This window comes from Manis pentadactyla, chromosome 7 (assembly GCF_030020395.1).
Source record: "Manis pentadactyla isolate mManPen7 chromosome 7, mManPen7.hap1, whole genome shotgun sequence".
Classification (NCBI taxonomy): Eukaryota; Metazoa; Chordata; class Mammalia; order Pholidota; family Manidae; genus Manis; species Manis pentadactyla.
The window spans coordinates 38,634,675-38,871,878 of NC_080025.1; the positions used below are offsets into that span (position 1 = coordinate 38,634,675).

General features: G+C 47.9%; 7 protein-coding genes and 2 long non-coding RNA genes across 41 annotated transcripts in view; 3 read left to right on the forward strand and 6 right to left on the reverse strand.

Annotated features, from left to right (window-relative positions):
* Positions 1–12,074, reverse strand: part of LOC118924945 (uncharacterized) — a 13,868-nt gene extending 1,794 nt beyond the window's left edge. The window contains exons 1-4 of one of the 5 annotated variants that reach the window (XR_008998742.1): positions 11,943–12,071; positions 9,223–9,477; positions 8,570–8,767; positions 3,845–3,981 (exon numbers count right to left, since the gene is read on the reverse strand). This is a non-coding gene — a long non-coding RNA (uncharacterized LOC118924945). Of the gene's footprint in view, positions 1–3,844; positions 4,022–8,569; positions 8,771–9,222; positions 9,478–11,942 lie in introns of all 5 variants that reach the window. The other 4 variants (XR_008998743.1, XR_008998741.1, XR_008998740.1 and 1 more) reach the window with 4 other exon arrangements.
* Positions 12,075–38,989: 26,915 nt separating this feature from the next.
* Positions 38,990–61,590, forward strand: DBNL (drebrin like). Of its 13 annotated transcripts, none has more exons than XM_036910215.2 (16): positions 38,993–39,152; positions 43,398–43,453; positions 45,028–45,140; positions 45,709–45,783; positions 46,687–46,833; positions 47,521–47,598; positions 47,915–48,066; positions 48,201–48,246; positions 48,595–48,688; positions 49,290–49,388; positions 49,493–49,605; positions 49,887–49,983; positions 50,410–50,545; positions 56,936–57,025; positions 60,024–60,153; positions 61,229–61,270. In XM_036910215.2, exons 1-16 carry the CDS (start codon positions 39,070–39,072, stop codon positions 61,253–61,255), a joined length of 1,536 nt encoding a protein of 511 aa, XP_036766110.2. In that variant the 5' UTR covers positions 38,993–39,069; the 3' UTR covers positions 61,256–61,270. The 13 variants fall into 13 exon arrangements, with proteins under 13 accessions (XP_057361268.1, XP_057361264.1, XP_057361267.1 ...); XM_057505280.1 differs by having other exon boundaries at positions 38,994–39,152; positions 48,198–48,246; XM_057505281.1 differs by lacking the exon at positions 45,709–45,783 and having other exon boundaries at positions 38,991–39,152; positions 48,198–48,246.
* PGAM2 (phosphoglycerate mutase 2) lies at positions 52,101–54,486 on the reverse strand. Of its 2 annotated transcripts, none has more exons than XM_036910228.2 (3): positions 54,073–54,486; positions 53,792–53,972; positions 52,101–52,303 (listed from the first exon to the last, which is right to left on the reverse strand). In XM_036910228.2, the coding sequence occupies exons 1-3, from the start codon at positions 54,484–54,486 to the stop codon at positions 52,137–52,139; spliced, it is 762 nt and encodes a 253-aa protein (XP_036766123.1). In that variant the 3' UTR covers positions 52,101–52,136. The 2 variants fall into 2 exon arrangements, with proteins under 2 accessions (XP_036766123.1, XP_036766122.1); XM_036910227.2 differs by having other exon boundaries at positions 53,792–53,987.
* Positions 61,591–84,544: 22,954 nt separating the features above from the next.
* POLM (DNA polymerase mu) lies at positions 84,545–94,588 on the reverse strand. Its single transcript, XM_057504961.1, is given in 13 exon segments — positions 84,545–86,271; positions 86,386–86,476; positions 86,546–86,748; positions 86,813–86,973; positions 87,105–87,215; positions 87,217–87,235; positions 88,456–88,576; positions 90,369–90,471; positions 90,959–91,113; positions 91,253–91,351; positions 92,026–92,074; positions 92,076–92,200; positions 92,963–94,588. Coding segments are annotated over 13 exon segments (1,815 nt in total). The 5' UTR covers positions 93,458–94,588; the 3' UTR covers positions 84,545–86,188.
* Positions 94,589–108,118: 13,530 nt separating this feature from the next.
* On the forward strand, positions 108,119–117,500 carry AEBP1 (AE binding protein 1). 7 transcript variants are annotated; one of them, XM_036910229.2, is made up of 21 exons: positions 108,119–108,708; positions 110,209–110,580; positions 111,100–111,162; positions 111,273–111,344; positions 111,499–111,630; positions 111,708–111,785; positions 112,347–112,424; positions 112,601–112,684; positions 112,794–112,844; positions 113,308–113,417; positions 113,493–113,632; positions 113,923–114,007; positions 114,097–114,241; positions 114,337–114,422; positions 114,680–114,803; positions 115,104–115,300; positions 115,423–115,602; positions 115,784–116,135; positions 116,208–116,347; positions 116,426–116,525; positions 116,659–117,500. In XM_036910229.2, the coding sequence occupies exons 1-21, from the start codon at positions 108,483–108,485 to the stop codon at positions 117,225–117,227; spliced, it is 3,384 nt and encodes a 1,127-aa protein (XP_036766124.2). In that variant the 5' UTR covers positions 108,119–108,482; the 3' UTR covers positions 117,228–117,500. The 7 variants fall into 7 exon arrangements, with proteins under 7 accessions (XP_036766124.2, XP_036766126.2, XP_036766129.2 ...); XM_036910231.2 differs by lacking the exon at positions 112,794–112,844; XM_036910232.2 differs by lacking the exon at positions 111,100–111,162 and having other exon boundaries at positions 108,120–108,708.
* A 133-nt stretch (positions 117,501–117,633) lies between these two features.
* POLD2 (DNA polymerase delta 2, accessory subunit) lies at positions 117,634–125,000 on the reverse strand. 9 transcript variants are annotated; one of them, XM_057505289.1, is made up of 12 exons: positions 124,478–124,646; positions 124,230–124,389; positions 123,349–123,622; positions 120,678–120,799; positions 120,420–120,543; positions 120,065–120,179; positions 119,737–119,935; positions 119,416–119,496; positions 119,124–119,281; positions 118,779–118,906; positions 118,225–118,326; positions 117,634–117,891 (listed from the first exon to the last, which is right to left on the reverse strand). In XM_057505289.1, exons 3-12 carry the CDS (start codon positions 123,566–123,568, stop codon positions 117,731–117,733), a joined length of 1,410 nt encoding a protein of 469 aa, XP_057361272.1. In that variant the 5' UTR covers positions 123,569–123,622; positions 124,230–124,389; positions 124,478–124,646; the 3' UTR covers positions 117,634–117,730. The 9 variants fall into 9 exon arrangements, with proteins under 9 accessions (XP_057361272.1, XP_036766133.1, XP_036766146.1 ...); XM_036910238.2 differs by lacking the exons at positions 124,230–124,389; positions 124,478–124,646 and adding an exon at positions 124,738–124,998; XM_036910251.2 differs by lacking the exons at positions 124,230–124,389; positions 124,478–124,646 and adding an exon at positions 124,656–124,790.
* An 808-nt stretch (positions 125,001–125,808) lies between these two features.
* On the forward strand, positions 125,809–152,352 carry LOC118924952 (uncharacterized). The gene is made up of 2 exons (XR_005029807.2): positions 125,809–125,972; positions 151,070–152,352. It is a non-coding gene; the product is annotated as an uncharacterized LOC118924952 (long non-coding RNA).
* Positions 152,353–160,289: 7,937 nt separating this feature from the next.
* Positions 160,290–162,820, reverse strand: MYL7 (myosin light chain 7). 2 transcript variants are annotated; one of them, XM_036910260.2, is made up of 7 exons: positions 162,704–162,820; positions 162,364–162,477; positions 162,107–162,182; positions 161,733–161,837; positions 161,107–161,185; positions 160,929–160,977; positions 160,290–160,459 (listed from the first exon to the last, which is right to left on the reverse strand). In XM_036910260.2, the coding sequence occupies exons 1-7, from the start codon at positions 162,704–162,706 to the stop codon at positions 160,358–160,360; spliced, it is 528 nt and encodes a 175-aa protein (XP_036766155.1). In that variant the 5' UTR covers positions 162,707–162,820; the 3' UTR covers positions 160,290–160,357. The 2 variants fall into 2 exon arrangements, with proteins under 2 accessions (XP_036766155.1, XP_057361274.1); XM_057505291.1 differs by having other exon boundaries at positions 160,290–160,521.
* Positions 162,821–162,947: 127 nt separating this feature from the next.
* On the reverse strand, positions 162,948–233,619 carry GCK (glucokinase). The gene is made up of 10 exons (XM_036910258.2): positions 232,951–233,619; positions 173,549–173,711; positions 172,943–173,097; positions 171,201–171,320; positions 169,884–169,979; positions 169,614–169,713; positions 167,626–167,809; positions 166,543–166,698; positions 165,714–165,947; positions 162,948–165,539 (listed from the first exon to the last, which is right to left on the reverse strand). The coding sequence occupies exons 1-10, from the start codon at positions 232,972–232,974 to the stop codon at positions 165,395–165,397; spliced, it is 1,377 nt and encodes a 458-aa protein (XP_036766153.1). The 5' UTR covers positions 232,975–233,619; the 3' UTR covers positions 162,948–165,394.
* Positions 233,620–237,204: the final 3,585 nt, after the last annotated feature.

The window sequence follows — 237,204 nt, forward strand, 5'->3', positions numbered from 1 at the left end:
TGCCTTATCTGCCAGCTGGTTCCCCTGTGTTATAGGGTTTTCTTTTTGGTGTTCTTTGCAATGCAGAATTGCTACTTTTCTGTGAGCCAGACAGCCTTGAGGAGTTTTAGTATTGTGCCAGCTGAGAGTTGGAGAGGAATTGGAGTCCCTGTGTGTTTAAGAGGGACACAACAGTATGGGGGACCTTGACATTTATTTTTTTGTCCCGGAGTAAGTTTATCTACTTTTTTTAAATGAATAAAACTGTGGCTGCCAGTGTCCTGAGGAAGGGTGGCCATCCTGCCTCAATCGGGTTTAGTTTTCTTTTTTCTGACAGGTACGCAACCGGCCAATGCCCAGGCCTAACAGTTTATGTGAGAACTTCAAGGACTACTTTTTTTTCATGTATGAAGAGACTGAAGGGCTTTTTTGTACCTGGCAGGCCTAGGACTGGAGCCTGTTCTGAAGCAGCCTTTATTTCCAGGAAGGTGGCTCTTGCCTTCTTTTGTCTAGACAGGGGGTTCTCAGTATGGCACCCCCAGGAGGCTGTAGAGGGGTTTTGCCATTGCCGAGAATCCAGGAATCCAGATTCTGCAGAACCCGGTGGCCCCCAGGAACTCTTGTATGCCTTTTTTCATCTGGAGCTGGGTAAGGAGATAATGACCTTTTCTTCTCTGGCCCCAGTGCCCTTTTTCCCTGGGTGAGGAGGAAGTCCAAGTACCAGACTTGCTGCTGGCACATCTGTGCTCTTCTTTATCCTGAGTCTGACAGGAGTTGCAGGAGGGCTTTTGTGCCTTTTGCACAATTTTCCTGGGTGTCACTGGCAAGGAGGAGGTCATCTATGTACTGCAGGAGGGTGCAGCGCATGGCTTCCCTTGGAAAGCTGGCGAGGTCTACGGCCAATGCCTCTCCAAAGAGAGTGGGTGAGTTCTTGAACCCTTGTGGAAGCCACATCCATGTTGACTGCATCTGCTGCCCTGTATCTGGTTCAGTCCATTCGAAGGCAAACAAGAGCTGGTTCTGGGGGACCAGCTGGAGGCAAAAAAAAAAAAGGCATCTTTTAAGTCTAGGCAAGTGAACCATTTGGCAGACCCCAGGATCTGGCTGAGGAGGGTGTACAGGTTTGGAACCACAGGGTGTAAGGAAACAGTCACTCGGTTAATGGCTCGCAGGTCTTGAACAGGCTGGTGCCCTCCTCCTGGCTTTTTGACCAGTAGAAGTGGGGTGTTCCAGGGTGACTGACTCTCAGTTAGAATGCCCGCCTCTCTGAGTCTGATCAGGTGCTCCTGGATGCCTGCTCTCACCTCTGGTGAGAGGAGGTACTGCCACTGTTTCTGTGGCCAGGTCCCCAGAGTGAATTCTACAATGACAGGGGCTCGGTTATGAGCTAGTCCAAGTGGGTTGTCTTCAGCCTATACTGAGGGGAAGGCAGCTCTGGATTCAGGTGGGCTACCTGAGGGGGCCTGGGCACAGAATAGCCTCCACTCCTCTTCCCTCGGTGTGGTTATTGCCAGTATGAGGGACCCTGGCTTTTCTTGGCCTGGGTTTAGTTTGAGGCTGGTGTGTCCAGTTGGTTCAAAAGTTATTTGGGCTCCGAGCTTTGAGAATATGTCTCAGCCAAGGAGGGGAATGGGGCACTCGGGCAGGTAGAGAAACTCATGTTGGGCCTTGTGGCCTCCCAGTTCACATTGGCAGGCTTGGCAGAAGTGTTGCTGGACTGCTTTTGTCCCAGTGGCTCCGAGGATAGTTGCAGTCCTCTACTGAAAGGGGCTAAGGGAGGGTGACCACAGAGTGTTCTGCCCCTGCGTCAGCCATAAAAGTCATGTGTTGTCCCCCCACCTTCATTCTGACCATGGGCTCATGGGGGCCGAGTGTGAGAGAGCCCATACTTGTCAGGCCAAGTCTGCTCCGGCCAGGCCAGGGAGCCTGTACCCGTGGGCTCCTCCTGGCAGTGACTGGGCCTCGGGGCTTTGCCTCGGTTGGGGCATTCATTCTCCCAGTGTCCCTTCTCTCTACAGTAAGCACCCTGGTCCCTGGCTATGGGGGATCCTGGGCTTCCCCCCTCTTGGTGGCTGGCTTTTCTCTGCCTTTTGGTCATCTCTCTTTCTTTTAGGGTAGCTGCCAGGAGGCTGGCCTTTTTCTTTTTCTTTCAGCCTCTCTGTTGGCCTGAACTTCTCTGTTTAGATATACTTTGTTGTAATTTTAATCAGTTGAGTGATACTTATCCCAGTAAAGCCTTCAAGTTTTTGGAGCTTTTGTCTGATGTCTGGGGTGGCTTGAGCAACAAATGAGGTGTTGACCATTTGTTGACTCCCTGGTGACTCAGGATTGAAGGGGGTGTAGATGCGATAAGCTTCACACAGTCTTTTCATAATAGTCCTCAGGAGAGTCTCCTGGTTGTTGAGTGACTGATGATACTTCAGTCATGTTCATAGGCTTTTTGGACCTGGCTTTGATCCCCTGTGGGAGGGCATCCTGATATTGGTGGATCTCGTGCTGTCGCTCAGGGGTGGTGCAGTCCCACTCAGGGTGCTCCTCAGGGATGATTTCAGCCCATGCACCCCAATCCAGGACCCTGGCTGCCTCCTCTCTTCCATTGTGAACAGGGTGTAGAGAAGCTGTTGGCAGTCTTTCCAGGTCAGCCAATGGGTTTGGAAGAGGGATTTCATGAGATCAACCAGGGCTTGTGGCTTTTCCAATGGGGTGCTATTTTGTTAATTGAGGAGGTTAGTCATGGAGAAGGGTTGATAGTAAAACATGGACCAGCTGGGCTGGATGGTCTCATCTTTATTACACCTTTCAGGCTCCCATACCTCTTGCACTGGCATCTGAAGGGTGCCTGCTCCTGGCCAAGGGCACAGTCTGGCTGCTGGTCCAGGGGAGAGTGGGTCCACTGGTTCTGGAGTTGGTAGGGAGGCTGATGGCAGCAGGGTGTCTGGGACTGGGGGATTGGGTGCTGAAGGCCTTGGGGGCATGTAAGGTAGGGGCAATATTGGCTCTTCCTGTGGGTCACCAGCAAGAATTTGCAGAAGGCTCAGGCTTCTGTTGATTCTTTGTAGGCTTCTTTGTTGAGGCAACTAAGACCCTACCCTGTCCCTGCCTGTTGCAAGTGAATAGCACCCAAGGGGGAAGAGTCTGGGCAACTCCTAAGCAGGAGTCAATGTATAGGAACTGATTAGGAAGACCTAGATCTTTAGGGATGACCCACCAGGCTCAGTGGATTGCTGGGACATCTAGAGTTCCTTCTGGAGGCCACCCTACACTAAAGGTGGGCAATACAGATTCGCACAGGGTTTTCAATCTGCCAGGAGTTAGTTTTACTCTGTATCTACAGTTTTCTGAAAATCCCTTCCTGAAATTCTTGATCATAGTGTCAAAGACTGTGGGTTTACTGTGTCCTGACCCTATGATGTGTCTGTGGACAGTACCGTAAAAACAGACAAGGGAAGGGTGCCTCCACTAGAGAGGAGACCAGTCAGATACCCATCCGTTCACACTCCTCTTGATGACTTTGATCAGCCTTGACTAAGGTGCACCCATTAAGTCCCAGGCCCGGTCAGCCAAAGCTGAGTCACCTTATGTCTTGACGGCTGACCACGAATGCGGATGAGGGCCCACTCAGATTCTGTAGCACAGAACATGGAATCACAGATTCAGTGCAGACTGAATGACTTCAGCCACCCTGCACACTCACTCACACACTCAGACCAGAGTTTAAACATTCCCCCCTGGGAATGTCTACCTGTGAGACTTCTAAGAACTCTCCAGGAGGTGATCAGGCTCCCCTTCCACACCAACGGGTAGGACTGGCTGGGTCAGGGGCCCCAGGGCCTTACCGGATTCGATGTCAGAACCAGGTTCTCACCTACCAAGCCTCCTTGCATCCGGTGGGAACAGCGGAGCGGGGCTGGCCCAGGGCAACCTGGTGGTAGACTGCTGAGGGTCAGGCAGGTCATACCTTCTCTGTTGCAATCTCCTGTTCCATCACCGCCCTGCCTTGCCCTAAACAGGTGGCAAAAAAGGGCCAGCCTGGTTGGGTTTCCTGGTCAGGGAACCAAATGTTATGGAAAATACTGGAAAACCTGGACTGGATCACTGATGGATGATCCAAGCAGCACTCAGAGGTCTTGGAGTTTTGAGGTTTATTTTACACCAGGAGGCCCAGAGGGGAGTAATCTCCCAAGTCTGAGCCCTGAACACAAGGAAGAGGAGCAATTTATATTATTTGGTATGTGGCATTTTGGCATGCGCAGGGCAAAAGAGGAGCCTGGAGGAGGGGAGGAGGGAGCTGGGAGGGCTTTGCCAACTGGAGGGAAAAAGCAGCTTGCTGACCTTGATGGCTGTGTTGGATATTTTCCTTATCACCTGTAGGGAGGGAATGGACTGAGGAATTGTGGGCTTTGCCTTCAGGCTTCAGAGCCTTGCTAGAATAAAGCTGTCAGTTATTTCACCAGCAAAATTGGTTTATTCAGGTAACAGTAGAGAACTGCAACTCATGGCAAGAGGCTGAGGCAGAACCACAGGCAAGTTCAGAGACTGGAGCAGAGGCAGCTCATTTATAAAGGAAGGGGGGCCCCATGCCTCACAGCTGCTCATTGGCTGGTTGTAACAGTCTCATTGACTGGGCTGTTGCTGGGGTGGATAGGTGGAAAAGTGAACAAAATAGTAGGGTTGTTAGGCACCCTTTTCCTTCCTGTGGGGCCTGCCCATGGCCAGGGGTGTTGGGAGCTCTCCCTGCTGCCTCCCCACCTATGTCAGGGAGGTCTCTTTATCAATGTTCACAGCCTAGAAACCCAGTATGACCTGGAAAACTCGATGATCCCTCTGCTCCTCCACTTCCCAAACTGGAGAGGAAATGAAGCTGAGGAGGCACACCAGCACTTTGAGTGAGGGCTGCAGGCGCTGTGAGTCCCTCCTTCATCTTGATGGGTGCACTGCTCCATCCACGCAGGCCTCATTCACAGCCAGAACTTCTGGTGTGAGGGGCTGAAGCAGTTTCAGACATAAAAACACGACACAAAGCTCTCTGCAAAGTTAGCCCCAGACCCTAGTCATGTACCAACTTCTGAAAAACTAAAGGAAAAGATACAAATCCCATGAGAAACCAGATGTTCAATTAACCCCAGGCTATTTTTGCTTCTGTACATTGCTTTGTTAGAGACCAGCAGTGTCACACATTTCCTGCAGCAGGTGGGCAAAACAGGATGCTTAAGCACCCCAAGCACTAAACAAGGAATATAACTTGCTGAATTTAGGCGAAGGCAGAAAAGTTGCAAAAACTAAGCAGGATGCGGTAAAAATGCTTAAAAGGATGTAACATGGGCTCAGGCTGCACTTGGAGAGCTTCTCCTTGGCAGTTGCCGGCCAGCTGAAATAAAGGCTCCCTTTTTATAATCTACTTTTCTGTGAGGACCTGTTTTCTTCCTCCTGCTCTGGCATGCCCGATCTGAGACCCATAACATTTGGGGGCTCGTCCAGGATTGGGCATGACTGTTGAGCAGTTCTTTTGAGACCCTGAGATCACTGATCACCTGTGGGCCCCTGGCTATCAGCAAGTCCTCAACTGTCAGAGTTTTAAGGAGCCATCTGGAAATCTTCTGGAGGTGAGTCTGGTTCTGGTTTGAGTGCCCATTTGACTCAACAGGGAGGCTGGACACAGCATTTCTCCCCAAGTCAGGGGCAGAGGTGAGACGTCGCCCTCCCCATCAGTCTGGTTCTCCGTGGTGGCCACCTGATGTGCACAAGCTGTATAGTGTATCTTTTGTGTTGTTCATTGTTTATGTAATCGTGGTCATTCCATTATTGATGACCATGGGACAGAGGGCCTCAATTCTCCTGACCCCCCTAGAATTAGTTCTTCAACATTTCAAAGACTTTAAGAAACAAGCTGCTGATTTAGGCCTCGAGGTCACTCCGGGAGACCTGACCACCCTCTGTCAATTGGAATGGCCCACTTTTGAGGTTGACTGGCCTGATGTTGGCACTTTTGACCTTTCCATTTGCTACAGGGTTCAACAGGTCATCTTTAGAAGACCTGGCCACACTGACCAAATTCTTTGTATCATGGCCTGGATTTCTCTGGTTGAAGATCGTCCTCCCTGGCTGAAACAATCTCTGCTTTCTCCCCCACGCCCTCCAACTAACCACTCCCAGTCTATTTTAGCCAGCAGGCCAGCGACAAGGCCTGAGAAATCAAAACCTGAAGGGATGGCCCCGATACTTCCTCAAGATTCAGATGACTTGGACTTTCCCCCACCCTATGTGACCAGAGTCCTCAGAGCCAACTCAACCTCCTTCATTGAGTCCTCCACAGACCCAGAGCGGTCGTGCATACCATCCGCCTGAACCCTCGGCACCTCCTCCGACCCCTGCCCTACCTCTTCCACCTCCTGTGACCCCTTCTCTACCTCCTTCAGCTTCTCCGACCTTCTCTACCTCCTCCGACCACTGCCCTGCCTCCTCCACCCCCTCTGACTCCTTCAGTCCTCCCCTTGAGAGAGACGGCAGAAGATGGAGGAGGGGGTGAGCCTCGCCCCTTCATGGTATATGTCCCCTTTTCTACTAGTGACTTATATAACTGGAAGAATCAAAATCCTTCCTTCTCAGAGAAGCCACATGGTCTCATTTCCTTGCTGGAGACTATCTTTCATACCCACCAGCCCACCTGGGACGATTGCCAGCAACTGCTGCAAACCCTTTTTATGTCTGAGGAAAAGGACAGAATCAGGAGGGAGGCTGTGAAGCTTGTTTTTGGCCCAGATGGCCGCCCTACAGGTGACCCTGGTCGGGTGGAGAGAGTGCTTCCTTCTGAGCAGCCACGCTGGGACTATAACTTGGACAGAGGTAGGGAGCATCTACTCACTTTTGCCAGTTGCTCCTGAGAGGTCTCTGGGCAGCAGCACAGAAACCAACTAATCTGACTAAAGTAAGTAAGGTCATTCAGGGTCCTGATGAATCTCCCGCTGCTTTCTTAGAGAGATTATTAGAGGCCTACTGGACTTTCACCCCCATAGACCCAGAGGCACCAGAGAACCGAAGGGCATTAAACATTGCCTTTGTGTCACAGGCAGCCCCGGACATAAGAAAGAAATTACAGAAAATTGAGGGGTTTGAAGGGAAATTGTTGTCTGAATTGGTGGAAATAGCCCTAAAAACTTACAATCACCGAGACACACCTGAGGATAGGCAAGCCAAAACCATGGCTAAGGTGATGGTCATGGCCCTGAAGGAGGATAGGAAGAGAAATGGACCCCAAAAAGGGCCACAAGGGAAGCAGGCAAAGCCTCCAAATACCTTGAGCCCCCTAGAAAGAAATCAGTGTGCACACTGCAAAGAGATGGGCATTAGAAAAGAGAGTGCCCAAAGTGGAACCTCTGGGCCCCTCAACCCACCCCGGTTCTTCACTTGCGGGATGCAGACTGACAGGGCTGGGGCTCTACAGGATTTGGCCCCCAAGAGCCCAGGGTAACTTTCATGGGTGAGGGAAAACCTGTCCATTTCCTCATAGATACGGGGGTGACTTTCTCAGTCCTAACCTCACCTTTGGGATCACTGAAAAAGGAAAAAGTAGTAGTTTAGGAGGCAACTGGAACTGAGACATGCCAGTGGAAAATGAATAGGCACATAGACTTAGGCAAGGGGACCGTGACTCGTTCCTTTTTGGTCATTCCAGACTGCCCCTATTCCCTATTGGGGTGGGACCTTCTATCAAAACTTGGTGCTTCTGTATCTTTCAGATCAGGGGGAGGGGGCGTATTTCAGTTTTCTTACCCTAATGATGCTTCCCACATTCTCCTTCTGTCACCCCTCCACCACCTTGCTTCTCATAGTCCCTCTGAGTGAAAAATATCAGCTTTGCCAGGAGACACTAAGAGACAGAGAAGCCCACCCAAGTCCCCTCCTAAAGAAGCTCCTTCAGGAGGTGCCATGGGTATGGGCTGAAAAGAAACCTCCCCAGGACTGGCAAAACATCACCCCCTGTGGTAGTTCAGTTGATCAGCCAAGCCACCCCAGTGAGGCAGAGGCAATATCCCATGTCAATAGAAGCAAAGTGGGGAATGTCACTCCCTGTGGAACACCTCTACTCCCTGTACTAAAACCAGGGACGAGGGACTACCAACCAGTTCAAGACCTGAGAGAAGTGAACTGCAGAGTTGAGACAGTTCACCCTACTGTTCCCAACCCTATACTTTGTTAAGCACCCTGCCTTCAAGGAGAGAAGTGTACACAGTTCTGGACTTAGAAGATTCTTTTTTCTCTATCCCATTGGCTCCAAAATCCCAACCCATCTTTGCGTTTGAATGTTCTGATAGACTTTGGGTCTAGTGGTCAGTTCACGTGGACGAGATTACCCCAAGGATTCAAAAACTCTCCTACACTTTTTGATGGAGCTTTAAGTAAGGACCTGAAAGAATTCCGGGCAGAAAACCCCCAAGTGTCACTCCTACAGTATGTTGATGACCTCCTTCTGGCCGCAGAGTCTGAGCAGGCCTGTTACAAGGGGACTAAAAATCTATTAAGGACCCTCGAGGATTTGGGTTACAGACTGTCAGAAAAGAAGGCTCAGCTATGCATGCCAGAGGTGGCTTACCTGGGTTATGTCCCACACCAAGGCAAGCGCTTGCTCTCTGGTAGTAGAGTGAATGCTATCCTTCAAATACCTGCTCCAGACACTCGGCGGAAGTTGTGTGAGTTTTGGGGGACTGTTGGATACTGTAGGCTCTGGATCCCACGGTTCACTGAGCTAGCGAGACTCCTCTATGAGGCCACAAAGGGTAAGGAGGGCCTGCTGCTGTGGACAGAGGTAGAAGAAGGAGCTTTCCAGATGTTGAAACAAGCCTTGGTCTCTTCCCCAGCCCTAGCTCTCCCAGACGTGACAAAACCCTTCTTATTGTTTGTAGATGAGCGAAAGGGTATAGCAAAAGGAGTCCTAACACAAAGGCTGGGGCCGTGGAATAGACCTGTGGGCTTATCTCTCAAAACAGCTCGACCTGGTAGCAGCCGGATGGCCCACATGCCTAAGAGCGGTAGCAGCCATGGCCCTCCTGGTAAAAGAGGCAGATAAGCTCACCCTAAGGCAAGACCTGTTCATTGTGGCTCCACATGCTGTTGAGTCACTTCTCCGGGGCCCACCTGGCTGGTGGATGACAAATGCCCACATCACCTAGTACCAGGCTCTGCTCCTTGACCACCCCTGCATTCATTTCCACAAACAACAGATCCTGAATCCTGCCACAATGTTACCTGACTCTGCAGAAAATGAACTCCTCCACGACTACCTGGAAGTAGTGGAGAGTGTTCAGAGCTTGCAACCAGACCTGACTGATGTTCCATGGACCACCCAGACTTGACCCTCTTCTGTGATGGTAGCAGTTTCATCAAGGATGGGGAATGGTATGCAGGGGCTGCAGTTGTTACACTGGAAAAAACTGTCTGGGCAGAACCTCTCCCACAAAATTCCTCCATGCAGAAAGCTGAATTGGTAGCACTGACCCACATCTTGGCAGAGGGAAAGGGACAGACTGTTAACATTTATACTGACAGCAGGTATGCTTTTGCTATTGCCCACATGCATGGGGCCATATATTGGGAAAGGGGGCTTCTGACAGCAGAAGGAAGACATCAGAAACAAGCCCCAGATCTTAGAACTCTTGAAGGCAATTTGGTGGTCCAAGAGAGTGGCCATAATGCACTGTCCAGGACATCAAAAAGGAAATTCACCTGAGGCAAGGGGAAACCATGCAGCTGACCTGGCAGCCCGAGAAGCGGCCCTGGAACAAACCTCAGAATTGACCATGACCTTGCCACCACCCATGTTGCAAGAAAAGCCACACTATCATAGAAAGGACTTAGAGTTTGCTGCAGAGTATGGGGCAAAAGAAAACAGTGAAGGCTGGATGATCCACCTTGATGGGAGAGTTATGCTCCCTGCTGTGCTGGGAAAGGACTTGCTGAAACAGATACATGGTAGCACCCATTTGAGTAAAAATAAAATGATAGACTTGGTCCAGAAAGACTTCTGGGTCCCGGGGTGAGTAGGATGGCCTATGAAATAGGGGAAGGTTGCATTGTCTGTCAACAAGTAAATCCCTCCTGACAGGTTACACAGGTACAGGGAAATAGGGAGAGAGGAGAATCCCCGGGGCAACACTGGGAGGTGGATTTCACTGACATAAAACCTGGACAATATGGGTACAAATATTTGTTAGTTTTTGTGGATACCTTCTCTGGGTGGGTAGAGGCTTTCCCAACAAAGACAGAAACAGCCTAAGTGACTGTGAAAAAGCTTCTAAATGAAATAGTCCTTCGGTTCGGGTTGCCTCTGTCTATAGGGTCTGGTAACGGACTGGCTTTTGTGGCACAAGTGACCCAAGGGGTTGTTAGCACCCTGAATGTCCCGTGGAAACTTCATTGTGCTTACTGGCCCCAAAGTTCAGGCCAGGTTGAAAGGATGAATCGGACCCTGAAAGAGACTCTTACTAAGTTAACTTTGGAAACTGGCGAAGGGTGGGAACAGCTCCTCCCATTGGCACTTCTCTGGGTAAGGTGCACCCCATATATTTTAAAGCTCACCCCTTTTGAGATTCTGTTCGGTCGACCCCTCCTATCCTCCCTCATGTAGGCTTGGAAAAAGCTACAGAAACCTCTAATCAAGAAATTGTGCAGTCCTTACAGTCCTTAAAGGCCAAATCCACTCTCTGGTGAAGGCTGCAATACAGGGAAAGAATCTGCCAGAACCACACTTGTTCCAGCTGGGAGACCTCGGGTGGGTAAAACGGCATAATACTGAGGTGCTAGGGGCCTGGTGGAGAGGACCTTACCTGGTCATCTTGACAACCCCCACAGCTGTGAAGGTTGCTGGTTTAAGAGCAAGGATCCACCACCCACAGTTGAAGCTGGCCAGAGAGGGGCAGGAAAACTCCACCACTTGAACAGTGGTGAAGCTGCCACCCAACCAAGACCCACTAAGGATAAGACTCAAAAGGAAAACCAAAAACTCAGATGTATTGTTTTAGTATTGTTTTTGGAGGCCCTACCTGCTCCCAGCCTTGCCACCCAGCACCCCCACTGGCCAGGAAATTACTCATGAAATTTAATCAATACAGCCTAGGGAAAGAATATTGTTAGTTTTACAGGAAGTGACCCCCAGTTTTTAGATTTCATCTCCTTGAACTATGGCCAGAACTAGCCACTTATAAGTATCCTACAAATAAGGATGACAAGGCTTTCAAAGAGCATTCCAAAGGTGAGATTTTTATGTATGCCCAGAAAATGGGGATGCCCACTGTCAGGGAAATGGACACTATCATTGTGCAAGTTGGGGATGTAAAACCATAGCCCCCTGGACAGACCACGACCCCTGTATTTCCTTGTCTCAAGACAGCCTTCCCTGACCTTTATACAGCTGGGAAGATGAACCCACAAAAATTAAAAGTTAAAAGGGACCCTTATAGTGTGGGAAAGGATTGGGAGACAGGAAGGACTTGGGGGCCCCGGCTATATACAAGGGGCCAGGACCTAGGAACCGAGTTCACTATCCAAAGAGTTCAAATACCCTGGCTTCCAAACCCTGTGGGCCCCCTCCAGGAGATACCCTTGTTAAATCTGGTGCCCCTTCCAATGAGAGGAACACTGCAACTCCCCACCCCAATGCCAAAGTCCCACACTAAGACATCATGTGGGAATATTGGCCTAACAGAACCTCCTGGCCCCGGCCTGTTAATGGCCACTGCAAGACCCCCTGACCAGATACTTGAGATCCTAGAGTCAGTCTACAAATTTGTAAATCAATCCACTGTCAATTTGTCAAATGATTGCTGGTTCTGCCTAAATCCCAAACCTCATTATGTTGGTCTAGCCACAAATGCAACCCTGGGACAGGAAGGAGAAAACATTCACCTTTTTAGTCTAGATGAGATCAGGGACAGAGGTCTCTGCCCGTGGGGATTGCACCCCTTGCTTACCTTGGGAGATGTGCAAGGCACAGGGTTTTGCATCCATTCCCCTTCATATTCAGCCCAAAATCCCCATCTTCAGAAACTTTGTGAAACTACTCTAAACTACACTTCCCCCGCCTCTAGTGAGAAGTTAACTTCCTGGTCAGCCCATCTGCCACGTGGTTTGCTCGTACCAGCGGATTAACCCCTTGTTTGTCTGAGCAATTAATAACAGCTGGTGTAGGGGAACCAAGGGTACCCGAGCTCTGTATTTTGGTTCACATCCTCCCTCAAGTTTAACCCTATAACGGGGAAGCTAGTAGGGAACACATGGGCTTAGTATATTCCCTTAGAACAAAAAGAGCAGCCCCATATTAGTGCCCCTCCTAGTTGGGCTGAGAATAGCAGGATCAGTAGCAGTAGGGACTGCTTCTTTTGTTGGGAATAATGCCAATTTCAAAGTGCTCAATAAACAAGTAGATAAAGATCTAGGGATGTTAGAGAGCTCGGTCCATCAGTTAGAGTCAGCTGTAGACTCCCTAGCAGAGGTAGTCTTGCAGAATAGGAGAGGGCTGGACCTCCTCTTCATGAAACAAGGGAGACTTTGCATGGCATTAGGTGAAAACTGCTGCTTCTATGCAAACAAATCAGGCATTATTTGGGATACCTGGCTATGGTGAGACAGAACCTCAAAGAAAGAGAGGTTTAGAGGGAAGCAACAGCAAACTGGTATCAGGGCCTGTTCCCATGGTCCTCTTGGCTAATGACCCTCCTGACAGCCCTTGCAGGTCCCCTCACTCTCCTGCTTGTAGTTGCTGTAGGGCCCTGTGTTATGAATTGCCTCATGAGTTATATTCAGAAGAGACTAGAGGCAGTAAAGCTACTTTTCATTAGAGAACGTTACCAAGCCTAAAAAAAAAACTGAAGTCAATGGTTTGACTCTGTTACAAGAAGAGGGGGGAATGTGAGAGGCTGAAGCAGTTTCAGACATAAAAATAGGACACAAAGTTCTCTGTAAAAGTTAGCCCCAGACCCTAGTCATGTACCAACTACTGAGAAACTAAAGGAAAAGATATAAATCCCAAGAGAAACCGAATGTTCAACTAACCCCAGACTATTTTTGCTTCTGTACATTACTTTGTTAGAGACCAGCAGTATCACGTTTCCTGAAGCAGGTGGGCAAAACAGGATGCTTAAGCCCCCAGATCACTAAACAAGGAATATAGATGTTAGGCTGGAGAAAGGAAAAACAAGGACATGCAAACAGAACAGAGAGATGCCATAGGGGGAGAACAGACCAGACCCCAAAGTCCATGCCGTATATGGAAAGGGGACCCCTCTCCCTGAATTCCATCCTGATGTGCCAACTAAGACCCGGATGTCAGCCTCCTCCCTCTTGGAAAGAAAAAAGTTTCTAGTTGACTATTATGTCACCTTTAGCCAATCATACCTCTCAACACCCCTTAGGCTAGCTTGCCCACTCCTCCCCCTCCTAACCCCTTATAAGCGCCCCACCTCCCTAACCGGGCGTGACTTCTCCAGCTTGTAGTACCCAGGCCGCAAGAACATCACCCGGGGGTATTTAAATAAATTACCTGGCCCTTTGTTGCCTCTCTTTGCCTGCTTATTCTGGCTAGAATTTATCTTACAATAGCTTGCTGAATTTAGGCTGTGGATGAGACAGGGACCGTGGGATTAGGCAGAGTAAGGTGAGGGCCTCTGGAGAAAAAGCAGAGCAAGATAGTTACAGTCAGAACAATGTAGCAATGTGCAAAGAAGTCCCTATTGAAACTCTGTGATAAGCATTACACAAAGTCAGAGTCACACTAATTCTCTAGGGTAAAGATACCAGACTAGGAATATAGGCATCTTCAGTGAGATCAGTTAAAACTCAAAAGGCCAGCAGCAATTTAGCCTAGAATGTTTGAGTGTTCTGCAGATAAAGAAAAGTGTCTCAGCATAACCTGTGACTTCACTGTAAAATTTACCTTAGCCTGCTAAAAGGCCCAGCTTATTTTAACCGTACCTATGTGCTATATTTCCTTCTCTGATCCTAACCAAGTAATCTGCAACCTAAGAAAAAGACTGATTTAGTAAGGAAGCCCAACTATAAACAGCCCAAGAAGTTAAGAAGTAAGATTCTTAACTTCAGAAAACAGGCAACAATCCAGCCCACCTTGGGGGCAGGGTAAGCAGTCTTAACTGACATGCTCCCAGAGGGAAACTGCTATCTTGAGAAAGAATCAGAGGCTGAAAATCTCTGTTACTCATAAAGAATGAGCATTCTGGGACCACTCAACAAGTCTGCACCTCTAACCCTTTACCCTCATTCCTGAAAATCCTCAACCGCGCATAAAACCCCTAGACAATGAGCCAACAACAGACTCCCTTGTTCCCTCCTGGTGTGAGCTGGGAGCTCTGTCCTCTCACTTTATTTCTAAATAAAAGCCTGTACCTTGATCTCCTACCTTGAGTGTTTGTGAAGCTCATTCTTCGGCTTCGTGAACAAGAACCCCGGCACCATGGGTAAAATTGTAACATTTCCAGACTCTCACCTGGCTTTGGTGTATCTGCATATCAATAGGAGTTCAGAGGTGGAAAGAAGTATGGCTTTAGTGCATTTGCATCTTTCCTCAGGGGTGGAGAAGTTAATCTCCATATCAATGGGTGATTACCTCGGCAACTGAGGGCTTATCTGTACCTGAGAGGTGAGGTGGAGGGCTGGTGTCGTTGTTGCTGGAGCAGAGAAGATGGCCTGGAAGTGCAGTTTGTGAGAAATAAACAGGTCTTAAACTTTATTTCTCCCTTTGACTGATTTTGGTCTTTAGTGGTATTTTGCCCCAGGATTTCCTTTCCCCGAACTGACAAGGTGAAGGCGGAAAAGTTGCAAAAACAAAGGATGCAGTAAAAATGCTTAAAAGGATGTTGTAGGAGGCGGAGCCAAGATGGCGGCATGAGTAGAGCAGTGGAAATCTCCTCCGAAAACCACATATATCTATGAAAATATAACAAAGACAACCCTTCCTAGAATAAAGACCAGAGGACACAGGACAATATCCAGACCACATCAGCACCTGAGAGAACCCAGCGCCTCGCGAAGGGGAGGCCCGAACCAGGCCAAACCCACAGTAACAGCAGACAAAAACTCCATAGCAGCCTGGCAGGAAGCAGAAACCCTGTCTGCATGCAGCTGCCCAGCACAAGCCACTAGAGGTCGCTGTTCTCCCAGGAGAGGAGGGCCACAAACCAACACGAAAGGCAGTTCTTCCAGCCGTCACTCGTCCCAGCTCTGCAAACTATTCCTATCACCATGAAAAGGCAAAGCTACAGGCAGACAAAGATCACAGAGACAACACCAGAGAAGGAGACAGACCTAACCAGTCTTCCTGACAAAGAATTCAAACTAAGAATCATAAACATGCTGACAGAGATGCAGAGAAATATGCAAGAGAAATGGGATGAAGTCTGGAGGGAGATCACAGATGCCAGAAAGGAGATCGCAGAAATGAAACAAACTCTGGAAGGGTTTAAAAGCAGAATGGATACGATGCAAGAGGCCATTGATGGAATTAAAACCAGAGAACAGGAACACATAGAAGCTGACACAGAGAGAGATAAAAGGATCTCCAGGAATGAAACAATGTTAAGAGAACTGTGTGACCAATCCAAAAGGAACAATATCCGTATTATAGGAGTTCCAGAAGAAGAAGAGAGAGGAAAGAGATGGAAAGTATCTTAGAAGAAATAATTGCTGAAAACGTCCCCAAACTGGGGGAGGAAATAATCAAACAGACCACAGAAATACACAGAACCCCCAACAGAAAGGATCCAAGGAGGACAACACCAAGACACATAATAATTAAAATGGCAAAGATCAAGGACAAAGAAAGAGTTTCAAAGGCAGCTAGAGAGAAAAAGGTCACCTATAAAGGAAAACCCATCAAGCTAACATTAGACTTCTCGACAGAAACCCTACAGGCCAGAAGAGAATGGCATGATATATTTAATACAATGAAACAGAAGGGCCTTGAACCAAGGATACTGTATCCAGCACGAATATCATTCAAATATGACGGTGGGATTAAACAATTCCCAGACAAACAAAAGCTGAGGGAATTTGCTTCCCACAAACCACCTCTACAGAACATCCTACAGGGACTGCTATAGATGGGAGCACTCCTAGAAAGAGCACAGAACAAAACACCCAACATATGAAGAATCGAGGAGGAGGAATAGGAAGGGAGAGAAGAAAAGAATCTCCAGACAGTGTATATAACAGCTCAATAAGCGAGCTAAGTTAGGCAGTAAGATACTAAAGAGGCTAACCTTGAACCTTTGGTAACCACGAATTTAAAGCCTGCAATGGCAATAAGTACATATCTTTCAATAGTCACCCTAAATGTTAATGGGCTGAATGCACCAATCAAAAGACATAGAGTAATAGAATGGATAAAAAAGCAAGACCCATCTATATGCTGCTTACAAGAAACTCACCTCAAACACAAAGACATGTACAGACTAAAAGTCAAGGGATGGAAAAACATATTTCAGGCAAACTACAGCGAGAAGAAAGCAGGGGTTGCAGTACTAATATCAGACAAAATAGACTTCAAAACAAAGAAAGTAACAAGAGATAAAGAAGGACACTACATAATGATAAAGGGCTCAGTCCAACAAGAGGATATAACCATTCTAAATATATATGCACCCAACACAGGAGCACCAGCATATGTGAAACAAATACTAACAGAACTAAAGGGGGAAATAGACTGCAATGCATTCATTCTAGGAGACTTCAACACACCACTCACCCCAAAGGATAGATCCACTGGGCAGAAAATAAGTAAGGACACGGAAGCACTGAACAACACAGTAGAGCAGATGGAACTAATAGACATCTATAGAACTCTACATCCAAAAGCAACAGGATATACATTCTTCTCAAGTGCACATGGAACATTCGCCAGAATAGACCACATACTAGGCCACAAAAAGAGCCTCAGAAAATTCCAAAAGATTGAAATCCTACCAACCAACTTTTCAGACCACAAAGGCATAAAGCTAGAAATAAACTGTACAAAGAAAGCAAAGAGGCTCACAAACACATGGAGGCTTAACAACACGCTCCTAAATAATCAATGGATCAATGACCAAATCAAAATGGAGATCCAGCAATATATGGAAACAAATCACAACAACAACACTAAGCCCCAACTTCTGTGGGATGCAGCAAAAGCAGGCTTAAGAGGAAAGTATATAGCAATCCAAGCATATTTTAAAAAGGAAGAACAATCCCAAATGAATGATATAATGCCACAATTATCGAAATTGAAAAAAGAAGAACAAATGAGGCCTAAGGTCAGCAGAAGGAGGGACATAATAAAGATCAGAGAAGAAATAAATAAAATTGAGAAGAATAAAATAAGAGCAAAAATCAATGAAACCAAGAGATGGTTCTTCAATAAAATAAACAAAATAGATAAGCCTCTAGCCAGACTTATTAAGAAGAAAAGAGAGTCAACACAAATCAACAGTATCAGAAACGAGAAAGGAAAAATCACGAAGGACCCCACAGAAATACAAAGAATTATTAGAGAGTACTATGAAAACCTATATGCTAACAAGCTGGGAAACCTAGGAGAAATGGACAACTTCCTAGAAAAATACAACCTTCCACGATTGACCCAGAAAGAAACAGAAAATCTAAACAGACCAATTACCAGCAACAAAATTGAAGCGGTAATAAAAAAACTACCAAAGAACAAAATCCCCAGGCCAGAAGGATTTACCTCGGAATTTTATCAGACATACAGGGAAGACATAATACCCATTCTCCTTAGAGTTTTCCAAAAAATAGAGGAGGAGGGGATACTCCCAAACTCATTCTATGAAGCTAACATCACCCTAATACCAAAACCAGGCAAAGACCCCACCGAAAAAGAAAACTACAGACCAATATCCCTGATGAACGTAGATGCAAAAATACTCAACAAAATATTAGCAAACCGAATTCAAAAATACATCAAAAGGATCATACACCATGACCAAGTGGGATTCATCCGAGGGATGCAAGGATGGTACAACACTGGAAAATCCATCAACATCATCCACCACATCAACAAAAGGAAAGACAAAAACCACTCCTTGTATCATCTCCATAGATGCTGAAAAAGCATTTGACAAAGTTCAACATCCATTCATGATAAAAACTCTCAGCAAAATGGGAATAGAGGGCAAGTACCACAACATAATAAAGGCCATCTATGATAAACCCACAGCCAACATTATATTGAACAGCGAGAAGCTGAAAGCATTTCCTCTGAGATGGGGAACTAGACAGGGATGCCCACTCTCTCCACTGTTATTTAACATAGTACTGGAGGTCCTAGCCACAGCAATCAGACAAAACAAAGAAATACAAGGAATCCAGATTGGTAAAGAAGAAGTTAAACTGTCACTATTTGCAGATGACATGATACTGTACATAAAAAACCCTAAAGACTCCACCCCAAAACTACTAGAACTGATATCAGAATACAGCAAAGTTGCAGGATACAAAATCAACACACAGAAATCTGTGGCTTTTCTATACACTAACAATGAACCAACAGAAAGAGAACTCAGAAAAACAACTCCATTCACAATTGCATCAAAAAAAATAAAATACCTAGGAATAAACCTAATCAAGGAAGTGAAAGATTTATACTCTGAAAACTACAAGTCACTCTTAAGAGAAATTAAAGGGGACACTAACAGATGGAAACTCATCCCGTGCTCGTGGCTAGGAAGAATAAATATCGTCAAAATGGCCATCCTGCCCAAAGCAATAGACAGATTTGATGCAATCCCTATGAAACTACCAGCAACATTCTTCAATGAACTGGAACAAATAATTCAAAAATTCATATGGAAGCACAAAAGACCCCGAATAGCCAAAGCAATCCTGAGAAAGAAGAATAAAGTAGGGGGGATCTCACTCCCCAACTTCAAGCTCTACTATAAAGCCATAGAAATCAAGACAATTTGGTACTGGCACAAGAGCAGAGCCACAGACCAATGGAACAGACTAGAGAATCCAGACATTAACCCAGACATATATGGTCAATTAATATTTGATAAAGGAGCCATGGACATACAATGGCGAAATGACAGTCTCTTCAACAGATGGTGCTGGCAAAACTGGACAGCTACATGTAGGAGAATGAAACTGGACCATTGTCTAACCCCATATACAAAAGTAAACTCAAAATGGGTCAAAGACCTGAATGTAAGTCATGAAACCATTAAACTCTTGGAAGAAAACATAGGAAAAAACCTCTTAGACATAAACATGAGTGACCTCTTCTTGAACATATCTCCCGGGCAAGGAAAACAACAGCAAAAATGAATAAGTGGGACTATATTAAGCTGAAAAGCTTCTGTACAGCAAAAGACACCATCAATAGAACAAAAAAGGACCCTACAGTATGGGAGAATATATTTGAAAATGACACATCCGATAAAGGCTTGACGTCCAGAATATATAAAGAGCTCACACGCCTCAACAAACAAAAAACAAATAACCCAATTAATAAATGGGCAGAGGAACTGAACAGACAGTTCTCCAAAAAAGAAATACAGATGGCCAACAGACACATGAAAAGATGCTCCACATCGCTAATTATCAGAGAAATGCAAATTAAAACTACAATGAGGTATCACCTCACACCAGTAAGGATGGCTGCCATCCAAAAGACAAACAACAACCAATGTTGGCGAGGCTGTGGAGAAAGGGGAACCCTCCTACACTGCTGGTGGGAATGTAAGTTAGTTCAACCATTGTGGAAAGCAGTATGGAGGTACATCAAAATGCTCAAAACAGACTTACCATTTGACCCAGGAATTGCACTCCTAGGAATTTACCCTAAGAACGCAGCAATCAAGTATGAGAATGATCAGTGCACCCCTATGTTTATCGCAGCACTATTTACAATAGCCAAGAATTGGAAGCAACCTAAATGTCCATCAATAGATGAATGGATAAAGAAGATGTGGTACATATACACAATGGAATACTACTCAGCCATAAGAAAAGGGCAAATCCAACCATTTGCAGCAACATGGATGGAGCTGGAGGGTATTATGCTCAGTGAAACAAGCCAAGTGGAGAAAGAGAAATACCAAATGATTTCACTTATCTGTGGAATATAAGAACAAAGGAAAAACTGAAGGAACAAAACAGCAGCAGAATCACAGAACTCAAGAATGGACTAACAGGTACCAAAGGGAAAGGGACTGGGGAGGATGGGTGGGTAGGGAGGGATAAGGGGGGGGAGAAGTATGGGGGTATTAAGATTAGCATGCATGGGGGGGTAGGAGAAAAGGGAGGGCTGTACAACACAGAGAAGGCAAGTAGGGTTTCTACAACATTTTGCTATGCTGATGGACAGTGACTGTAAAGGGGTTTATAGGGGGGGCCTGGTATAGGGGAGAGCCTAGTAAACATAATATTCATCATGTAAGTGTAGATTAGTGATACCAAAAACAAAGCAAAAAAAAAAAAGGGCAGTTCCTGTGTGGTAACCTCCAATGAGTTGTACACAAGAGTATAAAGGGCATATAAAAGTGTAGGCAAAGGGTCTGTTTGTGTTTATACAGAGGATCAAAGCCTAATTGGGCTACCCCGAAAATGAACTAAGATACGATATGAAAAAGAACTTCCAACATCAGCACTCTCGGGAAGACTCATGCCAGAAGATGATCATCAAAAAACCCCAACAAAGGATCCATGCACTGCTACAGCTGTAGATGCACTCATCCCACCAGTTCCTGGACTTGCCATGGGAATGAGGAAGGAGATATCTAAGCTGGCCTGTGCATACAGTAAAACAACAAATTTGACTGGATCTATACTGTTGGAAGTCAATCAAGAATTAGGAGAAGTGCAAATTGTAGCGCTCCAAAATCTTACAACTACAGACTATTTACTGTTAAAAGAACATAAGGGATGTGAACATTCCCCAGGAATGGGTTGTTTTAATTTGTCTGATTTCTCTCAGACTGTTCAAGTTCAGTTGGACAATATCCATCATATCATAGATAAGTTTTCACAAATGCCTAAGGTGCCTAACTGGCTTTCTTGGTTTCACTGGAGATGGCTGGTAATTACAGGTATGCTTTGGTTATGTAACTATACTCCTATTATGTTAATGTGTGTGCGCAATTTAAGTAGTAGCTTAAAACCTATACATGCTGAAGTTACTCTACAAGAAGATATGTCAAAGAAATAATCAATCTTCCCAGGTTTTCTGCCGCCTGCTACTTCTATAGCTTTTCTTCTTCCTTCCTAATTACAACTCTTAAATTGAATTCGTGCCTCATATCAAATTTACCGAGTATCATAATTCTTCCAAGTGGTAAAGATACCTCAAGACAAATGCTGGGCATAGAAGCCACAGGGCATAAATATGCAAAGAAATAAAAAGCTAACCATTTCAAACAATAAGGCTTCTCTCTCACTTACCAACTTTACATTTCCCTGTATGGCCCCGGAAGATGACTGGTTAGCCAGAAACGGGTAAGATTCCTCAAGTGAGGAACAACCTAAGACAGGCACAGTCGCAGGGGGGTCATCAGGTGAGAAATTGGGGATCAACAGAGGTGAGGCTTAGAACCTCACCCCCCCGTTCTGAGAAAAATCTTCTGCATACGTGGATGTTTTATTGCCCTTGTCTAGCTTGGATTAACACATAGTCTACAGGCACACACTTGATCATCTACATTTGCTCTCTTACAACACTAAACTATGTTTTCTACCTTTATCTTGTATCTACCTACCACTTCAGCATTTTATTAAAAATAATAATAATAAAGAGAGAAATGTGGTATCCACATATAAATCAAGTATAAAAATCAAATGAGTATTCATATTTGAACTGACTGTTTATAGTTCATAATGCATGAGCAAAACCGAAGGTTTCTGTGATGGCTGCCCTTGTACTGTTCACCATGTAAGAACTTATTCACTATGAAGAATTTGTTCTCCATGTACGAACTTGTTTGTTATGCCTCAGAAGATTGGAGACTTATGAAAATTAGGCTTGGGGTGGATTAATGATTGTGCATTGAGCATTGACTCCCCTATACAGAATTTTATTGTTGTTAACAACCATTTGATCAATAAATATGAGAGATGCCCTCACAAAAAAAAAAAAAAGTATACACTTCCAATGGTAAAATAATAAGTAACTGGGATGTAATGAATATAGTCAAGATATTGAACAGCTTGATATGGTGATAGCTGGTACCTAGAATTGTCATGTATATAAATATTGAATCACTATGTTGTACAACTGAAACTAATGTAATGTAATACTGTGTGTCAACTATTCTTCAATAAAAAAATAATTATCTACAAAAAAAAAAAAAGGATGTTGTAACATGGGCTTGGGCTGCACTTGGAGAGCTTGCTCCTTGGCAGTTGCCAGCCAGCTGAAATAAAGTCTCCCTTTTTATAATCTACTTTTCTGTGAGGACCTGTTTCCTTACTCCTGCTCCAGTGTGCCCTATCTATCTGAGATCCACAGCACTGGGGCGGGTCCACACAGAACGTGGGGATCCCACTTGGGTGGCACTGTCCTGAACCGAAGATTCCCAAACAAGTGCCTTAACTCTGACAAGAGTTTGAACCCAAGATGTGCGGTGGTCCCTGAGAGGCACTGTTGATGCCAGGGTTCTTGTTCACGAAGCTGAAGAATGAGCTTCACAAACAGTCAAGGTAGGAGAGCAAGGTACAGGCTTTTATTTAGAGATAAAGTGAAAGGACAGAGCTCCCAGCTCATGCCAGGAGGGGACAAAAGAGTTTGCAGTGGTGCATTGTCTAGAGGGTTTTATCGGCAGTTGAGGATTTTTTTGAGAACATGAAAAAACTTAGGGGTGTGGACTTGTTAAGTGATCCGTGAATATTAAAATTTAACTTAACATAAGTAATTTCCTGCCTTGATGTCTCTCTGGGACACCGGCGCCTTGGTCCGGGAGCACATCAAAAGGCTGCCTGCCCAGCCCCCAAGGTGGGCTGAGGTATTGTCTACTAGCTAAAGAATCTTGCCTCTTGAACTTCCTAGGTGTTAAAATGCAATGTTATCTTTAAGATGGAATTCTTCCTGCCTTTTACCATGCCGTCTACAGCTGGGTCTGCATGCTAAGTTAGTTGGTCAGTTTGCAAAATCACCTTATCAGATCTGAAGGAGGAAAGACAGCACATAGGCCTGGGCCTTTTAGTATGCTAAAGTGAATCTTACACATGGTTACAAATGTTAGCATAATAAAATGTGCTACTCTTCTTTATCTGGGGAACATTAATTGATGTCACTGAAGAATGACTCTAGAGCTCAATTTTTACCATAGTTTTAGTAGGAGGGTTTCCTTGCATGTACTTACATTGCTCTGACTGCAAATATCCCGCCCTGCCCCCCTCCGGAGGCCCTCACCCTGCTCTGACTACATTTAGGGTCCCTGTCTCACTATCAGAGCTAGTGGGAGTTAGAAATGGCATAAAACTAAATGTGATTTATTCCCAGGGGAATTAATGTTGAAACAAAAGGGTATAAACAAGAAGTCTGTATGTCAGAATGTTAGGCAGTAAAATAGATATGAGCAGGGTGGAAAGAGAAAAAGGCCAGAAAGTCCACTTAAAAAGACCCAAAATTAATTAAAGCTCAAAAAGCCAAGAGCAACTTGGCCTGAAATGTTTTAATATTCCCCAGATAAAGGAAGGTCCCTCAGCATAGCCTGTGTCTTTCTTGTGTTAATCATGCAGGCCCAGTTTACCTCTTTACCTTTACCTATATGCTGTTTTTTTTCTCCTTCCAGCCCTAATTAAGTAGTTTATAACCTAGGCAACTAATTTGGCATGCAGGCCCAGCCGAAAACAACGTAGTGAGAGGCAGGAAGGATTCCATTTTAAAGACTGTATTTTAATACCTAGTAAGTTAAAATTGTAAGATTCTTAACTTACTCTTTAACAGACAATAACTCAGCCCACCTTGGGGCTGGGCAGGCAGCCTGTTTGATCTGCTCCCAGACCAAGACGCCCATATCCCAGGGAGAAATCAGAGCGGGAACTTCCTTGTGTTAATTCTAAGTATTCAAAGACCATTTAACAAGGCTGCACCCCCAGCCCTTAAGTCACATTCCTAAAGAATCCTTAAAAGGGGGAACCCCCAGCCTTTCGGGGCGGTCCTCTCTCTGAGGTCGCCCGCACTTTCCAAGTGCATAAACTTTTAACTTTATAAACTGTCTTTTCAACCTTTCAGGGGGCTCTCCTCTCTCTGAGGTGGCCCACACTTTCTAAGTGAAAGGGTATCTCGCCATGACCCTCCTTACCCAGAACGACTCAGGAGACACGGGCCCACGCAAGAGACTTCATTATCTGAGAGAGTGGCTGCCCAGAGGCGGGTGGGGATGTAAAGGAGTGCAAAGAGCATCAAAAGTCAGGAAAAAGAACTAATAAAACCTAGCTAAGCCCTAGAGCAAGAGCCACCCAGTTTTCGTAGAAACTACCCGAAGCTAACACGCCTGCCCTAAGTTAGATAACCAGAGGTGGGCAGTAGCCTCGGGACATAACCCGTGATAAGTCACGAAGACATGCTTGTGTGAGCTAGAGATTACGGGAAGCGGTTAGGTAACCAGGGCGTTCTCGTTTCAACTCCATTGGTTAAAATATAGAATGTGTTTTAAAAATTATTGGTTGTAGAAATGCGCGGGCTTCGGTGCAACGGCTGTGAAAACCCTATATAATCCCTACCTAAAGTTGCCTGGGGGTCGGCAGCTCGGACTCGGCCTGCGTGTCAGGGGAGGTGCTGTCGGCCCCAGCTAGCTGGCTGAATAAAGACTTTGCTTGGATTTACATCTCCGTGTCCGTGTGGTTTGTTCTCTGGGGAAACCCCGGAGTCCTGGACCCTAACAAGGAGAGAGAGAGAGAGGGAGCAGCAGAGAGAGCAGTGGGACAGAGAGAGAGGGAGCAGCAGAGAGAGCAGGGGGACAGAGAGACAGAGACTGTTGGATTTTTCCCAGAGGAGAGCGCTACCCTAAATCACTCACAGAAGGCGTCTCTTGATGCAATAAGCAAGAGGAATTTATTCAGGAACCAGCTAGCTGGGGTCCAAGTGTCAGCCCGACGCAGCGGGTCTCAACAAGGACCTCGAGCACTCAAAACCAAGGGTTTATATAGCATTTTCAAAACACTTAACTCTTAGTAATTTTCCACAGCTGCACATTATCTTTGCAAGACATACATCCTGGGGTTAAGCGAGAGCAAGATAAGACCACTCTTCAATTGTTAGGGAGGTTCTGCACGACAAGCTTGGTATGTAGGATTAACTGACCAAGGTTAGCTGACTGAAGGCCACAGCTGCCCCCATCCCGGTGTTCATGATTAACTTGTTTTCCAAGGCCTTACCCAGTTCCAGTTTTTTTTCTTTTAAGTCACAACTTCAGAAAACTGCTTCTAGGCCCTTAAGATGGCTACTCTTATGCTAACTTATTCTCATTCTTACAAGACAAAAAGAGAGAGGGCAGCAGAGAGACAGATAGAGACATAGAGACAAAGAGAGCAGCGAGACAGACACAGAGACACAGAGAGATAGCAGCAGCATGTTGCCTTTTATTGTGGCGGATCCGCTCGGCCTGTTGCTTTGGGGGAGGGTTGGGATGTTTATAGAGATAAGGTGGGGCAAGCATAATTCTCACCGGCTTATGTGCTTGGGACCATGGGGTAAATGGAGGATAAATTACTATATTCTTACATTCCTCCCTTTTCTGTTTTGTAAGTGGTAGAAAATCTGGGAAGGGGTGAAGGTTAGTCTTCAGTAACTGCTTCCTGCTGATTAGGGGCGATGAAGTTCATTTTTGTATTGATGGGGGAGGACCTCAGATGAGCCCTTGGTCTGCAGTGGCGATGGCGTGTTTCAGGTTCAATAAGGATTATTCTCTTTGGAGAGGGGTTGGTAATCCTGTTATAAGCTGGTTAAAGGTCTGGTTAGAAATTTTTTGCATTTGGGCTGATTGCTATGTTTAAATAGGGTGGCTGAATTATAGCATTGATGGGGACCTATGTGTAGGCAGAAAAGCAACCTGTAGGGCAAAGGGAATCCTTGATGGTGCAATCTTTTGGACAGTCTGAAAGAGAAGGGCTGGTGTTGGGAAGATAGGTCTGGTGAGAGAGTAAGTGTTGAGACCAGGGTTAACAATCTTGAGGCGTGACGCATGGCGGTTGTAAGGGAGGTCTTAGTGAGACAGGGAATGTGGATGTAGTCAGAGTAGGGTGAGGACCTCCAGAGGGGGAAGGGCGAGATATTTGCAGTCAGAGCAATGTAACTACATGCAAGGAAAACCCCCTGCTAAAACTCTATGTTAAACATTGAGCTCTAGAATCATTCTTCAGTGACATCAGTTAATGTTCCCCAGATAAAGAAGAGTAGCACATGTTTTATTATGCTAACTATTTATAATCATGTGTAAGGTTCTCTTTAGCATACTAAAAGGCCCAGGCCTATGTGCTGTCTTTCTCCTTCAGATCTGATTAAGTGACTTTGCAAAGTTGACAACTAATTTAGCAAGTAAGCCCAGGCATAAACAACACAGTAAAAGGCAGGAAGGATTCCACCTTAAAGATAAGATTGCATTTTAATACCCAAGAAGTTAAGACGTTAGAAATTCTTAACTTACTCTTTGGTAAACAATACCTCAGCCCTCGGGCTGTGCAGGTGGCCTTGTTTCATATGCCCCCAGACCAAGATGCTGGTATCTCAGAAGTTGCTTGTGTTAATTCCAAATATTCAGGGACCACTTAACAAGTCCACACCCCTAAGTTTTTTTCATGCTCTTGAAAAATCCTCAGCTGCCTATAAAACCCCCTAGACAACGCACCACTACGGACTCTCTTGTCCCCTCCTGGCGTGAACCAGGAGCTCTGTCCTTTCACTGTATCTCTAAATAAAAGCCTGTACCTTGCACTCCTACCTTGACTGTTTGCTAAGTTCATTCTTTGGCTCTGCAAACAAGAACCCCCACATCATCTTGACTCCGTGCTGGCAGAAACTTCTTTAGTGATGAGTGGAAGCGGAGATGAGCAGCGGGAAATGTGGAGAGTAAGAGGTCCCATCAGGGTGGAGGAGTAGGAACCTGTGGGAGATTTGGTGGAAGGGGAATAAGGGGAGACAAATGGCTTACGGTGGGAGTCGTGCATCCAATGGGGAAGACCCTGGAGTTTAACTGCAGTTGGCGTGGAAAGGATTACTGTGTATGGTTCTTTGCCATTTGGGAATTAGGGATGGTGTCTTTGTTGTTTGGAACAGTCATGGTTTGGAGAAGTTTTTTCCTATGTTAATGACCTTGTAGCGCTGGGAGAGCTGAACTCCCAGGTATGTGACCTGAGCGGCAGACAGCTGAACTTTGGAGGGTGAAACTCCATAGCCGTGTTCTGAGAGAAAGGTTAAAAGGAGAATAGTATCCTGTTGAGAGGTCTGTAGGGAGGGACTGCACGGGAGATCATCTACATATTGAAGGAGGGTGGAGCTCGAGAGAGTAAGGGATTTGAGGTCTTGTGTTAGAGCCTGTCCAAAAAGGTGGGGACTATCCCTAAAGCCTTGGGGAAGGACTTGTTAAGTGTTCTCTGAATATTAAAAATTAACTTAACATAAGGAATTTCCTGCCTTGATTTTTCTCTGGAATACCGGTGTCTTGGTCTGGGAGCATATCAAAAGGCTGCCTGCTCAGCTCCCAAAGTGGGCTGAGGTATTGTCTATTTGCTAAAGAATCCTGTCTTTTACTATGTCGTCTACAGCTGGGTCAGTTTGCAAAATTACCTTGTCAGATCTGAAGGAGGAAAGAGCACATAGGCCTGGGCCTTTTAGTATGCTAAAGTGAATTTTACACATGGTTACAAATGATTAGCATAATAAAACATGTGCTACTCTTCTTTATCTGGGGAATATTAACTGATCTCACTGAAGAATGATTCTATAGGTTAATGTTCAACATAGTTTTAGTAGGGGGTGGTTCCTAGCATGAAGTTTTACATTGCTCTGACTGCAAATATCCTGCCTTGCTTTCTCTAGAGGCTCTCACCTTATTCTAAGCCTATGGTCCCTGTCTCATTCCCCCCTCTACAGATGGAGACCTTAGCTGCTGCTAGGGAAAAGGGGCAAAGACCGCTTTGGCTGCTTCATGCTGAGAGGGGGCACAGTAAAGGGTGCAGCTAGGTCTCCATCACTGGTCAGTTGAGAGGGCCTCGGAAGGTTGGCGCTTCTATTCTGGGTTTCATTTCTATTACTATTTGCAGTTTTGTGGCTTCTAGGCAAGATAAAACAAATTGTTATTAGGTCAAGTAGCAACATCTGAAGTTGGATTTTCCATTCTGGAAGGACAAACTTGACGAGATTAAGAATGCATGGCTGAATATGAGAACTAGAAATATGAAGAGTCTAATTGAGAATCATAGCCAGGTTTCATGGGGAAACTAGAATTCTGGATCTAGTCTTCGTCCCAACGACTAGTATTAGGATTTAGTATAGATAAGACTGCATTATTGAAACAATACTTTTCTCTAAAATCACCCTCATTTTTATTAGAAGTTGTTGGTAGCCATACCTGCCGCACCTAGAAATGGCGCCCAGCTTGAGAAAAAGTTGTAGGCAAAACAAAGACTACTTCTGGATAATCCCGCCACTTCCTGGCCGCATACCACATGCTAATTAGACCTTCACCTACTAGCCAATTGGCGTATCGTAACAGCTATGCTAATGAAGCATCACAGACAGCGGGCAATCAGCTTGGAGCATGAGAACTATATAGCTAGCCCAGTCTTTCCCTTTGGGTCCTTCCCCTGATGATTGTATCACAAAAGAGCTGAAGATTAAAGCTTTCTGCAGAAGAATCCTGCTGTTGTTGCGTGCTGTTCTTGCCGGCGAGGACGAGGCGCGCGACAAGTGGTGCCGAAACCCGGGAACCAGAACATCACCGGCACCGGGAGGACCCTTCAGACATCTGGAGAAGATTCAGAACTGCAGAGATAGCCCGGAGAGGTAAGTTCCGAGAGACGCGCTTTTAAGGGTGGTGGCTGATGGTTCTCTGTAAATAAAGAGGCACCATGGGAAACGCACCATCGTTAGTCTCAGCATTACAGGCAGTTCTCAAAGAGCGAAATTTGAAGGTCTCCACCAAAGTTTTAGGATCATTTGTAAAAGAAATAGACCGTGTTGCCCCCTGGTTTATCTGTTCAGGGTCCCTCTCCATCCCGAGCTGGGACAAGTTAGGGAAAGATCTTGATAGAGAAGAAGAAGAGGGACACTTGAGAGGAGGCACTAGACCACTATGGAAACTGATTAGAGCTTGCCTGCAGGATGAAAAGTGTGAAAAGGTGATAAAAGCAGGTCAGAGAGCCTTGTCAGACATCCAAGAAAGTATGTCAGAAACGGAACGGGAGACAGAGCTAGCTCGCGGCCGAAAAGGGGCCGCTAAAATGAAAGTTAAAAAGCCCCAGAGTGAGGGAGAGAGCCCGTCCAGGGCAAAAGCGAAAGAGCCCCGAGAAGCAGGTGACGACCGCCTTGGAGAAAATAGCAAATACCCCTGGAAAGAGTTGAGGGAACTCCAACTTTCCAATAGGGAATCAGAAGATGGATTAATGTCCTCGGAAGAGGAGGAAGAGACCAGAGTCTCTAGAACTGCTAAGTGCAAAAGTACAGATGCCAGCAAAACGGAGACGCAAACCAAAGGGAAAATGAAAGTGAGACGCTCCTCATCGCCCTTAGCCCCGCCGCCCTATGCGAACGGCGCACATTCCTTCTGTGCTCCAGAGGATTTAAGGGCAATTAGACAGATGTTCCCCGTAATCGAAGACAATGGAGCACGTGCCCATCAACCCCTTACCCATAAAGAGGTTAAAGACCTCGCAGAGGCCGTTCGGACCTATGGAGTCAGTGCTAATTACACCCTAGCGCAGATTGAAAGGCTGGCGGAATCCGCTATGACACCCTCAGACTGGCAATATGTAGCAAAAGCTTGTCTTTCTAGCATGGGACAGTATATAGAGTGGAAGGCACTATGGCATGATATAAGCATGACCCAGGCGCGTGATAACGCTGCTGCGGGGGAACCCGCGTGTCATTGGTCCTATGATATGTTGACAGGCCAGGGACAGTGGGTAGCCAACCAGATCGCTTTTCCTGTACCATTGTACACACAGATAAATGCGTGTGCTACTAAGGCATGGAAGGCCCTCACTAATAAAGGACAAGTGTCAGGTAATTTAACAAAAATAATTCAGGGGCCAAGCGAGCCATTCTCAGACTTCGTCGCTCGCATGATGGAAGCTGCAGGCCGAGTGTTTGGAGATCAAGAACAGGCCATGCCCCTTGTCCAACAACTTGTGTTTGAACAATGCACCAGAGAATGCAGACAGGCAATTACCCCCTGGAAACAGAAAGGATTGACTGCTTGGCTGAAAGCTTGCAGGGAGATTGGAGGGCCCCTCACCAATGCAGGCCTAGCCGCCGCTATATTGCAAAGCCATAAACAAGTAAAAACCCTTAATAGGAATGTTAAGTGTTTTCAATGTGGACAACTAGGTCATATGAAGAGAGACTGTAGAGGCCCAAACTTCGAACAGACGGCCCAGAAAACCCCTGGAGTGTGCCCGAGATGTAAGAAAGGCAGACATTGGGCTAAGGAATGCCGATCTGTTAAAGACATAGAAGGGAAACCCTTAGAGTCGCCAAAAAACTCCCAGAGGGGCCCCCGCCGCCAGGGCCCGCAAATATATGGGGCAACCAGCACACCAGTGTCCTTCAGGAGCAGCACAGCCCCCCAAGGAGAGCTACTCCAAGTTCAGCAGGATTGGACATCCGTGCCACCACCAGAATAGTGTTAACTCCACAGATGGGAGTTCAACCCATCCCCTCAGACTTTAAAGGCCCCTTACCACCAGAAACAGTAGGGTTGCTCTTGGGGCGCTCTTCAGCTACCTTGAAAGGCCTTGTAGTCCACCCCGGAGTTATTGATCAAGACTATGAGGGACAGGTAAAAATCATGTGTTCAGCCCCCAGAGGAATCTACCCTATATCCCCAGGAGACCGCATAGCCCAACTCTTAGTGTTGCCTAGTCTCCATGCCAATTATCCAGCTGCCACCACGGAGAGAGGAGAAAAGGGCTTTGGTTCCTCTAATTATAACTCAGCCTTTATAGTATTAGATTTAGCAGACAGACCAAAATTGACCCTTAAAATAGAGGGAAAAGGTTTTGAAGGAATCCTAGACACTGGAGCAGATAGAAGTATTATCTCTGCAACCTGGTGGCCCTCCAAATGGCCTATAACACAGTCCTCACACTCTTTACAAGGTTTAGGGTATGAGTCTAGTCCTACCATTAGTGCTAAACCATTGAGATGGCAGGCGCCTGAAGGGCAAAAAGGTACAGTTACCCCTTATGTGCTCCCACTGCCTGTCAATTTGTGGGGGAGAGATGTTATGCAGGGCCTAGGCCTTAAACTTATTAATGAATACTCCACCCCTGCCCAAGGCATGATGATGGATATGGGATATATTCCTGGTAAAGGACTAGGGAAACACCAACAGGGACGCACAGGGCCTATCCTTCCCAAAGTAAAAAATGACCGTCATGGCCTGGGTTTTTCGTAGGGGCCATTGAAGACGCCATGCCCATACCTTGGCTTACAGAGGAGGCCATATGGGTTCCTCAGTGGCCCCTATCCTCTGAGAAATTAGAAGCAGCTCACCATTTAGTACAAGAACAGCTCCAATTAGGACATTTAGAACCCTCTGTATCTCCATGGAATACGCCCATATTTATAATCAGAAAAAGGTCAGGATCATGGAGATTGCTTCATGACTTGAGAGCAGTAAATGCTCAAATGAGGCTATTTGGACCTGTCCAGCGAGGACTGCCACTTCTCTCTGCTCTACCCAAAGAATGGAAAGTAATCATAATAGACATCAAAGATTGTTTTTTCTCCATACACCTAAACACCAAAGATAGAGAAAGGTTTGCTTTCACCCTGCCAGCTATTAATCATGAGCAACCAGACGCCAGATTTCAGTGGAAAGTCCTCCCTCAAGGGATGGCAAATAGCCCCACCATATGTCAACTGTATGTTCAGCAAGCGCTAGCACCAATTCGCGAAAACTACCCCAAACTGAAAATCATTCACTACATGGATGATATCCTTCTCTGCTCCCCACAATCAGCAGAAGTAGAAGAGGCCTATGTAAAGCTCACTAAATCCCTAGAGACTTGGGGACTGAATATAGCCAGTGAGAAGGTCCAAAAATCTAGTGTTAGCAAATTCCTAGGAGCCACCATTTATACAGATGTAATTTGCCCCCAAAAGCTTGAGATAAGACATGATCAGCTGCGAACTTTGAATGATTTCCAGAAACTCCTAGGAGACATTAATTGGTTGCGGCCATTTTTAAAGATACCTACCACTGACTTGAAACCACTGTTTAAAACCCTAGAAGGAGACTCACAACTAACATCTCCGCGTTCCCTTACACCTGAGGCAGTGCAAGCTATCCATAAGGTAGAACAGGCCTTAATGACAGCACAATTGAGTAGGATACAATCAAATGAACCTTTTGAATTATGCATTCTTCCTACTCCGGGACTGCCAACTGCAGTCTTGTGGCAGCAAGGACCAATGATCTGGATCCATCCCCAGGCCTCTCAGGCTAGAACTATAGAATATTACCCTGCTACCATAGCCAGTCTCGCTCTAAAGGGAATAAAAACCTCAGTCACACACTTTGGAAAAGCTCCAAATACAATCATAACACCCTACAACAAAGAGCAAATACAAACATTATGCGCCATGAATGACGATTGGGCAATACTTGCTTACAGCTTTTCAGGAACATTTGATAATCATTTCCCTAAGCATCCTCTCCTTAATTTTGCTAAAGCTCATCCCTTAGTATTCCCTCGAATCATTAGCCACACCCCGTTACCGCACGGAGACACAGTCTATACAGACGGATCCAAGACAGGTACAGGTGCCTATGTCCATAACGGCAATATAGTAACAAAAAGGTATACACCCAATACTCCTCAAATAGTAGAGTGCCATATAGTTTTGGAAGTACTACAAACCTTTCATGGGCCTTTAAATATTGTGTCAGACTCTCGTTATGTTGTTAATGCAGTTAATTCCCTAGAAGTAGCTGGGCTGATCAAAGCATCAAGTTCGGTAGCTACCCTGTTCAAACAAATACAATCACAATTACTCCTTAGACGCTCTCCTTTATATGTGACCCACATTAGAGCACATTCAGGCCTTCCCAGGCCTATGACCCAAGGCAACCACTTAGCAGACCTTGCAACTAGAAATATAGCTTTCCCTCTGCTAGACCCTGTCGCCACTGCTTCAAAATTCCACTCACAATTTCATGTCACTGCTGATACACTGCGCAAGCGGTTTAGCATAACCAGAGCCGAAGCTAGGAACATTGTTCTTAGCTGCCAACACTGCTGCAGTTTTCTTCCCACACCTCATGTTGGGATCAATCCTAGAGGTATTAAGCCTTTACAGGTTTGGCAAATGGATGTAACACATATTTCTTCCTTTGGGAAGCTGAAATATGTACATGTATCCGTGGATACATGTTCGGGAGTCATCTTTGCCTCCCCATTGTCTGGAGAGAAAGTTTCCCATGTCATTCACCACTGTCTTGAGGCTTGGAGCGCATGGGGGTTACCCCAAATCCTCAAAACAGACAATGGTCCCGCCTATACTTCTGCCAAATTTGCTCAATTTTGTCATCACATGGGAATTAAACATATCACTGGTCTTCCTTACAACCCACAGGGTCAAGGGATTGTGGAGCGCGCGAACCGCACTCTCAAATCCTATCTAATTAAACAAAAAGGGGGAATTGAGGACATACCCCCCACGCCCAAAACAGCTATAGCCCTAGCACTTTTCACTCTCAATTTTTTGAACCTGGATGCTCAAGGCCATAAAGCGGCGGACCGCCATCATCAATGGCCAAAAGACCCACAAGAACTAGTAAAATGGAAGGATGTACTATCTATCCAATGGAAAGGCCCGGATCCAATTATAATTAGATCCAGGGGGGCTGTATGTGTTTTTCCCCAGGGTGAAGAAAACCCCTTCTGGATCCCGGAACGCCTGACCAGGAAAGTCCTGAACAAAGGAGATGGCGTCTCTGTGCCTGTGGATCCTGATCTTGTCGATGGGAATCCTGACTCAGGGAGTACTGAGATGGGGAATATTGTCAGTCTTCCCTAAGCCCATGCCTGTTCGCTATAATGCAGCAGTTTTTCCACGCTTTTTTACTACTAACTCTAGCATGAACCTGCCTTACTTACCATTAGATTCTCTAGCAGTTTCTTTAGGAGAAAACCGAACCTTTGAAACCGATGGATCTTTGTGCTTCACCACTCGTAACCACTCAAATTGCCTGTCCCTTAAACAGCATATGTACGGGTGGTTTAGCCGTGATAGAAAATCGGGTGAATTTAGTCAGTCCTTTCGTGAGAATAAGACCTACACTAATGCAGTAGTAAGCCTAATGGTCCTTTGGATCAATGGTACATTTGTGAAACCTCCTATTAAGCAGATTAATTATAGCAACATATTCTTCCCTTACCGTCCCCGTCAACCCAAATATTCTCCCCATTGTGTGGGAGATTATGAGGGAGAGCAATGGCCTTGGACTGATTGCCAGTCACATGCAACAACCTGGGCAGATGAGGGACACAAATTTTCCTTGTCCCCAGATATGGAGGAAATTTCCGGCAGCGTTTATAGAAGGGTGGCAGAAGGAGGGGAGTTCCTACAAGATGTAGGCAGGAACCCCTTCGATAAATGGCTGCTGTGTGGAGTTAATGGTTCATGTTCAGACCTTTCTCCCTTTATTGTCCTACAAGGGGGAGAGATTGGGATGTCTGATAGTTCCTGTACCTATGAAGCTACAAGCCCAACCTTAGATGGCAAAACTGTATACCAGGTGAATAAGACTACTTATAATATTTCATGTCAAAGAGTTGCACCAGCCCCTGCCCAATATCCACCTACTCCGGTATGCGTGTATCCCCCATTTCTATTTATCTTATCCAATAACAGTTTTGACTCTTGCTCCAATGACACCTGTTTCTTGTCTCAGTGCTGGAACATAACTGTCCATTCCAATGCTTTAGTGGCCCGCATTCCTCGCTGGGTCCCTGTCCCAGTGGATTCACCTGATTCCATGACCTTGTTTCGTGAGAAACGTGACTTTGGTGTCACTGCCGCCATAGTGGCTTTAATATCTCTGGCTGCAGTGGCTGCCACTGCAGCTGCCATAGCCTTGGACACCTCTGTTAAAGCGGCTGCAGAATTGAATAATCTTGCAGATTCAGTAGCCACTGCTCTGGACCGTCAATCCTCACTTGATGGAAAGATGAAAGGAGGAATTATGGTCCTCAATCAGCGAGTAGATCTAGTGGAAGAGCAACTAGATGTGCTCTGGCAGTTAGCCCAATTGGGATGTGAGCGAAAGTTTCGCGCTCTCTGCATTACTAGCATACAATATGAAAACTTTACGCGAGCAGCTAATCTGTCACGAAGCCTGTCCCAGTATCTTTCAGGAAACTGGTCCCAAGACTTTGATGGAACGTTAGAAGAGCTACGGCAAGAAATAACCCACATCAACTCCACCCGGCTAGATATTTCCGTAGCAGAAGGACTCTCTTCCTGGTTCCACAGAGCTCTCTCCCACGTTAAAGAGTGGGCGGGCATGGCTGGGATGGGTGTATTCATGCTTGGAGGTCTCATGCTCCTACTCTGGTTGTTATGCAGGCTCCGTGCCCAACACAGGCAAGATGAAGTGATCCTTGCTCAAGCCTTGATGGCGGTAGATATTGGCGCCTCTCCCCAAGTATGGCTCAACATGCTCAATAAAGAAGCTCAGCTTTAGCTTGAGGTAGCCCTTGCACCCTGAGCCCTTGTGGCATTGCACCAGGTTAAGGTACCTGTTCGCTTACCCGAAGCTTCTCATACGAAACTCGGTACAAGAGGGTCACTGCACAGGCCCAAGCCCTTTGTACCGGGCGGTCCCATCGTCAGCTAGAGGGTGCGAGGCACTGCACTGCAAGAGGTCATGGGCCCCTCTGAGAGACATGCCTGATTGCATAGGGGTGGATGTCTACAAACCCCTCTCCAAAAATAGGACATCAAATGTTTCTGGAGATCAGGTCTCTATCTCCACCTCAGCTGACAAGTTCCGCCCTGAGTTTCAACAAAACAAAAAAGGGGGAGATGTTGGTAGCCATACCTGCCGCACCTAGAAATGGCGCCCAGCTTGAGAAAAAGTTGTAGGCAAAACAAAGACTACTTCTGGATAATCCCGCCACTTCCTGGCCGCATACCACATGCTAATTAGACCTTCACCTACTAGCCAATTGGCGTATCGTAACAGCTATGCTAATGAAGCATCACAGACAGCGCGCAATCAGCTTGGAGCATGAGAACTATATAGCTAGCCCAGTCTTTCCCTTTGGGTCCTTCCCCTGATGATTGTATCACAAAAGAGCTGAAGATTAAAGCTTTCTGCAGAAGAATCCTGCTGTTGTTGCGTGCTGTTCTTGCCGGCGAGGACGAGGCGCGCGACAAGAAGTAGCCAGATTAAGAAAATAATTAACAGTTGGCTTGATTATTTGCATAAGTGCAGCAAGAAGAGTAATTGATTACATGGGATCTTTTAAATGTGCTTTGCTGGAACTTTTGTAAGGAATTTCAGATCGAACTTTTAAGGGCTTCTTGAGGCCAGAAAGCTAAGCCAGACTTGCCATCAGGTTATGCCTGCAGTACCTGTACATTTGGGTGAATTCCTCTCTTCTTGAGGTTCCCAAGACATTCTGAGGTTCCTGCACCTGCCAGGAAGTGACCTTCCTTATTCATCTGGTAAGGCTGCTGGGAACCCTGTAAGCAAGGTACCAGACCAGTTCTTCTAAGGGGACAAGAGAGCCTGTGGTGGTGCATTGTCTAGGAGTTTTATAGGCAGTTGAGGATATTTGGGAACATGAAAAAAGCTTAGGGGTGTGGACTTTAAGGCAAGTAGTAGGTGTTTAGGATTGTAGGGGAGACAGAGAGAGAGAGAGAGCTTGGTTTGGAGGTAGGAGAAGGCCTGGATATATGGGATCTCTATCCATTTTCCTGTATGCTCACAGAAGCTGTATAAGTGACGGAGAATTTTAGGATCTAAAGAGCCATTTGGAGGCCATTTAGACTGATTGTCTAAGTGATATTGTGGCCAGATCTCATTACAGTAGCAAAAAGGTTTGAGATCTGGAGTGAGGTGGAGGGGATTTAAATTATTGAGTAAGCACCCTAGCAGTGAATCTGCGGGAACAGAGGGGCCAGATCCCATGGTGAGAACGAGACCGTTCAGAAGTCGCTGAGGCGTCCCTGAGCGATTGAGAAGGTCACGGAGAAGACCAGGCACAGTTAGGGGGTCGTCACCACCTCTAACCGTGGGGTCGAGGCAAAAACGCCAGGGAGGCTCGGTACCTGGTACCAGGAGTTTACGAGTAGAGTAGATACGTAGATAAAGGGAGACTGGGCTTCAGTGGATGAGAATTCTCACCATGGGAAGGCAGAGAAGGGTCGACTATGGTGATCAACCATGACTCTGAAAGTCGTGGTTGGGGGTGCCCCTGTCCCAGAGGAGCCCTTGGAGGTGCCGGACACTCAACGGTCACTTCCCAGGTTCCAAAGGGACATTTAGTTGACCATGAAGGGCAGACTCACCAAATCGAAGGCCGGTGTTGGGTGAGAAGACGAGTGACCAGGGAAGTGGACAGTGAGCCTGTGGAGGAGGATCGGGCAGTGAGGGTTCCCAGAGCAGCTCAGGTTCCCGGAGGAAGAGCAAAGTCAATGGGAGAGCCTCATCCGGAGTCACAGCACCAATGAAAGGGTATCTCCCCGCCACCCTCCTTACCCAGAATGACTTGGGAGATACAGGCCCACGCAAGAGACTTTATTATCTGAAGGAGAAAGTGGCTGCTCCAGACAGGGGTGTGTGGGGGGGGGAGAGAGAGAGAGAGCAGGGGGACAGAGAGAGCAGAGATCAGAGAGAGAGAGCAGGGGGACAGAGGGAGAGAGGGAGAGAGAGCAGGGGGACAGAAAGACAGAGACAAAGAGAGCAGTGAGACAGACACAGAGAGAGAGAGAGAGAGAGAGCGAGCAGCAGCGTGTTGCCTTTTATTGTTGCGGATCCACTCGGCTTGTTGCTTTGGGGGAGGGTCGGGATGTTTATAGAGATAAGGAGGGGCAAGCATAATTCTCACCGGCTTATGTGCTTGGGACCATGGGGTAAATGGAGGATAAATTACTATATTGTTACAGTAAGTATGTAACCTTTTAATCTTAAACTTTCTCCAACCTTTCAGGGCGCCTCTCCTTGCTGCAGTTGCCTGTTGCACTTCTCTCTGTAAGTAACTTTAAATAAAGCTTTTACTCTGCTTCACTACTATGCCTCTGCCCTTCAATTCTTTGTCGTGGGGTAGCGGGGGCAAGGACGGTGGAACTACACATCGCTCCCCCAACAAGAACATGTACCAGGGAGTCTCTCCAGCTGGGAGGCGGAGGGACATTAAGAAAGTGAGGGATGCGAACCTCTTTGGAAAAAAAAGCAGAAAAAGTTTTAAACCAGCCAATGAAATCAAGACAAATGTTAAAAATGCCTAATATAGTTATAATTTGCTTAGGAGACCTCCAGGAAAGAATGTGAACCCTGTGATACTCAGCCAATGAGGAACCAGGGGAGGGACTCGCGTGCCAAGGAATAAACCGCTTGTTGTAAGCGCCCTGAGGGCCTGCTCACCAGACCCACGATCCTGCAAGACCGTCATTAAAGCCTCGCTCCGCTGTTCCCTTTGACTAAGTCGGACCAGTGAGCGCGTTTCTCACAGCGGGTTCCCCTGCGGCCTCCCTTCCGCCCCGGGCCCAGCGCCACCCTCAGACCCCAAACCTCTCGCGCCGGCCCTCAGCGGGTAGGGCGGGGCTTCCGGCTTCCGGCCTCCCGGGCGGGGCTTCCGGCTGTCGCGGCCCCGACTGGCCGGGCGGAATCGGTGGCTGCGGCAGGATACCGTGGGTTGGCCATGGCTGCCAATCTGAGCCGGAACGGGCCAGCGCTGCAAGAGGCCTACCTGCGGGTGGTCACCGAGAAGTCCCCGACCGACTGGTGGGCGCCGCGGCGGGCCGGGGGCGGAGGGGAGCGCGCCGCGGGAGGGGACCCCGGGGCCGCGCAGCCGCAGGTGGGCCGTGGCCCACCTGGCTGCTCACATCTGCGCCACAGCCCCCGGGTACCGTCCCATCCTCCTCTCCTCTTGGCCCGCCATGCATGGGCAGGTGGGCGCCCGGCGAATCCCAGACGCTCCCCGTCGCGACCTTCCCACCGGGCGCCGTCCTGGCTACTGGCCGCGCTGGCTGCCCCGGAATTTCCCTGGCAGGGGTCCCCATCCCTCCCTGAGAAAGAGGAAGCAGCGTCCGGCGCCTTCCAAACGCCGCTTTCGCGAATGGGCCTCAGTAGTCCGGAGGCCCATCTGGGAATGGGAGTCTTGCCCCGGAAGCATCAAACAAGGTCCGGGTTTGTGTCCCTGGTTCTCTGAAAGTGGATTTCAGAACCTCCCTTTCTCCAAGAATGCTTCTTCCTATGCCTGGTCCATGGGGGATGAATGAAACAGCGATGGATGGTGGCTGTTTAGTAAAAGATCCCGTCTTCTCTCCACCTCCACGTGACGTCTTCGGCTAGGCTGTCCAATGTTTTCCTGCCGTTGATGGGCTTTACTGTACTGGAAGCCTGGATCTGAAGTCTGTCGAATAACTCTGGGCAGCCTTCACACAGGGTCAGCTTCCCGTTCTGCAAGGACTGGTAGTCATGCATGCTAATTCTGGCACTTTCCATTTGTTTACAGTGTTTTCATTGACCAGTTTTGAGCACTTCCAAACAATATGCTGAATAAGATGCACTATGGGAACCAGCTTTGGGGAGACTTTTCTTAGGGCCTGGGGCAGGCCCACTGGGTGTGGCCATGCTACTGTGATGTCTGGTGTCTGCTTTCCCTTTTGCTCAGCACAGTGGCTGTCACACAGTGCACTGCTGTGACACTGAGGACATCACAGCTTTACCTTGACTTCAGCCCCAGGCCTTCTGGGGAAGAGTTTCAGAACACCAGCTGCCTGGACCCGCAACATCTCTGCAGACTCCAGTGCGTAGGGCGAAGGCGATGTGGGTATCCCATGGCACTTGTGTGGTCTGCAGGGGAGCCAAGCAATGCGGCTTCTGGAACACTGTTCTAATTCGTTAGGAAGAGTGTCTGGTAACTAGTAGAGTTTTTCTGCTTTCTTTTCTTTATAATCTCTCAGGAAAGTTCACCCACGTATCAGACACTATTATTTCCCTAATTATTATTTCTAGATGTCAGCCGCCCACTACACCTATCTCCTATTCTCAGAGGGCCCTTACTTCGTCCCTTGGAAGTATCTTCACACTGAGTGCCCTGTTTTCACATCCATGTGAGGCCACTGGAAGCAGTCATGCCCCCTCTAGTCCTGCCCAGCTAGGGTTTTGCTTCTCTATGTGCTCTTAACCATCCTCTGACTTAACCAGGAGTCTCTGGGCCTCCTGATGTGTCTCCTTCCAGGTCTCTTTTCATCCTCTGTCTTCAGAGACCATCACTGGTTTGGAGATGATACCCCACAGTGCAGCCGGCAGTTCAGACTTCCCTCTTCAGGTCTGCCATGTTTCCAGCTGTCTCTTGGGCTTCTTACCAGAGCTCTCTGCTGCCACCCGGCTCAGAAGCATATCCCCCATCTCCTCTCTCTGCCTCACGAGAATGCTGAGCTTCCTCTTCCTCTTACCCAGTCAGAGCCCAACCTCGCCAGCCTCCTCCCCCACCCCCAGTGACTGGTAGCACTTTGGACCTGCCACTCCTCAGCAGCATAAACCTCCAGCCTCTGTCCTCATTGTCATACTATTAAGTACATGGCAGGTCCCCACTCACTAGCTGGAAAAATACCTAGACTGTGTCACTTCTCTGCTTAAACTCTGCAGCTGCTTCCTGTTGAACATTAAGTAAAGCCCAGTGTCCTCAACCTGACATACCCTTCCCACCACCCCTCCCATTTAACACACTGTGGCCACACCTGTCTACCAGCATGTTCACCTTCTTTCTCTTTCTCAAACTTGCAAGCCGGTTCCCCCTCAGAGCTCTTGCTCTTCTGCTTCCTCTCCTGGAGTGCCCTCCCCTGCCATCACAGAGGGCTCCCCAGACTTCACTTATCAGCACCAAGGTCACCTTGGAGAGGCCGATTCCATTCCTAAGCCCTGGCTGCTGTTTCATTTTTCCCATTTCCTTGTTTGACTTCCTCCATACACATGCCAGACACTTCACTGGTTGTCTTGTCACCTTTGTCTCTTCAACAGAAGGGGTGAGGTGGGACCCACCCCATCCCTGGTGTACGCTGTTAGTATAGTAGATGCTCAGAGGAAGGGTGGACCGAGGGGCAAGAAGGTGGTAGAGGGTATCAGAGCAAGAAGAGGTGGTCTCAGTTTTGCTGGATCATCAAAGGTCTCAGATGCAGAGTAGGCACATTGTCCTGAAGCCTGTGGGGTGGGAAGCAGCCGTAGCTGCAGCCGTCCCTCTTGGCTCTCTCTCAGCTCTTCCCCTAGACAGAGGTGTTCACCTGCACCCATTTTACCACCTGACATTACATTCCTGTTAATGTGTGTGGTTTTGGTTCTCCACTAGAAAGTAAGTTCCGTGGTCAGGCCTCTTTAGGATTACTAGAAGCTATATTCCCAGCACCAGCAAGCTGCAGGTTCTCAGGACTTGTTTTTGGAAGATTTTTTAATTATAAGGTGCTTGGTGCCCCATATTCCTTGTGCTGTGCTCAGGCTAGCACACCATTTTGTTTTTAAAGTTGATTTAAAAGAACGATGACACTCAACTGAATGTGGGAATGAGTCTCAGGACTGGGGACATCAAGAAGGTGGCATAGGCTGAAGCCCAGGGTCTCGAGGGGAATGAAGTTGGAGGGGCAGGCGGCAGGCATGGAGCTTGGCTCTTAGTTGCTACTGGGTCCCTTCTTGGAAGCTCCGGGCTGAGCAGCCAAATGTTCCCTGCTGCCTGCCCAGTGTCCCCACTGTCAGCAGCCAGGCTTCAAGGCTTTCAAGAGGAGGTCTGGTCAGGACTCCAGCCACAAGAGTCTGGACACTCTCCCAGGCCGCCTTCTGTCTCTTCTCTGAGTGTTCTTTTTAGCATCGTTCTTTCCACGTTCTCTCTGTTGGGAAGCAGTGCCTCTTTCCTGGCAGCCTGTCTTGTCTTCCATACCAACCAGATCGGCTGAACCTGGGTCAGATTTCTCCCGACTTTCTCAGGCATAGGCAGGGCGCCACAGGCTATATAGCAAGGCCCTGGCTGATCTAGTTGCTGTTAGGCTGTTTACCCCCAGAGCGCCTGTCTGGCTTGCCACAGGCTTGAGCTCTGAGGCATGGGGAGAGGGCACACTCCATTGATATGCCCTTGACATGTGGTCTAGTGGGTCAGTGCCCCACCCTGGTCTGCCAGCACTGCCTGGAGCTGAGCTGAACTGTGCAGACCTGGTGCTGATGACAGCTCTGTGCAGACTGTGGAGAAGCTTGCTCTTGCAGAACGTTCTCTTTGAGTAACCTTTGTTCTGGCCAAAGGACCTTCCATGGCCCAGATTTAATAAAATTTACCCTAGTTCCTCAGCATTTCAGGGACACAAGTTTATAAGCTCACATCTTTTCCAAAGTTCTTAAGAATAATCAGTCTTACAGGAGGAGAAAGACATGGCCCAGTGTCAACTATGGTGTTAAGGCTCTGCTAGATATAAATTTGCTCCACCAAGGAGCCTGTTCTGTGTGGGCTCTGGCTCGTTGAGTCAAAGCCCCTGTGGTTTCTGATGCCATGTGCAACCTATAAAAGTCAGTGTCTGTTGGAAGAGTCCCAAACCCAGAGAGACCTGAGCCGCCAACCCCTCTGGCTTTCGAGAAGCGCGGAGGGGAGAGGCACAGAGGCACCAGGCAGCCCTCCGAGGGGCCATCTGCCTACTTCTTGGGGTGCTTTGGCTCAGGAACAATCTTTCATCTTTTCAAGGTCACCTACCTGGTAGCCAGGCGAGTGTTTCACACATGAATGTAAAAAGTTGCCATAAAACTTTACAGCCTAGTTTTCCTCGAAATAGTTGTTGCCTGTCTGTCCCGCACAGCACGGCCCTGAGGGAAGTCAGACCAGCGCACTTCCCATCACCCCAGCTTCAGAGCTGAAAAGGCCACACCTCCCTACCCAGTGTGTCAGGGCCATGTCACGCTGAGCTTTGGGCACAGCCTGAGGCCGTGGCGGGTGCCCTAAGAACAGATGGTGGCCAGTGCACTGGCTATAGAGCCTGTTTGTGTTTCCAGGGCTCTCTTTACCTATGAAGGTAACAGCAATGACATCCGCGTGGCTGCCACTGGAGGTGAGTACTGGGCAGGGAGACGGGGTGCAGCAGGAGACAGGAGACGGGGCATGAAGGGGAGAGGCGTGTGACCCGTGGTGCTCCATCTCGGCGGGCATCCGAGCCATCACAATGGGAGGACTCAGTACCCAGTGTCCTCTGTGTGTGGCGCAGCTCCCCTAGCTAAGAGTAGACATGTCCTACCTCACTTAGTGGTCCCTGATCTGGTTGTGGACCAGGCACGGTGGCTGCAGACAGACAGACAGGTGGGGGCCCCACCAGGCAGTGTGGGGCCCCCAGCACTCACAGGCTGTTCTGGTCAGCTTTGGGTTCTAGATGTTTCTAAGTGAAAATTACTCCTGGCTTTCTTAGCCTAGAGACGCAGGACAGCACTGCTCTGTGTAGCTGGAGACATGAGAGGGGGAAAAAGGCCAGGCCTCCCTATCCCACAGGCGCCTGTGCAGGCCCATGCCACGTGCCTAGCCTGGCTGGGGCAGGGTGCTGCTGGAGAAGTGCTCACCCTTCCCTCTCCCTCCTCCCGGACCACCCTCCCTGAAGAGAGGCAGCATCCATGCACGTGGAACAGGGTGACTGGGAGGTGCTACTCAGGTCCGCGTGTCTGGAGGTCTCTGCAGGAAGGGCAGGCTCCCGGCCAGCGCTGGGCAGAGGCTGGCAGAACGGGCTGGGCCTGAGGGGCCGGAGGGCCGTGGGCCCCCAGCTGATGCCTCTGACTCCTCTGTACTCAAGGCCAGCTGGCTGGCCCAGTCATACACAGCATTATTATCCAGTGTGCTGTTGCCACACCGTGGTTTCGGGGGCTTGTCGCTTCCATGAGCTCCTCTCTGATGGTCCCTTCTAGAAGGAGGCCACTGGTGGTGGCCTCACGTGCACTGTAGGCAACTAGGAACCGCAGATTCAGCAGCCCAAGTTTCCTCTGCCACCCCCAGTGGTGTGCACAGGGCTAGGGACTACCCTAGCTTCTACAGAGCCCTGTAGCTAAGATCCCTGCCCCTGCCCCTGCCCCTCCTCATAACCTGGGAAGGTTTGGTGGGTTGTTAAAAACCCCAGAGTCTAGGATGTGCTGGGCCCATAGCCTGTGTCTGGGAGAGTGGCTTAGGGCAGCTTGCTCCTGTGCCCCGTCATCCTCAGAGGGCCTGAGAGCTGAGCCTGTGCATGCTGTGGGCTGTGCCATCTGCTTAGGACCCTCTGAGTGGCCCTGGAGTCTAAGCAAACACACGGGTAAGTGTGGGGAGACTCACAGGCCCTCTTATTCCAGGACCCTCTGGGGGGTCCACACAAGGGTAAAATGTGGCAGAGCCCCTCCATTTGGAAGTCTGGTGTCTGATTTGTAGTGAAATGACATTTTTTATTTCTAAAGTTATGAATGGGTCTGTAGAAGTGGTGTTTAGACATGTAGGGTAAAAAATCTGAGCCCTGAGTCTCCTGGACTTCAGTGGGCCAGGCCCAGGAGCCTGATTCTGATGCAAGGGACTCTGAGAGCCCTGGTTTAGAGGCAACTTGGATTCCCTGTCCCAGTGGACTGGGTGCCAGGGCAGACCGCTGGGCCACCTCTGATCCTCCTTGTGACTCCACAGAGGGTGGCCTAGAAGAGATGGTGGAGGAGCTCAACAGCGGGAAAGTGATGTACGCCTTCTGCAGAGTGAAGGACCCTAACTCTGGCCTGCCCAAGTTTGTCCTCATCAACTGGGTAAGTGGACCTAGAGGGCTATGAGTTCTCATCAAGGTGTGACCTGGAAAATGCCCTTTTCTTCTTGGTGACTGGAGTAGAGGAGGACTTGACCTCAGGACAGCTCAGACAGAGCTAGGGTATGAACAGGGTAGTGGGTCAACTTGCTGTGGCCCAGAGAATACCTGGGACCTTTCGAGCACAGAATTCACCCTCCAGGCCTAGAGCTCCTCCTGCAGATGGAGTGCAGACCATCACAGGACACTCTTGTCCTTATCCCCTTTATTAGAGCCATCCTGAGGGAGCAGAGGGCCTAGAGAAGGGCTGGGAAGTCTCTGGTAGCCCAGGACAAGGCTTTAACAGAACAGAATCCCTGGGCAAAGACGAAGATTCTGAGGTGCCCCCTGCAGATGTCCCAAGAACCTCCCCCACTTAGAGGTGTGGGCTCACCTTGTTCTCTGCCTCAGGGTTACAGTTTTCTCTTTGCTGAGATGCGGGGAAGCTGCCGGGTCTCAGGAGAACTCTGGCTTTGTGGGGAAGCCCAGGCCACGGGGCATCAGTGGGTTACACTGTGCATGCTGTATTGCAGACGGGCGAGGGTGTGAACGACGTGAGGAAGGGAGCATGTGCCAACCATGTCAGCACCATGGCCAGCTTCCTGAAGGTGAGGGCTGCTCCCTAAAGGGCTTCCCAGAGGTCACCGGGCACCAGAGGCCCTGGCTGTAAGTGAGCAGAAATCCCAGCTGGAGTTGGAAATGTGCCCTGTCCTGACACCCCACTGACCTCAGGATGTGACCTGAGGCTGCTCCCCTCGTGCTCAGTGAGTGCATGGGAGGCCAGAGTGGGGCCAGAGCCTTCATAGGGAGAAGAATGAAGGACTGTGTCCTTGTTGATCAGGAGGGCCATGCTGGTGCTGGTCTGGGCAAGGCGGAGCCGTGGGTCTCACTTGTTTCCCAAGCACACAGCCTGGCAGATGCACACAGTACACAGTAGTCAGTCATCATAAAAGGCAGCTGTGTTTAGTTTCAAAAGCGTTTGTATCGAAACATGTTTGTCGCTCACTTGCCAGGTGACTTGAAGTTCTTGGGTTATTGGCAAGGAGACTCGGAATCTGATGTTTGGCCAGAATTTTTTCAAATATAACTCAGTTTCTCCATCTAGACCTGAAAGAGCAGCTGTCAGTCTTACTAGATATTTAGTAACAGTGAGTGAGGTCCTGGGTCTCACCTCTCAGGAGAAAATCAGTGGCATCTTTTTGTAGAAAATGTGTCCGTTTCCAAGCCTTTTACTGTTAGTTTGCGTCAATCAGAAATGAACCCCTTAATGCCCCAGCTGTCTGCCTAACTGCAGCAGGAACAGACAGCCCTACTGAACATGCCACCGCCATGGCACGGGGGCAAAGGCCTCACTCGCAAGCCGGCTGAGCACAGGGTGGAGGCCTTGGGCCAACACGCCTGCCCACCGTTGGGCTTGAGCCCTGTGCAGAGCCTGTTGGCGCTTGCAGACAGGTGGGTAGCTGCCCTCCGCCAGAATAGCTACCATCCGCTGAGTGCCCCTCCTGCTGCAGGGGGCACACGTGACCATCAATGCCCGGGCTGAGGAGGACGTGGAGCCCGAGTTCATCATGCAGAAGGTGGCCAGGGCCTCTGGCGCTAACTACGCCTTCCACAGGGAGAGCAGTCGCTTCCAGGACACAGGTCCCCAGGCCCCCGTGGTGAGTTCTGCCAAGGCCTGAGGCAGGGGGCCCGAGTGTGCCATTCCCAGCGTCCAGATGGGCTGGACCTCCCCGTGCCGCCATGTCCCTCAGGCTGGGCCCCTTGCCTGCCTGGCTGCCAGTCCTGAGCAGGGTCACGTGCCTGGCAGGAGCAGCCCCCAGCCCTGCCTGGGGTTCAGTCGGCTGTTCCAGAGCTCTTTTGCCGACCCTGTGTGGTCAGAGGTTCTCTGTAGGGATAGCCCAGTCACCCTGACGCCACAGCACCTGCATGTCTTCTGCGGCCCTGGACGGTGGCTGTGCGGAGAGACTCCAGGGGGTGGACAGGGCAGCCCCCTGTGAGTCAAGAGCAGATTCCTGCAGGCATGCAGCCCTGGCACCTGGTGGGGAGGCAAGTCCCCCGAGGCACAGCAGATCCGTAGAGATTCTGGGGGCTGTGTGGTAGTCAGCTATCTGAGGCTGGGGTCCAGCCCTAGGCCTGCCTCAGAACTGCCCGGCTTTCAGGGACCTGGTGCAGAGACCCCCTCAGTGCCGTCTGGGTCACGCTTCCCTGCTTGGTGTTTCCAGGGCCTTTCCGGCTACCTTGTCAGGCTCTGTAAAGTTCTCTGGGCCAGGCACCACCCCAGGAGTTCTTGCCTGTGCTGTGCGCTCCCACGGAGGGCCCTATAGTGAATCCCCTGTCCTCTGCAGGGCTCTGTGTACCGGAAGACCAATGCTGTGTCTGAGATTAAAAGGGTTGGAAAAGACAGCTTCTGGGCTAAAGCCGAGGTAATACCCTGGTCTGCAGCTGACATCTCGTAAGCTCCTGGCAGGTGATAAACATGTCTTAGCCACTGTGTCAGTTTTTCTTACAATAAGCTCACAGAGCAAAAGGTCTTGTTAGCACCTATTCACAGGTGGTCACATTGAGGCCTAGCAGGGTTAAGTAAAAGGCTAGCGTGTGTCCTTTGAAGTCCCCTGCTTCACCACACGCCCATTCAGGCTTCAGCCATGTGGAGTGGCTTGCACGGAGTCGCTGAGAAGGCAGGACCCCTTGCTGGCTGTGCAGGGTTGAGCAGGCCGGTGGGCGCGGCTATCCCTGCAGAAGGAGGAGGAGAACCGCAGGCTGGAAGAACAGCGGCGGGTGCAGGAGGAGCGGCAGCGGCTGGAGCAGGAGTGCCAGGAGCGGGAGCTGCGTGAGGCCGCCCACCGTGAGCAGCGCTACCGGGAACAGGACAGTGAGCCCAGCCTTCAGAGGTGAGGCCCAGTGGGTTGGCTGCCACTGGGCTGGCTTGGAACTTTCTCCTCCCAGGGAGTATCCAGGGCAGGTGAGGGTCACCAGGGGCCTGGCTGGGTGCAGCTCTTCCCTCTGCGCACCCCCCCCCCAGCAGGAAGTGTGAGCAACAGGAAGTGGTTTCGAGGAACAGAGAGGAGCAGGTGAGACTTGGACGCTCTCCCCAGTGGGGTTAGTCACTGCGGCACACAGTCCCTCGTGGGAGGCGGCCTGTCAGAAACTCTGTGTGGGATCCTGGTGTGCAGGCTCCGCCTGGCAGGTCTAAGGGCAGTGTTACTGTGGAGTTGCACAGCCAGTTGGGGCAGACTGGAACCCGGGACACGTGGGTGTGTCAGGTGGCCACGGAAAGGAGAGAGAAGGCTGGAAGCTCCCAGTGTGGACCCCAGCCCGTTCCCCGAAGAGGTCTGTCGCCCCACAGCAGCCAGGAACTGGGTGGGCCAGTGCGCTCCTGGCCCTTACTCGCTTGCTGCTGGGTCCCCGTGCTCCCCCAGGAGCCTGTCTCCCAGCAGCCGGCAAACCCACGGGAGCTCTTCAGGCAGAAGGAGAGGTCCATGTCCACCACATCCATCTCCAGCACCCAGCCAGGTGAGACTTCCCTCTGGGTCTGGCCATAGGCAGGGCAGGCTGACAGGGAGCCTGACATAGTACAGATGTGTCAAAGTGACAGGGATGAGTGAGCAAGAGAGCCTGTGCGCATAGGGCTACTTCTGGAAGGGGAGCCTAGGACCCCGGGGTCGTTTTCCTGCCCTTAACCTTGTCCTGCAGAGACCTGGTGGGAGAGGAGGGGCCACCTGTGGCTCCAGGGTAGAGATCCTCCAGCCCATAACCACAGCTCACACATCAGTCTGCTAGCTGGATCCCAGGAGCCTGCACAGTCACCTCTCTGGCCCCCACAGGACATAGGACTGTGCTGCCAGCCAGCTTCCCCACGCTGCACTTGGCCCCCGAGGGGCTCCTTGGAGCATACCGGGGTGTATGTGTCTGTGTGTTTTTGTGTGTGTGTGTGATGCACACTCCAGGTGGAGTTTGTGCAGCTGCATTTCTCCCCATGCACTCCTGTGTGACAGCTGCTGTCCCAGGCGGGCTGCCCTCCAGGGAAACGGCATGGGGCAAGGGAAGGCTGAGCCCGCCGCCCTTGCCCCTTTCTGGCTGCCTGATGGGCTGTGTGTCCACCGGGGATTTGCAGGCCGGCTGCAGAGCCCCTTCCTGCAGAAGCAGCTCACCCAGCCTGGAGCCAGCAGAGAGCCAGCTGAGCCATGTCAAGCTGCCTCAAGGCCCATGGCAGGCAAGGCCCTCAGCCACCCCGTAGGGGCTTATGTGGGGGGTGGGCGGGAACAGGGTGGCCTCTCCCCTCCACAGGGTCAGAGGGGGCTGCATCATCCTGTGCAGGTCTCCATGAGCAGCCAGCAGCCAGCACCCCTTTCGGTCCAGTGCAGACAGAAGAGGAGTCCCTGTATGAGGAGGCCCCGGAGCAGGACACCCTGTACGAGGAGCCCCTGATGGTGGGTCCCTGCAGCAGGACGGGGCTGTGATGGGGCTGTGTGCCCAGAAGCACCCTCCTTGGCCATGCTGAGGGTCGCCTGACTTTTCCATGGTTTGCTACACACGGATTATTTTAATTTCGGAGCATCCCCATGTGCTGATTTGTCCGGCAGGCACAACTGTGTGAGAGGTGCTGGGGGGCAGCATAGGGGGTGGGGGGCAGCAGCCTCTCCCTGCAGGCCTGCTGTAGTTAGCTGGCTGCAGTGACCAGGATCCCAGACTTCTTCCTACCCATGGGCAGGTGCAGCAGCAAGATGCCAGCTCTGAGCATGCCAGCTGCTACCCAGGGCTGAGCAGGAAGGGGCTCTGTGCCCGGGCCCTGTATGACTACCAGGCAGGTAAGGTGCTGTGGCCCAGCTGCCTAGGCCCACGGGGCCAGAGATCTGGAGATGGGGAGACAGCCCTGGGGGAGTTGGAAGAGCCGATGGGACAAGGAGGGGGAGTGGGTGCACCACACAACCCGGGGTCCCTGCGTGCTCTGTGAGTCCCAGTTGCCAGTCTTGTTCCAGAGCCTGAAGTGTGACCAGAGAGGTGAGCCAGGCTTGGATGCTGTTACCCCAGGGTACCCCAGGTAGAGGCCTCGGGGAGCTGACATGCAGAATTGCTGTCCTCCAGCCGTTTGCTGAAATGGGAGCCCACAGTCACACCCTGTAGGAAGGTGTGCCTGTAGGAGTGGCCACTGGGGTAGTGTCAGGACAGGCTGGGGGCTCGTGCCCAGGGCCCCAGAACCTCCGGCTCAGCATCTGGGCTTACCTGCTTTGCAGCTGACGAGACCGAAATCTCCTTTGACCCTGAGAACCTCATCACGGGCATCGAGGTGATCGATGAAGGCTGGTGGCGGGGCTATGGTCCTGATGGCCACTTCGGCATGTTTCCTGCCAACTACGTGGAGCTCATTGAGTGAGGACCCTCCACTGCTGGCCAGGGCCAAGGGCCATCCTTCCCTTCCCCACCCAGACATGGTTCTCTTACTGCTGGAAGTGGTGGCGTGAGAGTTGCATGCACCGTCTTCCTATGGGACAAGCCTGCTGCCTCTCTCTGGCTTGGGTGGCTCAGTCTTTTTCACCTCAAATTTGGCAATAACTTGGTGATTCCCATATATACTTCTAGCAGCTCCCCAGGCCCTCCCAACCAGCTTGGCCCTGGGCCCCATGGAGGACATTGAGCCCCACAGTGGCCAGCCCCATGCTGACTGTGGCCTGATGACCCCACTGCCAAGCTGGGGGTTTAAGCAGGTGCAAAGACCTCCATGAGGCCCCCTTCTCCCCTTGCCTTTCTTCCTCTTCTTGGCTCTAAGGGTGGTGGCTGCAGCTGTTAGTGACCCTTGGGAGCAGTGAACCTAGGTGATGACCAGAGTCAGGGTGGATCGCGACAGTTCTGGCAGCAGCTCGTCTTTGGAGATCCTGCTCTGAGCGTCCTGCACCTCTGTCACTCTGCCTGGGCTGAGGGCAGTGGGGACAGGCCATGCCCCATCTGAGTATGTGAAGGGGGCACAGAGACACGAGTCCTTCCTGGGGCCAGTCCTGTCTGCTGGCCCGGTGTGTGCCTCAGCCAATTCCAGTTCAAGAACAGTACCAGTGGCCTCTACCATCATCCCTTCCTTCTGCCCCAGCCCATCTATGTCTGCTTTAGGGGTGAGGATTGCCCCGCACAGGCCCCACCCAGCTCTGATCACCTTGTCATCATCTGAATGCCCCTGTGTGGAAACAAACCCCTTCCTGGCTGGCTGCCACGTGCACCCACAGGTGCACCCGCAGGCCTCAGGCTGTCAGACCCTGGGGGAGGCATAAATGTTAAGATGTGACTGTCAGGCTCCTGCATTTCAGTTCTCTGAGAGGGGCTGAGGGTCACCCTGCCCCCTGCCATGGGAAACCTCCACCCGCCAGGGCAGAGCGCATGTGCATGTGGAGTGAGGTGCCTACCATCCACTGAACATCTGGTGAACTGGTCCTGTGTCCTGGAACATGGGAACGGAAGGCTATCCTGAGAAGTCCCTCCCTGCAGCAGCCGGTGGCACATTTTGTCTGCCCCCAGGCAGAGCTGCAGGCAGGCCTCAGCCTGTCCTGATTTCTCTCCCACAAAGATGACAGGGACCACCCAGCTGTGGGGGCCCCATGCAGCAGCCAGCTGTGGCCTTGTCTGTTCCCAAAGGGACACCAGGCAATGGGCTTGGGACCACCTCATCCTTCCCACAAGGCTGCAGACACAGCAGAGGACAACCCACCTGAATAAGCCGGCCCTGAGATGGCATCCTGGCTGTAGCCCTCGCTATGGGCTCTCCCAAAGCAACCCCAGGCACCCTGATTCTAGAGCAAAGCAGCCACATGGGGATGAGGGCCAGGCTTCCCCCCTGGTTCATGGGATCTCCACCCCTAGTTGGGGGTGGGCTGGGCACGCAGCCCTGGGCAGGTGCTGGGAAGCACTAACCAGGCCTGCAGGGCCACTGGACTCCAGGTAGTGGGGGAGGTGCCTTTATTGCCAGACCCACCCTTCACTTGGCCTTGCCCTGGGCAGCCACAGCCTCCATGGCCTTCCGCACAGTCTCTTCATCACCCAGGAACTGCATGGGCCTGGTGGGCTTCAGGGCCTCGTTAAGCTCGTACACGATGGGGATCCCTGTAGGCAGGTTCAGCTCCATGATGGCCTGGTCCGACATCCCTGAACCAGAAGGACAGAATCCTGAGCACCCTCCAGCCTGTCCCCCGGGCAGCCACCTGCTCTTGCAGACTCTAAGACCTTTGGGCCACAGAAGTGGGCCTAGACAAGGTCAAGGCAGACCCAAGGGAGACGGGGCAGCCTACAGAAATACCAAGGAAAACGACCTCAGCCCCACCCCAAGCTGCCACATCAGGGGCAGCACCATCGGTCTCCCAACATGACCTCTGGCTGGGCTGATGGATGCTGGATTCAGGAAGGACATTAGCCACTTGGTTTCTAGAGAGTTCTAAGTCCTAGATGTCCTAAGCAGGGGATGATTCTGACAAATGGGGGAGGAGGGACAGTGAGAAGGGCCAACCATGGCCAAAGTGGACTGAGGCTCCGCCTGGTGGAGAGGTTCCTGTGGAAACCTGACACGGCCAGTCTCCACGGCCCCCAGCCTGGAATAGCAGCTTGACCTTTCGTGTTTCCCGTCACCCACCACCCCTTCAATGCAAGGAGGGCTTAAAACAATATTCTCCAGGCAGCAGAAGCCCCCAGTCATGTTCCTCTTGGTGCATCTTCCCTGGGACCAAACTGACAGGCGTCAACAGGAAGACCCCAGAAAAGAGGGTAGAAGGTGGTCTTCGTGTGCTGGGCTCTGCACCAGCTGTGAGAGATGTGCACAGACCCCGCATCCTGGGGAGGGCAGCCTGGCACTGGCCAGGCCTCAGGGCCTGCCTGTGCTCTGGCCAACTGCCCCCCAGCCTCAGCAGGCTTGGGGCTCCCCACCCTACCTGCCTTCCCTGCTTAACAATCCCAGTATGTTTGAAGGCCATTCAGATTAATTTAGACATGTGCTAAAGTCTGAAAATCCTGAGGGCTGTGTAACTGTCTAAGGTGGTACTCAAAGGCAGCCGTGTGGAAGGAGCCCAGCTGTAAGCCTTGGGTCTCCAGGGCTCTCCACACCCCATCCTTTTGACCAGTCTACCTCTGCCTGGAGTCAGGTGTGAGCTATGACCTTAAGAATCAGAGTGGGCAGTGCCCTGCCCCAGGCCCCAGGGGCTGAGGCCCAACTTGTGAAGTGGCCTGACCAGGAAACGATGATTTGGAGCCATTTGGCCCTGCCTTTCTTCCAGCTGGGTGCCCTGGGGCAAGATGCCCACTGGAACTCCCCATCTTCTCCTGGGGCTTGTGTCTGGGAAACTGAGAGGGACCCCGCTCCCCTAGTACCTGAGCAGGGCCTGGGCCCCCACTCAGTGATGGCAGACATTTTCACCCACAATCTTAAGAAGAAAACTACACAGTGACCCAGTGCAGAAATGAAGCAAAAAGCCTTTTTCTAAATGGCTTCTCAACCATCCCAGTGCAATTCAGTGCGGAGACCCCACCCTGGGTCTTGCAAAGCTGCCTCCGCCAGGCAATGGGCACTTGGCTGAAATTACAGGAGGGGGCTGACTGGCTTCAGAGTGCCTGACCCCACCTGCCTCCACCCACACTGCACCTCACCTTCCAGGTGCTTGACGATTCCACGCAGGCTGTTCCCATGGGCTGCAATGAGCACTCTCTTGCCAGCCTTGATCTGGGGGACGATCTCCTCATTCCAGAAGGGCAGGGCCCGGGCAATGGTGTCCTTGAGGCTCTCGCAAGTGGGCAGCTCCCCGGGCCTCAGGCCAGCATACCGACGCTCCTGGGGGCATCCACACTGATGTTCCTTCCCCAGACTGCCACCCACCGGCTGGGCCCTGGGCCCCCAACCCCAGGCCTTCCCTGCAGCCCACACAGCCCACCTTACTGATGGAGCCGTGGTAGGGGTGCTTCTCATCCATGGGTGGGGGCGGGATGTCAAAGGAGCGCCTCCAGATCTTCACTTGCTCCTCCCCGTGCTTGGCAGCCGTCTCTGCCTTGTTGAGGCCCGTGAGGCCCCCATAGTGCCGCTCATTGAGGCGCCAGGTGCGCACCACGGGCAGCCACATCTGGTCTGTGCCATCCAGGATGGCCCAGAGGGTGCGGATGGCCCGCTTCAGCACCGACGTGTAGCAGATGTCGAACTCCACCTTGGCGTCCCTGATGGCCTGGGCCCCCCTCCTGGCCTCCTCAGCCCCCTTCTCACTCAGCTCTGCATCAAACCAGCCGCAGAAGCGGTTCTCCTGGTTCCAGGTGCTCTCGCCATGCCGGACCATCACCAGGCGGTGGGTGGACATGGTGGGGAAACCTAGGATCCGGATGAGCAGCTGCCTTCCAGGTGTCCCCAGTTTTATAACAGTCATCCCCATCCCCCACCGGATCAACTGCCAATCAGCATTCCATGCCTGATGGGTGGCAGCAGGTGGCCAGTAGCAAAGCCAGGGGGAGGGCAGACCCAGAGCTAGACTAAAATTGCCAAGCAGCCAGCAGTTGCCACCCAGCCCAGGCGTGTGGGGCTACTGAGCAGGGCTGGGGGAGGACACGAGGCAGAGCCTCAGGCAAGCCCAAGGCGGTGAGCAGGGACAGAGGGGCGCTCCAGACAAAGAGCCTCCCCCCACCAGGGCAGGGCTCCCATCCCAATCCCTGTTCCGTGCTCCCCCAGGCCTGAGGCCCAAAGAAATCCCAACCACTTTCTCTTGGTCACTGTTAGCACAGCTGGAACAAGCCTGCATCTCAGTAAGGAAACTGGCAGGGAGTCAAGGAGAGCCAATGATGTGTGTGCCCACATCCGTGGGCATGTCTATTGTGTGTGCATGCATGTACTGTGCATGTGTTGGCCATGTGTGCACATTGGCGTGTATGTGCATACAGGCAAGTAACATGCATGTGTGAACATGTACATGTGTGTGAGTCGCCAAGTCCCCCCAGTGGCGTCACTCTGCTCTGTGAGGAGTGAGGGGCTTACACAATGGCAGGGACCTTCTGTCCAGAGTCCTCACCTCTCCCCAGGTCCCTCTGTCCCAGCAGGCCCTCTGCCCAGCTCTGCCCACAGGATGAGCCCTATGGCTGCTGGCCAGGCTGCAAGGGCTGCAATATCATCTCCACTAGTCCCTTCAAGGGACAGAAGGTGGGAAGTGCCACTGAGGACAGAGCCAGAGGATCAGGGGCAGGGGCGTGGCCCAGGGGGTAGAGGGCACTTCTGGTGGAACAGTGTGGGCAAGGAGCCAGGGAAGTGTGCAGAACTGGTTTCCAGCACAGCTGGGCAGCTGCAGGCCTGGCTGCCTGGGCCAGAGGGGGGCAGTGGGTCCCTTTCACTCAGGTCCCTTTGTTGAGCCACCCTTTCCCACCCAACCTGCCCTCACCCAAGCCAGACTCACCCCTCGCTGCTGAAAACACCTTTAAGAAGAAAAAGAAATCTAAGCTTCGTGCTGCCAAGGGGCCTCCAGCATAGACGTGCTGGCTGTTAGGTCCATGCCCGGCACAGCAGGAGCTCCTAGAGGTAGGTTGGGATAGTCTGCCCCAGGAACCACAGCCTTCACCCTGCCACACTTCTGACGATGGAAAGGGGTTGATGGGAGGCCAGCAGAGGGGTCAGCTACCACCTGGAGCCTGGGTCTGAGTGTGTGAGAAGCTGTGCAAAGCCTTCCAGGTGGAGGCCCTGCACCCCAAGGCTGGCAGGTGGAGGTCATCCTCATAGCAGTGCCACATGCAGGTCTTGTTGTTCCAGCTCTATCCTTGCTCAAGCCACATCTGATTTGTGGTCTGCTTTTTGTCCCCCTGACCACTGCCTAAGCCCTGGGAGCCAGGTGGGGGGCTCATATTCCAGTTGGGGAGGGCAGTGCCAGCAACTCAGCCAGCTACCCTAGCTCACCCTGGCTGCTAGGAGGGAGTGAATGAGGAGGTAGGGAAAGGCAGAGGCAGCCACTTTCTGTGGGAGGCAGCAGTGGGCAGGCAGAGACAGCCCTCTGAGGTGCACTTGGGTAGAGCAGCAGGGAAAGACCCAGCCATGAGCAGTCCTGGCAAGGTGCATTCTGGGCAGAGGAGCCAGCAAAGAACAGCAGGCAGGCATGTGGCAGAGTCACAGGGTGGGGCAGGTGGCCCTGGGCCCTGGCGCATTGTATGAAATCCCATGCAGTGTGGGGAAAACTGTGGAGGCCAAAAACTCAGGTAGAGGCAGAGACTTTGCTGAGAAGCAGGTTGCTTGACCTGGGCCAAGAGCAACAGGGTGGTGAGGAGCTGGGCCTTGTTGCCAGTTGGGGGCAACACAGGAGAGACAGGGATGTCAAGAAAGCAAGGGCCCTCAAAGCACAGTTAAGGGCTTGGGGCACAAGACCCAGCTTCTGAGTCTTGGCTCCAGCCCAATTATTCATTCAACAAGTACTCTCTGGGCATGTCCGGGGTGTCAGGTCCATTCAAGCATTTGGGGTACAGCCAGAGGCAAGCAGAACCCTGCGCTGCCCCCTGGGTTCTCTGTCTGAGTGAAGGCATATGGTGTGTGGTGTGCTGGTCAGTGATGCAGGCCAGGAGAAGCTAGCAAGGAGGTGTGAGGGCTGCTGTTCCACAGGAAGCCCAGAGAAGATGAAGTGAGTACCCTCCACTGGTCTCCACCCCTGACCACATCCGTAACTTCTGGGCAGGTGCAGACAGATTTCAGACAACTAGGAGAAAAGCAGCAGCAGGCAGATGATGCAAGATCAGACCCAAAGTTCCACAGAATGGTGGTGAGTTCAGCATTTTTCCTTCCAGGACTGCCCAGCCTAGGGAGGCAACGTGGACAGAAAGGACTCCAAAGAGAGGATCCCCCTGGTCCAAGGAGAAGAAACGAAGCCCCTACAGGTCAGAGAGTGGGGGAATCCTCCTTTTCCACCCGAGCTTCTGGGCAATAATGTGAAGGTAGCGTGGTGACAGCAGTGTCAGAACGGCAGGCACCTGAACCCTGAAAGCATATGGCAGCACTTCTCTCTGCCCTCCTAGCTGTGGCCTGGATGCAGCTGTGCAGCAGGGTGGGGAAACAGGCCCCAGATTTCTGGTCAGAGGTCGTGGAAAGCAGGCCCCAGGGAGCTATAAAATGACAGAGCAAACACGAAGAGGAGGAAGGGTAGTGAGTGACCTGGGGAAGTTACACAGGAGTTCCTGGGCTCCCTGCCAAGCTACACATGTGGGGTCTGACCCTGTATGCACACCACAGGCCCCAGACTGACCATGGGTGGGTCAGACAGACCCAGGATGGATCTGAGGAGCAAGCACTTTACACACCAGTCTTGCCCTGGAACCAGAGCCCCAGAAGAAAGGTGACCTGGTTGCCTGCTAAAGCAATACAGTCAATATTCTCCTTAGGGTTTAAACAAGGTCCAGACTCTCCACATAATATTCAAAACACTAGGACATTCCTTTATGTGGCGGTCCAGTTTTCCCAACACCATTTGTTGAAAAGACTGTCCTTTTCCCATTTCATATTCTTGGCTCTTTTATCATAAATTGCCCATATAAACATGGGTTTATTTCTGGGTGCTCTATTCTGTTTCATTGTGTGTCTGGTTTTATGCCAATACCACATGGTTTTGATTACTATAGCTTTGCAATATCATTTGAAATCACAAAGTATAATATCTCTAGCTTTGTTCTTTCTTAGGATTGCTTTGGCTATTTTGGGTCTTTTGTGGTTTCATATGAATTTGGGGATTTTTTTATTTATGGAGAAAATGCCATTGGAATTTTAATAGGGAGTACATTGAATCTGTAGATTGCTTTTGGTAATATGGGAATTTTAACAATATTAATTTTTCCAATCCATGACCATGGAATATCTTTCCATTCAAGTCTTTGATTTATTTCATCAATGTCTTACAGTTTTTAGTACATAGACTTTTTATCTACTTGGTTAAATTTAGTCTGAAGTATTTTGTTCTTTTTGATGCAATTGTAGATGGGATTGTTTTCTTGATTTCTCTTAATTTCACATTCTCTAACAATGTATTTCATTGCTAGAAACACAATTGATTATTGTATATTGATTTTGTATCTTGCCACTTTACTGAATTCCTTATTAATTCTAATAGTTTTTTGTGGAGTCCTTAGGATTTTTTATACATAACATCATGTCATCTGAAAATAGGTACAGTTTAACTTCTTCCTTACCTATTTGGATGCCTTTAATCTCTTTATCTTGTCTGATTGCTGTGGTTAGGATCTCCAGTGCTATGCTGAATAAAAGTGGTGAGAGTGGGCATCCCTGTCTTGTTCCTGATTTTAAGAAGAAAGTTGTCAGCTTTTCACTGTTGAGTATGATGTCAGCTGTAGTCTTACCATATATGGCCTTTATTATGTTGACATATTTGACAGTTTTTAATCATAAATTGATGTTGAATTCTGTCAAGTGCTTTTTCTGCATCTAGTGAGATGATCATATTGTCCTTCATGTTGCTAAGGTGATATATCACATTGACCAATTTGCATATGTTGAAGCATTCTTGTACTTCTGGAATAAATGATCATGGTGTATGATCCTTTTAATATATTGTTAAATTCATTTTGCCAATATGTCGTTGGGGATTTTTATATCAGGGATGTTGGCCTGTAATTTTCTTTCTTTGTAGTGTACTTGTCTGGTATGGTATCAGGGTAAAGCTGACCTTATAAAATAAATTTGGAAGTGTTCCCTCCTCTATTATTTTTAGGAAGAGTTGGAGGATTAGTGTTAATTATTCTTTAAATGTTTGGCAGAGTTCACCAGTGAAGCCATCTGGTTCTGGCCTTTACCTTATTGGGAGGTTTTAATTTACCACTTGAATCTCTGTACTTGTAATGTTCAGATGTTCTATTTCTTCATGATTCAGTCTTGGTAGGTTATATGTTTCTAGGAATTTATTCATTTCTTCTAGGTTGTCCAATTTGTTGTTGTATATTGTTTACATCAGTCTCAGGATTCTTTGTGTGTTGTGATGTATCAATTGTAATGTCTCCTTTTTCATTTATAATTTTGTTTGAGTCTTCTCTTTTTTTTAATTGGTGAGAGTAGCTAAAGGTTTTTCGATGTTGTTTACCCAGCTCTTAGTTTTATTGGTCTTTTCTATTGTCTTTTTAGACTCTATTTCATTTATTTCTGCTCTGATCTTTGTTATTTCCTTCCTTCTACTAACTTTGGACTTAGTTATTTTTCTAGTTCCTTGAGGAGTAGTTAGATTGCTTATTTGAACACTTTCTTTGTCTTACTGTGGGTATCACTATGACCTTCCCTTTTATAACTGTGTTTGCTGCATCCCATAAGTTTTGGTGTGTTGTACTTCCATTTTCATTTGTTTCAAGATATATTTTTATTTCTTTTTTTATTTCCCTTTTGACCCATTGGTCAGGAGTATGTTGTTTAATTTGTTAATTTCCAGGTTTCTTGTGATTTACTTCTATTTTCATACCATTGTGGTCAGGAAAGATGCTTGGAATGATTTCAATCTTCTTAAATTTATTAAGAGTTTTTTGTGTGTGGATATAATCTATCCTGGAGGAATGTCCTAAGTTGTGCTTGAGAAGAATGTGTATTCTGCTGAAGGGTGGAATTGTTCTGTAAATGTCTGCTCTGTTAAGTTCATATGGTCTAATGTGTAGTTTAAATCCAGTGTTTCCTTACTTTCTGACTGGATGATCTATCCATTGTTGAAAGTGGGGTATTAAAGTCCTCTACTATTACTGTACCCCTATGTCTCCCCTCAGGTCTGTTAATGTTTGTTTTATATATTTAGGTGCTCCTAAGCTGGGTGCAAAAATATTTTAAAATGTTATATCCTCTTGTTGGATTGAGTCCTTTATCATTTTATAATGACTTTGTCTCTTCTTACAGGCTGGCTTGCAGCACTGACCTAGGAGATGCCAAGGATATTTTAGTCAAGAGCCTAAAAGTTGTAAGATGCTGCAGTCAAGTGTACCTAGAGGCCTATACCTCAGTTGTAACTGTAGCGAAGGAAGTCCTGGTAGGTGCTTAAGATTCTCCTGCCTCCTGGACTTACACCACACACAAAAATCAACTCAACATGTATTAAAGACTTGAACATAAGACCTGAAACCATAAAACTCATAGAATAAAAACATTGGGGTTAAACTCCTTGACACTGGTCTTAGCAATGATTGTGGGATTTCATATCCAAAGCAAAGGTAAGAAAAGCAAAATATGAACAAGTAGGACTGCATCAAATGAAAAAGCTTCCAAACAGTAAAGGAAACCAACAAAATGAAAAGTCAGTGTATTAAATGGAACAAAATATTTGCAAATCATATAACTGATAAGGGGTTAACATCCAAAATATATAAAGAACCCTTTCAACTCAGTAGCAGAAACCAAACAATCTGATTTAAAAGATAAATAGAGGAACTGAAAAAGACATTTTTCCAAAGAATACGTGCAAATGACTACCAGGTGCATAAAAAGGCCCCAACATCACTAGCAATCAGGGAAATGCAAATCAAAACCACAACGAGATATCACCTCTTACCTGTCAGAATGGCTCTCATCAAAAAGATGAGATAACAAGTGTTAATAGCACGTACTGTGGCAGGAATGTAAATTGGTGCAATCACTGTGGAAAACCAGAATGGAGGTTCCTCTGAAAATGACAGATAGAAATACCATATTATCTAGCAACTGTACTTCTGGGTATATTTTCAAAGGGAATGATAAAAGGGTCTCAAAGAGGTATCTGTACTCCCTTGTTCATTGTAGCATTATTCACAATATCCAAGATATGGAAACTAAGTGTCCATCGATGGGTGAATGGCTAAAGAAAATGTGACATATATATCTATGTCACAGAAACCCTGCCATTTGCAACTAAATGGATAGTCCTTGAAGACATTATGCTCAGTGAAATAAGCAGAGACAAGTACTCCATGGTGTGCCATTTACATGGAAAACTCAAACAAAAAAAACTGTCAGTAATCACCAATTAATGCATGCTTTAAATATCCTTAATTTTGATCATTTAAAGGGTGTCAGATGATCAGCTATGGAAGTACATTTTTCTGATAATATTCCTTTCTCTTAAAAAAAAGCAGTTCCTGTGTGGTGATCTCCAATAAGTTCTTCACAATGGTATAAAGGACACATCAAAGTGTGGGCAAAGGTTTTGTTTGTGTTTATACAGAGGATCAAAGCCTAATTTGGCTACCCAGAAAATAAATTAAGATATGATATGAAGAACTTCCAACATCAACATTCTCTGGAAGAGTCATTCCAGAAGATGATCATCAAAAAACTTCAACAAAGATCCTGGTGCTGTTGCAGTTGTAGCTGCATTCATCCCACCGGTTCCTGGACTTGCCATTGGAATGAAGAAGGAGATATCTAAGCTGGCCTGTGCATACAGTAAAACAACAAATTTGACTGGATCTATACTGTCGGAACTCAACCAAGAATTAGGAGAAGTGCAAGTTGCAGCGCTCCAAAATCTTGTGACTATAGACTATCTACTGTTAAAAGAACATATGGGATGTGAACAGTTCCCAGGAATGTGTTGTTTTAATTTGTCTGATTTTTCTCAAAATATTCAAATTCAGTTAGACAATATCCATCATATCATTGATAAGTTTTCACAAATGCCTAGGGTGCCCAACTGGTTTTCTTGGTTTCACTGGATATGGCTGGTAATTGTAGGTCTGCTTTGGTTATGTAGCTGTATTCCTATTATGTTAATGTGTGCATGCAATTTAATTAGTAATTTAAAACCTATACACGCTTATGTTACACTACAAGAAGATATGTCAACGAAATAATCAATCTTCCCATGTTTTCTTCCATCTGCTACTTCTATAGCTTCTCTTCTTCCTTCATAATTACAACCCCTAAGTAGAATTCGTGCCTCATATCAAAATTACTGAGTATCATAATTCTTCCAAGTGGTAAAGATACCTCAAGACAAATGCTGGGCATAGAAGCCACAGGGCATAAATCTGCAAAAAAGTAAAAAGCTAACCTTTTCAAACAATATTGCTTCTCTCTCACTTACCAACTTTACATTTCCCTGTATGGTCCCGGAAGATGACTGGTTAGCCAGAGACGGGTAAGATTCCTCGAGGAACAACCTAAGACAGGCACAGTCGCAGGGGGGCCATCAGGTGAGAAATTGGGGATCAACAGAGGTGAGGCTTAGAACCTCACCCCCCCTGTTTTGAGAGAAATCTTCTGCATCCGTGGATGTTTTGTTGCCCTTGTCTAGCTTGGATTAATACTTAGTCTATAGGCACACACCTGATCATCTACATTTGCCCTCTTACAGCACTAAACTATGTTTTCTACCTTTATCTTGCATCTACCTACCATTTCAGCATTTTATTAAAAAAAATAATAGTAATAATGAGGGAGAAATGTGGGATTCACATATAAATCAAGTATAAAAATCAAACGAATAATCATAATTGACTGATTGTTTATAGTTCATGATGCGTGATCAAAACCGAAAGTTTCTGTGATGACTGCCCTTGCACTGTTCACCATGTAAGAACTTATTCACTATGTAAGAACTTGTTCACCATGTAAAAACTTGTTCGTTATGTTTCAGAAGATTGGAGACTGTTGAGAACTAGGCTTGGGGTTGATTAATGATTGTGCATTGAGTCCCCTATACAGAATTTTATTGTTGTTAACGACCATATGATCAATAAATATGAGAGATGCCCTCTCAAAAAAAAAAAAAGAAAAAAAAGAAGGGACCACATCTGTTTGAACAGAGTCGAGGGAAACCAACAAGGGCTGCTGAAGCACCCCTGTGGTGGTTAGTACCCCTTGTCCAGTGGGACCACAGGAGAGAGAAGTTACTAAGAAAGGAAGAGCAGTAGCTTTGGGGAAGGCTGCTGGGCAGGAGCTGTGGCTTTGGATGGAGAGACATAGCCACCAAGACACTGAGATCTCCTGCTCCTTCTTCAGCGTGACCAGCCTAAGGCAGATGGCAGTCAGAGGGCAAAGGGGCCACGTCAAAGTGGTCTGCACACTTGGTTCCTTCTGTACAGAGCAGGATGGAGGATGGTGGAGCACGGATTGGAATCTCATGGGTTAGTGAAAAACACCCAGCACACCTTGAAGCCTTTCAAATTTATCCAGTGTACATAATGGGGAAAGAGAAAGCCCAAACTGCCAAAAGTGGAGCAAAATGGAGAATCATTAAATTTGCATTTAGCACACACAAAAAAACTGTCAGTCATAGAGTAGAAAAGTGGTTGCCAGGAGGTGGGGGTTGGTTGGGGAAATAGGAAGAAGTCAGTTAAATGGTACAAACTTTCAGTTATAAGATGAATAGGGTCTGGGGATCTAATGTAAAACATGGTGATTACAGTTTAAAACATTTTGTTGTATAATTAAAACTGGCTAAGAGAACAAAACTTAAATGTTCTCACACACACAAAAAGACTTTGTATCTGGTCCCAAGAAGCACTCCACTCCACCTCCCATGCTACCCTTTTTTCCTCTTCTTGCCCCAACCTGGCTATTCCCTGCTCAGCAATCATATTACACTCCTGATGTCACTCCTTCCAAGCCTCTGCTTCTCTAACTTATCCACTTACCTGGCATTGCCAACCTTCCTAGTTCGTGTTTCTTTGAGAGCACTGGTTAGTTCTACTGTAATGGTTTGTTGGAGTCTTTCCTAGACTATAAGCTCTCTGACAGCAGGAATTATGCCTTATCTTTGTATCCTGTCAACTAGAATGCAATATGGAATATACTATATAAATGTTATATAGGAAAAAAAGCCAGGATATAATCCAAAATTACCCAGTGTATGAAACCAGGGAAATCTCAACATGCAAGAAAAAACACAACAGATGCCCACTTTGAGAAGACATATATATTGGAATTATCAGATAAAGACTTTACAGAAAAAGCTTCAGAAAAATACTGGTGAACATTCTTAAAATGAATGGAAAGATAGAAAGCATTTGCCAACATACCAGATATAAAAGAGAACAAAATGAAAACTTTAGAACTGAAAAATAAAATAACCATTATTTTAAATCCACTGGATAGACTCCGTAACACAATGGAAATGATAGAAGATAGAGTCCATAAACTGTGAGTCTGTAATAATAGTTTGGGAAAAGACAGTGTGAAAATTAATCAACGGAACCTTCCTGACATGGCGTGGAGTGGCAGCAGGGTGAGGCTTCACACCCACCACCCCAGCCAGCTGCAAACCCCAGGAAGGAATAGCTGCCCTTGCAAGGCCATAGTGCTGAACTTCCTGCTTTACTCCCCCCAGGGGAAGGAAGGTTTTCCCATCGTCTGGCAACAGCCCAGCCAGTGAGAGGCTGTGGTGGGTGAGAAGGGCTCACAGGTTCCTTCAATGGGCTTTTTGTATAAGGGCCCTTCCCCAGCTTCCTTTCTCTACAAAGGAGCCTCCACTACTCTGGCCTCTGGACTTGCCTATGGTTTTAACACAGCTTGCTTGTTAAAAATAACCATGTTTTGGTAGAGAAGTCTTTTTACCACCAGTCCTGGGAGATGATGGCCTTAACTATCACACCTTGCAACCTGGAGGTTTTGTCTATTGGAAAAAATAGATTTAGTGAAAGGTGTTCATCAGGAACTGATACCAACACTCATGCCACCAAAGTCCAGGGAAGAGACTTGGGTTCACATGACATCTACGCAAAGCACTAAACCCTGACTGTCCTGCACTTTGTCTAGTGTCCTGAAAGTAAAGATTTCCCAGAATTGAAGCAGATGACATTTGGTGGGAGAACTTCCCCAAGATGTCTAGACCAGCCTGTATACCTTTCCTCACGTCTTCTCTTTCTTTCATGGAAAGAAAATGCCCTTGTCTGCATTTCTGGGAAACTCTTGATAATGTCCTTTGGAAACAGCCTCATCATGCTCCTGTGAGCTTTTTCTGAAAGGTTCAGAATTCGCAAAAGTCCTTCTTTCATCTGAACTATTATCTGACTGTGGATTCTTATCCAATGTTATAGTCTCTGTATTTGCAACTTTACAGGCTATATTATTGGATAACATTTCATTCTAAGCAGTTCTTTTGAGATCAATACTGTTTTAATACATCTTTGAAGTTTTGCTGTTTTTGCAAAAAAGTTCATCAGTTATTGCTTCATGTTCACACCTACCCTGTATCTATCCAAAAGCACTTGCTTTGTCCGTGTGCTCTTGCTGTATTCATTACTCTGCTGTCATGGCTGCTTTAAGCAGGGACTTCGGAAGGCACATCTGAATCTTTGTTTGCCTCCATAGGAAGAACTGTTCTGCCCTGTCAGGATTAAGTGCCAACAAATATTTCAGTCAGCCACTTTCAGACCCGGGGGCCTGGTTTAGGAATTGTGCAATTTGGGATTGTCATGCTACTTCTGAGGTATATGGTTTTCTTTTGTATTTTGTTGTCTGTCAAACTTTTGTAAAGATGGCATATGCAGTAATAAGGTGATCTCCAGTGCTTACAGCCTTCACAAATATGGACCATAGGTGGGAAATGCCTGAGAGCTCTCCCTCCTAACCTTCCTCAAGGTTACTCAAATGTGGCCTTAAGTGGTTCCCAACTGCCTGTGCAACTTCTCCCTCTGATATGGGACATGACTACCATGAAAGGTCTTTCTGGCACTAAGGGACAAAAATCACTAAATACAGAAAACCTGACTCCTGATCAGCAATGCTTTTGGAGGGAGATCTGGATCAAAGAAGGGAAATGTAAAAAGTGACAAATGGAAGCCTCACGGACATGCCCCGGGGGAGGCCTGCAGGGGGAGCTCTCCTGCCAACCCCTCCTGACCAATTGTAGGTCCCATGAGAAGGAAGTGATACTGTTTGAACTACTTTACTCCTCAGCTGGAGGAAGGGCTTCTGACTCCTCCTCCCCGACCCCCACACCTGTCCCCCTGCAATATGGGAGGCTGTCACAAGCAAGCCAATGAGCAGCCATAACACATGGGCCTCCCAGTTTCTTCCAATGGGCTTCTTGCTTAAAACAGCTCCCTACTCCCCCTTCCTCTATACAAGAGTCTCCTCTCCTCTGGTCTGTGGGCTTGTCAGCTATTTTTACTGGTAAAATAAGTGACAGTTGTATTTTTAAGGTTCACAATAGAAACTTGGCAAATTCAAGTTCAGGATCAGTATAAACAACAAAAAACACAAGCCCAGACACATTGTAATGAAACTTCTGAGAACTAAAGACCAAGAAAATTTCTAAAATTAGAGGAAAGTGAAGCATCATGTAAGGGGACAACTCTTTGTAAGACTATGGATTTCTCACCAGAAATTGTGAAGGCCAGAAGGAAGCAGAAAAATATTTTTAAATGGATGAAATGAAAAAATTGTGGTCCAAGAATTCTGTATCCAGCAAAAATACCCTTCAGGAATTAAGGTGAAATAAAGACATTTTTAGATGAAGACAAATGAAGAATACATAACTAGAGCATCTGTTCTAAAAGAAATGTTAAAAGAAGTCCTTCAGACAGAAATGATAACAGAGGGAAACTCAGTACAACAGGAATGCAGGAAGAAAAACACAAATGGTAAATCTAGATAAATAGAGTATCCTTTGCCACTTGAATTCTTTAAATGTATATATATTTAATTCTCTCTCTATATATGTAAAATAATTAAAATCACAACATTGTCTGATGGGGATTTTAATGTACATAGATGTAATATAACAATATAAACAGAAAAAGCACCTATATAGTGGTGAGGTTCCACATGAAGTGGTAAAATGTTAATTCTAGGTAGACTGAAAAATAAATATGTATAATTCTCAGAATAACCCCAAATATTCTTTTTTATTGAAGTATCATTGATACACAATCTTATATTGGTTTCAAGTATACAACACAAGAGGTTCAACAGTCACCCATATTACTAAATACTCACCCCCACTAATGCAGTTACTATCTGTCAGCATAGAAAGATGTTACAGAATCAAACACAATCTAAAAGTACTTCATTTTTATTCTTCCTCCTCCAACACTTTATGTATTAGATGTCATAATCTGCTTTTTGTGTATCCTTTGACAGATTTTGTGTATAGTTGGCTTTACTACTTTTGTTTTAATTTCATACCTGCTTGGTAATTCATTGGCCTACTACCTTTTTTTTTAAATTTTTTTATTTTGTTATCATTAATCTACAATTACATGAAGAACACTGTTTACTAGGCTCTCCCCTACCCCAAGTCCCCCCCACAAACCCCATTACAGTCACTGTCCATCAGCATAGTAAGATGTTGTAGAATCACTACTTGTCTTCTGTGTGTTGCACAGCCCTCCCCTTTCCCCCATCCCCCACATTATACATGCTAATCGTAATGTGCCCTTTCTTCTTCCCCGCCCTTATCCCTCCCTACCCACCCATCCTCCCCAGTCTCTTTCCCTTTGGTAATTGTTAGTCCATTCTTGGGTTCTGTGATTCTGCTGCTGTTTTGTTCCTTCCGTTTTTCCTTTGTTCTTATACTCCACAGATGAGTGAAATCATTTGGTATTTGTCTTTCTCCACTTGGCTTATTTCACTGAGCATAATACCCTCTAGCTCCATCCATGTTGTTGCAAATGGTAGGATGTTTTCTTCTTATGGCTGAATAATATTCCATTGTGTATATGTACCACATCTTCTTCATCCATTCATCTACTGAAGGACACGTAGGTTGCTTCCATTTATTGGCTATTGTAAATAGTGCAGCGATAAACATAGGGGTGCATCTGTCTTTTTCAAACTGGAGTGCTGCATTCTTAGGGTAAATTCCTAGAAGTGGAATTCCTGGGTCAAATGGTATTTCTATTTTGAGCATTCTGAGGAACCTCCATACTGCTTTCCACAATGGTTGAACTAATTTACATTCCCACCAGCAGTGTAGGAGGGTTCCCCTTTCGCCGCAACCTCGCCAACATTTGTTGTTGTCTGTCTGTTGGATGGTAGCCATCCTTACTGGTGTGAGGTGATATCTCCTTGTGGTTTTAATTTGCATTTCTCTGATAACTAGCGATGTGGACCATCTTTTCATGTGTCTGTTGGCCATCTGAATTTCTTCTTTGGAGAACTGTCTGTTCAGCTCCTCTGCCCATTTTTTAATTGTATTATTTGCTTTTTGTTGAGGAGGATGAGCTCTTTATATATTTTGGATGTCAAGCCTTTATCAGATCTGTCATTTATGAATATATTCTCCCATACTGTAGGGTACCTTTTTGTTCTATTGATGGTGTCCTTTGCTCTACAGAAGATTTCAGTTTGATATAGTCTCACTTGTTCATTTTTGCTTTTGTTTTCCTTGCCCAGGGAGATATGTTCATGAAGAAGTTGCTAATGTTTATGTCCAAGAGATTTTTGCCTATGTTTTTTTCTAAGAGTTTTATGGTTTCATGACTTACATTCAGGTCTTTGATCCATTTGGAGTTTACTTTTGTGTATGGGGTTAGACAGTGATCCAGTTTCATTCTCTTACATGTAGCTGTCCAGTTTTGCCAGCACCAGCTGTTGAAGACGCTGTCATTTACCCATTGTATGTCCATGGCTCCTTTATTGAATATTAATTGACCATATATGTTTGGGTTAATGTCTGGAGTCTCTAATCTGTTCCACTGGTCTGTGGCTCTGTTCTTGTGCCAGTACCAAATTGTCTTGATTACTATGGCTTTGTAGTAGAGCTTGAAGTTGGGGAGCGAGATCCCCCCCCACTTTATTCTTCTTTCTCAGAATTGCTTTGGCTATTCAGGGTCTTTGGTGTTTCCATTTGAATTTTTGAACTATTTGTTCCAGTTTGTTGAAGAATGTTGTTGATAATTTGATAGGGATTGCATCGAATCTGTATATTGCTTTGGGCAGGATGGCCATTTTGACTATATTAATTCTTCCTAGCCAAGAGTGGCCTACTACCTTTACTGTGGGTTTATTTTCACTGGTGGAAACTATTTAGACTTAAGAACATTTCCATCTACAGAAGTCCTTTTAACATAGTCTATAATGCAAGTTTAGTGATAATACATTCTTTCAGACTTTGTTTATCTGGAAAATGTTCAATCTGTCCTTTAAATTTGAATGATAATCTTGCTGGCTGGGGTATTCTTGGTGAAAGGTCCTTTTGTTTCAATACATTAAATATATCATGACCCTCCCTTCTGGCCTGTAATGTTTCTTCTGAGAAGTCTGCTGATAGCCTGATGGGGTTTCCCTAATTAGTAGTCTTCTCTCTCCCTAGTTGCTTTCAATACCCTCTCCTTATCCCTAATCTTTGTCATTTTAATTGTTATATGTCTTGGTGTTGCCTTCCTGGGATTCCTTTGGTTAGGGGCTTTCTGAGCTTCCATGACTGGATGTCTATTTTCTTCCCCAGATTGGGGAAATTTTCAACAATTATTTCTTCAAAGAGACATTCAATCTCTTGGTGTCTCTCTTCTTTTGATATCCAATTTATGTGATTATTGTTCCATTCAGAGTTGTCACACAGCTCTCTTAGCATTCTTTTGTTTCTAGAGATTTTTTTTCTCTGTTCCTCAGCTTTGTTGATTTCCTGTTCTTTAATTTCCATTTGTCTCCTTTACTTGCAGCAATCTATTATTCACCCCCTCTCATGTATACTTCATTCAGTTCCTGTATTCTTCAGCTCTCAGTGGCTGTTTTTCAACTCTTCTGTTAAATTTCTCATTAAGATCATCAATACTTTCCCACAGATCAGTGAGCGTATTTATGACTGTTACTTCGAAATCTCTATCAAGAAGATTGGTGATCTCCATTTTGTTTAGCCCTCTTTCTCATCTCTTATCCCGTAGTTTTCTTTGGAATATATTCCTCTGCTTCATTTCATCAGAGATTCTGTTTCTTCCTTTGTATTAGTTGAATCTTCTCTGCTTCCTGGCCTAGAGAGTAATGGCTTTATGAAGAAGGCATCCTATGGTGCCCAATAGCTCAACACTCTTTTCTCTTCAGTGCCTGGTTCTGCTTTGCAGTGAGGACTGAGTAAGCTAGGAGGGCTTCCCATGATTGCCAGGCAGCAAAGTCTGATGCTACTGGGCTGAGTGGGTGGGTGTGCAGGCAGGTGCACAGGGAAGCACCTCAGGGCTGAAAGTGAGGGGGATGGAGCATTTGGGGCTCCCACAAGTGCCCAAACTGTTGGGCTGAGGAAGAGTCTTCCACTTGCCCTTTCACCTGCAGAGAGCTCTGTCCAACCCTTGCCCCTCTGGCAACCCTCCTGCTGTTGGCATATCTTTCAAACTGCTGCTTTTATTTGGATCTCAGTGGGATCAATAGAGCATGCCTCTACCTCCTCCACCTGTAGTCTAAGCCTCTCAGAATGCTCCAGCTTTCCCTGGTGTCCAGCCCTATTAATCACCAAAACCCAATGCCATGTGTGCTCATGTTCTGAGTGCAGATCTCCAGGGCCAGGTGTGTGGAGTTCCTTAGAACTTGTCCCCACCCTGCTCAGTTCTTCCTTCTGCCTGTGTGCTGGGATGAGGGAGGTGCTGGGGTTGTAATCAATCATGGCTCTGCCAATTTTCCCTTCTCTGTGTGGTCTCCTTCTCCCCATGTGCAGGTGGTCTGTTCTGCAGTCTTCAGGTCATTTTCAGGGTTAGTTGTATTTACTGTAGATACTTCCTTGTGTGTGTGTGGGAGGAGGTTTCTGCCTTGCCTACCTACTCTGCCATCTTTTTTCCCACTCCGCCCACCAAATATTCTGTATGCAAAGATATATAGTCAGGACAAAGGAAAAAATACAGAACAGAAAGTAGAAAACTGACAAAATGTGCACCTAAACCCAAATATGTCAATAGTTTCATTAAACGTAAATGGTCTTGAAGAGATTAAAGATGGTGGCATGAGAGGTGAGCCAGAGACCTCCTCCTAAAAATACATATAATATGAAAATATAATTAATACAACTAATCCTGAAAGAGCAACAGGAAAGAAGGCTGGACTAGATGGCATACACCTGGAGAAAAGAATAGACCTCACAGAACAGGGTAACAAACCAAAGCCATGACACAGCAGGAACCAAGCCCCTCCCCCACCCAAGCTCCCTGGCAGGAGGAAGAGAAATGGAGTGGGAAGAGAGTGGCGACCTGGGACTGCTGAACACCTAGCTCTGGAGATCTGCTCTGGGAGCATGAACCTGCACTGCATGGTGCTCTGGTGATTAGTGGGGTTGGAAAGCTAAGACAGGTGGAATACCTGGAGAAACTGAGATTCCAGCTGCTTGTGGAAACCAGGGATCCATATCCGGCTGATCTGGGTGGGCGGTCTGAGAGATTTCCTAAAAGTGAGAGGGCTGCTTAAGGGGCAAGGAATGCACCGAGCTTACTGCTCAGGAGAAAGAATAGGTAGACGAAATTGTACAGGTGCACTGTGCCCAGCAGGTTGGGAACTTTCATGATCTTCAGGCGCTCCATCCCCCTGGCTGGCTACACAGCTCCAAGGCCCCACACCATGATACGCAGCCTGCTTCACTTTCCTCCAGGCCAGCACGCACCTGGCTCACAAACCAGCAAACCCTGCCCTGGCGTCAGGCCAGAAGGAAGCCCCACCTACAGCAGCTAAAAACGCAAAGCATAGAGGCTTACACCTGTGTGTTTGAGCCACTGGTTCTGGCAGTGGAGACAGGCATAGCAGATGGGAAGCAGGAAACAGCTCCTTCCTCCCCCCCACCAGGCACCAGCACCACTCTCCTGTGACCCCTGACATCACTCCAGGGGCTGAGCAGCTCTAGAGAGTAGAGCTTCTGGGCACTAGAGGGCACCACATATAGATATGAAACATCAAAGGAACTTGGTTCAAAGCAAAATCTCAACATCAGAAAAAGGCTCAAGTGAGACAGAACTAATCAATCTTCCTGAAAGAGATTTCAAAATAAAAATCATAAACATGCTCATGGAGGTACAGAAAAATATTCAAGAATGCAGGAATGAATTTAGGATGGAGATACAATTGTTGAGGAACACAGTGGAGGGTTTTAAAAGCAGATTAGACACAGTGGAGGAGACGGTAAATGAAATACTAATTACAGAAGAGGAATACAAAGAAGCTGAGGCAAAGAGAGAAAAAAAGATCTCTAGGAATGAAAGAATACTGAGAGAACTGTGTGACCAATCCAAACAGAACAATATTCATATTATAGGAGTATCAGAAGAAGAAGAGAGACAAAATGGGATAGAAAATGTCTATGAGGGGGTAATTGCTGAAAACGCCCCCAATCTGGGGAAGCAGATAGTCCCTCAGGCCATGGAGGTGCATAGATTTCCCAACACAAGGGACTCTGTGGGAGTCCAGCTCCAGCCTAGGGGTGGGATGCCCGAAGGTGCAGGACGGAGTTGGCGTGTGGAGAGACAGGACATGGAGTCAGATGGAGGTGGTCTCTTGACAAAGTGTCAATGACAACTTTATTTATACCATTTTGCACAAGGATATGATTATTTTTTATTGTTCTGATGATTAATTAGTATAGGCAGTTGGTTAATAAGTATAGGCAAGCTTTTTTTCTTTCTTTTCCTTTTTAATCTATTCATGGTTGGTCAAGCGTTAGACAAGTGATTGTTTTTCTATTCCTTGACCGAAACTTTTCCTATCAACATGTACTCTGTTGTGTTTTACGTTTCTATGCAACGCAGTTTCTAAGTAGTGCATGTGACCGTAGGAGCATGCAGTATGTAGCAGTGACTATGGAGTCTATCAGCTCAGGGTGAAATACAGGTCACCTTGTGCCACAGTTAGCTAGGATTCTTTCCCACAAAAATATTCTTAGCAGCTTTAATAAATTTATAATCAATCTAAAATCATAAACTCATATCTTCATTATATACCCCTTTACAGGGCACAGTAGGCAGCAAACTACATTTCCCCTTCTTATCTACATTTCTCTTTCATTTGTGTGGATACCAAAATCTCCCTGACATATGCTACACAGGTCTCTATAACTCCACTATTGCAGGGACTAAACAAGTTCTTACATGGTGAACAATGCAAGGGCATTCATATCATAGAAACTGTTTCTGTTTTAACTACAAACTTTAAACTATAAACAATCAAGTCAAATATGATGTATGATTATTCATTTGATTTTTATACTTTATATATGAATCTCATATTTTCTCCTTTACATTTCTAATAAAATGTTGATGTAGTAGGTAGATGCAAGATAAAGATAGAAAGCATGATTTAGAACTGTAAGAAGGCAGGTGTAGATGATCAGGTTTGTGCCTACAGACCAGGTCTTAATCCAAGCTGAACAAGGGCAACAAAACATCCACAGGTGTAGAAGATTTCTCTCAAAACTGGGGGGGTGAGGTTCTAAGCCTCACCTCTGTTGGCCCCCTTTTTCTCACCTGGTGGTCCCCCTGCGACTGTGCTTGTCTTAGGTTGTTCCTCCCTTGAGGAATCTTACCCGTCTCTGGCTAACCAGCCATCTTAAGGGGCCATACAGGGAGATGTAAAGCTGGTAAGTGAGAGAGAAGTAATATTCTTTGAAAAGGTTAGTTTTTCACTTCTTTGCAGATTTATGCTCCATGGCTTCTATGCCCAGCACTTGTTTTGAAGTATCTTTACTTCCTGGAAAATTTTGGTATTTGGTAATCTCACATATAAGGTACAAAGTTTAGTAAATGGCTGTAATTAGGAAAGAAGAAAAACAAACTATAGAAGTAGTAGAGGGAAGAAAACATGAGATGATTAATTGTCAACAGGGTTATTCCATTCAACATTCTCTCACAACTCTATTTCTAGAAAAATTTCCATCACTAGTTTCACTAGCATTATAAACAAGGGGGGCATTCTCAGTGGAAATGGGGTGGTCAATGTTTGACTAACTAACAGTAGGTTTCAGTACTTTATGCCAAGATCGCAATTTGGCCCCTGCGTGTTCCAATCTTCAGGAGCACTGTCCTGAAAAGCTTCTGGGAAGTTTATGTTCTCATCTTTTCCGTGCTGCTTAGCAAATCTGAGCTTAGTCTTTGGCAACTATGCAAGCAAAAACAAAGCCAATAGTATAATGGAGAATAACAAAATCAAGGTGGGTAATAGAGGGAGCCAGCTGTGAAGGCCCCTGCCTTATGGGGGTCTTCTTCCAGCCTGAGCTTCGCTACACAGCTTGAGTAGCATGGCTCCTGGCAGGACTCAAGGAGGACAGCACCAAGACATGCAATAATTAAAATGGCAAAGATCAAGGATAGGGACACACTATTAAATGAAGCCAGAGAGAGAAAAAAAATTCACATACAAAGGACAACCCATTAGGCTATCATCAGACTTCTCAGCAGAAACCTTACAGGCCGGAAGGGAGTGACATTATATATTTAATGCAATGAAGCAGAAGGGCCTTGATCCAAGAATACTCTATCTGGCAAGATTATTATTTAAATTTGAAGGAGGGATTAGGCAATTTCCAGATAATCAAAAGCTGAGAGAATTTACCTCCCACAAACCAACACTACAGTGTATTTTGGAGGGATTGCTATAGATGGAAGTGTTCCTAAGGTTGAATAGCTGTCACCAGAGGTTATAAAAAGGGATAGACAAAGAGTACAGAATATGCTACCTAATATATAAAGAATGGAGGAGGAAAAAAAGGAGGGAAAACAAAAAGAACCTTTAGACTGTGTTTGTAATAGGATACTAAGTGAGTTAACTTAGAATCTAAGATAGTGAGGAGTTTACCCTTTAACCTTTGATAACCATGAATCTAAAGCCGGCAATGGCAAAAAGTACATACCTATTGATAATCACCCTAAATGTAAAAGGACTGAATGCACCAATCAAAAGACATACAGTCACTGAATGGATAAAAAAAACAAGATCCAACTATATGCTGCCTACAAGAGATTTACTTCAAACCAAAAGACATACACAGAATAAAAGTGAAGGGATGGAGAAATTGGATTAAAGATGGCGGCGTGAGGGAGACCGAGGCTTCCTCCTGAAACTGGATACAATTAGAAAGTTTAATTGGCGCAACTAATACTGCGAGAGCAACCAGAAAGAGGACGTGTCAGACTGCACACACCTGGAGAAAAGAGCAGACCTCAGCAAACGGGGTAACGTACCAGATCTGTGGCTCCACTGGACCCGGCCCCTCCCCCACCCCAGCTCACCAGCGGTAGGAAGAGAAACGGAGCAGGGAGGGAGTGGAAGGCTTGGGACTGCTGAATACCTAGCTCCGGAGATCTGCGCTGGGAGCACAAACCTACATTTCATGGTGCTTTCATGAGACTTGCATGACTACCAAGTTGGAAACTTAATACAGGCAGAGTTCATGGAGATACTGGGAATCCGGCTGCATGTGGAAAGCAGGGAACCATATCTGGCTGCTCTAGGACAAAAACTTATACCTGTGTGCCTGGCCCACTGGCTCAGGCAGTGGAGACAAGCACAGGAGCCAGGAGGCGGGGAACAGCTCTTTCCTACCCCCAGTACCGCTCCCCTGCGACCCCTGACATTGCTTCAGGGGCTCAGCAGCTCCAGAATAGAGCTTCTGGACACTAGAGGGCGCCATATACAAACATGAAACGCCAAAGGAACCTTGTCCAGAGTAAAATTGTTAATACAACTCCTGAGAAAGATTTAAATGATATGGACCTCGTGACTCTTCCTGAAAGGGAGTTCAAAATAAAAATAATCAACAACCTAATGGAGGTAAGGAAAGACATCTAAGAACTCAGGAATGAATTCAGGTCAGAGATCCAATTGTTAAAAAACACGATGGAGAGTATTAAAAGCAGGTTGGATATGGTGGAGGAGACAATAAATGAAATAGAAACTAGAGAAGAGGAATACAAAGAAGCTGAGGCACAGAGAGAAAAAAGGATCTCTAAAAATGAAAGAATATTGAGAGAACTGTGTGACCAATCCAAACAGAACAATGTTTGCATTATAAGGATACCAGAAGAAGAAGAGAGAGAAAAAGGAAAGAAAGTGTCTCTGAGAAGGTAGTTGCTGAAAACTTCCCCAATCTGGGGAAGAAGATAGCCTCTCAGGCCATGGAGATCCACAGATCTCCCAACACAAGGGACCCAAGGAGGACAACACCAAGACACATAGTAATTAAAATGGGAAAGATCAAGGATAAGGACAGACTGTTAAAAGCAGCCAGAGGCAGAAATAAGATCACGTACAAAGGTAAGCCCATCAGACTAACAACAGACTTCTCAGCAGAAACCTTACAGGCCAGAAGGGAGTGGCATGATGTATTTAATGCCATGAAGCAGAAGGGCCTGGAACCAAGATTACTTTATCTGGCGAGATTATCATTTAAATTTGAAGGAGGGATTAAACAATTCCAGATAAGCAAAAGCTGAGAGAGTTCACCTCCCACAAACCATCTCTGCAGTCTATTTTGGAGGGACTGCTATAGATGGAAGGGTTCCTAGGGTTGGATAGCTGTCACCAGAGGTAGTAAAAACATGGTAGGGAGGGTGGAGCAGCTGATTGCAAGGCAAATGCAAAATTAAATTGACTATCCCCAAAGCCAATCAAGGGATAGAGTAAAAGCATAGAATCTGATACCTAATATATAAAGAATGAAGAAGTTAGAAAAAGGAGGGGAAATAGAAAAGAACCTTTAGATTATGTTTATAACAGCATACTAAGTGAGTTAAGTTAGACTCTTAGATAGTAAGGAAAGTAACCTGGAACCTTTGGTAACCACGAATCTAAAGCCTGAAATGGCAATAAGTACATACCTATTGATAATCACCCTAAATGTAAATGGACTGAATGCACCAATCAAAAGATATAGAGTCACTGAATGGATAAAAAAACAAGACCCATCTATATGCTGCTTACAAGAGACTCACCTCAAACCCAAAGACATGCACAGACTAAAAGTCAAGGGATGGAAAAAGATATTTCATGCACACAATAGGGAGAAAAAATCAGGAGCTGCAGTACTAGTATCAGACAAAATAGACTTCAAAACAAAGAAAGTAACAAGAGATAAAGAAGGACATTACATAATGATGAAGGGCTCAGTCCAACAAGAGGATATAACTATTATAAATATATATGCACCCAACACTGGAGCACCAGAGTATGTGAAATAAATACTAACAGAACTAAAGGAGGAAACAGACTGCAATGCATTCATTTTAAGAGACTTCAACACACCATTCACTCCAAAGGACAGATCCACCAGACAGAAAATAAGTAAGGACACAGAGGCACTGAACAACACACTAGAACAGATGGACCTAATAGACATCTATAGAACTCTACACGAAAAAGCAACAGGATACACATTCTTCTCAAGTGCACATGGAACATTCTCCAGAATAGACCACATACTAGGCCACAAAAAGAGCCTCAGTGAATTCAAAAAGATTGAAATCCTACCAACCAACTTTTCAGACCACAAAGGTATAAAACTAGAAATAAATTGTACCAAGAAAGCAAAAAGGCTCACAAACACATGGAGGCTTAACAACACGCTTCTAAATAGTCAATGGATCAATGACCAAATTAAAATGGAGATCCAGCAATATATGGAAATAAATGACAACAACACAAAGCCCCAACTTCCGTGGGACGCAGTGAAAGCAGTCTTAAGAGGAAAATATATAGCAATCCAGGCATATTTAAAGAAGGAAGAACAAACCCAAATGAATAGTCTAATGTCACAGTTATCAAAATTGGAAAAAGAAGTACAAATGAGGCCTAAAGTCAGCAGAAGGAGGGACATAATAAAGATCAGAGAAGAAATAAACAAAATTGAGAAGAATAAAACAATAGAAAAAATCAATAAAACCAAGAGCTGGTTCTTTGAGAAAATAAACAAAATAAGCCTCTAGCCAGACTTACTAAGAGAAAAAGAGAGTCAACACACATCAACAGAATCAGAAATGAGAAAGGAAAAATTACAACAGACTCCACAGAAATACAAAGCATTATTAGAGAATACTATGAAAACCTATATGCTAACAAGCTGGAAAACCTAGAAGAAATGGACAACTTCCTAGAAAAATACAACCTTCCAAGACTGACCAAGGAAGAAACACAAAATCTAAACAAACCAATTACCAGCAAAGAAATTGAAGTGGTAATCAAAAAACTACCCAAGAAAAAAAAAAACTCGGGCCACATGGATTTACCTCGGAATTTTATCAGACATACAGAGAAGATATAATACCCGTTCTTGTTAAAGTTTTCCAAAAAATAGAAGAGGAGGGAATACTCCCAAACTCATTCTATGAAGCCAGCATCAACCTAATACCAAAACCAGGCAAAGACCCCACCAAAAAAAAAAAATTACCAAAAAAGACCAATATCCCTGATGAACATAGATGCAAAAATACTCAATAAAATATTAGCAAACTGAATTCAAAAATATATCAAAAGGATCATACACCATGACCAAGTGGGATTCATCCCAGGGATGCAAGGATGGTACAACATTCGAAAATCCATCAACATCATCCACCACATCAACAAAAAAAAACACAAAAACCACATGATCATCTCCATAGATGTTGAAAAAGCATTCAACAAAATTCAACATCCGTTCATGATAAAAAATCTCAGCAAAATGGGTATAGAGGGCAAGTACCCCAACATAATAAAGGCCATATATGATAAACCCACAGCCAACATCATACTGAATAGCGAGAAGTTGAAAACTTTTCCTCTGAGATCGGGACCAAGACAGGGATGCCTACTCTCCCCACTGTTATTTAACATAGTACTGGAGGTCCTAGCCATGGCAATTAGACAAAACAAAGAAATACAAGGAATCCAGACTGGTAAAGAAGAAGTTAAACTGTCACTATTTGTAGATGACATGATATTGTACATAAAAAACCCTAAAGACTCCACTCCAAAACTACTAGAACTGATATCGGAATACAGCAAAGTTGCAGGATACAAAATTAACACACAGAAATCTGTGGCTTTCCTATACACTAACAATGAAGCAACAGAAAGAGAAATCAGGAAAACAATTCCATTCACAATTGCATCAAAAAGAATAAAATACCTAGGAATAAACCTAACCAAAGAAGTGAAAGACGTATAGCCTGAAAACTATAAGACACTCTTAAGAGAAGTTAAAGAGGTCACTAACAGATGGAAACTCATCCCATGCTCTTGCCTAGGAAGAATTAATATCATCAAAATGGCCATCCTGCCCAAAGCAATATACAGATTTGATGCAATCTCTATCAAATTACCAAAAACATTCTTCAACGAACTGGAACAAATAGTTCAAAAATTCATATGGAAACACCAAAGACCCTGAATAGCCAAGGCAATCCTGAGAAAGAAGAATAAAGTGGCTGGAATCTCACTCCCCAACTTTAAGCTCTACTACAAAGCCATAGTAATCAAGACAATTTGGTACTGGCACAAGAACAGAGTCACAGACCAGTGGAACAGATTAGAGACTCCAGACATTAACCCAAACATATATAGTCAATTAATATGTGATAAAGGAGCCATGGACATACCATGGGGAAATGACAGTCTCTTCAACAGATGGTGCTGGCAGAACTGGACAGCTGCATGTAAGAGAATGAAACTGGATCACTGTCTAATCCTATACACAAAAGTAAACTCCAAATGGATCAAAGACCTGAATGTAAGTCATGAAACCATAAAACTCTTAGAAAAAAACATAGGCAAAAATCTCTTGGATGTGAACATTAGTGGCTTCTTCATGAATATATCTCCCCGGGTAAGGAAAACAAAAGCAAAAATGAACAAGTGGGACTATATCAAGCTGAAAAGCTTCTGTACAGCAAAGGACACCATCAATAGAACAAAAAGGTACCCTACAGTATGGGAGAATATATTCGTAAATGACAGATCTGATAAAGGCTTGACATCCAAAATATATAAAGAGCTCATGCTCCTCAACAAACAAAAAGCAAATAATCCAATTAAAAAATGGGCAGAGGAGCTGTACAGACAGTTCTCCATAGAAGAAATTCAGATGGCCAACAGACACAGGAAAAGATGCTCCACATTGCTAGTTATCAGAGAAATGCAAATTAAAACCACAATGAGATATCACCTCACACCAGTAAGGATCACCACCATCCAAAAGACAAACAAGAACAAATGTTGGCAAGGCTGTGGAGAAAGGGGAACCCTCCTACACTACTGGTGTGAATGTAAACTAGTTCAACCATTGTGGAAAGTAGTATGGAGGTTCCTCAAAAAGCTCAAAACAGAAATACCATTTGACCCAGGAATTCCACTTCTAGGAATTTACCCTAAGAATGCAGCAGCCCAGTTTGAGAAAGATAGATGCACCCCTATGTTTATCGCAGCACTATTTATAATAGCCAAGAAATGGAAGCAACCTACGTGTCCTTCAGTAGATGAATGGATAAAGAAGATGTGGTACATATACACAATGGAATATTATTCAGCCATAAGAAGAAAACAAATCCTACCATTTGCAACAACATGGATGGAGCTAGAGGGTATTATGCTCAGTGAAATAAGCCAGGCGGAGAAAGACAAGTACCAAATGATTTCACTCATATGTGGAGTACAAGAACAAAGAAAAGCTGAAGGAACAAAATAGCAGCACAATCACAGAACCCAAGAATGGACTAACAGTTACCAAAGGGAAAGGGACTGGGGAGGACAGGTGGGAAGGGAAGGATAAAGGAGGGGAAAAAGAAAGGGGGCAATACAATTAGCATGTATAATGTAGTGGGGGGCACAGGGAGGGCTGGGCAACACAGAGAAGACAAGAAGTGATTCTACAGTATCTTACTATGCTGATGGACAGTGACTGATGGGGTATGTGGGGGGGACTTGGTGAGGGGGGAAGTCTAGTAAACATAATGTTCCTCATGTAATTGTAGATTAATGATACCAAATAAAATAAAGTAAAATAAAGTGAACCTCTTTAATTTGTCAGAGGACACCTAACAAAAACCTTACACCTAACACCATATGTAATGGTGAAACACTGAAATCTAAGACTGGAAACAAAGCTGTCCACTTGCACCACTCCTGTGCAACGTAATTCTAGAAGCTCTACCCAGTGCAATAAAGCAAGAAAAAGAAATAAAAGGCAGCCAGACTGGAAAAGGAAAAAGGAAATTTTTCCCTTCACAGACAACATGATCACTTATGTAGACAACTGAATGCAATCTACCAAAAATCTTTTAAAGCTAAAACTAAGTTTTGTAAGGTTTCAGGAAACAAGATCAGCACATGAAAATCAACTGATCTCTATGTGCTTGCAATGAACGATTGGAAACTGAAACAAACATCTTATAATAGCCCCAAAAGAATGAAATAATGATGTATGAAACTAACAGAACACGTGCTGGATCTGTATGTTGAAAAAACTACAAAACACTGATGAAAGAAATCAAAGACCAAAATAAATGGAGAGACATACATGTTCATGAAATAAAAGGGTCAATATAGTTAAGATGTTAGTTTCTTCAAATTATTCCATAGGTTCAGTGCAATTCCAATCAAACCCCCAACAGATTATTTTGTAGTTACAGGCAAGCTGATTCTAAAAATTATATGCAAGGTAAAAGGAAACAGAACTGCCAAAACAATTTGAAAAAGAAAATATACGACTCACATACCTGATATTAAGCATTACTCTAAAACTCAAGTTAATCAAGTTAAAATTATATTTTTGAAGAGAGACACAGATAAATGGAACAAAATAGAGTTCAGAAATATAGGGACCAAACAAACATAGCTGATTCATGTTTTACGAAGGCTGAAGGGCAATCCAGTAGAAGGACGATCTTTTCAACAGGTGGTACTGGAACAACCAGACATCCACATGCAAACAAAGGAACATCAAACTAAACCGTGCACATTAAATAAAAATTAACTCAAAATGAGTTGAGATCTAAATAAACTATAAATTTATAGAAGAGAGCCAAGAAAATGTTTATAACTTGAGATCAGAGACACCCTGAAAACATGAAAGCTGGTAAATTGATAAATTAGTAAACTAGACCTCATCAAAATTAATAACATCTGCTCTGAAAAACACACTCTACACAAAACATATAAAGAACTTTCAAAATTCAATGGTAAGTAAGCCAACAACTCAATTGCTTAAAAATAGGCAAAAACTTTGGGCAGTTCACTGGAGAAGATATACAGATGGCAAATAAGCTGGTAAGATATCCAACATGGTACACATTGGGGAATGCAAATTAAACACAGTGAGCTACTGCTATGTACCGACTGATATTGAAAATACCAGTATTTTGCTGCAAGGGTACAGAGCATCTGTCTAACTGAAAAATGTTTAACTTTGTTGTGTGGCTCACATTGCTCTGGATTGCAAAGGGATACAGGCACTCTGGAAAACAGTTTCTTTTAAAGAAAGCACTTTCTTAGAGAGTTAAACATACACTTAGCATATGACCCAGTAATCCTGTGTCTTTTTACCCAAAAGAAATGAAAATCTATGTTTATAGAAAAACTTGTATATGCATGTCTACAGCAGCCCTAGTCATATTCAACAAAACCTGGAAACTCAAATGTTCTTGAACAGGTAAATGGATAAACTGTGGGCTATTCATGGCATGGAACACCATGCAGCATGGAAGAGAAACAGCAGCACCTGGATGAATCTCAAAGGCAACATGCTGAGTGAGAAAGGCCAACCTCAAAAGACTGCACATATAGTCTGGTTTACTTGGACGACATTCTGGAGAAGGCAAAACTATGAGGACAGATAAACACCAGTGGGTTAGGGGTGAGGGAGCATGTGATAACACCAGAAAGCAGGCCAGGGGTCCTGACTTCGGCTGTGAAATGAAATAAAGGAAACCTCATTTGACACTGATGCAGGAGACCAGCATGGGGTCTACACCCCACTGGAAGACCTACTTGACTCCCCAGCAGGAGGAAGCAAGTTCTCCTCCCCTAGCAACAAGCCCAGCCCATGAGAAGCTGTCACCACCTGCACCCGAGGTCTCCTCCCGTGGATTTTTGTTTAAAACGACCCCGTGCAACCCCCTTTCCTCTATGTGGCAACATTCTTTTCTGGACTTACCTATGCTTCTGCCATACTTGCTTGCCCTGAGTTGCAATTGCCCTGTCACTCCCAAATAAGCCCATTTGCCAGGAAAATAACTGGCTCTTCTTTTTCAAGGTGGACATGGTGGAGGTGAACAGGTCTACATGTGTGTTAAGACTCACAGAACAGGTGGGCCCAAGACTGTAGGGGAGAAAGGTTGAGCCCACCTCCTCCCATGGACAACCCAGCCTACATCTCTGCGCAGAGCAGCTCCTCCTTGTGAGGGAGGGCTGAGGCTCCGGTGAACACCTGCACAGAGGAGGAGGCAGGGACCACACAAAGACAGGAGGAGAGACAGAGGCACGGAAGTCCTGGGGGGCCCCACCCTGGTGCACCCTGCAGCACTGGAGCAGACTTGCCTGCCTTGGGGCACTGAGAAAAAGGTGCAGTTGAATGGGCAGCCAAACTCTCTGTGAGGGAAACCCTTTTTCAGAACTAAAGCACCTCCCAAGGTGTGGGGAGCTGCTGGAATTCTCTCCAGGATCAGAGGCACTGGTGATTGCCACTGCTTAGATCCCAACCCCCATACACAAACACATAAACTGATAGTACGGACAGAAGGGGGTCAGGGTGCAGACACCAGCTCCAGACTTACCCGAGGCAACCTCCCAGCCCATGCCTGTGTCCAAAGGCACCTGCCAGAGATCCAGCAGTCCCACCAAGGTGGCACCTGCACTCCCCTGACTCCCCCACCTGCGCCCCTTCCATCTTTGGCCACCCCATTATCAACAGCCCAGGCCAGAGCCCACCCACAACACCCCCAGACCACACCCCTAGGAATACACAGCAGGGAAGATAGTCTTCAACACATGGTGGGAAAGCTGGACAGCTGCATGCAAAAGAATCAAACTGAATCCACTGTCTTACACCATTCACAAAGATAAACTCAAAACAGATTCTCCCATATTGGTTGGGAGAAAGAGGAAGAGGAATATAAAATCTGAAATAATTAAATATAAGACCTGAAACAATTGAAAACCTAGAAGAAAGAACAGGCAGTACACTCTTGAGCATCAGCATGAGTAATTTTTTTCTGGATATGCTCCCCAGGCAAGGAAAACAAAAGCAAAAAAAAGGTGGCACTACAAACTTAAAAGATTCTGACAGCAAAGGAAACCATCAACAAAATGAAAAGGCTACCTATGGTACAGGAGAAGATATTTACAAATTATATATCAAATAAGGGGCTAATATCTGAAGTATAAAAAGAACTCAAACAACTCAACACCAGAAAAACAAATAGTCCATTTAAAAAATGAGCAGGGCTTACTACACTGATGGACAGTGACTGCAATGGGGTTTGTGGGGGGGACTTGGTGATGGGGGGAGTCTAGTAAACATAATGTTCCTCATGTAATTGTAGATTAATGATACCAAAATAAAAAAAAATGAGCAGGGGACCAGAATAGACATTTCTCCAGAGAAGACATACAAATGCCAACAGGTACATGAAAAGATGCTCCACATCGCTAATCAGCAGGGAAATGCAAATCAAAACCACTGTGAGATACTCTCATCTCACACCTCAGAATAGCCAACATTCAAAGATAAGAAATAATAAGTGCCAGCAAGGGTGTGGAGAAAGGAAGCCTACTGCGCTGCTGGTGGGAATGTACATTGGTGCAGCCACTGTGGAAAGCAGTGTGGAGGTTCATCTAAAAACTAAAAACAGAAATGCCGTATAGCCCAGTAATTCCACTTATGGTAATTTATCTTAAGAAAATTAAATCACTAATCTGAAAACACACACACCTATTCATTGGTGCACTATTCACAGCAGTCAAGATATGGAGGCAACCAAAGTGTCCATCAATAGATGAATGGATAGAGAAGATATGGTACATAGACACGGTGGAATATTACTCGGCCATAAAAAATATTACTCTGCCATTTGCTATTAACATGGATGGAGCTAGAGGGTATTATGCTCAGTGAAATAAGCCAGGCAGAGAAAGACAAGTACCAAATGATTTCACTTATATGTGGATTCTAAAAACAAATCAAACAAAACAGGAATAAACTCATAAACACAGGGAACAGACTGGTGGTTACAACAGGGGGTGGGGATAGGTGAAGGGGGAAAAAAGTAGTGAGAATGAGGTGATGGCTGCATGAGTGTGTATATAGGTCAAAATACACCAAGCAGCATGTTAACACTTGTGCATTTTATTGTATGCACCTCAATAAAAGGAAGAAACTCATAAAACCGTACACCAAAAGAGTATTTTATAGCATGTTGATTCAAAAAATATTTTCAATGTGGTAAGTGGTCAGGGAGGTCCTCACCAGGTCCTCATCCCAGGCGGGTGGTGGTGAGGGGAGGCCCCGAGGCCACAGCACACTGGCGATGGAAGCAGCCAGTCCCCTCAGTGACAGTAAGACACCCACTGGCCTTGGGCGACCTGGGCAGTTCTAGAGGCAGTGCAGAGGGGCTCCAAAGCACCTGGCTTGGACAGAGCAGCGTGAGGGGGAGTGTGCAGATGAGGCCAGGTCAGAGCGAGGGTGGAAATGTGTGCTCAGGTCCTGGTGAGGATGCCAAGGGCCCACTGGAGGAACACTGTGTGCTCTGTTTTTAAGACATCTAAGACCAGCCTTTGCAGGAGAAAAGGCAGAAACAGGAAGCCTGGTTGGGATGCAGTGGATCAGCGCCAGAAGTCTCCTCCTCCCAGTGCCCCTAGCCCAGGGGCCCAAAGCACACCTTTTTGTGCCCCCACAGCAGAATCCCAGTGGGCAAAGCTCCAGCTCCACCCCCTGTCTCCAAGTTTGAGGCTGGACACTTCAAATCAGGCATATGCCAAGCATGCGCCACCCACCACCTCAGGCTCCCAAGGCCCCCTGCAGGTCCCACAGCACAGGGAAGCCTGAGGCCTGTGGCCCAGGGCCACACAACCATGGCACCCCATGCCCCACCGACACCCCATGGCAGATGGGGCCCAGGCACCCTGGCAGGCCAGCTCACTGGGCAGAGCCACACTCCCATCACCTGCACCTCAGCTTGCCCCACATGCTGCTCCACCACACCTCTGTCTGAGCATGCATGGCATCAGGCATTTCTCTGTTCTGGGGGGAGGTAGTCGAGGCCTAGGTGTAGGAAGATGTCTTCCTCTGAAGCCACGTGGAAAAAAACTTCTTCTGCAAAGGGAGTGGGGTATTAGTGCCTGCGAGGGGTCCTGCCACTGAGGCAGCTCTGGGGAAGGTGTGGGGAACTGCTTCCTTACCCAGGCCTCCTGCCCTGGCCACACACCTGCTCAGGGTCAAACAGCCCATGGCTGCTGCTCAGCCACAGCCCCCTCTCCTTCCAGCTAAAGTGGCGCAGCTCCCGCTCAAAATGCTGAGGAAAGTGGGTGCGTCAGCAGCACCCAGGCAGGGGCCCAGGCCGGCACAGGAGCACACCACCCGCCTTGGAGCCAGTCCAGCCGAGCAGGGCAAAGGGGAACTGGCTGATGGGGGTGACCACCAGGTAAACCCGCACAGCCTTCCAGGCAGGGTAGGGTCTCTGGGGACCCCCGACAGCAGCCCCTCGGGGTTGCAGCAGGCAGAAAATGCAGACACTCTTCTCAAAGGCATCCATGGTGTGGTTCTGCCGGTTGAGGCGGCTGGGGTCTCCCCATGGTAAAGGACAAGACCCTGGGGGAGAGCAGGCAAGGCAGGGCACTGCCACAGGGGCTGAGGCAGCAGAGCCAGACTCCTGGCTGTTTTCTCGGGAGGGGACAGGATGCCCTCATCTGCTCCTTCAGGTGGTGCATCACGGTAATCAGCAGCCCCACCTCACGGCCCTCCTCAGGGTGAGTGATGAGGAAGTCCACATCATGGCCCTGCAACTTCCCCCTGAGGGGGGCCAGTCTGACTCCTAGGTCCAACATGGGGACACACCCCACAGCCCTTCAGTGGGGAAGGCCTCCCGCAGCTGCTCTGGCAGGGCAGGGCCCAGTGCTGAGCCGGCACATCGACCCCCTTACCTGCGAAAGCCACTGGTCAGCATGACAGTGGCCCCAGGCAGGGCCTGTCCCACAGCGGCCTCCACCACCTGCTGCAGCGCCTCCACGTCGGCTGTGAGACCAGGGCCCTCGATCCTCATGGTGCTGGAGTCCTATGGGCAGCACGGCTCTCCAGACCCTCTCAGCCCCACCTGCTCCATTTCCCCTCAGCTGGTTTAAGGTGTAAGCTTTTATTCTGGAGTGGCTGTAAGATCACATATGGTTGCTGTAACAGAGCTCCCTGCCCTCTCCTTGGCTCCCCTGGCGTTTCCACACCAGGACACTGACTGGTGCTGACAGAACACAGGCTGTTGCTTCCAATGCCTCAGTTTTCCAATCCATAAAACGGGGCCAGAAAGTGCTAAGAAGCCATGGAGAGAATGATTCTGCCACTTGGGACCACTCGCTTAAGCCCAGGCCTGCATCTGTCAGAGGGATCCCACCTAGCCCTGCCACCTGCAGTTAGCAGAGGTTTACATGTGGTGGGACCAGCTCTCAGCAGATGCTGCCCACACCACATCCAGGCAGAGGCAGCCAAGCAGTAACTGGCAGCACCGTGCCACGCCCCAGAGCTGCCGGATGTGCAGCTCTTCAAGTCTCACCTGATGACCACCAGCAGGTCTCCCAGGACCCCAGGTGGCCCCCCGCCCCAGCTCTCAGGAAGGGAAGGTGTTGAAAGAGGCAGTGAGTGCTGGGCTGTGGGGCTGCTTCAGCAGGGGCCCTAACCCAGGCCACAATACAGAACAGAGTATCTACTCAACACCTGCCACCTGCTGGCTCCACACTGAGGGGCTCTTGGAATCCTATTTCTTAGAGAACATAACTGAGGCTCAGAAAGTTTGGCTTTGGGGCCATGGTCACCTATTTAGTAAATGGCAGAGATGGGACTCATCCAGGCCTCACAGATGCTCGAGTTCATGCTCTCCCACTGAATGGTGCCACGTCCAGCAGCAGACCCGTCCCCAAGCTTCTCCCCACACAGGTCCCCACACTGACAGTCAGCAGGTGAGGGCACCCAGCACCACACAGGGCACCCCAGGCACACGCTGTTCAGACATGCCCTCCCCTCCCCAGAAGATGAACAAGAGGCCCCACCTGGTACAGGTCCAGGCCCAGGTCCATGGCTAAGCAGGAGGCCCTGGATGTCACAGCTGCTACTGTGAATATCATTCACTGAAAAAAGTGGATCCTGACTCCACGGGGTGGAGACCACAGGAAGCCCACCCAGCGTGTGCCTGACCCTTTGCTGACCCCATTCCCCACCACCCAAGCAGCCACCAGCTCATGCTCCACAGTGTGGGAAGCACCCAGGCCCAGGCACTGGGGGGCTCACCTTCTCTCTGCTACCAGGTCAGCCTCAGGCACCGCTCTCGGAGGTCACCCAGGGTGCGCAGCCGGTCCTGGTACCACCGATCAGTGGTCTTTACCCCAACCCCGAGTATCTGGGTGAAGAGCTGTTTGGAGCACGAGCACAGCACAGTCAGGAGTGAAGCTCCCATGCACGTGGGTGAGGACGCATCCCAGGTCAGCCACTGCAGTGTTTCACAGGTGGCCTTGCTAAGTCGTCACACAGCCCCACAAGTGCCGTCCCCACACGCATTTTTCGAGCTTGAGCAACCTGCCCAGGGCCACAGAGCAAGCACACAGGCAGGACTCAAACCCCAAGCCTGGCTGGGCAGCTGCCTTCACAGAACATGGCAGCACAAGGCCCCATATGCTACCCTGCAAGGCTGGGTGGCCTCTCCCAAAATGTGCACAGTTCCAGCTCGTGATTCCAACATCACTATGACAGCATCCTGACAAACAGAATCCAGTCAATGGGAAGCCACACCACTCCCTTTCCCCAGCAGCGGGGACTTGCTACTGTGGTTGTTCTCCTTAAACAAGAGCACAAACAGCAGGCTGTTATTGAGTGGGCTGGAGAGAATGCAAGCCTGAGGCTGGCTGGGGCTCTGCTTCAGGCACAGACACAGCGGACAGGTCAGCACAGATGTCCAGGCCAGGGAAAACTCTGCCACTGAACTGACCACCTTGGGCAGCTGCCCGCCCTCCAGTGGACCGCCCACAGGGTTGGCCCTGACCCTGGCCCAAGCCCATCACCTGCTTTTTCCCCAACAATAGCTTGTTGGTCACAGGGACCCAGGCAGTGGTGGGGGCTGTAATCTGGGGCAGGGGCACCTCCTATGCACATCGGCTGGCAGAAGCGACCCTTGTGCAGAGAGGAGGAACAGCTAGGGATCCTCGTGTCCACATGCCTGGCGTCCTGCCATCCAGCTGCAGCCCTGCCCTTTCTGGGCTGCTCTGGCCATCCTTTCTTGATCCCCTGGGCCAAGAGCATGAGCTGGGTCTATCACCCACAGATCCTGACACAGTGTTGGGAACAACCTAGTCTCATTTTTCATAGCAAGAAACTAATTGCTAACCTGTGTCTCTGTCAGCCTGGATGCTTTCTGGGACTCTGGGGTTCCCAGGAGGGGGCTGCATGGGAGGAGGGAAAACCGTGGGGATGGGTGGGGCCCAAAGGCTCTGCCCTCTCGGGGCTCCTCCACTCGCTAAGTCCTGTGTGGACCCACACTCCCCTGTTCTCTGTCCACCTAAGCCCCCTCCCTCATTGAAGGCCCACTTTCCACTCCTAACAACATTCCAGGTGACTAGCCCCAGCACAATGACTCCCACTGCCAGGCAGGGAAGGCCCACTTCCCCAACCAGTCATTGGTCTGACAACCTTCAGCCACAAAACCAGGGGTCTGAGCACCACCCAGCGTCCACCAGAGCACTGGTGATCCGGCATCACATCAGAAGTGAGTGGGAAGTGGGGGTGTGCTGGGCACACAGGCAGGAAGACACTAGGAAATGCATCCATATACCGACTGTGAAGATGGGGCTGGTGCAGGGGTGAGCAGCCCCACTCCACTGTCCCCTGTGGCTCCCAGGAAGAGGCCGTGTTTTGTTCAGTATGCTCTCTTCAAAGTGCCAGAGCATGTAATATACTCAAGAGTATTCCATCAAAGCCCAGTAAAAACGGATGGTACTCAGTGATCTAGGAAATTCTCTGGGCTCAAAACAAGCTTCTCCTTGCCTGTCTCCATTTGGCTGCTCATGCATATAAGATGTCAGCTGCCATCTCCTTGGCAAGACCTTCTCTGACCTCCAGAGGGGCCAGCCACCCCTGCCTGCCTCCCGCACGTGGCATGAATGCACTGTCATTGTGGGGAGGACCTCCCTGGGGGCCCACTCTACATGTACCTTCATGGTCTGGTAGCACTCTGAGAGCAGGACTCTCTCCACCTCCTCACACACCCCATGATAGAGCAGCTCCTGTGGGTGGAGATAAAGCACAGCTCTAAGTCTGATGAGAGAAAGAGTGGTGTGAGTGGAGGACCTAGCAGAACACCAACCCCAACTCAGTGGGGGAATATGCCCAGGGAGGCCTCAAAGCCCCTTGAGCGGAGTGGACATTGGGTCATCTGCCTGATGAGTAACAAGTCCCAGGATACATGAATAGCTGTTTTCAAAACATAGATGATGAATGCAAGTTCATGCAAAAGCACAACTTAATTCAAAAGTTTCTGCCAGTGTTAAGTGCACAAAAGGACAATGTAACATTTTGAGTGCTCGAACACTTTGTATTTTAAAAAGAGGTGCCCATACTCAGGGATTCTCTCCCACCCTTGCCGGATGGTTTGGCGGGTGCCGACGATGCCAGCTACCAGCCTTGTCTGGCCCCTCTTGGCAGGTGGTGTGGCTCCGATTTGCACACGCAGAGCCTGAAGGTAGATGGTGGCTCCTCACCCACCACCTGCATCCACTACCTTATCCTGCTAAGTATGGGGAGCACCCACCCTCCCAAGTAGGGCAGCCCCTGCAGCTGGCTCAGGGCTGTGACCAGACTGGGAAGGGCCTTCAGTGCAGAGGTGGTTCTGTAGAAGGAGAGGAGGCGGCCCTCACTGCCTTCAAAGCCTGTGGCCTCCGCCAGCAACTCCAGAGCCTCCTGCAGGAAGGGGCCTTAGGTGAGAGGCAGGGTGGACAGGGCACCTACCCCCAACCCTCCAGCTGCCACCCACATGTCCCCAAGGCTGGGACAGAGCAGAGTAGACCAATCTCAGGGAGGCTGGAAAGTCACAGGTCACTGAGAGGCTGGCATTGTGGTGTGCGAGAGGTTTGGGACGCTGGCAGGCATAGGGCAGCATCCACTTTGGGCTCAGCAGCCCCTTCTTGGGCTCAGCCACCTGAGGATAGGCAACACACAGGCCACTTAGAGGCTACAGGGCTGGTGGGCCAGGCAGCCCCCAGAGCCAAGCCTTTCCTGGATGTCACCAGGGCTCAGGGGTCAGCAGCAGGTGTGGGCAGAGGCGGCACTGCCCTGCAGAGCAGGCCCAGAAGCAGTAGTGACGCCACCTGCCAACCTCATGGGGCATTCCTCCTGCAGCTACACACGCTGTGTTGTACCCCCAAATCCTCTCCATCACATGGCCTAGGAGTGCCTATTGTCCCCCTCCTAGACAGGGACCGAGGCCTCATGCCTCACAGGTAGCCAGGGTTTGAAGGTGGGCAGCCTGGCTCTGAGCCCACCAGTTCTACTCATCAAAGAAGCGTGAGTGTGGAGACAGAGGCCATGAGTCTCACAGCACCCTGAGGACAGCCTCCTGCTGGCCCTTGGGTCCTCACCTGGGGTCACATTTTCATCTACTTGGTCAGCAAGAAAGGCCTCAAGATGCTACAAATGGACCCCAAGAGAGTTTGCATGAATGGTGACAGCAGAAGCTGAGACTGCATGGCATCCCAGGGCCCCCAGTGGCTTCTGAAGGAGGTGGGCCCTGCTGCCCTGTCCCCTGTCCAGCTGAGCTACAGCCTGCACCAGAGCTCTCTCTGTGACCTCTGTATTATCCTCCTCCCGGCTCACCTCCAGACAATGCTGGCCCTCCACAGGCACAGGTCATCCAGTTGCCATGCTCTGTGAACCAGCTTGTGTCCAGCAGCACTGGCCAGGCACAGCCTGGAGGAAGGGCCTCTGCCCTGCACTCCCACCAGCACATGGCCTCTTTAGCAGAAGTCTGCTCCATCACCACGTGGGTCATCTCAGGGCCGGTAGAGGGAGAGGAAGAGGATGAGGCCCAGACCGGTTCCCAGGGCTGCCAATCCTTCCTGCTTGGCTCTGTACCTCCAAGCCTTTCCTCTTACTGTCCCCTCTGCCTGCAGAGAACCTATCCAATACTCAGGAAGACTTTCCAGCTCTTCTCCTGGCAGGAAGACACCTCCACCACCCCTGCACCTGCACAGCTGTGGTTCTCTGCTCCAGCTTCTATCACAAGCCCAGCTGATTTTGTGTTAATTTCTCCATCTCCCTCTCCCTCCATTCCAGAGAAAGGAGCTTCTTAGGGTGGCAGGACCAGAGAGGGTCTTTGGGTGTCCTGGAGCCAGATGGCACCTCTGTTCTGCCACACACTTGTGTGCCCTTGGGCACTTCCTTCTCTGTACTTTGATTTCTTTCTCTGTAAAGTGGAGATTAATAACTATCCACCTTGCAGGGCTGTTGTAAAGATTAAATGAACCTTATTACACAGTGCCCAGCATCCACTTAGCTGCTATCATCGTCCTTTCCCAAGAGGGTCTGCCACACTCCTAAGAAGAGTAAAGTTAAAAAACAAAAGCTGCAGATGGAGGGGCCCCTGGCTCTCAAACCCATGAGAACCCCACTTCCCTAATCTCGGCAGTGCCTCTGTAGTCAATGCCTTCCTTTCCTTTTAGGGCCTCGCTCAAGTCAGTTTCTCAGCCCTGAGGAGAGCAGCCAGTGTGGCCGATGGGGCAAGAAGAACTCAGCTGACACAGAGGGCTCTAACCAAGGCCCCACCGCGTGGCTCTTCACAGAACACTCCTACCCTAATTCTTAGCACCCGTGTACAAAAGAGGAAGTTGAGAAAAAAGCAGCAAGACCACGAAGCGCTAGGGCTTGGGCGCCCTCCACCCTCGGTCGGCTGTGCGCGCGTTGGTTCGTGCCGCAGCAGCCTCCCGGCAAAGAAGTGCGCTGTGGGCGCGGCGCCGGCTGCGAAGTTCCGGGCCCTGGCCCGCCGTGCTCTGTCCGGGAGGGCACGCGCGGAGGTCTGGAGACACGGCTGCAGGCGCCCCTCGCCGCCCCGTGAAGAGCAGGTTCCCGCGCACCTGTAGGGGTCCAGGGCGCGGAAGCCCTTGGAGAACGCCAGGCGCGCGAGGAAGGTCCGGCGCCTGCGGCCCATGCGCGGCTCGGCCAGATAAACGGCGACGTCGGGGAAGCGCGCCGCGCAGGAGGAGGCGCCGCGGGGGCACTCGACCTGCGCTCGCCGCCGTTTGGGGAGCATCGGGGCGCCGGCAGCGGGCGGCTGGCGACGGCAAGCAAAGCGGCGCCCGGCTCCACTAGCGCGACAGGCCCCGCCCCACGCAAATGAGGCCTCGGCGGAGGTCCCGGACTCCCGCAGGATTGGTGAACCGGTCGCTCGTCTCCACAGGCCCCGCCTCCTTGCAAGTAGAAACGGAGGACACGCCTCCCACCTAAGGTGCTCTTGCGGTAAGCCGGCTCCAGCTCCTGGGACCACCTGTGAGCCAGAGATACCCCCAACCCCGGCGCGGAGGCGGGACCAGGGAGGCAGTTGGAGGGAGGTAGTCGGGGCGTCCTCGGCCCGGGCGGGAGCGAGGTTGGGGGCGGAGGAGAGGTGGTGGCCCGTCCTCGGCGATTACGAGAGGGTCTCCGCCCGCCCCACGTTCCCCGCCCCGGCCGCCCACCGTACTCGGCACGCGCACTCGCAGTCCTGTCGCCGAGATGGAGGTGAGGACCGGCACCCTCGGTGGGCAGCGGGCGAGCTGGGGTCGTGCTGGCGGGGCGGCCGCTCCAACCCCGAAGAAGGGTTTTTGGCGGGATGGCGTTGGGATGTCGGCCCGCCCCTTGGAAAAGTAGAAGTTGGCTCCCTCCTTCTCTTCTAACTGCGAAATAAAATCCAGGCAGATTAAAGAAACAAAACGTACTGGGAAGTCGAGTGTTTTTATAGTCTAGTATCACAACCTGGAGACACTAAAGGACAAGAATGATTAAAATCGACTTAATACAAATGTAACTTGAATTTAAACATTAAAATTGAAAGGCAAAAGAGGGGAAATTGTGACACACATTTTGAAATTGTCTGATTCCTGTAATTATGAAATTGCCCACACACAAAAAGACAATGATCTAATGGAAAAATTGGCGAGAACACCAGTAGGAAATTGATGGAGGACATACTCCCCGGTAACCGTACCTCAGGTTGCCCCACCTGCCCAGTCCTTATAGAAGTACAAATTTAAATGAGAATATCTTCAATTGCCGCATTATTTTACAAAGTGAAGGTGTGAGGAACTGGCAGTTTGTAAGAGGGGCAGGCATTTTGGAAGCCAATTTGACGATGACACGCAACAAAATTAAAACACTCCCAGCAATCCCTTTTCCTAGGTTGGGATTGGTTGACTGGGTCAGGCTGGGAAAGCTGATACTTGGCTACAGGGAGTGTTCCTGTGTGTCTTTTTCAGGTACCAAATTTTTGGAATCTGTGACCTCAGTGTAGCCCATGACCAGACTGACAGATGGGAGGCCAGCCGTGACCCTGTTTTCACCCCTCTCCCAACCTTCCCTGGGGCTCTGCACACAGTAGACACAGGGCTAGTGGAGACAGGAACCTCAGCCCAGGCTCCCTCTTTGTGGCCAGGCTTTGGCCCCTCTCCTCTCGCCACCCATCTCCCCTCCTGCCAGCAGGGCCTAAGGTGTCAGAGCCTAGTTCCCCCTCTGTGGGTCCTGCTTTTCCAGAGAGCAGCCATCTCTCTTCTGAAACTATCTCCTTTTCTCTAGTGTCCTCTGTCTCCAACCAGGGCACCGAGTTCAACCCAGGGGGAGGCAGAGGCAGCTTTTAATGACCCATCACACCTGAATACTTACAACACTGGGCAGCTTGCAAAAATGAGGAACACAGACAGGGTCTTCCACAGGCCCTACCAGGTTTTATGAGGGGGCAGGGTGGCCACCAAGTGGAGGTCTGGGCACGGATGGGCAACATAGTGTTGATGGGGGGTGTGCCCCTCTCCTCCCCTCCCTGGACACCAGGTCCCTGGCCAGCTGGGAAGCTCGGGCCTCAGCTCTCCAGTTCTAATAAGCCTGGCCCAGGGTTCCCAGACACCTGAGTCCCCAGCCTCCTGCTCCTCATGCTGACATCACCCCCGGAAAGTCTGAGAGGCTGCACAGATGACCCACTAGCAGCTTGTCCCACTGCCCTGTGGGCTGCAATCTTTCTGCTGTTCCATGCAGTGGCTGTCTCACACTGTGCTTTGGACTAGTTTTACCCAGATATATGAGCTTGCATTTTCCTAAGATGAGTCTCGACTAGCTATTTCCTGTTCCTGCTCCCAACTCTACCCTGAGGCCCACCTCTCCTGGCAGTCCCTGCCTCAGTGGCCCCTTGCCAGCAGCATTCCAGAGAGCACATGGTCAGACTGCTGATGTCGCTGGGCCTGCGCTCCTGGAGGCTGTTGGCCCTCTTCTGAGCTGTCTGCATATCACTGTGGGGCTGAGCTGCCCAGTGTATCAGTCAGCCTGACGTGACAAAACACCACAGAGTGGGCGGTGAGTGGCAGTCCCAGAGACTGGAGTTGTGACGTCAGGTGCCAGCCGACTCGGTGTGGGTCAGGGTCTCTCCGGGTTGCAGACTTCTCGCTGTGCCCTCATGTGTCGGTAGGCATTGGATACCCCTTTTACGAGGGCACCAATTTTGTCCAGTAAGGCTCCAACTTCATGACCCCAATAACTTGGGCATCAGGATTCCAGTGTGTGAATTCTGAGAGGACACAAACAAGCTCTGTACAAGAGGTGAGGAGTCAGAGGCCTGGGTTGGGATCTGTACAAGAGGTGAGGGACCACTCCTCCCACCTGGGGAACTGACCTGAGAATGATGGAGAGGAGATGTATCTTTAAAATGAAGGCTCACTGGGTTCCTCTCCGGCCAGCCCTGGCTCAACATGGTTGGCAGTGGGTGGGGGTGGGAGGTGTGGGGAGGAAGGGGCGACTGGAGTCCAGAAAGCTTATGTGAAGAGGGGTGTTTGCTGACCCAGACTCCATCACAAATGGACAAACTTGTCTACTGTCCAGCACAGATCTTTCCATTTGTACTAGGGCAGAATATGACAATATTATATTCTTGAATGAACAGACTGTCCCTTATTTAGGTATTTTCCCATTTACTACTGTTATCATCAAAATAAAACACACAAGGAATTCCAATTTATTGACTTCAAGGAGAGCCCTGTGCTGGAAGGTTTCACCAAATGCCCGTGGTTGTCATGTGTGACCGCTCATGGGGTGAAGGGTCTTGAAAGGTCAGACGGGCTGCCAGAGCATGGGGCAGGTCAAGGTCAGAGACTGTCCTTCACCAAAGGAAGGCAGGGGTGAGGCAGCAGCTCAGAAGGGTGTCTGTGGTCAGGCCCCCATGCAGATGGGAGGGAATGGGTTCTGAGGATAAACACAGTGGACATCCTAATAAGCACAATGTTTAGTGATGTTTATGCAGGGCCTGGCATAGGACATGTGTTGTGCCAATTACTTGATATACTTTTATTTCTTCTCAATTGTATTGAATTGGTTGGTACTACTGTCATTGTCCCTGTCTTACAGATGGAGAAACTGAGGCTTAGAGCTAGAGAACTGTTTCCAAGGTTTCGGTGCACAGAGAGGCACAGCAATGATTTAAAAACTGGCTGTTTGACTTCTGAGCCATTGTCTCAAAAAAACTGTGCACCAAGCTCTGATCTAAGTGTGGGGTGCAGCTTCAGAAGAGTCAGAAATCTCTGCCTTAATTGCATTTCTGAGGCAGCAAGACAGACAACAGTTCAGTAAGGAGAACACATGGTGTGCCAGATGGTACAGCAGGCATGGCAAGCTTGGCAGCACTAAGTCCTCCCCCTGCACCCAGTTTTAAGTGGCTCTGAAGCTCAGAGATGGGTTCCAGTTCCATCTCTAATTCTGGGCTGGCCCTGGAACTTGTTCTGACCAACAGAATGCAGCAAAAGTGACACTGTGGGACCTATGGGTTTAACTTGAGGGCTTGCAGCTTCCTTCTCCGCTGGCTTGGAAGGCAGCTCCAAGTAGAAAAGCCCAGGCTGGCCGTTACGTAAGGAGAAGCCTCATGAGCAGAGCCAAGGTGACTGCGGCCACCTGCTGACCACATGGCACGGGAAGTATAGCTGACACCACATGGAGCAGCCAGCTCACAGAATCACAAGGAATGGTCTATCACTGCTCCTTTAAGCCATTCCACTTTGGACCAGTTTGTTAACGCAGCAAGTTACCTGAAGCGGTATGAGAAGCTCCAAGTGCCACGCAGAGAACCAAGGTCAGGGAGGTGAGCTGTGTGCAGGGCAGGGGGGGCCTGCAATTCTAGGTGGCTAGATGGCTCACTAAGAGGGTGACATTTGAGCAATGACCTTTCAGAGGTAAGGAAGAGCCTGGTGGGGATCCGGGGGAGGTGTCTCACAGAGGAGCAGTAAACTGAGGCTGTGCTCTGCACAGGCAAGGAGGGGAGAGGACCTGTGTGGCTGGCACAGTGAGGGTGTGGGGCCAGAAAAAGAGGCCCTCAGGATGCAACCCCACCCAGCTTTCACAAGACCCCCAATGCTGTCTGGAGAGTAGCCTAGTGGGCAAGAGTGGAAGCCTGGAGACACCCAAGAGGCTCTACACTAATCCAGGGGAGCAGGGGCAGTGACTGGGCCAGAGTGAGGCGTGGCTGTGAAATTGACACGTGGTCAGTGGGCCAGATCTGGCTGTCACAGAGAAAAAGGAGGGTTTGCCCCAGCCACAGGAAGGCTGGGCTGCTGCATCCCCACATGGGACAGCCTGTGGGAGCTCAGGAGTGGGGCGGCTAACAGATGCCCCAAAACACTACAGACACCCAGGGAAGAGGTGAGGATGTAGTCTGAGAGAGGGTGCCAGCACCCTAGAAGGGCACAATCTGCAGCTACAAGTTGGGGCATCAGCCAGGGTAAGCAGACCACCCAGGAGGGCTTGGCTTCCTCACCAGGAGTTATGGGAGTCTGACCCACTTCCTCATTTGTAGGCAGGCACACTGGATGTGAACTGGCAGTTGATCAAAGCACGTGGGCCCTATTTGGGTCCTGATTCAAAAAATAAGCAGAAACATAAAATGTATGTGGCACTTAGGGAAGTGTGCACCCTGACATTAATATTGGGTGTTAAAGAGTTGTGGTTGATGTGGTCATAGGTTACATCAGAGAGATGGAGGCAGAGGGAGTCCTTTCTTTTAGAAACCGAGTGAATATTTCCTGGTGCATCACCCAATGTCTGGGATTTGCTTCAAAATTACACTGAGGTAGAGGAGAGTGTGGGGCACAGATGAAACAAGATCAGTGGTGACTGGTAACTTAGGTGTGGCAGCAGACTGGGCCGCCAAGGCGTCATCTCTTGCTGTGCACACATTTGAAATTCTAACACTAAAGTGTGTTTAAGTGTGTGCACTTACACATAACCAGACCCATGGTCTCTACCAGGTGCTGTTCCAAGCACCTCCGGCATGCCAGCTCAGCAATGTCCAAGACAGCCCTGAGGGTGGATGGCACTCATGTCCCAGTCTCACTGCAGAGACAGAAGCACAGGCAGGCCAGTAACTGCCCCAGAGTGCATAGCTGTGAACCACAGTGTTGGGATGGTGTCAAACGCACACTTGTGCCCCCTGGGTGCTCACCAGAACTGCTGACTCCAAATGTGTGGCCTTTCCACATGAAGTGGCTCAACCTGATGCTCTGGCCAGAGTTGGAGCAGGCCCCACAGGTTCAGGGCTCACCCCAGCCTTCAGATGGTAACCTGAGGTCTAACCACCTGACCAGCCACTATCAACTGGGGTTCCCACAAACCCATCCTTGAGTTTGATAGTTTGTTAGAATGCTCACAGGACTCAGGAAACAGTTTGCCTACTAGCTCACCAGCTTACTACAAAGGATGTTAAAGGATATGAATGTACAGCTAGACAAAGAGGTACACAGGGTAAGGTCTGTGGTGGGTCGTGAGTGCAGGAGCTTCTTCTCTGTGGAGTTGGAGTGCACCACCTCAGGTGGATGTGCTCACCCACGGGAAGCTCTCTGAACCCTGTACTTTCTGTGGGATTTTTATGGAGCCCTCATCACGTAGGCATGATGGATCTTTAACTCAATCAGCCCCTCTTCCCTCCCCAGAGGATGGGCATGGGGCTGTAAGTTCTAAGCTCCTAAGCATGGCTTTATCTTTCTGGTAACCAGCCCCCATCCTGAAAACTCATCATGATCATTATGTCATTTGATTTCTGTGTTTTCTGTTTGTGTTTGTATTTCTTTCATTTTTTCTGTTTTTCTATAATGAGCAAACACCACTTGTGTAATAAAGAACTTAGAAATAGGAAGAGTTCTCAGCCAGCAGGGAGGAGTCGTAGCTTTGGCCCAGTTGGGGTGCTGAGCGAGGGGCTCCACCTGTGGTGCAGGAGTAGGATAGAGGGGAGTTGGGGACAGGCGGAGGCACTGGCCACTCTAAGACCTCCCAGTTGCCACCCAGTCCCTGATGACCACAACTGGCAGAATCCCAGACCCAGTGAGCACGGCAGGACCCCTGATGTCTAGCTCAGCACAGGAACTCAGCTGCACACAGGTCTGCCTGCCTGCAGCCACACAAGCAGAGACTCATCTTGGCAAGTGGCATCTCAAGGGGGATACAGCAAAGTGGCCTCCACCCATCATGCTCAATCCTTCCTTCAGACCTGGATGGGTGGGGGTCTTTGTCCCATCCTCCCCACAAACACCACCCCCTTGTGTCTCCCCCACCCTGCACTCCATACCCATCCTTCTGAAAACCCTGTGGCTGCTGCTCCACAGGAGGGTCCCCTGGGCCTTGGCAGGTACAGCCCCTCCAGAACACTACCCACTCTCTTTTTCCTCTGAGATGTTTGTTCTGGTCCCCAAGCTGGGCTGGGCTTCCAGCATGTCTCCTCTGCTGGAGGGAAGGCTCGCAGAGCAGGCCCTGCCTGCATGGGCTCAGTGTGGCGGTGCTCACACACACAGCCCGTCCATGAATTCATCCTGACTGGGCAGGTCATTCTGCAACCATAATGCATGCATCTGACCCCTGTGGCCCTCAGCAAGTGTTCTTACCAGAAGATGTCCCTGTACCCACCGTGAGCCTGGATGGCCTGGGGCCAGCCTGGCTGAGGGCTGGCTTCTGATGGGCATGCAATGGTCATCTCCCAGAACTCCAGGTCTTTGGGGTCCTAGACACTGAGTCTGACCCCCTCTCTCTTTGAGATGGTGTTTGTGTGAAGAACGGTAAGTGCAGAATTTAAAAGGGTGGCAGGGTCTGAGCTTGCAACAGGTGAGGAGGGAGTGGAGCCCACCAGGAAGTCTGGGGGAACCCTACCTGTCCAGCGGAAGGAGGTCTCGGAGGGAGCTGTGGTGGCCCTGGCCATCGCTGGGACCCAGTGAAAGTGCCCCGGGAAGGAGTAGCTGCCTGGCTGCGGAAGTGGAAAATGAGTGTGAGCAGCTCCTCTGAGGAGCTTAGCTATTCAGAAGAAAGCAGCTGTGGTCTGAGCTGAGGACTCGGCACCATCGTGGCCTTGGGGCATTCTTGCACCTCTCTCTAAGGGCAAGAGCTGTGCTGGGAGTGCTCCCATGTAGCTAGCGGCTTCATGTTTTTGTTGGCTGGGTGGCTCAGGTCTGCAGACAAGTATGCAAGAATGTGAATACCTGACACCAAACTGATTGTAAAATTGCTAATACCATAATTTGTATCTTATTCTCATGCTTTCCTGGGATTGCAGCTTTTACACTTTACTAGATACTGTTTTTTGTTTTTTAATACCTTCCTAAGATTTTAGTAATCTTGCCAGACACAAAAGTGAAAAAAACATGGTTTGTAGCAAAGACTGTTAACTATTCCCCAGTTTCTGTTGTCCCCTTTAGTAATAGAACTCCTGAATTAGCTTGCATAAGGCCATCAGAAAAAGACTGCCCTTCTCAGCTTCCCTTGTAGCTAGCTTGGCATGGCCTGTGACTGAGTTCTGGCCAAAGCCAGTGGAATGAACTTGGAGCTTTGTCTGAGCCTCTAGAAAGTGTTCTTAAAGGAAGAGATTGTGCTCTATTATTCCTTTTCCTCCTTTCTGCTGCCTGGAATGATGTAACAATGGCTGGATCTCAAGCAGCTATTTTGTACCATGAGATGGAAGCCACATGTTGAAAATGGGGGAATCAACAAAATGAAAGAAGCTAGAATCCCTCATGACTGTTAGGCTGCCATACCAGCTCTGGAGTACTTACTTCTCGATTTTGTTTATGTGAGAAAACTAGTTTCTATCTTATTTACTATTGTTATATTGGGTTTTCCATCACTCATAGCTGACCCTGATCTTAAATGATCACAGCCTTTTTGGAAAAGTGGAAGTTGCAGGTTTGGGTTGTCAGTCAAGTGTCCCTAAGCTGGGACACAGGGCCTCTCTGTGCTTTCTGAGGGGATTCAAACCTGAGTCTCTAGGTATTAGAGTTTCTCTATATAATAAGGTTTAACTTACTAAGCTATGAAGCTCTTAAGTTCTATCTCTCAAGAAGATTTAAAATTTTGGAGACTTTTTATTTTTTCTAGGAATGTAAGCCTTGCAGGGCCCACAGTATACTTGATCCACTGTCCTCTCAATGATGCTAGTCCTACACATTAGCATTTTTAAGCATGTGGGTGTTATTTTTCAGTGTCTTACCATGCTTAGTCAAGGTTTTGCCTTCTGGGAAATGTTACCGCCTGGGAATGGAAGGGGATTCTTGGCTAATCTTCATCTGGGGGAAGCTCACAGGACCTGAACTGATCCCTGAGACCCCCTTGGTGTGATCCCCTGCCATGATCCTCAGGAGCACTGGTGCCAACCACCCTCCTCTCTCCCACATAGTTCCAACTAGTTCCAGGACTGTGTCAGCCGCACAAGATCCTGGTAGGGTATTTATTCTGTATTTAGCTATTTAACAGGTATTTCCAAGTGTGCCTCTATGCCAAGTACTGCTCTAAATGCAGAGGCAGCAAACATCACAGCCCCCAGTCCTTTGCCTTGTGAAGCTGGCACTGGTTGGGGGCAGGAGGGGGTGGGTGTCCTCACTGAGTAGAGGTGACCCTGCTTGGGCAGGACCAGCTGTTTTTCTCAGTCCACTGATTGAAATCAGTGAATCTCTTCTGGAGACACCTGCATAGACACACCCAGAAATTTTCCCTCCCCAGCTCTCAGGATGTCCCTTACACAGTCAGGGGACACACAAAAGTAGCCATCACACTGGGTTTCTGTTCTTTGTGGCCAAATGATACTGAATGGCCAAGCAAGCAGTGGTTTCCCAACACCTACACCAGGGGGTTTGCAGTATTTGAGAATTTGACAATATATTTTAATGTGCATTTTCATAATTTTTAGTGAGGTCAATATTTTTCCCTATGTTTATTGGCCACTATGTTTCTTCTTTTGTGAATTGCCTGATTATGCCTCATAGCTGTTTTTAAATAGCTTTAAAAATGCAAAAGAACTTTAACTTTCCTTTTATAAAAGACACCATTTTTCAGGCATAGCTTTCTCGATTTATATCACTGGGCCCTTCCCACAAGGTGGTGACAGTATAATTATCCCCCTATTGTACGAAGGAGAGAAACTGAGGCTTGAAGAGAGACTCCCAAAACGTTTGCTCTCTGACCTGTGGGGCAAACCCTATCCTTTTGCCTTTAAATTTCTCATTCAGTTTGAACAGAAAACTGAAACTTTTGTGCAACAAAAGTTCTTCCTCCTACTACAATTTCTGCTTAGAAGGACTTGTCCATGAAGGACATATACACAGACTCCTGTTTTCTTTAACATTTGATGGTTTCTCTGTTAACATCCATATCTTTAATCCATTCAGAGTTAATTTTCACTAAGGCCTGAGATAGAGCCCACATTCTTTTTTCCACTAGACGCTGTTTGGAACTGAACAGCCCTCCTTTCCCCTGGCTGATTGCCGCCTGCCTTCCTCACCCCCGTCTGCAAGATGCAGGATTACTCATGGCACTGGAAGCCCGCCCCTGCCCCTCAGCCCATCAGTGCCCCCACCACTGCGGTGATCCCCCGGCTCCCCAGGGGCTGGGTCCTTTGGTGAGTGGAAAGAATCTGGGTGAACTTTGCTCACTCAGCAGTCCAGGCCTGGGATACTGGGTAGGGCACTGGACTGTGGAAAATCACATGTGGTTTTTAAGTGTCAGAAACCCAGAAGATTGTTCTGCCAGTTGTATGGATGGCTAGACACTGTCTGGGAGACCCCTGGTTCCATGGCTCCAGGCACCACCCTCCTTGTGGGCCCAAGCAGCCAGACTGCAGACAAGGGGGTGCTCCTAGGGGCCTGTATCAGGAAGGAGGGGCAGAGGGATAGGGTGGGCCTGAGCCCTTCTCCCTTGGCCCCTGGAGGCAGAGTCAGGACTCTAGGAGGTTGAGAGGTACTGGAGCCTGATCCCAGGGCCTCCTGTCCAGGGCTCAGGCTTCCTAGGCTTTCCAGTTAACACCTCCCACAGTCGAGCTGGCCAGCAGGCCATGGAAGAGGGCCCCTCAGGAGGGCTCAACATCTTCCCCTCCGCTGGGCCTGCCTTCTGTGTCTGAGCTGCTGCCTCAGAGGCCCTGGGCTCCTTGGAGGGTCTCCACTGGCCCCCCCCCCCCAGGCTCTGCTGCTCCTGTGGCCCTCTCCCCATGACCTGCAGCTGCCCCTGCTCTGCAGCTCAGCACCCAGGTCCCATTGGTGGGTGAATGTCGCCCCTCTGCCCAGGACGAGGCAGCCCCTGGTGGTGCTCGGGCACCTGTGGCCTGGTGGCTTGATGCCAGGGACTGTGAAGCCTGGAGAGAACGGGTATGTGTCTGGCCTCAGACGTCCTTACTGGATCTGGTCACTGAACATGCTGTGACCTGGACACATTGCTTCTCCCAGACCTCAAGTTTCCTCAATCGGAAATGGGAAAGATAGTGCTTGTACTCAGCAGAGTTGGGGTAGAGCTAAGACCTGAGACACGGGTGACTGAATCAGGTGCCTGAGTCTGGGGTCCGGGTTGCCCACTGGGCAGGACTCCAATGCCCACAGGTCAGTGCTTCCCTTGTGGCCTCTCTCCTGGGGCCAGCTGCTGACTTCCTTCCTTCAGCCTGAACATTTCAGAGGAAGGCTGCCCCACAGCTGCTGGCTCCCTGGGCTATGCTCAGGTGGGCCCCTTAAAAGCACCTTAAAGAGCTTCCAGGTGAACCAATGAGCCTTGACCAGAGACAGCCCCAGAGGTGTGTGCAAACTGCCTGGAGCGCAGAGGAGGCGCTGGCGCTGCGGGGCATTGGCTGGAGGTGGAGATGGAGGGCAATGGGTTTGCAGGCTTCCTGGCCACAGCAACATGGCAGGCATCTCCTGCTGAAATGGCTGGAGGTCCTGGCAGGACAGCCTGGAGACATCTTTTTCAGGCCCTCCGGAGGCTGAAATGTGGCTCCCCTGCATACGGATTTCCACAGAAACCTTTAGAATGGCTGAATCCCCTGCAAGACCTGGCGCATGGCATTCCCCTGTAGGGGGTGGTAGAAGGTGAGGCTCAGGCTCGGGCATCCTCCTCAGGGTCCAAATCCTCTGGACACCAGAGTGAGAGTGGACAACCAGGCTTCTCCATCTCTCCATCTAACAAAGAGGTGTGGTTACATCTGTAAAGTGGGAATCCTGAGGTCCAGACACAGGAGGGGACTCCAGGGACCCAGCCAGGAAAGGGACTGGCCCTCATGCCTCTCAAGGCCAAGCTGACACTGCCTTGAGGTCTGACGTGTCCCCTGCAGACTGGACCCTCGGAATGGGGGACCCTTCCCATGAGGACACCCCTCTTCCTACAACCTGAGGGAACAATGTTTCACTCTTCCCTCCTGATCAGGGAGAGTGGAGCTTCACTGTTCACAGGCACCAAAGTGAGCCCAGTGGGAACAAGGGTTCATCTCTTCTTCCATCCACAGCTTCCCTCCCATCCCCATGGGAGGGGGTGGCTCTCAATTCCTTACCAGTTCTGCTCCACCTCCTCACCCTCTGGCAATATGGGAGCTTCTGGTTCCCCCTTTCATCCTACTTGCTGGCCTCTGCTCTTGAACCAGGGTAGGGCACCCCCTCCAGATCTCTCCCCTGAGGACTTCCTGGCAAGGTGTGCTCTTGGCCCCACAAGCTAAGCAGGACCTGCCCCAGCTTGGCCAGTGATGAGAGCACAGGCCCCATACCCCCTCCCTTGCATTGGTGGCTCCCCTGGCCGTGCCCTTCATGAGGCTGTAGAAGAGCTCCATGCACCCCTACCCACAGCCCAAGTCAGGCCCTCCCGACTTTCCCAGCCCAGTCCTGCTTCAGCCCCTTGGGCAGACCCTCACTGGGAGGCAGGGAAAGGCCACCCCGCAACCTGCCTTGTCCTGGCCAGGCTGCTGCCATTCGAGTTAGATGCTGTGCTCCTCTGCAGGTGGGGATCTCCTGGTAGCCTGCCTCCCTGACCCCAGACAGAGCCCCAGGCCCCGGGTCTAAGGGAATTCCTGGGTGTGGGTCTTAAGGTAGATGGGGTCCCAACCCCACCTACCAGGGGGTGTACTGGCCTGTCATGGAGAGCAATCACCTGCCCAGACACTTGGGATGGGGAGATCTTGGCTCCCTGGCCCCCAGAGCCCAGCCCCTCCACAAGGCCTTTGCTCATGTTCCTGTCGATGACTCACTGTGGCTAAGGAAACTATTCTTTCTATTCCTTTTTAATTTTTTTTATGGTTTCTATTTTCCCTGGCAGCAGACATTGGGCCCAAATCCGAGCCATGTGCGAGCCTTCCCAGGGAAGTGACTTGCCAGAGCTGCCCCCAAGCCTTGGGCCTCCCTGCTTGACACACTCAACTGGGGGCAAGGGAGCAAATTCCAAGACAGAGTTTGGAGAATTGTGACTCAGGGGTTCTCAGAGGACATTTAAGAGTAAGCACTTGTTCATCCTACTGCCGCCAGGAATGGCCTGGGGACTTGGTAGGGTGAGGCTGGCATAGGGACAGGCTCTGGGAGCCCAGGGGGGTGGACTTGGTCTCTGAGGGGCATGACAAGAGCTGAGAGACAGCAGACTGAATGTTGAAGCCTGTGCTGGGCGTGGCACAGGGGCAAGAACTCTGATCTGCACCTTTGGTGGGGAGACAGCTGGGAAGCAGTGAGGGTTCGTGGGTGTCATCTGGTGGCTGGCAGGGCAGAGCTGGAATTCAACCTGGGTACCAACTCCAGACATAGTCCCACTGCTGTTTCAGGCATGAACAAGGGTGAGCCAGAGAGCAGCAAAGGAAGGGCCCTGGATGGAGGAGGTGAGTGGAGGTAGAGTGCCCTATCCCAGTCCCTGCAGCCAGCAGCCCCCACCGTGCCCCCGGCTGCTGCCTGCTCAGGCTGGCCAGCACCACCAGGGTGCATCCTGACCTGTTCTCTTCCTCTTTGCCTTCAGCCCCTGTTTATCAATCATGCCACGAATCATAGGCTTCTCCATCTGACCACTTCACTGGGCCAAACCTCACTGGTGACCTTAGCTCAGGGCCAACTGCTGCCAGTGCTCCAGGTGATCTTTTTCTTGCTCCCTCATTCCTTCAGAGAGGAATGTCCTGGGAGCTCTGGCCTTAGATGCAAGGCCCATGTGGGGCTAGCCAACATCTTCCCTTGGTGAAGCCTTGTGGAAACACCACCTACACATCTGATTCTGTGCCAGCACCCCAATATTCTAAGTCAACACTGGGATTCTCTGACCTCAGTAGGTACCCCCAGACTTGCCAACAGATCCTGGGACTCTCCCACTGCCCAACTATGTGCCCCAGGGCCCACGTGGTGGCTAGAGCTACCGTAAACACAGGTTTTAAAACTGGGTCTGGTGAAAGGAGAGAGAAGGCTGTTTGTCCCACATTGGGGTCTCAGCTGGCAGTATACCCCTAAAGGTGAAGCAGTGTGCACAGTGGGAAATAGTTATAACAAGTGTTGGGGAAGTACCTGTGCCTGGGCGGGCCGCAGGTGGCTGTCCTGGTAGGCCCAGCACAAGGCTTGGGTTGGGTCACAGTCCTCTCAATCCAGCTGGTCCAGGTCTCCAGGGGCAGTGTCTGATATCCTATAGCTTTGTGGCCCCCATGTCTTCCACAGAGCTGGGCTTACAGGCTTTGCCCCTAAAATCTTCCCTTGATCTGACCTGGCTTCACTGGAGGCCACAACACCTGCTAGAGAGGCCAGATCAGCAGGCTGCTGCCTCCCTCCTCTTTGCAGAGTTCTTAATCTGGGATCCAGGCATCCCTTCCTGGGCTGCTGAGAGGGCAGACGTGGGCAAGAAACCCTTGAATATGTTGAGGAATCTCTGTGTGAGTGCTGAGTTCCTCGACACCCCTGACAGGCACCAGTTCCTATGAACTGTACACACGCTAATAACGTTTGAAAGGAATTTCTTCCCTCCCTGCTTCATCTCTATCCCTCCAAACTTTGGCCTTGTATGGAGGACCTGGGAAGGGAGGGTGACCTTCCCTGGAGCTCCTACCCCAGCAGAGCACATGCCCTGTGCTGAGGGCAGTTGGGCACCTCCCCAACACCCCCAGAGTGAGTTCTCAAAGTGCTGTCTCTTCCAGAATCAGCACAAGGCCCGTCTGCTGTGGACATTGGCAGTTAGCTGGAGGTCAGAATGAAGGCCAGGGAGTGTTCACAGAGGTGCCTGCCAAGGCCCCAAACAGGGATGTATGGGTTGGCCAGGCCCCTTGCAGCCCTTCTATGGCCCCGCGATGGGGAGGGTCCTGGAGGCAGCTGTGCTGTGCTACCAGCCTTCCCAGTCCCAACCCGCGGGCTCGGGGGAGGCGCCACGGACAGCGGGGGAGGGGCGACGGCCCCCTCGCCCTAAGGACCTCCCACCCCTCCGACTCTCCCTCCTCCCAGACCCTCCTTCCTAGGCGCAGGCCTCCAGCCCGGTACCCCAGCTGCAGTTCCCGCTTAGGGAAGTGCTCAGCGTGGGCTCCCGGACTGCTCGGCCCTCCCCGCAGCCCCTCCGTCCACGCCCGGCTCCTCCTCCTCCTTCCCCGAGGTGAGGGAGTCGGCTCCGGAAGCCCCGGCGCCCCCGCCCCGAACTCCACTGGCGCTTTGGAGAGGACGGTCCGCGCTGGAGTGCGCCACGAGGAGCCGGAGCTCCCAGCCGCCGCCAGTGCCTCAGAATCCCCCGACCGCCGCTGAGCCCCACCGATCCCGGGCCCCCTCCCCCGCCCACCCCTTCCCGGAACCCCCCACAGAACGCGAGCCCCCGCGCCCCTGCATCCCGGGCGCGCCACGGCCATGGCCGTGCGCGGGGCGCCCCTGCTCGGCTGCCTCCTGGTGCTGCTGGCGCTGTGCCCCGGGGGGCGCCCGCAGACGGTGCTGACCGACGACGAGATAGAGGAGTTCCTGGAGGGCTTCCTGTCGGAGCTGGAGCCCGAGTTCCGGGAGGACGACGTGGAGGCTCCGCCGCACCCCGAGCCCACCCTGCGCGTCCGCAAGGCTCAGACGGGGGTGGCCAGAGAGGGTAAGCCAAGTAGGGTGTTGGGCTGATGGGGCCTCGGGCGCCCGCACCTTGGGTGAGTGGGGGCCCGCGGAGCTTGGCCGCGTTCCGGTCTGCCCAGCGAGCCAGCGCGCTGAGGCTCAAGAGCTAGAGGTCCGACGGGACCCTGCCAGGTCAGGGGTCAGTGCTGGCTTGCAGCCTTTTGGGCAAGGAGACGCATCCAGTGGATTCGCGACCCAGGGACTTAGGATACCCTGTCCTTCACCCCCAGCCCCTCAGAGGGACTTTGCTGCCCCATCCCCAGGTCACAGCTGCTGTCCTGGTGGGGCCACTCGCCCTGTGTGCACACACTGGCTATGTCCACGCCACTGCCAGAGCCCCAGCCTCAGGCCTTCCCTCGGAAGGGTCGCCAACGCTCTCCTGCCTGGCCTCCTCCTACCCCAGGAGCCCAGAGGCAGGCAAGGGGCCTGCAGAAGATCCCCTCCCCACAAGCCTTCCAGGAGCAGTGGGCAATGGGCAGTCCAGGGAATTAAACGGGGTGATGTGTCACCAAAACATTCAGCCCAGGGCCTCTTACATAATCCCTTGTCAGTAAATCTCAGCTGTTTATTGGGACCTTCTGGAGTGGGACATGGGTCTGGTTGATCTTTCTCCCAGGAGACTACAAGGTATCATCCACCGTTCCTGGTCAGAATCCTGTCTCCCGTATGCCCCTTTAGCTTCTTCCTGACTGCCCCTCCCAGCCGCTGAGGGTGGGAGCTGGGACCCCCCTCCTTGTCCCACTGCAGTTTCCCTTGGTGTCCGACCTCTTGTGTGCTGGGTAGCAGCAGTTTCTCCTTGCTGTCTGCATTTTGTACATTTCCCTGTGTTTTGGCCTGTGGCCCCCAGCCCCCATTAAATTCTCAACAGCATTTGCTCAGGGTCCTGGAGTGGCAGCCAGCACCTCCTGCCCCTGTGTCCTTTCTGTGGCCCTAGGACACCAACTGGTTATGGCTTCCAGCCTACCCCAGACCCCTCACTTCTGCACAGGAACATGCGTGTCCCTTCTCCCTGAGGCTCTTCTTGGCCCTGCGGGGCACTTTGGGGCAGCCCTGGCCCTGCCCTTCACTCTGTGTGGCAGTTGGCAGGGCTGGGACCTCCTCCTTCTTAGGCCAGACGCTTCCCCAGGCCTGGTGGGCTTAGTTGCCTCTGCCTGTTCTGTGCCCAGCACAGCATAGCACTCCCTGACCGGCTGAGTGGACAAGTGAGGAGGGCCTATCATAGGTCAAAAATTTGGCAGGTGGGGGGATGAGGGCCCACTTCCTGGGAGCTGAGCTACCCAAGCCAAGATCTAGTGATGGCACAGACTTGCAGACAGAAAGCCTGGGTTCCAATCTCAGCTCTACCACAAGGGCAAGTGACTTAACCTCTCAGTTTCCCAACCCAGAAAATGGAATGAACAAGAGCGTGCCCAGCTTGTGGGACACAGACCACATGTGAGAGGGGGCTTTCCATTGATTTGACTTAAGTCTGCATCTTGGACAGCGCCTTTAGAAAAGGCCAAAGACAGAGGAAAGAAAGGGAAGGATAAAGGCCCCAAGACCACCAAGAAACCCCTGGAAGGGTCCCCCAGGCCACCCAAGAAGCCCAAGGAGAAGCTACCCAAGGCCACCAAGAGGCCCAAGGAGAAGCCACCTAAGGCCACCAAGAAGCCCCTGGAAGGGTCTCCGAGACCACCCAAGAAGCTCAAGGAGAAGCCACCCAAGGCCACCAAAAAGCCCAGGGAGAAGCCACCCAAGGCCACCAAGAGGCCCCTGGCTGGCAAGAGGCCTCCCACTCTGACCCCCTCGGAAATCCCGTGGTGGCCACTGCCCCTACCCGCTAGCTCCAGCCCTGAGGAGTTACCACAGGAGGGAGGTATGTGCTGGAATCTCCTGTGCTGGTGGGTCTCTGGCCTGCTGGGCTGTGGGGAGGGAGGTGGTGCAAGTCCCTGGGGCCCTGTTCCTGCAGATCATCAGGGTTGCCCAGACAGGGCGGGCTCTGGGGACTGTCATAACCGTGGCGATTTAGTCGGAGCTCCTTTAGTGCTGCTGCCTCCCTGGGCAGGGGAGCCTCAGCAGCCCTGTCCAGTGATGTGCTCTCCCTGTCCTGGGACCTGTCCCCAGGGTCCCACCCAGAGCCACCCTCTGGCATGTTGCTGGGTTCTGAGCTTGCAGGGTGCCCCCCTGCTGGGGCGGCTTTGCTTCAGAGGTTCCCAGATAGTAGGGCCTGGGCTCCCAAGAAAGCCCTCAAGCTCTCTGGCTCTGGGGATGCCAGCAGAGTGAAGCCAGAGTGGCCCAGGCCTCCAGGAGTGAGCTGGGCCTTGGGGTGTCAGCAGGGTCCAGGTCTTGGTGCAGTGTGGGTGGTCAGAGCAGGCCTTTGGGGTTTGCATTGCAGGTGGGGCCCTCCCACATCCCTGGCAGGGTCCAGGAGGAGAGACTGATGGGGATCACCAGCCTGGTGAGCGGGCATGTCCACCTGGCCTTGGAGGCCAAGCACCTAGACTTGGGTCTCCAGGGTGGGGGTGCCAGGGGTGTTTTCAACAAGGAGGCATGAGCATTTCCCCCCAGAGCCAGAGGAGGTGACCGAGCAGCCCACGCTGGACTACAATGACCAGATAGAGAGGGAGGATTACGAGGACTGTGAGTAGGATCCTGCTGGCAGGGACCACCTGGCCCCATCAGAACCCTGACCCCCAGCCAGAGCCCTCTGATGATCCACTCAGAGGCCCCTCCCAGCCCCACCACTCTCTGAGGAGGGGCCTTGCCTAGCTCAGAGCCCATACTCCCCCCTCAGTTGAGTACATCCGGCGCCAGAAGCAGCCCAGGCCACTCCCACGGAGGAAGCCCCAGAAGCCAGAACCTGGGCACCCTGAGGAGGAGAGCCAGCCTCCCCAGCGCAGGGCTGAGGCCCCCGAGGAGGGGATCGGTAGGACACGGGCAAATGGGAGAGGAAGTGCTGTGTGAGGGAGCCTCTGGGCCCACCCCTGCCTCCTACCTCGACAGAGCCACCTCTGAAGCCACTGTCACTCCCACCACACCCCGACTATGGGGATGGCTATGTGATCCCCAACTACGATGACAGTGAGTGCCCTCCCATCCCAGGCTCTCGCTACCTTGGAACTCCAGCCTAGTGGCAGTGTGCCCAGGTCCCTGCTGCCCGGAACCACCTGGCTTCGCTGGCCTGTGCTCTGTTCCTACCCCCAAGTCCCTTGTAGGTCCTGCCTGCCCCTTCCTTAGAGGAGCCCCACCCCTTCCAGGCCTTCCTTCCCTGCACACACTGGGCAATCACCTCAGCAGTTCTTTGCCGCATCAATCCATCTGGCCCTTGACTCCATCTCCACCCTTAAGACCCCCTTCCTGGTCACTCAAGACCTGTCCCCTACATGCCTACTCTCTGCCCAGCCTTGTCCCACCCTCGGCAGGTCATGCCCTCTCCAGGGTCATGCTGACCCCCCTGTACCCAGGGCCCCTCTAGCAGGCTCCACCTCCCTCCCCTTAGCCTACCCCCATGCCACCGCCTGGGCTGGCCCTCCCTCCTGCCCAGTTGCACTCTGGGGTCACGTGAACCAAGGGCCTCTGGCTCACGTGGTGGGGCCCTGAGGCAGCATCTGGTACGCCTCATGTGGCTCTCCCTCCCCGAAGTGGACTATTACTTCCAGCTTCCCAGGCCCCAGAAGCCTGACTCTGACTTGGAGACAGATGAGGAAAAGGAGGGGCTGAGTGAGTGGACCAAGTTGTTCGCACCCCCAAGCTCAGCCTGACCTGCACCCACACCTGTCCCCAGTCCAAGCCTGACCCCCACCCATGTGCCCCCAGTGCATGCTTGACCCTTTCCCCACATGTCCCCTGAAGCCCAGACCTAAGGTTACAGGCCCCTCCCACCTTCCACCCTTCAGAGAAACCCAGAAAGGAGGGCAGCAGCCCCAAGAAAGAGGAACCGGATGACAAATGGACAGTGGAGAAGGGCAAGGACCATAAAGGTAGGGGGCTGGGAGCCAGAACCACAAGATCTGGGTCCCTGTGGGGAACACTGCCCTCCACCCCAAGGCTCTGGGACCCTATGCACCACCTCCCAACTGTTTCCCCCAGGACCACAGAAGGGTGAGGAGTTGGAGGAGTGGGTGCCAACAGCAAGTGTCAGTGAGTGAGGGGCCCTGGGGCACGAGGATGGGGGTGAGTGGAGGACTGGGGTAGCAGAGGGCTAGGGTTGGTACTTGGGGGCTGGGGAGCTGGGCAGCAGCAGGGTAGGATGTTGGGGAAAGCAGCCTGACCCAGGCCATATGTGGGTCCCAAACCCAGATTTCTGACAGTGCCTCAGACTTTCAGAACCCTTTCCAGCTCTTAAATTCTCGGGGTCCAGAGCTTGTGGCACATGGCAGGTGTGTGGATGGCCCCAGTGTAGGATATGGGTGACGCTTATGACTCACTCTCCCTGATTTCAAGTGGCTCTGGGAAGCCAGGCATCATCAGCCTGACCCCACATGGGGCAGAGCTGCCATGACTGGTGCCCAGGATGGGCAGGGACTCTGGGCTCCTCAGTGCTGGGTTTGGTGGGGGGAGGGATGGAGCTAGCAGGCACCCAGCCTTGGATGCACATCCCCAGAGTGCCCCCCCATCGGGATGGAGTCACACCGCATCGAGGACAACCAGATCCGGGCATCCTCCATGCTGCGCCATGGTCTGGGGGCTCAGCGTGGCCGGCTCAACATGCAGGTGGGTGTCAGCATGGCTCCGTCTCCCAGCTGCCCAGGGGCCTGTCCCCCCACTCAGCTCCCACCACCCGGACAGGCTGGAGCCACTGAGGATGACTACTATGATGGGGCATGGTGTGCCGAGGATGACCCTCAGACCCAGTGGATTGAGGTGGACACCAGAAGGACCACCAGGTTCACAGGCGTCATCACCCAGGGGCGTGACTCCAGCATTCAGTACGTCAGCCAGGCTCACAGGCACTTGGTGGGTGGCGGCTCCAGGCATGGCTGGGTCCCACTTGAGACACTGCTCAAGGCCCTGCCCCTGCTTGACGGTCATGGCCAGTCAGCTCCCTGTGCCCAAATGAGCGATCACTTATCCATACCCATACAGTGGGTATGGGAGCTACCCTGACCCCCAGTGAGCACCACACACCCATGCTAGCCCAGAAGAGAGGGCTGGGGCTGCCTGAGTGCCTGGGACTGGTGTGGAGGGCAGCCTGTCCTGACCCCCATCTGCTTCCCAGTGACGACTTTGTGACCTCCTTCTTCGTGGGCTTCAGCAATGACAGCCAGACGTGGGTGATGTATACCAACGGCTACGAGGAGATGGTAGGTCCTCAGGACCTCTGCCCACCCCCTGGTACCTGGGAGGGTGGCCTCTCAGCTAGGGGGCTGCTTTGAGGCCTGCCTCTCCTCAGACCTTCCATGGGAACGTGGACAAGGACACACCTGTGCTGAGTGAGCTCCCGGAGCCAGTGGTGTCCCGCTTCATCCGCATCTACCCCCTCACCTGGAATGGCAGCCTGTGCATGCGTCTGGAGGTGCTGGGATGCCCAGTGTCCCGTGAGTGCAGGGCTCAGGGACTTGGAGGGCGGAGGGTTCCTGGGAAAGCGGGCAGGCAGGGGGCCTGCTCAGGCCCTGCCTGCCGCCCTCTGCAGCAGTCCATAGCTATTATGCACAGAATGAGGTAGTGACCACAGACGACCTGGACTTCCGGCACCACAGCCACAAGGACATGCGCCAGGTGCGGCACTGCAGGGCCCTGTCCAGGGGCCTGTCCCTGGGTTCTGGGACCTCTGCCCCACCTGGACACAGGCCCTCACCATGGGGAGGGGGCCCCAAGGCCTCTCCCTGAAGCACCAGCACCCCAGATGGCTGGTCCCTAGTAGGGGCCTCTCCTCCCAGAGGCCTTCCCCATGGAGAAGCCATCTCCAAGAGAGGGCTGCCTCCATGGGCTGGGTGCAGGCAGGCCGCATAACTTGAGGTGCTCTGCCCACTCAGCTGATGAAGGTGGTGAACGCGGAGTGCCCCACCATCACCCGCACATACAGCCTGGGAAAGAGCTCTCGTGGGCTCAAGATCTACGCCATGGAGATCTCAGACAACCCCGGGGATCACGAACTGGGTGAGGCCCCCATGGCTCTTGGGGCCCAGCCCTCCCACCTACAGATTAGAGGCAAGGCCCTGGCATTGTGGCTGGGCCTGCGCCTTTGGTGTTCCAAGCTCACTACCTCTTCCTGTCCTGGGAGTCTCTCTAGGTGTCCCAGGCTGTTTTGCTGGGCCCTACAAGTGTCGGCTGCCTTCAGCCCCTGGAAGTGAGCCACTTTGAGTCCTTCCTTAGAGCCCTCTTTTTTCATGTATGAATGAGTCATCCTCAAGAGGGCCTTGGGAGACAGGGTAGATGCTGAGGCTCCTGCCCTTGCAGGAGAGCCCGAATTCCGCTACACGGCCGGGATCCACGGCAACGAGGTGCTGGGCCGGGAGCTGCTGCTACAGCTCATGCAGTACCTGTGCCGCGAGTACCGTGACGGGAACCCCCGTGTGCGCAGCTTGGTGCATGACACGCGCATCCACCTGGTGCCCTCGCTCAACCCCGATGGCTATGAGGTGGCATCGCTGATGGTGGGTGGGGAATCGGGGCTCAGAGGGTTGGGGTGCTACTGGGGTGGGGCCAGTGTCATATTGCACGGGAACTGGGGCAGGGCTGGGGCAGGCCACTGACTCTGGTCCTGCTGGCTCCCCAGGGCTCTGAGTTTGGGAACTGGGCGCTGGGGCTGTGGACCGAGGAGGGCTTTGACATCTACGAAGACTTCCCAGATCTCAACTCTGTGCTCTGGGGAGCTGAGGAGAGGAAGTGGGTCCCCTACCGGGTCCCCAACAATAACCTGCCCATCCCTGAACGCTACCTCTCCCCAGATGCCACGGTGAGGCAGCAGACTGGCCAGCAGGGTCTGGCACAGCCTGAGTCACTGGGGGAGACTTGGGGTGGGCCAGTAGGTGACCAAGGCTGAGGGGGACAGAGGGGATGTGGGTCCCAGTATGGGGTCTGCACAGAGGGCGAACCAGAATGGGATCTGCATGGAGGGTGATGGAGGCTGCCCCCAGGTGTCCACAGAGGTCCGGGCCATCATCACTTGGATGGAGAAGCACCCCTTCGTGCTTGGGGCGAACCTGAATGGTGGCGAGAGGCTTGTGTCCTACCCCTACGACATGGCCCGCACGCCCAGCCAGGAGCAGCTGCTGGCTGCAGCCATGGCAGCTGCCCGTGGAGAAGATGAGGATGAGGTGTCCGAAGCCCAGGAGACCCCAGACCACGCCATCTTCCGCTGGCTGGCCATCTCCTTTGCCTCTGCCCACCTCACCATGACTGAGCCCTACCGGGGAGGCTGCCAAGCACAGGACTACACGAACGGCATGGGCATCATCAATGGGGCCAAGTGGAAGCCCCGAACTGGGAGTGAGTCAGCCTGGGGGCTGGGGTGGGGTGTTTGGTGCAGGGCAGGAGTGACAGGCTGTCTACCCTGCTCAGCTATGAACGACTTCAGTTACCTGCACACCAACTGCCTGGAGCTCTCCATCTACCTGGGCTGTGACAAGTTCCCCCATGAGAGCGAGCTGCCCCGGGAGTGGGAAAACAACAAGGAGGCGCTGCTCACCTTCATGGAGCAGGTGGGGGGCAGGGCCCGGGAGGTAGGGAGCCCAGGCCTCCATCGTTGCTGTGGCCACCCACCCACCTCCTCCCTGCAGGTTCACCGTGGCATCAAGGGCGTGGTGACTGATGAGCAAGGCATCCCTATTGCCAACGCCACCATCTCTGTGGGCGGCATCAGCCATGGCGTAAAAACAGGTACTTTGTGTGCACACCTGCACTACCTTCCAAGGTGGGCACCTAGTCTGTAGCCCCTGAAGGTGGCCTGCCCCAGGCAGAGGGAGGGCCTGGGCAGAGGCACCTGGGAAGCAAACCTGTCTTCCCTCTGCAGCAGGAGGTGGTGATTACTGGCGCATCTTGAACCCGGGTGAGTACCGCGTGACGGCCCACGCAGAGGGCTACACTCCCAGTGCCAAGACCTGCAACGTGGATTATGACATCGGGGCCACCCAGTGCAATTTCATTCTGGCTCGCTCCAACTGGAAGCGCATCCGGGAGATCATGGCCATGAACGGGAACCGGCCCATACTGCGCATTGACCCCTCACGCCCCATGACCCCCGAGCAGCGCCGCATACAGCGCCGCCGCCTGCAGTACCGGCTGCGAATGCGCGAGCAGATGCGGCTCCGGCGCCTCAATGCCACCGCGGGCCCAGTGCCCCTGACCCTGACCCTCTCCCCGACCCACTCCCTGGCCCCTGGCCCCACCCCCAGCGTTGGGCCCTGGCACTCTACGGCAGCCCCCACAGCTGCCTGGGAGGAGGCAGAGACCGAGACCTACACAGAGGTGGTGACGGAGTTTGCAACGGAGCCTGCACCCAAGGAGGAGAAGGTGGTCCTGGGCCCGGAATTGTTCTTCACCACAGCCGAGACTTACACAGTGAATTTCGGGGAATTTTGAGGCAGGTCTGCCCACGCCCACACCCATGCCAGTGTCATGTCACCACAGCTGGCCTGGGGCCATCAGGGCAGGGGAGGCCCCTGGTGTGGACCAGGCCAGGAGGGGATGTGACGAGACCAAGACTTAAAGGCCAGGGTCTGCACCAGGCTCCTGCCCTGCCTGCCAGCCTCAGAGAAGAGGGGCCACCACAGTGCAGGGTCGGGGCAGGCTGAGCAAACCCAGGGTCTTCAGCCACCTGCCCAGGCGACACCAATAAACCAAGCTCATGGCAGACGTGTTGCTGGTCACTCACTGTTCTGGTCAGTGGAGGGCAGAGAGGTGGGAGACTTCCATCACGTGGGTGCCTCTACAGTGGCCCTCTGGCCCAGCACCACGTCTGCCCTAACTAACACCAGTGGAACTAACACCAGTGGCTAGTCAGGTTTTTATTATAAAGCTAATGCTGCAAGGGTGCCATTGCAGGGGATGAACGGCTGGACCTCTGGACAAGGCAGCCTTGCGAGTCAGGGGCCCAGACTGAAGCCCTCCAAGTCCTCCTCCTCTGCCCCAAAGCCCGAGAAGCTGATGGGCTGGCAGGCCAGGCTGCGTAGGTTCACAAGGCAGGCGGTCTGTGTGGTACTGAAGTCTGGGACAGCCACCAAGAGCACCCTTTGGCCCTCAGGGCCTGGGAGGAAGCCAGCAGGAGCCCAGCTCAGGCTCTGGATGAACCCCACCTCAAAGGGAAGTCCCCAGAAGTAAACAGGGTCCCCATCACCACTGGGGGAGTGCTGGCCACAGATACACTGATCAGAGATGAGCTCTGACACCACTACTGGAGGGGCAGCTCAGCCCCTGCTCCAGCATGTGGTCAGCAGGCCCCCAGGTAGCACCCAGATGCCCACCCAATGGGGTGGGCCTGGGGGCTCCCATGTGGGTTTTCTTCTCTGTGCTCCTCATCCCCACTGGAGTGCGAGTCCCTTGTGACAGCCCAGATCTGTAGCTCCCCAGTGGGATTTACCTTGGAAGATTCTGGAGCCAAAGCTGGGGGTGTTACCACAGAAGTAGACGTGAGGGCATTCCAGGAGGATGAACGGGTCGATTTTGTAGAATGGGTAACAACCTGGAGAGGCAGGCCGGCAGCTGAGCACAGGGCTTCTCACCCCAGCCCACAGACACATGGCAGCGGATGACAGATGGATGTGGGCACCACCCCTGCCCACATGCTTTGTTTTTTTTGGGGTTTTTTTTGTACTTCATTCTTTTAGCCAGTGGCAGCCTCACCAGAGTCACGACAAAGCCACCTGACACTGCTGAGCAGCCCCAGGGCAGGCCCACATGCCCCACTGCTCTTGCCTGACTGGGTGCGCATGGGGCAGGGTGCCACACGCTGACCAACTTGGCCATCACCCCTAAAGCAGGCCATGGCCATCATCAGAGGTAGATTCCACAGAGCATCCAGGAAAGTGTCAGGCTCCTGGGCTTTTCCTCAGACAGGTCACAGCAGGCAGATGAGGGCAAATCCATGCTGCCAATGCTGTGAGGTCAGGGGTCCCAGCGGCCCAGCACCGTTACCTAGAGTGTCGGGGGCTGTGGGGCTGAGGTGGCGGACTCGCAGGGTCCACTCCAGGATCTCCACGTGATCCTCCATGCTGCTGTACCGGAAAATGTCCCTCACGTTCTGTCCTGACGTGCCCAGGAATCTGCAAGGCAAGGCTTGACTGACCCCCATCCTGGGGGCCGCCATCCCCCTCCTCCCAGTGGCTGACCCAGAGTTCACTGGGCCCTCAGTGGGATGGTGTCCCAAGTCACTGTGAGAAACAGCCTGATTCCAGGGGGTCCTCCAAAGCCCTGGACCCAACCCTCCCCTCCTGATGCCACTGGGGCAAAAGGTTAGTGAAGTGTGGCCGCGCTGGCTACCTGACTCCATCGATGGTGGCCTGGTAGGGGTTGGTAACCAGCTGCAGCGTGGAGTAGGCAGTGGCCAGTGGGAACATGCAAGGGTGCAGTGGCTGCTGGGGGAGTGTGTAATTGGTCGGGTCAAATTCGCCTGGCATCACATCCACGGGCACTGAGGCCTAGAGGGCAGAGGCATGGGAGTTCACTGGGCCCAGCACTGCCACCAGAAGGCCTGCCAGAATCCACACCCCTCCCCTGGCCCACCCACCCCAAAGACTCCCGTGACAGCCACTGGCCAGCACCCCTCACTCACGCTCAGCTGCAGGAGGATCTCGTCCAGCATCTTGACGGCCTCCACACTGGCTGCCTGGGTTTTCTTGGTTAGGTACTTGGCCTAGGAGTAAAAGCCCGTAGGCTGTCAGACCCCAAGACAGGCTCAGTTCAAAAGGATGTCCAGAGCCTCTGCCTGGGAGGCTGAGAGCAGAGCAAAGCACAGGCCCCCACTGCTTCAGAAAGCAGGGCCTGAGCAGATGCTGGGCCCCACCCACAGGCTGTCCCGGGGCACTGCAGGCTGCTGCCTCCAGACCATCCACCTGTGTCCAGCTGTCCATGAGCAGCTGGCTGCAGGCTGTACCTTGTTAATGGAGTCTCTGCCCTGGGTGCTGTGGCTGAGAAGGTTTCCAGCAAGGATGACCCGGGAGATGTGGGCGGCACTGCACTGCTCCCCTTCATCCCCAAGCTGCCCTGTCATCATGTCCACCAGCAGCTGGGTGCCCAGCAGGCTCTCACCCCCGCCGCTGCCCAGGCCCAGGCCAGACACCAGCAGTACGAACCTGAAGAAGAAATTGGGGTCCCCCTGGGTGCCCAGAAGGCAGGTGCCTGCCATAGGTGTGCAGAGCCCTACCATAGTCATGGGTGAGCCAGAGAGACGGAGCCCAACAGCCCGGGCACCCACTCCTCACCTGTCTGTGTCCAGGGCAGGTGTGGGCTGCTGAAGGGCAAGCCCAGCGAAGCAGTGGTCCTCCACCTGGAACTTCCCATCCTCCCGCACTGAGCCGAGCACAGCCAGGACCGTCCCTGCAGAACAGCAACATCAGGTCCTGGGGCCCAGGCCACCTCCTTCCAGTCATCCAGATAGCAAAACCAGCCGGCTCCTCCATTGTGCTGCAAACTCTCTCAGGACTTGGGACCAGAGTCTGCTTCTGGGATCACTGCCTTTGCAGGGAGGCAAGAAGAACTGGACCCTCCTGGGTCACCCGCTCCTGAACCCCAGCCCATCGCCCCAGGAACAGACCTAGATGCACAGGCCACCCCCACCTGTGACCAGCTGTGACACATCAATGGTGCCTTCCAGTTTGATGCGCTGCAATTCATCCTCCAAGACCAGCTCATCGTCGGGGTGGATGTATTTGCTTCGAGGGGGCTGGGGAAGCAGGTTGTGCTGAAATTCGGAGATGGGAAGTCATTCTGGGACTCCTGTGCTGCCATTGTGAGATGGTACCACAGCCCCCATCCCTGGGCTCAAGGCAGGCAGGCCCATGGGAGCCCCTGGGGAGAGTTCTGGGGAGGCCTCACCTCCTCGCTGACCTCCCGCAGGATGGAGGGTTGGAGTGGCATGGCCTTGAAGAGGGTCCCCACCACACAGCACTTCTCCCCTGGCTGCAGCTCACACAGCTGCCTTATTTGGACTCCACTGCCTGGGGCACAAGAGGCAGGAGCTCAGAACTAGGTGGCCCTGGGGCAGCCTCACAGCATTGCAGCCCAGGCCTCTCCAGGAGTGAGAAAACATCCAGCACAAGGACCCCTTAGTCAGCAGGGCCCTTGAGACCCCAGGAGGACAGAGGGACCCTGGATGTGGCTGCACCCTGGATGCTGTGTCCTCATAAAAGAGATAGAGATGGCGAGGAAAGCCAGGCAGAGATGCAGGGATGCAGCTGCAAGCCCAGGAATGCTGGGCAGCCACCAGAAGAGCAGGAAGGATTCTTCCCCTAGAGCCTCTGGAATCGGGGAGGGAGGGCCTTGGAGTGAAGGACTTCAGACTCTGGTCTCCAGAACTGGGACAGGATAAATTTTTGTGGTTTTCAGCCACTCAGTTCATGGCTTTGTTGTCTGTTAACCTCACTTACACCTAAAATTCTAATACTGGTTCTTAGAAGGAGGCATGCCAAGTCTAAACAAAGTCCTGCCCTTTCGGTTATTAATATTTAATTTTATTGTACTCTAATAATTTTAAAATTAAAACTTAGTTTTTAGTATTTACAGTAAATAAGTATTTTAATATTACAACTTACTAGTTTCCTTTAAGAGTTTGAATTTTTCCACTCACCTAACAAATGCCTCAGCCCCTGAAAACAAATGTACCCCAAATTTCACATTCCTATCCACCCCATTCTGCTGCCTGGGGATCTGTTTACCCAGACTGCCTGGATCCTGGAGTGTACATGGGGGTATGGGGGATGTGCAGGAAGACAGGCAAGGGAGATGCACCCCTCTGCCATGTGCAGCGGTCCCTCAGGTGGGCAGGAAGAAGTACAAGGCCCAGAAGTCCTGTGGATTTGTCAGTACAGTCCCCAAGACTGGAGAAACCAGTTGGAAGGTGATGGGGAAATGTGGAAGCAGGATCAGCCCCTTCCCTGGCCCAGCCATCTCTAGCATTGACCCCTCCTACTCTGGGAGAACCAAGAACCTTCCACAGACCCACACCCTGGGAGTGGAGAGGAGTACCTCAGAACAAGGTAAGGAGGGTGCCTACACCAGACAGGAATGCTAGAACCGACAGAAACAGACCCCAAAGCCTGATGCCTACTGAGCTCTCATCCAGCCCCACATGGCTGCCAAGCACTGTGTGCGGAACTCATCCATCTGACAACGTGCCCAAGCAGACACTACCACCCCACATGGCTGAGGAAACTGCAGCACAGGGGAATAAACTAACACCTAAAGCTGCATAGCTGGGACCCAGTGTGTGTGCCAAGCACAAGAGCCACATGTCCCTGTGCTGAGAGCAGGGCACTGCCCATCCAGGGCCATGCAGGCACCCGAAGGGCCAGCCACTGTGACAAGCGCCACCAACAAATGGGAGCAGAGGCAGAAGGCACAGGACGCCAAGATGACCTCTCAAGGTGCACAACATTGAAGTTAGGCCTCAAGGAAAGACAGGAAAGAGCACACAAGGGGAAGGGAAAGAGAAATCGGGTGCCAGAGTGGGCGCTGCAGTGTGCAGTGACACTGAGCCCAAGGAGGGCTGGTGTCCATGATGTCTTCAAGGAAAGAGAGGAAGAGCCATCAGGAGCCAGAAGAGACCTGTTACATGGCAGAGGAAAGGCACAACACTGCCTGCAGGGAAGGAAAGGGTTTTGCCCCTAATGAAGGGCTGGCCTGGCCAGGAGACAATGGCCGTGTTCTCCTGGCTGCCTACAGTAAAACTGGAGCGGTCCAGCGGATTGGGTGGGGTGGGATGGACCTAAATGTCAGGGCTTCCCAGAGCGTTCCAAATGGTTCCCACAGGCAGCCTGGGCTGAGACCACTGAGCCTGGTACAAGGGACAATAAAAATGAGTAAGACATGGCCTCACCTGCAGAAACTTCAGCTTAAAAACATGGCACGTGAACTGAAAGCTACCTGGAAAGCCACTCTTCTGAACAGCAAGAATGGGTGACACAGCACCATGTAGAAGATGAGGTAGGGGTCCCCGTTCATCAATCCCCATAACATAGCTGCAAGGCAGATCACCAAGGAAATGGGAAAAAAGAAAGATGTTTGCATTGCACAGGCTGCTTGATTAGGAAAGACAGATGAGCCTGAGGACAGGAGACTGATGCCCAGCACACAGGAGGCCAGGAGGAGGGACAGACTGACATCCGTGAGCACAGAGCCGGTCCCCTTGAGTGCACTGGGCATCTTCCCAGACCTCAGCTTCCAGTGCTGGAGCCTGGCCTGCCACAATGGGCCAACAGGTGAATAATCTGCACTGAAGACAAGGAAAAGCATTTCCCCATGCCAATGATGTAATCACAGTTACTGCCACACCTAAGCTCTACCTCCACCCAAACAAACCTCACTTTAAATGCACAAATGCCTTACTTTAACCCCTTAACTACCTGAAGAAACAGGTATAAGGGTTAATTTCCCAGCGTACCTGGGAAGTGGGATAATTTAAAGACAGGTTCCAGCCCTGTACAACACTCCTGAACAACCGGGGGGAGGGGGGCGCAGGGGCACAGGGACTGCCCTGCATATCACTTACCCCAATGCCGCTGGGCCTGGCTCACCAGAAACGGCCTCATCTGGACCAGGCGGGTGGCATAAATGTGGGCATACTGCCGACTAAAGCTGCGCTCCCCCAGACGAAAAGGCTGTGAGGTGTTGGTGTACATTGCCACAGGCACGCGGGCAAAGGTGGCACTGGTGACTGCTGGTGGGGATAGCAGTGTGTGTGCCCTCTGAGCAGCCTGCTCAGAAAACATGGCTGTGTTCGACGTGTCCAGATCGCTGTGCCCAGGCGGAGCAGGAGGGGACCACTGTGAGGACACAAATGCATTCCTGCAGCTCTGCCCATCCCCAGGCTATCCTGGTGTCTCCCAAGGCACAGAGTGGGGAGCTGTGGCAACCAGACAGGCCACAGCAGCACCCGGAAATCCACTGTGCGGGACACCATCTGGCCCTGCAACCCTGTCCAAAAGGGAGACAAGCAAAGCTAAGGAAACCCTTCTCCACTTGGGGCTCTTCAAGCTGGTCTCTGGGTCCACTGCCTGTTCCACACCCGCCATGGACAACTACAGGATCTCAAATTATACATGCCCCCAGTGGAATTGCTCATGTGCCCGTCCAGCTCCCCCACGGCCTGCCCCATCTTAGGGCATGAGGCCAGTCTTATTAATACATAAACCAACCATAAAATTTTAACCCATTATTAAATTAAAATAAGGACATAAATAAATCACTCTGCTCAAACTCTCCAAAGGCTCCCATCTCACTGAATAAAACCTGGGTCCCTGCACCGAACTCCGTGCAGATCTCGCCCTCACCCTACTCCGCTGCCCTTGGGCCTCCTAGGCCCGCGCCCGCCCCTCCGAACCTCCGGCTGCTCCCCACAAGCGCAGAGCAGCACAGGAACCCGCCGCCGACCTGGAGCTGCCGCCCCGCGGCCACGGATGCGCTGCGGAGTGGGAGCAGCGGTTTGGTGCGATGGTTCTAAGACGAGGCACGCAGCCTGGCTCCCCCTTCCACCGCCTTTTCGGTGCAGCAATTATGCAGCTTCTACTCTGTTTCCCCGGTCAGCTCTGCGCTGGGAAGGGATCTGAACTTTCGGCCCAAACGTACAGAGTGGGCTGCAGTCTGGCCCCCGGCTGCCAGCTTCCAGCCCGGCCACCAACCTGATTCCCAGTCCCCAGCCCCGCAGCCCGGGCCTGTGCCCAGGGCCGCACCCTGGGGTCGGCGCGTGGGGCACAGCAAAGATCCTGCTCAGCCTGCCCAAGAAGGCTAACACCCACTGCAACAGTCCGCCACCCCCACGGGACCCGGGAAGCCCGAGAGGCCAGGGACCTCGCTCACCTGGCCAAGAGCCGCCCCGCCCACTGCTGCATCCCGCCAATCCTCGTGCGCCGCATCCCGCCAATCCGTACGGCCCACTCACCCACCGCTGCATCCAGCCAATCCTCGCGTGTCTCTCCCGGCCCGTCGCCTGGCGCCTCGCTCCGTCCATCACCGCGGGGTCCGCCCACCGCCTCGCGCCGCTTCCTGCCAATCACTGGCTCCCCGCTCTGTCTTTACTCGCGGGACCTACGGGCCGTAGCGCATAGCCTCCCGCCTATCCGCGAGTTCCTAATCCACCATCACCTGCTCCCCGCCTCTGCATGCTAAGCGTGCGGTGAGCCGCGGCTCAGTTTCCCAGGCAACGCAGGGCGGGGCTGGCGCCGTGGGACTGTTGCGCATGCGTGTGCGTCTCGTCACCCTGGAGGTGCGTCCTGAGGTCACGGTGCCTTCCGGGTAGTTGAAGCCACTCCCGCCCACCGAGGGCCGGGTAGGACACCCTGTTCTGCGGCGGAAGCCGCTACTGACAGCTGGGGTGAGACCGACGCCGGAGACAGCACCGCCCGAGGGGAGCAATTACTCCCCCGGAGCGCCAAGGGCAATGCCCGAGCCAGGGATCCAGGGTGGCGGAGGCCGGGTTGGGGTGGGATTAGGGTAGGATTAGTGTGGGTTTAGGACGGGGTTGGGCTGAGGTTAGGGGTGGAATTAGGATTAGGGTTAGGGTTAGAGTTAGGATTGGGGTGGGGTCAAGCCTAGGGAAGCAAGCTTTCTGTGTAAGCCCTCTGCTCTGGGACACAGCCTGGACCCAGCGCTCTCGGCCCAGTTGTCCTTCCCACGCGTCCGTTCCCCCTTCGCTCTAATCAGGCCTTTCCTTGACCGACCCCACCCCTCCCCGCCCGGCCTCGGTACTGCTCTTGTCCGCATCTCCACTGGTCCACAGAATCCTTAAATGAGCGGATTGGCCCTCCGCAGGAAGCTTTGTTGCTGGGTTTCTGACTCTTAACATCCTTACACAAGCTGCTCTGCTGTGTGTGCGTGTGTGTTAACATCCTTACACAAGCTGCTCTGCTGTGTGTGCGTGTGTGTGTGTGTCCGTCCCAGCCCGGTCAACAAACTGGATAATAAAATGGATAGCACGTAAAAGGTCTTGCGATGGACCTGTTGGAAGTTCTTGGCAAGTTATTTCATCGAATCATCAAATAACCCTTTGAAGATGGGGAAACGGAGGCAGGTGAGGACACATAGCTAATGGGGAACAGCTGGCATTCACACCAAGGCAGATGGACTTCAATGGCCTCACATGATAAGATGCTCCCCAACATGAGCTAAATTGCCCAGGTAATTGCCCACTACTTCTTGCTCCTGCCATGGAATAAGGCATTTGTGAAACATTGTGCAGAACGGGCTGAACTAAGTCCTCCTTAAGAGGGTGTGTGGGGAGTCTTGTTTGCTTACCATATGCCTGGCACATGTACTTGCTGCATGAATGGATGAGGACTTCTATTGAGGGCAAGCAGTGTGCCAAGTGTGCTAAGGACATGATCTTGTTAAATCTTACATGGCACTGTTATCATCTCCATTTCACAGAAAGCTTCATCACTGCAGAGTCTTCATCACTGCAGAGTAACATAGCCAGGGAAGGGGCCAGAATTTGACCCACCTGCCTATGTCTGGGCCCTCAGACATGAGCTGTGCAACCTCCACTCTGAGCTTTGCTACTGATGACAGGTACACAGATGGGGCAACTGATGGGGTCTGTAACAGAAGCCCCAGGCAGGAGTCAGCAATGATGGGGCTGTGAGAGGCAGGGCAGACCTGTGGGGGTCCTTCCATGGGGTGCAGGCACTTTTGTGGGGGACCGCAAACCCTTCCCTAACCCTCCTCCCCTTGCTATCTGCAAGGCTGTAGAGGCAAAAGTGCTGATTTATGACCTCCCTGGCAGCCAGGCAAGGTAATGACATCAGATCTTGCAGAGACATAAGGGGGGTGGGGAGTTGGGCTTCTGAGAAATTTGCTTTTGTGATAAAAGTGAAGACACAGCCTACAGCCTTCCCCTTTCTCTCTCTGTGGTGAAAACATGGCAGTGTTCTGCAACTTTGAATGAATCCCAGAGATTCTAACCTAGATACCACTTAGCTACTTGACAATGACTAGCAATTGCTAACTTTTATTTCATGGCAAAAAATGAACCACTACTTGTTTTCTCTGCTTTGGGTATTCTGAATATGAAACCAAAAAATGTTTTAAATGAAATATGTAAATATATAAAAGGGCAAAGGGCTCCCAGAAGGTTAATAGAACTGGCGACTTATGGATTGGGCTCCCCAAGATAAGTACTAGTTTCCATTGAAAGCAAGGACTGTGTAGAATGACATCACAGGGAGGGTCTTCTGTAATATTCACTAATGCGTTTTTATTATTATTATTATTAAGGTATGATTGATATACACTTTTTTTTTGAGAGGGCATCTCATATTTATTGATCAAATGGTTGTTAACAGTTAACAACAATAAAATTATGTACAGGGGACTCAATGCACAATCATTAATCCACCCCAAGCCTAATTCTCATCAGTCTCCGATCTTCTGAAGCACAATGAACAAGTTCTTACATGGTGAACAAATTCTTACATAGTGAATAAGTTCTTACATGGTGAACAGTGGTATACACTCTTATGAAGGTTTCACATGAAAAAAACAATGTGGTTACTACATTTTACCCATATTATCAAGTCCCCACCCATACCCCAATGCAGTCACTGTCCATCAGTGTAGTAAGATGCCACAGATCCACTATGTGCCTTCTCTGTGCTGCACTGTTCTCTCCGTGATCCCCCACACCATGTGCCTTCTCTGTGCTGCACTGTTCTCTCCGTGATCCCCCACACCATGTGTCCTTAAACATAATACCCTTCAATCCCCTTCTCCCTCAGTCCCCACCTGCCCTCCCAAACCCCTCCCCTTTAGTAACCACTAGTTCATTCTTGGAGTCTTTGAGTGTGCTACTATTTTGTCCTTCAGTTTTGCTTCATTGTTATACTCCACACATAAGGGAAATCATTCAGCATTTGTCTTTCTCCACCTGGCTTGTTTCACTGAGTATAATATCCTCCAGCTCCATCCATGTTGTTGCAAATGGTAGAATTTGTTTCTTCCTTATGGCCGAATAGTATTCCATTGTGTATATGTACCGCATCTTCTTTATCCATTCATCTACTGACGGATACTTACATTGCTTCCATATCTTCGCTATTCTAAATAGTGCTGCGATAAACATAGGGGTGCATATGACTTTTTGAATCTGAGAAGTTGTATTCTTTGGTTAATTCCAAGCAGTGGGATTCCTGGGTCAAATGGTATTTCTATTTTTAGTTTTTTGAGGAACCTCCATATTGTTTTCCACAATGGTTGAATTTACATCCCCACCAGCAGTGTAGGAGGGTTCCCCTTTCTCCACATCCTTGCCAGCATTTGTTGTTCTTAGTGTTTTCGATGCTGGCCATCCTTACTGGTGTGACATGATATCTCATTGTGGTTTTAATTTGCATTTCCCTGATGATTAGTGATGTGGAGCATCTTTTCATGTGTCTGTTGGCCATCTGAATTTCTTCTTTGGAGAACTGTCTCTTCATCTCCTCTACCCATTTTTTAATTGGGTTATTTGCTTTTTGGGTGTTGAGGCATGCAAGTTCTTTATATATTTTGGATGTTAACCCCTTGTCGGATATGTCATTTACAAATATATTCTCCCATACTGTAGGATACCATTTTGTTCTGTTGATGGTGTCCTTTGCCATACAGATACTTTTTAGTTTGATGTAGTCCCATGAGTTCATTTTTGCTTTTGTTTCTCTTGCTTGAGGAGATGCATTCAGGAAGAAGTTGCTCATGCTTATATTCAGGAGATGTTTGCCTATGTTGTCTTCTAAGAGTTTTATGGTTTCATGATTTACATTCAAGTCTTTAATCCATTTCGAGTTTACTTTTGTGTATGGGGTTAAACAATAATCCAGTTTCATTCTCTTGCATGAAGCTGTCCAGTTTTGCCAACACCAGCTGTTGAAGAGGCTGTTATTTCCCCATTGTATGTCCATGGCTCCTTTATCGTATATTAATTGACCATATATGGTTCAGTTTATATCAGGGCTCTCTAGTCTGTTCCATTGGTCTGTGGGTCTGTTCTTGTGCCAGTACCAAATTGTCTTGCTTACTGTGGCTTTGTAGTAGAGCTTGAAGTGGGGGAGCGTAATGCTCCTAGCATTATTCCTACTCCTCAGAATTGCTTTGGCTATTTGTGGTCTTTTGTGGTTCCATATGAATTTTAGAACGATTTTCTCTAGTTCATTTAAGAAAGGTGTTGGTATTTCGATAGGAATTGCATTGAATCTATAGATTGCTTTAGGCAGGATGGCCATTTTGACAATATTAATTCTTCCTATCTATGAGCATGGGATGTGTTTCCATTTATTGGTATCCTCTTTAATTTCTCTTAAGAGTGTCTTGTAGTTTTCAGGGTATAGGTCTTTCACTTCCTTGGTTAGGTTTATTCCTAGGTATTTTATTTTTTTTGATGCAATTGTGAATGGAATTTTTTTCCTAATTTCTCTCTCTGTTAGTTCATTGTTAGTGTATAGGAATACCACAGATTTCTGTGTGTTAATTTTGTATTCTGCAACTTTGCTGAATTCAGATTTTAGATCTAGTAGTTTTGGAGTGAATTCTTTAGGGTTTTTTATGTACAATATCATGTCATCTGCAAACAGGGACAGTTTAACTTCTTCCTTGCCAAACTGGATGCCTTTTATTTCTTTGTATTATCTGATTGCCATGTTTAGGACCTCCAGTACTACGTTAATAGAAGTGGGGAAAGTGGGCATCCTTGTCTTGTTCCTGATCTTAAAGGAAAATCTTTCAGCTTCTTGCTGTTAAGTATAATGTTGGCTGTGGGTTTGTCATATATGACCTTTATTATGTTGAGGTACTTGCCCTCTATACTGATTTTGTTGAGAGTTTTTATCATGAATGGATGTTGAATTTTGTCAAATGCTTTTTCAGCATCTATGGAGATGATCATGTGGTTTTTGTCCTTTTTGTTGATGTGGTGGATGATGATGATGGATTTTCTATTGTTGTACCATCCTTGCATCCCGGAGATGAATCCTACTTGATCATGATGGATGATGTTTTTGATGTATTTTTGAATTTGGTTTGTTAATATTTTGTTGAGTATTTTTGCATCTATGTTTATCAGGGATATTGGTCTGTAATTTTCTTTTTTTGTGGTGTCTTTGCCTGGTTTTGGTATTAGAGTGATGTTGTTGGCCTCATAGAATGAATTTGGAAGTATTGCCTCTTCTTCTACTCTTTGGAAAACTTTAAGGAGGACGGGTATTAGGTCTTCACTAAATGTTTGATAAAATTCAGCGGTGAAGCCATCTGTTCCAGGAGTTTTGTTCTTAGGTAGTTTTTTGATTACCAGTTCGAATTTGTTGCTGATAATTGGTGTGTTCAGATTTTCTTTCTCTTCCTTGCTCAGCCTTGGAAGGTTGTATTTTTCTAGAAAGTTGTCCATTTTTTCTAGGTTATCCAGTTTGTTAGCATATTATTTTTCATAGTATTCTCTAATAATTCTTTGTATTTCTGTGGTGTCTGTAGTGATTTTTCTGTTCTCATTTCTGATTCTGTTTATGTCTGTAAACTCTTTTTTTCTTGGTAAGTCTGCCTAGAGTTTATCTATTTGGTTTATTTTCTTGAAGAACCAGCTCTTGCTTTCATTGATTCTTTCTATTGTTTTATTCTTTTCGATTTTACTTATTTATTCTCTAATCTTTATTAAGTCCCACCTTCTACTGACTTTGGGCCTCATTTGTTCTTCTTTTTCTAGTTTCATTAATTGTGAGTATCGACTGCTCATATGGAATTGTTCTTCTTTCCTGAGGTAGGTCTGTATTGCAATATAGTTTCCTCTTAGCACAACCTTGGCTGTGTCCCAGAGATTTTGTGGTATTGAATTATTTTTGTCATTTGTCTCCATATATTGCTTGATCTCTGTTTTTATCTGGTCATTGATCCATTGGTTATTTAGGAGCATGTTGTGAAGCCTCCATGTGTTTGTGGGATTTTTCATTTTCTTTGTGTAATTTATTTCTAGTTTCATACCTTTGTGGTCTGAGAAACTGGTTGGTACAATTTCAATCTTTTTGAATTTACTCAGGCTCTTTTTGTGGCCTAGTATATCGTCTATTTTTGCAAATGTTCCATGTGCACTTGAGAAGAATGTGTATTCTGCTACGTTTGGGTGTAGAGTTCTGTAGATGTCTGTTAGGTCCATCTGTTCTAATGTGTTGTTCAGTGCCTCTCTGTCCTTACTTATTTTCTGTTTGGTTGATCTGTCCTTCAGAGTGAGTGGAGTGTTGAAGTCTCCTAGAATGAATGCATTGCATTCTATTTCCCCTTTTAATTCAATTAGTATTTGTTTCACATATGTAGGTGCTCCTGTGTTGGGAGCATAGATATTTATAATGGTTATATCTTTTTGTTGGATTGACCCCTTTATCATTATGTAGTGTCCTTCTTTGTCTCTTGTGACTTTCTTTGTTTTGAAGTCTATTTTGTCTGATACAGGTACTGCAACTCCTGCTTTTTTCTCTGTATTAGTTGCATGAAATATCTTTTTCCATCCCTTCACTTTTAGTCTGTGTATGTCTTTAGGTTTAAAGTGAGTCTCTTGTAGGCAGCATATAGATGGATTTTGGTTTTTTATCCATTCAGTGACTCTGTGTCTTTTGATTGGTGCATTCAGTACATTTACATTTAGGGTGATTATCAATTGGTATGTACTTACTGCCATTGCAGACTTCAGATTCATGGTTACCAAAGGTTCAAGGTTAACTTCCTTACTATCTTAGAGTCTAACTTAACTCACTTAATATGCTATTACAAACACAATCTAAAGGTTCTTTTCTTTTTCTCCTCCTTTTCCTTCCTCCTCCATTCTTTATATATTAGGTATCATATTCTGTGCTATTTGTCTGTCTGTTCATTGACTTTAGGGATAGTTAATTTAATTTTGCATTTGCTTAGTAATTAGCTGTTCTACTTTCTTTACTGTGGTTTTATTTCATCTGGTGACAGCTATTAAACCTTAGGAACACTTCCATCTATAGCAGTCCCTCCAAAATAGACTGCAGAGATGGTTTGTGGGAGGTAAATTCTCTCAACTTCTGCTTATCTGGAAATTGTTTAATCTCTCCTTCAAATTTAAATGATAATCTTGCCCGATAAAGTAATCTTGATTCCAGGTCCTTCTGCTTCATGGCATTAAATACATCATGCCACTCCCTTCCGGCCTGTAAGGTTTCTGCTGAGAAGTCTGTTGTTAGCCTGATGGGCTTTCCTTTATATGTGATCTTATTTCTGCCTCTGGCTGCTTTTAACAGTCTGTCCTTATCCTTGATCTTTCCCATTTTAATTACTATGTGTCTTGGTGTTGTCCTCCTTGGGTCCCTTGTGTTGGGAGATCTGTGGATCTCCATGGCCTGAGAGGCTATCTTCTTCCCCAGATTGGGGAAGTTTTCAGCAACTACCTCCTCAAAGACACTTTCTATCCGTTTCTCTCTCTCTTCTTCTTCTGGTATCCCTATAATGCGAATATTGTTCCACTTTGATTGGTCACACAGTTCTCTCAATATTCTTTCATTATTAGAGATCCTTTTTTCTCTCTCTGTGTTTCAGCTTCTTTGTATTCCTCTTCTCTGGTTTCTGTTTCATTTATCATCTCCTCCACCTTATCCAACCTGCTTTTAATACCCTCCATTGTGTTCTTCAATGATTGGATCTCCGACCTGAATTCATGCCTGAGTTCTTGGATATCTTTTCATACCTCCATTAGCATGCTAATGATTTTTATTTTGAACTCCCTTTCAGGAAGAGTCGTGAGGTCCGTGTCATTTAAATCTTTCTCGGGAGTTGTATTAATAATTTTACTCTGGACCAGCTTCCTTTGGCATTTCATATTTGTATATGGTGCCCTCTAGTGTCCAGAAGCTCTACTCTCTGGAGCTGCTCAGCCCCTGAAGAAATGTTGGGGGTTGCAGGGAAGTGGTATTGGTGCCTGGGAGGAGGAAAGAGCTGTTTCCTGCTTCCCCACTGCTATGCCTGCCTCCACTGCCTGACCCAGTGTGCCAAGCACACAGGTATAAGCTTTTGTCCCAGAGCTGCCAGATATGGATCCCTGCTTTCCACAAGCAGCCGGAATCCCAGTCTCCCCAGGAACTCCACCTGTCCCAACTTTCCAACCCCATAATCACGAGAGTATGATGAAAGCACCATGAAATGTAGGTTTGTGCTCCCAGAGCAGATCTCCAGAGCTAGGTATTCAGCAGTCCCAGGCTTCCACTCCCTCCCTGCTCAGTTTCTCTTCCTCCCGCCAGTAAGTCCACCAGGCCACAGCTTTGGTACACTACCCTGTTCCGTGAGGTCCGCTCTTCTCTCCAGGTGTATCCAGTCTGGCACAGTCCTCTTTCCTGTTGCTCTCTCAGGGTTAGTTGTATTAATTATATTTCCATATTATATGCAGTTTTAGGAGGAAGCCTCTGTCTCACCTCTCATGCCACCATCTTTAATCCTCCTCTCCTACTGTGTTTTTATTTTTTAAAAGTTTTTATTGTGGCAAAATATATATAATAGATTTACCATTTTAGTCATTATGAAATGTACAGCTCAGGAGCATGAAGCACATTCACACTGTTCACACATTCACTGTCATCACCACCATCTGTTCTCCAGATCTGTTTCATCATCCCAAGCTGAATCTCTATTCACATAAAACACAAACTCCTCATTTCTGTCAGTCTTTAATCTACTTTCTGTCTACATGAATTTGCCTATTTTAGGTACTTCATAGAAGTGGAATCATACAATATTTGTCTTCTTGTATCTGGCTTATTTCACTTAGTATCTTCAAAGTACATTGTTATTGTGTCAGAATTTCATTCCTTTTTTTATATGAATAATACCTCATTGTATGTCCATACCATTTTGTTTATTCATCCATCATTGTATATTTGGGTTGTTTCCATCTTTTGTCTATTGTGAATAATGCTGCTATAAACACAGGTGTACAAATAATCTGTTTGACACCCTGCTTTCAATTATTTTGGGTGTGTACCTAGAAGTGCAATTGCTGGGCCATGGGGTAATTCTATGTTTAAGTTTTTGAGGAACCTCCATACTGGTTTCCACAGAGGCTGCACCATTTTACATTTCCACCAACAAGGGTTCCAGTTTCTCCACATCCCCACCAACACTTGTTTTCTGTTTTGTTTTGCTTTTTGTAGTCACCATCCTAATGGATGCGAAGTGGTATCTCATTGTGGTTTTGATTTGCATTTCCCTAGTGATTAGTGATGCTGAACATCTTTTCTTGTGCTTGTGTGTCTTTGAAGCAATTTTCATTCAAGTGTATTGCCCATTTTATAATTGGGTTGTGTTTTTGTCTTTGAGTTTTAGGAGTTCTTTACATATTCCAGATAGTAGTCCCTCATGAGATACGTGATTTGCAAATATTTTCTCCCATTCCATGGGTAACCTTTTACTCTGTTGATAGTGTTCTGTGATGCACAAAAGTTTTTAATGCTGATGAAGTCCAGCTAGTTTGTTTCTTTTGTTGCCTTTGCCTTTGGTATTATATCCAAGAAATTGTTGCCAAATCTGATATCGTGAGGATTTTCCTCTGTGTTTTTTTCCTAAGAGTTTTACAGTTTTAGCTCTTAGGTCTAGAGTTCATTTATATATATATGGTTTTGGGTAAGGGTCCAACTTCTCTCTGAAGATACGCAGTTTTCTTTACTGCTATTTGTAAAGACTGTCCTTTCCCCATTGAATGGTCTTGGCATCCTTGCCAAAAATAATTTCACTGTATATGCAAAGATTTCTGGGCTATTTCATTGGTCTCTATGTCTCTCTTTATGCCAGTGTCACACTGTTTTGATTATAGCAGCTTTATAGTAGATTTTGAAATCAGGAACTATTAGTCCTCCAACTTTGTTCTTCTTTAACATTGTTTTGGCTATTTGGGACCCTTGAAATTCCATATGAATTTTAGGATGGATTTTTCTGTTTGCAAAAAAGTCATTGGGATTTTGGTAGAGATTGCACTGAATCTGTAAATCACTTTGAGTAGTATTACCATCTTAACAATATTAAGCCCTCCAATCCATGAAAATGGGATCTTTCCAGTTATGTCTTTTTTTCAGCAAATGTTTTTAGTTTCAATGTACAACTGAAAACTTGATTCACCTCCATGAATAAGTCAATTCCTAAATATTTTATTCTTATTAAAGCTATTGTAAATTGAATTTTTAAGTTTCATTTTCAAATTATATGTTGCTAGTGTATGGAAATGCAACTGATTTTTGTGTGTTGATCTTGTATCCTGCAACTTTGCTGAATTCATTTATTCTAATTTTTTTTTAGGTGGACTCTTTAGGGTTTCTTCCACATTAGATCATGTCCTAGACAAGCAAATAATTTTACTTCTTTCCAAATTGGAAGCTTTTTGTTTCCTTTTCTTGCCTAATTCCTCTGGCTAGGACTTCCAATACTATGTTTAGTAGAAATAGTAAAATCCGTCATCTTTGTCTTCTTCCTAATTTTAGAGGAAAAGCTTTAGTCTTTTACCATTGGGTATGATGTTAGCTGTGGGTTTTTTCATATCTGGATTGTAATCTTTGAGGTACTTTCCTTTTATTCTTAGTTTGTTAAGTGGGTTTAAAAAAATAATATTATGATATTGTATTGAATTTTGTCAAATACTTTTCTCTCCATCAATTGAGATCATCATGTACTCTTTCTTTCTTTCTGTTAATGTGGTACACTGATTGGTTTTTGTATGTCCAACCTTTCTGTCATTCCAGAAATAAATCTTATTTGGTGGATTTACAAAGCATTTGGTAGTTACAAACCAAAATTGTAGTAAAACTAACTGAGTTGGGAAGAAACACTCTTCTTGTGTTTCTCCTTTGCCCACGTGCTCACCATACTTCTGACATAAAATGTGTGGGTTTTCCACACATCAGGCAATTCTCTGTGACACAAGCTGGGTGTCCTATAATTCAGTTAAATTCCAACACCATCTACCTGGAGTAATTGTCAGATCCCATAAGTAAAGAACACAGATCCACAAGACTGCCCTACAGTGTATATGCTTGTCCATTTGATGATTACAACAATCTTGAGTTACAGGTTGTAATTTGTAGTTCTGACTAACTGGCTATAAGCCAGGGTTCCCACAGCAACCTTGGATTCAATAATTTGCTAGAATGGCTCACAGAGCTCAGGGAGACACTTTGGCCATTTTACTATACAATAAAAGGTAGGATAAAGTATACAAATGAACAGCCAAATAAAGATATATGCGGTGAGGTCAGGAAGGATCCTGAGCACAGAAGCTTCTGTGTCTGTGGAGTGCATCACCCTCCTAGCTGGATGTACAACCAACTCTGAAGCTCTCCTAACCCCATACTTAGAGATTTTTATGGAGGCTTCATCATATAGGCATGATTGATCATTAACTCAATCTCTAGCCCCACCCCACCCCTAGAGAATGGGGGACAGAACTGAAAGTTATAAGCTCTTAATTGTGGCTTGATCTTTCTGGTAATGAACCCCCATCCCAAAGCCATCCATAAGCCCACCCAGAATGACCTCATTAGAACAAAAGATGATCCTTTCACCCAGGAAATCCAAGGGATTTAGTAACTGTCAGGAACTGGGCCAAAGACCAAATATTAGAACAAAAGATGGTCCTAGAGTTGTTATCACAGGAAATCACAAGGCTTTTAGGAGCTCTGTGTCTGCAGCCAGGGGCAGAGGCCAATACTTTTTTATTCAATTACTTCACACTAGCTTTTATAATTGTCCATGTATTTCCTTTATTACAAACTTATTTCTTCATTCTGTTTTGAGTTACCGTTTTTGTGTACTTTACTTTCTATCCAAAGGACTGCCTTGAGCACTGTTGCAGGAAGGTCTAGTGGTAATGAACTCCCTCGGCTTTTATTTATTGGGAATGTGTTTGTTTCTCCCTTACCATTGAAGATATAGGATTGTCAGATACAGGATTCTTGATTGACAGTTTTTTTTCTTTGAGTATATGAACCTATCAACCCACTGCCTTTTGGCCTATAAGATTAATGTTGAGTAATCTGCTGGCATTCTTTTAAGGATTGCTTGTATGTGATGAGTTGTAGCTCTCTTCCATGGTGCTTTCATATTCTGTCTTTGGCTTTCAGTAGTTTGATTATAATGTGTCTTGGTGTGGGTCTCGAGTTTTTTGGAGTTTGTTGAGCTTCTTGGGTGTTTGTATGCATGTCTTTGACCAAATTTGGGGAGTTTTGAGCCATTATTTCTTCAAATAATCCCTCTGCCCATTTCTCTTTCTCTTCCTCTGAAAGTCTCACAGTGTATATGCTGGTCCATTTGATGGTGTCCCACAGGCCCTTTGGCTCCATTTACTTTTCTTCATTGTTTATTTTTTTCTGTTTCTCAGACTTGATCATTTCAATTGTCTTAGCTTCAGGTTTGCTGATTCTTTCTGTTCAAGCCTGCTTTTGAATCCCTATCTTTGAATTCCTAGTGAATTTTTCATTTTAATTATTGTACTTTGAAAAATAGACAGTATTAGGTTCACAGAAAAATTGAGTGGAAGGTACAGAGATTGCCCATATGTCCCTTACCCCCACACATGCATAGCCAACCCCATTGTGAACATTTCCCAACCAGAGTGGTACATTTGCTACAGTTGATGAACCTACATTGACACACTATTGTCACCCAAAGTCCATAGTTTACATTAAGGTTCACTCTTGGTTTTGTACATTCTGTGGATTTGGACAAATGTGTAATGACATGTCTCCACTATTAGAGAATCATAGAGGTACTGTTCTCAAAATCTTCTCTGCCCTGCCTGTTTGTCCCTCCACTTTATCCTACTCTGGCAACCACTGATCTTTTTATGTCTTCATGGTTTTGTCTTCCAGGATGTCATAGAATTGGAATCACATAGTGTGTAACCCTTTCAGATTGGCTTCTTTCACTTAGTAACATGCATTTAAGTTTCTTTCATGTCTTTTCATGGCTTGAAAACTCATTTTTAATGCTGAATAATATTTTACTCTCTGGTTGTACCATAGTTTATTTATCCATTTACCTACTGAAGGACATATTGGTTGCTTGCTTCCAAATTTTGGAAATTATGAATAAAGCTGCTATAAACAACCATGCACAGGTTTTTGTGTAGACATGGTTTTTTAATTCTTTGGGTAAATACCAAGGAGCATTATTGCTGGAATGTATGGTAAGGGCATTTAGTGTTACAATCAATTGCCAAACTATCTTCCATAGTGACTGTTTCATATTGCATTCCTACCAGCAATGTATGAGAGTTCCTGTTGCTCCACATCCTCATGTACATGTGGTGGTGTCAGCGTCTGGATTTGGGGCAAAATAGATGTGTAGTGGTATCTCATTATTGTTTTGAATTTCATTTCCCAGGTGACATGAGCATCTTTTCATATGCTTATTTGCCATCTGTATACATCTTCTTTAGTGAGGGTTCAAGGTCTTTGGCCAATTGTTTGATTGGGTTGTTTGCTTTCCTATTTTTAGTTTGAAGAGTTCTTTGTATATTTTTTATAACAGCCCTTTATTAGATGTCTCTTGCAATATTTTCTTCCAGCCTGTGGCTTGTCTTTTCATTCTCTTGATAGTATTTCTGCAAAAGCAGAGTAGAAATTTTTAATTTTAGTGAGGTCCAGCTTATCAATTCTTTCTTTCAGGGATCATGCCTTTGGTGTTAGGTGTAAAAAGTCATTGCTATACCCAAAGACATCTAGATTTTTGCCTGATACCTTCTAGGAGTTTTAGTTTGCATTTTATATTTAGATGTATGATACGTTTTGAGTTCATTTTTTTTGTTATCATTAATCTACAATTACATGAAGAACATTACGTTTACTAGGCCCTCTGCTACCCCAAGTCCCCCCCCATAAGCCCCATTACAGTCACTGTCCATCAGCTTACTAAGATGTTGCAGAATCACTACTTGTATTCTCTCTGTTTGCACAGCCCTCCCCTTTCCCCCACCCCCCACATTATACGTGCTAATCATAACAACCCCTTTCTTCTTCCCCACCCTTCCCACCCATCCTCCCCAGTCCCTTTCCCTTTGGTAACTGTTAGTACGTTCTTGGGTTCTGTGATTCTGCTGCTGTTTTGTTCCTTCAGTTTTTCCTTTGTTCTTATACTCCACAGATGAGTTAAATCATTTGGTATTTGTCTTTTTCCACTTGGCTTATTTCACTGAGCATAATACCCTCTAGTTCCATCTATGTTGCTGCAAATGGTATGATTTGTTTTCTTCTTATGGATGAACAATATTCCATTGTGTATATGTACCACATCTTCTTTATCCATTCATCTACTGATGGACACTTCGTTTGTTTCCATTTCTTGGCTATTGTAAATAGTGATGCAATAAACATAGGGGTGCATCTGTCTTTTTCAAACTGGGCTGCTGCATTCTTTGGGTAAATTCCTAGAAGTAGAATTCCTGGGTCAAATGGTAAGTCTATTTTGAGCATTTTGAGGAACCTCCATACTGCTTTCCACAATGGTTGAACTAATTTACATTCCCACCAGCAGTGTAGGAGGGTTCCCCTTTCTCGACAACCTCGCCAACATTTGTTGTTGTTTGTCTTTTGGATGGTAGCCATCCTTACTGGTGTGAGGTGATATCTCATTGTGATTTAATTTGCATTTCTCTGATAACTAGCGATGTGGACCATCTTTTCATGTGTCTGTTGGCCATCTGAATTTCTTCTTTGGAGAACTGTCTGTTCAGCTCCTCTGCCCATTTTTTAATTGGATTATTTGCTTTTTGTTTGTTGAGGTGTGTGAGCTCTTTATATATTTTGGATGTCAATCCTTTATCGGATCTGTCATTTATGAATATATTCTCCCATACTGTAGGGTACCTTTTTGTTCTATTGATGGTGTCCTTTGCTGTACAGAAGCTTTTCAGTTTGATATAGTCCCACTTGTTCATTTTTGCTTTTGCTTTCCTTGCCCAGGGAGATATGTTCATGAAGAAGTCACTAATGTTTATGTCCAAGAGATTTTTGCCTATGTTTTTCTCTAAGAGTTTTATGGTTTCATGACTTACATTCAGGTCTTTGATCCATTTGGAGTTTACTTTTGTGTATAGGATTAGACAGTGATCCAGTTTCATTCTCTTACATGCAGCTGTCCAGTTCTGCCAGCACCATCTGTTGAAGAGACTGTCATTTCCCCATGGTATGTCCATGGCTCCTTTATCACATATTAATTGACTATATATGTTTGGGTTAATGTCTGGAGTCTCTAATCTGTTCCACTGGTCTGTGACTCTGTTCTTGTGCCAGTACCAAATTGTCTTGATTACTATGGCTTTGTAGTAGAGCTTAAAGTTGGGGAGTGAGATTCCAGCCACTTTATTCTTCTTTCTCAGGATTGCCTTGGCTATTCAGGGTCTTTGGTGTTTCCATATGAATTTTTGAACTATTTGTTCCAGTTCGTTGAAGAATGTTTTTGGTAATTTGATAGAGATTGCATCAAATCTGTATATTGCTTTGGGCAGGATGGCCATTTTGATGATATTAATTCTTCCTAGGCAAGAGCATGGGATGAGTTTCCATTTGTTAGTGACCTCTTTAACTTCTCTTAAGAGTGTCTTATAGTTTTCAGGCTATAGGTCTTTCAGTTCTTTGGTTAGGTTTATTCCTAGGTATTTTATTCTTTTTGATGCAATTGTGAATGGAATTGTTTTCCTGATTTCTCTTTCTGTTGCTTCATTGTTAGTGTATAGGAAAGCCACAGATTTCTGTGTGTTAATTTTGTATCCTGCAACTTTGCTGTATTCCAATATCAGTTCTAGTAGTTTTGGAGTGGAGTCTTTAGGGTTTTTATGTACAATATCATGTCATCTACAAATAGTGACAGTTTAACTTCTTCTTTACCAATCTGGATTCCTTGTATTTCTTTGTTTTGTCTAATTGCCATGGCTAGGACCTCCAGTACTATGTTAAATAACAGTGGGGAGAGTAGGCATCCCTGTCTTGTTCCCGATCTCAGAGGAAAAGTTTTCAACTTCTCGCTATTCAGTATGATGTTGGCTGTGGGTTTATCATATATGGCCTTTATTATGTTGGGGTACTTGCCCTCTATACCCATTTTGCTGAGATTTTTTATCATGAACGGATGTTGAATTTTGTTGAATGCTTTTTCAACATCTATGGAGATGATCATGTGGTTTTTGTCTTTCTTTTTTTGATGTGGTGGATGATGTTGATGGACTTTCGAATGTTGTACCATCCTTGCATCCCTGGGATGAATCCCACTTTGTCATGGTATATGATCCTTTTGATATATTTTTGAATTTGGTTTGCTAATATTTTATTGAGTATTTTTGCCTCTACGTTCATCAGGGATATTGGTCTGTAATTTTCTTTTTTGGTGGGGTCTTTGCCTGGTTTTGGTATTAGCGTGATGTTGGCTTCATAGAATGAGTTTGGGAGTATTCCCTCCTTTCTACTTTTTGGAAAACTTTAACGAACATGGGTATTATATCTTCTCTGTATGTCTGATAAAATTCCGAGGTAAATCCATCTGACCCGGAGTTTTTTTTCTTGGGTTGTTTTTTGATATCGCTTCAATTTCTTTGCTGGTAATTGGTTTGTTTAGATTTTGTGTTTCTTCCTTTGTCAGTCTTGGAAGGTTGTATTTTTCTAGGAAGTTGTCCATTTCTTCTAGATTTTCCAGCTTCTTAGCATATAGGTTTTCATAGTACTCTCTAATAATTCTTTGTATTTCTGTTGGGTCCGTCGTGATGTTTTCTTTCTCATTTCTGATTCTGTTGATGTGTGTTGATTCTCTTTTTCTCTTAATAAGTCTGGCTACAGACTTGTCTATTTTGTTTATTTTCTCAAAGAACCAGCTCTTGGTTTCATTGATTTTTGCTATTGTTTTATTCTTCTCAATTTTATTTATTTCTTCTCTGATCTTTATTATGTCCCTCCTTCTGCTGACTTTAGGCCTCATATGTTCTTCTTTTTCCAATTTTGATAATTATGATGTTAGACTATTTGTTTGGGTTTGTTCTTCCTTCTTTAAATATGCCTGGATTGCTATATACTTTCCTCTTAAGAGCTTTCTCTGCGTCCCACAGAAGTTGGGGCTTTGTATTGTTGTTGTCATTTATTTCCATATATTGCTGGATCTCCATTTTAATTTGGTCGTTGATCCATTGACTATTTAGAAGCATGTTGTTAAGCCTCCATGTGTTTTTGAGCCTTTTTTGCTTTCTTTGTAAAATTTATTTCTTGTTTTATACCTTTGTGGTCTGAAAAATTGGTTGGTAGAATTTCAGTCTTTTTGAATTTACTGAGGCTCTTTTTGTGGCCTAGTATGTGGTCTATTCTGGAGAATGTTCCATGTGCACTTGAGAAGAATGTGCATCCTGTTGCTTTTTCATGTAGAGTTCTATACATGTCTATTAGGTCCATCTGTTCTAGTGTGTTGTTCAGTGCCTCTGTGTCCTTACTTATTTTCTGTCTGGTGGATCTGTCCTTTGGAGTGAATGGTGTGTTGAAACCTCCTAAAATGAATGCATTGCAGTCTATTTCCTCCTTTAGTTCTGTTAGTATTTATTTCACATACTCTGGTGCTCCAGTGTTGGGTGCATATATATTTATAATGGTTATATCCTCTTGTTGGACTGAGCCCTTCATCATTATGTAATGTCCTTCTTTATCTCTTGTTACTTTCTTTGTTTTGAAGTCTATTTTGTCTGATACTAGTACTGCAACTCTTGCTTTTTTCTCCCTATTGTTTGTATGAAATATCTTTTTCCATCCCTTGACTTTTAGTCTGTGCATGTCTTTGGGTTTGAGGTGAGTCTCTTGTAAGCAGCATATAGATGGGTCTTGTTTTTTTATCCATTCAGTGACTCTATGTCTTTTGATTGGTGCATTCAGTCCATTTACATTTAGGGTGATTATCGATAGGTATGTACTTATTGCCATTTCAGGCTTTAGATTCGTGGTTACCAAAGGTTCCAGGTTACTTTCCTTACTATCTAAGAGTCTAACTTAACTCAGTATGCTGTTACAAACACAATCTAAAAGTTCTTTTCTATTTCTCCTTTTCCTTCCTCCTTCATTCTTTTTTTTTTTGTATATAATTATTTTTTATTGAAGGGTAGTTGACACACAGTATTACATTACATTAGTTTCAGGTGTACAACATACTGATTCAACATTTATATACATGATAATTCTAGGTACCAGCTATCACCATACCAAGTTGTTACAATATTTTGACTATATTCTTTATGCTATACATTACATCCCGGTTACTTATTTATTTTACAATTGGAAGTGTGTACTTTTTTGTTTTGTTTTGTTTTGTTTTTTGTTTGTGAGGGCATCTCTCATATTTATTGATCAAATGGTTGTTAACAACAATAAAATTCTGTATAGAGGAGTCAATGCTCAATGCACAATCATTAATCCACCCCAAGCCTAATTTTCGTCAGTCTCCAATCTTCTGAGGCATAACAAACAAGTTCTTACATGGAGAACAAATTCTTACTTAGTGAATAAGTTCTTACATGGTGAACAGTACAAGGGCAGTCATCACAGAAACTTTCGGTTTTGCTCATGCATTATGAACTATAAACAGTCAGTTCAAATATGAATACTCATTTGATTTTTATACTTGATTTATATGTGGATACCACATTTCTCTCTTTATTATTATTATTTTTAATAAAATGCTGAAGTGGTAGGTAGATACAAGATAAAGGTAGAAAACATAGTTTAGTGTTGTAAGAGAGCACATGTAGATGATCAGGTGTGTGCCTGTAGACTATGTGTTAATCCAAGCTAGACAAGGGCAATAAAACATCCACGTATGCAGAAGATTTCTCTCAGAACAGGGGGTGTGAGGTTCTAAGCCTCACCTCTGTTGATCCCCAATTTCTCACCTGATGGCCCCCCTGCGACTGTGCCTGTCTTAGGTTGTTCCTCCCTTGAGGAATCTTACCCGTCTATGGCTAACCAGTCATCTTCCGGGGCCATACAGGGAAATGTAAAGTTGGTAAGTGAGAGAGAAGCCTTATTGTTTGAAAAGGTTAGCTTTTTACTTCTTTGCAGATTTATGCCCTGTGGCTTCTATGCCCAGCATTTGTCTTGAGGTATCTTTACCACTTGGAAGAATTATGATACTCGGTAAATTTGATATGTGGCACGAATTCTATTTAAGGGTTGTAATTAGGAAGGAAGAAGAAAAGCTATAGAAGTAGCAGGCGGAAGAAAACGTGGGAAGATTGATTATTTCTTTGACATATCTTCTTGTAGAGTAACTTCAGCATGTATACCTCCTTCATTCTTTATATATTAGGTATCAAATTCTGTACTTTTTGTCTATCCCTTGATTGGCTTTGGGTATAGTCAATATAATTTTGCATTTGCCTCCCAATCAGCTGCTCCACCCTCCCTACTGTGGTTTTCCTACCTCTGGTGACAGCTATCGAACCCTGGGAACACTTCCATCTATAGCAGTCCCTCCAAAATAGACTGCAGAGATGGTTTGTGGGAGGTAAACTCTCTCAGCTTTTGCTTATCTGGAATTGTTTAATCCCTCCTTCAAATTTAAATGATAATCTCGCCGGATACAGTAATCTTGGTTCCAGGCCCTTCTGCTTCATGGCATTAAATGCATCATGCCACTCCCTTCCGGCCTGTAAGGTTTCTGCTGAGAAGTCTGTTGTTAGCCTGATGGGCTTTCCTTTATATGTGATCTTATTTCTGCCTCTGGCTGCTTTTAACAGTCTGTCCTTATCCTTGATCTTTCCCATTTTAATTACTATGTGTCTTGGTGTTGTCCTCCTTGGGTCCCTTGTGTTGGGAGATCTGTGGATCTCCATGGCCTGAGAGGCTATCTTCTTCCCCAGATTGGGGAAGTTTTCAGCAACTACCTCCTCAAAGACACTTTCTATCCGTTTCTCTCTCTCTTCTACTTCTGGTATCCCTATAATGCGAATATTGTTCCGCTTTGATTGGTCACACAGTTCTCTCAATATTCTTTCATTTTTAGAGATCCTTTTTTCTGTGTTCCTCAGCTTCTTTGTATTCCTCTTCTCTTGTTTCTATTTCATTTATTGTCTCCTCCACCTTATCCAACCTGCTTTTAATACCCTCCGTCATGCTCTCCAATAGTTGGATCTCTGACCTGAATTAATTCCTGAGTTCTTGGATATCTTTCTGTACCTCCATTAGAATGTTGATGATTTTTATTTTGAGCTCCTTTTCAGGAAGAGTCACGAGGTCCATATCATTTAAATCTTTCTCGAGAGTTGTATTAATAATTTTACTCTGGACTAGGTTCCTTTGGCGTTTCATGTTTGTATATGGCGCCCTCTAGTGTCCAGAAGCTCTATTCTGGAGCTGCTGAGCCCCTGAAGCAATGTCGGGGGTTGCAGGGGAGTGGTATTGGTACCTGGGGGAGGAAAGAGCTGTTCCCCGCCTCCTGGCTCCTGTGCCTGTCTCCACTGCCTGAGCCAGTGGGATGGTCACACAGGTATAAGTTTTTGTCCCAGAGCAGCTGGATAGGGATCCCTGCTTTCCTCAAGCAGCTGGAATCCCAGTCTCCCCAGGAACTCTGCCTGTATTAACTTTCCAACCCAGTAGTCATGCGAGTCTCACGAAAGCACCATGAAATGTAAGTTTGTGCTCCCAGAGCAGATCTCCGGAGCTAGGTATTCATCAGTCCCAGGCCTTCCACTCCCTCCCTGCTCCATTTCTCTTCCTCCGCCAGTGACCTGGGGTGGGGGAGGGGCTCAGGTCCCACGGAGGCACTGCTCCTGTACTTTACCCCGTTCGCTGAGGTCTGCTCTTTTCTCCAGGTGTGTGCACTCTTTCCTCTTGCTCTCTCTGGATTAGTTGTGCCAAGTAAATTTTCTAATTGTATCCAGTTTTAGGAGGAAGCCTCTGTCTCTCCTCTCACGCCGCCATCTTTAATCTGTCAATCTGAGTTCATTTTTTGTGAAGGATATAAGTTGTGTGTCTAGGTTCTTTTTCTCTTTCTTTCTTTTTACATGTGGATATACAGTTGTTCCAACACCATTTATTGAAAATTGAAAAGACATCTTTTTCTCCATTGTACTGCTGTAACCAGGCCTGAAGGAGTTAAAAACTGGTCTCTAGTTCCTTGCAGACCACCAGGAGCAAGGTGAAGATAACTGCATAGATAGGACAACACTGTTTATTTTGTTCCTGGAGTGTAGAGATAGAAATAATCCAAAGGCAAACCAAGGAGAAGGACTGAAAGTGACCATGAGACCATTAACCAACATTCCTTTTTGATTTGCCAAAATAGCAGCAGTTCTGCATGCAGACTTGTTGATGATTTTGCTTCTAGCTTGAGAGATGAGACAAAAATTGTGCTATCACAAGTTTGCAGGAACATCATGACCAGATCTGTGCTGATGGGGGCAAGCGACCAAGGATGGAGAGTCTCACGACCCTCCTTAGATCCTTGATGATATCCAGATGTCCAGTTATCAGTCACATCCTGCTCCCCCACTGCTCCCTCTTTTCCCAGCATGAAAGCTTGAAATAAACCCTGAGTTATGTTGGGCCTTTAGGACAATAGTCCTCCCAACTTCTAACCTGCTGTCTGGTTGAATAAAGTTTTCTTTGCCTGACACTCTGTCTCTCCATGTACCAGCTGAATCAGGGGGCAGCAGAACCAAACATTCAGGGTTACATTGCCTTTGCTCTTTTATCAAAGGTCAGTTGACTAGGTGGATCTACTTAAGGACTTTATTCTATTCCAATGATGTGTTTGCCTGTTCTTTTGGCAAGATCATACTGCCTTGGTTACTGCAGCTTTATAGGAGGCCTTGAAGTCAGGTCATGTCAATTCTCCTATTTTGTTCTTCATTGGCTATTCTAGAACAGCAAATAACTTGCTGAGTGTGCTGAATCTATAGAGAAAATTGGGAAAAACTGACATCTTAACAGTATTGAATTTTCCTATCCATGAGCATGGAATATCTGTTTATTTAGTTCTTCTTTGATATTGTTCATTAGCATTTTAGTAGTTTTCCCCATATAAATCCCATGCATATTTTGTTAGAAATATGCACCTATTTAACTTTGGGGGCATGCTAATGTAAATTATATTTTAACTTCAAATTCCATTTGCTCATTGCTGGTATATAAGAAAGCGATTGACTTTTGTATATTAACCTTGTATCTTGCAGTCTTTCTGTTTTCACTGATGAGTTCCAGAATTTTTTTTCTTGATTCTTTCAAATTTTCTACATAGATAAACAGGTCATCTGTGAACAAAAACAGTTTTGTTTCTTCCTTTCCAATATGTATATCTTGTGTTTCCTTTCTTTGTATTATCTAGGACTTCAATTTAATGTTGAAAAGCAGTGGTGGAGGGGACATCCTTGCCTTGTTCCTGATGTTAGTGGGTAGTCTCTAAGTTTCTTACCATGAGGTATGATATTATTTGTAGTTTTTTCTGTAGGTGCTATATCAAGTTGAGTAAGTTTCCCTCTATTCCTAGTTTACTGAGAGTCATTATTATGACTAGGTGGTGGATTTTTTTCAAAATCTTTTTCTGCATTAATTAATTAAAAATTGTGATTTTTCTTCTTTAGCCTGTTGATGTGATAGGTTATATTAACTGATTTTTGAATGTTGAACCAGCCTTGCATTCCTGGGATAAGTCCCACTTCATCATGGAGTATAATTCTTTTTTATAAATTATTGGATTCAATTTGCTCAATTTTTTTTTTTGGATTTTTGCATCAATGTTCATGGGAGATGTTGGTCTGTACCTTTCCTTCTTTATGGTGTCTTTGTTTGGTTTTGATATTAGGGGGATGGTGGACTCATGGAATGAGTTATGAAGTATTGTGCTTTTATATTCTGAAAGAGATTGAAGAGAATTGGTATAATTTGTTCCTTAATTGTTTGGTAGAATCCACCTGGGCCTGCCTGGTGCTTTCTGTTTAGGAAGGTTATTAATTATTGATTGAATTTCGTTAATAGATACAGGCCTATTCAGATTATCTATTTCTTATGTGGGTTTTGGCAGATTTGTGTCTTCAAGGAATTGGTCCATTTCACCTAGGTTATCAAATTCGTGGGTATAGAGTTTGCTACAGATTGAACATTTGTGTCCCACCCAAATTTATATGTTGAAACCTAATCCCTAATGTAAATGGTATTTGGGAGGTGAAGCCTTTGGTATGTGACTAGGTCATTAGAGTGGAGTCCTCATGAATGGGGTTGGTGTCCTTATTAAAGAGACTCCAGAGAGCTCCCTTGCCCTTTCCACCTTATGATGACAAAGTGAAAAGTTGGGAGTCTGTGAGTCAAGAAATGGGCTCTCACCAGACACTGAATCTGCTGGTGCCTTGATCTTAGACTTCCTAGCCTCTTAACCTGTAAAAAATAAATTTCTGTTGTTTATTAGCCATCCAGTCTTTGGTGTTCTGTTACAGTAGCCTGAACAGAAAGAGTTTAAAAATAGTATTCCTTAATCATTCTTTTAATGTCCATAGGACCTATAGTGATATCCCTTCTTTTGCTTCTGCTATTAATAATTTGTGTCCTCTCTTTTTTCTTGGTTAGTCTGGCTAGAGGTTTTATCAATTTCATTGATTGTTTTAGGGAACCAGTTTTGGTTTTTCTATTGATTTCTTATTTTCTATTTCATTTGTTGCTGCCCTAATTTTTATTGTTTCTCTTTTTCTGCTTACTTTGGGTTTAATTTACTCTTCTTTTCCTAGTTTCCTAAGGTGGAAAGCCTAGATGACTGATTTTTAGATCTGTCGGTTTGCAAGCTCTTTGGGAGTTTCCCAGGTATAGTCTGAAATTGGTCCCCATACTCAGAGGGCAGGGAGAGATGAAAGAAAGAGGTGGCCACTCCATATTGGTAGGTGTGAGGTTTAATAAGCAAGGGGACTGATCATAGTCCACCCAACGTTTGTCTTGGGTGACTACAAGACAAAAAGATCTCCACACCCACCCACCAGATCCTATAAATATGTAGAGAGGTACACATATGTGTACCACCCATGTGGTCTCAACACCACATCATTATCTCAAGGCTGTGTCCTTGGGGCAGCCTCTGGGAGTGGGGAAGGCAGGCAGAACCGACATTCAAGGGTTGGGGGTGTGAGGAGCCTCTGATTGCCCAGTGTCAGCTCACAGGTCACCCAGTGATCACATCTTCTTGATGACCTCTGCCAACAAGACCTTTCTTCCTTTCTAGTGTGTGCACTCCATGCTACATGCTCCCTCTAAGCACTGCTCCTTCCTCCTGCAGACATTTTGGTCTTTTCATTTTCACTTAATGCACAGTTCATTTCAACCTCACCTGAGACTTCTCTGACCCATGTGTTATTTGGAAATGTGTTGTTTAAACTCCAAGTACTTTGGGATTTTTCAGCTCTTGTATCATTACTGACTTCTAGCTTAATTCCACTGTGGCCTGAGGGCAGATATATTATATGATTTCTCTTTTAAATTTGTTAAAGTGTGTTTTGGCCAGGATGTGGTCTATCTTGAGGAAAGTTGTCATACTTTCAGCTCCACAGCTTTTCTGGTTCCTTTCCATTTTCTATTTATTGATATTACCATTTGTTCAAACATGGTTTTCTTGACTTGCCCATGTCTTACTTTAGCTCTCTGAGTATCTGCTAGTTGATTATTTTATAGTCTTTGTCTAATCAGTTGGCCATCTGGTTCTTCCTCTGGGAGGGTTTCTATTGGTTTATTTTTCCCTTTATATGGTTCATCTTTCCTGTTTCTTTGTATGCCCTGTGATTTTTGTTGTTAAAAACTGGGCATTTGTTACAATGCAGTGACTCTGGAAATCATATTCTCTGCCTTCCCCCAGTTTGCTGTTTTTGTTTTATTCTGCAATAGGTCATCTCTGTGCTAGAGGTCAGCCCACAGTGAAAGCTGAGGCCTCCTCAGGTCTTTTCTGGCATGTGCAGTAGTGACTTTCCAAATCCCCTTGTTTATGCAGTTGCTTTTGAATGCCCTTGTTCTTAAATGTCTGGCTCCAAAAAGAGGGAAAAGGAAAAACAAAGGAGAAAAGAAAAATGTGGCTCTCAGTCCCCTGGGGCCATGTCACCTAGAAGGGTTTGAAGCAGTTGGGAGGGGGTGTCATAACAATGGCAGCCTGCCTCTGTCTGCACCTCTATGATCAGAATTAGCAGTCAGAACTCAGATCCCTGATATTTGAGGATGAGGTCCTTGCAACCTACCTCAGCTCCCGGAAGCCACTCTAGGAACACTGGTATGGCTGCCTTCTGGGGGTTGGGGGCAGGTGACAGGCAGATCCTATAGCTAAGGGTGAAAATGGACCAAAATTCACTGAAATTGACCAGCCAAGCTTTTCCCTAGAAGCTGAAGGTCCTCGTCTTTCTCTGCCTGGTGTATTTCATTGAGCATAAGACCCTCTAGCTCCATCCATGTTGTTGGAGCTCCAGAGCTCCAAAATAGTTATATGACAGATTAACTCATGTCCAGGTAAGGAGGGGGACTCTTGGTGCTCCCTGCTCCACTGTCTTCCCTGACATCACTCTTCAATTGCTCACTAATACTTTTAGGAACAAATGTTTAATCTGAAGATTCTCCTTTAAAAAAAATGTCTTTCATATGCACCCTATGTTTAAAAAAACTCACAGCATTATTTACAATAGCCAAGATATGGAAGCAACCTAAGGGTCCATCAGTAGATGAATGGATAAAGAAGATGTGGTACATATACACAATGGAATATTATTCAGCCATAAGAAGAAAACAAATCCTACCATTTGCCACAACAGGGATGGAGCTAGAGGAGGGTATTATGCTCAGTGAAATAAGCCAGGTGGAGAAAGACAAGTACCAAATGATTTCCCTCATCTGTGGAGTATAACAACAAAGCAAAACTGAAGGAACAAAACAGCAGCAGACTCACTGGTCCCAAGAAGGGACTAGTGGTTACCAAAGAGAAGAGGTAAGGAGAGATGGGAGGGGAGGGAGAGAGAAGGGGATTAAGGGGCATTATGATTAGCACACATAATGTAGGTAGGTCACAGGGAAGGCAATACAGCACAGAGAAGACAAGTAGTGACTCTATAGCATCTTACTATGCTGATGGATGGATAGTGACTGCAATGGGGTGTGTGGGGGGAACTGGATAATATAGGTGAATGTAGTAACCACAGTGTTGCTCATGTGAAAACTTCATAAGATTGTATATCAATGATACCTTAATAAAAAGAAAGTAATAACATCTTTAGCTTCTGGTTTCTGGTCCAGCACTTAAATAGATTGAAGTCATCACTCCCATCCTGGCAACAAGAAGAAAAGCTGAACAAAGAAAAATCTTCAGCTCTTCTTAGATCCTTCAGAGAACTGAAGTCTCAGGACAATCCACTTCCCAGCAAACTAGAGACAGGCAGGCAGATGCAGAGAATTGTAGCATCCCAGAGCAGAAGCCCACAGAGTTCTTGAACTGCAGTTGAGGAATTGAAGGGGGCTTAGCGTGGACATGCTTAAGAGTTAAAAACTCTAGGGCAGCCTCATTGTAGGGGCCCCACACATTCATAAGTGTTACCTCCAGGAGCTCCACCAGGTTGTCAGAGTGAAAATCTGATAAGAACCCTGTCTGCGTCCAACATGAGAGGGGAAACTGCCTTTTGAACTATGCTAGAACATCCTGTTCTTAACAAGATCTGCCCATAAGGGAAACTTCTACTGGAGCCTGACTGGCAGGGAGATGAAAACAGCCAGCTCCAGCCCTGTCTAGCCTTCCTGTCTCACCTAAGCAGGGAAGGCAGAAAAAAGTCTGAGGAGCACTTGTGGTTTCTGATGACTGGTTTGGTGTTTGGTATTCTGACCCTAGGAGGGTCTCCTCTCAGTGGTCTCGCCTCTGGTTCTCTCCCGTAAACCGCTCAGTCTGGGCTCTGTCTCCCCCAAGTGTCTTTCACCACATCCATTATGCGTGAGGATGCCCTGAGATTTAAACTTCCCCATGGTCAGCTTCAGTCAGCTCCTTGGGGCAGATGAGTGGGGAGAAAAGATGAGACTTCCTAGCAAGTGTGGTGTTTCTTCTGGGGCAGCTCTGAAGGAGTCCTGATGCGCAGTCTGTGGTTGTGGCAGCAGGCAGGGGCCACTTCTTAATGGGGTGGTTCATGGACCTTGCGGGCTGTTGCTCCTGCCTGCATAGAAGCCAATCCCATTTATCTGGTATCCCAGAGATTTGGGGAGTTCCTGGTGTCTTTTAGTCAATCTCTTTTTGCTTAAATTATCTAGACTCTATCCCATTTTCTGTAAATAAAACCATGGTCTCTCTTCTCAAAAGTCCTGCTTCATGACCTTAGGACTCAGCAGTATAAGCAGACATTGCAGAAATAAAGAAAAAAGAACAGCAAATACTTGAACACTATATGAACATTTCTAATTTCCTATATGGCCTAAAGGAAAGATTGAATTTCTTGTCAATGATGTTTGAGTTTCTAAAAGTTGTTTCTTCCATAGGCCTAATGATAAATTTGTGAATTTGTAAATTAGCATGAAGTGAAGAAAAGTTGTCACCATCATATTGAAACTTTTGTTGTACATGTATGGTGTGAGTAGGGAACTAGAGGGGGGCCATGAAGCTGGGAGTACAACAATCATCTACCTGAAACTCCCTGATCCAATGCCAGCCCTGGGCTGGATAGCCCTCAGTATTTCCCCTGCTGGTGTGTTACTCATGAAACAGAGATTCGGACAGGTGGTCCAGCTGGCAGGACCAAATGCCCACTACCTGTTGTGTAGGTGATGTCTGAGCCCCTAGACCTCCATAGGGTTGGTTACCAGGAACTACCCTACCAATCCACATGCAGTTCGAGAGAAGTAACTCCCCATGAGGATCAGTGACATTGGGGAGGGAACAAGCCCTGGGCTGGTAAAATGACCCCTGTCCACTGCAAGGCACTTCCTTGCAGGATGGAAGCAGAAAGCTGTAGGCATTGTGGGGAGGATCTGGGGGGCCAGGTCAGTAGCTGGAGTCTATATGTGGAGGTCCCTGTGGAGGTGGCATGAATGAGGGTAGGACTCTGGCCAAGTGCAAGACTGGCTCAGGCCAAGCAGCAAAAAGTGTCCACTCCCCAAAGTTGGACCTGAGGCAGGGACCTGGGTTTTAATGATAAGTCACAGAAACCAAGTAAAGGAAACTGGAGCAAAAGGTGGGTTTCATTACAAAGGCAAGCCCCATGAGGCCATGGGCAGAAAGAGGGGCTCTCCTGTCACCTGGCCTCAGGGTCTTTGCCTCTGCTCCCCTCCACGTCCCTACCTCTGTCTCCCTCACAGACCTGCCACCTCTATTCTGTGTCCCTCTGGAAGCAGTGGCCATCCCAGTCTAGTCATCTGTGGCCCAAGGCAGGTTCCCATCCCCCAAGGGGCTATGGATGAAGTTTGGTGGACCAGGCAGCCTAGGAGAGGCAGGAAGCCCAAGCTGGAGCTGGGCCCACCAGGATGCCATGGCAGGTGTCCTGGGAAGGGAGTCATGGTTGGTGGAGGAAGAAGCAAGAAGTTGAGGAGGTCCCAGGAGAAGGATGGTGGAGGTGTTGCTGACAGCAAAGTAGAGTGGGCAGGGGTGATAATGTTCTATTTTGGAGCTGTGTGGCTGGAACAGACAGGGCTGTGTGGGAGGTCAGAGGCTGTTCTACCCTGTGTGGCAGAGACAGCAGTGATGGGCAGAGAGCTGATGCAGTGGGTGGGAGACAACAGGAGAGGAGCCCACAGGGGAGCTCTCCCTTCTCCTGGCAGCCACAGCTGCCTGCACCCTCCTGCCCTTTTCCTCCATGCCATGTCCTAAGGGCCCAAACCCACAGTGAAAGCCTTCACTGCCCAGAAGAAAACCAAAGAGCACATATTTCTGTTGGGGTGCGGGCAGACTCCATGGACCCTCAGGGTCTACAGAGTTTCCTGGTCTCAGCCTCCAGACATCTGGAGATTCATAATATCACCTAACCATTCACTAGACATTCCCTGAGCACCTGGTACCAGGATTGGTGCTAGGGGTGGGGTAAGACACAGATCCCAGTTCTTGCATTGCTCACAGGAAGCCAGGCTGACCTAAGTCAGGGAAGGCCAGGCAAGCCTAAGGAGGAACATGGACCATACTTGAGTCAGAAGATGGATTTCTATGGAGGTGACAACTGTGCTGAGACCTGAAGCCCAAGGAGTCCAGAAGGCTGGATGGGAGCTACTGGGGGAAGGGGCCACAACCTTGATAACAGCCAGAGCTATTCCAGCACTTTGGCTCAGTTCCCTCCAGACTGGGCTATGAGCAACTCTGCACCCTGTGCCCTCCATCAGAGGAGCCAGTCCCAGTATATCTGTAAACAAAAGCCATGGGGAACGCACAGCTAATGTAACACCAATGGATAAAGCTGAAAGCTTCTCCTCTAAGATCAGGAACAAGATAAGGATGTCCACTCTCACCACTCTTATTCAATATAGTACCAGAAGCCCTAGCCAAAACAATCAGACAAGAAAAAGAAAAGTCATCCAAACTGGTAGGGAAGAAGTAAAACTATCATTATTTGCAGAGGACATGATACTATATCTGAAAAATCCTAAAGACTTCACCAAACATCTATTAGAACTAATAAATTCAGTAAAGATGCAGGATACAAAATCAATGTACAGAAATTTGGGGTGTTTCTGTATACTAATAATAAAGTAGCAGAATGAGGAATTAGGAAAACAATCCCATTTACAATTACATCAAAAAGAATAAAATACCTAGGAATAAATTTAACCAAGTTGAAAGATGTGTACTCTGAAAACCATAAGACACCGATGAAAGAAATTGAATTGACACAAATAAATGGAAATGTATACTGGAGAAATTTATATTGTTAGATTGGCCATATTTCCCAAAGCAATCTACAGATTCAATGCAACCTCCATCAAAATACGAATAGTATTTTTCACAGAACTAGAACAAATACTCCTAAAATTTGTATGGAACCACAAAAGACCCCAAATATCCAAAGCAACCTTGAGATAGAAGAACAAAGCGGGAGTATCAACACTCCTGGATTTTGAACTCTACTATAGAGCTACAGCAATCAATCAGTATTGTAACAAATATAGACACATAGACCAATGGAATAGAAGAAAGAGTCCAGAAATAACCCCACGCATATATGGTCAATTAGTCTTAATGATCAAGGAGCCAAGCATATACAATGGGGAAAGACAGCCTCTTTAATAACTGCTGTTGGGAAAACTGGACAGCCATATGCAAAGGAATGAAACTGGATCATTGTCTAATGCCATACATGAAAATAAACTCAAGATAGATTGAAGACCTAAGTATAAGACCTGAAACCATAAAATTCCTAAAGGAAAACATAGTCAACTTTGGGATATGAGCTTTAGCAATATTTTTCTGGATCTGTCTCCTCAGGCAAGAGGATCAAAAGCAAAAATAAAGAAGTGGGACTACATCAAACTAAAATAGTTCTGTACAGAAAAGGAAACCAGCAACAGAATGGAAAGGCAACCTACTGAATGGAAGAGAATATTTGCAAATGATACATTTGATAAGGAGCTAATATCCAAAACTTATGAAGAACTCATACAATTCAACACCAATAAACCAAACAGTCCAATTAAGAAATGGGCAGAGGACCTGAATAAACATTTTTCCAAAGACATACATATGCCAACAGGCACAAGAAAAGATGTTCATCATCACTAATTATCAGGGAAATGCAAATCAAAACCACAATGTCACCTCACAGCAGTCAGAATGGCTAATATCAACAAGACGAGACAAGTGCTGGTGAGCTGCACTGTTGCTGGGAATGTAAATTGGTTCAGCCACTGTGGAAAGCAGTGCAGAGATTCCTCAAAAAACTAAAAATAGAAATACCATATGACCCAGTAACTCCACTTTTGGGTTTTTACCTGAAGAAAACCAAAAAACTAACTTGAAAAGAATCTGCACCTTGTATGTTAATTGCAGTGTTATTTACAATAGCCAAGATATGGAAGCAACCGAAATGTCTACTGATATATGAATGGGTAGATATATGAATGGGTAGAGAAGATGTGGTACAAATCTCTGTAGAGGAGATACACTTGATGGAATATTATTCAACCATAAAGAAGAACAAAATCTTGCCAATCACAGCAATATGGATGGACCTAGATGGTATTATGCTAAGTCTAAGTGAACTAAATCAGACAAAGGAAGACAAATACTATGTGACTTCCTTATATGTGGACTCTAAAAAACAAAACAAACATAAATACAGAGATGAAACTGGTGGTTGCCAAAGGGAGGAGGGAGGAGGATGGGTGAAATAGTTGAAAGGAATAAAGGGGTATAAGACAATTATAAAATAAGTTTCACGACTGAAAAGTACAGCATAGGGAATATAGTCAGTAATATTGTAGTAACTTTGTTTGGTGACAGATGGTAAGTACACCTATCATGGTGAGCATTTTGTAATGAATGTAATTGTTGTATCCCTATCTTATACACCTGAAACTAATATAATATTTAATGTCAACAGATTAATAAATTAAGTAAAATGAGTAGCAATAGCAACGACCTAACAAGGTGAAAGCAGTCCCTCCTGGTGGTTTCCCTACAGGGTACACAGCAGACGGCTGTGGCTACCAGGCTACCTCACAATCAACTCCTCTGGCCCTGCCGGACTTCCAAGGCCCTCACCACCCCTCTCTGCTGGGAAATTGTGCAGACAGCACCTAGGAGCATCCAGGGTACTAGCCCACCCCCCATCCATCTGCACATGCCTCCGTCTGCCTATTTAGTCAGAAAAATTAATTAAAATGCTGCAGTGACCCACCTGTGGACATGCCCAGTGACCCTGAACTTGAACTAGTGTGAGGGGGCTTGCTCTGGGCCAGCCTCAGAAGTGGGGCTAGGAGGATGGGAATGGGTGCTGTCAAGAGGTGTGTAATCCAGATGTATTCGTTTCTAGCCCCTGGATGTGTGGGGACCTCTAGGTATGAGGATTCAGCACTTTACAGGTTCTGTACACAGGGCCATCTTGGCCATTTATTCTCCTGGAGGGGGACCCAGACCCCCAGCCTAGTGCCCCATTATCTGCTCTGGGCTCAGCTTGTGCAAAGACCCCCAGCAGGTCCAACCTGGCTATGCCGCCTTCAGGTGTGTGCTGCCTTGGACAGGCTGCTCAGCCATATGGTGCCTCAGTTTCCCCATCTGGGAGGTAGATAATGGTCATACTGTATTGGTTAGGACTCGGTTTCGCTGTATGTATAAGAAACTCCAAATACCAGGGCTTTAATCACATAGAAGCTTATTTCTCCTTGTGTAAGATATGGAGGGGAGGTCTAGGTGCTATGTGGTGCCCCCAAGTTGGGAACCCAGTTGGGTGGGAACCCCACTGGGGCCACCTCATGGACCCCACAGCTCTGGGGAGTGGGTGTCAGCCATGTTCCAGGCAAGGAGGCTGAGATGGACACACATTGTCCCTTAAGTCCAAAACTGCCCCATGATATGGGTTCTGACCCCACCTGGCCACACCTACCAGCAAGTGAGGCTGGGCAAGCAGAAGCCAGCCAGTCTAGATGAGGAAAGTGAGTCAGGGTGGAGAGGCAGGGGTCATTCGGATTCACGCACAGAGCAGGGTCCAGAACCAGTACCTGCCTCCCAGGCCTGTTCCTTTGCCTCCCAGAAGGCCTGCTCTGTGGGGTACCTCACTCTGCATCTCTACATACCAGCCTTTCAGAGCAGGAAAGTCAGGAAGGCTGCAGGCAAGTGGTCGGAGGCCCACCTGCCAGTCTCCCCACTTCACTACAGACACTCCTGCCTTTTGGCTGCAGTAGACGTAGGGCAAAGCAGTAGACACACTGCCGCCCAGAGTGGCATCCAGCCTCCAGCGTGTGTGGGAAGGACCACAGGGTGGGCAAGGCAGGCTGTAGGGACACCCTCAGCCACCAGACCCTCAGAACAACACCCAGGTGTGTGGACAAGCGGCAGACAGTGGATTTCTCTTGCCAGGGTTTATGTCAGCACACTGGAGGGTGGATGGGTGCCTGCCACCCTTCTGGACTTGCAGGCTGAGGCTCTGGAGGGATGGAGCTTCAGGCCAAGCTGGGAAGACAATTCAAACAAAATTCCCTGCCAACACACAAAACCTCTCCACAAAACTCACAAGAAAGAAAATATTTATTGCTGAGTAAGCATTCAACCAGAACTCTGAGCACTCCAGGCAGCCCGCTAAGAGGTTGCAAAGATGGGGTCTTTTTACAGCCAGGTCAACCCGCCATAGGGGGCTGAAAGCAGGACTGTCCTCCCCTGAGACTGGGAGGAGGGAAACAAACTCTAGACTGGAGTGGTGCCCTCACAGATGGCTCCCAGATCTACCATCCTGGACGGTAAAACTGGCAGCATGCTTATTGAGCTTTTTAACAGATCTACACAAGAAGAGGAAAGAACTTGAATTTATAAGTTTTCTAAGGGAAATGCTCAGAGAAAAGGGTGGAGAAAAGTCTGTTTCCTTTTTTGCACCAGGGAATATTAACTATTCCCTTTAATTTCCATTTGTCACAAATTTCCATTTCCCTTTCATTTCCAACCCACCTGCTCCACTGCAAGCCCTGTGGGAGACTCAGCAGGACAGCTGCCCAGCCCCAACCTGGCTCAGTGGCCCTTGTGAGCACTCGAATTTCCCCCTGGTCCCTGAGTTCTGCATTTGCAACCAGCCCCCATGAGGCCCAGGCTGCTGCTGGGGACAAAGCCTCTGCATCCAGGGTCTGTGTGGTGCTGGGAAGACCGGCAGTACTTCCTGTGCACCCTCAGGCTGACTGGAGCTCCTGAGGAGGAGGAGGAAGGGGGCAAGGCTGACAGAGATACCCGAGTCCCAGGAAATTTCGGACACAGGCAAGAGGCTCAGAGACGTGCTCAGGGAGTCCAGCCAAGTGGACTCTGTTAGGGTGCAGGGGGTGACATCTGGAGAGAGTGTCTTAGCTTGGGGGTCCCCTAGAAGCACTGAGGCTTTAGCTTCTAGAAAAGCAGGAAGCCTGGGGCTGCATGTGGTCCCTGGATGAGGCCTCTTTGGGGAAAAACTGGGCAGAGGGGCCCTAGACCCTGAGTCACGCAGCAATGGGACCTGAAGGCGTGTTGGCATCTGCGTCTGTTTCCGCATGGGGGTGCTACCTGCCTATGGCAGGTGGGCCCCTCCCCACCCTCCCAGCCATGCCCACCTGGCTCCACCTGCTTCTACAGAGTTTGGTCTCTGCTCTGTGGACCAGCTCTCTGCTCTCCACAACCACCATGCAGAGACAAGCCACCCAGATGAAAGAGCCTTCCTTTGGACACAACCTGAAGAGAGCACTGGTGTGGTCCCGGCTCCTTGGGTTTGAATTTTTTACCTCCTGGCTCCTCAGAGACAGCGGGCTTGCACACATCACACAGCTAACTCAGCACTGTCCAGTAAAAAGGTCAGGTTGGCCAGAAATGAGAACCAAATACATCATTTAAAATTTACTAGTAGCCACGTTAAGGAAGTAGAAAGAAATAGGTAAAATAACTATTTCCATGCAATCTCATATATTGAAAATACTATCATTTCAACACGTAATCAATGTTCAAATTGTTGAGATATTTTACATTCTTTTTTATACCAAACCTTCAAACTACGGTGTCCAGTTCACACTGGCCATATTCAAGTGCTCAAAAGCCACAGGGGCCAGCAGGGAGCATATTGGGCAATGCAGTCCTGATGCAGCTTCTAGGTCAAACCCCTTCTCTGTGTTGGTCTCTGTCTCTTTTGTCTCCCAAATACACACACAAACTCTAGACTAATGCTATGCAGGGGGGAAGGACATAGTTCACGAGGTGACCACACCCAAAGTGTGAACAGAAAACGTTTTTAAAAGCAGAAGCATGACATGTTCATAGACATAAAATGATCACCTGTCAAAGGCTTTATTTACTTGTTAATTCATGGGGAACCAAGACTGGTTCAGAGGAGGATTCTAAAAGCAGATGAGTGGATGGGGAGTCAGGAGTGCCGGTGGGAGCTCACCAGCTCCTGCGCACAGGACAGGGGAGTTCCTCACCCTCCCACTTGGTATTTGCCTAGCTCTTAGTCATCAACAACATACAGCATTGCAGGAAAGCTCAAAAAGGAGGAAAGGGGTGGAGATCCCACAGAACCTGCCAGGAGGGGCACGGGGCACCCTGGGGAAGACACCTGCAAACTTCTTGGTCCATTTCAGAGTCAACCACTGCTTTTCCCTCTGGAGGCTTGAATTATAAAGTTATCCCTCACTTTTTGAAATCAGTGTAGAATTTTAACACCCACCTGGTTCTGTTCACCCACTGTCCTGGCAGCATGCACGGTTCCAGCGTCCAGGTGGCCTGGGGTGTGTTGGGGTGGGCTGGCAAGAGGCCTGGCCCATTCTCCCAGCACAGCAATCACCCTCAGACCCCCTTGGCTGGCCCCACCCCATCAGTAACAGACAGGCCACCACTGCAGGTCTCGTTCAGAAACAATGTTTATTGGGGTGTCCCCGAGGATCTGGCCCTGGGTCACAGCCACCCCTGGGTCACTCCTCTCTCTCGTCCCCGTGGGTGATGATGTAGCAGAGGGACTTGTAGTCGATGTTTCCTGCCAGGTCCACGGGTGTCAGGGCAAACATCTGCTCCACCTGGGGGCAGCCCCACTCCCAGGTGAGCCCAGCCAGGGAGGCCTGGGGCTGGAGTTCGTGACCTGAGGGAGACTGGGACCCTCACCCCGACCACTGGGGCTGTACTCTGGCCCTTGGCTTTTTCTGCCCAAAACCGCTAGTTAATGGTTTTCTGTTGCCTGACTCTGGGAAGACTGGGGGGCAGGGGCATGAGTGGGCCATGGATTGAAGGGCCCACCCTGGCCAGGGTATACTGCCTGCTCTTCTCTGTGCCACCCCCAATGTGTACGAGCCTCTTCCAGGTGCTGGGTGTGTGTGATGCTTCCCCCAAAACCCAGGGCTCAGCACACACAGCCCTCCCAGCCTGGCACCTCACCCAGACAACTGCCTCTGAGAGGGCAGTGGGTTCCCAAGGCCTCGCATGCCCTGCAGGGTGAGGGCCCTGCAAAGGGGCCAGGGAAGGGTGTGGAAGTCCACAGGGGGTCCTTACCTCAGCCAGAGAGAATTTGTCTGCCTGGGTCATGAGAAGCTGCTTGAACCTGTGGGGGATGGGGAGCAGGGGGAGAGCCTGGGGGAGGCAGCCACGCCCCCAGAGCAGAGGGGGCCAAGGGCAAGCGGCCCCCCTGCTCATGCATAGTGCCCCTGTCCCCATCCCAGGCTCCACTTACTCCTCCTTGCTCACCACGCCCTTGCCGCTGGGGTCAAACACACGGAAGGCACTCAGGATGGCTTCCTCAGGGTCTGTCCCTGGGAGGCCAAGGGAGCCAGGTGAGCTCACGTTCCAGCCTGCCCAGCCCGACCCAGCAGGAACCCAGGGTGCAGGGGACCTCCACATTCCAGGAGCAGTGGGAGGGTGCTCCCCAATATACAGTGACTCTTGGGGCTCAAGGGGTCACCATCTGTTGTCGTTCTGAGGTAGGCAGGCCTGGCTGGGAGACCTGGATTTGATCTCCCATTTCCCAACCCAAAGTGACCAGTGGGGTGACCAATGCCCATGAGTCTGGGTGTGTGAGCAAAGGCCAGGTGAGAGCTGGACAGGGCCCAGGTAGGATCCAGGTGGGGTCCAGGAGGGGTTCAGATGGGGCCCAGGTGGGGTTCAGGTGGGGTCCAGGAGGGGTTCAGATGGGGTCCAGGTGGGATCCAGGAGGGGTTCAGATCAGCCCAGGTGGGGTTCAGATAGGGCCCAGGTAGGGCCCAGGTGGGGTCCAGATGGGGTCCAGGCAGAGTTCAGATGGGATTTGGGCAGAGCTTAAGCTTGCTGTCCTGCCGGGGCATCCAGCCTGCCCAGGCTTACCATTCAGCTTTTCACCAAAGAGTGTGAGGAAGACTGTGAAATTAATGGGGCCCTTCCCCTCCTGCAGCATGGCATCCAGCTCCTCCTCAGGGACACCCACCTTCCCTGTGGAGAGGCACAAGATGGCCTCAGGGACCCTGGGCATTCCTAAGCAGGCCCCAAGCTGCCCTCCCTCCTCCCCAGTGGCAGCTCTGGGGAGTGAAGGGTGGAGTGGATGGATGGTGTGACAAGAGGGTTGGGGTGGGAGGTGACAGGGGAGGGAGGTGTGAGCCACTGGAAGGGAAGGCAGGGCCTGACCCACAGAGTAGGCCTGTTCTTGCCCAGCAACTCTGAGCAGGGCCTCTGCAGGAGCAGGGCAGACGGCGGGCACTCACCCAGCTGGGAGTAGGTCTCCTGAAGGTCCAGCTTGCAGATGATGCCATCGCGGTTTTGGTCTATGCAGCTGAAGGCCTGTGCAGTGGGAGGCCAGTCTCCTGGAGGGAGCAGCTCCCACCCCAGGAAGATGGGAGATGGGGGAGTTCTGGGGACTGTGAGGAGCAAGGACAGGGACGAGGACCACTGACCAACAGAGAAGAGGGGTGCAGGCAGGGCATGGTGCCAGGATGGATCCCAGACTGTGGGGGACACTCACTTCCTTGAATTCCTGGATCTGGGCTTGCTCGAACATGGAGAACACATTGGAAGAGCCACGTTGGGCCTGCTTGGTGGCTGTGGCCTTGCCCCGGTTCCCCGCCTTCCTGCTGGCCTGCAACACTGGGGGTGGGCTGGGGTCCTCTTCCCGGCTCCCCGAAGACTCCCCCCATGCATTCCCCAGAACATTTCCAGGAGAGCCTGTGTCTGGGTCCTCTTCCTAGTCCTGCAGCTCACCCCCTCTGGGCCCAAAGCAGGCACACAAGTCACTGTCTGCTCCCCCAACCTGAAGCACAGCACCTGGGAAGCCGTTGGCCTGGTGCCCCTCACCCGGCACTCACCATCTCTGCAGCAGCCTAGTCACTGCGAGGGGCCCACAGTCCCCATTATTAAGTCTCAGCCTTATCACCTGGAGCACCAAATAAGGACAGGAGAAGAACACAGGCCCAAACTTGGCAGCCCTGTCTGGGCTGGGGGAAGACAGGGCCCCAGGCAGACACCAGCCACATTCCTGATGACCTTCAGGCCCCCAGCGTGTAGCATCCGGGTGTCCACCCACCTGGCAGCAGCGGGTGCAAATGCCTCCCAAAGGCCAAGCAGGCCTATGCTCCTTATCACTCTGCCTGCCAAATGAGGGGCACCCACTGAACAGGGGCCCTGTTACCTCTGACTGACTGTCCTGCAGAGCCAGCCCAGAAGAACCTACCTGGCCTGAGAACAGTTAGGACAAGGGCAAGTCCCGAGCCTCCACTGCACTTGGGAGGGCAGAGAGTGGCTCTGACGGTGGTCTCTAGCCTGAGACCCCCAGGGATTCCCAGAGGTTTTGGTGAAGAGGCTTGGCCCTGGCTTCTAATCAGAGGCAGAGGCAGCCCTAAGCTGGCTATTACCACAAACAGAACCTGCATGTTCTGCTTTTGGAGCATGGAGCACTACCCAGACCCTAAACAGCCCCTTAAACTCCTGTGAAAGTGGGTCATGGGCCCTCATGGGGACTCAGCCATGGAGTGAGGGGCCCAGGCACCCTTGGCTGTCCTGCGGCAGCAGCCTCCCAGTCTCCTTGCAGGTCCAGGGCAAAGAGGGGCTGGGGGCTCGGGACTTTCTAGAACAGAAGGGGTGGGCCACTGGCTGCCCCCTGTCCCAGCTCTGCAGCCCCACAGCCCTGTGGGTGAGGAACACAGAGAGCCCAGCTGGTAGAGCAGGGAGGGCTTCCCGTCCATGGCCCAGTGCCCTTCTGTATAACAAGGAAGGATTTTATAACATGGCCGTTACTCTCCTGAAAATAAATTCATAGTACATATAACAGAGAATCTGAAAAAAATCATACAAATGCCCTGAACTGTAACAAGGGACAAGCAGGAAGTAACCTGTATTAAAATGAGATTCAGCATGTGAGCAGTGATGATGAAGTAATGGGATACTTACACAAGCTTCTGATGCATGAATACAATTCAGGAGCACAGAGAAGGTGAGAGGCAGTCCCACCTGAGACACACCAGAGAAAGAACATCCAGGCAGGGTGAGACTGCTTCAGATTGCCAGTCTCTGTGGGTTCTACACAAAACACCGTCAGCCCAGGTTTGACAGGAAGTCTCTCTCACTGATAAGTGAACATATGCTGAAGTCATACAGTGTGTGCTTGCATGCAACCGTGTCCATGTGGGACAGCGCACTAGGCCCCCAGCCTGGCTGTAGAAGTGCCACAACATAGGCCCACCACCCAACAGCATCTGGAAGGACCTCGGAAATGACATGACTTCATGTATCCCTGACCCTCAGGCACTGCCCTTGTGGCTCCAAGGTATTCCTGCTGAGACCAACCTGCAGCAGGACAAGCCCCTAGACATCAGTCTCAATCCATGGACCCCCCACTCCTTCCCAGACACTCCTGGGGACTTCTGGAGACCTGAGCTACTGAGCAATTAGAAACCAGTAGACCCACCATCTGCATCCCACAGGCAGTCTCACCCCACCCACCCAGGCCACCCCATTTCTGTTTCTACAGCCTGTTCTGTTGCTCAGCACAGCCCAGAGTAGCTGGGCTAAGGGCATGGTGAATTCCAAGACATGCCTAAGCCTGAAAGCATCCTTGTGCGCATGAGCATGTCTATATACTGTCCCATAGTCCTTGTGCACAGAGGTCAAAGAATGGTGGACAAGGCCATGCTCTAGCCTTTTTTAAACTTTTAATTAAAAAAATACCTCACAGTCCTATCCACGGTGACCATGGAGAGGATGGTGTGGTACATGGGGATCTGGGGAGCAAAGAGGGGCCCAGGTGGTCCCTTGGGCACAAGCTGTGCTGCCCTGGGTATCTTTCTGCCATGGGAGCCCATTACATCCTGGAGGTGCTCCCAGGCCTGCCTGGGGGTTGGGGGGGGCTTCTGCTGTTCCAGGGTCCCCCAGGGCAGGAGCTTTGGAGGCTTGGTCTCCTGAAATGGCAGTATGGGAGGGAAAAGGGACTGCCATCTCCAGTCCTCCGGGTACCTGCAGCCTCCACTTCCAACGACTACATGAGGCAAGCAAGCAGCTGCCCCCCACCCCCTGGGGAATGCTAGGTCTGGCACCAGGGATGGTGAGGGGGCTGCTGCCTCTGTGCTTGTTGAATTCCCAGGGAGGCCAGGCCACAACAGGGTCCAGAGAGCACCCCCTTTCCGGAGTTGCTGCCCAGGTGTGGCCAAGCCAGGCTGAAAGCATCAGGAGGCAGGCACAAAGTCCTGACTGGGCAACTCTCTTCTGGGTCCTTGATTCCAGCAAGAAAGGTGAGGGGCTTTGGGGCTCTCCATTCCTGTCCATCTCAGCTCCCATCCCAGTCAAGGCTCTAGGGCTGTTCCATCAACTGCGTTTGAGAGAAGAGGACTGCCGGGAGCCTTTCCCCACGTTCCAGCAGTGGTATCAGGGATGGGAGGCGCCCAGGGTCCTTAAGAGGAGAAGCCTCCAGACCGGGCCAGGCTGGGAGAGCCTGCAGGGAGCGTGTCCTCTGAAGCCCAGGTCCAGCGGCCGGCGGTCTGCAGCGCTCCACGTGGCCTGTGATCTCACTGGCCCAGCATGCAGGCCTTCTTACAGGCCACCGCAGAAACCAGGGCCGCGCCCCGGCCACTGCCCTCCTCGGACTCGATGAAGGTGATCTCGCAGCTGGGCGTCAGCCTGCGCACGCTGGAGTGGAACCGCTCCTTGAAGCTGGGGGGAGAAACAGCGGCGCTGCGACGCTTCTCACACGGCCTCCCCAGCCCACCGCCAGGGCCGGGCGCAAGCCCAGAACCGCGTCCCCTGCCTCTGGGGCAGCGCGCGGCGAGTGAAGCCCCTAGGCACGCGGAGGACGCTGTCCGGGCCGCACCCGACGGCGGGGCTCACCTGGGGTGCAGCTTGTACACCGAGCCGTCCACGCCCACGGTGATGCGCATCACGTCCTCACTGCGGTTCTCCCGCATGCGGTTGATGACGCCCGCCAGCCCCGCGGCGCACATGCGCGCAGCGCGCGTGGACACGCTCTCGCAGGCGCGGCGCACCAGGTCACAGTCGGCGGCCGAGGCGCGCAGCCCCAGCGTGCTTAGGATGTTGTAGATCTGCTTGCGGTCGCCCGAGTCGCTGCGGGGGGGCGGGCGGCGTCGCTGGAGGATCGCAGACCGGCCGGCCGGCCCGACCCCACTGCGGCGGCCTTGTCCCTCCCGCTGCCCACCGCAGCAGCCCTGCACAACGCCGGGACTCGGGCTCCAGGGGTAGCTGTCCTGCCCGCAAGGCCCGGCAGGCACCAAAGCCCAGGGCTGAGCGCTCTAACGGGGGCGACGCTCTCGCGCCTCATGCTGTTGCGTGGGTGAGGTGACGACGTCCACGCGGATGGGGAGCCACGGGAGGGACAAGCGGGCTCAGTCAGTTGCCCAGAGGCGGACTCCACTGTGGGCCCCCAGTCCCGCCCGCAGCCCTGCCCTCGGTGCCCCATCCCTGTGCCTGGACCCCGCCTGAGCCCCGCCCCCACCTCCCACAGGCTTTCACCCCCGCCCCAGGACCGAGCCCCGCCCCGAGTTCTGCCCGGGGCGCCCCACCAGGGTACCACTCCCCCGCAGCTGCCTCACTCCCGCCCTGAACCTGGCCCAGCCCCACCACACGTGGAGCCCGGGCCCCTCCCCGTGCACAATGCCCCACCCCTGCGCACGCCCGCTGTACGCTACTTGCGCCCGCGCACCTCTCCACCTGCGACACGAAGCGTGTTTCGAAGGCACCGCGCGTGCGCAGCTGCTCCGAGGCCGCCCCGTGGAAGAGCAGGTTTTCGTCCACGAGCTTGAGCAGCACGAGCCTCACCAGCTCGCCCATGTATTTGCCGCCGATGAGCTTCTCGTACCTGGATGGAGGGCAGCTGGTCAGCCCCAGCAGGCCTGGGAGGGGCCTCCGCTGCACCAGGGAGGTCCCCACACACCTCTGCCACCATCGCGGCCACGAGGAGGTGCGTGAGGCACTGTGACACCCCTCGGCAAACCTGGGCTCGTGCTGTTCCCTCATTTGTCCGCCTTGCTTTAAGCCCTCCCAGAATAGGAACGAACTTTGGTGCCCCGAGAGCAGGCCCGGCTTTTCCACTGGGCCTTGGGCAGACCTTCAGAGACCTTCCTTCTGACGGGCCCTCCCACGGCTGCGAGGTGGGGTGCTGTTCTCATCGCCTATTTATGGCTGGGAACACTAAGGCTCAGAGAGACTAGTGGCCGGCTTGGCCATGCCTCTGCAGCCCACAGGGGGCCCATGTGCTCTTGGAATCCACCAGTTGCACCTTGGTGCTCAGCAGACGCGGACCTCTGTATTCTCATCTTGAAGCACATTGAGCACCACTGCCCAGTCGCGACCTGTGAGTCGGGGGAAGCTAAGGAAGGGATTGGCGCATGCCAGGCACACGGTCAACAAAGGTCAGCAGTGGCTCAGGAGCTCGGAGGGTGCTTCTCAAGTGGTGTTCTGCCAACGCGTTTTCTTCCACAAAATACCACTGCACTTTGGGGAGCTCTGGGTTAAGCCCAGCTAACGTTGCTGAGGCTGTCAGAGCCTTCCTATGCCCGGTCACCTGTCTGTAGCGGGGAGGTTCCGGCTCATCTAAGGACTCATCTAAGGGCACCCCCTCTTTTTGAGGACTGAATATCTGACTGTTGTCAGTTAGAGTTCACAGAGGGGCAGGACATGCGATGAGCTGAGAGAAGATGCGGGCCAGCTTTCAGAGAGGCTGTCAGTTTTCCCAGAGCTGTTTGAAAACAAGCCCATTGTCTGGGTGCAGGGAGGCAGTGCTTACAGCTGCTGGCCTGGGTTCAGCGAGTTCTCATCCACCACGCGGTCGTACTCCAGCAGAAACTCGTCTAGCTCGCCCGAGTCCCCAAAGGCGCCCCACTCGGTGTTGACGCACATACGGCCCTCATCCCCTTCCACCAGCTCCACATTCTGCATCTCCTCCATGTAGCAGGCATTGCAGCCTGTGCCTGCCGGGTGTGGGGGGGGCACCAGCATCAGGCCCACCTCCTGCCTGCAAGAAGCCCTATGCCCCTGTCTTCCCAGCTTCCGAGCTCCTTCCACACCCACTGTGTGAAGGGTGTCCTTGAATCAGTCAGAGGCATGGAAAGGGCTGCTCCCAGGCCTAGAAAACCTGGGTTTGCTGGGTGACCTCAGGTAGTGACCCACCTCTCTGGGCTCCTCCTTTGACCCAAGAGGGGAGAGTAACACCTCCTTCCCTTATCTGGGTAGTTGGGAGGATTGGCTGTCAAAGGGCTTTGCCAGCTAGAGGTAAGTGTGGGGTGTTAGGACTTCTTCGTGCCTATGCACCACCCTTGTTTTCTGGCACTTTCCATGCATGTGTTGGAGCTTCTCTGCACTGTGCCCCATTTCCAGGGGGCGCCAGAGATGAGGCACAGTGTGGACCCCAGGAAGCAGCCCCCAGGCTCCTGCAGACGGGACAGGCTATGGAATTTGCAGTTTGCAGGGTCCCATGCAAAGTGACAACGTGGCATGTTTTGTTCACCAAGAGTTTCAAAATCATCAAGAGTTTCAAAATCATGACAATAGAGTGTCAATCTAAGCATGAGTGCATGGGTTGCACGCTGTGATGCCATCGACGGCAGCAACCCAGATGCTGGCCCAGAGCCTGCTGCAAGTCCGGCACCAGTGAAAGCCACCTTTCCAATTTTTTGTGGAGAAAAAAACAAATCCAGATTTGGATGTGAATTCACCCAATTTTTAGATCTTGGTAATTATTATAAACATATTTAAGCGCTGGGCAGAGTAACCAAGAGTGTTTGCAGGGCAGATGTGACCACAGGCCACCTTCTGCCACCTCTATATGCAGGAGGCACATGTCTGCGGCATGCAGCTGCAGGCTCAGGTGGGGTGCTGTGGGGAGCCAGGCCCCGCAGCTGCCCCAGGCAGCTCTGGAGGAAAGGGCCCCCAGGGGCATGCCAGGGCTACTGGAGCTCTGTTTGGGCAATACATAAAGACAACTTCCCATCTAAAGGGTGACCTGGAAGGAGACTCTAGAAGCAAGAGGAGAGAGAGGCTGGCTGTAGCTCGGGCCCCAGCACAGTTAGAGATGGGCTTCTGAGGGCACAACACAGCCCCTCAGGGCTGACTCCGGCATGGAAGCAGACGACTTCATCACTGACTTTCTGGGTAGCCAGGCCCCTGAGCATCCAGGGAATTGCCTGCACACTGTGTGCCCAGCAGATAACTGATCAGCAGGGTTGCTCCTCAGCAAACACTCCCGATGCCTCCAGATGGCTGGGAAAAGCCCTGGGTTGGTGTGGAGGGCTGGCTGGGGCAGCACAGCCCCCTTTCCTGGCTCCTGCTTCCACTGGGGCTGTTGCAGCTCTGCCCAGGCTTGGTAAGAGCCCCCAGGAAGGGATGCTTATCCTCTTCCACTTGGACAAATCTGTCCAGTTTGATCAGTTTACCAGGTAAGGTGGCTGATGGGCCAGGTGGTCACACAGCTGTGTGCCATCTGAGGTAGGGACATGCAGGTGCTGAAATGCTTCCTTCCAGTAAAGAGCTCCTGCATTCAGGACACCCCTACCACTCCCCAAGACTGCCCAGGCTCTGGCACCTCAAGGATCCATGCCTGGCCCACAGTCCCTGATCAGCGATCCCAACTGCTCAGGACTTGTGCCCCACTCCTCAGCGCCCAGGCAGAGGCAGGTGGAGGACCTGTGCAGCTCTGTAGATAGGAGCCTCAACCCTGCCTATGGTTGTCTTGGGTCCAGGTCAAATGTCCTGGACAGGGCAGGGTGCACTTCTTACCCACAATCATGCCAACCTCACACCGGCGGTCTTCATAGTAGCAGGAGATCATTGTGGCCACAGTGTCATTCACCATTGCCACCACATCCATTTCAAAGTCCTGCCAAAGGTACAGAGGCATGGTGATGGAGTAGAGTCTTGTCTCAGCCTGCTCCAGGCCAGGCAAAGGAGGCCAAGAACCCTTCCGGGGGCAAGCCCAGAAGGCTCTCCCTGGCATCCTGGCCTGGGGGGTCATGGCAGTTTTGGGGCCAGGAGCAGGCATCACCTCACCCCTCTCCGTTTGATGGCATCCCTCAAGAGTCCCACGATGTTGTTCCCCTCTGCTCCTGAGGCCTTGAAGCCCTTGGTCCAGTTGAGAAGAATACCCTGAGGGAAGAGGTGGGCTGCTGATGAATGCTGGGGGACAGGGAGCTAGCTCGGACCACAGGGACATGTACCCAACTTTGCAGTTGAGGAAACAGGCTCAAAGCAGCCACATAACTTTGAAAAGTGTTGGAAACAATTCTCTAGGAATATCTCATTTCTGCAGGAAATAAGGATAGCCCCTGTGCTACCTGGGGATGTCCTTGCCACCCCATCCCTGACCCTGCCAAGGACCAGTCCCCACACAGCATGTGTGGGCCTGTCCGCAGAACTGGGCATTGCTCAGGGCCCTGATGGACCAATTCCTAGATTCCAGCCAGTCTGGGAATGTTGGTATAGTAAAGCCCAGAGTCATCATGCCAGGGTAGGAATAAGGTCCAGAGGGGAGCGGCCCAGTGTAGGGCCTGGGCTCCTCTCCCATAGTGCCCACTGGGGTGAAGGTGTTGCCTGGCCCTCAGTGCATGGGGGATGGGGGCCTGGAAAACCAAGGCAGCCTGGAAAACTGCTCCTGCTCCTGCCTGTGGTGCTGGACTGGCCCTGTGGACCAGCGGTCTCGTGTGTTCTGCATGCTCACATGTGTAATTAACCTGTGTGCATGTACACACATGTATGACATGTATATGTGTGTATGATTAACGTGTGTGAATAGCCAGGTATAATTGTATAACGGTGACACGTGGACATTATTAATATGTAATTGATCTGTGTGTGTACATAGGTATGTAAATTTATATCAATTTTTATAAGTAAATTACATGCATATATTTATGTATAATTAATATGAGTGTGAGTCTGTGTACGTACAATTTACATGTGTGTGTAACTTACATGCATATATATGTGTAATTGACATGTGCGCATGTGTAACAATGGCAGGTCACCCACAGGAAACAGGCAGATGGCCCACAGTGACAACACACAGGCATGCTGGAGGCAGCTACCTGGGACTGTGCTGCCATTGTCCATGGGGGTTGAGGTGCAGCTCAGTGCCCTGACAGGCCATGGGATGGCAACAGTGTGCACGCAGGGCCTTGTGAGCAGTCTTCAGACAACTCTTAAGAATCAACCACCACTACAAGTCCTCAAGTCTCATAAAAGGTAAGTGATGGAGCCACTGTTTGAATCCAAGCCTGTTTCCCACCATGGGGGCTGCATATGAAGGCAGAGTTATGGAGTGCCTTTCTTTGGGGAGTGTACCCCCATCCACCCCCACCTCAGTCCTACCTTGTCGATGTCTTCATGCCTCACAGGAAAGGAAAAGGTAAAGCCCAAGGGCAGCTTCTTATGTTTCATCTGATGCTTGTCCAGGAAGTCGGAGATGCACTCGGAGATGTAATCGAAGAGCTGGAGACACACAGAGGGCGCCCCTGGCCCTGTGCCCTAGGGCTCCTCAGGCCGGAGAAGCCATGGGTGCCAGGAGAGCATTGCCTGCAGGCCAGCCCCTCAGTCCCCCACTCCTGATGGCCCTCACCTTCTCTAATGCCAGCTGCTGATGGCAATTCCAGGGACAGGGTGACATCAGGACAGGGCTGGTCCCCAGCCCAGCTGTGCCCTGTCCATGCATCCCTTCCAGCTGGGCCCAGTGACATCAGCCTCAGGCTTTGCACAGACATGTCTCCCTGACTGTGACTACTGTTTGTCTCCAGCACCCAGAGTGTCCTTTGCTACCTGGGGGTGTCCTTTCCACCCCATCCCTGACCCTGCTAAGGACCAGTCCCCATGCAGCACGTGTGGGCCTGTCTGCAGAACTGGGCATTGCTCGGGGCCCTGCTGACTGACCAAGCTCCCTGCTAGGTGCTAGGGCCCAGCCAGGCCCCCATACCATCTGCCACCTTGATTCATGCCCAGGCCCCAGGGTGTGGGGATGGCAAGGGCCAGACTGCCATGGGCCTCCTGCCTCAAAACCCCTCAGAGCTCTGGCTCTGCCCCTTCACCCAAAGCCAGTATGTTTCTTTTATTGTTGTAATTTTATGTCAGACTTAAGATGGTTGAATTATTTCATTTTAATTTATAAGCATTACATTACTTCCCATGAAAAAAATCCAACTGTGTATCTGATTTCAACTGGTCAAACTCCAACCGGTGATTCTGGACATTCAAGATAAATCCTAAATGCCCCTTGACCTTTCCAGCAGTCGCCATCATAGTCATCCTCTGGATGATCAGCAGGCCCCCAACCTCTCGGATGCCACGTTCACGGGGAGTCCGCAGCAGGGAGCCTTATGGCACCTGAAGCTGGCAGGTCACTCAGGAAGACAGGACACCATTGCACGAGGCCCCCAGACACGTCCTGACCCCTGCTCTGTGGCCAAGCATGGCACTTTCCACCTGAGATCTTTCTGTCACTTTCCTCACAATTCTCAGGAGCAAAGAGACTTCACAAAAAGCTTGCCTTTAACCCCAAAGCAACACACGTGAACACCTACTCCGTCTAAAGCTTGTATTTTCCCCAGTTTCCAATAAAGCCCCTTAGATGGGGGCCCTGCTGCCTGCGCAGACAGCATGGCTGCTGTCAGCCCACTTGGTGTCCATGCTGTTGGGGACAAGGGTTGCGGTGCGGGGAGGATGGAGAGCACACAGGCTGCTTGCCGGCTGGCACAGTGTGTTCTCTCTGCCGCCCTTCACATTTCTGATCTTTGTGGGAAACGTGTCAGGGGTGCAACCTGATGTAGCCATGCCCCATGGCTGCCCTCTAGTCCCCTCAGCTGCTTCCCAGGGCCCTCTGAGGCTGGGTGACCCTCCCACCCACAGCTCCCCCGACCTCTGGTGGACAGGTGAGCCCTCCAGGACTAGCCCAGCTTTGAGATGGAGAATGGTCTTGACCCCTGCCTTTGGGCCCCCAAACCCCCAGGACTGTGGACCCCAGCCCTCCAACCCCATGGCCTCTCAGCCCCATGAAGCCCCGGGCCCTTTGCCCCACTGGCCCCATGATCCCCATTCCCTGGCCCCCAGCCCAAGCTGCTCACCATCTCGGCGGTGCCGGTCATGGCATCCTCAGGGATGGAATACATCTGGTGCTTGGTCTTCACGTTCCACTGCCCTGCCTCCCCCTCCCCCACCTTCACCAGCATCACCCGGAAGTTGGTGCCACCCAGGTCCAAGGAGAGGAAGTCCCCAACTTCTGCAGCCACAGGGAGAAATGAATCAGCCTCAGGTTACCCCAGGCGGGACCCCCAAGGCCAGGAGAGGAGAAGGGGACCAAGAGAGCTGGAGAAGAGGCTGGTGAAGCTAGACACCTGGGGGACCCAGAGGAATCTGTGGTAGGGACCAAAGGGGAGCTGGGGAAGTCAGTGGGAGGCCCCTGCCTTGGACTGAAGTCACCCGAGCCCAGGGCCCACCTGACCTAGTTAAATGGCCCAACTCAGGAATGGGCAGGGGGTCCCCCAGGTAACCACAGCAAACCAGTCTCACTGTGGGATAATAAAAGCCAGCTTTCCTGAGGCCAGGGTGAGAACCGCTGTGTCTGGGACCAGCATCCTGGGTTTCTCCCTGCTGGGCCTGTGGACAGCTGCCTCCAGTCAAGGAGCCAGGTTCCAGATGGGTGCCATTCCACTTGCCCTGGGCCATGGTACCTGAGCCTTCAGGGGTGGAGCGCACATAGGTGGGCAGCATCTTCACACTGGCCTCCTCGTGGGTCTCCAGCCTCAGGCCTCGGTCCATTTCCTTCTGCATCCGCCTCATCACCTTCTTCAGGTCTTCCTCCTGCAGCTGGAACTCAGCCAGGATCTGCTCCACCTGCACAAGGAGAGGGCAGCAGCACCTGGTGGGGGAGGGGCTGCTGGGGCCTGATACCAGCATTTCCCGCACACCGAGGGGCTCACTTGCCCTCTGCCTCTTGGTCCAAGGAGACCTGTCATTGCAAACTACCACAGAGAAAACCGACTGAAAAGTTAGAACAGCAAAGTTCCATAACCAGCAACAAATGAATGTGGCCTGGGTGGTGGGAAGGCGAGGCACAAGGACAGGGCAAGCTGGGGGGACTGCAGGTGCCAGCCCAACAGAAGAAAGTGCTAGCCCAGGGCTGGAAGAGCGTGTTTGGAGGGCGATGGGCAGCTGGCATTCTACCTCCAGGAGTTCACACCAAGAGGATAAACGGGCCAGTGTGCATACTGTGCACAAGGGGAAATCAAGGCAACACTAGGGGGAGGCTTGTCTGGTTGAGGGAAGCATGGCTGTCCATGGGAGAAAGGCTCAGGCTGCCTGGGGCGGGGGCCCTATCTGCTGACAGGGGGCAGGCCTCGGCACAAAGCTCAGGGTCAGGCCACCGTCACGAGAATGGGTTGCCTGGGGGGTGCTCCTGGCACACCTTCCAGGGAGTGGCTCCCCCACCCCACCCCCTCAGTGTGTCCCAAGAAACTGGACACCACCCTGCCCTGTGCATGGACAGGTGTGTTAGGGCCCCAGCCCTGGGCACAAGAGCATGTGTTCATGGAGGGAAGGCTGCTTTGATTCAGGGGCTATTTGGTCCAAAAAGGAAAGGAAAGACCCTTGGATGAGTCCATTCTTCACAAAACTCATGCCCTGGGCAGCAGTGTGCCGTGGGACACCAGGGGGGAGACTCTGACTCCATCTGCCCTTCTTCCTCAGACTTTAGAGCCCACACTTTGTTGGATGGTGGGTGAAGGAATGCAGCACGTTAAAGGAAGGCTTTAAGAGAAGCCCCTTCCGGCCGTGCTAAGAGGGAAGTATATTGCAATACAGGCCTATCTCAGGAAAGAAAAACAATCCCAAATGAACAGTCTAAACTCACAATTAATGAAACTAGAAAAGGAAGAACAAATGAGGCCCAAAGTCAGTAGAAGGGGGGACATAATAAAGATTAGAGCAGAAATAAATAAAATCGAGAAGAATAAAACAATAGAAAGAATCAATGAAAGCAGGAGCTGGTTCTTCAAGAAAATAAACAAAATAGATAACCCCCTAGCCAGACATATCAAGAAGAAAACAGTGTGTACACACATAAACAGATTCAGAAATGAGAAAGGAAAAATCACTATGGACACCACAGAAATGAAAAGAATTATGAGAGAATACTATGAAAACTTATATGCTAACAAACTGGATAACCTAGAAGAAATGGACAACTTTCTAGAAAAATACAACCTTCAAAGGCTGTCCCAGGAAGAAACAGAATATCTGAGTACACCAATTACCAGCAAGGAAATTCAATTGGTAATCAAAAAACTACATAAGAACAAAACCTCTGGAACAGATGGTTTCACTGCTGAACCTTATCAAACATTTAGTGAAGACCTAATACCTGTCCTCCTTAAAGTTTTCCAAAAAGTAGAAGAGGAGGCAATATTCCCAAACTCATACTATGAGGCCAGCATCACTCTAATACCAAAACCAGGCAAAGACCCCACAAAAAAAGAAAATCGCAGGCCAACATCCCTGAAGAAAATAGATGCAAAAATACTCAACAAAATATTAGCAAACCAAATTAAAAAATACATCAAAAAGATCATCCATCATGATCAAGTGGGATTCATCCCAGGGATGCAAGGATGGTACAACATTAAAAAATCCATCAACATTCAACACATCAACAAAAAAAAGGACAAAAACCACATGATCATCTCCATAGATACTGAAAAAGCATTTGACAAAATTCAGTATCCACTGATGATAAAAAGTCTCAACAAAATGGGTATAGAGGGCAAGTACCTCCACATAATAAAGACCATATATGACAAACCCACAGCCAACATTATACTGAACAGCAAGAAGCTGAAAGCTTTTCCTTTAAGATTGGGAACAAGACAGGGATGCCCACTCTCCCTGCTTTTATTCAACATAGTACCAGAGGTCGTAGCCACAGCCATCAGACAACACAAAGAAATAAAAGGCATCCAGATTGGCAAGGAAGAAGTTAAAATGTCTCTGTTTGCAGATGACATGATATTGTACATAAAAAACCCTAAAGAATTCACTCCAAAACTACTAGATCTAATATCTGAATTCAGCAAAGTTGCAGGATACAAAACTAATACACAGAAATCTGTTGCATTCCTATACATTAATGATGAACTAGCAGAAAGAGAAATCAGGAAAACAATTCCATTCACAATTGCATCAAAAAGAAAAATACCTAGGAATGAACCTAATAAAGAAAATGAAAGATTTATACTCTGAAAACTACAAGACACACATGAGAGAAATTAAAGAAGATACCAATAAATGTAAACACATCCTGTGCTCATGCATAGGAAGAATTAATATTGTCAAAATGGCCATCCTGCCTAAAGCAATCTACAGATTCAAGGCAATCCCCATTGAAACACCAACAGCATTCATCAATGAACTAGCACAAACAGTTCTAAAATTCATATGGAACCACAAAAGATCCCAAATAGCCAAAGCAATCCTGAGAAGGAAGAATAAAGTGGGTTGAATTATGCTCCCTGACTTCAAGCTCTACTACAAAGCCACAGTGATCAAGACTATTTGGTACTGGCACAAGAACAGACCCATAGACCAATGGAACAGACTAGAGAGCCCAGATATAAACCTAAACATATATGGTCAATTAATATACAATAAAGGAGCCATGGACATACAATGGGGAAATGATAGCCACTTCAACAGCTGGTGTTGGCAAAACTGGACAGCTACATGTAAGAGAATGAAACTGGATTATTGTCTAACACCATACACTAAAGTAAACTCAAAATGGATCAAAGACCTGAATGTAAGTCATGAAACCACAAAACTCTTAGAAGAAAACATAGGCAAAAATCTCTTGAATATAAACATGATCAACTTTTTCCTGAAAGAATCTCCTGGGCAAGAGAAAAAAAATAAGAAATGAACAAATGGGACTACATCATGCTAAAAAGCTCCTGTACAGCAAAGGACACTACCAACAGAACAAAAAGACATCCTACAGTATTGGAGAATATATTTGTAAACAACATATCCGACAAGGAGTTAACATCCAAAATATATAAAGAACTCACACACCTCAACACCCAAGAAGCAAATAACCCCATTAAAAAATGGGTGGGGATATGAAGAGACAGTTCTCCAAAGAAGAAATTCAGATGGCCAACAAACACATGAAAAGATGCTACACATAACTAATTATCAGAGAAATGCAAATAAAACCACAATGAGATATCACCTCACACCAGTTAGGATGACCAGCATCGAAAAGACTAAGAAAAACAAATGCTGGCAAGGATGCAGAGAAAGGGGAACCCTCCTACACTGCTGGTGGGAATGTAACCTAGTTCAACCATTGTGGAAAGCAATATGGAGGTTCCTCAAAAAAACTAAAAGTAGAAATACCATTTGACCCGGGAATTCCACTCCTAGGAATTTACCCTAAGAATGCCGTTTCCCAGTCTCAAAAAGATATATGCACTCCTGTGTTTATCGCAGCACTATTTACAATAACCAAGAAATGGAAGCAACCTAAGTGTCCATCAGTAGATGAATGGATAAAGAAGAGGTGGTACATATACACAATGGAGTATTATTCAGCCATAAGAAGAAAACAAATCCCACCATTTGCAACAACATGGATGGAGCTAGAGGGTATTATGCTCAGTGAAATAAGCCAGGCAGAGAAAGACAAGTACCAAATGATTTCATTCATCTGTGGAGCATAGGAACAGAGCAAAAACTGAGGGAACAAAACAGCAGCAGACTCACAGAACCCAAGAATGGACTAACAGGTACCAAAGGGAAAGTGGCTGGGGAGGATGGGTGGAAATGGAGGGAGAAGGGGATTAGGGGGTATTATGATTAGCATACATAATGTACTGGGGGGGCACAGGGAAGGCAGGATAGTACAGAGAAGACAAGTAGTGACTCTGTAGCATCTTACTACGCTGATGGACAGTAACTCTAATGGGGTTTGTGGGGGGGACTTTATAATGGAGGGAATCTAGTAACCACAATGTTGCTCATGTAATTGTATTTTAACGATACCAAAATAATAAATAAAGAAGAAAGAAGCCCCTTCCCAGGTCTGGGGGGACAGTCCATGGCTGGGCAAAACCGAGCACAGACAGCCTGTCCCCTCTGACTGGTGCCTTGGCTTAGAGTTGGCATGTGACCCAGTTCTGCTTTTAGCAGGACAGGGACCTTCTGGGAAGGTCAGGGCCCCTCTAACTTTGGTGAACACAGCTGTATAAGCGTGTAATTAATGGCACTGCAGCAGCTGTCCTGCACCCATGAGGACACAAGGACAAAGGAAAAAGCTGTCAGCATCTTGTAGGTGGTGGAGAAGAGACACAGAGCAAGTCCAGACCAGGTGACATCACTGATGTGTTGAGTCAACCCTGGTCCCACCTCCATGTGCTGGTTTCTCAGGAGCGGACACTGATCACTTGTGGCCCCAGTCAGGTGTGTGCTCTCTTGCAGCCCAAAGATTTCCTAATGAATGCAGGCCCTTTACATTTCTCTTCTTGAGATCCCAGTGTTAAAATGTAAACCCAGGGAGGGGAACTAAGGGATAGGGCTGACAAAATCTATGATAAAACACACAGAATCAAACACCAGATTTTCCAAGCCATTCTATGGCTCTAAGCATGAGGCCAGACCATAGTCCTGCAGCCCTCAGGGCTCAGTGAAACACCCCTGGTGACCTTAGAGGCTGGCGCCTACAGCTGGGCCTCTTCGGTTTCTTTCAGACACTTGCAAACATAAAATGTGCCAGGAACGAACAGTAACAGAGCATTTGTTTAATTCTTCCAATATGCCAGGCCCTGAGCTCAGCACAGGACACAGGCTACCTCCCACCCTCATGCTGGTGTGCTAGGGAAGGCGCCAGCGTCTGCCCCTCCTCTAGACAAGGAAAGGCTCAGAGAAGTCATGTGGGCAGGCACGTGCAGCCATGGGGCCTGCTCCCAAAGCCACCATGCACAGGCTCTGCCAGAAGTCCTCTGGAGCCTGCCCAGCACCTCCCCCAAAACAGAATTGTTTCAGGGACCCATTTAAGACACAGTGTGAGCGGGACCGCAGGAATCCACAGGCTCTTAACAAAAGCGATGCTGAACATGCACAAGGCCCCCCACAGGCCCTGCTGGGTCCCCCATCCCCCAGCCCTGGCCACCCATCTGGTGGTGAGGAGCCTGGATGCATGAGGGTCTTGGGCCAAAGGCTCCACCCTCTGTGTCCAGGCCCACGTGGGGCCCTGCCACTGCCTGAATGAAGCCTGGCCCTGCAGCTCTGTGACTTCCAGGCCACGAAGACCCTCCGTGGAGCCCCCAAAATCGCAGGAAGTCAAGCCACCTGTCAAAGGGCACTCTGGACTTGAGGCCAACATCTACTTTTTTTCTTTTGCTATTATTAATGTACAATTACATGAGCAATATTATGGTTACTAGACACCCCCATTATCAAGTCCCCACCACATACCACATTACAATCACTGTCCATCAGTGTAGTAAGATGCTGTAGAATCATTACTTGTCTTTTCAGAGCTATACTGCATTTCCCATGTCCCCCCCACTACATTATGTATGCTAATTATAATGCCCCTTTTCCCCCCTTATCCCTCCCTTCCCACCCATCGTCCCCAGTCCCTTTCCCTTTGGTAACTGTTAGTCCATTCTTGGGTTCTGTGAGTCTGCTGCTGTTTTGTCCCTTCAGTTTTATCTTTGTTCTTATACTCCACATATGAGTGAAATCATTTGGTACTTGTCTTTCTCCGCCTGGCTTATTTCACTGAGCATAATACCCTCTAGCTCCATCCATGTTGTTGCAAATGCTGGGATTTATATTCTTCTTATGGCTGAATAATATTCCATTGTGTATATGTACCACATCTTCTTTATCCATTCATCTACTGATGGACACTTAGGTTGCTTCCATTTCTTGGTTATTGTAAATAGTGCTGCGATAAACATAGGGGTGCATCTGTCTTTTTCAAACTGGGCTCCTGAATTCTTAGGGTAAATTCCTAGGAGTGCAATTCCTGGGTCAAATGGTATTTCTATTTTTAGCCTTTTTAAGAACCTCCATACTGCTTTCCACAATGGTTGAATTAGTTTACATTCCCACCAGCAGTGTAGGAGGGTTCCCCTTTCTCCACATTCTCACCAAGATTTGTTGTTGTTTGTCTTTTGGATGGTGGCCATCCTTATTGGTGTGAGGTGATATCTCATTGTGGTTTTAATTTGCATTTCTCTGATAATTAGTGATGTGAAGCATCTTTTCATGTGTCTGTTGGCCATCTGAATTTCTTCTTTGGAGAACTGTCTGTTCAGCTCTTCTGCCCATTTTTTAATTGGCTTATTTGCTTTTTGTTTGTTGAGGTGTGTGAACTCTTTATATAATTTGTATGTCAAGCCCTTATCGGATATGTCATTTATGAATATATTCTCTGATACTGTAGGATATCCTTTGCTGTACAGAATGGTGTCCTTTGCTGTACAGAAGCGTTTTAGTTTCATATAGTCCCTCTTGTTCATTTTTGCTTTTGTTTCCCTTGCCCAGAGAGATATGTTCATGAAGAAGTTGCTCATGTTTATATACAAGAGATTTTTGCCTATGTTTTTTTCTAAGAGTTTTATGATTTCATGACTTACATTCAGGTCTTTGATCCATTTTGAGTTTACTTTATTGTATGGGGTTAAACAATAATCCAGTTTCATTCTCTTGCATGTAGCTGTCCAGTTTTGCCAACACCAGCTGTTGAAGAGGCTGTCATTTCCCCATTGTATATCTATGGCTCCTTTATCGTATATTTATTGACCATATATGTTTAGGTTTATATCTGGGCTCTCTAGTCTGTTCCATTGGTCTATGGGTCTGTTCTTGTGCCAGTACCAAATAGTCTTGATCACTGTGGCTTTTTAGTAGAGCTTGAAGCAGGGAGCATAATTCAACCCACTTTACTCTTCCTTCTCAGGATTGCTTTGGCTATTCGGGATCTTTTGTGGTTCCATGTGAATTTTAGAACTGTTTGCTCTAGTTCATTGACAAATGCTGTTGATATTTTGATAGGGATTACCTTGAATCTGTAGATTGCTTTAGGCAGGATGGCCATTTTGACAATATTAATTCTTCCTATCCATGAGCACAGGATGCATTTACATTTATTGGTATCATCTTTAATTTCTCTCATGTGTGTCTTGTAGTTTTCAGAGTATAGTTCTTTCACTTCCTTCATTAGGTTCATTCCTAGGTTTTTCATTTTTTTTGATGCAATTGTGAATGGAATTGTTTTCCTGATTTCTCTTTCTGCTAGTTCATCATTAATGTATAGGAATGCAACAGATTTCTGTGTATTAGTTTTGTAACCTGCAACTTTGCTGAATTCAGATATTAGATCTAGTAGTTTTGGAGTGAATTCTTTAGGGTTTTTTATGTACAATATCATGTCATCTGCAAACAGGGACAGTTTAACTTCTTCCTTGCCAATCTGGATGCCTTTTATTTCTTTGTGTTATCTGATGGCCGTGGCTACGACTTCTGGTACTATGTTGAATAAAAACAGGGAGAGTGGGCATCCCTGTCTTGTTCCCGATCTTAAAGGAAAAGCTTTCAGCTTCTTGCTGTTCAGTATAATGTTGGCTGTGGGTTTGTCATATATGGCCTTTATTATGTTGAGTTACTTGCCCTCTATACCCATTTTGTTGAGACTTTTTATCACGAGTGAATGCTGAATTTTGTCAAATGCTTTTTCAGTGTCTATGGAGATGATCATGTGGTTTTTGTCCTTCTTATTATTGATGTGGTGGGTGATGTGGATGGATTTTCAAATGTTGTACCATCCCTGCATCCCTGGGATGAATCCCACTTGATCATGATGGATAATCTTTTTGATGTATTTTTTAATTTGGTTTGCTAATATTTTGTTGAGTATTTTTGCATCTATGTTCATTGGGGATATTGGTCTGTTATTTCTTTGTGTGTGTTTTCTTTGCCTGGTTTTGGTATTAGCGTGATGTTGGCTTCATAGAATGAGTCTGGGAGTATTCCCTCCTCTTCTACTTGATGGAAAATATTAAGGAGGGTGGGTATTAGGTCTTCACCACATGTTTGATGAGATTCAGCAGTGAAATCATCTGGTCCAGGGGTTTGCTCTTAGGTAGTTTTTTGATTACCAGTTCAATTTCATTGCTGGTAATTGGTCTGTTCAGATTTTCTGTTTCTTCCTGGGTCAGCCTTGGAAGGTTGTATTTTTCTAGAAAGTTGTCCATTTCTTCTAGGTTATCCAGTTTATTAGCATATATGTTTTCATAGTATTCTCTCATAATTATTTGTATTTCTATGGTGTCTGTAGTGATTTTTACTTTCTCATTTCTGATTCTGTTTATGTGTACACACTTTTTTTCTTGATAAGTCTGGCTAGGGGTTTATCTATTCTGTTTATTTTCTTGAAGAACCATCTCCTGCTTTCATTGATGCTTTCTATTATTTTATTCTTCTGGATTTTATTTATTTCTGCTCTAATCTTTATTATGTCCCTCCTTCTACTGGCTTTAGGCCTCATTTGTTGTTCCTTTTCTAGTTTTGTTAATTGTGAGTTTAGACTGCTTATATGGGATTGTTCTTCTTTCCTGAGGTAGACCTGTATTGCAATATACTTCCCTGTTAGCACAGCTTTCGCTCCATCCCTCAGATTTTGCAGTGTTGAATTATTGTTGTCATTGTCTCCATATATTGCTTGATCTGTCTTTTAATTGGTCATTGATCCATTGATTATTTAGGAGCATGTTATTAAGCCTCCATGTGTTTGTGGGCTTTTTCATTTTCTTTGTGTAATTTATTTCTAGTTTCATACATTTGTGATCTGGGAAGCTGGTTGGTACAATTTCAATCTTTTTGAATATACTGAGGCTCTTTTTGTGGCCTAGTATGTGATCTATTCTTGAAAATGTTCCATATGCACTTGAGAAGAATGTGTATCCTGTTGCTTTTGGATAGAGTGTTCTATAGATGTCCATTAGGTCCATCTGTTTTAATATGTTGTTCAGTGCCTCTGTCTCTTTGCTTATTTTCTGTCTGGTTGATCTGTCCTTTGGATTGAGTGATGTGTTGATGTCTCCTGAAATGAAATGCATTGCATTCTATTTCCCCTTTTAATTCTGTTAGTATTTGTTTCACATATGTAGGTGCTCCTGTGTTGGGTGCATAGATATTTATAATAGTTATATCCTCTTGTTGGACTGACCCCTTTATCATTATGTAATATCCTTCATTGTCTCCTGTGACTTTCTTTGTTTTGAACCCTTTTTTGTCTGATACATGTACTGCAACTCCTGCTTTTTTCTCCCTATTAGTTGCATGAATTATCTTTTCCCATCCCTTCACTTTCAGTCTGCGTATGTCTTTGGGTTTGAAGTGAGTCTCTTGTAGGCAGCATATAGATGGGTTTTGTTTTTTGTCCATTCAGTGACTGTATGTCTTTTGATTGGTGCATTCAAACCATTTACATTTAGGGTGATTATTAATAGGTATGTACTTATTGCCATTGCAGGCTTTAGATTTGTGGTTACCAAGCATTCAAGGGTAATAACCTTACTATCTAACAGTCTCAATTAACTCACTTCATATGCTATTACAAACACAACCTAAAGGTTCATTTTTCTTCCTTCCTCCTTTTTCTTTCTCCTCCATTCTTTATATGTTGGGTATCATATTCTGTACTCTTTGTCTATCCCTTGATTGACTTTGGGGGTAGTTGATTTGATTTTGCATCTGCTTAGTAACTAATTGTTGTACCAAAATTTAGTTTAATTCAGCAATTTCATTCCTGCAATTCTTCTGTAGAGAAAGGGCCACTCGAGCATGTAAGCACCCCAGGACAGTGAAGACTCGGGGACCCAGCCCACCAACAATGCCCAAATGCTGGTACACAAGGCCTGGGGCTTTCAACAGGTGTACAGATCTTCCAAGGGTTTGTCTGACTGTGGGTGAAACCATAAGATGGGACCTTAGAGAAAACTTGATTCCATTCTGCCAATGAGGTTGCACCTAGCCTGTGGCTCTGCTTTATCCTGTACAATATTCTCAAAAGCTTAAATTTGCTGCCAACATTTGAATCCAGCCCCAGAAGGAGGGCACTCTGATCTGCAAGTGCCCTCAGTCCTCAAGGCAGGTTGGTGGGTTCAAGTCATGGGGTTGGAGCTTTGCCTTGACCCCCTGTGAACCCCCAGGAGTAGGTCAGGACACCCTGTAGTGCCCCCTAATGCTCAGTCACCCCAGAGCACAGGTATGTTATTACTTCCTTTTCTGACTAATGAACAGATAGTTCAGAGGAATACCTTCCCAAGCAAGAGCCAGGAGGCTCACCACTGAGTTTGAACCCAAGCACTGCCTCTGAGTCCACCTCCTCAGCCCAAATGGTTGTCTCCTGCTCCATTTCAGGGCCGGGCCTCCAGCCCTTCCTGGAGCCAGGACCCCACCTCTAAAAGTCTCTTACAAGTCTCATGCTGGATATCTATGCAAACCAGCCTGTGCAGCCTAGGAAATGTGGGATGCTGCCCTCTCAGGGCCCTGAAAAGGCCTCCTCTTCCCCCAGGTCAGGCCTTGGGAGAACAAAGTGCAGACAGAGCCTTTCTGCCCCAACAGCTACACTCCCACCTGCTCACCAAGAGGTCACAGACACATCTCCAGGGCTCATGGCTACACCAAACTGGGGGATTCCTGCCTGAATGGCTCTCCCATGCTCCTGGCAGGTGGTGGGCCACTTCAGCCACCTAACAGGGCCATTCCCCCAGACCCCTGGCTCCTGGTGCTGGCCTGGGATGTGCAGGGAGGAGCCAGGAGATGGCTGGTGCCCCTGGCTCTCAGGCTCTCCCATCGTGGCTTCCCTGGGATCCTCATGGCAGGTCTGGGTTGGTGGGTGGTAGATGCTCTTCCTTGGTGTATGTGGGCACCTGGGGTGCACAGCCACCCTCAGGCCCAGGAGCACAGGGCCAGGCTGCAGCTGGACACATGTCAGGGCTCACAGTGTCCCCCAGAGCACTGGGATGGGCTCCAAAACCCACACAGCTCCCAGCATTTGCCCAGGGGCCCCACTCCCTGGCCCCCAGGGCCCAAAGCTCTCCATGTGTTGAGCTTAGACCCCTCCTTGAGAGGCTGGACCGCAGGAGTGGGGGGTGGGAGTGGGGAGGGGCCAGTGACAAGGCCCTGTGCTGGAAGTGGCCTTGTCACACCCTGGGCACATGGCACCTGCCAAGGCCTTCCCAAATTAACAGTCTGCAGGATGGTAGCTTGGTGGAATGCCAGGCCCTCCTGCCGATGACCAGGTAGTCACCCCCAAGAAAGTCTTTGACAGGATTAGTCCCTTTCCAAAAATAGAGCAAAAATGGCTTCACCAGACACCCATGTGTGACAGGTCACACCCTGGCCAAGAGCCACTGCATGCGGAGGCAGGGCTTACTGCCTGGTTTGGAGTGGGTGTCACTTCAAACCAGCCAGATAAAGAAGCAGCTGCCCCTCTTCTGGCCCAAGCACATAGCACTGGAGAGCCTCAGAGCCCCCAGCTCTGTCCTCTGGGAAGCGGGAGTGGAAAGGCCTGGGTGGGGGCCACAGCTCCTTTCTGGCTTCCTGAAGATCCCTCCCCAAGTCTTTTCCTGGGGCTACCTCCTTGTATTCAGGTTGCAATGAGGACAGGAGGGGTCCAACATTCCCACATCCCCTCCAAGGCCTCCAGAGCCAGCCCTCCTGTGTGCCTCCACGTCCTGGCATGGGTGGGGGGCACAGCAGGATGAGAGCTGCCCAGAGAGCAGAGGCAGGAGAAGCAGGGCCTTAGGGAAGATGCCCAGGAGCACCGCATCTTCACTGCTTACGGGCTGCCCTGGAGGGGTTTGATCAGCATGTTTTCTCCTCGTTTCTAGAAAAACAGAGCTTCCTGACAACAGGCTAACGTGCCTTGGCACACGAGCCACCATCTTCTGGGGAGTGAGGCGGGCATCTGTGAGAGCAGACCAGGGGACCTCAGTCTGTGTCCTGACTGGCGTCCTCGGTCCTTGTGGCTCAAGGAGCTAACTGACAAGCATGACTAGGTTTTCTTTAAATTTACCTCCAGGGAATAAACTGACCTGTTTAGTGAGGGATATTCCAGATTACTCTTTCTAGAATAAAAAACTGGGACATAACCTACATACAACTGCAGGGACTTGGTTAAATAAATTATGCTTCATTTATATGCAAACACTAAAAAAGACAAAATGGATTTGTCTCTATTGGCATGGAAAGGCATCCATGAGGTACTTCGTAAAGAGAATGTGGTGGCCACCCTCTAGAGGGCCTCCTACAAGCCCCACCACTGGCAGGGACCCCTGTGCAGTCCCACCCATGCCAACAGGTCGAGCCTGTGTGCCTAACAGGTGTTGCAGGAATGATGGACTGTGACTTTGAGGCTAGGCCATCAAGGACAGGCAGCTCCTGCCCTGAATCCTTCACTCTGGGTAAAGCCAGTGCTGGGCCATGAAGACTCTCAGGTCCCATGGGAGGTCCTCTCAGAAGACCAGAACCCCTCTGCCCACAGGAAGCTCCACCTTGACAGGCACATGAGTGACCCATCCTGAGAACAAAGCCACCAGCCCCAGCCAACTTCTTGAGAGAACCGAGCCAGAAACCCTAACCAAACAACTCCTGGATTCCTGACCTACAGAAACTGTGTGAGATAATAAAGGCTCATTGCTTCACGTCACTAAGTTTTCAGGTAATTTTTTACACAAGAACAGATGACTAATACAGAGGAAAAGAGTTCTAAAATATAGCATGATCCATTTCTGTCATGTATATATATATTATATACCCTATAAACATGGGAGGAAATACAGCAAAATGTTAGTAGTAATTATCTTGATGGTGGAACTATGAGCAGCTTTATTTTCCTTTTTGCTTATCTGTATTTTATATGATTTGCTGCAATAAATATGTATTCATGAAGTAATATATATATTTATTGGTATCACTGATCTATAATTACGTGAGGAACATTATGTTTACTAGACTCCCGCCTTCACCAAGTCCCCCCAAAAAACCCCATTACAGTCACTGCCCATCAGTGTAATAAGATGCTGTAGAATCACTACTTGTCTTCTCTGTGTTATACAACCCTCCCTGTGACCCCCCACATTATATATGCTAATCTTAATGGCCACTTTCTTCCCCCCCTCTGCCCTTATCCCTCCCTTCCCACCCATCCTCCCCAGTCCCTTTCCCTTTGGTAACTGTTAGTCCATTCTTGGGTTCTGTGATTCTGCTGCTGTTTTGTTCCTTCAGTTTTTTCTTTGTTCTTATACTCCACAGATGAGTGAAATCATTTCATACTTGTCTTTCTCTGCCTGGCTTATTTCAATGAGCATAATACCCTCTAGCTCCACCCATGTTGTTGCAAATGGTAGGACTTGTTTTCTTCTTATGGCTGAATAATATTCCATTGTGTATATGTACCACATCTTCTTTACCATTCATCTACTGACGGACACTTAGGTTGCTTCCATTTCTTAGCTATTGTAAATAGTGCTGCAATAAACATAAGGGTGCATCTGTCTTTTTCAAACTGGGCTGCTGCATTCTTAGGGTAAATTCCTAGAAGTGGAATTCCTGGGTCAAATGGTATTTCTATTTTGAGCATTTTGAGGAACCTCCATACTGCTTTCCACAATGGTTGAACTAACTTACATTCCAACCAGCAGTGCAGGAGGGTTCCCCTTTCTCCACAACCTCACCAACATTTGCTGCTGTTTGTCTTTTGGATGGTGGCAATCTTTATAGGTGTGAGGTGATATCACATTGTGGTTTTAATTGGCATTTCTCTGATGACTAGCGATGTGGACCATATTTTCATGTGTCTGTTGGCCATCTGAATTTCTTCTTTGGAGAACTGTCTGTTCAGCTCCTCTGCCCATTTTTTAATTGGATTATTTGCTTTTTGTTTGTTGAGGTGTGTGAGCTCTTTATATATTTTGGATGTCAACCCTTTATTGGATCTGTCATTTATGAATATATTCTCCCATACTGTAGGATGCCTTTTTGTTCTATTGATGGTGTCCTTTGCTGTACAGAAGCTTTTCAGCTTGATATAGTCCCACTTGTTCATTTTGCCTTTGTTTCCCTTGCCCCAGGAGATATGTTCATGAAGAAGTTGCTCATGTTTATGTCCAAGAGATTTTTGCCTATGTTTTTTTCTAAGAGTTTTATGATTTTATGATTTACATTCAGGTCTTTGATCCAATTTGAATTTACTTTTGTGTATGGGGTTAGACAATGATCCAGTTTCATTCTCTTACATGTAGCTGTCCAGTTTTGCCAACACCAACTGTTGAAGAGGCTGTCATTTCCCCATTGTATATCCATGGCTCCTTTATCATATATTAATTGATCATAAATGTTTGGGTTAATGTCTGGAATCTCTATTCTGTTCCACTGGTCTGTGGGTCGGTGCCAGTACCATACTGTCTTGATTACTGTGGCTTTGTAGTAGAGCTTGAAATTGGGGAGCAAGATCTCCCCCACACTTTTTTCTTCCTTCTCAGGATTGCTTTGGCTATTTGGGGTCTTTGGTGGTTCCATATGACTCTTTGAACTATTTGTTCCAGTTCGTTGAAGAATGCTTTTGGTAATTTGATAGGGATTGCCTTGAATCTGTAGATTGCTTTAGGCAGAATGGCCATTTTGCCAATACTAATTCTTCATAGCCAAGAGCATGGGATGAGTTTCCATTTGTTAGTGTCCTCTTTAATTTCTCTTAAGAGTGTCCTGTAGTTTTCAGGGTATAGATCTTTCACTCCCTTGGTTAGGTTTATTCCTAGGTATTTTATTCTTTTTCATGCAATTGTGAATGGAATTGTTTTCCTGATTTCTCTTTCTTTTAGTTCATTATTAGTGTATAGGAAAGCAACAGATTTCTGTGTATTAATTTTGTATCCTGCAACTTTGCTGAATTCTGATATAGATCTAGTAGTTTTGGAGTGGAGTCTTTAGGGATTTTTATGTACAATATCATGTCATCTGCAAATAGTGACAGTTTGACTTCCTCTTTACCAATCTGGATTCCTTGTATTTCCTTGTTTTGTCTGATTGCCGTGGCTAGGACCTCCAGTACTATGTTGAATAAAAGTGGGGAGAGTGGGCATCCCTGTCTTGTTTCTGATATTAGAGGAAAAGCTTTCAGCTTCTTGCTGTTAAGTATGATGCTGGCTGTGGGTTTATCATATACGGCTTTTATTATGTTGAGGTACTTACCCTCTATACCCATTTTGTTGAGAGTTTTTATCATGAATGGATGTTGAACTTTGTCAAATGCTTTGTCAGCATCTATGGAGATGATCATATGGTTATTGTCTTTTTTGTTTATGTGGTGGATGATGTTAATGGATTTTCGAATGTTGTACCATCCTTGCATCCCTGGATGAATCCCACTTAGTCATGGTGTATGATCAACTTGATGTATTTTTTAATTCAGTTTGCTAATATTTTGTAGAGTATTTTTGCATCTACATTCATCAGTAATATTGGTGTGTAATTTTCTTTTTTGGAGGGGCCTTTGCTTGGTTTTGGTATTAGGGTGATGCTTGCTTCATAGAATTAGTTTGGGAGTATTCCCACATCTTCTATCTTTGGAAAACTTTAAGGAGAATGGATATTATGTCTTTTCTGTATGTCTGATAAAATTCCACGGTAAATCCATCTGGTCTGGGAGTTTTGCTCTTGGGTAGTTTTTTGATTACCACTTCAATTTCATTGCTGGTAATTGGTTTGTTTAGATTTTGTGTTTCTTCCTTGGTCAGTCTTGGAAGGTTGTATTTTTCTAGGAAGTTGTCCATTTCTTCTAGGTTTTCCAGCTTGTTAGCATATACGTTTTCATAGTATTTTCTAATAATTTTTTGTATTTCTGTGGAGTCCATCATGATTTTTCCTGTCTTGTTTCTGATTCTGTTGATGTGTGTTGATTCTCTTTTTCTCTTAATAAGTCTGGCTAGAGGCTTACCTTGGTTTCATTGATTTTTTCTATTGTTTTATTCTTCTCAATTTTATTTATTTCTTCTCTAATCTTTATTATGTCCCTCCTTCTGCTGACTTTAGGCCTCATTTGTTCTTCTTTTTCCAATTTCAATAATTGTGACTTTAGACTATTCATTTGGGATTTTTCTTCCTTCTTTAAATATGCCTGATTGCTACATACTTTCCTCTTAGAACTACTTTCGCTGCATCCCACAGAAGTTGGGACTTTGTGTTGTTGTTGTTATTTGTTTCCATATATTTCTGGATCTCCATTTTAATTTGGTCATTGATACATTGATTATTTAGGAACATGTTGTTAAGCCTCCATGTGTTTGTGAGCCTTTTTGCTTTCTTTGTACAATTTATTTCTTGTTTTATACCTTTGTGGTCCAAGAAGTTGGTTGGTAGAATTTCAGTCCTTTCAAATTTACTGAGGCCTAGTATGTGGTCTATTCTGCAAAATGTTCCATGTGCACTTGAGAAGAATGTGTATCCTGCTACTTTTGGGTATAGAGTTCTGTAGATGTCTATTAGGTCCATCTGTTCTAGTGTGTTGTTCAGTGCCTCTGTGTCCTTACTTATTTTCTGTCTGGTGGATCTGTCATTTGGATTGAGTGGTGTGTTGAATTTTTCTAAAATGAATGCATTGCATTCTATTTCCTCCTTTAATTCTGTTAGTATTTGTTTCACATATGGTGGTGCTCCTGTATTGGGTGCACATATATTTATAATGGTTATATCCTCTTGTTGGACTGAGCCCTTTATCATTATGTAATGTCCTTTTTTATCTCTTGTTACTTTCTTTGTTTTGAAGTCTATTTTGTCTGATACTAGTACTGCAGCACCTGCTTTTTTCTCCCTGTTGTTTGCATGAAATATCTTTTTCCATCCCTTGACTTTTAGTCTGTGTATGTCTTTGGGTTTGTGGTGCATCTCGTGTAAGCAGCATATAGATGCGTCTTTCTTTTTTATCCATTCTATTACTCTGTGTCTTTTGATTGGTGCATTCAGTCCATTTACATTTAGGGTGATTATTGAAAGATATGTACTTATTGCCATTGTAACTTTAGATTCATGGTTACCAAAGGTTCAAGGTTAGCTTCTTTACTACCTAACTGTCTAACTTAACTCATTTATTGAGCTATTATAAACACAGTCTGATGATTCTTTGTTTCTCTCCCTTCTTATTACTCCTCCTCCATTCTTTATATGTTAGGTGTTTTATTCTGTGCTCTTTTATGTTTCCTTTGACTGCTTTTGTGAGTAGTTGATTTTATTTTTTGCCTTTAGTTAGTATTTGGTTGGTCTGCTTTCTTTGCTGTGATTTTATTTTCTCTGGTGATATCTATTTAGTCTTAAGAGTGCTTCCATCTAGAACAGTCCCTCCAAAATACCCTGTAGAGGTGGTTTGTGGGAGGCAGATTCCCTCAACTTTTGCTTGTCTGGGGCTTGTTTTGTCTGTCCTTCATATTTAAATGATAATGATAATCGTGCTGGATATAGTATCCTTGGTTCAAGGCCCTTCTGTTTCATTGCATTAAATATATCATGCCATTCTCTTCTTGCCTGTAAGGTTTCTGTTGAGAAGTCTGATGATAGCCTGATGGGTTTTCCTTTGTAGGTGACCTTTTTTCTGTCTCTGGCTGCCTTTAATACTCTGTCCTTGTCCTTGATCTTTGCCATTTTAATTATTATATGTCTTGGTGTTGTCCTCCTTGGGTTCCTTCTGTTGAGAGTTCTGTAGGCTTCTGTGGTCTGAGAGACTATTTTCTCCCCTAGTTTGGGGAAGTTTTCAGCAATTATTTCTTCAAAGAGACTTTCTATCCCTTTTTCTCTCTCTTCTTCTTCTGGGACCCATATAATGCGGATATTGTTCCATTTCAATTGGTCACACAGTTCTCTTAATATTCTTTCATTCCTGGAGATTCTTTTATCTCTCTCTGCCTCAGCTTCTCTGTATTCCTATTCTCTCATTTCTATTCCATTAACAGCCTCTTGCACCTCATCCAGTCTGCTCTTAAGTCCTTCCAGAGATTGTTTTATTTCTGTATTCTCCCTCCTAACTTTATCCATTAGCTCTTGCATATTTCTCTGCAGCTCCATCAGCATGGTTATGACCTTTATTTTGAATTCTTTTTCAGGAACACTGGTTAAATCTATCTCCCCAAGCTCCTTCTCAGGGGTTGTCTGGGTTATTCTTGTCTGGATCAAATGCTTCTGCCTTTTCAAGGCAATGGAGGTAGTCGTGGGCAGTTGGCGCATGTGTCAGCTGGGAAAACAAAGTCCATTCTTGCTTGTTGCTTGCCTTCCTCTCCTGAAAGAAGGGCGACGCCTAGCGGCTTGTGCTGGGCAGCTGTGCACTGATGAGATCTCTGAGCCTGGCCCAGGTGGCTGCGGAGGAGGTTCTGGATGGTTGCTGTGTGTGCAGCTGTTCTCAGGCTGCTCCCCTGCTATAGTGGGGCCGCGCCAGAGGGGGAACAGATGGCTGGCTATCACTGTGAGGGGCTTCAGAGCTGTGCTGCCTCCCAGAGGGTTAGGGAACCCAGAGTTCCCTGAGTTCCCAGCTGCTGAGCTGAGTGTGCCAGGACACTTCCTTCCAGTTGTGAGGCTCCTGTCCCTTTAAGACTTTCAAAAAGCACTCGCTTTTCTTTTGTCCCAGGGGCACCGGCTGTGGGGACCCACTCACAGGTTTTACTGTCCCATTTCCCTAGTATCCAGCACACTGCGCACTGTGTGTCTGCGCTCTGGTACGGATGGCTAGGGCTGTGTATTTAGCAGTCCTGGGCTCCCTCTCCCTCCCTGCTCCAACTCCTCTCCTCCCACTGGGGAGCTGGGGTGAAGGGCCTCGGGTCCTGCTGGGCCGCGGCTTGTATCTTACCCCCTTCGTGAGTTTCTGAGTTCTCACAGATGTACATGTAGCCTGGCTGTTGTACTGTATCTTCTGGTCTCTCTTTTAGGAATAGTTGTCTTTGTTGTATTTTCAAAAATGTATATGATTTTTGGAGGAGATTTCTGCTGCCCTACTCACACCACCATCTTGGCTCCTCCCCCTAATGAAGTTATATTTTTATATCAAGCTAACAAAACAAAAAGGTTGGGTCTTATCTGATATTTTTGCACAAAGGCTCTAAGGCCCAGGCTCTGAAGGATGGAGGCTCAGATTTAAATGAGTCAAATTGCAAGCCTTTGTATTTCAGTGGGAAAAAAGAGGGGCCATGATGCGAGAGCAGAGGCAAGGGGGAGATGAGCTGAGAGGCAGCAGAGTGTGCCTGGGTCATGAAAGCCAGCAGTCTTCACATATGGCAGGTGCTTTACATGAATCACAACTGGCCTGCCAGCTTAGGGCTGACATTTACATGTAGGGAAACTAAGTCAAGGACTTCTAAGATTCCACAGCCACAAGTGATGATACACCCCCAGGTCAGCCTGACTCCAGGTCTTCCTGAGCAGATGAGGGGGCGCCTCATGGTGAGGGTACAGTCAGGGAACAGTCTCTGGAACCTCTTCCATGCTGGAGAAGTTCCCAGACCTCAGCTTGGGCTGGCAGGAGTGGCTATAGCCACCAAGCCTGCACCACCTCTGATAGCCTGGAGCAGGTGTCAGGGCTGAAGCCTAAAGTCCAGGGCTATGGAGGGATGGGACAGAGTGTGGGTAGGTGAGGGATGGGGAGTGGCCTGTGTGGCTGAGGAGCTGGACTCTCCAGGATCCTTTGCAGGGGAGGCAGGATAACTTGGGACTAACAAGAAGTGTGGAATCACCAGTCTGTGTCTGAAGGCTGAGTGCCTGTACTGGCTATAGGACTCACAAGAGCCCCTTCATGCTCTGGGCTTCAGTTTCCCTGCCTCACAGGCTGTGAGAGGATCCAGTGGGACTCTTAGCAGTAAGTTGTTCAATAACTTGCAGCTATTTTTGTTATCAAAGGATACTTTAGGCCCTGGGTCACAGTTTAAAACACAGGCTATCCAGAACTCTACATTGATGGCAGGTTTATCTAAAGCCAAACTCCCACTCCAGTGCCTGCTGCTTATTCCAGAGGGTTCTAAGGACATAGCAGGTGGCACAGCCTCTTTGATGCCAGCCCCACTAATTCAAGAAGGCTTATTGGGTGGCTGGGTATGACATCACAGGAAATGGTACAGTAGATAGCTCCTACCCCTTGCACCCAAATAGCCACTATGCTAGGAAAAAATGATCAAAATAAACTATTTTGGGCCTGGGGAGCCTAACTAGAAACTTACAGAAACTGGGGGAGTGCCTGATTAAGGAAGAGATGGCCAATGGCTTGTGAGCAAACCAACTCACACCTGTTCCCCAACACAGCCATGTGGACAACCCCCATGTTCCCAGAGCAGCTGGCTAGAATTAATCTGGTGGCTCCCTGAGGACTCCACACAGAGCTTGCCTTTCTTTCAGCCTCCTCAGGCTGCAGAAGCTTCCCTGGCAACATTGAGCAGAAGATTTAAGGAGATATACATGCCAATTAAAATTATCATTGTTGTTTTTGTTTGGTTTCTGGAACCAAACATTTAAGGAATTGTCTGTCAGATCACAGGCTGACTGAAGAAACATAAGAACAGAAACTTCAGTGATCACACACAACAAAAAATATAGACTTTGCAAAAAATAATTTGGAAAAAGTCACTATACAAATGGGAGAACTGAAGCCCTCAACAAAGAACAAAACCAATTGCTACAGAGGGGAAGAATCAGACTCCCAGAGTCACCATATTACACTACTCAAAATGTCCATTTCTCAACAAAAAAATTATAAAACATACACAGAAATAGAAAATGTGGTTCATTCAGAAGAAAAAGAGAATTCAATAGAAACTCTCCCTGAGAAAGCCTGAACATTGGGATTAATAGTCAAAGACATTAAATTAAACATGCTCAATGAGGTTTAGGAAACCATGATAAAGAACTAAAGGAAATTAGAAGAACAATGTAACAATGTGCGAACAGATAGGGAATGACAATAAAAAGTAGAAGTTATTTTTTAAAAAGAACCAAATTGAAATTCTGCAGTGAAAAGTACAATAGCTGAAATGAAAAAATTCACTAGAGGGGTTTAATAGCATATTTGAGCAGGCAGAAGTAAAGAATAGGAGAACTTGAATTGAACGGCAATCAAACTTATCCAAACCACTTAGTAGGAAGAAAAAAGAATGAAATTAACAGAGGGGTACCCCTAAACATATCAAAGTAAGTATTGTGGGAGTGCCAAAAGGAGAAGAAATGGGGCTGAAAAAGTATTTGAAGAAATGATGGCAAAACAATTTCCCATATTTGATGAAAGACATAAATATACACATTTAAGGAACACAAACTATAAAATTCTTAGAAGAATACATGGACAAATACATGACCTAGGATTTGGCAATGATTTTTCTTACATATGACACCAAAAACACAGGCAACAAAAGAAAAAATTGATACACTAGACTTCATCAAAATTTAAAACTTTGTACATAAAAGGACACTATAAAGAAAGGGAATGAAAAGGCAGTCCACAGAATGGGAGATCACAACTCATTTATCTGATAAGAGTCTAATATCCAGAGTTTAATATAAAGAACTCCTCCAACTCAACACCAAAAATAAGCGCAACCCAATATTAAAATGGGCAAGATATTTGAATAGACATTTCTCTAAAAAAGATATACAAGTGGATGGTAGGCACTTGAAAAGATGTTCAGCATTATCAATCATTCAGGAAATGCACATCAAAACTACAATGAGATACCACCTCACACCTACTAAAATGGCTATATTAAAAAAAGAAACAAAATATCAAGTGTTAGTGAAAATATAGAGAAATTGGAATTGGAAAATATGCATATTGATGTTGGGAATACAAAATGGTTTAGCTGCTGTAGAAAACAGGTAGTTCATCAAAAAGTTCAGCAGAGTTACCATATTGCTTAACAATTGTATCTTAGGTATATTCCCAAAAGAATTGAAAACAGGATTCAAAAGATATTTGTATACCAGTGTTCATAGTAGCATTATTCACAATAGCCAAAAGATAGAAACAAGCTAACTTTCATTAACAGATGAATGGATATACAAAATGTAATGTTACATACAATGGAATATTCAGCAATGAAAAAGCATGAAATGAAATGAGAAAGTTCTGACATACTATGACATGGATGAACACTGAAAACATTATGTTAAGTGAAACAGGCCAGACATATAAAGACAAATATGGTATGATTCTACAAATATAAAGCATAAAAACAGGCAACTTCATAGAAACAGAAAGTGGGGAGTTACTGAGTTTCTGACTAGGATGATGGAAAGGTTTTAGAAAAAGTGATGATAGTTGCATAATATTGTGAATGTAATGCCACTGAATTCTACACTTAAAAAGTGGTTCAGGATTCTGAGAAGATAGCAGAAAGGGACCTCACTGTGATGGCCTCCTCCCACATACACACCAAGGCAGCAACTACATCTAATATGACTCAGTGTGAAAATGACCTGAAGACTGGCAGGACAGGCCTTCCGCAGCTAACAACAAAGAGAAGGCCACACTGAGGAGGGTAAAGGGGCAGAGCCACACTCGACTGGGATCCAAAACTTTCCCCCTCCCAACCTAAAAGTGGGAGGAGGGAGGTATGGGAGGGGTAAGGGATAAACTTACTGCACCAGGTACACCTGGCTTGGGGATGTGCATCAGGAATGTGTGGCTTTGACAATTAGTGGGGCTTAACTCTGGGAAAGCTGAAGGGTAAGGGCCAACTCTCCATTCTTGGAGGACCTGTGAGCTGTGTCCATTGATCTGAGACCAAATCCAGAGCAGCAGTTTGAAAGATTTATTGATTAGTTCTGGGGTGTGTGGCAGAGGGGTGGGGACTGCAGCAGTTTTCTTCAGGGTAGGAAGGGATGGTGGATGCCATTTTTCAAGCCCACCCTACTCACCCTACCTGACCAGACACTTGCAGGACCAGTCCTGACACTTTGCATCTACCCTGCGGGCACCACTCACTCCACCCTGGCATTTCCCTGTGGACTCACTCCACCCAACACACCCATCCAGTCAGGTGCCCCCATTCCCAAAGTAACTACAACCTGAGGAGGGGAGGATCTAGTCCCACACACACCTTGCACATAGCAGTAGTACAGAGGTCTTTGCTGTCAGCCAGTATGGTCCCACTCACCAGGACACCAGGAGGAGATGTGCTGAGCCTTTCAACCAGCTGCCCCTGGAGTGAACTTTGCAAGCCATTGTGACCACAGTAACCCCACTGGCCATTGCTGGCAGACAGATAGAGGGTGGCCTCTCCCACTAGCCTGCCCACAGCAGTCATGCTTCAGACACAACGAGAGGGGGCACAAGCCTACACAGAGGACACCCCTGAAGTGCCAGGTCCTAGTGGCCAGGGGTTATTGCACTTTGGGGCACCACAGGACACCTACTACATGAGGCCACTGCTTTCAAAACCAGGAGACATAGCTGACCTGATACATAGAAACAAACCAGACAATATGAGAAGAATATGTTCCAAATGAAAGAACAAGACAAAATTGCTAAAGAAAACAGAAATAAGCAGTCTACCTGATAATGATCATAAAGATGCTCACCAGACTGGAGAGAAGAATGGGTGAACTCAGGGACGACTTCAACAAAGAGATAGAAAGTATAAAAAGGAACTAGTCAGAGCTGAATAATATAATAACTGAAATTAAAATACACTAGAAAGAATCAACAGATTAGAGGATTCAGAAGAACAGATCAATGATCTTGAAGACAGGATAGTGGGAAAAAACCAAGCTAAACAGCAGAAACAAAAAATAATTTTTAAAAATGAGAAAATGCTGAGGGATCACAGGAATATGGCAGCATGAGTAGTTCAGAGGAAACCTCCTCCCCAAAACATATATATTTATGAAAATACAGTAAATACAACTATTCCTAAAAAAGACACCAGTAGATGCAGTACAACAGCCAGGATACATCTACATCTGTGAGGACTCAACATCACACGAAGGGGATAAAATATAAGCCACAGCCAGGTGGGACCTGAACTCTCCCCCACCCCAAAACCTGGCAGGAAGAAAGGAGTCGGAACGGGGAGGGAGTGAAAGCCCAGGACTGCTAAACAACCAGCTCTAGAAATCCACACCTGGAGTGCAGATACAAGGTGCACAGGGTGCTGGATATTAGAGAAACAGAAAAGCAAAACCTGTGGGCAGGTCCCCACAACCAGTGCCCCTGAGACAAAAGAAAAGTGAGTGCTTTCTGCAAGTCTTAAAGAGACAGGGACCCCATAGCTGGATGAAGTTGTCCTGGCACACTTAGCCAGCAGCTGGGAATCCCAGGGAAAATTAGGCGCCCTAAACCCCGGGGAAGCACTGCTGCTCTGAAGCCTCTCATGGCACTAAACAGCCTGTCAGTCGTTCCTCCAACTGGCGTGGACCCCGACACACTGGCCCAGTAGTCGGAGAGTGGCAGCGCCTGCTGGGGACGGCAGTGCTGGAAGGGACCAGGAGCAGATCCATGCGCCAACGGTGCAGGAGGGGACCAGGAGAGGCTTGTGCAAGCCCGCAGTGGCGTGACTGAACAGACCGAGTACGGCCCACATGCATCAGCGGCAGTGAAGCCAGAGGAGCCCAGTAGAGGCCCACAAGGGAGAGACCCACGCACACCTGCAGCAGTGCCAGAGGGAGCAGGCACGCTCCCAGAAGCCGACCAGAATCCCAGCCCGATGCACAGCCACCCAGGGCAGACCCAAAGGCTGCTGCTGCCATACAGCTGCCCGGCAGGGGCGCTGCTAGCACGGAGGAGCACACCTGGCATGCCTGCCACTCCCTGCAGGGCTCTGTGCTGCTCTGACAGAGACCCTGCCCACAGCAGCTTAGGGGACTAACCCGGTGGCTGCTCCAGGAGTGTGGGTAACCGACACAGGCAGCGGAGAAGGTCAAGGCATCCAGCAAGCAGGAAAGGACTTTCTTCTCCCAGCTGACACACCTGCAACCTGCCTACAGCCACTGCTATCACCATGAAAAGGCAAAAAATTTAGTCCAGTCCAAGATAGGTCAAACAACACCTGAGAAAGGATCTGCAGAGGCGACCTAACCAGTCTCCCTGAAAAAGAATTCAAAATAAAAACCATAAACATGCTGACAGAGCTGCAGAGAAATATGCAAGAGCTAAGGGATGAAGTCTGGAGGGAGATTACAGATGTCTGGAGGGAGATTACAAAAGTGAAACAAACTCTGGAAGGATTTATAAGCAGAATGGATAAGATGCAAGAGGCCATTGATGGAATAGAAACCAGAGAACAGGAATGCATAGAAGCTGATGCAGAGAGAGATAAAAGGATCTCCAGGAATGAAACAATACTAAGAGAACTGTGTGACCAATCCAAAAGGAACAATATCCACATTATAGGGGTAGCAGAGGAAGAAGAGAGAGAAAAAGGGATAGAAAGTGTCTTTGAAGAAATAATTGCTGAAAACTTCCCAAAACTGGGGGAGGAAATAGTTGCTCAGACTACGGAGGCACACAGAACTCCCGAGAGATGGGACCCAAAGAGGACAACACCAAGACACATAATAATTAAAATGGCAAAGATCAAGGACAAGGACAGAGTATTAAAGGCAGCCAGAGACAGAAAAAAGGTCACCTACAAAGGAAAACCCATCAGGCTATCATCAGACTTCTCAACAGAAACCTTACAGGCCAGAAGAGAATGACAGGATATATTTAATGCAATGAAACAGAAGGGCCTTGAACCAAGGATACTGTATCCAGCACGATTATCATTTAAATATGAAGGAGGGATTAAACAATTCCCAGACAAGCAAAAGTTCAGGGAATTTGCCTCCCACAAACCACCTCTACAGGGTATCTTAGACGGACTGCTCTAGATGGGGGCACTCCTAAAAAGAGCACAGAACAAAACACCCAACATATGAAGGATGGAGGAGGAGGAAAAAGAAGGGAAAGAAATAATCATCAGACTGTGTTTATAACAGCTCAATAAGCGAGTTAAGTCCGACAGTAAGGTAATAAAGAAGCTAACCTTGAACCTTTGGTAACCATGAATCTAAAGCCTGCAATGGCAATAAGTACATATCTTTCAATAATCACCCTAAATGTAAATGGACTGAAAGCACCAATCAAAAGACACAGAGTAATAGAATGGATAAAAAAGCAAGACCCAGCTATATGCTGCTTACAAGAGACTCAACTCAAACCCAAAGACATGCACAGATTAAAAGTCAAGGGATGGAGAAAGATATTTCATGCAAACAACAGAGAGAAAAAAGCAGGTGCTGCAGTACTTACATCAGACAAAATAGACTTCAAAATAAAGAAAGTAACAAAAGATAAAGAAGGACATTACATAATGATAAAGGGGTCAGTCTAACAAGAGGATATAAACATTATAAATATATATGCACCCAATACAGGAGCTCCAATATATGTGAAACAAATACTAACAGAATTAAAGGAGGAAATAGAATGCAATGCATTCATTTTGGGAGACTTTAAAACACCACTCACTCCAAAGGACAGATCCACCAGACAGAAAATAAATAAGGACACAGAGGCACTGAACAACACACTAGAACAGATGGACCTAATAGAAATCTATAAAACTCTACATGCAAAAGCAACAGGATACACATTCTTCTCTAGTGCACATGGAACATTCTCCAGAATAGACCACATACTAGGCCACAAAAAGAGCCTCAGTAAATTCAAAAAGATTGAAATCCTACCAACCAACTTTTCAGACCACAAAGATATAAAACAAGAAATAAATTTTACAAAGAAATCAAAAAGGCTCACAAGCACATGGAGGCTTAACAACATGCTCCTAAATAATCAATGGATCAACGACCATATTAAAATGGAGATCCAGAAATATATGGAAACAAATGACAACAACAGCACAAGGCCCCAACTTCTGTGGGACGCAGCAAAAGCAGTCTTAAGAGGAAAGTATATAGCAATCCAGGCATGTTTAAAGAAGGAAGAACAATCCCAAATGAATAGTCTAATGTCACAGTTATCGAAATTGGAAAAAGAAGAACAAATGAGGCCTAAGGTCAGCAGAAGGAGGGACATAATAAAGATCAGAGAAGAAATAAATAAAATTGAGAAGGATAAAACAATAGCAAAAATCAATGAAACCAAGAGCTGGTTCTTCGAGAAAATAAACAAAATAGATAAGCCTCTGGCCAGACTTATTAAGAGAAAAAGAGAGTCAACACACATCAACAGAATCAGAAATGAGAAAGGAAAAATCACGACGGACCCCACAGAAATACAAAGAATTATTGGAGAATACTATGAAAACCTATATGCTAACAAGCTGGAAAACCTAGGAGAAATGGACAACTTCCTAGAAAAATACAACCTGCCAAGACTGACTCAGAAAGAAACAGAAAATCTAAACAGACCAATTACCAGCAACGAAATTGAATCGGTAATCAAAAAACGACCCAAGAGCAAAACCCCCGGGCCAGATGGATTTACCTCGGAATTTTATCAGACATACAGAGAAGATATAACACCCATTCTCAAAGTTTTCCAAAAAATAGAAGAGGAGAGAATACTCCCAAACTCATTCTATGAAGCCAACATCACCCTAATACCAAAACCAGGCAAAGACCCCACCAAAAAAGAAAACTACAGACCAATATCTCTGATGAACGTAGATGTAAATATACTCAACAAAATATTAGCAAACCGAATTCAAAACTACATCAAGAGGATCATACACCATGACCAAGTGGGATTCATCCCAGGGATGCAAGGATGGTACAACATTCGAAAACCCATCAACATCATCTATCCCATCAACAAAAAGGACAAAACCACATGATCATCTCCACAGATGCTGAAAAAGCATTGGACAAAATTCAACATCCATTCATGATAAAAAAGCTCAACAAAATGGGTGTAGAGGGCAAGTACCTCAACATAATAAAGGCCATATATGATAAACTCACATCTAACATCATACTGAACAGCGAGAGGCTGAAAGTTTTCCTCTGAGATCAGGAGCAAGACAGGGATGCCCACTCTCCCCACTGTTATTCAACATAGTACTGGAGGTCCTAGCCATGGCAATCAGACAAAACAAAGAAATACAAGGAATCCAGATTGGTAAAGAAGAAGTCAAACTGTCACTATTTGCAGATGACATGATATTGTACATAAAAAACCCTAAAGATTCCACTGCAGAACTACTAGAACTAATATCGGAATTCAGCAAAGTTGCAAGACACAAAATTAACACACAGAAATCTGTAGCTTTCCTATACACTAACAATGAACTAATAGAAAGAGAAATCAGGGAAACACTTCTATTCACAATAGCATCAAAAGGAATAAAATACCTAGGAATAAACCTAACCAAGGAAGTGAAAGACCTATACCCTGGAACTACAAGACACTCTTAAGAGAAATTAAAGAGGTCACTAACAAATGGAAACTCATCCCATGCTTCTGGCTAGGAAGAATCAATATAGTCAAAATGGCCATTCTGCCCAAAGCAATATACAGATTCGATGCAATCCCTATCAAATTACCAACAGCATTCTTCAATGAACTGGAACAAATAGTTCAAAAATTCATATGGAAACACCAAAGACCCCGAATAGCCAAAGCAATCCTGAGAAGGAAGAATAAAATGTGGGGGGGATCTTGCTCCCCAACTTCAAGCTCTACTACAAAGCTACAGTAATCAAGACAATTTGCTACTGGCACAAGAACAGAGCCACAGACCAGTGGAACAGAATAGAGACTCCAGACATTAACCCAAACATAGATGGCCAATTAATATATGATAAAGGAGCCATGGACATACAATGGGGAAAGGACAGTCTCTTCAACAGATGGTGCTGGCAAAACTGGGCAGCTACATGTAAGAGAATGAAACTGGATCACTGTCTAACTCCATACACAAAAGTAAACTCCAAATGGATCAAAGACCTGAATGTAAGTCATGAAACCATAAAACTCTTAGAGAAAAACATAGGCAAAAATCTCATGGACATAAACATGAGTGACTTCTTCATGAACATATCTCCTGGGGCAAGGGAAACAAAGGCAAAAATGAACAAGTGGGACTATATCAAGCTAAAAAGCTTCTGTACAGCAAAGGATACCATCAATAGAACAAAAAGGTATCCTACAGTATGAGAGAACATATTCATAAATGACAGACCTGATAAAGGATTGATATCCAAAATATATAAAGAGCTCACATGCCTCAACAAACAAAAAGCAAATAATCCAATTAAAAAATGGGCAGAGGAGCTGAATAAACAGTTCTCTAAAGAAGAAATCCAGATGGCCAACAGGCACATGAAAAGATGTTCCACATCGCTAATCATCAGAGAAATGCAAATTAAAACCACAAAGAGATATCACCTCACACCAGTAAGGATCGCCATCATCGAAAAGACAAACAACAACAAATGTTGGCAAGGTTGTGGAGAAAGGAGAACCCTCCTACACTGCTGGTGGAAATGTAAATTAGTTCAACCATTGTGGAAAGCAATATGGAGGTTCCTCAGAATGCTCAAAATAGAAATACCATTTGACCCAGGAATTCCACTTATAGGAATTTACCCTAAGAATGCAGGAGCCCAGTTTGAAAAAGACAGATGCACCCCTATGTTTATCGCTGCACTATTTACAATAGCCAAGATATGGAAGCAGCCTAAGTGCCAATCAGTAGATGAATGGATAAAGAAGAAGTGGTACATATACACAATGGAATATTATTCAGCCATAAGAAGAAAACAAATCCTACCATTTGCCACAACAGGGATGGAGCTAGAGGGTATTATGCTCAGTGAAATAAGCCAGGTGGGGAAAGACAAGTACCAAATGATTTCACTCAGATGTGGAGTATAAGAACAAAGAATAACTGAAGGAACAAAACAGCAGCAGAATCACAGAACCCAAGAATGGACTAATAGTTACCAAAGGGAAAGGGACTGGGGAGGATGGGTCGGAAGGGAGGGATAAGGGCAGGGAAGAAGAAAGAGGGCATTACAACTAGCATGTATAGTGTGTGGGGGTCACGGGGAGGACTGTGCAACACAGAGAAGGGAAGTAGTGATTTTACAACATCTTACTATGCAGATGGACAGTGACTGTGAAGGGGTATGTGGGGGGGACTTGGTGAAGGGGGGAGCCTAGTAAACATAATGTTCTTCATGTAATTGTAGATTAATGATACCAAAATAAAAAATAAAAATAAATGAGAAGATGTTAAGAGATCTCTGCAAGAACTTCAAATGAAACAACATTTACATAACAGGTGTCCTAGGAGGAGAAAAAAAGGAGAAAGGGGCAGAAAACCTACTTGAAGAAATAGTAGCTGAAATTTTCCCTAACCTGGAAAAGTAAAGACATCCAGTTTCAAGAAATACAGAGAGCCCCAAATAAGATGAACTCAAAGAGGTCCCCACCAAGACACATAGTAATTAAAATGGCAAAAATTAAAGGTAAAGAGAGACCCAGAAGCAAGAGAAAAGCAGACAGTTATATACAAGTAAACCCCATAAGGCTGCCAGATGATTTTCAGCAGAAACTATATAAGCCAGAGGGGAAGGCAATGATATATCCAAAAATGGTGAAAGGGAAAAAAATCTACACCCAAGAACAATCTACTTAGCAAGGTTATTATTCAGAATTGAAGGAGAAATGGAGTTTTCCAGATAAACAAAAGGAAAGGACTTCATCATTAGTAAACTAGCTTTTAAAAAAACGTTAAAAGGACTTCCTTAAGTGGAAAAGAAAAGGCCGTAACTAGAAGTAAGGCAATTATGAAGAGAGAAAATTTCATTCATAAAAACAAACATACAGGGGAGGGGCGGAAGATGGCGGCGTGAGTAGAGCAGCGGAAATCTCCTCCCAAAACAACATATATCTATGAAAATATAACAAAGACAACCCTTCCTAGAATAAAGACCAGAGGACACAGGACAATATCCAGACCACATCCGGACCTGAGAGAACCCAGCGCCTCGCGAAGGGGTTAAGATACAAGCCCCGGCCCCGCGGGAGCCGAGCGCCCCTCCCCCCAGCTCCCGGCGGGAGAAGAATAGGCAGAGCGGGAGGGAGACGGAGCCCAGGGCTGCCGAACACCCAGCCCCAGCCATCCGGGCCAGAGTGCAGGGCCCTCGATACTGGGAAAACAGGGCAGCAAGAACAGTGAGCAGGCACTGGAGGCTGGGCGACAGAGGACATAAGAAAAGCGCGCGACCATTTTTTTTTTTTTTTTGCTTTTTTGCTGCTTTGTTTTGGCGAGCGCTTTTTGGAAGTCTTAAAGGGACAGGGACCCCAATACTAGGGAAACAGGGCAGAAAGACCGGTGAGCAGAGGCCTGAGGCTGGCACCGGAGAATAAAGAAAAACGAACGACCACCTTTTTTTTTTAATTAAAAAAAATTTTTTTTTTTTTAATTAAAAAAATTTTTTTTTCTTGTTTTTTTTTGTGGTCGTTGTTTTGTTTTGGCAGGTGCTTTTTGGAAGTCTTAAAGGGGCAGGGCGGGTCACTTAATCCAGAGGTAGGGAATCCGGGATCTCTGGGCACCCTAACCCCTGGGCTGCAGGGAGCAGGGAGGCCCCTTACGGAGATAAATAGCCTCCCAGCAGCTCCTGCTCCAACGCGACTCCACCATTTTGGAGTAGCTGCCCGAGCCAGGCCACGCCCACAGCAACAGCGGAGATTAACTCCATAGCAGCCGGGCAGGAAGCAGAAACCCTGTCTGCGCGCAGCTGCGCAGCACAAGCCACTAGAGGCCGCTGTTCTCCCAGGAGAGGAGGGCCACAAACCAACAAGAAAGGAAGTCCTTCCAGCCGTCACTCGTCCCAGTTCTGCAGACTATTCCTATCACCATGAAAAGGCAAAGCTACAGGCAGACAAAGATCACAGAGACAACACCAGAGAAGGAGACAGACCTAACCAGTCTTCCTGACAAAGAATTCAAAATAAGAATCATAAACATGCTGACAGAGATGCAGAGAAATACACAAGAAAAATGGGATGAAGTCCGGAAAGAGATCACAGATGCCAGAAAGGAGATCGCAGAAATGAAACAAACTCTGGAAGGGTTTATAAGCAGAATGGATAGAATGCAAGAGGCCATTGATGTAATTGAAATCAGAGAACAGGAACGCATAGAAGCTGACATAGAGAGAGACAAAAGGATCTCCAGGAATGAAACAATATTAAGAGAACTGTGTGACCAATCCAAAAGGAACAATATCCGTATTATAGGGGTCCCAGAAGAAGAAGAGAGAGGAAAAGAGATGGAAAGTATCTTAGAAGAAATAATTGCTGAAAACTTCCCCACACAGGGGGAGGAAGTAATCAAACAGACCACGGAAATACACAGAACCCCCAACAGAAAGGATCCAAGAAGGGCAACACCAAGACACATAATAATTAAAATGGCAAAGATCAAGGACAAGGAAAGAGTGTTAAAGGCAGCTAGAGAGAAAAAGGTCACCTATAAAGGGAAACCCATCAGGCTAACGTCAGATTTCTCAACAGAAACCCTACAGGCCAGAAGAGAATGGCATGATATATTTAATACAATGAAACAGAAGGGCCTTGAACCAAGGATACTGTATCCAGCACGACTATCATTCAAATATGATGGTGGGATTACACAATTCCCAGACAAACAAAAGCTGAGGGAATTTGCTTTCCACAAACCACCTCTACAGAACATCTTACAGGGACTACTCTAGATGGGAGCACTCCTAGAAGGAGCACAGCACAAAACACCCAACATATGAAGAATCGAGGAGGAGGAACAAGAAGGGAGAGAAGAAAAGAATCTCCAGACAGTGTATATAACAGCTCAATAAGCGAGCTAAGTTAGGCAGTAAGATACTAAAGAGGCTAACCTTGAACCTTTGGTAACCACGAATTTAAAGCCTGCAATGGCAATAAGTACATATCTTTCAATAGTCACCCTAAATGTTAATGGGTTGAATGCACCAATCAAAAGACACAGAGTAACAGAATGGATAAAAAAGCAAGACCCATCTATATGCTGCTTACAAGAAACTCACCTCAAACCCAAAGACATGTACAGACTAAAAGTCAAGGGATGGAAAAACATATTTCAAGCAAACAACAGTGAGAAGAAAGCAGGGGTTGCAGTACTAATATCAGACAAAATAGACTTCAAAACAAAGAAAGTAACAAGAGATAAAGAAGGACACTACATAATGATAAAGGGCTCAGTCAAACAAGAGGATATAACCATTCTAAATATATATGCACCCAACACAGGAGCACCAGCATATGTGAAACAAATACTAACAGAACTAAAGGGGGATATAGACTGCAATGCATTCATTGTAGGAGACTTCAACACACCACTCACCCCAAAGGATAGATCCACTGGGCAGAAATTAAGTAAGGACACGGAAGCACTGAACAACACAGTAGAGCAGATGGACCTAATAGACATCTATAGAACTCTACATCCAAAAACAGCGGGATATACATTCTTCTCAAGTGCACATGGAACATTCTCCAGAATAGACCACATACTAGGCCACAAAAAGAGCCTCAGAAAATTCCAAAAGATTGAAATCCTACCAACCAACTTTTCAGACCACAAAGGCATAAAACTAGAAATAAACTGTACAAAGAAAGCAAAGAGGCTCACAAACACATGGAGGCTTAACAACACGCTCCTAAATAATCAATGGATCAATGACCAAATCAAAATGGAGATCCAGCAATATATGGAAACAAATGACAACAACAACACTAAGCCCCAACTTCTGTGGGACACAGCAAAAGCAGTCTTAAGAGGAAAGTATATAGCAATCCAAGCATATTTAAAAAAGGAAGAGCAATCCCAAATGAATGGTCTAATGTCACAATTATCGAAATTGGAAAAAGAAGAACAGATGAGGCCTAAGGTCAGCAGAAGGAGGGACATAATAAAGATCAGAGAAGAAATAAATAAAATTGAGAAGAATAAAACAATAGCAAAAATCAATGAAACCAAGAGCTGGTTCTTTGAGAAAATAAACAAAATAGATAAGCCTCTGGCCAGACTTATTAAGAAGAAAAGAGAGTCAACACAAATCAACAGTATCAGAAACGAGAAAGGAAAAATCACGACGGACCCCACGGAAATGCAAAGAATTATTGGAGAATACTATGAAAACCTATATGCTAACAAGCTGGGAAACCTAGGAGAAATGGACAACTTCCTAGAAAAATATAACCTTCCAAGATTGACCCAGGAAGAAACAGAAAATCTAAACAGACCAATTACCAGCAACGAAATTGAATCGGTAATCAAAAAACTACCAAAGAACAAAACCCCCGGGCCAGATGGATTTACCTCGGAATTTTATCAGACATACAGGGAAGACATAATACCCATTCTCTTTAAAGTTTTCCAAAAAATAGAGGAGGAGGGGATACTCCCAAACTCATTCTATGAAGCTAACATCACCCTAATACCAAAACCAGGCAAAGACACCACCAAAAAAGAAAACTACAGACCAATATCCCTGATGAACGTAGATGCAAAAATACTCAACAAAATATTAGCAAACCGAATTCAAAAATACATCAAAAGGATCATACACTATGACCAAGTGGGATTCATTCCAGGGATGCAAGGTTGGTACAACATTCGAAAGTCCATCAACATCATCCACCACATCAACAAAAAGAAAGACAAAAACCACATGATCATCTCCATAGATGCTGAAAAAGCATTTGACAAAGTTCAACATCCATTCATGTTAAAAACTCTCAGCAAAATGGGAATAGAGGGCAAGTACCTCAACATAATAAAGGCCATCTATGATAAACCCACAGCCAACATTATATTGAACAGCGAGAAGCTGAAAGCATTTCCTCTGAGATCGGGAACTAGACAGGGATGCCCACTCTCTCCACTGTTATTTAACATAGTACTGGAGGTCCTAGCCACGGCAATCAGACAAAACAAAGAAATACAAGGAATCCAGATTGGTAAAGAAGAAGTTAAACTGTCACTATTTGCAGATGACATGATACTGTACATAAAAAACCCTAAAGACTCCACCCCAAAACTACTAGAACTGATATCGGAATACAGCAAAGTTGCAGGATACAAAATCAACACACAGAAATCTGTGGCTTTCCTATATACTAACAATGAACCAACAGAGAGAGAAATCAGGAAAACAACTCCATTCACAATTGCATCAAAAAAAATAAAATACCTAGGAATAAACCTAAGCAAGGAAGTGAAAGACTTATACTCTGAAAACTACAAGTCACTCTTAAGAGAAATTAAAGGGGACACTAACAGATGGAAACTCATCCCATGCTCGTGGCTAGGAAGAATTAATATCGTCAAAATGGCCATCCTGCCCAAAGCAATATACAGATTTGATGCAATCCCTATGAAACTACCAGCAACATTCTTCAATGAACTGGAACAAATAATTCAAAAATTCATATGGAAACACCAAAGACCCCGAATAGCCAAAGCAATCCTGAGAAAGAAGAATAAAGTAGGGGGGATCTCACTCCCCAACTTCAAGCTCTACTATAAAGCCATAGTAATCAAGACAATTTGGTACTGGCACAAGAGCAGAGCCACAGACCAATGGAACAGACTAGAGAATCCAGACATTAACCCAGACATATATGGTCAATTAATATTTGATAAAGGAGCCATGGACATACAATGGCGAAATGACAGTCTCTTCAACAGGTGGTGCTGGCAAAACTGGACAGCTACATGTAGGAGAATGAAACTGGACCATTGTCTAACCCCATATACAAAAGTAAACTCAAAATGGATCAAAGACCTGAATGTAAGCCATGAAACCATTAAACTCTTGGAAGAAAACATAGGCACAAACCTCTTAGACATAAACATGAGTGACCTCTTCTTGAACATATCTCCCCGGGCAAGGAAAACAACAGCAAAAATGAGTAAGTGAGACTATATTAAGCTGAAAAGCTTCTGTACAGCAAAAGACACCATCAATAGAACAAGAAGGATACCTACAGTATGGGAGAATATATTTGAAAATGACACATCCGATAAAGGCTTGACGTCCAGAATATATAAGGAGCTCTCACGCCTCAACAAACAAAAAACAAATAACCCAATTAAAAAATGGGCAGAGGAACTGAACAGACAGTTCTCCAAAAAAGAAATACAGATGGCCAACAGACACATGAAAAGATGCTCCACATCGCTAATTATCAGAGAAATGCAAATTAAAACTACAATGAGGTATCACCTCACACCAGTAAGGAAAGCTGCCATCCAAAAGACAAACAACAACAAATGTTGGCGAGGCTGTGGAGAAAGGGGAACCCTCCTACACTGCTGGTGGGAATGTAAGTTAGTTCAACCATTGTGGAAAGCAGTATGGAGGTACATCAAAATGCTCAAAACAGACTTACCATTTGACCCAGGAATTCCACTCCTAGGAATTTACCCTAAGAATGCAGCAATCAAGTTTGAGAAAGACAGATGCACCCCTATGTTTATTGCAGCACTATTTACAATAGCCAAGAATTGGAAGCAACCTAAATGTCCATCAATAGATGAATGGATAAAGAAGATGTGGTCCATATACACAATGGAATACTACTCAGCTATAAGAAAAGGGCAAATCCAATCATTTGCAGCAACATGGATGGAGCTGGAGGGTATTATGCTCAGTGAAACAAGCCAAGCGGAGAAAGAGAAATACCAAATGATTTCACTTATCTGTGGAATATAAGAACAAAGGAAAAACTGAAGGAACAAAACAGCAGCAGAATCACAGAACTCAAGAATGGACTAACAGGTACCAAAGGGAAAGGGACTGGGGAGGATGGGTGGGTAGGGAGGGATAAGGGGGGGAGAAGTAGGGGGGTATTAAGATTAACATGCATGGGGGGTAGGAGAAAAGGGAGGGCTGTACAACACAGAGAAGGCAAGTAGTGATTCTACAACATTTTGCTATGCTGATGGACAGTGACTGTAAAGGGGTTTATAGGGGAGACCTGGTATAGGGGAGAGCCTAGTAAACATAATATTCGTCATGTAAGTGTAGATTAGTGATAGCAAAAAGAAAAAAAAAAAAGAAAGGGGCAGTTCCTGTGTGGTAACCTCCAACGAGTTCTACACAAGTGTATAAAGGGCATATAAAAGTGTAGGCAAGGGGTCTGTTTGTGTTTATACAGAGGATCAAAGCCTAATTGGGCTACCCCGAAAATGAACTAAGATATGATATGAAAAAGAACTTCCAACATCTGCACTCTCTGGAAGACTCATGCCAGAAGATGATCACCAAAAAACCCCAACAAAGATCCACGCACTGCTACAGCTGTAGATGCACTCATCCCACCGGTTCCTGGACTTGCCATGGGAATGGGGAGGGAGATATCTAAGCTGGCCTGTGCATACAGTAAAACAACAAAATTGGACTGGATCTATACTGTTGGAACTCAGCCAAGAGTTTGGAGAGGTGCAGGTTGTAGCGCTCCAAAGTCTTACAACTACAAACTATTTACTGTTGAAGGAACGTATGGCATGTGAACAGTCCCCAGGAATGGGTTGTTTTGATTTGTCTGATTTCTCTCAGACTGTTCGAGTTCAGTTGGACAATATCCACCATATCATAGATAGGTTTTCGCGGATGCCTGGGGTGCCTGACTGGTTTTCTTGGTTTCACTGCAGATGGCTGGTAATTGCAGGTATGCTTTGGTTATGTAACTATACTCCTATTATGTTAATGTGTGTGTGCAATTTAAGTAGTAGCTTGAAACCTATGCATGCTGAAGTTGCTCTGCAAGAAGATATGTCAAAGAAATGGTCGGTCTTCCCATGTTTTCTTCCGCCTGCTACTTCTATAGCTTTTCTTCTTCCTTCCTAATTGCAACCCTTAGGTGGAATTCGTGCCTCATATCAAATTTACCGAGTGTCGTGATTCTTCCAAGTGGTGAAGGTGCCTCGGGACGGGTGCTGGGCGTAGAAGCCACGGGGCATGAATATGCAAAGAAGTAAAAAGCTAACTTTTTCAAACAATAAGGCTTCTCTCTCACTTACCAACTTCACATTTCCCTGTATGGCCCCGGAAGATGACTGGTTAGCCAGAGACGGGTAAGATTCCTCAAGGGAGGAACAACCTAAGACAGGCACAGTCGCAGGGGGGCCATCAGGTGAGAAATTGGGGATCAACAGAGGTGAGGCTTAGAACCTCACCCCCCCGTTCTGAGAGAAATCTTCTGCATACATGGATGTTTTATTGCCCTGGTCTAGCTTGGATTAACACATAGTCTACAGGCACACACCTGATCATCTACATGTGCTCTCTTGCAGCACTGAACTATGTTTTCTACCTTTGTCATGTATCTACCTACCACTTCAGCATTTTATTAAAAATAATAATAATAAAGAGAGAAATGTGGTATCCACATATAAATCAAGTATAAAAACCAAATGAGTATTCATATTTGAACTGACTGTTTATAGTTCATAATGCATGAGCAAGGCCGAAGGTTTCTGTGGTGACTGCCCTTGTACTGTTCACTATGTAGCTTGTTCACTATGTAAGAATTTGTTCTACATGTAAAAACTTGTTTGTTATGCCTCAGAAGATTGGAGACTGACAAAAATTAGGCTTGGGGTGGATTAATGATTGTGCATTGAGCATTGACTCCCCTATACAGAATTTTATTGTCGTTAACAACCATTTGATCAATAAATATGAGAGATGCCCTCACAAAAAAAAAAAAAAAGAAGGACAGACTTCCAATGGTAAAATAAATTAGTAACCGGGATGTAATGTATAGCATAAGGAATATAGTCAAGATATTGTAACAGCCTGGTAGAGTGATAGCTGGAACCTAGAATTATGTATATAAATGTTCTACCACTGTGTTGTACACTTGAAACTCATGTAATGTAATACTGTGTGTCAACTACCCTTCAATAAAAAATAATTATTAAAAGAAAAAAAAAAAAAAACATACAGTAATGGTAGCAGACCAATTACTTATAAAGTGAGTATGAAGTTCAAAAGACAAAAAACAAATTCAAATTTGAAGTTTCAAAACACTAAAACAGTAAAATCAATTATATACACAAAAATTAGTCAATAGATATACAAATGAAAAAGACACAAATTATGACATCATATACATTGAATGCAAAAGGATAAATAATTTTAAAAAGTAGTGCTTTTAGAATGTGTCTGAACTTAAGCAGACATCAACCTAACATAGACTGCTACATATATAGGATGCTTTATATGAACCTCATGGAAACAAAGAAACCAAAAACTGATAAAAGATACAAAAATAAAGAAAAAGGAATCCAAGCATAGCACTAAACAAAGTCATCAAACCACAAGGAAAGATCAAGAGAAGAAATGAATGAAAAAACAACTGGAAAACAATTTTTAAAAATGGAAATGAGTATATACCCATCAATAATTACTTTAAATATAAATGGACTAAATGCTCCAATCAAAAGGAATTAGGTGTCTGAATGGAAAAAAAAACAGACCCTTCTTTGTGCTGCCTACAAGAAACTCACTTCAGAGCTAATGACACACACAGACTGAAAGTAAAGAGATGGAAAAAGATATTCCATACAAATGGAACCAAAAATAAAAAAGCTGGAGTAGCATTATTTATACCAGACAAAATTGATTTCAAAACAAAAAATGTAACAAGAGAAAAGGGCATTACATAACAATAAAGAGATCAATCCAAAAAAAGATGTAACAACTGTAAATATCTATGCATCCAACATAGGAGCACCTAAATATATAAGCAAATATTAACAGAAATAAAATGAGATATTAGCAGTAACACAATAATAATAGGTGACTTTAACACCCCACTTATATCAGTGGATAGATAATCCAAACAGAAAATCAGTAAGGAAACAGTAGCACTGAAGGAACCTTAGATCAAACCAACTTAACAGATATATACAGAACATTCCATCCCCAAACAGCAGGATACACATTCTTTTCGAGTGTACACAAAGTGTTCTCCAAGACAGGTCATATGTTAGGCCACAAAACAAGTCTCAATATATTTAAGAAAATTTAAAACATATCAAGCATTTTTCCTTACCAAAATGGTTTGAAACTACAAATCAATCATTAAAACAAAACTGCAGAAAACACAAACATGTGGAGGCAAACAGCATTCTATAATCAACCAATGGGTCCATGAACAAATCAAAGAGTACATGGAGACAAATGAAAATAGACACATAACAGTTCAAAATCTTTGGGAGAGAACAAAAGCAGTTTTAAGGGAAGTTCATAGCAATACAGCCTATCTCAGGAAAATAGAGCAATCTCAAATAAACAATCTAACTTTATAACTAAAGAAACTAGAGAAAGAAGAACAGAAAAGCCCAAAGATAGTAGGAGTGGGGATATAATAAAGATCAGAGCAGAAATAATTGAAATAAAGACTAGAAAATAATAGAAAAAAATCAATGAAACTAACAGCTGCTTCTCTGAAAAGATAAACAAAATTGATAAATCTTTAGCCAGACTTAACAAGAAAAAAGGAAGAGGACTGAAAAATCAGAAATGAAAGAGAGGTTACAATTGACATCATGGAAATTCAAAGGATTGTAAAAGAACCCTATGAAAAATTACATGCAAAAAAATTGGACCACCTAGAAGAAATGGACAAATTCTTAGAAACATGCAATCTTCCAAGACTAAACCAAGAAGATAGAAAATCTGAACAGACCAATTACCAGTAATGAAATTGAATCAAGAATCAAAAAACTCCCAACAAACAACAATCCAGGACCAGATGACTTCACAGATGAATTCTATGAAACTTTTAAAGAAGAGCTAATATCCATCCTCCTCAAGCTATTCCTAAGAAGAAGAAGAAGAAGAAGAGTAAGGAATGCTCCCAAATTCATTCTCAACATACTTCAACATAGTACTGGAAGTCCTAGCCACAGCAATCAGACAAGAAAATGAAATAAAAGGCATGTAAATTGGTAAGGAAGAAGTAAAATGTCACTATTTTCAGATGACATGATACCACATTTAGAAAACCCTAAGAACTTCACCTAAAAACAACTAGAGCTAATAGATGAATTCAGTAAAGTTGCAGGATACAAAAATCAATATACAGAAAGTTGTTGAATTTCTATGTATTAAAAATGAACTAGCAGAAAGAGAAATTAAGAAAACAATCCCATTTATAATTGCTTTTACAAAAAGAACAAAGTACCTAGGAATAAATTTAACCAAGGAGGTGAAAGGTGTGCACTCTGAAAACTATTTGACATTGATAAAAGAATTTGAAGAAGACATAAATAAATGGAAAGATATATGGTACTCAAGGATTGGAGAAATTTGTGTTGTTAAAATGCCATACTGCCCAAAGCAATCTACAGATTCAATGCAACCCCCATCAAAATACCAAATGGTATTTTTTTTTACAGAACTAGAACAAACAATCCTAAAATTTGTATGGGACCAAAAAGACTCTGAATATCCAAAATCAATCTTGATAAAGAACAATCTCCCTGATTTCAGACTATACTGCAAAGCTACAGTAATCAAAACAGTATGGTACTGGCACAAAAATAGACACATAGTTCATGGAAAAGAATATTGAGCCCAGAATTAAAACCACAACTATATGATCAGTAATATATGACAAAGGTGGCAAGAATATACAATGAGGAAAAGACATTCTCTTTAATAAATGGTACTGGGAATATTAGACAACTACATGCAAAAGAATGAAAATGGATCACTGTCTTACACCATACAAAAAAATAAACTTAAAGTGAATTTAAAGACCTAAATATAAGACTTGACACTGTAAAACTCCTAAAAGAAAACAGATGGTAAACTCTTGTAAGTCAGTCTCAGCAATATTTTTTTTCTGGATACAGCTCCCAGACAAGGGAGACAAAAGCAAAAGTAAATAAGTGGGACTACATCAAGCTAAAAAGCTTCAGTAAAGAAAAGGAAACATCAACAAAATGAAAAGGCAACCTTCTGAATGGGATAATATATTTGAAAATGATGTATCCAATAAGGGGCTAATATCCAAAATATATGAAGAACTCATAAAACTCAACAACAAAAAACAATCTAATTGAAAAATGGGCAGAGGACTTGAACATTTTTCTAAAGACATATAGATGCCAACAAGCACATGAAAAGATGCTCTACATTGCTAATTTTCAGGGAAATGCAAATCAAAACCACAGTGAGACATCACCTCACACCTGTCATAGCAGCTAGTATCAACAAGACAAGAAATAACAAGTATTGGAGAGGATGTTGAGAAAAGGGAACCCTCCTACACTGCTGGTGGGAATGTAAATTGGTGCAGCCACTATGGAAAACAGTATGGAGGTTCCTTGAAAAATTAAAAATAGAAATACCATACTACCCAGCAATTCCCCTTCTGGGAAACTACCTGAAGAAAAAAAAATCCCTGATCAAAAAGATATATGCAGTCTCCTATACTGCTGGTGGGAATGTAAAATAATTCAACCATTGCGGAAAGTAGTATGGAGGTTCCTCAAAAAACTAAAAATAGAAATACCATTTGACCCAGGAATTCCACATCTAGGAATTTACCCTAAGAATGTAGGATCCCAGTTTCAAAAAGACGTATGCACCCCTACGTTTATCGCAGCACTGTTTACAATAGCCAAGAAATTGAAGTAACTAAGTGTCCATCAGGAGATGAATGCATAAAGAAAATGTGGTACATATACACAATGGATTATTATTCAGTCATAAGAAGAAAACAAATCCTACCATTTGCAACAACATGGATGGAGCTAGAGGGTATTATGCTCAGTGAAATAAGCCAGGCAGAGAAAGACAAGTACTAAGTGATTTCACTCATCTGTGGAGCATAAGAACAAAGCAAAAACTGAAGGAGCAAAACAGCAGCAGACTCACAGGACCCAAGAATGGCCTAACAGTTACCAAAGGGAAAGAGACTGGGGAGGGTGGGTGGGAAGGGAGGAATAAGGGGAACAAGGGAAATTACAATTAGCACACATAACATGGTGGGGGGACATGGGGAAGGCAGTATAGTACAGAGAAGACAAGTAGTGACTCAGTAGCATCTTACTATGCTAATTAACAGTGACTGTAATGGGGTATGTGGTGGGGACTTGATAATGGGGGGAATCTAGTAACCACAATGTTGCTCATGTAATTGTATATTAATGATACCAAAATTTTAAAAAGATACATGCACCCTTATGTTCATTGCAGCATTATTTACAATAGCAAAGATAGGGGAGCAACCTAAATCCATTGATAGGTGAATAGATAAAGAGGATATAGTATACATACACGATGGAATATTACTCAGCCATAAAAAAGAATGAAATCTTGCCATTCATAATGACATGGATAGACCTATAAGGTGTTATGTTATGTGAAATAAATCAGAGAAATATAAATACAATATGATTTCACTTATATGTGGAATCTAAAAAACAAAACAAACAAATGAATAATCCACAGACTCACAGATATGGAGAACAAACTGGTGGTCACCATAGGGGAGCAAAGGGAGAGGATGGGCAAAACAGGTGAAGGGAATTAAGGGGTGAAGATTTCCAGTTATAAAATAAGTGAGTCGCAGGGAAGTAATGTAAAGCATAGGGAATATAGTCAATAATACTGAATCTTCATATGGTGGTGAGCATAGTGTAAGATATATAAATGTCAAATTACTATTTTGTACACCTAAACTATTAAAATATTATGTCAACAATACTTCTATTTTTTTTTTTTTAGTGAAAAAAGTGGTTAAAATAGCTAATTTTGTATTTTACATATTTTACCACAATAAAAAAGGGAATGATTAACAACCTGGTCTATTTTTATAGTGCTTCCCCAATCGAAACCGCCATCCTGCCACCCCTGTGTATTCCTTTGTTCAGTGGGATTTACCAGCAGGTGCCTTGCCAGCTCTAGATGATATGTAGATATATGACTAGGGCTTGGGAAGCCAGCCACTCCCTGACCTCCCGCCCAGCTGGAGATGGGTCTGAGGAAGGCTGTGAGAAGGCCCATCCAGTCATCTTTGGCAGCACAGGGACTCAGCCTCAAGGTGGGGCTTTTCTCACTAAGGCCCATTGTTTTAGATGCCATGAAATTAAGGGGAAGAAAGGGTTGAAGGAGAAAGAAACAAAGCAAATATAAAAGCCCTAAGAGGAAGCCCTGGCAGTGGTCACTGACACTGTTTACCTGTGAACAATGGGATGTCTACTAAGGTTCTGAGGAATTGTGTTGCCAAACCCCATGAACCTGGCCTGGAAAAGCCTTTGATAGCTCAAGTCACAAAATAACTCTTGCCCCCAAACTTCATGAAAGAGGATGTAGGCTGTGAAAGGGTATTACATCCATGGAGGGTGGTGGTCAAAGAAGAATCTCCAAAAGGGTGGGGCCTGGGACTGCAGAACCTCCCCAGGGGCAAAGCCAGAGTTCTGCAGAGGCACATGTCCCCACGGGCAAGGCCTGCACAGCCCTGCTTGGAGAGATTCCATCAACCTTTCCCCTTTCCCAGCAAGAAGTTTTATTATGGACACCCTGCTTCTCTCATCCATAAGGATGGACAATTCCAAGACCACTGGGACCACATTTAGCAAACCTTGACCCTGGAGAAGTACCTGCATTTCCCATTGGATGCAGGACTGCACAGGGTGGTCACCACCATTGGGGAGGGAGAGGCGCACCTTCTCTGTGCAAGAAGAAAGGTGAGTGGCCCCGCGATAGCCTGGGAAGTGAACTGCGGCAGGACTGCTGGTTGTGGGCCAAACCCATGCCCTCCGTCCACCATGCACCGACAATGCCAGCTGTTCTACATGCTCAGCCTCCCTTGCAGTGAGATATATCTGTGGAATCTGAGCAGAAATGATGCACATCATGTCCAGGTCCAGGTTTTTATGAAGAGTGGCTCTGCTAGATACTTTCTCACATTTCTGTGGGCTACTAGATTCTGTCTCATGTTTCTGTGGGCTACATGTAGATGGAGAGGAGAAGGCAAACCAGCCAGCCAGCCAATACCTGCCTTTGGCAGTGACATGAGCAAGAAATACGATTCTGTCATACAGACCCATTTCCTGTTTTGGTGTGTTGGTTACAGCGATTAACGCCCTGGTTAATACTCAGAATGATGGTGCCAGTGACCAAAAATGGGGGTGAAAAGGGATTTGAATCACTCATTTATTTAACGTTTTTATCTAATTTGTGCTCAGTCTGAGGTTACAAAAGTGACTAGGTTTTAGGAGATTATGCACACTTTAGCAGGAGAGACAAGCAAATAACTTATACAAACTGATGCTGGCAGAGCTGCCCAGTCTTCGGGAGCATGGGAGAGACTGATGGGGGTTTTCTGGAGCCTAGGACAAAGTTTCTCAGGACTCTTTCCTACAGCCCTTGATGCATGAGTGGGAAGTGGTTGGTTACAGGAGGACATTCCAGATAGAGGGCCCGCAAGACTCTGTCAGAGGCATTTGTAGAAACACAGATATTTGGAGTGGCTCAGACTTAACACACACAGAGGGCATTCATTGCCCAGCAAATGAGATTGGTGTAAATGGCACTGGGCTGAAGAGGAAATCTGAACTGGATTGCTGGTCCTTTATAAATGACTAACCATGAGCTCACCCAGTACGAAAAGTATGTCTAATAGCCATAGGAACACATACCACCCTTTAATGCAATTATGAAAAAATAAATGGAAAATCAATGAGCAAAGCATTCAAGATGCTCAAAGTCCAACATAGAGAAGACAAAGTAAACCTACAGAAAATTAGAATAAGGAATCAATAATGATAAAAGAAATGAATTATACAGAAAACACACAAAAGAATAGTGAACTTGATTTAAAAATCCCAAACCACATTCCTCAAAAAGACCAGTAACATGGCAGACTTGGTGATCTGACCAAAAGAAGGCACCAATATGCAGCCTTAGGGATGAAAAAGGGACATGATCACAGATCAGAAGGCTCTTGCAAAGTCTTATGAGTGTATGTTTAAGACTTATTTAATACAATTTAAAACTATGGAGAAAATGAACAATTATCAGAATAATATGAATTATCAAAATTGACTCAAAACACAGAAAAACCTGAACAGATGGATAAAAATAGAACAAATGTTAATAGATGTAAACCTCTTCTCCCGACAAGAATACCAGACTCAGCTAGTTCTTTTTAATATGGAAATGGACCCGTCCTGTGCAAAGCCTGGCCCACACATGTCTTACTAAATGCTTATTTAGTGAGATGCCAAGTAGGCAGGACTGGTTTGGCAGGAAAGCATATGGCATGAGGGGTCCAAAGCTGGGACCCATCCAAGTGTCCAACTGAGTCCTACAGATGGTAGAAGCCCCGTATGGCCATGACAGCAGAAGTTCAAGATGGGAACTACATGTCAGGGTGTGGGATGGACAGCACTGGGGACGACCAATGAGGATAGCTGTGTACCTGCTGTGCCGGATCAGCATGGGGCCTCAAAGAGCTCTGCCACCTGCCCCTATTGCCCCCACAAGTACAAGGCTCAGTCTCAGGCATCATACCCAGGGCCCACGTGGAGCCAGAACTAGCCTGCCCCTGGGGAGCCAGACAGAGGGGCAGGCCAGTGGGCTGTCCTCACAGGAGGGCCCCGGTGGTGGGCAAGGGCTGCTGCTGGGGTGGGAGCAGAGGGCTACGTGCCTCCAGGGACTAAGAGGGTCCCTGTGGAGCTACTCCCTCCCACCTCCTGGCAAAAGTGTGCCTGACAAAATGTCTGGTACCCAGAACAAAAGAAGAACTCCTGCAACTCAAGGTGATGACAACTTCATTTATAGAGACTCACCAAAGAATGCCTAGTAGGCACCAGCACAGTGGTAGTTTAAAGGACAAACCAATGCTGGGGGGACCTAGCACTTGGCACACCCAGCATCTTCCACTGCCATGGGTATGTGAACGGGCACCACCACATTGGAAACCAGCTTGGCAGCCTATGCTAAAGCCACACAGATAGCCACAGGACACCACTTCTTGAAGCATGTCCCCTAAATGCACCCATCACACAAGGACCTGTACTGGAGAGCTCCCAGCAGCTTTGCTCATGGTAGCCAGACCTGGAAGCCTCCAAATGTCTACTAGCTGGCGAACAAGTAACAGACAAGCTGACTGCAGCACATTCCCCATAGGAGGCTGCTCAGCATCAGACGGGTGACAAGGGTGGGCATGTGCTGACAAGTGCACAGTACGGGGCAAAGGAAGAGCAGAAAGACAACATTCTCAGTTATTCTGGTTATATAGAAAAAGCAAAACCAAAGGGACAAAAAACAGCCCAGTGGTTTCCAGGGTCTGGGAGTGGGAGAGGTGAGGACAGCAAAGGGGTGGGCTGAGGGGAGTTGGGGTCAAGGGGACAGTCTGGATCTGGCTGGTGATGGTGGTTGCATAATTAGATATTTGAAAAATGGGTACATGGGACCTGGGAGTCACTGTTCCAGCTCCTCGTGGCCCTTGGAGCAGAAGAGGGGAACCGGTGGGCACCTGTGAGCTGCCAGACCTCAGACAAGTGATATGTTCAATACTTCACAGTTTCTGTGCTTGTGAAACAGGGGTGAGGGGGCCCCTGCTGCAGAGAAAGCCCACCATTCCATTGAGATTTTCTGTTGTCACAAAGATGACAGATTGGGGCCCAAGATGAATAGGAGAGTGAGGGCTCCCCACCCTGTCTGGCGCTCTGGATCTCAGGTTGCCTTCCAGCCAGCTTTGACAAAGCCAGAGCCACCTGTGTCCACACATGGGGGAACACATGCCATGAACACAGGGTCACCCCACACACCTTGTCTGTGCCCAGCCCCCTTGCTCCAGGTGGCAGCCATGTGTCCCTTGGAGAGTGTCACTCCCAGGAGCCATCTGGTCCTGTTTGGCTTTGCCCCCAAGACACAGCACCCAGGAAAGCAGGACTCCATCTGTCCTGACCAGGACTCTCTGGCATGGTGGTTCTCACTGCCCAGCAACTGCTCCAAAACTGGAGGCCAGTGGGGCCTGTGGCCTGGGGACCATCCCGCCCCAGGTGTGGTCCCGCAACTTGGTGCTGGTCAGGCAGGTGCTCTTGCCACCACAGCTGGCACCCCTTCTTTCTTGCTCAAAGAGCCTCCATTTCACTTGGGGATCTGGTAAGTATGCCCAGAGCTGGGGGTGGACCCACCTGGCCTACCCACTCATGGTGAGAAGCTAGGAGGGAGGCAACTGGTGAAGACTGCAGCAAAAACCCTGCCCAGCTAGTTCTGAGAGCATCGCTGGGCCTATTGGCACCTCTGTGCTGTGTGTGCACCTTGCAACCATGAGGGGAACCCAGCAGCAGGGTGGCTGTATTGGGCTGGGAACCACCTACTTGTCTGGACCCCTTACTATGTAAGGTCAGGAGCACAACCTTGAGCTCTGTCCTGGTTGGATGCCCAGCACAGCTGAACAGGCCCTAACTGCCCTGTGGGGGTTACCAAGGGCCCATTCAGCCAGGGGAGATGCTCTGAGGGGTGTCAGCAAGGTGCAGTCAGCAAGGTGCAGTGGGTATACACTGGCAGTCACCTCACCCAGGCCTGGGAAAGCGTCCAGGGGCCAGACAGGAGCTGGACTCTGCCTCTGCCTAGGTGGCAGGAACACAGCATCTGCCCTGGCCTCAGGACAATCCCACCCATGTGGCAGCACCATGTCCCGTGCTGCCTGTGGGCCAGACCTCCGCCCACAGACTCTGCCCCCTCCACTCCCTGCAGACCTGCGCCCCCTCACTGCACGCTCCCTCTGGAACAATCCTTCTGGGACCCAGCAGTTGGTGCAAGGGCTGGACCTGGAAACCAGCCCAACTAGGAGACAGTCACTTGCACCAGGATGGTGAGGCAGAGCAGCTGTGGCAGGCCCTGGCCTGCCATGCAGCCCGTCACTGACCCGGCCGGGGCTGCTGGTGAAAGATTATGCAACCAAGGCTTTGCTCTAAGGGCTCTGGGGTGCCCTGAAGAGAGGATGACAGAAAGCACAGTGTCAGAGGAGGGGCTCCCGCAGCCAGAGGCAGACAGAACTGGTCCAGGATGGGACTGAACTGAGGGGAGGCAGCAGGACTGCAGGAGAGAACAAGCCAGGCTCCCAAGGACAGCACCGGGCATGGGGCACCCGTGGAGGGGTGGCACCGGCTCTCAGTGGCACAGGCCCTGGTTTATTGCATTTTCTGATGTAAATACTTTCCCTTTGGCCAATTTCAAGCATGCCAGCACCACTGAAGGAGAAGCTGGAAAGAGACACATGTGATTGGCTCTCTGAGTATGTGGGCAGGTGCCTTCCCAAGAGCCCGGCAGCCCTCTGGGCTCACAGCCAGCCTCATAAGGGAGAGGCCTTCTCTCACTATAAGTCTCAAAAAGACAGCGCATGCCCCTCTTGGGCCCTGCTCTCCTCTTGGCCACAACACAGGTCAAATCCCAGTGGGCCCATCTGAGGACATTTGACCTGCTAAGGAAGAACAAGGATGGTATGGCAAGGAGCCTCAGGCCTGGAAAACACGCCCCGGCAGGAAGTGGATCCTGGGAGCTGCAGCACTCTCCTTGATGCAGGAGGCAGCCCCCCGGCAAGGGTCCCAGGAGACGATTCCAGTACATTGTGTGGTGGCTCTTGGAAGTTTGACAAAAGCAGTGGCCCACGTTAAATGAAGTGTGTTGCAGGCTATGAGGAAGCAATCAGAAGGAAGAGAGAAATGGTGTGATAGCATCCATCTGCTCTATGAGTGGTCATGCTCCTTGGGAGGCAGGAGGACACTCCATTTGCCAAGGTTTAGGGGAGGCACTGATGAGAGGATACCAGCTAGGAAGCTCCAGGGGGCTGACCTCCATAGAACAGGCTGATCGGAGGCAATGCTGTTTCAGAACTGCCCTCCCTGATAGCAAAGGGGGTGACAGATCCCTCAGTGGCAGAGAACAGAAGCAAGATGGGGGTGATGACAATGTCAGGCAGCAAAGGGGCTAGTCTACAGGGACCTGAAGAAAAGGCTAATAGGGTGTAGCAAGGAAACAACGGAGGGTGAGCAGATGGTGGAGGCCGGCTGCCCCAGTGCAGAGTCGCAGTGGAAGGGCACAGGTTCCAGACTCAAGCCAGTTCTCAAACCAAGAGCCCATTGACTGAGAGAGGGGCTGAGTCCCAAGAGGAAAACTCTGTAACACCCTTGCAAGTGTGTGTAACAGGGATTGATTTACAGGCACACCTTGGAGATGCAGGTTCAGTCCCAGGCCATAGTGATAAGGCAAATACTGCAGTCAAGTGAGTCAAATGAATTTTTTGGTTCCCCAATGCATATAAAGCTATATTTACATAACTTGACTGTAATCTGTTAAGAAATAGTACTATGTCTACAAATCCAATGTACACACCTTAAAAATACTTTATGGCAAAAAATGCTCACCACCACCTGAGCTTTCAGCAGTCATAATTGTTTTGCTGGGGGAGGGCTTGCTTCGATGCTGACGGCTGCTGGCTCATCATGGTGGTGGCTGCTGAAGGCTGGGTGGCTGTGACCACCTCTTAAAATAAAATAACAATGAGTCTGTTCCATCAAATGACTCTTCCTTTCATGAATGATTTCTCTGTGGCATGAGATGTTGCCTAATAGCATTTTATCCACAGTAGAAATTCCTTCTAAATTAGAGTCAGTCCACTGAAACCCCACTGCTTCATCGACAAAGTTTATGGAATATTCTAAATCCTTTGCGGTCATTTCAACAAACTTCACAGCATCTTCACCTTACAAGAAACCTCCCCTCACTCATCCATTCAAGTTTTACCATGAGATGCAGCCACCAACATCTCCTGGCTCCACTTCTAGTTGTAGTTCTCTTGCTGTTTCTACATCTGCAACGACTTCCTCCACTGAGGTCTTGCACCCTCAAAGTGACCCATGAAGGTTGGAATCCACTTCTTCAAAAGTCGTGTTCATGCTGGTATTTTGACCTCTTCTCATGAATCATAGGTGTTCTGAATGGCATCTGGAATGTCACCTTTCCAGAAGGATTGTCCAGATCCATCAGAAGGATCACTGTCTATGGTAGCTATAGCTTTATGAAAAATATTTCTTAAATAAGACTTGAAAGTCGAAATCACTTCTTAACCCACAGTCTTCAGAATGGTCGCTATGTCAGCAGGCACAGGAACTGCATGAATCCCACTGTCCATCTCCATCAGAGCTCTTGAGTAAGCAGGTTCACTGTCAGTGAGCAGGAATATTTTGAAAAGAATTTTTATTTCTGAGCAGGATGTCTCAGCAGTGGACTTAAAATATTCAGTAAAACAGGTTGCCAACAGCTCTGCTGTCATCCAGGCTGTTCTGATTAGAGAGCCCAGGCAGAGCAGACTGAGCATAATTCCTAAGAGCCCCAGGTTTGGGGGATGGTCAGTAAGCACTGGCTTCAGCTCAAAGTCCCCTAACGAGGGAGTCAGCCTGTCCCCTGATGCTTTGAATACAGATAGGCACTGACATCTCTCTGGCTAGAAAGTCCTGGATAGCATCTTCTTGGAGCAGAAGGCTGTTGCATCTGCCCTGACAACCTGCTGTTTTATGCAGCTGTCCATGTGAGTGATCTGAGCCAGAATTCCTGCATGACTGGCCACAGCTTCTCCATCAGCACCTGCTGCTTCACTTTGCACTTCTGGGTCATGGATGTGGCTTCCTCCCTTCCGCCTCATGAACCAACCTCTGCCGGCTCCTAATGTTTCTCCTGCAGTTCCCTCCTTCACAGGACTGAAGAGCTAGGGCCTTGCTTCAGTCTTTGTCTTCAGGGAATGTAACAGCTGGTTTGATCTTCTACCCAGACCACTAACACGTTCTCCACATGAGCTGTGAGGCTGCAGCACTTCCTATCAGTCGTGTGGTCACTGGAGAAGCACTTTCTGTCTCCTTCAGGGACTTTTCTGTTGCGTTCACACCCCAGCTGACTAGACAGAGGCCTAGCTTTTGACATGCCTTCCTTACTAAGCTTAATCATTTCTAGCTTTTGAGCTAAAGTGAGAGACATGGGACTCTTCCTTTCACTTGGACACTTAGAGGTCATAGGGTCATTGATTGGCCTAATTTCAGCATTGTTGCATCTCAGGGAGTAGGGAGGTCCAAGGAGAGGGAGAGAGATGGGGATGGTCAGTCCATGGGGCAATCAGAGCACATGCATTTATTAAATTTAGCATCTTCTGTGGGCGCAGTTTGTGGTGCCCCAAAACAATTACAGTAGGAGCATCAAAGGTCACCAATCAGAAAGCACCAGAACAAATGTAATCATAAAGAAAGCATCTGAGCACTTGAGGGTGAAAATTGGTTTAAAGTACATGCAGGGCAAGGAAAGAATTCTTGGGAGTTAGGCTGAGCCAGGAAAAAAAAAAAGAAAGCATCTGAGATATTGCAAGAATTACCAAAATGTGACACAGACACATTCGCCCCAAAGCACAGGCTCCCTCTCCAAGGGTGACCTGGCCTCTGCTGCTGGTTAATGTATGACCCGACAGCTTCCGAGACCACCGCTGAATCCCTGGGGTGACACCATTCCTCCGATGGACCACCTGCTACTACCTGGTGACAAGTTGACTACACTGGACCGACTCCACTCTGGAAGGGGCAACAATTCATCTCACATTCCAGGTGGATTTCCTCTTTCAATGGCTCAGCCAGACCCACTGACCAACCAATCAGGAACATGTCTGATGTGCCCGCAGCTTACCTCGCACAAAGGACCACGTTATGGCAAAGGGGGCTCAGCAGTCAGTGCGTGACCACAGGACCCACTAGTCCTACCACTTAGAGGCTGCCAGCCTGGCTGGGTGGTGGGGTCGGGGGACACTGGGACAGTCTCACAGGCACATCTGAGCCATCAGCTTGAAGACGACTCCCGCAGAAGGGGCCAATATCCTCCAAAGCTAGGATGGTCACCCAGCCACACTGCACCCCTTGTGCCAGTAGCCAGTAAGGCAGGGAGCAATGTGGCCAGGTGGTGGCTGACCTTGTCATTCACAGGGAGGCAGGACCACTGCCACAGGAGAGAGCAGGACAGCGTTCGATGGCCCACCAGGGTGTCTCTGGTGCTCTTGTGCCTAGTTGTGACCATATAGACAACATACGGACATAAACAGAGACCACAGCCTGATGAGGAAAGGCAAGACGCAGACTCCTCATGGCTCGGCTCAGGGTCACCCCTGCAGGGGCACCACCTAGATCAGGGCTGGCCACAGAGGGGCTCTGGAAGGGGCGGGTGGGGAGGCAGTGAGGACCGCCCGAGGAAGTGGGAGCTGTGGTCATCTCCCTGAATTTCCCTGTGAGTCTCCCCAGAATCCCAGAGAAGCTGTGCCTGAATGGGGCAAGCCTACCGTGAGAGGTAAGGAGACCGGGGCCGGCAAGGGGTGGCTGGGGTACAGGCTATGGCACCCCACCCCACAGGGCTGCACACCCAGCTCCTGGCGGCTGCTGTGAGAGGTGGCTGCTGGCTACGCACAGCTACACCCTTCTCCTGAGACTTTCCTGGAGCTGCTTGTGAGACTGTCCCCTCCCCTGTGGCCCTCAGCCAATGGCTCCATTATCAGGGCAGCAGGGAGGCGACAGGATGCAATGCTCTTCAAAGCACCCCAGGACTCAGCTGAGACTCCATGTAAGTTGAACCCACATCTTGGCCTGGTTTCATTCCCCCTTCTATTCTCACTTGCTGACAAGTTCTGAGAGTGCCCAGCATAGGCCACTTTTCTAAGGATCCCAGTCTCAGGTTCCACATCGTGGGGACCTCACCTCAGACAGATACAAACTATTTCCGCTTTCAGCAGCACCAGGCCTGGTAGCAGTGAAGCACAGTGCGGGCACACAGTGAGCATGGGGTGAGGCCCTCCTGGGAGAGCAAAGGAGCTATGACTGCACACCCTCTCCGAGGACTAGGCTGCAGTTTCCACATGATTTGTCATTCTCATGGCCCGTCTGAGCCATGAGCTCTGCCCAACAGTTCTGCAGGTCATTAGAGTGAACAGCCAGACAGGCAGCAGCAGGTACCTGCAGCCAAAGAGGCCTCTGTCCAGCAGCCTCCCGGCCGTGCCCTCTGGCCTGAAGCCCTGGGGAGCAGAGCGCACCACTTTGTCTTTGCACCCCCCCTTCCCTGGCCTGCTAAGGGCCGACAGCCACTGGGTGTGTGCAGCAAAGCTCCCACGGTTAGGGGTTGACGTCCAGGTCTCACCAGGCAAGAAATACTGTAAATACCACATTGTTCATATGGGCATGTGTGAGGAGACTCCTGGAGCTGATGCGGGCTTGTTGAGAGTAATTCCTGTCACATCTGGCCTCATTTTCTTTCTCTCTTTTCTCTTGTAGTGCTTAAGAAACTTTTTGTAATAGAGAACTTCAAACACCTACCAAAGCAGAGAGACTAACACAGCAGCCTTGATGTATACCCATCACTCAGTCGCCCTTGATATGTGCATGAGTGCTCTTCAGCTAGAACTCTTCAGTTGTGACTCCCCCCCTTTTAACAGGGGGGTTCTGTGAGTGCTCGTTGTCCAGGCCCTCCCTCCAGGCCCAGACACTCTGCAAGGACAAGGGGTGCAGCTCTGTTTGCTCCAGTGTCCCCAGGGCATAGCACAGGCACGCACTCATCACTCCTCCATAGACACTCATAGAGGACCTGCTGCATACCCACGGTGACTGATCTGTGCAGGCGCTCTGAATTTTTTAGGGCCTGGAGAAGGCAAACAGTTAAGCCATGGCAAAGTTGCCTGTAAGTACAAGGGAGGAAGCAACTCCTTTTACTCAGGCTCTGACATGCCAGTCCTGGATGCTCGTCTCTTCTCCAACTCAGTCCCCTCCTTAGGTGCTCTTTCTGCTTCTATGGCCGGTCTGCTCAGCTGGTGGCCCTGGCCCTGACCTCTGCTCCGAGCCCTAAACCACATTACCAGCTACCTCCTTGACACCACCACTCAGGGGTCTGATGGACATTTTCCTGTTTCCTCTGTGCTGGGGTCATTTCTTTGCACTCAGTGTCTATTCTAATCCCCTCTGTGTACCCCAGAACACAAGGGCTCAAAAGGCTGAAAATGACCTTTCTCAGACTCCCTTGAAGGCAGGATTCCGCATGTGAACTTGGGCCCTGCCACGTGTCACATTCCTGTGAGAATCAGAAGGTCTGTGGTAGCTGACTTGCGAGCTTTGACTGACCTGAACGTTGTGGTGCCTGGGCCCATGACCCAGCCTCATGTGACAGTGGGAATAGCACCTCCCCGGCCCGGAATCTCGTTGCAGTGAGTGGCAGTGAAGCCCAAGCCCACTGTGGCCCCTGGTTCTGGCTTCCTAATTCCATTACCAATCCTTTTTGCTTGGAATTCCTGGATTGGATTCTCTTTCTCCCTAACCCTGACCCTGCCATGCTGAGCCATTCTCTTCTCACAACTAGATTGAGGCAACAGCCCCCAGTCACCTTGTTCCCATCCACACCCCTATGACCTTTTCTCCACTTAGCACGCAGAGTTCTCTTTGAAAAGCGTGAAGTGAGTAATGTAACTCCCTGATCAAATACTTCCTAGGATTATGATTAGGGTACCAGGACACCAGGAGGCTGGAAAACTCAGGCTACCAGGGGACCAGGAGATGGAGAAGCAGGAAAGCAAGGACAGCAGCCTCCACAGCAGGCAGTGTCTGGCCTTTCCTCCCTGACTCTCTCACTCCTCTGCACTCCACCAAGCTGCTGCCACACTGATAGCCTAGTGACAGAGACACAGAAGGTGTACTTAGGCTGAGCACCAACAGCAGTCAAGGCCAAGAGGCTGGACAGAGGGTGCAGCTGGATGGCCAGTGTGGCAGTGCACATCAGGCTGTGAGGCTGGAATGTGGTCTGATCTTGCATCTCCCGGCTGCCTTCTGCTGAGAGACTGGCTCTGCACTGAGGCCATAGGGGGGTCTGTGCAGGAGGACACACACCTGGGCTTGTACTCTGAAAGCAGTGAGAAAGATGGACTCACAGGGAAGGACCTGCAGTGAATGGGCAGCAGAACTGGGTGTAAGCGTGAGGACAGGAAGGCAGAGGGCTGCTCAGGGTTAGCAGGCCACAGGAGAACACAGGAGGAGTGACCTTTGCAGGATAGACAGAAAGCCTTGCTCCAGAGCAGAGAGCAGGTCTGTGAATGGGAGTCAAAGCACAGGTGACTCTCTTTAGTGAGCTGGGTGGTCTGCCCAGGGGCCACACTCCTGCGAGGATGGTGTGGAGGTTCAGGCACATGTGCCCAGAGCAGGACCCATGGTCTGTCGCCCCACAGCAGCCCTCTAACTTCTGAAAGCAGCTGCTTCTGGTGTCCTGGGCAGCCAGAGGCTCCAGCTGGGCTGACAGAGGAGCCCTGCAGCTCTGCAGGGGATGCTTACCCCAGCAGAACCCCAGTCCTTGCTGCAGATTGTACCCAGCAGGAACTCATTCAGAAGAGCTCTCCCCGCTCTCTGGTTGCAAAGACGTGGGCCTAAGAGGCCAAGGGGCAACAGCTGAACAGAGAGCAACTTGTCTGTCCACCCTGAGGCCAGGTGCTCACCTCTCTCAGGGGGAGCTCAGGGAGCTGCAATGACTGGAGGCACAAATCTGGCTGGGGAATAGAGAGGGTAATGGGCTCCAGCTAGTAGGGCCTGGGACATACCATAACGCTAGAAGGGGCCAAAGGTAACTAAAAGCTTGATCACTAGGTCACCTATGGAGATAGAAACAGGAACAGGGCAGTGGAGACACAGGAAGGGAGAAATGGGAAAGGTCAGGGTCAGGGCAGCCAACTCCAGCCCCTGGGCACCTTCCCTGGGACACAACTGATGGTCACCCTCCCCTGTGCTGGACCTAGCCAGGTTGTGCACTGGTTCCTGCCGTAGCCGGTGGGCTCACACCACATCCTCCCATATCTGAGGTGCCAGTGGAGGCTTAGGAGTGCTGGCTGGCCCCCAGGATGAAGAGGCAGGCCTGTGACAGCACCTGGCCTGGCAGGTTCAGGATGGAACAGAGGTAGGAGGGTGGCCTCCTGCAAGTGCAGAAGCTTTGATTGTCCTACTCATGGGGGACACGGGATCACGAGAGGGGTCCCCAGTCAGCAAGGCCACTGCACCTTGGGCAGAATGGGAGACATGCCACTGGAAGCCGGAGTCCCGCCTGCTAACACGTGTTCACACTGCTGTCGTGGTTCCTGAGTGAGGAACACTGAGTCAGCCACCCATTAGTGGTCATAGGATGTTCCGTGCGTGTGCACAGGTGAGACTGGCAGTGGGAGCACCTACCACTTCTTCATGATCAGCTGAAATATGTCCCTTAGTGGGCCTCTCCTTGGCTGATTCAGCAGGTACCATTTGTTTTCACTGATTTTTTCTTTACAACTTTAGGCATTTGTGTTTTTCACAGTATGTTCCGGGCACACCATGACCACAGGCTAGCCCAGGGCCTGCACAGACAGGGAAAAGGTTGGTGCCCCCAGGCATGCCTGCCTTGGCTTGTGCCAAGGGCCCAGCTTCTCCTCACATGCACCCCCGGCTGCAGTGGGGTACCAGAGCTTCCCTGGAGGGTCTAGGGTCTAATCTCTATTGCCTTGGGATGACTTCAGGGCGGGGCAGTACACAGGGAAGGCAGCCACGAGCACTCCAGTCTGTCTCCACTGCCCACTGCCCTCCTGGTCCTGCAGGTGCAGGCATCGGCCAGCAGGTCCACATGCATCTCACTGCAGGTCCTCTTGACCTGCTCCTGCCCCCACAAGGCATGTGGATGTTGCAGCCCCAGGTCTCGTTTGTCTGGTACCCAGCTAACTGGCACCGCAGGAGCCAGTGTGGGGCTGCAATGAGTGGAGCAGCGGGATCATTCATGCCACCTTGCCTTAAATTGGTATTTTGTTCCTCATTCTTTTTTGCATTTATATGACTCTTCAGAATTTGCATTAAAATACTGTCTATCTTGATGACTTATGTTTTTGGTATATTCCCTTAAAGTGTGTGCCAGAGGCAGTGCCTCACTCTGCTCTTGGTCCTGTAAGGTGTTGGTGGCCCTCCGGGGCTCTTGGCCAGCCAGGCAACCAGACTGAGAACAGCACTCCCTCACCTGTGGGGTGTGGAGCACTGTGTCCCCTGGGACAGGCAGGCAGGGGCAGTGGCTGGCCCGACAGCCTGAGAACAGGCTCCCCACTCCAAGTCTGTGAGCCGACCTAGAAATCCCTCTCACTGTCACCAAGCCCCTCCTCACATGTGCAGGGACACCACCTCCCTTTTCCCTCGGGGGCCTCCTAAGGCCCCTAGGGCACAATCTCTACCCAAACTCCTGCTCCAGCCCCACAGACCCTGGGTTCAGTCTGGGCCTCCACCCGCCCTCCCACCTACGGCTGCCAGTGCCCTGCCTGGGCTGCTTGTTTTCCCCTGACATCATTTAGCTCTGCCAGGAGAAGAACCAGCACCGTGTTTCTGCTGACCTTGTTATTTCAAAAAAGGAGCAGAGAAGACACACGAGGAGGAAACCCTGTCAAAGAGGCTGGGTCCCGGCCCCTGGCTGGAGCTGTGGGGTGCTCCCCCTGCCCCGTTGCCAGCTTTGCCTCCTTGCACACTGCTTGGGCACAGGGCTGGCTCAGATGGCTGATTTCTCTTTGTTTTAGAAAAAGCAACTGTTCTCTGCCTCTTGCCAGGAGCAACAGCCTCTGGCTCCTTGTGAAGAGATCCCTGTGGGGAAGTATGGGGTCTGAGAGTCATGGTCTGCAGAGCCTGTCTCACTGCCCAGCCAGGCAGTGGGTTCTGCCCACTAAGACCCCAGGCCCCAAACCCCCAGCAGGGGTGCTGAGCTTCCCAGAGCCTCTACCCAACAGAGGTGGCTTCCTGGACCTCCAGGTCATAGGGCTGGAGTCTGGTGGAGCAGTACAGGGTCTCGTCTGCCCTCCCCTGACCCCCCATCCACTCCCTACACTCTCAGCACAAAATCAGCCCCAGGAGCAAACCCTGAGCATGCGAAGCCAACCCTGAAGCGGGACCTGCAGCAAGCACTCTGGAACCCGGACACAGTGCAGAGCTACCTTGTCCTTCTTGGCGCTCTCCATCCTGGCTCTGTCATCCGGCACTGGGACAGCAGCCAGCCACGAGAGCCAGGCTCTCAGTGCTCCCCAACAGGCTTCCAAAGCAGGAAATCCCAAGGCTTCTTCCAGCCCAGCTCGTGGCACCGAGGGGGCCTGGGAGAACACGGCCCACCTTCCAGCTGGTCTCTGGCTTGAGGTTCAGCCACACAGTTTCTTCCTTTTCATTGTCCCCCAGCCAGAGATGAGCCTTCTCTCCCAGGCCTTGCCCACCTGGGACCTGTCCTGGGACCCTTCCCCACCTAGGCCTGGCCAGGTCAGGTGTTTCAGCGTGGGGCCATCGCAGGCTCCAGGCTGCTCGGTGCTGAGCCGTGACGACGTGGTGTCCTCTGGATGGACCTGCAGGGACAGCCCTGTACCTTGTGCCTGCAGGCAGCTGCAGTGACTGCTCCGTCAGTCTCCAGCCTGCCTCCTGGGGCCCAGCCACGGCCCAGGGTTCCTGCTGCCACCAGGTATGAGAGGGGATTCCCCTGCCAGGGCCCTCTGCACTCCTGCCTGTGCCCGCGCTGCCATGGCAACCAGCCGGGGGGCCTCTGCACTCATGCCCACAGCCTCAGCGAGCCCGCCGTCCTCTCATTAGAGCTGCCATGCAGAAAACTGGGGCTGATGCAGAAAGCCTCCATCCCCATCACCATAGCAACAGCCCAGTCACCTTGTCAGTGCAGACTTTTCCACCTGTGCAGCCCAGAGCAGTGTCACAGGCTCTTCTAAACTCAGAGGCCCTGGAGTCTGGGAGCCAGAGAACAGGGAGTGGGCAGCTTGGCCACTGGCACTGCTATGCGGCCAGGACACCACGAGCCTGGTCATTGTCTTCTCTGTCTCCCGAGATGAGCCAGAAGAGTGGGCCCAGACAGAACAGAGCCCCTGGGCCCAGTTCTCAGCTAGGACGCAGGCACACCCACACCTCTGGGAAGCCCCCAGGAACAGAGCTGAGCAGCTGCTGACTCAGGGGGTTCACTTAACCACACTCTCAATAGGTGCCTCTGTCTAAGAATTGGGCCTGGTATGCACTCTGTGCATACAGTGCTTCTCAACCAGGACTGGCCACACTGCAGTGCCTGCCGTGGCTGGTGGCTTCATACCGGACAATGTGGTGCCACGCCCCGGGCCAGCAGCCTTTAGAGGTCCAGAGCAGACGAGTGGCCAGTGAGACCTCTCCAGATGAACGCACCCTAATACTCCTAAGCCAGCTTCCTGTTGCCGGTCACCTGGACGGTTTCTGTTTCCCTGTTATGAATCCTTGTGTTTGACCAGAGTCAAATGTGTGCACATTTCTTCTGGATGCTTCCTAGAGGCCCAGTTGCTAGGCCGGATGCTGTTGGCATGCTACATTTGGGTAGAGAGTCTAGCCAGTCCTTGAAACAATGAATCTTTATAATGTTTTGCTCATCTGTCATCTCATTGCCGTTTAAACTGAGAAGTGCTGAACACCTTTTCATATGTTTAAGGGTTTTTGTATTTCATTTTCTAAGGATGATTTGTTTGTATTTTTGAAGTATTTTGTTATTGAATTATTTTATCTTTCAGTGCATTTAAACTATTTTTATGTTCCATCTCTAATCCCTATTAATCCTTTGCCAGATATGCTATGATCTCCCCCCAGTCTATTGCTACTTACAACTTGATTAATCATACAGAAATATTTCTTTCTTATGAATTTCAATCTTAACTCCTTATTTTGATGCTCATGTTTTGTTAAGGAAAGTATTTCCTACCCCAAAGAGAAAAAATGTTCTCTCACATTTTCTTCTAATATTTTTATGTTTAGCACTTTAGTCCTTCTGTAATTTATTCCTGTTAATGGTGTGACGTAGGAGTCTCATATTTGCTGGTAGGCTATCCTTTCCCCACTGATCTGTGATGCTGACAGCCCCACTGCCGGCATTCCACTGCTTTCTCTATGTAAGGGAAGGGCTCAGCACTGATCACCAAGCAGGTGTTCCCATAGGCCACTCAGCCAAGTCTAGAATCACAGCTGTACAAAGCTGATCTGAGCCTGTCAGGATGCTGTGCTCCTCTGGGAGTTGAAGACCGACATGTGAGGAACTGCTCCAAGGCCACCTCCCACCCATCCCACCCCTGTCTGCCCAGGAGGTCGTCAGAAAGGTTTCCCTTTCTCTGGTTCCAAGATGGGAGGCTTCTGCCCACACCCTCACACCACAGCTGCTGTTTAGAACGGGCTCCCAGCCGGGGGAGATGCTGTGATTTGAGATGCAGGTACCTGGACCCTTTTTTTGAGTATCCTCCTCTCCGGTATATGGGACAAGGATGGGGAGCAGCATTGTTGGGGGCTGTTTCCTTTGCTGTCGGTGTTAGCAACTAATTGTCTAAATGTAAATGTGGCACCTGGTGCCCTGCCTGCCTCAGCCTCAGCTCGCCTGTGACTGGACATCTCTGCTCAGTCCTGTGCTGCTACTGCACTGTTTGTATACATAACTTTTTAATTTTTTGGTATCTGGTGGGCAAGCATCCCCTTTCTTTCTACAAAATTTTCTTTACCATGGGCCATTTATCTTTTACATAACTCTTATAATCTACTCATCCCATTGTGAAATGCACTGAGCACATGCTCAGACCCTCCTTTATGTCCTCCAAGTGAGTTTTATCGTTTTCCTGTAAGTGTGCAAATCTTACACACTTCTTGCTAGATTTATTCCTAAAGAAAGGCAATATATCTGGTAGGATATGGAGAGATTGTCATTGTAACTGGTTTAAGGCTGATTAAAACATTTATGGTCACCAAAGTGCTTTGCATGTATTCTGTCATTTGCTCAGACAGTCCTGGGGCAGCAGGCAGGATGGCATTATTATTACCACTTTCCAATGAGGTCATGGTGGGGTGTGAAGGCACGGCCTGCAAAGAAAGGTCTGCACTTACCGTTCCCCAAGGGGTCCTTGGCACAGCCTCCTGCCAAGGACAGGGGACAAGGCAGTCCCTCATGCAGAAATCCCAGGACCCACCACATAACTCTGCCCTCCCTGGCCACAGATGACTGGAATGTCACCTGATCTAAGAACAGTCACACTGCATGAGGGCCAGAGTGCTAGGGGTGACCTTTTAGGAGACATCTACCCAAGAGGGACTACTTGAAACCATAGGTGGTTTTACTGAGGGCCTCAATGTGGCAGACATTAAACTCTCCCAAAGGACAGCCTTGCGACCCCTCCCTGGAGTGAGGCAGAGATGGGGTGCATACTTAGCTGAAGGATCTGGGGAGCAGGTGGGGCACTCTCCTTCTCTCCAGTAACTCCTGGACTTGAGCTCCAGAGCAGCCCTGCCAGCCCCGCCCCCAGCGGCACCTGCCCACCCTGGGACCCGTTAAACCTGCACAACCCCTTGCACATTTTCGCAGAGTGTCAGACTCAGAGTCCTTAGCTTTGCTCTGATTGGACGGCCTACCTGATGGCCGCGGATGGCCTGCATTGATTGGCTGAGGCCTAGCTGAGGTGCTTATCTGTAAACCAGTCTCCATGGTAGTAGGAATGGGCTTGTGTTGATTGGCTCAGACCCCTGGGGGCTCACATGGCGGGGATATGCTGGGGGGGAGGGGAGGGAGGAGCTGGGGGAGCTCAGCTGGGGGAGGGCGGTGCTCAGAGTGCAGATCAGGGGGTGGGGAGGGTTGGGCACAGTGTTCTGCAGGGCTGGGCTCCCAGGGGTGCTTGGCGGGGGCTAAGCCCCTGAGCTTTCAGATTCTTGGTGATGACTTCTGTGATCTCTCCCAGCCTGCTTTCTGCTCTTGGGGGTCCTGGGGACCAGGCTGCCTTTAGGCCGAAGACCCTTTGGTGGTGGCCCGTGGGTAAAATTGAAACATTTCCTGAATAATTCGCCTAGCCTTAGTACACCTGCATATCAATAGGCGTTCAGAGGTGGAAAGAAGTGTGGCTTTAGTGCATTTGCATCTTTCCTCAGGGGTGGAGAGAAGTTCATCTCCATATCAATGGGTGATTACCTGGGCAACAGAGGGCTTATCTGTACCTGAGAGGTGAGGGGAGGGCCGGCTGGAGCAGAGAAGAAAGACGGACTGGGACTGCAGTTTGTGAGAAATAAACGGGTCTTAAACTTTATTTCTCCCTTTGACGGATTTTGGTTTTTAGAAATATTTTGCCCCGGGATTTCCTTTCCCCGGACCTACATGGCCAGTTCTGCCCCTCTTACAGGGCATCTGCCTGCCTCCTGCCCCTCTTCCTATTCTGCAG

Excerpts from the sequence above, each read along its gene's own strand:
- MYL7 (XM_036910260.2), bottom strand. Across the intron at positions 161,838-162,106 it reads GGAGACCTACTCCCAGCTGG|GGAAGGTGGGTGTCCCTGAG; the intron begins GTGAGTGCCCGC and ends GCCTCTCCACAG. Across the intron at positions 160,460-160,928 it reads ACAAATTCTCTCTGGCTGAG|GTGGAGCAGATGTTTGCCCT; the intron begins GTAAGGACCCCC and ends GGCTGCCCCCAG.
- AEBP1 (XM_036910229.2), top strand. The coding sequence starts at position 108,483 with ATGGCCGTGCGCGGGGCGCCCCTGCTCGGCTGCCTCCTGGTGCTGCTG. Across the intron at positions 111,631-111,707 it reads GGCCCCCGAGGAGGGGATCG|AGCCACCTCTGAAGCCACTG; the intron begins GTAGGACACGGG and ends CTACCTCGACAG. Across the intron at positions 115,603-115,783 it reads ACCTCTCCCCAGATGCCACG|GTGTCCACAGAGGTCCGGGC; the intron begins GTGAGGCAGCAG and ends GGCTGCCCCCAG.
- POLD2 (XM_036910238.2), bottom strand. The coding sequence starts at position 124,806 with ATGGACGGAGCGAGGCGCCAGGCGACGGGCCGGGAGAGACACGCGAGG. Across the intron at positions 120,800-123,348 it reads CCAGGCCCAGCGGCATTGGG|GCAGTGGAGTCCAAATAAGG; the intron begins GTAAGTGATATG and ends CTTGTGCCCCAG. Across the intron at positions 118,907-119,123 it reads GCCACCATCGATGGAGTCAG|ATTCCTGGGCACGTCAGGAC; the intron begins GTAGCCAGCGCG and ends CTTGCCTTGCAG.
- DBNL (XM_057505280.1), top strand. The coding sequence starts at position 39,070 with ATGGCTGCCAATCTGAGCCGGAACGGGCCAGCGCTGCAAGAGGCCTAC. Across the intron at positions 45,141-45,708 it reads AGTTTGTCCTCATCAACTGG|ACGGGCGAGGGTGTGAACGA; the intron begins GTAAGTGGACCT and ends GCTGTATTGCAG. Across the intron at positions 48,067-48,197 it reads AGTGAGCCCAGCCTTCAGAG|CAGGAAGTGTGAGCAACAGG; the intron begins GTGAGGCCCAGT and ends CCCCCCCCCCAG.
- PGAM2 (XM_036910227.2), bottom strand. The coding sequence starts at position 54,486 with ATGTCCACCCACCGCCTGGTGATGGTCCGGCATGGCGAGAGCACCTGG. Across the intron at positions 53,988-54,072 it reads ACCACGGCTCCATCAGTAAG|TGTGGATGCCCCCAGGAGCG; the intron begins GTGGGCTGTGTG and ends AAGGAACATCAG. Across the intron at positions 52,304-53,791 it reads AATCGTCAAGCACCTGGAAG|GGATGTCGGACCAGGCCATC; the intron begins GTGAGGTGCAGT and ends CTTCTGGTTCAG.
- GCK (XM_036910258.2), bottom strand. The coding sequence starts at position 232,974 with ATGGAGAGCGCCAAGAAGGACAAG. Across the intron at positions 169,980-171,200 it reads GGCATGAAGACATCGACAAG|GGTATTCTTCTCAACTGGAC; the intron begins GTAGGACTGAGG and ends CTCTTCCCTCAG. Across the intron at positions 169,714-169,883 it reads ATGCCATCAAACGGAGAGGG|GACTTTGAAATGGATGTGGT; the intron begins GTGAGGTGATGC and ends TACCTTTGGCAG.